At 49.5% G+C, this 273,956-nt stretch overlaps 2 protein-coding genes and 2 non-coding genes across 20 annotated transcripts; 2 read left to right on the top strand and 2 right to left on the bottom strand.

Annotated features, from left to right (window-relative positions):
• Window positions 1–105,353: 105,353 nt before the first annotated feature.
• AAR2 (AAR2 splicing factor) lies at window positions 105,354–124,896 on the bottom strand. 2 transcript variants are annotated; one of them, XM_043478689.1, is made up of 4 exons: window positions 124,740–124,896; window positions 121,021–121,820; window positions 116,961–117,190; window positions 105,354–106,681 (listed from the first exon to the last, which is right to left on the bottom strand). In XM_043478689.1, exons 2-4 carry the CDS (start codon window positions 121,775–121,777, stop codon window positions 106,514–106,516), a joined length of 1,155 nt encoding a protein of 384 aa, XP_043334624.1. In that variant the 5' UTR covers window positions 121,778–121,820; window positions 124,740–124,896; the 3' UTR covers window positions 105,354–106,513. The 2 variants fall into 2 exon arrangements, with proteins under 2 accessions (XP_043334624.1, XP_043334623.1); XM_043478688.1 differs by lacking the exon at window positions 124,740–124,896 and adding an exon at window positions 124,572–124,733.
• A 3,019-nt stretch (window positions 124,897–127,915) lies between these two features.
• EPB41L1 (erythrocyte membrane protein band 4.1 like 1) lies at window positions 127,916–263,325 on the bottom strand. Of its 16 annotated transcripts, XM_043478650.1 has the most exons (26): window positions 263,131–263,325; window positions 244,931–244,981; window positions 185,497–185,687; window positions 183,693–183,857; window positions 181,679–181,783; window positions 180,854–180,896; window positions 177,172–177,247; window positions 171,714–171,932; window positions 169,165–169,252; window positions 168,505–168,657; window positions 166,511–166,608; window positions 165,893–166,068; window positions 164,467–164,615; window positions 163,554–163,589; window positions 160,938–161,120; window positions 157,537–157,641; window positions 151,230–153,230; window positions 150,614–150,721; window positions 149,108–149,518; window positions 147,202–147,306; window positions 144,980–145,060; window positions 140,255–140,341; window positions 139,352–139,435; window positions 137,256–137,336; window positions 136,834–136,950; window positions 127,916–131,281 (listed from the first exon to the last, which is right to left on the bottom strand). In XM_043478650.1, the coding sequence occupies exons 3-26, from the start codon at window positions 185,671–185,673 to the stop codon at window positions 131,273–131,275; spliced, it is 4,857 nt and encodes a 1,618-aa protein (XP_043334585.1). In that variant the 5' UTR covers window positions 185,674–185,687; window positions 244,931–244,981; window positions 263,131–263,325; the 3' UTR covers window positions 127,916–131,272. The 16 variants fall into 16 exon arrangements, with proteins under 16 accessions (XP_043334585.1, XP_043334587.1, XP_043334589.1 ...); XM_043478652.1 differs by lacking the exon at window positions 244,931–244,981; XM_043478654.1 differs by lacking the exons at window positions 244,931–244,981; window positions 263,131–263,325 and adding an exon at window positions 202,643–202,855.
• TRNAE-CUC lies at window positions 134,752–134,824 on the top strand. The gene has a single exon. It is a non-coding gene; the product is annotated as a tRNA-Glu (tRNA).
• TRNAG-UCC lies at window positions 167,051–167,123 on the top strand. The gene has a single exon. It is a non-coding gene; the product is annotated as a tRNA-Gly (tRNA).
• Window positions 263,326–273,956: the final 10,631 nt, after the last annotated feature.

The raw sequence follows: 273,956 nt of genomic DNA, 5'->3' as shown, positions 1-273,956 counted from the left end.
GACAGTTAACAGGTTCATGGTTTCTTTTCAGGATGATGAAAATGTTCCAAAGTGGAATGTGGTGATGGATGCGCAGCTCTGTGAATACGCTAAAAGCCATTGAATTGAACACTTTCAATGAGTGAATTGTATAGTATTCTATATAATTCTATATAGTCTATAGAATTCTTTATTGAATTCTCTCAATAAAGCTGCTAGAACAAACCAAACTAAAAAAAAGGTTCTGTGATTTCCCAATGGACAGCTGTCCTCTGGGAGGCAGGGTTTCCCTTGGGGGTTCTTCCATTATGGCTTGGGAAATCAGGGAGCATTTTTCTAAGAATTCCTCAACACCCCCACAGACCCGCCATCCCAAAGGCCTTTGCATTTGACATTCACCTCCTCCAGGAAGCCCTCTCTGACCTCCCAGCCAGGCCAAGTCCCCCGTTCCTAGGACTCCCTCAGTTTCTCGCCACTTATCATGCTGATGTGAGGAAGTCATAACTATGATCATTGGTTAACACTGCTTCCTCCATCAGACTGGGAGCTGCTTGAGGGCAGGACCGTCATCATTGGCCATCATTATCAACGCTTAGCACAGTGCCTGGCACACAGAAGGTGCTCCAGAAATGTTTCCTGATTGGAAAATGGATCAAAACTTCAATGCACACTTGGTTTCTGGTCCTGGCTTCACCTCATTCCGGTTGAGTGATCCTGAGCAAACCTCCAAGTAACCTCTGAGAGTTTCAACATCCACCACAGAGAGCAGCCAGGTCTTTAACAGGGCTAATGGACATGAAAAGTACTTCATAAAGCAGCTTCCACACAGCCGCCCCATCAAAGTCAGTGGAACCCCCTCCTTCCAGCCATTCAGGCTCAGGCCCTGGAGTCATCCTCGATGCCTCTCCTTCCCTCACCCTCCACATCCAAGCCCTCAGCCGCTCCTGCTGAAGCCACCTGCATGACGTATCAAGAAGCCGGGGCGCCACCTGCGCTGTTGCCAGTTCTGTGGACTGAGCCATCATCACTTCCTACCTGGGTCACTCACGTCCTCTCTTGTCTCCTGCTTCTGCTCTGGCTCCTGACACACAAGCCAGAGGAATCAGGCTAGAACCCAAGTCAGAGCCGGCCCCTCCTCTGCCCTAGACCCTCCATGGCCTCACTTCATCTCAAGTAAAAGCTGACAGCACCCCCCCACGTCTGAATCTCCCCTTTACTCTTCACCCACTCCCTTTGCCCCAGCTACCCTGCCCTCTGCACTGTTCCCCAAATAAACCAGACATGCTGCTGCCTCAGGCCCTTTGCACTTGCTCTTCTCTGGCTGGAATGTCCATTACTTAGATGTCTGCGAGCCTGATCCCCTCGCTTCCTTTAGATCTTTGCTGGGACCTGACCTTGTCAATGAGAGGCAGTTCAGCACAATAGTGAAGACTCTTTTTGTTTGTTTGTTTTTGGCTGTGCTGTGTGGATTGTGGGATCTTAGTTCCCTGATTAGGGATCAAACCCATGCCCCCTGCAACGGAAGCATGGAGTCCTAACCACTGGACTGTCAGGGAATTCCCTCAATAGTTAAGACTCTTAACAGAAGAGCATGGACTTAAAGTAAAAATCCAGGTTCAGCCAGTTATACAGTTGAGTGACTGTGGGCAAGTTTCTTAACATCTCTGTGACTCAGTTGCTTATTCCTAAAATGGGAATAATTACAGCACCTTCCTCGTAAAGTTGTGAGGTTTAAATGAATTCAGTGAGCACAGCCTTGATGGCTGCCCAGCCACTCCACCTGACATTCCCAGTCCCTCCATGCCTTATTGTTCTCCTAGGCACGTATCACTTTATAACAGGATATGCAAATGAGTAATTTATCCCAATTACACCCTGCTCCTCCCACTAAAATGTCAGCCCCACGAGGCTGAGAGTTAGGTCTACGCAGCTTATTGCCAGGTCCCCAGTGCCCACCACAGCACCTGCGCTCGGGGGTTCTCAGGGAAGACATCACTCAACAAATGTTTTTGGTGCCGAATAAATATTTATTAGCTAATTGTCTTGAGCTCTGGATTCCCCCTCCTTCCCTATCGCAGACATTTACCTCTCTCTCCAGCCCAGCCTCTCTCATGGAGGGCCAGGTCTACAGAACCAAATTTCCACTGGCAGCTTTGCCCACTGCCCTGTGGACACCTCACACGTCACATGTCAGGGTCTCTTCCACAGAGACCCTGCCCTCTGACAGCATCATCTAACCAGGTGCCTGGAATCAGCTCACCCTCTTTGATAACCAAGACGCCAGGGGTTCCTGTATACCTTCCTCCTCTCCCACTATCTGTCACATTCCCTTCTCTTTATGCCCAGTGAAAGTGAAAGTCGCTCAGTCGTGTCCGACTCCTTGCGACCCCCTGGACTATAGAGTCCATGGAATTCTCCAGGCCAGAACACTGGAGTGGATAACCTTTCCCTTCTCCAGGGGATCTTCCCAACCCAGGGATCGAACCCAGGTCTCCCATAGTGCAGGCAGAATCTTCACTAGCTGAGCCACCAGGGAAGTCCCTTTATGCCCAGAGTCACCCCGTCTGGGTCACTGTGATTCCTCCTTCAGACCATGGAACCAGCCCCCTCCCTGGGTATCCTGTTTGCTGTCTCCCTCTGTCCGTCACGTTACATCAGTTGGGAGGATCTTTTCAAAACACAGAGGAACAAATGAAAGCCTTCCTCTGTGAGCCTAGGAAGTCAAAATCCTTGTTGACTCAAAAAAAAAGCCAAAAAAAAAAAAAAATAAAACAAAAACAAGCCAAGCAGGGGTTCCGAGTTCCCTGGTGGCTCAGCTGGTAAAGAATCCGCCTGCAGTGCGGGAAACCTGGGCTCGATCCCTGGGTTGGGAAGATCCCCTGGAGAAGGGAAAGGCTACCCACTCCAGCATTTTGGTGTGGAGAATTCCAAGGACTGTATAATCCATGGGGTCGCAAAGAGTCGGACACGACTGAGTGACTTTCACTTCAAGAGCAAGGGCTTTTCAAAAGAATCCAACTCAGGGCTCTTCAAATAATGAATGACCTCACCAATCTTGCCACCCCAGGCCTAGGTAAGATAGTATTTGTCGTACGAAAATTTAATTTACACAGAACCTTTTAGCTCCATAAATATTTGTGGAGTTGAAATGAAAAGACAGTTTTTAAAAATAGCATTTATAGAGTTTCCTCATGCAACTGGGGGCTTCTGACACTCCCACATCTCATTTACTCCTCTCAGCAAACCAGGCTGGTGGTGTTGATTCCGGTTTCCAGATGAGGTGACTGAGGCCCAGAGAGGGGAGCTGACTTGTCCCAAGTAGCACAGTGGCCAGATCACCCCAGAGTCCTCCCAGACTCTGGAGCCTGTGGTCCCAGGGTGCTATCTGGGCAGAGAAAGGGTGTTGAGCCTCCTGTTCTCCAGCTGACTGGCTGCCACAGGCTCTGAGACCTGCAAAGCATGTGGACATAACTTATTTTAGCTCCCTGCCTTGGCCTATGCAGTTTCCCTGCTCAGGGTAACCCTCATTACACTGGTCAAAACGTCACCACCCTTCATGGCCCATTTCCAGCGTGGAGTCTCCTGCCTGCACCCACTTGGCGCTGGGTCCCGACAGCACGCCGCCTACAGTGGTTGATGGAGGTTTGCAATGTGGCAGGGCCCTCATGTCTCATGCAGTGTCCCTTCTCGCTGCTCCTCTACCTCAGGGGCCACGCCTGAGGCCTCCACCTCCCCTGACGGCTTGTCCTCCAGCCCTCAGTCCAGAATCCATATGATCTCTCAAGTCTCTGTGAGGCCCGCCCTTGCCCCTGAACTTGACCAAGGCTCATCTCCCCAGCTGCCTCCCAGGCCTTCCTTTCATGGGCCCTTCAGGCTCCCACAAGTGAAACAGACCTTGGCAGCTTACACCCTAAACCTGCTCCTCCCTGAAAACACCATGATCCTCCCAAGTCCCCCAAATCTAGAAACCTGACCATTGTTCTGGACGCTTCCCTGCCCCTCAGCTCTCTGTGCAAGCCCTGCTGATTCTGTCCTGAAATAGCTCCAAACCACTGCTGCTCTCTACGCCACTCCCCTGCGCTCAGTTCAGCAGCCACGGGCCGGTGAGCACAAGCCCCCTGTCCACCCACACTCTATCCGTCCATCCAGTTTCCCAACCTCCACCAACTGCTACCCTCCCGTTGACTCACCATCCATTGACGCCACCCATCCTTCCATCCACTCACTCATCCACCCTCCAATCCACCACCCGTAATTTACCAAGACCTCCAACGCTCCAAGCCATTGCCAGACACTGTGATACACAAAGGACTTAGGCTTGGTCCTTGGCCTCAATGTGCTCACACTAGCACTGGGTCCCAAACGATGAACAGGACTCTGTGGAGCGTTAAGGAGAGAAGGGGATGAACAAGGGCACAGGCATAGGACGGAGACATCTGGGGTGTCTGAGGAACCGGACCAAATAGGTGGGGAGTGACTCAAAGTGAAGGCAGAAAGACTGACTGAGGCCAGCTCTGCAGGGACTTTCCAGACCAGGTTGGGAGTCTGTTGGAGTGGGTAGCCATTCCCTTCCCCAGGAGATCTTCCCGACCCAGAAATTGAACCCCAGTTTCCTGCACTGCAGGCAGATTCTTTACATTCACCAGGCATACCCAAAGGAGTCTGTACTTTATTCAAAGCATATATTCTGGAGCCTGGGGTCAGCCTCCTGCTCTACCACCTCATAACTGTGTGACTTAGAACAAATGTCCTCAGTCTTCCCCACCTGTAAAATGGTAAGAACAACATACCTATTATAAAGAGATGTTGTGAGTTAATGCATCTGCATAGTATGTCCCTCCATATTATGTGCTCTGTCTATATACTTAGCATAGTGTCTGATATATAGAAAATTCCCTGTAATATAGCTGTTAGTGTGTTCAGTTCAGTTACTCAGTTGTGTCTGACTCTCTGTGACCCCAGGGACTGCAGCATGCCAGACTTCCCTGTCCATCACCAACTCCTAGAGCTTGCTCAAACTCATGTCCATTGAGTTGGTGATGCCATCCAACCATCTTATCCCTTGTTGTCCTCGTCTTCTCCCACCTTCAATCTTTCCCAGCATCAGGGTCTTTTCCAATGAGTCAGTTTTTCGCATCAGGTGGCAAAAGTATTGGAGCTTCAGCTTCAGCATCAGTCCTTCCAATGAATGCCCAGGACTGATTTCCTTTAGGATTGACTGATTTGATCTCCTTGCAGTCCAAGGAATAGTATGTTCATATTATTATTACTATCCTCCAGTCAGCTAGTGAACAGTGGAGAGTTTTACATAGAGGAACTGCAAAGCCCCCTCCTCAGCGGGTAGAGGCTTGGAAGTGAGCTTCACTGTCCCAGCTCAGCCTCAGCCTGACCAGCTCCAGACTCATCCTCTCCTACTGACTGTCCCCAGCTGGGCGCACCCACAAACCACTGCCCCTGATCGGCCCCCAGTGTCTGGAGAAACTCCAGCATGCCTTGCCCCGGGGCAGTAAGCTCCAAGCTACAAGGGTCCAGGAGACTCCTGCTCTGGACACATGCATCCTATTCTCTGGCTCTTGCACAGGGCACTGAGAAGCCCTTTACAAGTTTCCTCCTCCAATCCTCATGGCTCTGTGCAGGCATTTGGTCACCCATTCTACAGATGAGGACACTGAGCCTCAGAGAGAAGGCAGAAATTCCTTTGCTTTAGGCTGAGCAGGGATCCAAACCCAAGTTGGTCAGGCTCCAGAGCCCCCTCCCAGAAATCTCAGTTGTTGTTCAGTCACTCAGTTGTGTCTGGCTCTTTGTGACCCCATGGACTGCAGCATGCCAGGCTTCCCTGTCCTTCACTATCTCCCAGAGCTTGCTCAAACTCAGGTCCATTGAATTGGTGATGCCATCCAACCATCTCATCCTCTGTCTCCCCCTTCTCCTCCTGCCCTCAATCTTTCCCAGCATCAGGGTCTTTTCCAATGAGTTGTCTCTTTGCATCAGGTGGCCACAGTATTGTAGCTTCAGCTTTAGCATCAGTCCTTCCAATGAATATTCAGGGTTGATTTGCTTTAGAATTGACTGGGTTGATCTTGCAATTCAAGGGAAATCTTGGAAGCCCCTTGAAATGATCAGGGCCCAAGATAACACATGGATGTGCAACTTCTAGGCATTGATGAATGCTGTCCAAGAGAATTCTCTGCAGTGATGGGAATGCTCTCCCCTGCCCTGTCCAATAGAGACCATGGGCCACATGCAGCTACCAAAAGCCCAAAATGTGACAAGTGCAACTAAAGAACTGAATTTTAAATGAAATTTAAATTGAAATAGCCCCAGATGCTTCGGGGCTACCCTATTGGACAGCACAAGACCAGACGGTGTTTAGCATCCTCAACCCCAACATTGCATTTCTGGACACTCACACTGCTGGAGCCACAACTGATGAAGCATTTTGACATTTCATTGGAAAGACTTCTACCATGTATCAGCCGGTCCCTGTTTTTACAAGCAGAGGCTACCCAGCACCCTCACGTTACCTGCTTCTCTATGAGTCAAGGTCATTCAAGAACTCCTTGCCAAATTCCTGCTCTGGGTCAGGCACTGAGCCAGACGTGGAAGAATGATGTGCTTGTCCCCGCCCCCAAGGAGCTCAGTCTGGCGGGAAGGGACATGTCCTTCCTTAGGGTCTGTGATGGAGGGGAATGGGTCCAAGAGTGTGATATACACACAGTCTGGGGAGGACAGGGTGACTCACTCAGCTGGGAGAGTCTCTGAGAAGGCTGCATGGAGGAGAGACACTGACGGGGCGTGAGAGCACCTTCCAGTTTGCAAGGCACATCCGCATCCACAGGCTCATCTGCTCCTGATGCTGGTCCCATGAGGGAGTTCATGCCTGGCCTGGTTTCTGGTTTTCTGCGCCCTAGATTCACATCAGCACCTGTTTCTGGAAGGAGTCCTGAGCTGGGCCCCAGTCCTATGCCCTGGCATGTGGAGGCCAAGACTCCACAGTGTGTGAGAGCAGGGCTCCCCTGAAACCTCCACAGCAGCTTCTCAGGGAAGGTTCACCCAGGACCCAGCCAGCTGGTGCCCAACAGGTTTTCCATCCAGGATGGGGAGATCAAATGTTCCCTAAACCCTCCAAAGGGCCAGTCTCATAAGTCCCTAAACTTTCTGGCAACTCTGACGGGACCCAGGGGCCCCCTCACTGGCCATCTGGTCTCCTCTTGGCCCCCTCACTTTTGGAGGCCAGGGAAGATCTTCATTTTAATCTCATTTCCTCATAATCCTTTCATTTCTTTTCTGTGGTCTCTAGGGCCCGCCGCCATGGCCCCTTTTGCCTGCCCTACTTTTCCCTTTTCTGAATACTGGGAGGCGTTTCTCTGTACTTCCTGAAGGTGCTCTGGCCTGGAGGACCCGGGCAGTTCCAATCCTTCCGTCTCCCCCTGCTAACACTAGACCCAGGTGACCTCTCCTTCAAAGCCTCGTCCGGTCTGGAGCCCCTCTGATTCCTCACGGTAGCTTCGGGGCAGAAGGCAGGGGACGCTGCGCCCCCCAAACAGGCATTTCTTGAGCCCCTCTGCTGTGTGCACACAGATTGGCTTAGCCTGGGTCACGTGCTCTATCCCTGGGTTGGGGAGGTAGAGAGTTTCCAAGCAACCACATGCTTCCCAGTGAAAATCAGGGCCTCGCAGGATGGTGGAAAAAAGAGCAATGCAAGAAAAGCAAAAGTATAGGTCCCTATAAAGACTTGTACATGAATATTCATAGCAGCATTATTCATAAAAGCCCCAAATCCAAACTCCCATCAAGCAGTGAACAGATAAACAAAATGTCATATATCCATAAGATGGACTATTACTCAGAACTAAAAAGGAATGAAGTACTGATATGTGCCACCACGTAGATGAGCATAAAGAATAATATGCTTTCTGACTTATTTCACTCTGTATGACAGATTCTAGGTCCAAAAACAAATATTGTATATTAATGCCTGTATGTGGGATCTAGAAAAATGGTACAGATGAACCTGTTTGCAGGGCAGGAATAGAGACGCAGATGTAGAGAGAATGGACGTATGGGCCCGGAACGGGGTGGGTGAGATAAAGTGAGAGATGGGGATGACATGTGTGTACTGCCATGTGTAAAATGGATAGCTACTGGGAACCTGGTGTATAGCGCAGGGAGTCCAGCTTGCTGCTCTGCGGTGACCTAGAGGGGTGGGGTGGAGGGGCGGGAGGGAGGTTCAAGACGGGGGTGGGTATATGTAAACACACAGCTAATTCACTTTGTTGGATAATACTGTAGAACAACTCTACCCCAGTTTAAAAAAACAACAACAGACAACATGCTAATTGGAGGAAGCTAAAAGCTAGATGCAAAGACTACATATTGTATATTTCCATTTATAGGAACGTTTCAGAAAAGGTAAAAACTAGAAAGCAGATCAGTGGTTGCCTAGGGTATGGGATGGGAGTGGGAATGACTGCAAGTGTATACAAGGAAACTTTGGAATTGTGGTAATGATTGCACCCTATAAACTTACTAAATCTCACCAAAATTCATAAGATAACTAAACTCTAGGGTATGTAAATTATACCTCAATAAAGCTATTTTTGGAAAAGGCTGATGGGGGCAAAGGGGATACTATGGCTGCCAGTGTCCAGGCAGAGGATGGTGGTACCACTCACTAATCAGGGGATGGGGAGGCAAGGGCAGGCTAGAGGGCAAATGCCAAGGTGCCCCTGGACGCGCTGAGCAGGAGGTGCTTCTGGGACTCCGGCAGTCCATCTAGGAGAGCGCCAGGGAAAGGTCAGGATGGGGATGGTGGGTGTTCAGGAGGACACTGAAGTGGGGGAAGCTGATGAGTCCCCGTGAGGGAGTGTGGCTGAGGACAGAAGGTGGACAGCACAGAGCCCTGAGAAGCAGAAATATTTAATGGACCAGCAGAGGAAAGGAAATGGGCAAAAGCTCGAGAGGCAGCAGCCAGAGCGGCTATCAGAGGTCCTGCTGGCGTGTGCTGATGGCCAGAGCCTCAGGGGCTAAGGACGGAGACGTGGCCACCTGGTGAACCACCGGAGGTCCCAGTGGCCTTGGTGAGAAGGATGACCATGGAAAGACGAGATGTGATCCAGGCTGCAGTGGGTGAGGGATACAAGGGGTCTGTGAGCGTAGTGAACACTTGAGAAACTCAGCTGGGGATAGAAGGGGGACAGCTAGGGGCAGGGCAGAAATCAGAGACAAGCAGTGGGCATGGTGTGCACTCACGTTAGGTGCAGAAGAGGAGGGGAGAGGAGGAGACTGCGGGGTGGGGGCAGCCGCAGCCACTCTGAGCTCCATCACACTGCTGGAACGGAGCCGCCTGCCTGTCTCTGGTACCACCGCGCCCCAGTAAGCCACCCAGCTACTCACTGGAGAGGGACGGCTCCTCCCTGGGTTGGCTCCCAACCTGCCCCAGGCCACTGTCCACCGACCAGGACAGTGTGGTTGCATCTCAAGTGTGGCCAGCCTGGGCACAGAGGAGGCGGCATTGAATGGGGCAGAGGACAGCTCTTAGTCCCCGAGGCATTGTTGTTCTGGCTTTTTCTCCTGACTCCCCCACAGGGTCCTGGCCCTTGGAGACAAATTCTGGGGGTGCTTTGTGTGAAATGCCAAGTGGGCAGGAGTTCCCTGGCAGTTCAGGGGTTAGGACTCGGGGTTTTCATTGCCATGTCTGGGGTTCAATCCCGGGTCGGGGAAACTAAGAGCCCAAAAGCCAAGCTGTGCCTTGGGCAAATAAATGAATACATCAGGTTGGGGGAAAAAAAGTCAAGTGCAAGAACTTGCTCAGCACTACCTTCAGTTTAGGTCTAGGCATGGCCTCCCACCAGATAACCCAGATGCCCATCAGCCCAGGCTGCAGGAGACTGGCACTTGTCAGCCTCCTATTTTTCTAGTTCTACAGTGTTCATCTGGTGGTTCAGACAGTAAAGAGTTTGTCGGGAAGAGCCCATGAAGAAGGGAATGGCAACTCACTCCAGTATTCTTGCCTGGAAAATTTCATGGACAGAGAAGCCTGGTGGGCTACAGTCCATGGGGTTGCAGAGTTGGACACGACTGAGCGACTGTCAATCACTCGCTCACAGTGTTCCACTGGCTCCTCCCCACTGCCCTGATAGATTGTCATCATTATCTCCCCTCTGGCTGACAAGGAGAAAGAGACTCAGAGAGGTTGGGTGGCTCAACTAAGGTCACACGGCGAGTAGCAGAAGTGAGTTTGGTACCTAGGTCAACCTGCCTCAAGAGCCTGCTCCCTGTTCCCCACTGACCCTTGACAAAGGGTGTGGAAGACAAAAGAGAAGGGCAGGAGGGGTGGAGAGGGGAGGACAGAGTTCTAAACGGCAAGTGGTGAAACCTCAGCTCTGCCCCAGCTCCTGGGGTCAGGGTGATCCCCGGCTGTACAATGAGCTAGCTCTCAGGCCCCTTGTGGCTGTCACCTGCTGGTTCTGTGACCAGGTGCTTACTGGAGATACCTCTGTCCTTTATGGTGAAAACAAAAAATGCCCCTGGGAAGGTCAGTAGCAGGAAAGACCATGGGGGTGGGGGGAGGGGGCTGGGGGGGAGCAGAAATGGCCTCCTCTCAGGCCTGGCCTGGGAGGCTCTGCACCTGCGGAATCCAGCCAAGCCTGGCCTACACGCTGCCTCAGCACTTCGCTGGGACAAAGGCCCAGCCTGAGGTCTTCTTGCCTCTCGCAGGAGCTGCCCCTCCTCAGTCATCCCAGCAGGACTTGTCACGGCTCTGCATGAGTCTCTCCTTGTTCTCAGCTGTGGCCTCCCTGTCTGCATGTCCCCTCCAGGGAAGCAGCTCTCCAGGCCAGGTTCCTCCCCACCCTTAGCTCCCCTGCCCACCCCTCCTCCCTGCTTCCACACCTGCAGCCCCCCTGGAGTCTCACGGCCGCCCCAGAGCCTCCACGGGATATCCCTGAAGGATGACTCCCTAGTCAGGGAGTCCAGACCTTCCGAAAGGAATCAGAGGCCCAGAGAGGGTAGGTGCCTAAGCAAGGTCACACAGCAGACAAGGTGGGGGGGAGGGCAGCATATTCCTGGGCTTCCTGATCACCCAGCTCATTTCTGTGACCCTTTCTAATAGTTTTCATGACACAAAAGATTTTATTCTTCTTTATGTCTTTGTGTTATGTTTATAACTCAGACTCACAACCTAATTTTCAGTTCACCAGACACATTTCCAGTCAAGCGTTGCTCCCCAAAGTGACCATGGCTCAGTCCACTTTCTGTCCACACAGGTAATCTCATCCAGCTTTGTGGCTTTTTAACACCGTCTCTCCCTTTCTCTGCCTCTCCCCCCTCCTCTTCTCTCCCTCCTAAGTTCTCTCTCCCCACATTCAATCCATCAGGAAATCCTGTTGTCCCCACCTCCAAAACATCTCCAGGATCCAACCACCCCTCACCACCTCCACCTCTGCCGCCTGGTCCCAGCCACCATCATCTCTCTCTTGGATCAGATCTCTCTTTGCACCAGGAGTGCAAAGACAAAGACCTTGCCTTGGCTTACAAGGCCAAACACCTCTGCCCTCCAGGCACCCTCACCTCCTACCACTCTCCCATCAAGAACCCTCTGTTTCCCCCTGTCCTGACCTCCCAGCTGTTCTGTCACAATCTGTACCCACCCCCGGCCCTTTGCACTGTCTGTTTCCACCACCAGGAGCACTACTCCTTGGATATCCACAAATGGCTCCCACCCTCCCTCATTCCTTGAAGTCTGTGCTAAATGTCACCTCCTCAGAGACCATTCGAGACCTGGACCCCCCCAGTCTAACACTACTCTTACATGCATCGCCACCCAGACTGCAGTACATCATATCTACTGCTTGGTTCAATGAGTCCCATCCCTAAAGTAAGTCCAGGAAGAAAGACAATCTCTCTTTTCCCTACGGATGTATGCGCATAGCCCCCAGTCTAGTGCCTGGAACATAGAAGGTGCTTAATAAATATTTACAGAGCGAATGACAGAGTGAGACCTAGCACCTGCCCTCCTGTCTCATAGGGTTTCTGCCATTTATGGCATCATTACAACAACATGCCAGATCCTGCCAACTGGCAGAGCTGGCATGAGGCTAAGGGTGATGCCAGCAGCAGGTGCTACTCACTCCTCTGTGCCACGTAATCGGGTCCCCCTAACTCTGAGAACTCTCTTCTATTATCCCCATTTTACCAAGGGAACTGCAGGCTCCAAGAGGTGAAAGTACCTGTCTGAGGTCAGATGGCCAGCACGCATTAGAGTTGAGATTAAAATTTACATCTGTTGGGCCCACAGATCCCCACCCACAATGCTAGCTGCCCTGGCCTGGCATCCGAACTCCCAGGTCCTCAGGGTTCCTGAGTTAGGGGCTCATGGTGCTGCCAGGTAATAGCAGGATGAGGTCTTCCTGGTGGGAGGAACAGTGCCCCTCCCAACCTCATGACCAGCCTCCCTCACACCCAAAGTAGGAGGAGTCAGGCGTCAGTGACTGCATCTCTTTCTGGCCTCGGCAAAGGGCAGATGGAACTCTCAACACACATCACCTCCCTGCCGTCTGCTGCTGGGGCACAGAGTCATCACCTACTGTATGCAGAGGTCTGGGCTGACACTTGTGGGAATGAACGGGTATCACCAGCCACTCCCTCCCCACCTGCTGGTGCTGTGGGCAGGCAAGTTCCTTGTCAGTCATCAGAAATAACAGGTGAGTAATATCAGGTCCATTTTACAGGCTAGGAAAGTGAGGTACACATTTCTGTCAAGCACCTGCCAATCCAGCTATTTAATACTTTAAAAAAATGTACTGTATTTTCTCAAATATTTCTCCCTTATTTATTTCGGTTGGGCCATGTAGCTCTTAGTTCCCTGACCAGGAATCAAACCTGCACGCCCTGAACTGGAAGCATGGAGGCTTAACCACTAGACCACCAAAGAAGTCCCCAATCCAGGAACCTAAAGAGGTTGAATGCTGAGTCTCAGAAGCATCAGGATGGGGCAGGTATTGGCACAAGGAGAGACTGTCCCCAGCGCCAGGATGATGGATGAGAACACAGGAGGCCACCCCAATGCCTTGCCCAGGAGGGACTGTCCTCAACACACCCAGATACTTGCTCAGGGCCCCAGATCCTGAGAAACTCATCCACTACTTCATTTGTGCCTCATCCAAAGGGGGACTGTCGCTCCAGCACCGAAGAAACTAGTGCCAAGAGTGGGAAGGAATCAGCCAGGCCCAAGGTCAAGCTGAGCAAGGGGGACAGATGCTGGGCACATGCCAACCTCCTGCCTCCCTGCGTGGATCACTTCCCTGTTCCCAGGTACCTCCTTCAGAGACACATCTGGGGAAATCACGAAGCCACCTAGGACTCTCATGCTGAAAGTGTGCCAACTGTGAGATGCTGGCACTCTATTCGCTTGGGGTTGAGGGGTTGGCACAAGCATCTCTGCCCAGTGGGGCAGGGAAGTGGGCGCTGAGATGGGGGAGAATGTCGATATGAGGAAGGTGGCCCATCTCCTGGGGACACAGAACATGCTGGGGCAGCTGCTCTCCCAGAAACACCTTAGGGAATCAAGCTTCCCAAAAAATAGCTATTGCTTACAGATGCAATGACCGTATATTCTATTATCCAAACCAGGAACTTATGGAAAGGGAAACTGTTAATAATTACTCCAGAAATGACCTGGGAAAATCATGACATGGGCACATCAATCATTGAACACCTACTATGTGCCAGGATGAATGCTGGATACTTTATGTGCATCATCACTTTTTATCTGCATAATGACGCATGAAAAGGTACTTCAGTCATGCTGGCCTCCTCTCTGTCCCTCTATCATGTCTGAGTTCTTACCACTGGAGTCCCTGCTTTGTGCTAAGGTACTGTAACAAGGTACTGTGAGTGTTGGACCATAAAGAAGGCTGAGTGCCAAAGAGTTGATGCTTCTGAATTGTGGTGTTGGAGAAGACTCTTGGGAGTCCCTTGGACTGCAAGAAGATCAAACCAGTCAATCCTAATGAAAATAAATACTGAATACTCATTGGAAGGACTGATGCTAAAGCTGAAGCTCCAATACTTTGGCCATATGATGAGAAGAGCCGACTGATTAGAAAAGACCCTGATGCTGGAAAAGGTTGAAGGCAAGAGGAGAAGGGGATGACAGGACGAGATGGTTGGATGGCATCACTGACTCAATGGACCTGAGTTTGAGCAAGCTCCGGGAGATGGGGAAGGACAGGGAAGACTGGCGTGCTGCAGTCCATGGGGTCGAAGAGTCAGACACGACTAAGTGACTGAACAACAACTGTAATAAGACACACCTCCTCACCACCAGGACCCCCATCCCCAACGTCATCAACCATTTCCAGCTGTTGTGACTTCAGCATGGATACATTTCATAGGGAATAGATTTCATTTCATAGGGAACTGATTTCAAGGTCAGGATATGGATGAGAAAGAGGAGAGAGGGGACGGGGAAGAACTGGGGCTCGGGAGGTGACTAACTGGGATCAGAGGGGGAAGAAATAGGTCCCAAGATTTTGTAGTGATGGAAGGAAGGAAAACAGAGAAAGCTAAGGGACTTGTATAAGATGTAGCGTTCGAGGACCTTGACGATTCACATAAACCCCACCCACTTCTCTGAATATATCATCTACTAGCTCATCCCACGCCACACACCAGGCACAACCTGTTTTTCCTGCCCCCACCGCTTTTGTGTGTGCTACTCCCCCATCCTCGATGCCATCTGCCAATCTCAGCTAGGGAACATCCTCCCCACTCTCCAAGGCCTGATTGAAGCACCACTGCCTCCAGGAGGCCTTCCCTGATGGCTTCTCTCTAGGGTTTACCCTTCCCTCCCCTGAGATCAGCACCTTGTCCAGACTTCTGTGGAACGAGGCCTCAGGTCCTGCTGGGGTTGAACAGGACTGTCTTAGCAGACCACCAGCCCCATGCTTGCCAGGCAGTTCATCACTGAGCCCCTCAAGGCAGCCACAACAGCCTCCCACCACTGATGACAAGCATAGGGTGCTCACGATACTGGACCCTGGACACTGCCCCTAGGGAGCTGGATCCCAGGGGTCTTGATGGGGCCAGCAATCTGCAGTGTCAACTCTCTCCAAGAGATTTCAGTATGTGGTAAATTTCAAGGTCTTCTGACAAGGCAGATGAGGAGTGAATGTCCACCGGAATGAAAAATACCATAGAATCAGGAGGTGGCTGCCCCTGATGCCCTCAAGGAAAGTCCTTATGATGGGATTGGCAGGTGGATTCCACTCATTCATTCAACGTACATCAAGTGCCCACAAACCAGTAGCAAAGGCAACAGCTGACACTGGCTGGCACCTGCCACCTGCATGGCTCAGGGTTCCTACCAACTGAGCAAGTGTGCAAAGCAACCATCATTCTCCCCATTTCACAGGTGAGGAAACCGAGGCTCACAGAGAAATAACTTGCCTGAGGTCTCACAGCTGGTATGATGCAGAGCTGGGATCTCAACCCAGGCCAGCTGGCCCCAGAGCCCATGCCATGGTGAACACTACAGTGTGCAACAGCCACAGGATATGGCCATAAACAAACGGTGCTGGCCCGTTTGTCTGCCAGCAGGGAAGAGACACCAATCACACAGAACACACACTTCTAAATGACGGCACATGTAGGGAAGGAAAAGCAGCGATGCTTTCAGAAGACAATTGCAGGTCTCCCTGACGATGGTCCCTTCGCCTCAGTTTTCTCATCTATATAATGAAGCAGTGGGGCCAGACGATCCCTGGGAACGTTCTAGCTAGCACATCCCAGGAATCCAGCTTTCCTTCCTTTGGGCCTTGGTTTTCCCATCTGTACAGTGGGTTGGAGTGACAGCAGAGTCAGTGGTGACCCCTCAACCTCAGGGCCCCTGGGCTCCCCAAGGCCAAGTCAGCCTGAGGTTCCTGGAGCCATGTCTTCAGGCGTGCAGCTGCCACCTGTTGCCATGGTGACCCTACAGCCTAGGATGGGGATGTGGTGATTCTGGGACCTGGAAGTGCCGCCCTGGCGCCTTCCCTCCCAGGATGATGGGCCTCGTGTACAGCAGACTCATCGTGCCAGGGGATGCGGTGGCCCCTTGGCTTTGCTGGCTCATCCAGAGCCCTGCTATCTCTAGACGGTGAGGATGAGGTGGAGGGTCCCATCCCCCTAAAAAAGCACCTGCCATTCAAGGTCCCAGGCACAGCTGAGAGCCAGTTCCCTACCCCCAGGCCCTCAGCCTCCGCCTGATGGCCGCTGAGCTCTAACCATGGTGCTGAAACCCCAACAGTGTTCCTAAGACGGGGTTCCCCTTGGCAAACACTTCCAGGAGCCGGCTCTGCTGGGGTCTGGGAATTCAAGAGGAAAGATTAGCACTTAAGGACAAGCAGGGAGCCATGGCCAGTCAGGCTCCACACTTTCCAGCAGTGTGATCTCAGGATGGCCCTTTACCTCTCTGTGCCTCAGTTTTCCCAACGTAAAATGGGGGCAATAAGCATATTGACCTCAAGAGTCTGCAGTGAAGAGTGAATGGAGATGAATTATGTGGTGCATGGAGGGGCCCAATGAATGCTAGCTATTATTGTTGGATTGCATATGTGTTATTACTTTGTGAGGCTGATTTTGATTGTGTGCCTGCTCTGGGCCTGGTCTTGCAAGAATTTTACCTGCTTCTACTCATAGAAGTCCTGCAAAGTAAGTATAAAATGAGAATAAGAATACAGACATTTTGAAGTTCAGATAAGTGAAGTTAGTTGCAGAAGAGACACAGAAAGTGAAGTGTTGAGCAGAAATTCAGACCCGTGGGCCTTCAAAGTCACTGAATCCATCCCACTCCACTTCCACTGTCCAGATGGGAAAACGGTGGATCAGAACCAGAGAGGGACCTGACTTACCTGGGACTCAGGAAACCCAGGGTCCTATCACCCAGGTTCAAGCCAGAATCCCCTTGGCAAGGGGAACGGGACACCCCCAGGCCCACAGCAGCCAGAACAACAGGCAGGCAGCTCCCTTCATGGTGATACCTCTGTTCTGCTGGAGGGTCCTCTGTCAAAAGCAGAGACTTGAAGTGGACAGAGACAATGTGTGTCAGCTGCAGCCATGGGCCAGCGGCCACTCACTGCCTGCCAGTGCCCTTGCCAGCAGGCATCTAAGTGCCAGGGAGAGGGCGGGGCCAGGGCAACACCGCTGGGCCTCCCTCCGCGCCCCCCCGCCCCAGCTCTGGCCTGGTTTCCCAGCAAAGAAGAGACCCAGACATATACCCAAACTGCTCCTGTCCCAAATTTCCTGCTGGGTGGAGCGTGTGCACACACACACATGCAGATGTAGTTCAAATCCACCCAACAGGAGGCTCCCAGTAGCCTCAAAACCCCAATTTTCACCCTGGAGGAGGTGCAGCCTTGATCTGTGGTGGGGGGTAAGGCGTAAGGGGAGGTATGAAAGAGTGGTGGGGACCGGAAACCTGGCTTCCTATCCCAGCTCTGCTCCTTCCAAGCTGGGTGACCTTGAGCAAGTCATCAAGTTGTCTGATGCAATACCACCTCTACTAAACGGGGTTCTTGGGATTTCCCTGGTGGTCCAGTGACTGAGACTCCATGCTCCCAATGCAAGGGGTCCAGGTTCGATCCCTGGTCAGGTGACTAGATTCCAAATACTGCATCTAAGAGTTCACATGCTGCAACTAAAGGTCCCACCCGCTGCAACTGACAATCCCCTGAGCCACAACTGAGACTTGCCCCAGCTAAATAAATAAATAGATAATTTTGAAAAACAGGGTTCCTGGGCCCTAGAGAGGAGCATCATGGGGATCATGGATTGGAATGGGTCCTGAGACATTAGAATTGGTCGCTGCCCCCAGAGAGCGTGGAGAGAGGTTTAAAGCAGAATCATAGAGACAAATCTCAGCTCTGGGGTTGGGTCATCCTTGGTCACCTTTGCCCCAGAGTCAACAGCAGCCACCCTCCCAGGCTCCCCCCTTTCCCCTGTGCCTCTCCAGGTCACTTTTCATGAATGGGCAGGCAGGCTCTTTGGAAAATGGAAAGCAGAGCTGTTCACATACCTCCAGAGCCTGCCCAGGGGGCTTAGGATGAGGCCTGAACCCCTGGCTGGGGCTTGGAAGACCCCTCAGGGTCTAATCAAGCCCCACTCTTTGCAGGAGCATCACTAACCCTGCCCCTCCCCCTCAGCCCCTGGAGCCACCCTGCCCTCCTCGCTCTTCCCTGAAAAATGCACCAGCCTCTGTCCCACCTCCAAGCTCCAGCCTCTGCGGGTGGCTCCACCCAGTTCACTCTCTTCCTACCTTCACATGACTGGCTCCCTCTCATCCCGCAGGACTTAGCCCAAATGCCACCCCCTCTGAGTGGATTTTCTTGGCCAGACTGAAGTCTACAGGACCTCCCAGCACCAAACACCAGCTCTGGCTCTTGATTTCTGCTGCTAGTTAGAGGAAGAAGACTCTCTGCTGGCAAACGGCAGGGGTACAAACCATGTGCACCAGGCAGCTTGGGGCGTGCGAGCGGCAGAGTAACAAGTCCTGACGTTGAGGAATCCCTCTGCTGAGTGGCCCTGGGCATGTCACCTGCCCTCCATGGGCCTCAGTTTCCCAGCCAGGACCATGGGTCAGGGGACTCAGCCTTGGCATCCCTTCTAGGTGGCCGTGGTAGCCTCCATCCAGGCCCTACCCTGCTTGGCCCAGTTTTCTGAGGCTTCTCTGAACTCAGACAGCTGCTCCCCGAGGGCTCCAATCCCATAAATCACAGCTAATTCCACCGACAGGGGCGGCTACTGGCGCCCAGGCACCTTGTGGCCATTAATCAACATCGGTCAGACCGAGGCTGTTGCTGGCTTTGGTGGGAGCTGGGCCTGGCCTTCAGGGCTTCCTGAGTGGCGCTAGTAGTAAAGAACCCACCAGCCAATACAGGAGACATAAGAGACGTGGGTTTGATCCCTGGGTCGGGAAGTTCCCCTGGAGGAGGGCATGACAACCCACTCTAGTATTCTTGCTGGAGGAGCCCCATGGACAGAGGAGCCTGACGTACTACAGTCCATGGGGTCACAAAGAGTTGGACACAGTTGAAGCAACTTAGAGCGCACAGGCCTGGCCTTCAAGGTTAGGGAACTTGCCAGGCCAAAACCCCAGACCCTAACAGGCTCCTCTTGTCCTGACAGGTTCCCACCCAGCAGCAGCCCTCTGCCTAACCTGCCTCTCCCTTCCCCATCCAGTCAACACATGCTCCCATTACTCCTTCTGGAGGCACCCCTTAGCTGGCCAGATCCTCACGGTGTCCTGCACTTTCCATTATCAAAAAGGAGTCTGAGGCACAGAGAGGAGGAGTGACCTGCCCAAGGTCACACAGCAAGTGTGTGGAGGTCCCTGGCCATAAAACTTCTGTTTTTGCCCCTTTCACCAGGGAGACGCCAGTCCAGCGAGAAGGCATGGGGGGTCCACTTGCCCAGCTCCATTTGACTCTGTTAGGACCCCAGCTTACTGTCGTGCCTGTGTTCGCAGCCCCCTCTCTCCGACCTCAGGGGCCTGTTCCAGCTGCCAGGGCCTCCTGGGAAATTAAACCTCTCGTCCTGACATACCAGCCTAACAGGCTGTCTCTGTTCCCACTCTTCAATCTGCTCAAAGAATGAGGAGTAAACCGAATGAGGCATCCCCGGGGAGCTGAGCCTGGACTGCCAGCAGGCAGGAAGCAGGAAGCTGTCAGGGTGCCCCCTCCCAGGGCTGAGGTTGATATCCCAGCAGCAGCTGAAAACACTGGGGAGGCAGAACCTGGAGTGATGGGTGGGCTCTTCCCTCAAAGTCTGGGTGGCCCCAGGAAAAGCATGATTTCCTATCCATTCACCAAGCCAATGTCTACCAAGCAAGCTCCTACTGTGTGCACTGGAGCAGAGGGAGTGAGGGAGAGGGGGAGCCCAGTGGCTTGTTTGGAAGTGCGGGCTCTGGGTGGACTGACTGCCCAAGACCAGGTCCAGCCTCCTTTCTGCATGAGCATCCTCATCCCTAAAATGGGAGTGATGGAAACTGTGCCTCTCTCAAAGGGTTACGAGGGATCAAGGCCTCTGGAGGGGTCTGCGTGCCTGGCAGGGAGTGCATGCTTAGTCGCTCAGTCGTGTCTAACTCTTTGTGGCTCCATAGACGGTAAGCTGCCAGGATCCTCTGTCCATGGGATTTTCCAGGCAAGAATACTGGAGTGGATTGCCATTTCTTTCTCCAGGGGATCTTCCTGACCCAGGGATCAAACCTGGGCCTCTTGCATTGCCGGCAGATTTTTTACTGTCTAAGCCACTAAGGAAGCCTGCTTGGCATGGAATAAATGCTAGGTATTTCTACTGTCATTGTTCTATGCCAGGTTAGAGCTCTGAATGAGATGGATGTGGACTTGGAGCTCACAGAGCTTACCTCTTGGCAAAGAGGAGAGATAAAACTGGTAAAAGCTATTATAAATCACGGTAAGTGTCCCAAAGGCAGGGGACAGAGAAAACCAGAGGGCCAAGACAGGGTTACAGAAGGCCCCTTTGAAAGGACAGTAAGCTGAGAATCTTGATGTATGTATAACAAGGAGGGGGGAAGGGTTCCAGGCACAGAAAAGTACTAAGCAAGAGCCCAGGGTCAGGAAGTATCTGGGTGTAGTGTTCTGGACCTGAAAAGACAGCTGTGTAGGCAGAGAAGACTGAGTAAGCAGGCATGTGTGTGCCCTCTTTGAGCCTCAGTTTCCCTCTCTATGCAAAGAGGGTGATGGAAATGCCCCAGGCTCTCCTTGCAGCCATGAAATTAAAAGATGCTTGCTCCTTGGAAGAAAAGTTATGATAAACCTAAGCAGTGTATTAAAAAGCAGAGACATCACTTTGCCGACAAAGGTCCATCTAGTCAAAGCTATGGTTTTTCTAGTAGTCATGTGTGGATGTGAGAGTTGGACCATCAAGAAAGCTGAGCAGCAAAGAATTGGTGTATTTGAATCATGGTATTGGATAAGACTGTTGAGAGTCACTTGGACAGCAAGGAGATCAAACCAGTCAATCCTAAAGGAAATCAACCCTGAATATTCATTGGAAGGACTGATGCTGAAGCTGAAGTTCCAATACTTCAGCCACCTGATGCAAAGAGCCGACTCATTGGAAAAGACCCTGATGCTGGGAAAGATTGAGGGCAAAAGGAAAAGAGGGCAGCAGAGGATGAGATGGTTGGATGGCATCACCAACTCGAAGGACATGAGTTTGAGCAAACTCCAGGAGATGGTGAAGGACAGGGAAGCCTGGTGTGCTGCAGTCCAGGGGGTCGCAAAGAGTCGGACACAACTGAGCGACTGAACAGCTCCTGGGAGCTACCTTGGAACAGGCTGATCGCTCCAGGAGCAGCCTGGGAGAGCAGTGGGAGGCTCTGGGGGAGGCCTGGCCCAAACTGCTCGCCTGCGACCTTGACCGTGTCCTCTTCCCCTTCACCCTCTGAGGCTGACTCAAAGCTACAAGGGGTGCCTGACTCACTACTGCGGTGACAGTTAATTACACCACCCCCTCCACCCACTGGATCGCAGCACCTGCATCGAAGCATTTTGGCTCCTGACCCCCCCCTCACCCAACCAGCCTCCTGACAGCCCCCTGGGGGACCAGGCATAGCCGGGAAGACCACTCTGGGTCTCCTGGGAGGCCCCATCTGGAAGCAACTTCTCCCTCATTTTTCTCTTGCCCCCTGGTAACTCAGAGCCAGGGGGTGGGATGGGTGTGGGCACAGCCAACACCTCTCATCTGGTATGGCCACCAGGGACCCAAGTGCTTCAAGACTAGTGGAGACTCCTGGCCTAAACTGGGGACACTGAGCATGGGGCTGGTAACATGGGAGCCCTGGCTTCCTTCCTAAACTTCCCCACCCTCCACCATGTGCCCCTGGGAAGGGTGAGTCACCGAAGTGAAGCCAGCCATGTGCAGGTGAATGACAAGACAAGGCCCGGCCCTCGGGGGGTGTGTGGGTGTCCCAGGGACACCCCTCTTCTGTACCATCCCCACTTTTGGAACAGTTGGAATTTCCCGAGAGAGAGAGAGAGAGGGTATGCAGGGACTGGTGGGCAGCCAGGGGATGTCGGGGACCCCCACCCCTACTTGGGACTCCATCTCCAGAAGAAGAGGGTGCTGGGATCTTAGGCCACCCCCCCCAACTCTCTGGGAGGTTATTAGCATATTCATGAGGGTTGGTGTGGTCATGAATATGCTAATCAGACACTGCTGGCAACTCCAGGTTCCTCAGTCTTCCCTGCTCCAGCCACAGGCTCCCTCTCTCAGCCTCATCCTTCTCACTCGCACTCCCCTGGCTGATTGTGGGCCAGCCTCGCAGCCTTTTCCCACGTTCTAACTTGGCCCGCTTCTTCCTGCCTCAGCACCTTTGCCGTATGGATCCCCCTGCCCTGCCCTCCATCTCTACCTGGGTGGCTGTCACTTATCAGAGCCCAGTTCAAGTGACACCTCCCCAGAGATGACTTCCCAACCTCTGACTAGGTTGGGATTCTCCACTTGATTGCTCCGTTGCATTTACTTGTTTTTGTGATAATTTGACGACTGTCTCCCCAACTGGACCAGCTCCCTGAGGGCAGAAGTCAGTCTGCACAGGGCCCTGCATACGGGTGGTACCTGATAAATGTTGATTACACTGGCAATTTTTACTATTGTTGCAGCAGACTCCGGGTGGGCCTCCCTGCCTCCCCCTCGCACTTGTGGCTGACTCTCCGCCAGCACCCAGCTCTGAGCAGACAATGCTTCCCATGTCACATGCAGCCGAAGAAGCCTCCGCCTCCCTCCTCTGACCCTGTCACTTCCTGAACAGCTGAGGTCCGACAGGCTCAGAGCCTGGCTGGTCTGCACGATGCGGACTGTGGAGGCCAGGGCAGGAACTCAGGCCTGCCAACCCCTCAGCCCTCCCTCTCGGGGCCTCAGCTTCCCCACCCGGAACAGGCCAATCCCCATCTCCTCGTGGCCTAGTGATGAAGATGAAGGGAGACTGGGTGCGGTGAGGGCCTCTGGATGCTGGCCAGGGTCCCCAGCTCCCCTCACACCCTAGACCAGGTAGAAGGCAACACCAGCCTGGACCTTCTTCCCCTGGGAGAGGTCGAAAGAGGCGCAGAAGGTAGAGGAGTGGGCCTACCTGTGGGCCCTCACTGGACACAGCAGGGAAGGGACTCTGCAGTCAACATTCTAAAATGTCAGTCACTCAGTTGTGTTTGACTCAGGATTGTAGCCCGCCAGGCTCCTCTGTCCATAGGATTTCCCAAGCAAGAATACAGGAGTGGGTTGCCATTTCCTTCTCCGGGGGATCTTTCCAACCCAGGGATGGAACCTGCATCTCTTACATTGCAGGAAGTTCTCTACCACTGAGCCACCAGCAGATACATCGGGGAAGGGAAGGCTGGGCTTAAAACATGCCGCATGGAACCTCGTCCTTCACTGGGGAGGGGTGATCACTACAACTCCTACCTCAGCTGCAGCCACCAACCCTCAGGACCCCAGAGCCAGGAAACACCACAGGAGCCCCAATCCCACCCTCCAGCTCCCTGAAGCCCTGAAACAGAAGGGGCTGCTGACCACCTTCCCCTCGGGCGTCTCCATTCAATGCTGAAAGTCTCAAGCCTGCCCCTTACCTGGGCTTTCCCTCCTTCCTTCCTCATTGGCCAGGGGATGCCTGCTCATACTTCAAGCCCCAAACAATCTTTCTTGGAGGCCACCCCCAGCAGACCTAGCTGCCTCCACCACTTCTACAATATCCCTCCCATCCCCCTGCCCCCCAGCATGGTGCTGGACATTAGTATGTTGTTTGAGTGAATTCTCAGGTAACTGGGCAGTAACCCCTAAAACACTACGTAGGTTCTAGCTTCACCTTCAAGCCTGGAGCGTGTCTGACCCTCCATGGGCATGTGAATAACGTAGGGGGTTGAGTCTGAGCCCTTCCACTGGGCAAGTAACTTAACCTTTCTGGGCCTCAGCTTCTAATTTGCAAAATGGGTCAACCCAATCCAGAATGGGGGAAATGCTAAGCTAGTGAGCCCCACCTATCTTCTCTCCCTCATTTTTCCAGCTCCCCAGGCTATATCTTCCTTCTTTTTTATCCGCAAGTCCAAAAGCTTCCAATGGATAGCTGTTAGGGGGAGGCAGAGGTGTGGCCACAGCAGGGAGATGGCAGAGACAGAGACTATAGTTGCTTGTAGAAGTCCAGGTGGGGTCTGCCAGGTTCCCCATGTGGAAGGAGGGCCCAGCCACTAAGAACAAAGCTGGACTGATGCCCACTCTGATTGGACTCAGGGCCACAGTCCAGCTTGGAAGGAGCAAAGGAAACCAGGGCAGAAGGGAAGAGGCTGATGGTGGGGCCTCCCCTGGGGCAGAATGCGGCCTTCAGGTCACCTGCCCCTGGGATTGCTGAACCCCACTACCCGCCACCCCCTCAGTCCCACCCACACGGAGAGTCTGCAAACCAAAGGAATCACTCAGCCACAAACCTATGGGTACTGTATGTCAGCCACATTCTGGGGACTGGAGATAAGAGGTGAGCAAAATGAATGTGACTACTGACCTTGAAGTCCAGCAGGAAAGATGGAAATTAAACAGACAACTGTGTGATATTTCAGGGTGTGACCTCTGTCAAGAGGCAAAATTAGGCAGGATTAAGGGTGGAACAGAGGGCTCTTTGAGGAGGTGACATCTGAACTCAGGCCTGAACGAAGTGAGGGGGAAGCTCTGTAGGTATGCAGGGGCAGAAAGTTCCAGGCAGAAGGAACAGCAAGTACAAAGGCCCTGGGGCAGAAATGTGATATGGATGCAGCTGCCAACATTGCTGAAGAGAGTGAGCACCAGATGGAGCATCAATGGTTGTCATCTGGGTGACCTTGGTGGTGAAAAACTTCAGCTCTGTAGCTTTTGTCTCCTTATCAGTCAGATGGGCACAGAAAGATGTCAGAGGTGGTTACCAGGATGAAAATGGAGGAAGTCAATGTAAGTAGTATCTTATAGCTCAGAGAAACACACAGTAGATGTTCAATAAAAGAGGACTGAAGTGGCAAAGGTAACTGGGGAGGCAGGAAATGGCCACAGGACGGAAGCAGGTCTTAGAAACAGGAATCTCACCAAAGGGCTGTGGTCCTTCCCTCCACAACATTCCTCTTGACCTGATCTGCTGGGTCCAGCAGGCATCAATTAGTTTGTAACTCTTGGGAGTAAGTCCGTGATCAAAGGCAGAAGACCAGGTTCCCAAGAGGAGATGCTTAAGCAGTTCTGAGACCCCAGGTCCCAGGGAGGAGGAAGGGAAGGCTTCCCAGGAAGAATGTCCACATGCAAAGGTAAAGGGCAGGTTCAGTCTCCTGCATGATCCAGGACAAGAGGAGGAAGCAGAAGGGAAGGAGAAAAGAGTGACAGCATCAGTGGTAAGGGCAGCTCACATTCAGAGAGCACCCGCTGTGTAATCCTCACAGTCTTGACAATCACAGTCACACAACTCTCATTCTAGAATGCTCGGTACGGGCCAAATGCTTGGACATCCTCTGTGTTCTTCTGAACAACCCTACATATGAGGCAAGAACTCAGCATTCCCATTTTACAGAGGAGCAAACTGAAGCTGTGAGCCATTAAGCAACTGGCCCAAGGTCCTGTGGCAAGTTAAGTCGCAAAGACCAGACTCAAACCCATATGTGTTCCACAAGCTCTCCACCACAGGTCCCCAGCCTCCTGCAGGAGAGGGCATGAGGGAGCCACAGAAGGTTCTGAACGGGAAACAGAAGTCATGGGAGCCATTCTGGGGCAATTTTCTGGTTGCATCACAGGAGGCCTGATTCCCACCCCGCCGCCCCCCCAATGGCTGCTCTCAAGGTATTAATGGCAGGACCCCCTGCCTTAGCCTTCCTGCGGAAGGGACCCCAGCACAGAACCCCCAGCTCCGTAAGGCAGGGAACAGCACTCAGCAAGGCCTCCTCCCACCCGCCCCAGGGGCTCGGGCATCAGCTCCAACCTGCAGCTTTAATTAAAAGGCTTTTTCAAACCATTAGCAGCAATAATAATAAAACCCCAAATAGGAACAATAAAACAGTACAACTGTCGGAGAATTAAAATGGGCACCTGGCGTTCTGCCGCCCCCAGGGGGCAGTTTGGGGACCAGGCAGGAGACACAATTTTCACCTCCAATAGACCCATCAGTTCCAGACGTAGGCTGGGAGGGGATGGCTTCAGAGAAAGGGACCACTCAGCTCTCCCCAGGCCACTTTGGGGAGCCTCACAAGGAGGACTTTGGCTGCGTGTCCCAGCCCCCATCTGGGGAGCCAGTGTCCCCCACGCCTCCCTCCACCCAGCCTAGCACAAAGCCAACAGGCCTGGCCACTAAAATCTAATTGGCCCCTCCCCTCCACATCCCCAGCCCGTCCTGATGCAGTCCACTTTCATCTCTCCTGAAACTGCACCAGCCTCCCACCCGGGGTCTCCATGTTCATCTGGACCCCAGCAACTGAGCCCAAACCAAATACAGAGAACACTACCTCCTCTGGCATCTCCTCCTTCCTGGAGAACACCCCCAACTTGTCCTGGGTGAGCCCAGACTTTGTCCACCGCAGGGCCCTTGCACAGTCTGCCTGGAAGACCCTGCAGCCCATAGCTCCCTGATCGGCTGCCTTACCTGGTAGAGCTCAGCCTCAACATCACCTCTGGAAAGCCTATGACACTTGCCATGCTCGCCCCCCACCCCACCCCACCCATCATTCTTTTCAAAACTGTAGCATCCCTGTCAATTTCTTGTCTGGCCATCCTCTGCCTCTCACAGGAGAGCCCTGTGAGGGCACAGATTGGGTCTGTTTGTTGCTGTGCCCTAGTGTCTACCACTCTGCCTGGCACTTAAAAAATGTTTGCTGGATGATCCAGCAACCATGAACCCCCTGCTGTTCACTGAGCCCTGTCCTCCCCCTGCAGTCCAAGGAACCACTGCTCCCAAAATATCTGGTCCTCCCTGTGGGTAGGTGGGGGCAGTGACTTTCTAGCTTCCCCAGGTTTCTAGATCCTGAGGCCTCTACAGGTGGTTCATGAGACCTGCAAGCCTTTGCCGTCACTCCTTACTAGCAGTGAAAAAGTGAAAGTGAAAGTGTCAGTCACTTAGTTGTGTCGGACTCTTTGTGACTCTATAAACCGTAGCCTGCCAGGCTCCTCTGTCCATGAGATTCTCCAGGGAAGAATACTAGAGTAGGTTGCCATTCCCTTCTCCAGGGGATCTTTCCAACCCAGGAATCAAACCTGGGTCTCCTGCATTGCAGGTGGATTCTTTACCATATGAGCCACGAGGGAAGCCTCCATAATGTCAGGGAGCAGGGTAAATGGTCTCCAAGATTCTGGATCTAGGTTTTCACCCATTTGAAGGACATCTTCCCGGAACCAGCCCTGGGCTGAGTACACAGAATCCAGAGCCCAGGACCCATCCTTGGGGGGCTTCCAGGCCAGTAGGGGAGACCAAGCCAGAAAGACTCGTGCTACAAAGTGCCATGGTGTGATACGCAGAGCAGAGAGGGGAGGGGTGTCGGGGCTGGGCCACATAGCCACACACTCATTTGGATCCTAACCCCACCACTCCCTACTGTGTGACTTTGGGCAAGTGACCTCACCTCTCTGAGCCTCAAGTTTCCTCATGAAGGCCTAAGAACCACTGCCTGAGGCATCAGAGCCATAGTCTGGAAAAAGAACAGAGCCAAAAGCACTGTTCATGTACTGGTGAGGCTGCTGGTGAGGGAAAATGAACCAGGGGCTTTGAGAGAGGCAGATGTGGCTGCCTGAAGGAATCCAGGATGGCTTCAGAGAGGAGGTGACGTGGGAAATAAGCTTTGAAAAAATGAATAGGAGTTTGTGAGGCCAGAGGGGAAAGCACATGCAAAGAGTGAAGAGCGTGTATAAAGGAGCAGACCCTCACTGCAGCCCCAGCTCTAGAGAAGACTGACTACAAAGGCCTGGGCTGCCAGAAGGGGTGGTCCTCCTCCCGAAGGACACCAGTCTGTGGAGTAGGGTTATATATATTTTTTTTGCTTTTAGTATTTTTTTTTAAAAAGAACTCCTTTATTAACTTCTTATCATGAAAACTTTCAAACATACACAATGGCAGGGAGAAGAGCTGCATTTATGGGGTGCATTTTAAGCAGGGTAAGGAGGTAACCCTGGCATGCCGAGGCCCCCTCTGCACTCTGCCCTTAGCTCTCTGTGACTCCAAAGTGAGACCAGATGGCCTGGAAGGGAGGACGGAGGACACTACTTGGCCAGCAGCTCTGGGGCCCTCCCACCTTCTAGAACCAACTGGGCAGAGTCTGAACCAACCCTGTTCAGAAGTCAGAGCTGGAGGCAGCCGTTTTCTTTTACCAACGGGTGAAAAAGGAAAAAGAAATCAAGTCTTTTCCCAGGCAGACTACATTTCCTGCATCTGAGAGGGTAAGAATCTGCTCTTGGAAGGAAAGAAAGAGTCTCCTGTCTGGAGCTTCCTCTTTGAAGCTCCATGAATATACATGGCGGCAGGCAGAGGGTTCTTTGAGATGCTAACAAGCTGCCTTACCTTGGAAAATTGAGGTCACCGCTTTGAGGGGATCTTGACTCCAAGTGGAGAGGGGGGTTGAGAGAGCAGGTGCTGGAGAGACTGGAGACCCGGTGGCCAGCTCTGACCTTGGGCAACTAACTCCTTTCCTTTCTGAGCCTCCATGTCCTCACCTGTGAAATGGGAATACTTACTCCATCCTGGGGCTGGCAGGGACAGAAGATGATGCTAAGTGACACACCCAATATGGCACTTGGTACACACAAGGTGCCCAATACTTGTGCTGCTTATATCACAGAACCCAAAGCTTGGAGGGGCCGCTGGAACAGTTAACAATGAAGAAGGGTGGGTTTGGCAAGTCATCCAACCTGAATTCAAATCCTTGCTCTGCTTGCCACTAGCTCTGTGCCCTGGGGTAAGACACACCACCTCTTTGCACCTCAGTTTCCTCATCTGTAAAATGAGAAGATATCTCTTTACCTACCATGGGGATGAAAGGAGCTAAGATATACGTAAGCCTCTGGTCAACACTAACACAGAAAGCCAGTTTTAGTCCTTAAGGTTCATGGTTATGTAGGCTTTGGTTCCTTGCTGTAGCTGAGGCTGGGGGTGGGAGGTTGGGGCGGGATGAGACATGGACCAGGCAGGGGGAAGGCTCACAGGAGAGATGCCTTGGAGATCAGCCCACTTCTTGGTGAAGAGGATAAGGAAGTCTCAAAGCCTAGGAAGGACTCACTGGAAGGACATGAACCCTTTGCCCTGCCCAGCTCCATGACCTGTCCTTCATCCTCAAGACAACCGCACTCCTTAGCCCTCAATGCCTCCCAGATCAATAGCCACACCGCTGGGACAACTGGCCCAGCTGGGCTCCTCCCAGCGCCCCTCCTCCAGAACTGTCTCATGAAATGCAAATCTGATCACCTCACCTCCTGGCCCCAAGCTCTCCAACGACTCTGGCTTGACTCAGGGAAAAGGCCAAGTCCCTCCTACAGCCCTTGTTGTTTGATCACTAAGTTGTGTCCAACTCTTTGCGACCCTATGAACTGCTGAACGCTAGGTTTCCTTGTACTTCACTGTCTCCCGGGGTTTGCTCAGACTCATGTCTATTGAGTCGGTGATGCCATCCAACAGCCATATGCCCCTTTATTTCCATGACTGCATCTCCTGCTACTGATCCCCTCACTCTTCCCAGCCACACTTGAACATGGCAAGCATGGTCATGTGGTGTTAGTGGTAAAGAACCCATCTGCCAATTCAGGAGACTTAAGAGTCGTGGGTTCAATCCCTGGGTTGGGAAGTTCCCCTAGAGGAGGGTATGGCAATTCTCTCCTGGAGAATCCCATGGACAGAGCCTGGAGGGCTCCAGTCCATAGGGTCACAAAGAGTCGGACACAACTGAAGCAACTTAGCACTCACAGTCTCCTTGGCACGTAGTAGGTGCTCTAGAAACATCCTCAGAATGACTGAGTCAGTAAGTGAACATCTGCTTCTGTCTTCAGGGACATAAGGAACTCTACTGCCCAAGAAACTCCCTTCCCTGACCCCTCTCCCCGGGGACACAGCGAGTACCCAGCAGAGGTTGGGCAGGCAGGCGGCCAGCAGTCTGGGTGACCCCTGCCCGGCTCTGGCTGCTGCTCAGACTGCATGCAGGGCTAATTGCTACAACTCCAGAGCAAAGTGAGTTAATGAGGCAGATTAATGTTCCCATGTTGCTCCTGTTCCCACCACGGCCATCAAGGAGCTAGAGGAGGGACATCTGGGGCTTCAGGGCACTGGCCACTGGGTGCTTGGGGAGCCTGACTCCACCCAGCCTGGCCACGTGGCTGCTCCTACTCTTCTCCCTGACACAGGCGTCACCCACAAAGGGCAGGGAACGCATCTTAGGTGTCTTTGGTGTGTGGACACTGGACATGGGTGCCTGTTTACCCATCACACATGGAAATGAGCATCCCCACTGGAGAGAGCAGGAACCAGAGGCCAGAGAGATGGGGTGGCCTGCCCTAGGACCTCCAGCTGGGTTGAGCTGTCACCTCTCACATCCTGCTTCATCTTGTGAGGGAGATGGAGCTCCTCTTTGGGTTACCAGTCCCCTCCCCTCACCACCTGCCCTGGAGGCAATGGTGAATGACTCTAATAAGAAGAGTAGCGATAACAGTGACAACAGTTGACACACTGGGCACTGAGCTAAAACTAAACAGTCAGGACTTCCCTGGTGGTCCAGTAACTAAGCCTCCACGCTCCCTATGCAGGGGGCCCAGGTTCAATCCCTGGTCAGGGAACTAGATTCCACCTGGTGCAACTAAGAGTTTGCATGCCACAACTAAAGATCTCACGTGCTGTAACTAAGACCCAGCGCAGCCAGACAAATAAAAAAATGTAAAACAGATAGACTTTTAAAAAACAAAACAAGAAACTAAACAGTTACTGATGCCTCAACAACTCTGAGATAGAATCTCTTACATGCCCATTTTACAGATGAGGAAATCACGGCACAGAGCGGCAAAAGTGCTTGACTGAGGCACCCTGTGAGTAAGCGGACCTGCAATACTGTATGTTCCACCACCTCCCTCCATGGCCTCCTTTTGGGTTCTAACCTAGGCTCTGGCCTTGGAGGTGGAGATCTGGTCACCTGGCCCTTCTCCAGCTCTATCACCCCCACCTCTGGCCTGGCTCATCAGGTTTCTCACTCCTTTCAAAAGAAGTTTTAGAAGAATGATGCATATTGTTTTTAAACTGCCATCACTTTTTCCTCATTACAGAGGCCATATATGTTCACTATAGAAAACTGGAGGAAAACATAAAAGCATTTAGAAAATAAAATGATTCATCTCCCAGAGATGACCATTTTTGATATTTTGGGCATGTCTTTTATGTTCCATATATAATCATCATCAAGACATCGCCCAGCAGCATAAGATTTGCTCTCTGCTTGGCCCTGTATTGAGTATCTTGTATACATTATCTCATTTAACCCTCACATAATCTCATTTTATCCTCACTACAACCATGATACCATGATTAAAACCCCTGTTTTACAGATAAGCAAATGGAGGTTCAGAGAGGTGAAGTAATATGTCCAGGGTCACAAAGTTGGTCACTGTCCAGTCTTCAAACTCATCTTTTGGCTCTGAACTGTTTTCTTATAACTTCCAGGAGCTGGAATTGCCAGGTCAAGCATATATAAAATTGTAAGCTTTTTAAATCTTAATTTTTAAAAATTCTATACCAACTTGTCCTAAAAAAGGGGGGGGGGTCTCAATTTCTCAGCTTGCACCTTTGCCAATAGGGTCTAGAAAGGCCTATTTCCCCATACTTTTGTCCATGACAAACTAATGTTTTAAAAATCTGCCAGGTTAATCTGCACACAAGATGTACCATCTCGGTTTCTGATATTTCTTTACTTTCACTGTGTGTTGTTAGCCTCGGTGTGGATCTGGGGCCTGACTGGCCAGGGCCTAACGTCCTCCCAGCTAGAAGCTCCATGTCTCAACACAGAAGGAACCAAAAGAGAAGCTGAGTCATCAAGCTAAGGGTCGTACCCGTTACCTGACACCTTAGTCACCCTGTCATGGTGTACTGTGACCTTCGAAGCAAGTCTTGCATGAAAAACAGAATGCCCTGAATGTGCAGTATCCCTCAGCCTACTTGACAGGCAAACTGAGTCAGAAGTAGCTTTCCTCCAGCTTTTGGGTCTGATGCTTCTTCTCTATTCCTGAGTCTCACTCTATCATGTGAAAAATTAAAAACCTTCAGATTCAATAAATTCAAAGAATCCAAGATCAAGAAGTATGAAGAGAACTACACCAAGGTAAATCATCATCAAATTGTTTAAAACCCAAGATAAAGAGGAAATCTTAAAAGAAATCAGGGTAAAAAGAAGAGAACAAAGATGAGGATGACAGCAGATTTCTTGCCAAAAACAATGCAAGCGAGAACACAGGAACAACATCTTTAAAGTGTCGAAAGAACAAAATCTGTCAACTTAGAATTCTATGTCCAGCAAACATAACTTTCGAAAATGAAGGATAAAAACACAGACTTTTTCAGGCAGAGAAGCTGAAAAAATTCATCACCAGCAGACCCACACTAAAGAAAAGTCAAAGTCCTTCAAGCTGAAGGACAATGATATGAGAGAGAAACCTGGATATACAAAAAGGGATTAAGAGCACTGGAAAACGTAACTACATGAATAAACATAAGATTATTTTTCTCATTATTTAAATCTCTTTAAAAAGATAACTTACTGTTTAGACGATAATGATTTTGTATTTAAAATGTGTAGAAGTAAAATGCATAACAATAGAATAAGAATGCAATAGTCTTATACATGAAGTGATATAATATCACTTGAAAGTAGACAGTGGCTAAGTTAAAGGTGTGTGCTATAAACCATACAGGAATCACTGAAGTAACAAAATAAAGTGCTAAGTCACTTCAGTCATGTCTGACTTTTTGCGACCCCATGGACTATAGTCCGCCAGGCTCCTCTGTCCAAGGAATTCTCCAGGTAAGAATACTGGAGTGGGTTGCCATGCCCTCCTCCAGAGGACCTTCCCAACCGAGAGATCAAACCTGCTTCTCTTCCTTTAGCAGGCAGGTTCTTTACCAGTAGCACCACCTGGCAAGCCCAACAAAACAAAGACTAACAGCTAAAACAAACGGCAAGAGAAAAGAGTTAAACCAAACCATATTAACAATCACATCAAATGTAAGTGGTCTAAACACTCCAATTAAAAGTCAGAGATTTTCAGATTGGATAAAGAAATAGATTCAACTATATGCCGCTTATAAGAAATACACTTCAAATTATAAAAAAATAAAAAAGTGGGTTAAAAGTGAAGATATAGAAAACTGTAGACCTTTTTAACACCAATCAAAAGAAAACTGGAGGGCTGTTAGAAAAAATATTAGAAAAAAATATGTTTTAGAGGATAAAGTCATTTTATAAGGATTAAGAGGTCAATCCATCAAGAGGAACAATAATCTTAAATATTTACACGTTTAATAATAAAACTTCAAAATACATAAAGCAAAAAGTGATAGAAATGCAAGCAAAAACAGACAATTCCCAATTATAGTCAGGGATTTCAACATCACTCTCTCAATAATAAACAGAAAATAAATAAGGATATAGAAGATTTGAATAACACTATCAACCAACTTGACGTGACATTTATGGAACACTTCACCAATTAACAATGGAACATATATTCTTTTCATGGAGCATCTACCAAAATAGACCATATTCTGGGCCATTAAACCAGTTTCAGTACATTTCAAAAGATTCAAGTCATACAAAATACATTCTATGATCACAGTGGAATTAACGTAAAAACCAATAACAGAAAAAAATCCCTGGAAAATCCCAAATATTCGGAAACAAAATAATATACTTCTAAAGAAGCAGTGGGTCAAAGGGAAATCAATAGGGATATTGGAAAATTTTGAACCGAATGAAAGCAAAAGCATCACATATCAAAATTTCTGGGATGCTGCAGCAGTACTTAGGGGAAACCTTATAGCACTAAATGCCTATATTAGTGAAGAAGAAAGGTTTCAAACCAATGAACTCTGCCTTTACCTTAAGAAACTAGAAGAACAAATTAAACCAAACTAAGTAGGAACAAGGAAATAATACAGATTCAAAGGGAAATCAATAAAAAAGAAAACAGAAAAGCAATAGAGAAACATCAGACACACCAAAAGCTGGCTCTTTGGAAAGATCAGTAGAATTGAAAAATCTCTAGTCAGAAGGATCAAAGAAAGAAAATATAAAAAGAAGGGAGAGAAGACACAAATTACCAATATCAGGATGAAACAGGTGATATCACTACAGATTACACAGATATTAAAAGGATAGTAAGTTTCAAAATTTATTACAAAGCTACAGTAATCAAGTCAGGGGGGTATTATCATAAGGATAGATCAGTGGAACATAGTTGGGAATCCAGAAAAAAAAATAGCCCTCATATTTATGGTTAGCTGATTTCCAACAAGGGTGCCAAGACCATTTAATGGGGGAAAGAACAGCCTTTTCAACATATGGTGATGGCACAACTGAATATCCACATACACACACACACAAAAATGAAGTTGGACTACCTCATACCATGTACAAAAAATTAACTCAAAATGGATTGAAGACCTAAACATAAGAGCTAAAACTATAAGGCGCTTAAAAGAAAACACAGGTGCAAATCTTTACAACCTGGAACTAGGCAAAGATTTTTCACATATGATACCAAAAGCTCATGCATCTAAAGAAAAAATGGGTAAGTTGGACTTCATCAAAATTAAAAAGGACACTCCCAAGAATTTGAAAAGATAACTTGCAGAATGGGATAAATATGTGAAAATGATATATCTGATATCAGACTTATATTCCAAAATATATAAAGAATACTCCCAGCTAAATAACATAGAGGCAAACAGCCCAATTGTAACATGGGCAAAGGATTTGAGTGGACATTTCTCAAAAGAAGACACAAATGGTCAATAAACACATGCTCAACATCAGAAGCCATGAAAATAATGCAAATTGAAACACATCCACTAGGTTGGCTATAATTAAAAAGATAGACCATTAGGGACTTTTCTGGGGATCCAGTGGTTGAGATGCCACGCTTCCAATGCAGGGGGCACAGGTTCAATCCCTGGTTGGGGACCTAAGATCTTACATGCTGTGTGGCATGCCCTCCCCTGCCTCCGCAAAAAAAAAAAAAGAGAGACAGTTAAAAATATTGGTGAGGATCTGGAAAAATTGGAACTTTCATACACTGCTGTGGAAATACAAAATGGTACAGCCACTTTGAAAAACAGCCTGGAAGTTGCTCAAAAGCTTAAATACAGAACATAAGAACCAGTGATTCCATTTCTAGATACATGGTGATGGTTTAGTCAATGGTTTAGCAGCTAAATCATGTCTGACTCTTGTGACCCCATGGACTATAACCCACCAGGCTCCTCTTCCTCTGTCCATGGGATTTCCCAGGCAAGAATACTGGAGTGGGTTACCATTTCCTTTTCCAGCAAATCCTTCTAACCCAGGGATTGAACCTGGCTTCTGCACTGCAGGCGGATTTTTTACTGACTGAGCCACCAAAATGAAAACATATGTCCACGTGAAAACCTATATACAATGTTCAAAGCAGCATCATGAAAAGTAGATACAACATAAACACCTACAAATTGAAGAATGGATAGATAAAATGTAGTATATCCATACAGTGGAATGTGTGTGTGTGTGTGTGTTAGTCACTCAGTTGTGTTCAAATCTTTGTGACCCCATGGACTGTAGACTGCCAGGCTCCTCTATCCACGGGATTCTCCAGGCAAGAATATTGGAGTAGCCTGCCAATTCCTTCTCCAGGATACAATGGAACACTATTCATCAATAAAAATGAATGAAGTACTGTTACACGCTACAACTTATATGAACCTTGAAAACTTCATGATAAGTGAAAAAAGACAGTCACAAGGACCATATTATATGATTCCATTTATATGAAGTGTCTCAAACAAGCAACTCTATAAATATAGAAAGTAGTTTAGTGGTTGCCCAGGACTGAGGATAAGGGAGTAGGTATACTAATAAGTATAGAGTTTCTTTTGGGGGTGATGAAATGTTCTAAACTTGATGTGATGATTGGTATACAACTGTGTACAATGGCATTAAAACCATTGATTTTTATATTTTATGCAAATTGTATGGTATACAAATTATAACTCAATAAAGCTGTTATTTTTTAAAGAGATAACAAAGCAATATGATGAACAACTTTATGCAAATAAATCTGACAACTTAGATGAAATGAACAAATTTCCATGAACATACAAATTACCAAAGCCCACGTAAGAAGCTGTAGGTAACCTGAGTAATTAAAGAAATTGAATTTTTAGATAAAACTTTCCCACAAAGAAAACTCACGGCTCAGATGGCTTCACTGGTGACTTTAAACAAACATTTGTATGTTAATTCTTTAGAAACTCTTGTAAAAGACTGAAGAGAGGGAAATATTTTATTTTCTATTGCACTTTATAGGGCCCTAATATCAAAACCAGACAAATTCAATACAATAAACAAAAACTATAGACCAATAGCCCTTATGAATATGGATGCCAAAATCATACACAATATTTTAGCAAATCTAATTCAATAATATATTAAAAGGCCAAGTGGGGCTCATCTTGAGTGTGGAGTTGGCTCAACATTTGAAAACTAATCAATGTACTTCATAACAGACTGAAAGAGAAAAGCCATGTGATCATCTCAAAACAAAGAAAAAGCATTTCACAAAATCCAACATCCATTCCTAATTTTTAAAATTCTCAGCAAACTGAAAATAGAAGAAAAATTCCTCCAATTGATAAAAGCATCTACAAAAACCCCACAGCTAATACCACATCTAATGGTGAGAGACTGAAGTCTTCCTTCTAAGACCAGGAATAAGACAAGGATGTCCATTCTCAACACTCCTATTCAACATTGCACAGGCATTTCAAGCCGGGGCAATTAACCAAGAAAATGAAACAAAAGGCATCCAGCCTAGAAAGAAAGAAAGAAAGAAAGAAAGAAAACCATCTTTATTTGCAGGTAACATGCTCATCTATATAGAAAATTCAATAGAAGCCACGCACAACAAAGCTATTATAGCTAATAAGTAAGCTTACTAAGGTGTAGGATAAAAGATCAATCTACAAAAATCAATTTTTTTCTATACACTAGTTACAAACTATCAGAAATGAAAAATCTTAAATACCATGTATAATAGCATCAAAAATATGAAATAATTTGGAATAAATATAACAAAAATGTGAAAGACTAGATATGGGAAACTAAATTATTGCTAAAGTAAGTTTTTAGAAAAACACCTAGATAAATTGAGATATCTTGCTCACGGATTAGGAGATTCAATATTGTTAAGATGCTCATTCTACTCAAACTGACCTACATATTCAAATCAATCTCAACCAAAATAGCAACAGGCATTTTTATAGAAATTGATAAGCTAATTACAAAATTAATGTGGAAATGCAAAGGATCTACAATAGCCAAAACAACTTTGATGAAAAAGGGTAAAGCTGGAGGGCCTGCTTTCAAAACAGTATCATACTGCTTTGAAGTATCAGAAGACAGACAAATAGATTAATGGAACAGAAGAGAAGAGTCCAGAAATAGACCCACCCACATATATGGACATATATGACTTTTGATAAAGGAGCAGAGATAATCAGCAGAGCTAAAGTTTTTTTTCAACAAATGGTGCTGGAATGATCAAATATTTATGAGCAAAAAGTGAAATTTAATCTATATCTCACACTGTAACAAAAATTAACATAAAATACATCATAGTTATAAACATAAAACCTAAAACTATAAAACTTCAAGAAGAAAACACAGACTAAACCTGTATGATCTTGGACATGGTAAAGATGTCTTAGATATGACAACAAGAGACACAATCCATAAGAGAACAAACTGATAAATTGGATTTCATTCAAATTTTAAAATGCCAGTGCTTTGAAAAGACAAGTCATAGGCTGGAGGAAAATATTTGCAAAACATATATCCTTTATAGGACTTGTATCCAGAATGCAAAAAGAACCCACAAAACTCATGAAAATGAAAACAAACAACCCAATTTAAAAATGGGCAAAAGAGACAAAGCGATATTCACCAAGGAAAATATATAGATGGCAACTAAAGACATAAGGTGTTCAAAATCAGTGGTCATCAAGGAATTGCAAATGAACAACACAATGAAATACTCCAGCTATCAGAGCGCTTAAAATTGGAAAGACTGACTCTGCAAAGCGTTGGTGAGGACGTGGAAGAACTTCCACACACTGCTAGTGGGAATTTTAAATGGTGTACCCACTTTGGAAAACACCTCGACAGGTTTCCTGAAAAAATTAAGCACACACCTATCAAATCATCCCATCATTCCTCTCGATGTGTTTACACAAGACAATGCAAACATATGTTCATACAAAGACTTGTACACAAAAATTCATAGAAGCTTTATTTGTAATAGCCCCAAACTGGAAATAAGCCCAAATGTCCATCAACGAGTAAATGAATAAATAAACTGTAGCATATTCACACAATGGAATACTACTCAACACAATAAAAAAGAACTATCCATACATGCTACAACACAGATGAATATCCAAATAATTATGCTGAGTGAAAGAAACCAAACATAAAGAGGATGTATGATTCCATTTATATAGAATTCTAGGGAACACAAAAAAATGCTTGCCTGTGGACAGGGAGGGAAAATAGCAGAGTGTGGGGGAGGGAAGAGGGAACAGGAGAAACAGGGAGGCTTACCTAAGGCCATAAGGACACTTTCGGGAGTGATGAATATGTTCATTATCTTGATTATGGTGATGGTTTCACGGGTGTACACATTTGTTAAAACTTATCAATTTGAACACTTTAACTATGTGTGATTTATTGTATGTCAGTTATACGTCATTAAAAGCTGTTTTTTAAAAAAGGAAAATAAATCAAAGTCACACAAAAAAGAGGCGAAAAAAAGATCAAACTAGAGTAATTTGGATTTTTCAACTTAGAGGTTATAGCGTTTTTAAAGTCTTGAAATGTTCAGTCTCATCTGTTCAAAGATTTATTTCCATTTATTTCCAGAATATAAACATATCTCATTCTGTCACTTGAAGATAACTGTACTGAGATCCTGAGATGCATTGGTACCAGGTACGAGGCTGTCATTCGAAATCATTTATCCTAAAATGTGATATCCATCAGCTGAGATCCCCGGATTCCATTACTTTGTATGTGCTGTGCTTAGTCGCTTCAGTTGTGTTTGACTCTTTGTGACCCCATGGATTGCAGCCCGCCAGGCTCCTCTGTCCATGGGGAATCTCCAGGCAAGAATTCTGGAGTGGGTTGCCATGCCCTCCTAGGGGAATCTTCCCAACCCAGGGATCGAACCCAGGTCTCCCACATTGCAGGCAGATGTTTTACCATCTAAGCCACCGGGGAAGCCCAAGAATACTGGACTGGATAGCCTGTCCCTTCTCCAGGAGATCTTCCCGACCCAGGAACTAAACTAGGGTCTCCTGCCCTGCAGGTGGATTCTTTACCAGCTGAGCTACTAGGGAAGCCCCCCAATATCCCCTCTCCATTCTCTTCTCCAAACATGGAAGGACGAATAGAATGGCTCTTACTCTGTCATTGGAATTCTAAATCATCTCCTCTGTTAGGGAGCCACAAAACATGGTATTTAGAAAGAGTTTTAAGTAATAGGGGGATGTTCTTCCACCATAAGAATGAGCGGGAAGAAAGGGAACAGAAGTGAAACACAGAGGTGTTCTGAAGTCATCTCCCATGGAGGAGAAAAACCTCCCCAGACGGAACAAATGATGGGACGGATCTCCAACACTACTGCAGAAACCTTTAGTGCTTTTTGTTTTCATCTTTATCCTTTTTTTAAAAAATTTACATTTTGATTTACTTTTTAATTTTTAAATGAATAGGCTTTGTGTTTTTTAGAGTAGTTTTAGGTTTACAGAAAAACTGAGCAGAAATTACAGAGTTCCCATAGATCCTTCATCCTTCCCCCCTTGCAGTCCCCCTAACACCTTGCATCAGTGTGGTACATTTGTTACAGTGGATGAGCCAATATTGAGACATTATTATTAACTAAAGTCCAAGGTTAGAGTTCACTCTTTGAATTGAAAAGTTCTATGGGTTTTGACAAATATATAATGTCATGTATCCATCGGCTTAGTATCATACAGTAGAGTTTTACGGCCCTAAAATATTCTGTGCTCCACCTCCTACTTACCCCTCCCTTCCTCCCCTCCCTTCCTCCCCTCAAATCCTTGGCAACCACTGATCTTTTTACTGTCTCCACAGTTTTACCTTCTCCAGAATGTCATACAGTTAGAATCAGACAGTACGTAACCTTTTCAGACTAGCTTCTTTCACTTAGTAATTATGTTTAAAGCTCCTCCATGTCTTTTTGTGGCTTGGCAGCTCATTTCTTTTTACTGTTGAATAATATTCCACTAAATGGATGTACCACAGTTTGTTTTTCCATTCATCCATCGAAGGACAGCTTGGTTGCTTCCACTATTTTCCATTATATATACATATACACATGAATCAAGTCATATTATATATATACATTAAGGTTCATGTACTCCACAACACATAAGTTACACCTCAATACACAACTTTTAAATATAATAATATTCTGTAGTCATTGACTCAGAAACATGGCCAATATCAAGGGGAAAGGTAGCTATAGACAAAGAGGACTTATATGATGCTATTTATGCAAAATCATCTACATATATGCACTTCATCTACAGATGACTTCAAAACTATGAGTGACAATTTATGAGAGTACTTTGTGTACACCGAGCATTGTCCTAAGCACTTTTCAATATCATTTCATCCTCACAACTTATGAGGTAGGGAACTTTACTGGCTCCACTTTACAAATGAGAAGGCTGAGGCACAGAGAGATTAGGTAACTTGCTCAAATCAACCAGCTAAGTGGTAGAGTGGGATCTGAACTTAGACCTTATGGTACCAGCAACCATGCTCTTATGTCCAGGGGGTCGCAAAGAGTCGGACACGACTGAGCAACTGACCAACAAAACCCTGACCACAGCCCCTGAAGCTGCACACAGTCTGGTCCCTGTCGCCCCCTCATGCCTCACCTCTTCCTTCCTCCTCACCCCAACACTCATGGCTTCCCCTCTTCCTCTCTTCCCTGAAAATGCTCACACCACAGGGTCTGCCCATCAGCCGTTCTCTTCACCTGGAATGATTCCTCCCCGCTTCTCTTTGTAAGGGCAATATCCTCTCATTCCTCAGGTCTCAGCCCAAATGTCACCTCCTCCATGCAGCCTGCCAGACCCCCAGCCTGGGCTGGGACCTCTCATTTAGGTCCATAGCTTCCATGACCCAACCCTGTGGACTTCATCTCTGTCCTATCTGCTTTTTCAGTCCCCTAAAAGCTCAACATTCAGAAAACTAAGATCATGGCATCCGTTCCCATCACTTCATGGAAAATAGATAGGGAAACAGTGGCTGACTTTATTTTTTGGGCTCCAAAATCACTGCAGATGGTGATTGTAGCCATGAAATTAAAAGACGCTTACTCCTTGGAAGGAAAGTTATGACCAACCTAGACAGCATATTAAAAAGCAGAGACATTACTTTGTCAACAAAGGTCCATTTAGTCAAGGCTATGGTTTTTCCAGTAGTCATGTATGGATGTGAGAGTTGGACTATAAAGAAAGCTGAGCGCCGAAGAATTGATGCTTTTGAACTGTGGTGTTGGAGAACACTCTTGAGAGTCCCTTGGACTGCAAAGAGATCCAACCAGTCATCCTAAAGGAGATTAGTCCTGGGTGTTCACTGGAAGGACTGATGCTGAAGCTGAAACTCCAATACTTTGGCCACCTGATGCGAAGAGCCAACTCATTTGAAAAGCCCTTGATGTTGGGAAAGATTGAAGGCAGGAGGAGAAGGGGACGACAGAGGATGAGATGGTTAGATGGCATCACCGACTCAATGGACATGACTTTGGGTAAACTCAGGGAGTTGGTAATGGACAGGGAGGCCTGGCATGCTGGGGTTCATGGGCTCACAAATAGTTGGACACAACTGAGCGACTGAACTGAAACAGTGAAAAAGGCTGAGTGCTTAGCCACTGATGCTTCTGAACTGTGCTGCTGGAGAAGACTCTTGAGAGTCCCTTGACAGCAAGGAGATCAAACCAGTCAATCCTAAAGGAAATCAACCCTGAATATTCACTGGAAAGACTGATGCTTAAGCTGGAACTCCAATACTTTGGCCACCTGATGTGAAGAGTCACCTCATTGGAAAAGACCCTGATGCTGGGAAAGATGGAGGGCAGGAGGAGATGAGGGCAGCAGAGGGTGAGATGGCTGGATGGCATCATCAATTCAGTGGACACCATTCTAAGCAAATTCTGGGAGATAGTAAAAGACAGAGAAGCTTGGTGTGCTGCAGTCTATGGAGTTGCAAAGAGTCAGACAGAACTGAGCGACTGGACAACGACAACAAGAGTGAAGAAGTGTGTTTCACTCAGAGCCAAGTCCCCTCTGCCCACCACAGTGCCCACAGGATTGGGCACTCAACAAACACTTGATGAAAGAATGAACAAATGAATGGATGAATCCGCCTGCCAGATCTACTTGGAGGGGCCTCCAGAAGATTGACATCAAAAGGTTAACGATGCTCACCACAGGGAGGTGGATTTCAGGTCATTTTTTACTCTCACTTTTACACTTTGCATTTATCTAACTGGAGAGTATTCCAGAGGACAGATACCATCATCCACCCCCTCAGCATTTCTTGTCTGGGGGACCCTCATCTGCCACCCTCCCTGCCCCCTACAACACTCTCCGAGCTCTGCCTGCAGCTCCAGAGGGAGATGTATTAATAAACTGAGGGAGAAGGTCACCCAGCTTGCATATACTGAGCAGAGCTGTCCTTGACTCCAGTACAGATGAAATGTGGGGGGCGGGGGGCGCTTCACCAAGTGAGCGCTGAGCACGTGTGAGCTATTTCTGATTCCCACCTGGCGGGGCCCAGCGCATCTGCCAGGGAACCAGAGCCAGTTCGGTGGGTAGAACCACTGGCCAGCCACCCCGTAACATTCACACCAGACCTGGCCACTGACCTGCTCAAAACCCTCCCTCAGGTCCCCACCACTCAGGGTGCAGGGGAAAGGGAGGCCAGAACCTCCCCCTGGCATTCAAGGTTCAGCGAGGTCTTGTCCCAGCACACCATCCTGCTCTCCACTCTCCCAAGTGCAGCCAGGGCGTGCCCTCTGTCAGGAATGCCTGCTCGGCCCCCAGTAGTTGTTCGCTCCCACTTAACCTGCAGGTCTCAGCTTGGACAACTCCTCCAAGAAATCTTCCCTGATCATCCCCCCAGACCTTGTCCTGGGACTGCGTGCTATGGCGACACAGATCTTGATGACTTAGTGGCCTGTGATCCCCCTCCCAGCCTGTGACAATGTGGCCAGCTGGCGGGCCCTCAGGGTCATCTCCATGTCCCAGAGTCCCACAAGGGCGTGGCTCAGGGCAGAAATGAATCCATGTTTGCTGGTTGACTACATGATGCAGAAAGTCTTCCTGGTGCCGAGAGGGACAGAGGAAGTGGGGGGCAAGAAAGTGGGAGGGGAGCAAGTGATTGCATTTGGCTGAGGCTTGGAGGCCAAGGGTAGAGAGATATGGTCCTAGCGGGCAGGGAGGCGTCCACAGTCAGCTGCACCTCCTCCAACCAGCGGGGCCCAGAGCTCCAGGGACCAGGTGTGGCTGCCTGCAGGCCCTGCCTCCCCAGCCCCGACGGGCACAGTGGATGTAGAATCTGTACAGAACAGCGCATTCTGTCTAAATATATCTGCTCCCAACACAGGACACACAGGGAGGGAGTGGGGGGCACGGTGGGCCTGAGTGCTGGGGGAGGCTTTCTGGAGCACTCGCCCAGCCCACGGCCCCCTGCCCTGGCGGCGGGGGTGGGGAGTCCAATCTGGGGCCCAGACTCAGGGTTGGGCCTGGGTGGGTCTTTCCAAGCAGGGTTCCCAAAACCTGACCTCCTACCCAAAAGCAGCTGCCTTGAATGTGGGCCACGTACAAACCAGGCCAGCAGAGGAGGGAGGGGACACAGAAGAGGAGCCTGGGGGAGGAGGCCTCGGTCCCTGGCAGTCCAGAGTCCAGGCTCTCCCCACCACCCTGTAACTAAGGCACAGAGATGGAGGCAGCTTCAACAGGGTCACACAGGGGGCTGGGGGCAGCAAGGGGTGGAGAACCCAAGGGTCCTGGCTCCCAGAGACCCTGAAGGCTTCTAGAATTCTCTGAGCTTCTTGAGGTTCTCTCAAGGATCTCTCAGAGTGGGACAGCAGAAAGAGCACTAGCTTCAGAGTCAAGACTCTGTGGTTAGGGACTTCCCTGTTGGTCCAGTGGTTAGGACTCTGCGTTTCCACTACAGGGAGCATGGGTTTGATCCCTGGTCAGGGAACTAAGATCCCATGTGCCGCGTGGCATAGTCAAAAATAAAAGGTTTTAAAAGGACACTGTGCTTCAGTCCCACCTCCACCACTGAGGCCCTCAGGCAAGCCCTTCCGGGCCTCTGTCTCCCCACCTGTAAAATGGGGATGAGCACATGTTCCTGTGTGTGCAGGCACTCTGCACCCTGAAGTGTCCACTTCTTGGCCCTCCCTTCCAGGCTGGTCTCAGTGGGAGCCCAGGCGAACTTTCTGTAAGCGGATCTGGACTGGGGTGTGGGAAGGGGATGGCAGAAGCCTCCAGAGTGTGTGCGTGTAGTTGGGGGGAAGGGTCATAAGGGAACACAACGATATCTGCTGCTTTTTCTTGAGCACCTACTGTGTGCCAGGCCCCGTCCTAGGTACTTTAACACAGAGACGTCACCTCACCCTCACACCAAGCCTCCAAGGCAGGCAGTGATGCTGTTAGCCTATGGGGAATAGAAGGGGAAACTGAGGCTCAAAGAGGTTCCTGTGATCTGCTAAAAGTCACACAGCTGGTGAACAGGGCCAGACTCAAACTGGGGCCAACCCACAGAGTCTGCTCATTTCCTCCTGTGGGTGGACTAGCTCCCTAGGGGCCACCCAGGGAGGTCTGTCTGTGACTCCAGAAAGCCTCCCCGGGTCCTCGGGGCTGAGGCAGTCACTACTTTCCCACTCAGTCTTGTTCTTTCAATTCAAAACAAAACCAGATTAAAAATACCTGTATATTAAAACAGCTGGACAAAAATACTTGCTGGTATAAACGCTTCAGTTTTAAGCAGGCATTAAGGCCCCACACGATCCCCTGGAGATGGGAATGGCCGCCCACTCCAGTATTCTTGCCTGGAGAATCCCATGGACAGAGGAGCCTGGCAGGCTACAATCTATGGGGTCGAAAAGAGTTGGACACGACTGAGCAATGACTGAGCGACTAAGCGCACACCAGGCCCCGAAAAGCTGGACCTCCCTCCTGCCCCTCGTCCACTCTCACCCTGGGCAGAACAGTGCAGATCCGGGGCTCGTCTGGGTTCAAATCCCAGCCCTACCAGCTGCCGGCTGTGTGGCCTTTGTAGTGTCACTCTCCCTCCCTGTGCTACGTTTTCCCACCCTCCATCCAGAGCCACTGGGTATTGGAGAGACAGTGAGGTCAAGTTCTGGCCCAGGTTCCACAGGAAACAGCTAGCATCACTCTGGTTTAACTTATCACAGATGATAAGTTGTTGTTCAGTCAGTCATGTCTGACTCCTTGTGACCCCATGGACTGCAGTATGCCGGGCTTCCCTGTCCTTCACTGCCTCCTGAGTTTGCTCAGACTCATGTCCATTGAGTCACTGATGCCATCCAACCATCTCATCCTCTGTTGCCCCCTTCTTCTCTTGCCCTCAATCTTTCCCAGCATCACGGTCTTTTCCAAGGAGTCAGCTCTTTGCATCAGGTACCCAAAGTATTAGAGCTTTGGCTTCAATATCAGTCCTTCCAATGTATATTCATAGTTGATTTCCTTTAGGATTGACTGGTTTGATCTCCTTGCAGTCCAAGAGACTCTCGAGATTCCATAAAAAGTTCCCTAGATTTCCTGAGTGGCTCCTGGAGATCGTGTGTGTGTGTGTGTGTGTGTGTGTGAAAGAGAGAGATCATAAATGTTTATTATCTTTTTAAGCTACTAAGTTTTGGGGTAATTTGTTATACACCACCAGATAACTATTAGTAACACAGAGGGTCAGCCTTGCAACGGGGTAGAGGAGAGGGCAGAGAGCAACTGGGGGCTGGTTTCACAGGGTGTGATTTATTTACATGCTCCCAGGCTGGGCGTGCAGGGGCACCGTCTTCTCAGGTCTCCCCTGCCTCTGTCCTGGCCTTCCCTGTATGATTGCTTCTTACAACTGTTTACAGACTCAAGAACAGACCTGAAAGAAAGCTAAAGGCTTTCACATACCAGTTTTCATTGAATTCTCCCAAAAGCCCCTTGGGGGAGAATAGCATCCTGCCCACTGCCAAGAATAAGGCCTGGCACATAGTAGGTGTTGGTATTACTCTGTATGGATTGGCAGCCCCAAATTTCAGAGGCTTAAAGAACAAGAACTGTATCCCTTTCAAACAGTTGGGCTTCTCCTTGGGTTGGTCAAAAAACAGCCCTGGTGGGTCCACAGCTAAAACACGGAGACCAACCAGCCAACTTCCTACTGGCTCAGTCCCTGGGCACCCCATGGTGTCCCAGAGGGGCTCATGCAACCATCACCCCCTCTCCTAGTTTGGGAGGAAGGAGCAAGGGCCCATAGTGGGGGTGTGGGCTGGACTCTGGTCTGAGGCACCTGCCACCTGGCCCAGGGAATGATCCAGACATCCCTGGGGGAAGGAGTCTGAGGGGACACCGGCCATTCCCTCGTCACTGGGCCTTACACCCTGTCATGGGTTCAACAGTGCTCAGCTGACACCCATGAGCTGTGCGCCCACTGTGTGCCAGGCCTTAGGCTGGGCGTGACTGGGGGAACCAAGAGGTGCCAGCCTGGCCACCTGGCGGCGCCTCCATCTGGAGGGGGAGGAGGGACCCACGTGGGACAAGAGGCCTGGTCCCTGAAAGGACAAGGCCCGAGCCAAGTGGAGCAAAACAAACAGGAGTTCCTGAGCAAAGACTCTGGGGAAGGGATTTCAGGGCAGAGGGAACAGTAAATGCCGGGGGTGGGGGCCGGGGGACATGGCGTGCTCAGAGTCCCACGTCATTCAGCTGAGTCGGAGGCGAGGGCATGGTGGGGGCAAGGGGAATGCATGGAGGCAGGTGACAGAGATGTGGACTGCTCAGGGCTCTGGGCCATGACAGGGTGTCAGGGGCTGGCTGTGGTTCTAGATAAATCTCTTTGCCTCTGTGTGGAGGGTATATGGGCAGGAGACCCGGGAGGGGCCAGGACAGTCATCATGGCCATTGGCCATGAAGTGCTGGAGTCAAAAGATGCTTGAGAAGGGGACATGGGGCAGAGGAGGAGCCCAACTCTGCTTTGTGGCCAAACCCACAGTCCCACCCCAAGGGCTCCAAGTCTAAGGCTGCCTCCCTTCCTCCAGCCTCCAGGGACGGACTTGTCATTTATTAAACCCAGCCTGGCCAATGGTTCCTAGAAGCCCCGGGGCTGCTGGCTGTGGGGGGCCCCTGCCCACTGTCACCCCTCAACAGGCGGGCGGCCGCCTTTGCCCCTGCCCATCCAGTGTCAGCAGAGGGCGGTGACACCAGGTCAGCAGAGCCAGCCGGCTTTGGCCTCAGCCTCGGCAGGCAGGCTGGTGGCCAACACTCCGTGCCAGTGCCGGGAAGGCCTGGGGCGTGGCCGGCCAGGGGAGCACTGTGGGTCTGCCCTTCTCTGGAACCTTCTGTGATTCTCCAGTTTCTCTTGGCAGGAAGCACCCTTGCAGGGGGAGGCTGAGAGGCTGGGAAGAGGGGCCCAGCTCTACTCTGACTTGCAGCAGGACCTCTGGCACGTCACTCCAACACCTTGAGCTTCCCCCAGGAAACCCTCAGCGATTCAACCCCCATCTGGCCAGGTGGCCAGCCCCCCTGGACAGGCTGCTTCACCTCTCCAAGCCTCAGTTTCCCCATATTTCAGCCGTGCCTGATTCTACTTCACCCTAAGCTCCTCCAAGTTCCTCTGGGCTTGAGACCCACACACTTCCCAAGCGGCCCGCACCTCAGGGCCTTTTCACCAGTTAACTCCTCACTCGCAGGTCTCAGCTCCAGCATCACCTCCCGGGGGCAGCCCTCCCTGAGGCCCCCCCGGCCTCGCCCCGTCTGGGTCGGTTCTCCTTGTGCTTCTCTGGAGCAGCCGTGCCTGTCTCTGACGTGAATTTACATTCGTCTCGGAGGCGAGGCCATGACTGCTGCCCTCCACGAGGATCGAGGGCCCCTCAGGGCAGCCAGGGGCTCGGCTCACTGACGTACGCGCAGCACCCACCCTGGGCACATAAGCTTCTTTGTGGTTTAGACAGGAAAGAACCTGCCCGCAATGTGGGAGACCCAGGTTCGATCCTTGGGTTGGGGGGAAGGGAATGGCAACCCACTCCAGTATTCTTGCCTGGAGAATCCCAATGGACAGAGGAGCCTGGCGGGCTACAGTCCTTGGGGTTGCAGAGTCGGAAACGACTGAGTGACTGACACTTTCACTTTCACTCTGGGCACAGAGCAGGCATTTACCACGTGTCTGTTGAATGCACACTTAGAAGAAGAAAGGGAGGAAGGGAAGAGAGGTCCCGAGGGGTGACAATATCTACCTCACAGTGCTAGGAGGATCTAACAATATACAAAAGGCCTGACCTTAGCAGAGGCAAACATCACAACCCCACATACACCAAACACACACACACACACACACACACACGTGTCCCACACAGGGATGGGAGGGGACTGAGCACAGTCCGACCGCCCTGTCCACGCCCACACTCTCCCCAAGTCCCCTGATGAACCAGAGAGATGAGGGTCAGACGCACGGACCGGCAGAGATGCACCTGGCCTCATGACTCGCAGTGACCATCAGGCTCCTCAGAGCCAGCCAGCCCACACTGTCCCTGGAAGGCTTTGCACTCTCCCCGTCCTCCAGGAATTTCTCACACTCCCAAAGTGGCAGGTCGCCCACCCCCCCACTGGAGAAGCAGTGTGAGCTGCTGACACCTCTTCCCCGTTATCACACCTCGGCTTCGAGGACCGAGGACCAGAGATCGGTGAGCAGCCTCGGAAAATCCCTACCACGGCCTGCGGGGGAGCCCAGTGTGGACCAGGGCAGTCCCCACCCCTCTGAGCCCATCCCGCTCCTACTGCACAGATGGAGAAGCTGAGACCCAAGCCAGTCTCCTGCCTGGATGCCCGAGTCACACAGACCTGGCTTCAAATCCTCGCTCTAATGCCCACCACCAGCTCTACAGCCTCAGCTTCCTCAGAGGTAAAATGCAGATGAGCACGGTACCTTGCCCGCTCCATGGCGGGGTGCACACATGAACACAGGTGGCAGAGGGCCCTGTCAGCCCCAATAGCAGACAGTGTCCAGCCAGGACAACTCCCCTCAGAACCATCCCTGCAAAGCTGCCTGCTTAGCCTCACTCAGAACCCCAAAGCCTGGCCCAGAAAAGGCAGGCAACCAAGCTAGGGTCACACAGCAAGACCCTAGCCTGCAGAGATGTGAACCTGGGCTCTGTTTGGCTGAAACCCCAGCCCTGAGTCTCCCACCGTGAAGTGGATCTGGCAGAGCCAAGCAGGTGCCAGGGCTTGGCGGCAGCCGGGGGAGGGAGGCAGGCAGGCAGGCAGGCAGCTGGGGGTGGTGGGAAGAACCTTTTTTCCCCGTGTCTTTAGCAAACCCGGATCCCCGTTTCCAAGCTGCGCTCCAGAGCCCTTGGCGGCTGCTGCGTCACTGCGCGCAGTCAGCCCACAGTGGGCGGAAGGGAAGGTTCCCTCCCTCTGGCAGGGGCTGGGGGCAGGGGGAAGGCAGGTGTGGGGGGGCAGGAGTGAGCAGTGAAGGCTCCCTGACACCTCCCGGCTGGGTTTAGCCCTGGAGTCACAGAGGGCTGAGTTGGGAGAACCTCAGAGACTTAACCCCCAGCACCCCACAAACAGATGGAGACCCTGAGGCTCAGAGAGGTGCTGAAACTCAGTCGGCAACACAGCAGCAAGGCAGCTCCCCATTCTTATCCCCAGCCCCCGTGCCCTAGCAGCTGCAAAGCAAAAGGCTCCTGGAGTCACCTCTATCACCACAGGCTCAGCTGTCACTGTAGGAAGAGACACGTCAGAACCAGAGGCCCAGTTCTCACTCCCCAGCCCCAGCACCTGGAACTGCAGAGACCCTGCCTGCGCGATCACAAATACCTCACTGGGGTGGGATCCTGAGTCCATGTCACGGATCACAGCACAGTGCTAGGTACACAGCAGGTGCTCAATAAGGGGTCTTGTGTTCCGTGTATAAGCCGGGATGCTGGCCTCATCTCTACACTGTCAAAGACGGAACCCGCCCACATCATGTGTTTTCTAAAGATGACCCTCTCGTGTACCAAATGTCGCTTGAGCCATTTTTGAAGCAAACTCCGGGAGATGGATTGCCTGCACGGGCCTTACGCTAAAGAGAGGAATACAAACGCTGGGTTTGCTTTGCTACCTTCTCAGGAGCGTCTGCACCCTGTGATGGGGCCCTGGGGGCCGTGGGGGTGTGTGAGAGCCCCCGTCACACATCCCCATCCCCCCGCCCAGAAGCCATAACTGTATGCTAGTGGCGACCACAGGAGCTGGGAGAAGCCAGCTCTCACTAACAGCAGGCTTCCTCCGGGGCCGCCGGCAGGGCCTGGGAGGCGAGGCGCTGCTGAGTGACCAGTGACATCCACCGGCACTCTGACGTCGCTCTCAGGCCAGGCTGAGCTCCGCCTCCAGTGTGTGTCCAGGTGCCCTCACACCAGGATCTGGGTCTGCCACATGCGATTCCTCTGCCTAACCCCCACCTTCCGTGCCCCCCGCCCATCACTTCTATTGATCAAACGGTAACTTTAGAATCTCCAGAACACGGGGCTAAGACTAGACTCTGAATGCTCACCGACCTGGATTCAGACCCTGGTGCCACCATTTCTCCACCTGCGGGACCTTGGAGCACCTATTACAGCTCTCAGTGCCTCAGTTTCTTCCTCTGTAAAATGGGGAGAGTAATCAGAGGGTGGGATGGGATGAGAGGAGAAGCAGGATTTACGGTGCTCAGAGCCGCTGTTCACTCAGCAGAGGGCCCAGCCCTATGCTTGGCTCCTGGAATGCCGTCACAGGGGCTCTGCAGAATGAATGGGTGTTCACCATGATCCCTTGTTATTATTATTATCATCATCAACATCAGTAGGGATCCCCAAGCCTGGTTTTGCAGCCAGCCCTGGTGAAGGGTGTAGCAAAATTCTCCAAACAAAATTTGCTTCCATTCATTTTGGGTTTTTGAAAAGGCCACGTCAAACAGCTCGGCGGGGAGGAGGCGGCGTTGCGAAAGCAGCACAGAGGAATCTGGGCCCCACTCCTCGGCTTGGGAAACGAGGTGCCATCGGTGAGAAAGGGGGGCCCTGGGAGCTCAGTGGCAGGGGACTCCCACCTTGTGGGTTTATCTCCACCCTCTGAGTGACCTTCAGCAGCCAACCAACAGCTCTGAGCCTCAGTTTCCTCATCTGTCAAATGGAGACAATATCCCTTTATATTCATATTCCTCCCTGCCTGGAGGGTGATTGGAAGATGGGGGGGGGGATTAAAAGTGTCCTGCAAACTGTGGAGTACTGCACACACCCTAGAGGCCTCAGTCCTGGCCTGGGGCGACCACCAGGAAACTCTGGAGGGGGCGTGAGAGCGGAACAGGCACCCCTCTCCCACCAAAGGCCACAACTAAAGGAAGTCCAGTCACTGGAGTCTTAAAGGGCACCCCCCACAAGAGTCTGATGAAGTGGGGAGTGGGCTTGTCTTTGTGCCACACAGGAAGCCCCTCCTAGTGCTAGTCTTTCTCAAAGAGGCTGCAGGGAGAGTTAGAATGGCAAGGCTCCCCCACCGCCCCCACCCCCCGCTCTCCCACTCCCCTCTCCCCCGGCAAGCTAAGCCAGCCCCCACACTCCAGTAACCATCAGGGTCCTCCTTCAGAAGGAACTGCAGAGCCTCACGCGTGGCCCCTCAAAGCCACCAACCCCACGGCGGGAGAGCCCTCCTCACACCCAGAGAAGAGGCAGGGCCCAGGAGGACTCCCTTCCCAGGCTGTCGGGATCAGAGACTCTAGACTGTGGGCAGACGCGAGGCCCCTCTGAGTTCACCAGACCTCACCTTTCACTTTACCAACAGAGCGCAGAGAGGGGACATGCCTCGTCCAAAAGCACACAGCAAGGCAGCACTGGGGCTCCTGGCACTGGCTGGACACCCACCCAGACCGCACAGTGCCCACCTCCAGGGCCACCTCCATGGCCAGCCCACTCAGGAGGTTACCTCTTTCAGGAGGCCACCCAGCACTGGCTGCCTTGCTGCCTCTAACCATGCAGCTCTCTCAGCCAATAGTGCCCTTCCTTGCCATCCTCCATCGACCCAAATCCCTCTAATCCTCCAAAATCCACCCCAGATCCAGTGGACATCCTCCAGGAAGCACTCCCACAGGTCCACGCTAGGGGCCCCTTCCCAGCGCTGGGGCCGCCCCAGCCTCCATCACGGAAGGGCATCTGGCGGGATGACCAGAGTTTACAGAGTAGGGCCCTGTGGGCTGGACTCCGAGCCCCCACGAGTGACACAGGCCTGGGTACTCAGCAGGCCTCGGGAAGCCCTGGGGGCCCAAAGACAGAATGGAGGATTAGAAACTGGAGAGGTGAAGGAGCTGGTGGCCTAGTGAAAGAAAGACGGGATGAACCAGTAAATGAGTGACGATATGAGCAGATGAACTGATTCAGGAAGAAATGAACTGATTCAGGAATAAATGCCTGGCAAGACAGGCACACAGACATACCCCCGAAGATGTAGGGTCTTGCCCAAGTGTGACCCTTCACCATCTTGTAAAGCCTCCAGGGGCCCCTAGATGTATTGGGATTTTATTTTGTTGGCATTCTATTTTTTTGGCCATGCTGAGTGGCATCCAGGATCTTCACCAACTAGGGATAGAACCCATGCCCCCTACAGTGGAAGCAGACTCTTAACCACTGGACTACCAGGGAAATCCCTGTCCTGGGATTTTAGAGCCTACAGGCCTGTCACTCCCACAGAGCCCAGCCAAATGACTCTAAGCTTGCAGACCCACTTGGAGGCCAGGAACCCAAAGGGATGGTCCGAGTGGTGACTGGGAGTGGCCAAGGGTCCCAATACGCTCAACCAACCAGCCCTTGACTGAGAATAGCCTAGATCTGTCTTCAGCCCCAGGGGAATGGCATGAAGAGGCAGGCATAATCCTGGCCCTTCCCACACCAACTACACGGAGTGACATCCAATGATAAGGAATGGCAACTGGCACAGTGAAGGCAGAGACCCACGGGGTGTAAAGGTGGTGACAGAGATACAACCTGGCCTGGGGACCAAGGAAGATGAGTAGTACTTCAGTAGGCAAACAGGGGGAAGGGGGTTCCGGAAGTTCAGAGGAACCAGCATGTGTTAAGGCCCTGAGGCTGGAGGAAACCTGGCCTATTCCAGGAACTGAAAGCAGGCCAAGGGGACTGGAGCCAAAGAGGGAGGTGGGGAGGTGGTGCAAGACGTGGCTAGAGGAGTAGCAAGTTGGGGAAGGAGTCTGGGCTTCATCCTGGGAGCTGTGGGCAATTATTGAGTACCTACTGTGTGCTTTAAAAATATCTGCATTCAAGATTTTATGAAGTCACATTCCAGAATATTTGAGTGAACATGTTTGTGTGCACATGTGCTCAATAGAATCCCACTCTTTTTGACCCCATGGGCTATAGCCCGCCTGGCTCCTCTGTCCATGGAACTCTCCAGGCAAGAATACTGGAGTGGGTTGCCAGTCCCTTCTCCAGGGGATCTTCCCAACCCAAGGATCAAACCTGTGTCTTTGTGTCTCCTGCATTGGCAGGCAGATTCTTTACCACTGAGCTATCTTGGAAGCCCAGGTGGAAGTGTTTAAATGCACTGTAATCAGATAATGCTATTTTTTAAATGCTTCTTTGAATGAATGAATGAATCGATCAATCAATCATGGACGGGGGGTGGGGTGGGGTGGGGTAGAGACCACCTGCCCTGTGTCACAGAGTGCCCGATACAATTCCTCAGAGCCTCCCCATCATGGAGAAACACTGGCATTTAAGAAGCCAGAACCTAACGATATGCCTGTGGGTGCCCGGGGTACGTCCAATACGTCACTGAGTCTTCCGAAAGCTCCAAAGTACACAGTCTATCGTTTCCAAGGGCTGCACAGCCTTCTCTTCAAAAATACCAACTAAGCTGCCAAGCAGCCTCGCACTCAGGGCACAGCCCTCAAACCTGCAGCTCCATCGCAAGGCTGGCACAAGCTGGGTGCTGCCCTGGGTCCCACAGAACAGCCATCCCTCGGCCCACCCCACCCCGCGCTTCCTCTCCAGTCTGGACCTCGTCCTTCGTTCCCAGGGCTCAGCACAGACCATCTCCCCCTGACAAACCAGGGGCTCCTGGAGGGTGGGGACCACATCAGGCCATCCCAAGTGTCCAGCACCTCTCACAGGCCCAGCCTGGCCTCCAGTGGATGAACGAGGGGCGGGGGCCCTGGACACCACACACAAGCACTCTCACCAAAGTGCAGCTGCCGTCTCCCAGCTCCAGGAGGACCCAGGAGCCCTGGGGCACCCCTGCCACAGTGCAGGCACGGGCACACACGCCCGCCCCACGTGCGCAGCCACTGTCTCCAGGAGCTGCTCGGAATACAACCAGCATCTGCCGCTGACTGGCCGCCAACAGCGGGCTCCGGGGCCTGGCAGTGGCTCCCGGCACGCCAGCGACCAGCGGGCCACCAGCTCTGCGGCCCCACCCAGTCCTGCTGCCCTCAGGAGTCTGGCTCAGGCCCCGCAGGCCACCCGGCAGCCCACAGTCCCCTCGGTGGGACAGAAACTGGGCTCCTCCAACAGCTACTCTCTGAGACAGTCCTGTACAATCTCGCTTCACCACCTCCCGCCTGGCAGAAAACACAGCCCCCCTCTCACCCGCGGAGGCGCAGCGGTGGAGAGGGCCAGGACCTCAGGGAACTGGGCTGGCAGGGGAGGTGCAACCCACTAAAGGCAGGCCGGCTGGCCTCCTTAGAAGGTGGGGACTGCAGCCCCCTCCCCCTCTGGCATTTCCACTTCCAGGCAGGTGGGGGTGCAGGAACCTTCCCCCCATTAGCCCGGGCCTCCAAGCTTGAGACTTCCCATCCTGGGGGCACCTCCTCTACCCCCCCTCACCCCTCAACCCCCACCACTGGCCTTCCCCAGCCCATACCCCTTCCCCTGTTTCATTTTTCCCCATCACATCAACAGTCAGTCACTGGCAGCACCTCTGCAACACAGGCAGCGCAGAGGAAGAAGGGAGAAGAGAGAGGGATGAAGGGACAGAGGAACGGAAGGATGGAGGGGGATCGGAGGCAAGAGGCTCTGTCCAAAGAGGCCAGGGGCCATCACATGTCCAGGAGCGCAGGTCCCCTTCCCAGCAGCCCTGGCACATCTGGACCCAGCTGGCCTCACTGGCCACCTGGTCCACCTGCCACCCTCTCTGAACGCGAACCCCTTTCACCGCGGGGCGCCGCACGTGGGGGCCTCCCGTAGCCATGTGAGCGCCCCCCCAGCCCAGGTACCCGGGTCAGCTTGGGCCCTTCCCGGGTTCGCAAATAGAGAGGGGGCGCTATGCAGCGCTGGGGTCGGAGGTGTGTGTGTGTTGCCCTTGCCCCCTCCCCAGATGCCAGGTCCCGGAAAAGAGCTAGGGAAGGAGGGGTGCCGGGTCAGGCAGGCCCCCGGGGCTACCCAGGCGGGATCGGAGAGAGCCGGGCTGAATGGAGGAATGCCCGGGCCGGCCGACTGGGCAGAGCCCTCCTTCTCCTCGGCTCCAAGGTTGGTGGGCAGGGAAGGGGTCTACCTGACCCCCTGGCCGCCCTGCGGATAGAGGGTCGGGACGGACGAGGGACTTCTCAGCTTTGGTAACCCGTTGACAAGGGGGAGTCCGCGGGAAACAGAGCTGGAATGGGGGCCCGGCCCTGGATAGGGGGTTCCGGGCCCCAGCGCCCCCGCCTCCCCCGCTCCCGCGGCTCGAGGGGCCGGCGGGGGGGGGAGCCTAGATTGGGGATCCCACCCAGAGAAGGGGGGCTTCCCAGCCGCAGAACCGCCCCCTCGGATCCGGGGCTCAGAAGACGGAACTGGCAGGGGGAGGGGGCTTTTCTGCGCCAGCGCCGCCCCTCGGTTCGCGGAGGTCTGTCCGAGAGGAGATCCGGATTTGGGGGTCTTGCCGAGGGACGGGGCGCGTCGCCCCGGGAAGGGGGTCCTCCGCACTACCGCGCACCACCCCCGCGCCCTCACCTGCGCCCGGCGCCCCGGCCGCCTCTGGCCCGCTCGGCCGCTGCGATGCGCCGCGCCGCGCCGCCGCCGCCGCTCCGGTCCGCTCGCAGGTCCGTCCGCCTAGGCCCCGGCCCCGGCCCCGGCCCGCGGGCACCCCATGCCTCTCCTCCGGCCGGCGCGGCGCCCCAGATGCGGCTGCGGGAGGAGGAGCCGCGCGGCCCCGGCTCCCCGAGAGCGGCGGGGAGGGGGCGGGGGGCGGGGAGATGCGCGCGGGGGAGGGGGCCGCGCGGCTGCGCCCAAAACCAGGCGCGGATCCGGCCGCCGGCGCGGGGCTGGGGGTGGGGGGCGCCGTTTCCAACGCCCACTCCCACCCACGCCCCGCAACCCCACGGGGAGGGGGAGGGTCTCCGCGGCCGGCGACGCTCGGTCGCGAGCCGGAAGGGCGCTTAGAGATCCCCGGTTGGCCGCCCAGAGAGTGCAGGCTACCGGCACAAGGTCACACAGCGCGGGCTGTGGTAGCGCGGGAACCTGAAATCCAGGCTCCAGAGTGGGTCAGCGAGATCCTAGATTGCCGAGCGCCGACTCCGTGGAGAAGAGAAACGGAGGCCCACACGGGACGAGATTGGCCCGGTTCGTACCGTGCTAGTCTGGAGGCCCTTGGGATTCGAACTTAAGGCTCCTGCCGCTGAGAACATTGCCCCCTCCTGGTGACCCGTTTCCTGCAGAAACCTCCCCCTGGTGTCTTCTTGCCTATGGCAGCATGGGGGTTAAAAACCATCCCTGAAGTCTCCTGTACCGGGCAGAGTATCCCTCCTACCTCTCCTGAGGCTCTGCTCTGCGATCAGAGAGGAGTGACTGCCTTGTCTGAGCCCCAGTTTCTCCACCTGTGAAATGGGGACAATACCAGTATAGTATCCCCAGCCGGGATCGAGGAAGCAAAGAGATAATGGATGTAAGCTCCTTGCTAGTGCCTGGCATTCAGTAAGTGTCAAATGAATGCATTTGCTCTCTCTGGCTCCAACATCTCCCCAGAATCCCAGTTGAATGCAAACAGAGTCAAAATAGTGTTAAAGGATGGCATTCAAGGCTCCTCACAGCGTTTTTCAACTTCATTCACCACCCACCCACACTGCCCACATCCTCATCTCAGAAATGTCTGCTCCAGTGCTTCTCTGCCTTTCCCTGAGCCTGCAAGGCCTTCCCACCGTCTCTCCCTGACAAACTCCTATTCATCCATCAAAGCCCTAAGCCATTAGTTGCATACCCCAGTTTCACACACTCCCTCTCAGCCCATCTGTGTGCCTCCCTTTATCATTCCCACTGTCTGCTCTAGGTTAGTCTCTGTCTTTATGGGCTCTGACAAGTGTGATGAGAGGATGTCACTCAGAGGAGATGACACCATGAGATCATGTTCCCCAGAGGAGGCAACTTCAGCAGGGCCTGGAAGGAGACGTGAGTTTGGAGTTCAGGTGAGGGGTGAGGAGGAGGATATGTAGCAGGCAAAGAGGTGGTTATGTTTTAGTAGAGTGTCAATAGGACCACAGAGAATGGACTGCCTGGAGCAGTTGGGAAGACCTTCTTATCTGAGCTGGGAGCTAGCAAGAGCCAAGAGCTGGACAGTGACCTGGCAACATATGGTCAAGTCAAAGATGAGCAGGATTTGCCCTGGAGAACACCTCACACAGGGGTCCCCAGAAGATTTGTACAAGGATGTTCATAGCAGCATCAGTGTGTAACAGTGGAAAGCTGGACACAGCCTAGCTATCCATCAAGCAGAGACAGGATAAACAGTGATGAATTCAGGCAATGGAAAATTCTCCATGCCATGATCTTCAAAATAGGGGAATCCAAACCACATGCCTCTGTGAAGATGAATCTCAAAAAAACAAACAAGCAAACAAACACTGTTTTATTTCTGTTTGTTATCTAGTTGGTCTTTTTATATGAGGGAGATGGACCTTTTGCCTCTGAAATGAGTTTCAAATGTTTTTCCCATGTCAGTTATTTGTCTTTTGACCCTGCTTATATTTTTTAATGTAGTAGAATATAGCAGGACTTTCTTAAAAAAAACTACACTGTTGATTCAGTTCATGAAGATTCAGAGTTGTACAATTATGATTCGTGTACCCTTTGTATGAGTTTTATACTTCAGTACAAGGAAAGAAATAAAAAGTATATATCATTAGATGAAAAAAGCAAATTGCAGATGGGAGACAGTTTGATGCTGGATATATAAAGTTTGAAAACCTGCAACACAATACTATATATTGTTTAGGGACACATGCATATGTAATATAAGTGTGTTAACATAAAAACATGCCTTGCAGTGATAAATAGAAAATTCAAGAAAGCAATGACCCAGAGGGAGAAAGGGAAGGGAATGTAATAAGGGCTTCAAATATACTTGAAATAGTTTATTTCTTAAGCTGGATGGCAGGTACATGGGTGTTTATTATGCTGTTCTCAAGACTTTTTTATGAATGTGAAGTATTCATAATGTAATAATGCTTCCCCCCCCCCCCCCCGCCCCGCGAGACAGTCAGGAGATGCGTGGAAAGGCAATGGGGAGCCATGGCTGGTTCTTAAGTGGGGTTGTAACTTGGTCAGTGGACTGGAGAGGGCCAGACTAGTAAAGAAGGTGGGGGAGGCTGATGTCACAGTCCAGGGGACAGGGACAGAGTTACTGGGAGGAGGGAAAGGATGGGAGAGATTTAGAGGAATAAACAACAGGTGTGCTTTCAGCAACATCACAAACAAATGGCCACGGAGCCCACACAGGTCATTAAGCAGGCTGTGAGTGTGGAGGCGTGGGGGCCGTGACACACAGTCTGGTAGGGGCAGCCCCTGCTCAGTGCCAACTGATTATTGCTCTGGAGGAGGAGGCGACCCAGTGGGGTGACATCTCATTTTTTGAGGAGAAATCAGCAATTCAGATTTTGGAAAATACAAAATTTTCTGAATTTTAAATTATGGAACTAAATTGAAAAAATAAATCAAAACCCTGTAGGGACCAAGACATAAGGTTTGCAATCTCTTTGGTGAGGAAGAGCCTTTAGGAGATGAAACGAAGGGACAGTGACACCAAGTTTTCCTGCCGGTGGGGCTGAAGAGGTTCTCACCCCAAGCAGCAGTCAGGGAGGGCTTCCTGGGAAGAACTGACGCTGGGCAGTGAAGCAGGGAGGGGTTTCATGCTGAGAGAACAGCAAGTGCAAAGGTAAGGGTAGAGCTGAGCGAGCCCAGTTCAGTTCAGTGGCTCAGTCGTGTCCGATTCTTTGCGACCCATGGACTGCAGCATGCCAGGCTTCCCTGTCCAGGAAGTGAGCCAGAAGAGCAAAAATCACCAACAGGGCATTTCACAGAAGGAAATCGTGGCTGGTAAATATAAGGAAGGTGCCTGATCTCATTAGTCACGAGGGACAGATAAGTCTAGACCATGTTGAGTTGCCACTTCACATCTATTAGACTGGGAAAAATGAGAAAGTCTGACAACACCAAGTGTGGGTGAGAATGCAGATCAGCGCGGCCCTCTGTACTGCAACACCAATGTGACCCAGCAAATCTGCTCCTAATACATGCACCCAGGAGAACCCTGCACACGAAGCCTGGGCCAGTGCTTCTCAAACCTTAGTGTGTATAGGCATCCCCCAGCGATCTTGCTCAAAGGCAGATTCTGATTTGACTGAGCACCGAAGAATTAATGCTTTTGAACTGTGGTGTTAGAGAAGACTCTTGAGAGTCCCCTGGACTGCAAGAAGATTAAACCAGTCAATCCTAAAGGAAACCAGTCCTAAATATTCATTAGAAGGACTGATGCTGAAGCTGAAGCTCCAGTACTTTGGCCACCTGTTGCAAAGAACTGGCTCATTGGAAAAGACCCTGATGCTGGGAAAGATTGAAGGCCAGAGGAGAAGGGGGTGACAGAGGATGAGATGGTTGGATGGCATCACCGACTCAATGGACATGAGTTTGAGCAAGCTCCAGGAGTTGGTGATGGACGGGGAGGCCTGGCGTGCTGCAGGCCCTGGCGTCCATGGGGTTGCAAAGAGTCGGACATGACTGAGTGACTAAACTGACTGAGGGCAAAGCTAGAGTCCACATTTCTGACAAGTTTCCAGGTAATGCCAACACATTTTGAGGAGCATTAAGAGAAATGCACACGAATATCCATAGCAGCAGGCTTCCCAGGTGGTTCAGTGGTAAAGAATCTGCCTGCCAATGAAGAAGATGAGGGTTCAATTCCTGGGTCAGGGAGATCCTCTGGAGGAGGAAATGGCAACCCACTCCAGTATTCTTGCCTGGGAAATCCCATGGACAGAGGAACCTGGCAGGCTACAGTTCATGGCGTTGCAAAGAGTCAGACTCGACTTAGCGACTAAACAACAACTCATTCATAGCAGCACTGTTCAAAAGAGTGGAAAACCTGAAAACAATCCAATTATCAATTGATGAGAGAAGGAACAAATAAATAAGCTGTGGGATAGTCACATACAGCCCTCAAAATGAATGAATCACAGCTACACACAACACAGATGAATTCTCATTCAATGTGGCATTGAGTTTTTTTTAAAGACAGCATTATGTACAGTATGCCTTTCAAAATAGTAAACAAGAAAAAACAAATAAATTGTTTAGGCATTCATACATGTAATAAAACCAAAGAAATTAGAGAAGGATAAACTCAAAATTCAGAATATTAATGATCTTGGATGGGGTGGGGCACAGAAGTAGATGCAGGTTTTGCTTCTGTTCTAGTTCTTGGGGCATGGACAGTGGTTCATAAACACATATATTATATTATGTTGTGTTTTATAGTGTATTGTTTTATATACATAGAGCTGTGCATGGACCATTATTGAGATTGTGTCATGAGCCAAGGATGCTGTTAAGGATGTTCAATCATGTGTATCTGAGGCCCATACTTAAAGAGAGAGAACTATTTGTAGACTCAAAGAGAGATGAAAAGACTGAGAGAGGTGGGGAAAGTTGAAGATAGGTATGATCCCTTTGGGAAAGGGTGTTATAACCCAAACATAGCACAGAACAGTCAGGCTCTGAAGGAAGTTGTGGGACTGGGGGATGTTTGACTTTCTGGCCCACCCCAGGGGCCAGAAAGGATACGGTGGGGAAAAGGCTGCAATAGCCTGGGTGTCAGGTTCTCTTCCAACCTCTGCCATCAGCCCACCAGCTCAGACCATGCAGAGACATAGGCTTCAGGAAAGACCCTGGGAGAGGACAGAATGGCTCAAAGCAAGTGAAGAGAGTCCACATGGCAGCAGGTAATTTCCAGCCTTGGGTAATGATCAGCTCTGGTAATGACTAGATCCATGCAGTAACCACATCTAGCTATAAGACTTGGCTTGTGACCAAGCCAGATAAAGTCCAAATCCTTCAAGATCGGATCTTCGGGTAAGCGACCTCAGTACTGTTCCCAGGTCAACCAGGCATCTGATCAGGCTGGATCAGCCCCTGGGAGGAGTGGAGAGGGGGGAGACTCCCAGGACCCCTGCAGGGAGGGAGGGTTGGCCTCTGTCTCCTCACCCTCTGGCACACATCAACTTTCTCTCCCCTACAAAGACTGTGGGTCTAGCCCCTCCTCCCCATCGCTCTGGCCCTACCCTGGCTCTGCCTCTGCATCCCCGACTGGACCATCCCAGCCTCCTCCCAGGACTCCTGTCCAGTCTCTTCCTTTCCAATCCATCCTCCACACCAGCTACAGAGAGAGATCCTTCTATAGAACATATCTGTGTCGCTCTCTTGCTCAAAATCCTGCACTGGCTGGCTCCCTAGCACCTAGAACCTGCGAACGTTTTTTTTTTTTTTTTTACTTTTAATTGGAGGATAGTTGCTTTACAATGTTGTGTAACCCACGGACTGCAGGACACCAGGCTTCCCTGTCCTTCACCAACTCCAGGAGCTTACTCAAACTCATGGCCATTGAGTCGGTGATGCCATCCAACCATCTCATCCTCTGTCGTCCCCTTCTCCTCCTGCCATCAATCTTTCCCAGCATCAGGGTCTTTTCAAATGAGTCAGCTCTTCACATCAGGTGGCCAAAGTATTAGGGTTTCAGCTTCAGCATCAGTCCTTCCAGTGAATATTCAGGGTTGATGTCCTTTAGGATTGACTGGTTTGATCTCCTTGCAGTCCAAGGGACTCTCAAGAGTCTTCTCCAACACCACAGTTCAAAAGCATCAATTCTTCGGAGCTCAGCTTTCTTTATAGTCCAACTCTCACATCCATACATGACTACTGGAAAAACCAAAGCTTTGACTAGACAGACCTTCGTTGGCAAAGTAATGTCTCTGCTTTTTTAACATGCTGTCTAGGTTGGTCATGGCTTTTCTTCCAAGGAGCAAGCGTCTTTTAATTTCATGGTTGCAGTCACCATCTGCAGTGATTTTGGAGCTCAAAAAAATAAAGTCTTTCACTGTTGCCATTGTTTCCCCATTTACTTGCCATGAAGTGATGGGAACGGATGCCATGATCTTAGTTTTCTAAATGTTGAGTTTTAAGATAACTTTTTCACTCTCCTCTTTCACTTCCATCAAGAGGTTCTTTAGTTCTTCACTTTCTGCTATAAGGGTGGTGTCATCTGTGTATCTGAGGTTATTGATATTTCTCCCAGCAATCTTGATTACAGCTTGTGTTTCCTCCAGTCTGACATTTCGCATGATGTATTCTGCATATAAGTCAAATAAGCAGGGTGACAATATACAGCCTTGACGTACTCCTTTCCCAATTTGGAACCAGTCTGTCGTTCCATGTCCAGTTCTAACAGTTGCTTCTTGACCTGCATACAGATTTCTCAGGAGGCAGGTCAGGTGGTTTGATATTCCCATCTCTTGAAGAATTTTCTACAGTTTGTTGTGATCCACACAGTCAAAGGCTTTGGCATAGTCAATAAAGCAGAAGTAGATGTTTGTCTGGAACTCTCTTGCTTTTTCTATGATCCATTGGATGTTGGCAATTTGATCTCTGGTTCCCCTGCCTTTTCTAAATCCAGCTTGAATATCTGGAAGTTCATGGTTCATGTACTGTTGAAGTCTGGTTTAGAGAATTTTGAGCATTACTTTGCTAGTGTGTGAGATGAGTGCAATTGTGTGATAGTTTGAACATTCTTTGGCATTGCCTTTCTTTGGTATTGGAATGAAAACTGACATTTTTCAGTCCTGTGGCCACTGCTGAGTTTTCCAAATTTGCTGGCATATTGAGTGCAGCACTTTCACAGCATCATCTTTTAGGATTTGAAATAGCTCAACTGGAATTCCATCACCGCCACTAGTTTTGTTTGTAGTGATGCTTCCTAAGGCCCACTTGACTTCACATTCCAGGATGTCTGGCTCTAGGTGAGTGATCACACCATCGTGATTATCTGGGTCATGAAGATCTTTTTTTGTATAATTCTTCTGTGTATTTTTGCCACCTCTTTTTAATATCTTCTGCTTCTGTTTATAAAGTGTACAATTTGATGTTTTGATATATATGATATATATATACACATTGCAGAATGATCACAATTGAGTTTATTAACATATCCATCACCTCACATATTAATACTAACCTTTTTTTTCTTGTGGTGAGAACAGTTAGGGACTTCCCCTAATCCCTTCTTGGGACTTCCCTAGCCATCCAGTGGCTAAGACCCCATGTTTCCACTGCAGGAGTGTGGGTTCGATCTCTGGTCAGGGAACTTAAGATCTGGCATGCTGCTCGGTGCGGCCAAAACAAAAAGAGGAGGATTTAACCTCTTACCAAATTTCAAGTTGTACAATACAGTATTGTTATCTGTTGACTTCTCAAATGCTTTATGATGGCAAAGACACACCATAACTCAAAGACCTTACAGCAGCTGTTTTTGGCGCCTACCTTGGAGCCCAGCAGCAGCCAAGGTCAACAGCTCCCAGACACCGGTCCACTGGAGGCACCCAGGTGTCTCCACTCTTCTGCCTGATGACTTTTTAAAAAAATAATTGAAGTATAGTTGATTTACAATATTGTGTGTTTTAGATGTATGGCGAAGTGAGTTAGTGATATCTATATGAAAGTGAAAGTGTTAGTTGCTCAGCTGTGTTTGACTCTTTGTGACCCCGTGGACTGTAGCTTGTCAGGCTTCTCTGCCCATGGAATTCTCCAGAGAAGAATACTGCAGTAGGTAGACTTCCTTCTCTGGGGGATCTTCCAGACCCAGGGATCAATCCCAGGTCTCCTGCATCACAGGCAGTCTTTATCGTCTGAGCCACCAGGGGAGCCCTATGTATATTCTTTTTCAGATTCTTTTCCATTATAGATTGTTGCCATATTGATTATAGTTCCCTGTGCTATACAGTAAATTTTGTTGTTTATCTATTTAATATACAGTAGTGTGTATTTGCTGGGCTTCCCAGGTGGCGTGAGTGGTAAAGGACCTGCCTGCCAATGCAGGAGACTTAAGAGATGCGGGTTCCATCGCTAGGTTGGGGCGATCCCCTGGAGGAGAAAATGGCTGGGTCAGATCTTGACTCTGTCCCGCACTGACTGTGACTAGGCAAGTTACTCAACCTCACTGGGCCTCAGTTTCCACATCTGGAAAATGGACACAAACATGAACACCTACTTTGCAGGATGGTTGTGATTTTGATGATGGAAGCTCATTGTAAACCACAAAGTAAATTGCAAGCCTGAGTTGTTGTCCCTGGGGCTGGCTTCAGGCCTGGCATGGAGGAGGTGCTTGGGAAATGTCTGGAGGAAACAAGGAGTGAAACAAGCAATGGAATCCTAGAGTGTTCCTTTTCTCACTCATTCATTCATTTCCTGCTCACAGGTGCCACTGGACACCAGGGATACCCAACGCAGGAGGGATGTCTCTGGCCTCAGGAGTCTTGCCAGCTCCACGGGAGACCCAGGAAAACCCACCATTCCAGAGGGGCCCTGACCAACTGTTAGCAGAGTGTAGGAAGGCATCCGAGAAGAAGTGCCTCCCGAGCTGTGCTCATCACCTAGTCTGATGAGCAAAGTGAAGACAGAGTGGACAGTCCAGCAAGAGGGGACAGTGTGCACCAAAGCCTGGAGCCCAGGTCAGGCCCTTGCAAGTGTCAACCACAGATTGGCACTTGCCATGGGCACTTGCTATCTACCTGTACAAGGATTAAATCATGTGCCACAGCGGCTGCTGACCTCCAACACCCCCTGAAGGAGTTCAGGGTGGAGAGCAGAAATGAGGCACTCTGTGTTCCCAGAAAACTGGCAGGACAGGTCTTCAGATAGTTAGATAATCTCAGAAGCTGATTTTATGAGCCCAGTTCTTATATCTCCTCACATCTAGAAAAGCACTAAAATCGTTCATGGTGATGACTGGTTCTCGTGACTAGCAGAAGCCTCACAAGACCAGCAGAAACTTTCTACCAAAAATATGTGCTTGATTGCATGCACTCCCCCTTTACCAAAACCACACGTATACCATCTTTTGCCGCTCTCTCTTTGGACACAGCTTCTCAGAGCTATCTGAGGTGCTGTCTCCCAGGCTGCCATCCTCCTATGGGCCCCAAAGAAAACTTAATGTGCAACTCTCATATTGTGCTTTTTTTTTTTTTCCAAAGTCAACGCACGCCACTATGGGCAGCTCATTGGGGTTGAAGTCTCAGAGTTCAAAGATGAAGCCAGAATCTAGCCAATTCCGCATCACAACCCCGAGGAATCAGGATTTTCAACTGAAGGTGGAGGTTGCTGATGTTCAGTCGCTCAGTCATGTCTGACTCTTTGCGACCCCATGGACTGTAGTACGCCAGGCTTCCCTGTCCTTCACCATCTCCCGGAGTCTGCTCAAACTCATGTCCATTGAGTAGATGCCACCCAATCATCTCGTCCTCTGTCATCCCCTTCTATTCCTGCCCTCAATCTTTCCCAGCATCAGGGTCTTTTCCAATGACTGTGAACATGGAGGACATCTGTGGAAAATGAGGACAAAACTGGGGGAGAAGCTTTGACTTTCTTTTGAACCAGGGCAACTCCTTTTTGCTTCTCAGAGCCTCAGTTTCCTCATAGGTACAGTGGGAGCAAAAATATTATATCAAGGATATTCTGAAGAAGTCTTGAAATAAAGTGTGCTCCTGGCCTAGCTGAGGAAGGCGCTCAGGATACGAATGGAATGAATGGACGAGTGAGATAATGAATGAGATTCTGCTGAGTGCAGGAGCACCTTGGTACCTTCTCTCACATGATTCTCAGCCCAGAACTCAGCCCCCTTTCCCCAGGCCTACCTTTTTCCTGATTCATCCCTCACAGTAGGGCCTCCTATTTGCTCATAGGCCAATAGACCGGAGGGTTGGAAATTTTCTAGGGTCATCAAGTGAGTCAAAAACTCAGCCAGGTCCAGTGCTCCATCCTGCTCTGTGATGCCGGAAATGCCTTTTCTCTGCCATTGGACAGATTCACCTGCAGGCCCAGCCCTAGTACTTTCTGGGATGGGGAGGTGCTTGGATTCCATTGTCTCCTTGAAGGGCCAGAGCCTCCTGCCTCTGCCTCCCAGATGCCCAAGCCACCATCTGCTCCCACCAGGGCCCTTGGCTCTTTTCTTAAAATAATTCCTCCCGTTTCCTTGGAGACATCTCTCACACAGAAGAAGGGAAGGGAAGGAGTGGGGAGGAGGTGGACAGGTTGGGTCCCATCCCCTGAGTACCTACTGTGTGTTGGGTCTGACTCTTGTCACACGGCTTTCACCTGGGGGTCCCCTCACCCCTTTTCAGATGAGGAACTGAGGTTTGGAGACCAGTGACTACATGGCCCAGATCTCAGAGCAAGTAAGAGCACCGTCAGTATTTGGACCTGGGTCCACAGGGTTCAAAACCTAAAACTGTTATGACATAAGGGGAAGGTGCATTGCGGCTGCCCTGACCCCATGTCCGAATGCCCTGGGCAGGGCACTGCCCCCAAGTTGCCCTCCCTTACGTGACCAGTTCAGGAACACTCATGGACACCTGTTGTATGTTACACCCTGAGCCATGCATGAAATAGCAGGAGTGCCTCAGATATGAATGGAACAACGTCTCTGCCCTTGAAATAGGATGTAAGGGGAGTGGGAGGGGCAGAAGGACATTGTATTTCCTGTGCATACACCAAAAGTTTCAGAGAGATTGTTTTGGCTCATCCTCTGAATGCCACAGTTGGTAGGATTTAAGAGTCACGTTTTTTCAGACAGGAAACTGAGGCCCTAAGAAGTTAATTCACTTATCCAAGGATAAATGGGGGAAAAGTGGTGGGACAAGCATAAAGTGTTAAAACTTTATGCTAAAACCTGCTGGAATTGCTGCCCACTCCCACCCCAGAGAGCTGCACAAAGTACCTCTGTGAGGTTGCGGGGGAGTGGTGGCAGACAGCTCAAGGACCCTGGAGTAGGGGATGGGGAGAGATGAAAGGATGCGGGCAGATGGGTCTCAGCCCCTTTCTCTCAGCCTCAGTAGTCCTCTTGATCTGGCTCCAAGGCTGACATCACCACAGTACCTGATACCACCAGTTCTAGTAAAGAGGTAACCAGATCCCACCTGTCTTAGTATCTAGTGAATCACACTCAGAGCATTGCACAGACATGCCTCACCCAATGGATATCTGGTCAACCCTAAACCTTTGTGTCCTCTGGTTGACCTTTCCCAAGCAGCGCAGCTGGTTGATCGCATTAGCCCAGATCTTGGGTTTAAGAGGCAACTCTCACATCTGATGACTAAACCTAGGGGAGGAGAGGCCATTTTCAAAGATTTCTTGCAAAAATGGGATCGTTATCATATCAAAATGCCTGCATGCTGCATGTGTGCCTTGCAGTTTCCCGCTCTGCAGTGCGGGTCTTATTACAAGGGGTGTGACGCCCTGCAGCAGGCAAGGGAAGAAGGGAGGAAATTTTGGGGGGAGGGACTGGCACAAACAAAAGGCAGGAGGCACAGAGGGTTCAAGGAAAAGCAAACAGATGAGTGAGGGTGCATGTGGAGGCCAGAGCAGGGGCTTGATCAGGAAAGACTGGAGAACCAGGGGAACAGCCCACCTTCATCCGCGAGGCAAAACAGGTGCTAGTACAGGGTTTAGAGAATGGGGATGATGTGATCTGACGTTTAATGGAGGCCAGTGTAGGGGACGGCTCTCAAGAGAGTATGAGATAGGGGGCAGGGAGGCCAGGGAGGAGGTCACTGCAACCATATGGAGGAGAGATGATGGGCTCAGACTAGGCTGGAACTGTGGAAAGGGAAAAGAAGGGGCTGGTTGGGAGAAACATCAAAGAGGCAGAATCAACAGTTGTTGCTAGACTTTGCTGTGGTCCAGAGGTTGGAAGTCTGCCTGCCAATGCAGGGGACAGGGCTTGATCCCTTGTCCAAGAAGATTGAGGGCAAGAGGAGATGGGGGTGACAGAGGATGAGATGGTTGGATGGCATCACTGACTCAATGGACAAGAGTTTGAGCAACTCTGGGAGATAGTGAAGGACAGGGAAGCCTGACGTAGTTGCAGTGCATGGTGTGGCAAAGAGTCGGATATGACCAGCAACAACCACCACAACTACTGAGCCCACATGTCCTAGAGCCTGTGCTCCACAAGAGAAGTCATTGCAGTGAGAAGCCCTTGCACCGTACCCCTGCCTCGCCCCCAACAACCTGTGAGGCCAACACCATTTTTCTCAGAGAGAAAATTCAAGGCTCAGAGAGCGGCAATGATTGATCCAAGTGGATGATGGAACTAGGTATTCTGCCTTCAATATCAAGGCTTTTCTTTGGCACCCAAGGGGCCTCCCAGTCACCCTGAGGTTTGTAAGAAGATGTCCAGGAAAGTGGGAGACCAGGGGAGAGTTTGGAGCTGGAGACAGAGAGATTGAAGGTGTGGAGCAGACAAAGTCATTCATGGAGAAGGCTTCTCGAGAGATGAGAAAATTTCCTGGGCAGGACCTTAAGAATCAACAGCCTTCAAGAGTTGAGCCAAGGGAAGACTGCCACCATGTCCTGCCTTGCCATTCACTCATTGCACATGGTGGGGTGCTGCTCCAGGACCTTGCTTCACGCGTGAGCTCCCTCATTCATTAAACCATTGATCTCTCTGTCACTGACTCTGGGCTCTTTTGTCAGTCTTGAAGCCAGGCAAGTGCAGGCCTTCTAGGTCTGCACGATACAGTCCAACAGGTGGAGATGAAGAGCCCATCTTCCAGAGCCTCTCATCTAGGAGGGATGAGAACCCTAAAGCCCATGCTCCCCGACAAAAGAAGCCACTGCAGTGAGAAGCCTGTGCGCTGCAACTAGAGAGCAGATCCCACTCACTGCAGCTAGAGAAAATCCTGTGTAGCAACAAAGACCCAGCAGAGCCAATAAAAAAAAAAAAAAAAGTCAGTTGCTTTCCTATATACCAGCAAAATGGAATTTGAAATTAAGAAACACAATGTATTTTACGTTCAGTTCAGTTCAGTCACTAAGTCGTGTCTGACTCTTTGCTACCCCATGAACCCCAGCATGCCAGGCCTCCCTGTCCATCATCAACTCCTGGAGTCCACCCAAACCCATGTCCATTGAGTCGGTGATGCCATTCAATCATCTTATCCTCTGTCGTCCCCTTCTCCTCCTGCCCTCAATCTTTCCCAGCATCAGGGTCTTTTCCAATGAGTCAACTCTTTGCATGAGGTGGCCAAAGTACTGGAGTTTCAGCTTCAGCATCAGTCCTTCCAATGAACACCCAGGACTGATCTCCTTTAGGATGGATGGACTGGTTGGATCTCCTTGCAGTCCAAGGGACTCTCAAGAGTCTTCTCCAACATCACAGTTCAAAAGCATCAATTCTTCAGCGCTCAGCTTTCTTTATAGTCCAACTTTCACATCCATGCATGACTATTGGAAAAACCATAGCCTTGACTAGACGGACCTTTGTTGACAAAGTAATGTCTCTGTTTTTTAATATGCTGTCTAGGTTGGTCATAACTTTCCTTCCAAGGAGTAAGCGTCTTTTAACTTCATGGCTACAATCACCATCTGCAGTGATTTTGGAGCCCAGAAAAATAAAGTCAGCCACTTTTTCCACTGTTTCCCCATCTATTTGCCATGAAGTGATAGAAATGGATGCCATGATCTTCGTTTTCTGAATGTTGAGCTTTAAGCCAACTTTTTCACTCTCCTCTTTCACTTTCATCAAGAGGCTCTTTAGTTCTTCTTCACTTTCTGCCATAAGGGTGGTGTCATCTGCATATCTGAGATTATTGATATTTCTCCCGGCAATCTTGATTCCAGCTTGTGTTTCTTCCAGCCCAGCATTTCTCATGATGTACTCTGCATATAAGTTAAATAAGCAGGGTGACAATATTCAGCCTTTGTATCTCCCAAAATGAGTTACTTAGGTATAGATCTAAAATATATACATATAAGATTTTTACAAGAAAAAGTATAAAACTAATGAAAAGAAATTGAAGAGCTAAATAAATGGAGTGACTTCCATATTTATGGATAGGGAGACTCAATCTTGTCATGATATCAGTTGTTCCCAACCTGATCTACAGGTTTAACATAATACCAATCAAAATCCCAGCAAGTTATTTTGTGAATATTGACATACTAACTCTAAAATGTATATGGAGAGGCAAAAGACCCAGAGTAGACAACTCTGTACTGATGGAGAAGAACAAAGAGAACTTATACTACCCAATTACAAGACTTACTATAAAGCTGCAATAATCAAGCACTAGTGAAAGTATAGATAAATAGACCCACAGGATGGAATTGAGAGCCCAGAAATAGAACCACATAAATATAATCAAGTGATCTTGGAGCAAAGGCAATACAATTAAGCAAAGATAATCTTCAAAAAGTGGTGCTGGAAAAACTGGACATCCACAAGCAAAAAAAGAAAAGAGAATGTAGACCCAGACCTTGCACCTTTCACAAAAATGAACTCAAAGCGGATTGTAGATAGACCTAAATGTAATATGTAAAAATATAAAATTCCTACATGACAACAGAAGAGAAAACTTAGATGATATTGGATATGGTGATGACTTTTTAAATACAACATCAAAGGCGTGACCTGTGAAAGACATAAGCTGGACTTCATTAAAATTAAAGACCTTTGCTCTGTGAAAGACAGTGTCAAGAGGGTGAGAAGACAAGCCACAAATTGGGAGAACATATATGAAAAAGACAAATCTGATAAGGAACAGTTATCCAAAATATACAAAAAACTCTTAAAAGTCAACAATAAGAAAACGAAAAACCCAATTTAAAAATAGGCAAGAGACCTGAACAGACACCTTACCAAAGAAGATATATAGATGGCAAGTAAGCATATGAAAAGATGTTCAACATCATATGTTATTAGCGAAAGTGAAAGTTGCTCAGTCATGTCCAACTCTTTGTGACCCCATGGACTGTAGCCTGCCAGGCTCCTTTGTCCGTGGAATTATCCAGGCAAGAATACTGGAGTGGGTAGCCTTTCTCCTCTCCAGGGGATAGTTGCTCGGTCAGTGTCTGACTCTTTGCAATCCCATGGGCTGTATCGCACTAGGTTCCTCTGTCCGTGGGATTTTCCAAGCAAGAATACTAGAATGGGTTGCCATTCCCTTCTCCAGGGAATCTTCCCGACCTAGGCATTGAACCCAGTTCTCCTGCATTGTAGGCAGATTCTTTTACTGTCTGCGCCACCAGGGAAGTCCATATATGTCATTGGGGAATTGCTAATCAAAACAACAAGGTACTACTACACACCTGTTATTAATAGAATGGCCAAATTCCAAAACGTTGAAAACACCAAATACTGATACAGATGTGGAGCAACAAAAACATTTACTTCTTTGCTAATGGGAATGCAAAATGGTAGAGCCATTTTGGAAGACAGTTTCTTACTAAACTAAACATACTCTTACCACATGATCCACCAGTTGTAGTCTCTGGCATTTACCCAAATAACTTGAAAACTTAGGTACACACACAAAGAAACTACACACAAATATTTATAGCACCTTTGTGTATAATTGCCAAAACTTGGGAAGCAATCAAGATGTCCTTCAATAGGTGAATGAATAAATAAACTGTGATACATCCATACAATGAAAAAAAGAGATGAACTATCAAGCCTTGAAAAGACATAGAAGACATTTAAATGAAAGTTGCTAAGTGAAATAAGCCAATATGCAAAGGCTTCATACGGTGTAATTCGAACTATGTGACTTTTGGAAGAAGTGCAACTATCGAGACAAGGAAAGGATCACTGGTTGCCAGAGGTTGGAGGCGGGAGGGATGAATAGGCAGAGCACAGAGGGTTTTTTTTAAAATTTTTAATTTTATATCAGAGAGTAGTTGATTAACAATGTTGTGATAGCTTCAGTGGACAGCAAAGGGACTCAGCCATACGGATACATGTATCCATTCTCCACCACACTACGCTCCCATCCAAGCTGCCACATAACATTGAGCAGAGTTCCCTGTGTTATCCAGTAAGACATTTTGGTTATCCATTTTAAGTATGGCAGTGAGCACAGAAGATTTCTTTCATTTCTTTTTAATTGGGGCATAATTGTTTTACAATGTTGTGCTGGTTTCTGCCATATAGTAACATGAATCAGCCACTGTAGGTAGACATGTGTCACCCATCTAGGTTGTCACAGAGCACCGGGATGAGCTCCGTGGGGATACAGCAAATCCCCACTGGCTATCTATTTTATATTTGGTAACGTATATGTCTCAATGCTACTCTCTCAGTTTGTCCTACCCTTTCCTTCCCCCACTGTGTCCATAAGTCTCTTCTCTATGTCTGTGTTTCTATTGCTCTCCTGCAATAGGTTCATCAGTACCATTTTTTTCTAGATTCCATATATGTGCATTAATATACAATATTTGCTTTTCTCTTTCTGACTTACTTCACTTGAGCACAGAATATTTTTTTTTCATTTATTTTTATTAGTTGGAGGTTAATTACTTTACAATATTGTAGTGGTTTTTGTCATACATTGACATGAATCAGCCATGGATTTACATGTATTCCCCATCCCGATCCCCCCTCCCACCTCCCTCTGTACCCGATCCCTCTGGGTCTTCCCAGTGCACCAGGCCCGAGCACTTGTCTCATGCATCCAACCTGGGCTGGTGATCGAGCACAGAATATTTTGATGTCAGTGAAACTACTCTATATGATACTGTATTGGTCATACATTTGTCCAAACCCATAACACTCAGAGTAAATCCTGGTGTAAATTATGGACTTTAGCTGGTAACGATGTGTCAATGTAGTCCATAGATTACAACAAACATACCCCTCTGGTGGGAGATTTTGATAGTGGGAGAGGCTGTGCCGATGTGGGAGCCGGAGTTACATGAGAATTCTCTGTAATTTCCACTAAATTTTGCTGTGAATATAAAATTGCTCTAAAAAATACAGTCAATATATTTTAAAAAACTAAACATGCTATCACTGTGCAACCCAGAAATTGCACTCTTGTGGGCATTTATCCAAGAGAAACAGAAACAGGTTCACATAAAAATCTGTATCAGAATGTTCATAGCAATTTTATTAATAATTGTTTCCCCAAACTGGAAACAATTCATATCCTTAACTGGATGAATGATTAAACAAATGGCTGCATCCACACCCTGCAACACTATTCAGTAATAAAAAGCTACTGGTCCTGTAACAACTTGGGTGAATTTATACAGAGAAAAAGAAACCAGTCCTAAAAGTTACATACCACGTGATTCCATTTATACATCATTCTTGAAATGACAAAATGATAGAAATGGAAAATAGATTAGTGATTGCCAGGGTTAAGGAGGGTTGGTGTGATGGGGAGAGGGTGTAAGAGGGAGGTGGGTGTGGCTAAAAATGGGAAACAAGGGATTCTTCTGAAGATGACACTTGTTTATCTTGACTATGGTGGTAGATACATGAACCTACATGTATGGTTCTGTTTAGAACTGAACATCCACACACAGTGGGGAATTCTGAATAAGACTGATAGATTGTATCAATATCAACATCCTGGTTGTGACACTGTATTACACTTTTGTAAGATGTTACCACTGGGAAAAACGGGGTAAAGAGCACATAGGATCTCTCTATTATTTCTTACAACTGTATGTGAACCTTCAATGATCTCGAAATTAAAAGTTTAATTATTTTGCAATATATATTAATATTGAATTGTTATTTTGTACACCTGAAACTGAGGTAATGCTATATGTCAATTATATCTCAATGAAAAGTAAATTAAAAGTTTTAATTAAAAAAGGAAAGTCTCCAGTGGCCCAGTAGTTAAGACTGTGCTCTCACTGCCAAGGGACTGGGTTCAACCCCTGGCTGGGGAACCAAGATCCCACAAGCTGTATGGTGCAACAACAAAAAATAAGTAAATTAAAAAATCAATAAAAGAGAAGCTACAGCAATTAAGGCTGTGCGCCATTAGTGCACGGATAGATAAGTAGATCAGGAATACAGAACAGAGAGTCTAAAAAACAGAGGTGCACAGATATGATCATCTGGCTAGTGAGTTGTCCCTGCAATGCAGTGGGGGAAGGATATGCATTTTTCAATTAAAAAATATTTACCAAAAAGTATATTTATTTTGTATTTTCAATAAATAGTGCTGTCAAAACTGGATATCCACATGGGAAACAGAAGAAACGATTTTTGAGCCTTACCTCATGCAAAGAAATCAAGATGGAGGATCATACATCTGTACGTGAACACGGAAACAATAAAAGTTCTAGAAGAAAATGTGGATAGATATCATGTCCCAAAGATTTATTAAAAGGTATAAGAGAAAAAAAGGATAAATTAGGCTTTAATAAATTTGAACTCCTCATTTAGGAGAGGTCAAAGACAAGCCTCAGACTGGGAGAAAGTAGGTTTTTCAGTATAGGTATCCAAGGAAGGGCTCATATCCTGAACATACAAAGAGCACCTATGAATCTGAAGAAAAAGACAGACAACTCAATTATATATATATAATATAGCTAATTAATTTGGCTGCATCAGGTCTTAGTTATAGCATGCAAATTCTTAGTCTGTGGCATGTGAGCTCTAGTTCCCTGACCAGGGATTGTACCTGGGCTCCTTTCATTGGGAGCATGGAGTCTTAGCCACTGGACCACCAGGGAGGTCCCAACAACCCAATTTAAAAAATACCCATCAGAACAGTTCACCAATGTAGGCCTGACAAGAGGGGCCACTGGCCTGCTCACACCTCAAAGGCTCAGCCACCATCCCCTGGTCCCTGGGCAGCAGGGCTCCCCTTGGACTGGACAGCACGGGACATGGGTCTATTACAGCATCTACTGCCCCTCAGAGAGAGGAGATGAATCTAAATCATGGCCTTCAGACAGGCTCTAGAGGAAGAGAAAGACTTAAGAAATCAGGTCTGAGACAGCTCAGGATGGGGGAGGCCTGGGATGGGATGTTTCTCAGGTAAGCACAGGATTTTCTGAGGGAGGGAAGTGGCCTTGGGTCTGAGAATCACTGACCATGTGGCTTCCCTAACCAGCCACGGTGGGCACAGATCAGCAAGGTGGAAAGATGGAGAATCCCCCCAAACACCAAGCGTGGGCAACAGAGGTCCTCGGGTTGCCGTTACAAAGAATCTGCCCTGCACTCACCAAGGCTGACTAGTCCAAGATACTCAAACAAACTGGCATCTCAGGTATGAGGAAGCCCCCAACGGGCAGCCCCAAGATCGTCCCTAGGAATTCTGGTTTTTTTTTGTAACCTCAGTTTTCATGATCAGATGAGGAAACTGAGGCACAGAGGGGTTTAATGTGAGAGTAAATAGTAGACAACTTCCCTGGTGGTCCAGTGATTAAGAATTCACCTGCCAATTCAAGAGACACATTGCAGGATTTGATCCCTCATATGGGAAGATCCTACATGCTGCAGAGCAATTAAGCCCATGTGCCCAAGGTACTGAGCTTGCATGTGCAACCACTGAAGCCTGTGTGACTTCAGTCTGTGCTCTGCAACAAGAGAAGCCACTGCAACAAGAAGCCAGAGCACTGCAATGAAGAGTAGCCCCCGTTCTCTGCAACTAGAGAAAGCCCCGACCCAGCAATGAAGACCCAGCATAGCCAAAAATGAATCAATTAATTAATTTTTTAGAAAGGTAAATGGTAGAGCCGAGATTCTAAGCTAGGCAGCCTGACTCCACAACCTTCTGTGGGGAAAGCTATGTGATCTTTGGGCTCACTTGTTCCAGAAGTCGCATTTTGGAAGACTCTATTCTACAGCTCCAATACTTTAGCCACCTGATGCAAAGAGCTGACTCATTAGAAAAGACCCTGATGCTGGGAAAGAATGAAAGCAGAAGGAGAAGGGGACAACAGAGGACAAGATGGTTGGATGGCATCACTGACTCAATGGACATGAGTTTGAGCAAGCTCTGGGAGGCGGTGAAAGACAGGGAAGCCTGGTGTGCTGCAGTCCATGGGGTCACAAAGAGTTGGACACGACGGTACAACTGAACAATAAACAACAACAATTCTACAGCAATGCCAAAACAGAAACAAAACAAAGGGGACAATTCATGGGATATTTCTTGAATGTTCAGCTGTAGACTTCCCAGACTAGAGGAGACCTCAGAGGTGAGCTAGCTCAAAATCGCTGTTTGTTGCTGGGCACACAAGTCCAAGAGGATTTCCCGACATGGCCCAACAGCACCAGCAAACCTTCAAACAGTGGATTAGAAGCAGTTGCAGATCCACCACCTTTCATGTGCCGCGTGAAAACCCAAGGAGCTCTGTAAACTGAAATTTCTCTTACAGTTAATTAGTGGTTGACTCATTTGCAGGCAAAAAAATGACCTCAACTGATGTGAGTCTGTTTTATACTAATTAGTGTGAATATTTGCATATTTTGCTGCAGAAATATCAATGAGTTTCATAAGAGGTGTTACCCCAGACGTAGCAGTGTCCCAGAGCCGATCCAGACTGGCTCACGGGAGCTGCTTGTTAAATATTCAGGAATGTCGTGAGCCATTCAGTCAGTAGCTTGAAGTCGACTGTGGCTGGAGTATTTACACCACAGAAATCAGAAAATGATACGAATCAGGCTATTTTTATGTCCAAGAGCCAATATCAATGCACTATTGCCATGCACTCTGCTGGAGGTGTTATATAATGTGGAATACGCACCATTTTTACATTTCTAGTGAATTCCAATTAAGTCTAAGTTCAAAAAAAGGAGGGCAACAGATTTGGACATGCACCAAATAGGGTATCAAAATAGCCAGTAAACATAAAGTGTGTTCTACAGCATTAATCATCAGGAAAGTACAAATTAAAGCCACAGTGAAATACCACTACATCCCCATCAGAATGGCAAAAATTAAAAACACACAAGGCCAAGTGCTGGTAAGGATGGAGAACACCTGGAACTCTCATATGTTGCTCGTGGGAGAGTAAACTGGCACAACTGTTTTGGAAAAATGTTTGGCAGTATCTACTAAAACCAAACCTCCATATACTCCATCACTCAATAATTTTACTCCTGGGTGTTTATCCAATAAGTGCTTGTGTTCAAAAGTGATACACAAGGATGTTCACAGCAGTTTCATTTATAATAGCACCAAACTTCCATTATCAGGACAATGGATAAATGAACTACGGTATCTTCATACACTGGAATACTACATGTCACTACATATAACAGCAGGAATGAATCAGTCGGTATTGCATCAATATTAGGAATCCTGCATGATTCCATTTGTATTAAGTTTCACAACTTATCAGTGACGGTAGAACTTAAAATAATGGTTCCCTCTAAAGTCTTGTGGACTTCACTTTTTGTAGGAAACGGTTCCATGTTTGAAAGTATAAAAAATACAAAAGTAAATTCTGTGGTGATCCCAGGAGCTCAACAGAAGCAAAACTAAATCCTCCCTGGAAGAAAATACCCTTGATCTAGTCTTCAGCAAATCCCCACAGATATATTAATAGGTCCAAGTGACAATTTTTTTTCCAATTGACAATTTAAAAGGTTCAAAGCATTCAAGAAACATGCCGCCCTGAGCAAGACAGAAGAAATCTCACTATGAAATCATATCCCCAAAGACTTCAAGTATATGTATGACAGGGTAGAAAATATAAATACACTCCATGTGTTTAGAGAAGCCATAGAGCCTGTTGAAACATGAATAAGGAGTTAGAGACTCTCCTCAAAGAACAAGCACATTTGAAAGAGAATGAAGTCAAACTTCCAGACGTGAAAAATACAATCAATGGACTTTTAAAACTCTTGGAGAGGTTAAACTACAAGTTAGCCTCAGATGAAGAGGAAAGAAATGCAACCTAGAATCTGAAGAAATTATCTGGAACATAGCAGAGAGGAGACTGAAAAGTAAAATATGAGACTTGGAGGCTAGATCAAGAAAGTATAACAGGGACTTCTCTGGTGGTCCAGTGATTAAGAATCTTCCCTGCAATGCAGGAGTTGTGGGTTTGATCCCTGGTTTGGGAACTAAGAACCCACATGTCGAGGAGCAACTAAACTCTTGTGCCCCAACTAGAAATAAGCCCAAATGCTGCAATGAAGATCTGATGCAGCCAAATAAATAAATGATTTTTTCAAAAAGAAGGTATAACAAATGTTTACTTAGAGTTCCAAGAAGAGAAGACAGAGAGAAGGAGGGAGAGGGAGGATTCAGAGAATTCCAGACCTGATGAAAGACATGAGTCCTCAGATTCAGGAATCACAATAAACCCCAGATAAATGTAAACAAACAAACAACAAACAGCCTGTATGTGCCATGATCCAGTGGTGGACCACCAAAGACAACATAGGATCTTAGCAACTACATCCCATGAGGGGCCCGTCCCAGCACTGGGCATATATGTCACAGGACCCAGAACCCAAGCCCTCAGGCTGATCCCTGAAGGGGGCTATTCATCATTTTCACGTAAAGAATTGTGAGGAAACCTACTGTGGCTCTTAACCTCAGAGTGGGAAATAGAAGCAATACCTGGGCCCTCAACTGTTAGGGGAAGAGACGCTCACTACAGAGACTTTCCCGTGGCAGCTGCACCTTCTGGAACTCATGGGAACCTGGGTGGGGCTCCACTGGTCTCCCTGCTTCCAGACTCTTCCTCACCTGTCCATTCTTCACGCGGGAGCAGAGAGATCTATTCAAAACACAACTCTGACTCTAACACTCCTCTGTCTAACCTTTCACGTTTCCCGAACCCTCACCTGCAGAGCCACCTTCACGCTCCTTTCTTTAGTAGTCAGGGCCCTTGGGATCCAGCCCCAGTGACTTCTGCAGACTCATTCCTTCCACTCCCAGTCAACCCATTACTCTTTCCTGTGTTCCTTCTTTCTTTCTTTTTTTTTTTTTAAAGTATTTTCTTATTTGACTGTGTTGGGTCTTAGCTGCGGCATGCTGGATCTTTGTTGTGTCATGTAGGATCTTTCACTGCAGTGCAGACTCTCTAGTTGTGGTGCTGAGGCTCAGTAGTTGCACAGGGCGGGCTCCAGAGTGCTACTCCGCACCTGGGGTCTTAGTTCCCCAATCAGCGATTGAACCCGAGTTCCCTGCATTGCAAGGCAGATTCTTAACCACGGGACCACCCGGGAAGTCCCAGCACCCTGCGTTCCTGAGTATCTCTGAATACCGTGCTGTTTCCACTGCTTGGCAGGCCCTTCTTTCTCTTGAGTATCTTAAAAATTTAAGCTTGTCATTTAAGATTTTGCTTAAACATCCTATATCCTGCACTCACAAAGGACCCGTCTCATGTTCTTCCTATCCCACCACCAGAGGTCTTTTGCCCCCTGATGCTTCTCCAGTTTTATACAGACTTGTATTTTAATAAAGTCAAAGTGTTTCTCATATTATGCTGTAACAATCTGTTTGTGTGCTGTCCCATTGCACTTGCCATATACTGAGAACATATTGAAGTCAGGGACCAGATGTTACCATGTCCATTCCACCAGGGACCAGCCCATCACAAAGTGGGTCCCATCCCACAGAGAAGGTAGGAAAGTCAGCATGAAAGGTGAAATATAAACAGTTAAAATTGCCCTGTGAAATCCAATTGATCCCCTTCTCCCCCTGTTGAATTATGGCATTTGTAGGGGCTTTTTAAAGCTTCAATTAGCTTTTATTGACATGTATCTGAGAAGCATTTTTAAGTTTTCCAACATACTCCTCAAGAAGATTGATCAAATAAACAAACCCATCTATACAATGTCTGAGCACTTAAAAATATCTTTTATTCCTACTGTCATTTGCTTAGCTGCTTGTAAGCTCACTAGCTTCAGGAGCCATAATGAGGTGCTTTTTGAACCAAATTTACCAGTTTATTCATTCTAATAGTAAGCAGGATATTCAACATAATTAAAAATGCACAGAAACTTCAGTTAGTTTTTCTTAGACTTGTTTAAATTACTAAAGATTAATCCAAAATACTTACAGTACTAAGTGGCTAAATGCTGATAAAGTATTTTAGTTCTGCAATACTTGATTATTAAATGACCAAACTGCTGTGTATATAAGGGAAGGTACCTGGTGGCTCAGACGGTTAAGAATCTGCCTGCAATGCAGATCTGGATTCAATCCCTTTGTCACGAAGATGCCCTGGAGAAGGAAATGGCAACCCACTCCAGTATTCTTACCTGAGAAATCCCATGGATAGGAGAGCCTGGTGGGCTATAGTCTACGGGTTGCAAAGAGTCAGACACAGTTCAGTTCAGTCTCTCAATCATGTCCAACTCTTTGCAACCCCATGGACTGCAACACTCCAGATTTCCCTGTCCATCACCAACTCCTGGAGCTTGTTCAAACTCATGCCCATTGAATCTGTGATGCCATCCAATCATCTCATCCTCTGAAGTCCCCTTCTCCTGCCTTCAATTTTTCCCAGAACCAGGGTCTTTTCAAACAAGTCAGTTCTTCGCTTCAGGTAGCCAAAGTATTGGAGCTTCAGTTTCAGCATCAGTCCTTCCAATGAATGTTGAGGACTGATTTCCTTTAGGATTGACTGGTTTGATCTCCTTGCAGTCCAAGGGACTCTCAAGAGTCTTCTCCAACACCACAGTTCAAAAGCATCAATTCTTCAGTGCTCAGCTCTCTTTGTGTTCCAGCTGTCACATCCATACATGACTACCAGAAAAACCATAGCTTTGACTAGATGGACCTTTGTCAGCAAAGTAATGTCTCTGCTTTTTAATATGCTGTCTAGGTTGGTCATAGCTTTTCTTCCAAGGAGCAAGCATCTTTTAATTTCATGGCTGCAGTCACCATCTACAATGATTTTGGAGCCCAAGAAAATAAAGTCAGACACCACTGAGTGACTAACACTTTCATTTTCACTGTATATATAAGGACTTCCCCGGTGGTGCTAGTGGTAAAGAACCTACCTGCCTAATACAGGAGACATAAGATGTGGGTTCATTCCCTGGGTTGGGAAGATCACCTGGAGGAGGGCATGATGACCCATTCCAGTATTCTTGCCTGGGAAATTCCATGGATAGGGGAGCCTGGTGGGCTACAGTCCACGGGGTTGCAAAGAGAATCCCATGGACAGAGGGGCCTGGCGGCCTACAGTCCATACAGTCGCAAAGAATCAGACACAACTGAAGCAACTTAGCATGCATGCACAGTACCTAAATTCAAATTTTCTTATTTGCTCAGTGTGGGAAATACCTAAATCACAGAACTGAGGGAAATCAACTTTGTTTTATGTAAACTATAAAAGGCCAACCAAAGTCAAATCATGTTCAATAAAGTGAACAATTTAAAATTAGAAACATATAGTATTTGTCTCCCATAGAATATATATATATATATAATATATTTTAGTTACTTTTAGTTACTTTGTCTCTTATTAACAACATCTGGGCATACTAATTTTATCTTTTTAATGCTATTTTTAAAGCAACAATGGGGGTAAGAAAATATCTTTTACTTTTGAAAATATTTTTAGCATAGTCTTGTTTAGTTGTTAAATCGCATCGCACTCTTTGTAGCCCCATGAACTGTAACCCACCAGGCTCCTCTTTCTATAGGATTTCCCAGGCAAGAATACTGGAGTGGGTTGCCATTTCCTTCTCCACATTTGTGGTTTTGCTTTCACCACCCTATTTGGTTACAGGCTCTTGGTTACATGATCTGCAAAGTCTCATGGCTCAGCTCAAACTCCCTGGAGGGTAAACACCCACTGAGTGGAATGACAGGTAGAGTCAATTGTGCTTTTAAAATTAGTTTCCCCTCCTCTCTGTTTTCCTAAGGACATAGTTGAATTTATATAAGTTCAATGTGCATATGATCCAAATGTACTGTTGAAGAAATGAAAGTACAGGTAGATAGAAGAGGAGATAGGTAAATGGATCAAAAACTAATAGATGGGTTATAATTCCCTGGTGGTCCAGTGGTTAGGACTCACGCTTCCAGGGCAGGGGCCATGGGTTTGATCCCTGGTACGGAAACTAAACTAAGACTCCACAAGCCATGCAGCCCAGCCAAAAATGAAAAAAAAAAAAAAAAGGTTGGATGGGTGGGAGAGTGGCTGTACTGATGGAAGGATGCTGCTGCTGCTAAGTCGCTTTAGTCATGTCCAACTCTGTGCGACCCCATAGAAGGCAGCCCACCAGGCTCCTCTGTCCCTGGGATTCTCCAGGCAAGAATACGGGAGTGGGTTGCCATTTCCTTCTCCAGATGGAAGGATGACAGATAAGCAAATAAAATAATCTCTGTTCCTCTGCACCAGATCAAAGCCCTGCTTTGTTGCCACTGGCCTTGTTCCCTAGACCTCAGAAATCGAACCTCAGTCAAGCTACTTATTCTTGGACCCACTCAGACTACTCCTCCCCCGCCCAGCCCATTCGAGCTTTCACAAAGCTGCTTCCATCTCCACTCAGAGCAGCCACTCACTCAAACTGGTCTCATAGTTTTGACAGCCAACACCCACCTCCTGCCTACAGCAGTAAAGTATGTTTATAGCCGATTAGGTGACAGTGATGGCCACAACAACGTCTCCAGTTCCACATGCTGTCCCAATGGGGTAAGGTCTATGTTCCTTTCTCTTGAAACTGGGTGGGCTTGTGATCCATTGCAGAAGTGATACAAGACTGTGTGATTGCCAAGATTAGGTCATCAAAGGTGCTACAACCTCCACTTGGCCCTTTCGGAACTCTCGCTCTTAGAACCCAGCTGCCATGCTGTGAGGAAGCCCAGTTTAGTCTGGGAAGGGGTGGTATGGAAGGGCCCCCCGTAGCTGTTCTGACGGACAGCACCACTGAGGTCCCAGCCAACAGCCAGCATCAACTTCACCATGTGAGTGAAGGTATTCCAGATGATTCCAGCCTTCAGCTGTTGCATCACCCCCAGCAACTGAACCTTCCTGGAGGAAGACCCAGACATTGAGAAGCATACCCCTCTCCCCACCGTGCCCTTTTCATATTCTTTTCTTAAAAAAATTTGGCCATGCCGCGTGGCATTTGGGATCTCAGTTCCCTGACTGGAAATCCAACCTGCATCCTCTGCATTGAAAGTGTGGAGTCTTAACCACTTGACCACCAGGGAAATCTTCTTGTTCATGTTCTTGACCTACAGAGTCTGTGAACATAATTAAATGGATAGATTGTGCCTCTAAGTTTTAGGGTGATTTGTTTTGCAGTAATAGTAGCTGGAACATCCAGGCTCTGCCTTGACTCCTCTTGGGGAGGTGAGGGGGCTGGGTCTGAGCCCTGAGCTGCTCTGAAACCCACAACAGTTGTATCCGAGGTCCAGTGGGTTTGAGGAGCTGGCCTATACTAAGCTCTCCCTCTCTGACTTTTGGGGGTAGAATGAGGTCAGCTTCTGGGTGTCCTGGATTCCCCACAGACAGGGGTCAAGACCAGGCTGGGGCCCCTGTTGATGAGACGGGGCTTCTGAGCGGGAGCTCGACTCCAGCAAAAGCGTGTTCTGGCTCCATCTGAGACTGGCCTGGTTTGCTTCCAGGTTTTGTTCTTTTTAAAACTGGTTCACTCAGTAGGTATTTAAGACAAAAACCACAGTCTGATTCGAGGGGAAAAAATAGTATTGGGGTCTAAGAATCCGACAGATCTAGGCTGAATCCCAGCTCGGCCACTTGCTCGCTGCGTGGTCTTACAAGTGACATCACTTCTCTGGGCCTCTTCTGTGTAGTGGGGAGAATAGCTACCTTGTCCCAGGTTTGTTGTGAGAAGAAATAAGCACTTTGGATGGCACCCTGCTCTATGCCTGGCACACAGTAGGAGCTCAATAAATGTCAGTTACCTTCCTTACTCCTGAGTAGAGTATGGCTATAAGCCATCTCTCTTCCAGTCACAAAGCCTAGTACAGCGCCTTGTATATCCTAAGCGCTCAATAAGTGTATCTCAAATATATGGATGAATTTCTCAGTCTTCTCAGCTCCTCTCTAATCTCATTCTACATGTTGACATGTCTCTTCTCCAATTAACACTGACATCCCTAATGGCAAGGATGCTCACTCTCTTATTTGATTTGTTTTCATCCTTTGGTACCCTCAGCATACAGTGGGTGCTTAACCGGTGATTACTAAAGCAAAGCTAGAGACTTCCAGATTCAGCAGAGAGTCCTTTGGTCAGGATCTGCATCAGGCTCCCGACGAGGATTTACAGCAAACTGCCCCAATACAGCTTGTGATTCATGCAGCCCGGCATTTCACAGGATGTCCTCTGCAAATAACTTAAATAAGCAGGGTGACAATATACAGCCTTGATGTACTCCTTTCCCAATACAGAGCTCTCTGCTACCCAGCTTTCCACTGATCATCCACTTTTCTTTACTAGAATCATCTGCCGACCAACACGTCCCCCTCTAGCACCACAGGCCCCCACAGTTTTGTCATCATAGCTCACATGATGGATGCAGTCCCAAGGGTATCTGCAAGCCCTGGATACCTCTTAAAATTTTTTCTAGGTCAGGAAAGCACACACGATTTTGCAGAGTGTCTTCAGTTCAGTTCAGTTCAGTCACTCAGTCATGTCTGACTCTTTGCGACCCCGTGGACTGCAGCATGCCAGGCTTCTCTGAAAGCCAACTCCCAGAGTTTACTCACACACATGTCCATTGGAAAGTGTCTCAGGTCAGGTTTTCTCCCAGTGCAGATCCTGGATGAGGACTGGGCTGCAACAGTTGAGTTGCAATGAGGGGAATGAGCCAGGAAAGGGAGAGATGCCAAGAACAGGGCTAGTCCTTGAGTTACTGCTGTGGCTACCTATCCCACTGAGGGGTGAGGAAGTCTTTCTCTACCACCCACCCCCGTCCCCGTGGTTAAGGCTGGTTCCTGGGGGCATGAAGGCCCTAGGACTTCTGGTTGAGTGTCACCCCATGGCAGAGAACACCTTTAGGCAGAGAGGCCAGCAACCGGCACCTCCAGGGAAAGGGGGCAGGGCACACCAGCCCCTGCCACAGCGCCATATTCTCATGAGCCCTCTTGTCATGGGGAATGACCGTCAACAGACTTCAGTTGCTCACAGCTTGGGGTAGAGGTGACAGGCTCCTTTATCTTTCACTCAAGAATGCAAGTGAGTGGGGGCTCATGGTTCTATGACTCTGAATCCCCTCAAATTGATCATTAAAGTGATTCATTTGGAGAATCTAGGACTTTAATAGTTGTCCGTATAACAAACCTCAGATCCCAATGGAGAGGTGGAAACCACCGCCCCACAGGACAGAGATAATAATTTCCCAGTGTCCTCTGAATCCCCAAAGTCTGGTTCCCTTGGATCCAGCCTGCTTCACGTGGGCTGCAGGCTCCAGCCCCTCAGATCTCTCTGCATATCCAGGTGACAGGAGGAAGGGGCTCTTCCAGGGTTCCCCCCACCTCCCAGGCTGTGGGAAGCTCAGAGGTTTTATAAGCAGATCTTTGCAGGAAACCACTCTCCACAGGCAGCCCCTTTTCTTGTCGTTTTAGCAAAGTTACATTGCAACTAACTTTTAAACCAGGCGCCCCCATGCTCTACTCATCTCCTGGCCAAGTACACCTTTCAGATCTTTTGATCACACGATACCTTGCCTAATCTGTTGGTTCTTTCCATAGATCAAAGAAGTAGAAATGAAGACAGATCTCTCCCCCAGCTTCCCCTTCAGTCATCTCGTGAACAAGCTGTGTGACCACATTGTGTGAACAAGATAATCTAGGGGAAGATCACAAGAAGCCTATGAGCCTGCACGCAGTGGGGGATGGCAATGACTTTAACCCTCTGTCTCAGTGATTAACAGAGATTACTTCCCTACTCTCTTTAAAACTTCCATGGCTGAGAAGAATCTTCTAGGGTGGTTTTTGGACCACGTTGCTGGCATTCTGATTAGAGGCATCTTTCCTTTCTATCAACATCTGTGAGTATTGATTTGGTAAGCAGTGAGCAGTGGGACCCCCAATTCGATAACAGATCCTGCAGCTGTCCCCAGGTGACTCCTCCAGAAGCCAGGTCGCTTTCAAGCTGTTGCTTTCTTTACCTCTTAGCAGCCATTTGTGGACTCAGGCTTCTTGTATTTTCTAGACTTTTCCTGAACCGGTTTCAGGAAGGGCCAGCTCTGAATAGCAGAATCGGGGCATAACAGTGATAATAATAAAGATAACAAGAATAACAATACTTGTCTCCCTGAATCATTTTTAGAGTGAGGCAGAATATAGAGGAAAGGCTATCTCACAATTATTTGGCATTTTGCAGCCTACCAAATGATGGCTCACATATGAATAATTTCCAAAACACGTTGTTATTGTATAAAGTCCCTAAGTCGTGTCCAACTCTTTGCAACCCCTTGGACTGTGGCACGCCAGTCTCCTCTGTCCTTCTATTATCTCCCGGGGTTTCCTCAAACTCACGTCCATTGAATCGGTGATGCTACATAGCCATCTCATCCTCTGCTGTGCCCTTCACTACCAAGTGAAAATTGCTGGGGTTACAGGGGTGAACGAGGTGGACATAGTCCCTATCCTCACGAAGCCCACAGTCTAGTGAGAAAGATGGACAAGAAATAAGAAATTAGGGACTTCCCTGGTGGTCCAGTGGCTAAGATTCTGTGCTCCCAATGCAGGGGGCCCAGGGTTTGATCCCCGGTCAGGGAACTAGATCCCACATGCTTCAATTAAGGCCTGGCATAGCCAAATAAATAAATAAAACATTTTCTTAAAAGAAATAAGCCATTAGACAAATTTTGATGATCAGTAGCATTTGATAAACACTTGCTGAGTGCCAAACACTGTACTAAATTCTTTGCATGGATCGCACCATTCAGTCCTTATGATACTATTTTGAAGTCATAATGTTTTGTCTCCAATATACAGATGAAGACATTGAGGAACAGAGAGGGTAAACAATCTGCTTGAGACCACACAGCCAGCCAGAAGAACAAGCTGGGAACTCTGAAGTTGAGATTTTCTGATTCCAAAATCCATGTTCTCAGCCAGGCTTTCTCAGCCCTTTGCTCTCTGCCCCTCAATTTCACTACTTGTAAAATGGGAGAAAATAATAACACCCACCCCCCCACCCTCATCACAATTAACCAAGACAGCGGTGGGAACACTCTGTAAATGGCCAAGTGTGAGCTTCTGGTTTTCTTATTGCTGACTGAAACTCTGGCCTCTTGTGTCCGCTCCCCACCCCTGAGGGCTGCCTTGCGTGGCTTGATCCACAGTCACCTGGAAGGGCTCTTGGTTCACAGAAAAAGCCTATTTCCCTCATCAGCCCTCCAATGACAACATGGTTCTGTGCTGATTTAATTATAGATTAATCAGGAGAGTGGGGTTGGGGTGGGGACTCTCCTCTTTTCTTCAGCAAGCTGGAACATGACCCTGAGTGCACACACACATGTAAGAGACAGAGGTAAGCCCCCTCGGGCTCCCTGCCTCAGGGGAGAACTGAAGCCAGTCCAGACCCCTCTGAGTGGGGCTCAGGATTCTCCCAGCTCCATCTGACACCTCCCAAACTGAGTTTCCAGCCCCTTTGCTGTCCCTTAGACACTAACTGTCCTTCTTATTCCATCCTATATCTTTACCGCCACTTTTTTTTTTCCTTTCCTTTTTTTTCAAGTTTTTTTTTTTTTTTTAATGTGGACCATTTAAAAAATCTTTATTGAATTTGTTACAACACTGTTTCTATTTTATGGTTTGGTTTTTTGGCCACAAGGCATGTGGGATCTTAGCTCTCTGACCAGAGATCAGACTCCCATCTCCTATATTGGAAGGTTAAGTCTTAACCACTCGACTGCCAGAGAGGTCCCTATAGCCACATTTTCAAGGTTCAGCCCAAATGCCACCTCCTGCAGGAAGCCTTTCCAGATGCTCCAGCTGGGATGGCTTCTTCCATTCCTCTTCTGAATTTCCACGGAAGTTGATCTGGCTTCACCGGAAGGTCCTATTTCTTACCCTGAGCTTACCTCCTTCATGGGAAGAGATCTCCTGGAAGACAAGTGTGTCCCCAGCATCCAGCAGGGGCTGGCATCAGTAAACTGACAGAATGAACAGTGAACAGACTAACTCTACAGAGAAATTCCCATGGGCTTGAAGAGCCTGGAGCCAAGAGCCTCCTGCTAGAGCCCCAGCCTCAGGAGGACCTGCTGGCCCCAGGAAGGGCTCATGCATCCACACTTGCGACCTTTCCTCGGAGGCTGGATGGCTTCCTGGGCTTCTCCTGCCTTCCTGGGGTCTGGCCTCCTGACAGTCAGTCAAGGGGAGCTGGTATCAGCAGGCAGGCACAGGCTGGGGAGAAACACCACCCACCCCACTCCTTCCATGGCCAGAACAGACCCGGGCATCAGCCAGCGGCTGCCTTATTTCTCCCTGGGGAACCAGACCAGATGAACCACCACTCAGCCGTGACCATAATGATGACGGTGGAACGTGTTGATTCCTTACACCCACTCCTACCCCCTCCCACCCCACCCTGTGATCACTGACATGTATTATCTCTTGCAACCCTTCCAGTGCCCCAGGGCAGTGCCAAAGTGTGCATGCTAAGTCACTTCAAGAGTATCCGATTTTTTGTGACCCCATGGACTGTAGACTGCCACACTCCTCTGTCCATGGGATTCTCTAGGCAAGAATACTGGAGTGGATTGCCATGCCCTCCTCCAGGGTATCTTCCCAACCCAGGGGTGGAACCTGTGTCTCTTTTGTCTCCTGCATTGGCAGGCGGGTTCTCTATCACTAGGGCCACCTGGGAAGCCCTGGCAGTGCCCAAACTGGTCCCTTTTGCAGATGAGTAAACTGAGAGGTGAGGCCACTTCATTAGCAACCAACAGAGGAGGATTTAAAAGCCACTTCGGCCCCAGAGCCTGCGCCAAGTGACTCCACATGCAGGCTGTACTCTAGGCCACCTGCCTGGCTTCAGCCCAGGCCCTTGACCCCCTGACCCTGGGGAGCCCTTGCCGCGGGTGGGATCCGCAGGCCCCGGCCCGCTGCCCCTGGCGCCGGCGCCTGGCAGCCTCTCGGGTGGCATGAATGAACTGGCTCATGAATATGCAGGCCGGCCCGCGCGCAGAGCGCTCGCGGCTAAATCTGATCACAATGCGGGATAAATTAAGCGCCAGGATAAATGCATTAAAAATCACGGTCGGAGGAACACGCTGTTCAGGGAGGGGTCTGGGAAGTGGGGAGAGGAGCAAGTGGGAGAAGCTCCGCCAGGCGCTGCCAGCCGCTCCCCAACAGCCCCAAATGAAGTTCCCTTCCGTGGGGGAGGACTCTCCCTCCATCTCCACCCTCCCCGCGGTTCCTATGGAAACGCAGAGCGAGTTTAGGAGGGAAAATGCCTGGCGATGAGCGGTAAGGGAAGGGACCAAGAATAGCTGCTGGAACTGGGGCTGCGAACAGGTGTCAACGAACGGGGCCTCTTTCCTGACATGGGGTGAAGGGGAGAGCCTGCCTAGTGCAGCCACACAGCAGCGCCCCCATCACCCCACAAGCTCCTGGCAGCATCCCAAGAGGGGATGTAGGAAGAGGACCACGTTTGATCAGACCCAGGGTCCAATGCTGATGGCAGATGTCCTTGGGTAAAAGCATAGTAATATGTGCTTTCCAGGTGGCTCAGATGGTAAAGAATCTGCCTGCAATGCAGAGGACCTGGGTTCCATCCCTGGATGGGAAAGATCCCCTGGAGAAGGAAAGGCAACCCACTCCAGTATTCTTGCCTGGAGAATTCCATGGACAAAGGAGCCTGAAGGGCTACATACAGTCCATGGGGTCACAAAGAGTTGGACATGACAGAAGCAACTTAGCACACACATGTATGTGTGCACATACACATACACACGGATGTGTACGCATGCATATGAAAAAGCCTAGTGTTTTACAGCAAAACCCTTTTTAAAAAAAATATTAATTAATTTACTTGGCTGTGTTAGGCCTTAGTTGTTGCGTGCAGAGTCTTTGTCATAGGGATCTTTCTGTTGCAGTGAATGGGCTTCAGTAGTTGCAACGCCCAGGCCTAGTCTCTCAGAAGCATGTGGGATCTTAGTTCCCCAACCAGGGATTGAACCCACGTCCCCTGCATTGCAAGGTGGATTCTTTTTTTTTTTTTTAATTGGAGGCTAATACTTTACAGTATTGTGGTGGTTTGCCATACATTGATATGAATCAGCCATGGGTGTACATGTGTCCCTCTGTCCCGAATCCCCCTCCTACCTCTCTCCCCATCCCATCCCTCTGAGTTGTCCCAGTGCACTGGCTTTGCGTGTCCTGTTTCATGCAACGGACTTGGACTGGTGGTCTATTTCACATATGGTAATGTACATGTTTCAATGCTATTCTCTCAAATCATCCCACCCTCGCCTTCTCCCACAGAGTCCAAAAGTCTGTTCTTTATATCTGTGTCTCTTTTGCTGTCTCGTGTATAGGGTTGTTGTTACCATCTTTCTAAATTCCATATATATGCATTAATATCCTGTATTGGTGTTTTTCTTTCTTACTTACTTCACTCTGTACAATAGGCTCCAGTTTCATCCAAGGTGGATTCCTAACCACTGGACCACTAGGGAAGTCCCTACTGCAAAATTCTTAACTGCAGCTTGGTGGTAAGAATCAGGGAACTTAAGGAGTTTTTTCCTTATCTGCATTTTCTAATTTTTCTTTATCACATATTCACTGTGGAAAGAAAGACTAGAGTTATAATTTTGCATTTATCTTTTTTTTTTTAAAGTAAACTCTTTGACCAGTCATTCAAATTCCAGAACATTGTCCTAAAGGAATAATTAGGATAAACACAAGGGTTTAACAATAAGAATCAATGATTCGTTTCTTCTCATGGGTAAAAATTAGATATAAGCTAAAATTTTCAGCGCTGGGAATTGGCTGAGCAAAGTGTGGTGTAGTCATATGCAGGACACTATACAGCCACTAAAAATCATGCTGGAGAAGATCAACTGTTGACTAGGACAGATGTTTGTGAATATATCATTGGAAGGAAAAAAAGAACAGGTTTTAGAACATTATGTACTGAGTTAGCCCTTCTTTCTATAATATGTGTTTGAGCCAAGGTCTGGAAGGATATGTGTTTAGATGCTAATAGTTTTACTGGGAGAAGTTGATGATTCAGTTCAGTTCAGTTCAGTTGTTCAGTCATGTCTGACCCTTGATGATAGGCGATCTTGATTTTCTTCTTTACACTTTCTTCACTATTATACAATAAATAGATATTGCATGTTTACTATTACCTATATATTATTACATCTGGAGAAGGAAACGGCAACCCACTCCAGTACTCTTGCCTGAAAAATTCCATGGACAGAGGAGCCTGGGGGGCTACAGTTCATGGGGTCACAAAGAGTCGGACACAACTGAGTGACTTCATATATTATTACATGCATGGTTTTTAAAAATAATTTTTTAAAGAGTTTTTGATGTGGGCCATTTTTTATAATCTTTATTGAATTTGTTACAATATTGCTTCTGTTTTATGTTTTGGTGTTTTTGTCTCAAGGCATGTGGAGTTTTAAGTCCCTGACCAGGGATTGAACTCGAATCCCCTGCCTTGGAAGAAGTCTTAACCACTGGACCACCAGGGAAGTCCCTAAAAAATAATTGTTTAAGAAAGAAAATATCAATAGCTTATTCTGAGAGTTCAGGCAATGAATGGTGGGTTTTGCAGGGTGGGCAGGGGCTGAAGCTCCTGGGGAGAGGGCTGGGTTTGGGGGCAGCCTGCTCTGCGCCTGCCCAAGGAGCCTCCCTGCGCATGCGCTAGTTAAGGAAGGGCCCTCACCCCCACCCCCCAGGCCTGCTCTCTGCCATTCACCCTCTGGAATTAGCTTGCAGAGACCATTTTAGGAAGCCTGTGGGCGGTTGGAAGCAGCTTGTGAGCAGAGCTGGGGGCCGGCTGAGAGCTGTGGAGAATGAGTGCCCAAAGGAAGGCAAAGCAGAAAATAAAAGGAAGCCAGCACCCTTTCCCATTTTTCTTTTTGGTTTGAGTTTTCAAAAACAATCTCTGGAAAATCCTTGCTTGGGTCCAAATGTTTCCTCCACCTTCCCCCATCTCCTCTAGGTCTCCATAGCTGGGCCGTGTCTAAGCCTGTGTGGCCAGGACCAGGGTTCTGGTCTCAATGCTTCCAGTAACTTGCTGTGCAACCTCACCTCAGTCACTTCCCCTCTCTGAGCCTCAGTTGTCTCTTGTATCAAACTGGACTAGAATGGCCTCAATATTCTCTTCCATCTCCATGTTTGGAATTCCATCTCAAGAGTGAGGTCGCTGGACCGGGTATCTCCAAGGCCTCCTTATAGCTCCAAGATTCTGGATTCTGAGATTTGTGCTTTGAGGTTCTTGAGAGTCTAAAATATGCTGGCAAAGCCTCTGGATTTTGCACTCCATAGTTCTAGAATGCAATGATACTAAACTGCCAAGATTCTAGTTCAGGTTCTAGCAGTGGGGCTGCTCACTGTTCAACATCAAAGACTGTTTCTGGGGACATTCTGCTCCTTGCCCCTGAGGCTGACCAGGCGCTTGGAAGCTGTCTTCATTAAGTGGGAAATAGACATTCTCAGTCTTGGGCCCCTGCAAGGGGGACACGTGAGTTCAGACCTCAGGGAGCCTCCTGAAGGGCCGTGGAAATGATAGCTCATGAATAAAAGCCCTCACCCCATGTGGGGCTGCAAGGAATGAGAGGCTGTGTGGTAGCTGAGCCTGTCGCCTAAACTAACAGCAACATTTCCATTTACTCCACAACCACTAGGTGCCAGGCCTGCAGGCTACAGAGATTACTGGATCTAAGAGATATCTATGTTGATACCCATTTTCCAGCTGAGAAAGGAGAGGCCCAGAGGTCCAGTGACTTGCTAAAGTCACACAGTGAGAAGGGCAGTAGAGCTAAACCTGAGCCCAGGCTGGCTGACCTGAGAGTCTGCTGAATTGCTCCCCTGCCTCCCTGCAGACCCCAGCCCTGCTGGCTGCCAATGGGCCGAGTCAGGTGTGGGGAGAGATAGGAAGTGGCTTGCATACAATCTGGCTTCAGAACAAGGGCCCAGCGCACCCCCACCCCCGGGGCCTGCCCACCTTCCCCAGCCAGGGGACCAGCGTTCACGCCTGTGTGGCTCCAGGAGGGCGTGTCTCTGTCTCCGTGTGGGTGTCCCTGTGCACGACGGGTGCCCGTCTGACGTGTGTGAGTGGTTCGGATGTGGGTGCTGCAGTGCCTGTCCTGGAGTGGAGTGTGTGAGAGAGGCAGATGGGTGTGAGCTCTGCAGAGCCCATGAGAGGAAGGCAGGTGCCGGGCGTGCTCCCTCCGTCCCCCTCGTAGAGGTGGGTGTACAGACCTTCAGAGACCATGGCCTTGGGCCCCTGAAAAGTTGCCTGTCCCCCAGGTATCCCCACGTTTTTGCCGATTTGAACCCAGAAACCCTGGTCCCACCCCCATTGCTTTCCCTGGCCCCCACACCCCTCTCGTGGCTGGACCCACCACACAGCAACATCAGGGGAACCTCTTGGAGGTTAGGGCCTCGCCTTGGCCTTGGCCATGATCCAGGGAGGACCAGTGAAGCCCTTGCAAAAAAGGCAGCTAGGTTCCAGGATCCTGGGTCCTGAGCCCACAACATGTTCACAAACAACTCTCCTTCAGCCTCTGGATCCCCCTTTCCTTGGCCCTGAATTGGGTTTGCTATTATTGCTCATGTTCGACTTTAGGGGGTGGGAGAGAAGGAGAAAGTCCTAGAGAAAAAGGAGATTTGAGGTCTAAGAACCCAGAGGGAACTTCATGGCTACGTAGTGAAGCTGCTCTCCGGGTGCAGATCTCTGTTAGCCCCACAAAGCTGCCTGGGTTTCCCACCTGCATCCTTTCAAGAATGGAGATGGGCTTCCCTGCTGGCTCAGCGATAAAGAATCGGCCTGCCAATGCGGGAGACGCAGGTTCAATCCCTTGTCTGGGAAGATTCCCTGGAGAAGGAAATAGCAATCCTCTTCAGTATTCTTGCCTGGAGAATCCCATGGACAGAGGAGCTTGGTAGGCTACAGTCCATGGGGCCACAAGGAATCAGTCGCGACTTAGCAACAGACCAACAAAAAAAAATAAATGGAGAACTCACTTCTTCCAAAGAGCTCATTGAGTTCTGGGCAGGTTTAACCCTAAGTTCTTCTTATACTGAGGTTTTAGACTTGCCTTTCTTAGCTTCGCCCCACTGGTCTCAGCTCTGCCCTCTGAGGTCTCTGCTCTCAGGGGAGGCTCAACTTTAATGTCTCTTGGTGAGGTCGGAGGAAGTCAGTACAAAGTCTTGTGGAGACAGACCCTCAGGCCAAGAGGCTGTTTCTGAGGCCAGGTGAAGGGTTGAGAACCCTCAAAGACAGACACGCCAAGCTGAGCAGACACGGGGAGGCCAAGGGCTCACCATTCACCGGGGGCTGATCTCATGACTGAGGACATGAGCATCTCTGGTCCTGCCAGGCCAGGATTGAAGGAACCTTGGGGGTGCTGCCCTGGCTGGGCCTGGGTCAGGGGCCTCAGGGACAGTTCTAGGCTCTGGGCACCACAGCGTGGAGAGAGAAGGGTGCATACATAGTGAACAGAAGACGGGGAGGGGGTGTGGCTCCTTCCACAGAACACGGTCGCCGCCAGGATGAGCCATGATGTGTGTGTGCAGGGAGCCTGGCACACAGAGGGGGCTGGAGGAGTGCCGCTGTGAGGATGTTACTCATCCATCCACCCGTTCACTCACTCACCCTGCTCCTCTCCTTCACGCCCAGGACTGAGGGCTGGTGACCCGGGGATGGAGCCCCGCCCCCGAGGCCTGAGCAGGAGGGGACAGACTCTGCCCCAGTGTGTCTTTGTGCCATGGGTATGTGCTGGGCACACAGATGCCGGCTCCAGATGTAGTGCACAGAGGGGGCTGTGAGCATCGTCGGCTCAGTGTCCTGCCCGGGGAGGTGGGGAGCACACAGCCCTCTATGCTCCAGGACTGGGCACTGGGGTTTCCCAGGAGCCTGGGACACAGCCAATCCCCTATGTGATAGAGAAGACCGGGCCCCAGAGATGCTGACTGACTTGTCCAAGGATTACGGTAGGGTTAAGACTCTCTGCCCCCTTGCAAGGCGGCGGCCTCTTTGTGGGGAACGCAGGTGAGAATGCAGATCTCGAGCTTGGGGCAGGTGAGGCCGCAGGACACTTGTCCTACAGAGCAGCCTCAGCCCCGCCGAGCCCACGCTTCCGGCTGCACAGGGCAGCTCGGACGCCCGCCCTGACTTGAGCATGCTGGTGACCTCAGCCCAGGGCTCTGCCCTCTCTGGGCCTGTCTCGTCCCTGCTTTAAGACAAGGGCACTTTAACTGCATCAGGAAAGACAAGCAGGCTTCCCCTCCTGTGTCAGTTTCCTGCACTGGCTGAGGCTGCCTGGGGCACCACATTGAGAAGGAAAGGGCGTCACGATCAATTTGTCACATCTCCCTGGGGTGAGAGCTGGGGCACACCCAGTCTGGATCTATCACCAGGAGCCCCCACCCTTGGGGCTCGGCATCCAGTGAGTCCACGAGCCTGAAGCCTCCATGAATGCACCCCGCCCCAGGAACCCTCTCTTTGCTGCATGGGAAGCAGGAAACGCGTTGAGCCTCTTTCTGAGGAGCACCCAGAGCATCGTGCGCCGTGGCCCAGCCCTGCCCCCAGAGGGCCCTGAGTCCAGCTGGCTTGTGATCTTGGGCCCGTCTCCACAGTGACACAGGCCTGCTGCCCCGCCAGCTCCCCGTCGCCTTCCCCTCTAATTGATTCCGACAGATGGCCAGGCCTACCTGGCTTCAGTGCAGACTGAATACAAGCGCAGCGTCTGAGTGAAGGCAGGAAGGGCCGTATCGAGAGGGAAGGGCAGGAGCGGGCCTTCCCCTTGCCTTCCTGGTTCTTGGCTGTGTCCTGGACAGAGCGAGAAGAAAAGGACTCACTGTGTGCCAGCCACTTCCACAGTCTGTCCTTCGTGCGCTCTTCACTCGTATCCTGAGAAGTGGTTACGACCCCCACTTGCCACACGAGAAAACCGAGTCCCGGAAAGCTTCCGTGACTCCCCCTAGTACTATCTTTATGAGCAAGGCTGGGAGGCTTGCTCTGATGCAGAGTCCAGGTGTTTCCTCTTTCTAGCCCAATGGCCATAAGCGCACCACACCTGTGGCTCGGAGGACATCAGATCTAGTACTGATGTCTGTCTTGCCGAGTTACCGTGGGATGGCGACCATTCACACTGCCTCACTTGGTGTTCCACTCTCACCCACAAAACTGAGGAGTCAGTCTCTCTCCTCTCTTGGCTCCCACACAACCCCTACCCTGCCCCCACTTCTGGTGCTTCGCCTCTGAGGCACATTCAAGGATAAATGAGTGCGGGCCTGGGCAGGGGCAAAGTCTAACAACGTCAGTTCTCCCACCAGGGGATGGACAGAGACCCCCAGGGGGTAGAATATCATCATCCAGCCACACAAGTGTAGAGTAAAGCAGAAAAGCTACAATCCACGGGCTTTTGGTTGGCTTGCACAGTGTTTTTTTTTTTTTTTTTTATACTGAGTTTGTTGCCAATGCTTTAAAATAGAGAAGTTTCATGTAAAAATTCAGGTTTCTGGCTTCTCTTGAAAAACTGGAAGCTCTAGCAAGCCTGCCTTGAATTGGCCGCCCCGGGCCGGAGCACGGGAGCAGAGTGGGCTCCTGTCCACTCAGTCACGGGCCTACCTGAACCCTGTCAGCGTCCGAGTTTGCCTCCCTCAGATCTTGGGTCTGGGGTCAGGTTGACCTGGGTTAATCCAAGTGTGAGTGCATGCTCAATTGCTCAGTCATGTCTGACTCTTTGTGACCTCATGGACTGCAGCCCTCCAGGCTCTTCTGTCCATGGGATTTCCCAGGCAAGGTCATGGAGTGGGTTACCATTTCCTCCTCCAAGAGATCTTCCCAACCCAGGGACCAAACCCGAATCTCCTGCATCTCCTTGCATTAGCAGGAGGATTCTTTACCACTGAGCCACCTGGGAAGCTAGTCCAAGCATGTGGCTCAATTACAGTGTGACTATCGCAAAGTTCCCTAACTTCTCTGGGCCTGTTTCCCGCTGGTGGAATGGGGATTCCCACAGTACTTCCTTCATGTGGACACTGCTAGGCTTCATATGAAGGTGAGTGTATGCAAAGGTACTGTTTTGTCAAAGATGCAGCCTGGCATGTAGTGAGCACTCAGTAAATGGCAGCCATAGCCTCGATCACAGCCACCCTCTCCCGACAGGGGCTACGGGGTCTGGAGCAGCAGAAGTAGCAGCCCTTGACGCCCTCCTCAGCCTGCTTCGGGCCCATCCTGGAGCACTCCCTTGGCTGCTTGTTGGGCAGCGGCAATCCTGTCTGGGTGATGCATCCAAAGACAACAGATCAATAGCCACTCAGCACTCCGATGCCATGGCTGAGGCCCACGGCACGTTCCAGGCTGCTGGCCAACTAGTTCAAGCTCCTTTTTCCTATTGGGCAGAAAACAACTCACCATGTAAGCTTGGACGAGTTCTTTCTTCCTTCTGAGTCTTGGTTTCACTGACTGCAGGGTCAGCCTATGGTCTCTAGTGCTCCTTTGAGCTCCGACACCTTGGGAATTTTGCAGACAGAAAGGCAATGAAGTCCAAAACCTTACCATGCAGGAATGAATTAGTCTGGAATCTTTTGGCTCCAAGGGCAGGGACCTGTCACGAAGGGGCCTGAAGAAAAAAGGTATTTGTCTTCCTGGGACTGGCTTATTTCACTCAGTATAATGTCCTCAAGGCTCATCCAGATTGTCACATATTGCAGAATTTCTTCTTTTTTAAGGCTGAATAATATTCCATTGTATGCATAATCCACAGTTTCATTATCCATTCATCCGTTGATGGACATTTAGGTTATTTCTACATCTTGCCTATTGTGAATAGTATGAAGTATCAAAAATAGTCAAACTCATAGAATCAAAGAATAGAATGGTGGTTGCCAGGGACTGGGGGAGGTGGAAATGAGGAGTTATAAGTCAATGGACATAAAGTTCCCGTTAAGCAAGATGAGTAATTTGTACAACACTGAACCTATAGTCAACAATACTGTATTGTCCACTTAAAATTTCTTAAGAAGGTAGATCTCATGTTAAATGTTCTTACCACAACAAAATTAAATTTGTGGGGGGGAGGCATACTGGCTCATTTGGAGGAATACTAGGGATGATGGGCAACAAGTGGGGCTGGATCCAGATGTTCCAGTGATGTTGTTGGCTCTTTCTCACTCTCATCTCTCAGTTCAGCTTCTTTCTGTGTTATTCCCACCCTCATTTCTGGTGCAAGGGCTTTTTTTTTTTTTTTTTAATGGATATGATGATCCCTATTAGGTCCAACCAAGAGTCCTCTCCACCATAATTCCAAAAGTATGCAGTATCTTTCTGAACCTTCTAGAAGAAGCATCCCATGGAAGACATCAAGTGGTCTAGCTGAAGCTGTTGTGTCTGTCTCTGAGGGTGGAAGGATGGAATGAGGTACTGTGATTGGCACTCCTACCAAAGATGGTGTGGAGTAGAAAAAGTCTTCCTCAAAGCAAAGGAGGCTTGACATGAGTAGAGGGGTGAAGAGAAATGGGTTGTTTAGTCTACAAAGCAGCAGTTACTGGCCATTCTGGGGTATAGCGATGGGACCTTCTCAGACAGGGAGAGGTGATCTTTCAATCAACAAAGCATTGATGCCCTTAGCCCCATGCTTGGAAAAAAAGCAGTGCAGAATCTCGAGCAAACAATTCTAGCCTTGGGAAGCAACAAGAAAAGCATTCCACGTCACCAGCCTACAATATTGAGGACTGGATATGGGTGTGGTTCTGGCTGTAAATGCTCTGAGGGGATCAGGAAGGCTTTTGAGAAGCCCTCGGTGGCCAAGGAAAGGACAAGGTTGGAGGCGTGAAATGGTTGTTAGGACTTAAAATCTGGAGAGAAAAATCAGAGCAGATGTGAGGTGTGATAGGTAGGAGTGGGGATGGATTAAGTGAGGCCAAGGAAACACGGTTTTTGACTCTGGCAAAATACAAAATGAAAAACGGTAACACTGAGAAACACTAGAACAAAATACAGGTTAGTATATATTTCATCTTAATACAGGAATGAACTTTTAAGCATTTAAAGCAGTGGGAAAAATTGTTAAAGCAGTAAAAAACCAAATAAAAAAGAACAAGCTCAACATACTTGACATAAAAAAGTATACATTTTAAAACATCATAAAATTAAAAGGCAAATTGCAGGAAATATTTCTAATGTTAAGATCTATTATGATAAGATAAATGCATATTTTATTGGGTCAGCCAAAAAGTTCATTCGAGTTTTTCTGTAACGTCTTAACAGAAATTAAAAAAATTTTTAGAAAGATTCAACAGGAAAATGGGCAGAGGACTACAGTTTCTAAAAGGGAAAATGAACAATGGTCTAGCTTTCTTTAATCAAAATATTCCACGGAGACACCCCCTCAATCCCCTACATCCTGTTCTCTATCTTCGGGCTCCTCTGTGTATGTGTGTACATGTGTGTGTTTCTGTTAGTCACTCAGACGTGTCCGACTCTTTGCGACTCTATGGACTGTAGTCCACCCAGCTCCTCTGTCCATGGAATTTTCCAGGCCAGAATACTGGAGTGGGTTGCCATTCTCTTCTCCAGCGGCTCTTCCTTACTCAGGGACCGAACCCGGGTCTCCTTCATTGCAGGCATATTCTTTAGCATCTGAGCCAATAGGGAAGTCCTCAGACTCCTAGACTTGGAATAGAACAGCTTATTGATCCACAGATGCTGTCCAGGTTTTTTATCAGTTCCTCATAGGCCCCACATCTCAAAGCATCTTTCTCTCAAGCAAATATCTTTTGTGAATTCAATATCAACTCTGGCAGGACAGGGTGGAGAGGCCCCCGCTCAGGCGTACCCCAGACTTGAGCAGCCCCTCGGGGGCCCCACTGGTCCTCAGAGGCTAGAAGCAGCCTCCTTCTTGACCAAATGCTGCCCCCTCTCCTTCCACACCCAGGTGCCACCTCGCCTGAGCCAATTGGTCCATCAGCCAAGGCCAGATCCGGACACCAAGAGCCTGGGTGGAAACATTAGCAGCTGTCATGAACCAAGAGGCCAGCGGGACCTGCCCACCACTCTTGTAAGTGGCTGACACTGCCAGTTACCAGGCTGGCAGCCTTGGATCCACTGGTAATTATCACAGATTATGTAACCGTCCTTATTAAGGAGAGCTGCGTGATGGCAGGGCCGTGCTGGACTCGGGCTGGGATTCGGGCTTGGAGGCTTGGTCGCCTGTGCCTCACCTCTCTCAACTTGTCTCCTGTCTACACAGTTAGGAATGATAAGACCTTCCTCAAAGACCTGGAGCTCCACCGGAATGAGGTGAAGCTCATTCCCAACACATTCCCAGCCGTGAGGAGGGAGGCCCCCAACTCCACGCCAGTTCATGTTAGTCCCCTGGAAGTCCATGGACATCCCCTGGGGGAGGTGGGTGCGTAATGACTCTTGACCAAGACAAATTAGTACCAACAACCCTCAGCTCTGTCAGTCGTGAGAACCCAGCGGGACCCTCCTCGTCAAGCACTAGCAGAAAGAACAGCTGCACGGGTGCCGCAGTGCAACCACAGCCTACGGCGGCCCTGACTCACTCAGAGTCCCTTAACAGAGCCGTCAAGTCCCTCCCTCTGCCCACCGCCCAGGATCCCTGTGAGTTCCTCTCCAGCCCTTGGTCATCGCCCCACCTGCCCTAAGGTACCACATGGACACCTGGGAACAGGCAGGGCCGGCAGATCCCTGATGGGAGAGTTGGCAGGGGACTCGTAGTGTGGGGGTGAGGGGACCCAATGAGTCAGTATTCTGCTCAGGTTCTGAGACTTAAGAGAAGGAGGGGTTATCAGGGTAGAAGAGCCCTGGAAAGACATCCAGTGCATCCCTGATGAGTCAGGAGTCCAGCCCTAGCGTGCACACGTGATCCCACCCTGGTCAAGTCAGCATCGCCCGTCCCCTCCATTGCACCACCCTCCTTACTGGTCTCCCTGCTTCCAGCCATCCCCCTTGCAGTCTATTTCCAACAGGGCAGCTGGTGATCTTGTTAAAACAAAAATCAGACCACGTCACTCTTCTGCTTAAAACCCTCTAATGGATCCCATTTCACTGAGTAAAGTGCAACACTCTTACCACAGACTCTAAGCCCTGGACAACCTGATCCCTCTGTACGGTTGGAGATGGTCTCTCCTTCCATTCTTTGCTTTGATCACTGCACTCACACCATGCTGACCCCTTGGTGCTCCTCTAACATGCCAGACATGCTCCTGCCCCAGGGCCTTTGCACTCACTGTTCATTCTGCCTGGAACACTCTTGCCCCAGATACCTGCATGGCTCACTTGTTCACCTCCTTCCAGTCTTGGCTCAAGTGTCACCCTGTTTAAATTGCAGCATGTCCTCTCGCCCTGCCAGGACTCTCCATTTCCTTCATCCTGCTCTTTTCCCAGAGCATTTCTCACAACTCACATAATCTATAGTCTACTTATTATGCTTATTGCCTGCAGTCCCCAACCTCCATCTCACTGGAATGTAAGCGCCCGGGGCAGGTGCTCAGAAAGTGTGAGTTGGGTAAAGAAGGGAAGCCAAGCTCTGCCTCCTGCAGTTTGGGGTCTTCGCTCTGCCTTCTGAAGGATGCACAGAGCTTCTCTTTCAAGACAGCTCTCCCAGTCTCTCTGCTCTTGGGTGAAGGTCCCACATTTTTCTTCCAACTGCTTCTCATTCCACAGCTCCGTCTCCTCAAGACGAAACTCCATCTGTCGGCATCCCCCTTGGCTATGCAGAGCCCAGACTTGAGCCAGGTAAAGACGTCTGGAGGCGGACAGAGGGAAAACAGAGCAATCTGGGGAGGGAAGAAGCAAGACAGAGGTGCACGGAAGGTACCCCTGTGCAGCTGCTTTCGAACTGGCCGTCTGACATTGCACTGAAGCCTCTGACTTTTCCTACCTTCTTCCCAGCAAGAGTTTTTAACTGACAGCCTGAGAACCCTGAGGATCCCTGTTTTCCAGAGACATCTATTGAGTCTATGCAGGTGAGCCCCAGATTGAGGACACAGCGCAGAAGGCCGAGCAGGTGGGGGAGGGGCTGGACACACTCCTGCCCCGCCCCCCAGCAGGGAGCAGCTGACATTACATTTGCTCCTCAACCCCCATCTCAGCAGGGAGGCCACCTGCCAGTCCACAGCAGGTGCCCAGGGTTTGTGAGGAGAACAAGCCAGCCCCAGAGACAGACATGGGATGCTGCAGAGGAAGCAGGGACTGCAAGGGCCTAATGACTGCAAAGGCTGCCTGGACCAGCTGTGGTGAGCTCTGGGGTAAAGTAGTGCCGTGGCCCATGTGGACGGCTCTGCGGAGTCGCAGGACCACACCGCCTCCAACATTAGCAGGTAGCTCAGGTGAGCCGCCCAGCTCCGTCCTGCTTTCAGTCTTGGCCACCGTGACTCAGCGATGGCTTTGTCACAGCATCCTCTGCTTTTCCAGCCCCCGTTTCAGCAGGGGACGGCATCTCGGTCAAGCCAGAGTCTGATTAGTTGGAGAAACCAACATGTCACAGCGCCCTGAGAATATTAAATAATATTTACAAGGGGATGATGTTGGGAAAGTAATTACCAGTGGGAAGAGGCAATCAGTGGTGGGGAACTCCTCCCCTCCTCAAGTGGTGAGAAATGAGCCGGAGCAGGGCCCCGGAGCAGCAGGGTTTGTCACAGGGACAGCGGAAGGCGGTGGGGAGTCGCTACCTCTGCTGATTCTGTTAATAGGATAAAGCAGCCTGGCAAATAAGAGCCAGACCCCAGGAGGCCTGCATTTGAGGGGATTTGAAAATCAGGCCAGGTCCTGCCAATAGCTTCACTTTTAAATGTGTTAGGACTGGAAGGGAGCTTAGAGATCAGCGATGCCACTGGTTTGTGGTTTTCAAGGTTTCTGCCTTCCAAAAATACTGCAAGTGTTAAGTAATAATTAATTTGTTTTCACATTTTTTATTCATCAAAGACACACAGAGGACTGCCAGCTGGGACAAGCAGGAGAAGACACAGTGTCGATGTCACTCCAGCCCCAAACAAGAGATCTATTGTTTTTTTGTCAGCTCTGCCATATTATCTCGTGTGAATGTAGTTTTCCTTTGAAAACATTTAAAATGACACAGGGGTCCATTTTTTAAGTGGAGGGAGTCTGAAGGAGCCTGGACTGTCTAAACCAGAAATCTCCACTCCAAGCAAACTCTCTCACTTTATACATAAGTACACTGAGGCCCAGAGAACGTACGTGGCTTGTCCAAGGTCACACAGCTGGCTGTCAACAGGGCCAAGGCGAGACGTGGGGATGCAGGGAGAAGGGAAGGTTGTCCTGGACAGGGAAGGGTAGGGAAGGAGTAAATCAGTGAATGCAGTGCAGAGCGTAGGCTCTGGGCACCAACAGGCTTGGCTTGACTCCTGCCCCAATCTTATGAGCTATGGGGCCCTGGTAAAATGAAGCTCTCTGAGCCTATTTCCCTATCTGTAAAATGGGGATAATAAGAGCACTGACCACATACTGTTGTGAGGATTAAGTGACAGACAGAGTACTTCTAAACTGTAGCTACTTTTCCTTAACCCACTGTGTCGGTGGGCAGAGAGGGGTGTCTGTGTAGACATAAGACCAGCAAGCTTAGAGAACAAGGTCACGTGGCCCAGCTTCCTTCACGTTGCCCGGACAAGGTCATTGGGAGCAACTTGTCTCAGTGGAGCTCCAGGTACTAAATTGCAATACTGTTACTTCTAGGTAGAAAGTCAAAACCGAGCGCGCTTCAGAACCCAGGCTGCATCCAATTGACTGCCTTAGTTTCTGTAGGGTGGGACTTGGAAGTCTGAACTTCGAAAAATTGAAATAACAATTTACATACCATAAAATTTACCATTTTTAAGTGTACACTTTCAGTGGTTTTTACTATATGGTTGAACCACCACCACCACTATCTACTTTCAGAACCTGTTCATCATCCTGAAAAGAAACCTAGTACCTATTAGCAGTCATTCCCCATTTCTCACTCTTTCATCCCTGGTCTCCTCGGATTTGTCCACTCTGCACGATTCATACGAATAGAATCATAGGCCACGCTGTCTTGGTGGCTGGCTTTTTTCACTCAGCACAGTGTTTTCAAGGTTCATGTATGCTGCTGAATGGATCAGGGCTTCGTTCCTTTGGAATCTGCACTTTTAACAAGCTCCCCAGGTAGTTCTGATGAGTGGGCTTTGGGGAGAAAAAGAAGAGCAAACCCAAACAGGGTGAATCTGCTGGTTACTAGATAGATACAGGGCCTCGATCCTTCCTTCCGGTGTGCCCATCTCGGAGGCCCCATGGCAACAGGAGACGTTGCTGGCCGCCTGCCTCCTCAGAGCCTGCAGAGGTGGGCAGGGTCTTCTGGCACCTGGGAGGGAGGACATGTTTATCTCAGGACAGTGTCTGACGGCGCGGGGCCCTGTGCATCGCAAGAGAGACTCACACAAGGGAATTGAGTCTCAACTCCAAGACTTTAATGTACATTATGCTCTTGGAAAAACAATTCCAAGGAAACAAGTAGAGTTTAAAGTCTTAACCAGCAGGGATTCTCATTCAGAAACCTGGAGTGAGCCACAGCCTTGGGAGGCAATGGGACAGGGACCCTCATCAAGGTACAACAGTGTGAGGTCAGGGTGACAGGGCCTGTGTGCATGATGGGCGAGCCCCTCAGGACACCCAGGAAACAGGAACCATCATCCACTCCTGTGGTCTCCACAGCAGGACAGGGGGACCCAGGCTGACAAGGTCGTCTCTGGAGCTCTGGATAAAGATGCAGAACTTCCATGAGGCCAAAGAAGCCTGTCCAGAGGAAGAACCGTTCTCTTTGTTGCTGAATCTCCAGCTCATCAGAAATAGTCGTGGTGACTCTGGTGAGGAACAGGGCCATCTGGGGGGGTTGCCAAGGGCCACTTCTGGGACTGGGGCCTCAGAATGGAACAGGTGGGAGGACAGTGGCACGAGCAAGGCCTATGAGGTCAGGGGCCACAACCATCTTGAAAGGTTTTCCACTGGGACCTCTGGACAGGAGCAAGGGAACTTAAGAGACTGCAAGAGCTGACACTCGCCAGATTTAACCCATTGTCTTATTTCGCCCTCCTCAACCTGGGGCTCCAGAGAGGTCACAGGCCCATGTTTTCTGTGATGTATTCCCATCCACAAGGGGCAGGCAGAAATTCTGGCTCATTTCCCTATTACCCTGTGTTTAACTTTTAAAAAGTCAACAACTGACCTCTCAGACTCCTGGGCAGTCCAGGGTTTCCTGAAACCACTCTATGGAATAAGCAATCCTTTCTCTTGGGCTTGGGGCACAACAGCTTTTCTTCTGGAAGGAAGTAGACTGCTGCTGAGGCAGGTCTCTCCCGAGCGCCCATTTGGAATTCAGTTGGGTTAGCACCATGGCCAGGCTGACGGCACCCACAAGGTGCCTGCTAGATGGCGAACAGCCTCTCTGGCACTGAAGGGACTTGGTTACGGGTGAAGGAGGGGATTCTGGCTTCATCTTTGCAGAACCTAGCGGGGCTCCTGCCCCAGCAGGTCCCAGTAGCCTGGGTGAATGGAGAAGCCAGGACTGCGGCCGTGGGGAAGGGGGTCTCCCCTGGCCAAGAGCTCTCCCAGTTAGCTAGTCCCCATGCCGTCGGGGAGCTCCACCACCACCGGGGCGCAGTCCTCAGGCTCCGCCTCAAAGTCCCACCGGAACTTCTTGGTCAGGTGAGCTTGGAACCTCTCGGCTTTCTGCCTCAGGGTGGCATCCACAGCAACGCTGCGGGCGGAGGAGAAGAAAACCTACAGAGAACAGAGGAGAAGTCACTCCTGAGAACATGCAGGGGCCGAGAAAGCGGTGGAAATTTCCTCTGAGTGTTCAGTTCTCCGGGGCGGGAGGATCAGCTGCTGCTGGCACAGACTCAGGACACCTGCTGTGCTCCCCCCCAAACCAAGAAAGAAGGTCCAAGCCCAGATGAGAAGCTGGGGCAGGACGAGAATGGAAAATTACTGTCTTGGGCAGAGATGCCCCACTGAAAATAAGGCCAGCAGGGCCATCACCCAGCCTTGCCCTCTGGTGAGATCTACTGGGCACCTGGGCAGGAACTTAGAAAAACAGGCAGTAGCCACACCAGCTGGTGCTAAGAAAGGTGTGGGGGGCTTATGAGCCCCTAGATCCCGTAAAAAATCCCAGGCCCTAACCCAATGAGGGTAAACTGCTGCTCTAGTCTTCATGGATTCCAGGTGTGTGTACACATTGTATACAATGTGAGGTTTGTATTCCCCTTAAAAGCTGTCTTTGATTTTTTAAAAATTGTGGCAATATATGCATAACACAAAATATACCATTTTAACCATTAAAAATTATCATTTGAAACACTGTACTAAATATATGCACTAAATATATATATAACATTTACCATTTTAATAGTACAGTTCAGTGGCATTAAGTATATTTACATTATTATGCAACCATCTCTAGAACTTTTTCATCTTCCCCAACTGAAGCTTTACACCCATTAACTCCTCATCCCCCCTCCTCCAGCCCCTGGTAACTACCATTCTACTTTCAGTCTCTATGAATCTGACTACTCCAGGTACCTCACGGGGTTTCACTGGTGGTTCAGTGGTAAAGAACCGAACTGCCAATGCAGAAGATGTGGGTTCTATCTCTGGGTCGGGAAAATTCCCTGGAGAAGGAAATGGCAGCCCACTCCAGTATTCTTGCCTGGGAAATCCCATGGACAGAGAAGCCTGGTGGGCTACAGCTCAAAGGGTTACAAAAGGGTAGGACATGACTTAGCAACTAAAAAACAACAAAAAAAAACCCCAACAGGTACCTTATATAAGTGGAATCATACAATATCTGTCTTTCTGTGCCTGGCTTCTTTCTCTTAGCATAATTTCCTCAAGGCTCACTCATATAGCATGTGCTAGAAATTTCCTTTTTTTTCTTTTAAGGCTGAATGATATTCCATTTTATGTATATACCACACTTTGTTTTCCATTCATCTATCAATGGCCATTTGGGTTGTTTCTATGTTTTGGCTATTATAAATAATGCTGCTATGAACATGAATCTAAAAATATCTCTTATAGAAGCCTTGCTTTTGATTCTTTGGGGTATATACCCAGAATGGAATTTTGGATTATAAGGTAATTCTGTTCAATGCTTCGAGGAACCACCATACTGTTTTCCACAGTGGCTGTGCCATTTTTACATTTCTATCAGCAATCCAACATCTCTCTCTCACATCTTATATTTTCTGTTTTTGTTTGTTTGTTTATAATAGCAACCCAAATGGGTGTGGCAAGAATACTGGAGTGGGTTGCCGTGCGTGCCTCCAGGGGATCTTCCCAACCAGGGATCGAACCTGCATCTCTTATGTCTCCGGCATTGGCAGGTGGATTCTTGATGACTAGCAGAAACATGGGCAGGGGCAAACAAAAGTAATTTTCTCTACATCTGAAACTCCATTTCAGACTGTCCTGGATCTCAATCCCTTCTAAGAATGACAGCAAACTCATTTCTCCTCCTTACAAGGCCCTGGAAAGACACACTAGGATGCCTATTATGGAAATAGAAGCTAAGGGGAGTTGAATGCCTGGGTCAAAATCACCAGAAAGGAGTAGTTTTCTTTTCCCAGATTACTCACTGGCTCCCTGCAAGACCATGCTAGACAGGCGGCAGGAGGGTGAAAGCGCAATTTGATCCACGTCACCCTCATGCCAGAGGGGCCGCAGACCAGCACGGAAGGAATCTGGGCTCCAGGGGTCGTGACCTGACACAGTTAGCAGGTGTAGTCTGCAGCTGCTTCTAGAGACAAGCCCTTCCGCCTGCCTGTCCACTCTTTCTGTCAGCAGGTGGAGTGAGGCTCACGTCTGCAGTCTTTTTTTGCAGTCACTCTGTTGGGGTGGGAGCAGGGACAGAAGTGACAGGGGAGGGGGTACAGAAGCAGAAGACGGGGGGCAGCTTACAGAATCTGGTTTTATTGCTTGAGAATCGACTAAATACAGGAGCAGGAAGCACAGCCACAACAAAACACGGGATCAATAACTAATTAGAGGGGCTGTGCGGGCTCGGTGGCCAGCGGGCAGTGGGGAAGCCAGCGGCCTGTCTGCGGGCGGCTAATGGAGCTCGCTCTGGAGCGCTGAACTCGGGGGAGGGGCTGGTACGGGAAGCAGGGAAGCCTTGTTTCGAACGGCCTTAGCGCTGGAGGCCCTGAACCCTCGTGGGTCTGTCTCCAGGGGTCCTGGGGGGCCTGATGGCTCAATTAGCAAAAGCCTCCACTCCTTACACGGTAAACTCTACTACTCGCTACACAGTCCTTCCTCTCCAGCTGCCTTGAGCAGCGACCCAAAGATGGTCCATTGTCTCTCCTGCATTTCTGCGCACACAGGCTATCCCCTCTGCTTACTGCACCCTTCCACCCTGCTTTCTCCTCCTGCACCTACTACTTCCCACTAGTGACCCAAGCTCAGCTCAGATGCCGCCCCCTTGGGACGTCTTCCCAGACCATGATGGACCAGGTGCTCTTCTGCACTCCCCTGGCGCCCAGGGTTACCCGGGACATAGCCTCACTCTCAGTCACTGCTCATCCATTTACTGCTGAGCTCTCCCAAGAGCTGAGCAGCAACTCCAAAGCGCTGACTCCTTCACATACCTGCATCCCGCTCCCCTGGTACGAAGTCTGACGTACAAAAAGGACCCATGAGATGTTTACTGAACAAAAGACAACCATAGGTTCTATGAAAATCCACTTCTGGGTTCCTTTGGCACAGTGCCGGCACCAAATGATTGCTCAATAATTATGTGATGGTGCCGGACAGAGTAAGGGACTCGTCCTGGGGAGGTGGCTGGTTTACGAGGCCCCTGAATGCCATCGGCTCACAGGCCATCTCCGTGTGACAGGACTCTTATAAAAGCCCAAGCTGAAAGGAACCGCTCCAACCTCTGCTCCCCCAGTACCATGCCTGAGCTCCCCTTATGGCGTTTCTCACTCTCCGCTTGCATTACAGTGATCTGTGATCTGTGCCCCTTCAGAGTAGGGGTCACTCCCTAATTATCCATGTGACCCACATGGCAGATTGCCCAGGGCCTAGCACAGAGTTAGAGCCCACAGAACGCTCCCTGAAAGGATGTGAATGAGACGGAGGGATCGCCCTGCGTTCAGCGATGGCCAACAGGGAGGGACTGGAACCGGGTGGGCTCAGACTCATCGTTCGCCCTCCCACCCACTTCCCCAACACCACCAGCGGGGTTACATCAACTCCAGGCAGGTACAACAGAAGCCTTCAGTCTGAAAAATAAGGCTTCAGGTTTGAAAAGTGCTGTGTCCTTTTTAAAGAATCTGTCAGTCTGATCTTTGCTACAAACCTGGAGGTAGGAGAACAGGAAATTACTATTCCCATTGTACAGATGAGGATGGTGATAAATGCTGAGCAAGTGATACATGTCAAGCAAGATGCAGTCCAAGTAGGGAAACTGAAATCCTTCTTCCCTACCAAGACCTTCTTTTTGTCTTGAAACAGACTTAATCCATCCTTGATATTTTCAGCAGTGCCTGTGGGGAGCCAAGGGGCCTGGAGACCAGGTGCTTCTGGAACTGCCTTCTGTGGGCCTCCAAGACCCAGGGCACAGTCCAGGTTGACTGTTTCAACAAACCAACTTTATTGAGGCATAATTTACTTACAATTAAATTCATCCATTTAAAATGTTCGATTCATTTTGATGAATGTATACATCCATACACTGACTTCCCCAGTGGCTCAGTGGTAAAAGAATCCGCCTGCAATGCAGGAGACGCTCAAAAGACCGGGGTTCGATCCCTGGGTCGTGAAGACCCCCTGGAGAAGGAAATGGCAACCCACTCCAGTGTTCTTGCCTGGAGAATCCCATGGACAGAGGAGCCAGGCAAGCTACAGTCTACGAGGTCGCAAAGAGTCAGACAAGACTGAGCGACTAAACAACAAACAATATACCCATGCAACCAGTATATGACATAATCAAGATAGATATCTGTTTATAGCTTTTTCTTTTGGAACCTAGTTCTATGAGTTTAAAGGCCCACATCCCATCACAATCAGGATATTGAACAGTTCCATCACTCCAAAAATATTCCCTCATGCTGCCCGTTAGGGATCAAATCCTCGCCTGTCCCTATCCCCTGGGACCCACTGATCTATTTTTGTCCCAAGAGTTTACAAAATTCACCATTCAGAAGAGGAGATATTTAGACAGTTTCACATTGAGACAGATGTTTAGACAATTTACTTTGATTCTCTTGTTTTTAGATTAATTGTATGCCTTCTTATGTAAATTTAGTAATGATCTGCTTACTGTGAAACAGTAAACTTTTTAAAATCACTGAGAAATGAATCACCTTAATATGGGAATATTAACCCTGAATATTTTAAAAATACTTTTGAAATAGAAAAATAACATTTTACAAACATCTCTATTTATCTAAAACTAAAAGCACACCCATTGGAGATTTTTCTTCAAATGTAAAAAAAGGTATTAATACATCTACCATTAAGTCTATATATTGAAAAACTGTAAATTATTTTAGTCAGAAAAGTGAAAGCTTTCTTTTAAACCCAAGTTAAATAAATTGAGTTCAGTCAGGTCACCTTGAGAAAGTCAAAATGCCACAGTAGATAGCTGAGTCACTTCTTATCCTATTTTTCGGCTAGACCAAAAAGATGCAATTTTCTAATTTTTTAAACTCCCAAAAGATTATTCAACTTAGAATGAAACTAGCCAGAGGTAGAACATTTCCACTTGCAGAAGAAGAAAGTGGTGTTAAAAGCAAGACTATCACTTCATAGTGATTACCAAGAAGGCGAAAAGCAGCAGCAATCATGCTTTCTGAGGTCAATTTAAAGAATTTAGGATGTTTTATCTGGGGCTCTAATCACATATGGGAGATTCAGAATTAAAGTTCAGCCTTGTCACCCACCAGCTCTGGCAATCTTGGGCAAAATTATGTGACCTCCCTGTTTCTGTTTCCTCATCAGTAAACTGGGATTATATACTTAACTTCTTAAATTGTTGTGAGAGCTAAACAAAATAATGTACAGAAAGTGTGCAGAAGGGATAGCTTACAGCAGGAGGTGCAGGAGCAGGCAGGCGAAGTCTATCATGGCCGGTGTTATGATAAACACACAGGTATATGTTGTTTTATTGCACTTCACGGGTACTGCATTTTTTTACAAATTGAAGGTCTGTGGTAACTCTGCACGAAGCAAGTCTACTAGTGCCATTTTTCTAACAGCATTTTCTCACTTTGTGTCTACCTCACATTCTTGCAATTCTCAAAATATTTCAAACCTTTCACCACTAAAAAGATTACAACTCACTGAAGGCTCAGATGATGGTTATCATTTTTTGGCAATAAAGTATTTCTTCATTAAGGTTGTTTTTGGACATAACGCTATTAAACACTTAATAGACTATCATATATGACTACAGTATGACTTTTTAAGAAAAATGTTTCTTTACTTGGCTGCACTGGGACTTGGTTGTGGCACACAGGCTCTTCAGTTGCAACATGTGAACCCTCAGCTGCAGCACGTGGGATCTAGTTCCCCAACCAGGGATCGAACCTGACCCCCCTGGGTTGGGAGCATGGAGTCTTAGCAACTGGACCACCAGGGAAGTCCCAGTGTATGACTTTTACATACACTGGGAAACCAAAAAATTCATGTGACTCACTTTGGGCGATATCTGCTTTATTGTGGTAGCCTGGAACCGAACCCATGTCTCCAAGGTATGCCTATGCTATAGACACTGTCAGAGCTAGTGTTCTCCCTTGAGAGTTAAAGATGGACCGTATTTAGAATACCGGCAAGAAATGAAGCTGGAAAGCCTATTTGGCCTACTGTGACTAAAAGTATTTAAAAAAAAAAAAAAAAGGTTACATGACTATATGCCTAAATGCTATGCAATCACAATAAAAATTCTTATTTTGTACATAATTCACTTTATAACATACTATTAAATTCAGATTATCCTTTCATTGGCTTTAAACAAATCATGATGACTCAAGTTGCTTTAAGTAAAAGAAAAAACTATCTATTTTTGTAAAACAAATAATTTTTATTCACACTAAATCCATGGGATTTGTAAAAATCCCAGTGGCATCTATTCAAAGGGGCCTCTAATGGCAGAGGGCATTACATGGTTGATTTTACACAAGCTAATGTGGCTGTCTAAGTGCTCACACACACAGACACCAGTCCCTCTCTGTGGGTAGTAGCCATTTAAACTCCGAAGTAAGAAAGCTGGTTCCATTTACTTGACGACCTGTGGGGAGAGCAGGCGACTGGCTGAGGAAGGCTTTTATGGGCTGATTCATTCCCTCACAAACACCCGGAGTTGAGTGCCTGCGTGGGGTGGGCTGGGGGGAACTGGATCTCAGTGCCAAGATGGCATCAATGTAACTCACCATGGAAAAAGCGAAAAAAACTTTTGTAATATCTTTTCCACATTTTGCCTGTTGAAATCTGTGTCATCCTTCAAGCTCATGGCCAAATGCCCCCCTTTACAAAAAAGCCATTCTTGACCCTCTGTCTCTTAAATCTCAACCCGTGTGAATGAACCAACCAACCAACCCTCTCTGGTGCTCCTAATACTCTTTGATCAGACCTCACTGTTTACAATATTGTAGCACGGTCATCTATTTACATTGTCACAGGAATTATGCACTGTGTCCATCTAAAAACACCCAGTAACACAAAGCAAGATAAGTTCTAAACCTCAACTAGGTGTTGAAGATAACCAGATGAACAAAAAGTAGGCTTCTGGAAAAAGCCCATGGCTCAGTGGGGAAGTCAGACAGACAATACATACATGTCAGCAAACACAGCCTGTGCCATATAATAGTGACAAGTACAAGGTAGGCTAATAGTACGGAAAGGAGGGAGAAATCAGAGATGGCACCTTGTAGAATGAGGAGTACACAGCAGGCAGGGAGAAAAGCAAGGTTCAGTTAAGAAGACATGAAATATGGGTATAAAGTTTTAGTTGTACCAGATGAAAAAGTTCTAGAGATCCGCTCTGTTCATAGTTAACAATACTGTACTGTATCCTTGGACTGCAAGGAGATCAAACCAGTCAATCCTAAAGGAAATCAACCCTGAATAATCATTGGAAGGACTGATACTAAAGCTGAAGCTCCAATACTTTGGCCACCTGGTGTGAAGAGCTGAATTACTAGAAAAGACCCTGATGCTGGGAAAGACTGAAGGCAAAAGGAGAAGGGGGCAGTAGGGGATGAGATGGTTAGATAGCATCACCAACTCAATGGATATGAATTTGAGTAAACTCCAGGAGACACAGAGGACAGAGCAGTCATGGGGTTGCAAAGAGTTGGACATGACTTAGGGACTGAACAACAATTGCACACTTAAAAAGTTGTTAAGAGGGTAAATCTCACGTCGTGTATTTTTCACAGTTAAGAAAATAAAAGGAAGGCATGAAACAACATGGCAGATCTGGCAACTTGCAGGGAGCCCACTGCTGCTGTTGTTGATGGGGGGAAAATAGGGAAAGAAAGGAGAAGCTGGAGAACAGGTGAGCACCTAGATCAGAATGGACCTCATGACCTAGGATTGTAGGCAATGAGGATGACAGAGAAACAGGATCACAGGTGCCTTTTGGTGGCAGCGTGGGAGACAGATGGATTAACAGGGATAAACATGGAAGTTGGTAAAGTCTGATGCAATCCAGATGAGACCAAAAGGCCTGGGCTAGGGAAATGGTACTGCCTTCTAAAACACTGAGCGCTATCTGGAGTCATTCGGTTAATTCATTTGTTTACTTTCCCACCAAAATATAAACTCCAAGGGACTGCGTCTGCTCACAGCTGTACTTCCCGTCCTAGATCAGAGCCATGTATGCAGCAGGTGCTCAGCAAACACCTGCTAAATCAATGAAGTGAAGCCACTGCACAAGGCCTTCAACTTTCAGAGTTATATGTCAGCTACCCGATAACAGGGACTCTTCCAACGGTATGCTGGCTTCAGAAAAGTGTTCTGTACCTCCGAGAAACAGGCTAACTCACGTATGTGTCCCTCAGCACTTTCAGAAGAATGTTGTACATAAAGAAAGGATGCGCAAAAACAGATGCTGATTTATTTTTTAAAAGGCACATGTCCTGGATTTTTCCAAATAATAACATTGAATTTTCTTGGTGAAAACTCCAAAGACAGAATGCCTCTAACCATCAGCTTTGCACACCCCACCTGGATATCGAGCAATCCAGCTGGGCCCTTTCTGCTTCATAAATCATTGCTGGCAACAAAGCCTCAGCAATTAGAGCTCAGCTGTTGGCTGCGCTGACAATGGCTGGGACAGCCAGTGACACAGTGTGGCGCTCCTATGTTTGCCCGACAGCGTTAATGCACTTCGCAAGGGCAGTGTGTATTCCCGTGGGCCACAGCCACTGCGAGGCAGGTTAGCAGGCTGCGGCCTCCTACTGCTCTGCAACCCATAACCCAGTAACTGTGGGGCGGATCTCCCCCGCAGAGGAAGAATAAAGGGATTTAATTTCTCTGTTACATCAAAAACCAATAAAAGGGCAATTTTATAACGTGTATGAAGTGGAATACGCCAGGCTCAAACCATCAGCTTGCCTGCCTCATCCCTCGTCTGCACATGTCCTTCAACTTCCAGAGTTTTATCACAGCTGCTTGATCACAGGGACTCTTCCGACAGCATTTTGATTTTAGAAAAGTGTTCTTTACCTCTGAGCAACAGGCCCCTGATGGTGTCGCCACCAATGTCGATCAAGACTCTTTCCAGAGGGAGCGACACTCCCTCTGGGGCATAAGCACAGGCCTGAAATCAGGACTCGGGCCTGGGTACAAATCCTGACTCTGCCACTTACCAGCTGTGTGACCTTCTGTGAATGATTTAACCTTTTTGAGTCTCAGTGTTCTCATCTGTAAAATGGGAATAATCCTCCCTGCCTTACGGTGCTCCAGAGAGATTAAATGCGGGAACCCACATAAACAGATAAGCATGGTGCCCATTAAATGTCAATAGGCATTTCATGACTGTTCATTCCTTCTCTTACCATGCGTGGGAGTGGGAGACGAGGGACTGGCCCCTTTTTAAGGGGTAAGCCTATGGGGGTCTCCCACACAGGGAGAAGAAAGCAATCCTGGAACTGACAGCCTGCAGCTCTGCCTCTTCTACACTCGAGAAAGTTACAAAACGTGAGTGACAGAGGCTGTCCCAAGAACATAATGGGAGCTAATCTGTTTGCAAAGGGAGGAAATAGCGCAGGATGAAGATTGTAAGTTGTTTGAAGCTTCTTCCCTAATTACCACTCATAATGAAAATTTAATTGCTGAGTTAAAAGCAAATTTCACTTTTTTCTATCAGAGGATCTCTGCAGAAACTGGCACATTTTGTTTGAACAGGAAATCAAAGTTACTTTCGTGCTTAAATGAGATCTAAGCAGTTGCAGATGTTTCCTTGGGAATAACTAGCTTCCAAACTCTGTCCTTCTGGGTTGTGGCAACTCACAGCTCTAGGCCAAGAGAAAGAAAAACTGTTTTGAGTGCAGTTGCTCGAGGGGTGGGACTGATTCAAATTCCAAGTGCCCCACTGCTAGGCATGTTGGGGTGAGGCAGGGAGAAGAGGGTACAGAAAGAGGGCCTATGGCATTAAGGAGCTTATAACTGAGTAGGAGAAAGAGAACCAGGGAATGGTCTATGATTAGGAAATTGAAATGAAGAAAGCTTGGCTCAGGAAAGCATTGTTGTTCAGTCGCCAAGTCGTGTCCAACTCTTTTGTGACCCCTTGGACCATAGCCCGCCAGGCTCCTCTGTCTATGGATTTCCCAGGCAAGAATATTGGAGTGGGTTGCCATTTCCTTCTCTGGGGGATCTTCCCAAACCAGGGATCAAACCTGCGTCTCCTGCATTGGCAGGCAGATTCTTTACCACTAAGGCCCTGGGGAAGCCCCAAGGAAAGAACAGCAAGAGACAAAAATGTAAGCCTCTATGAGTGCTTTCACACTCCTTGGCCTTCATTCTGACCCACTTGGGTGTCGGCCAGAAGCCAGCTCACCTGTAAGGTGCTGGTGAGGAAGTTGTCCTGGGAGACAATGTCCACAAAGAAGTCGGCGGGGATCTCGCCCAGCTGGTGGTACAGGACGGAGATGAGGCTGATGTAGAGGGTGCGGTGCTTCGCCATGGCCTCTTCTGACCGGCACAGGAGGTTCAGGAGCCGCTTCCAGTGCTCGAAGGCCTCGTACACATTCCCCAGCAGGAAGCACACGAAAGCAAACTGAAGCTCACCTGAAAGGTGCAGAAAGGAGAGATGAACCTGAGGGAGAGCAGTGCTGGCTGACTTGACTAAGCCATCAGAGCCACTGGACCTCAGCCAGAAGCGGCTGTCTAGCCTTGTCACTCCTCCAGAGCCTGGCACGGGGTTTTGCACCTAGCAGCTGCTCAATAAACGTTTGCTGAACTGCTATATAAACTCAAGCCATGAGAAACCCAACTGGTTTTGGATTTCTCTAAGATCAGACTGCAAGAGAAGAGGCACACCGAGTATTTACCTAGCATTTAACAAGTTGACAAGATGGGTCTGTGGACATTGCGCCAAGTGGATCCTCAAACTGGCTGCCCATCTGAATTACTAGGAGAACTTGGGAAAAATAAAGCTGTCCGAGCCTCACTGTGAGAGATCCTGGTTGAGGACAGATGATGGAGCCTTGGCATCTGTAGCTCTGACAAGTTTCCCAGGTGAGTCTGATGCAGACGGTCTGCTTCAGGGGCAGGGAAAGGCTGTATAACACCACATAACCCTCAGCCCAACTCCATAAGGTGGTCAGGGAAGGTGGTATTTGCCTTAGTGTATAGATGAGGTCAAGAGACTTGCCGAAGGTCACACATCTAATGCTTAGCAACTGAACAACAGAAAGATAAAACAGATTTCTATTGGGTGGGAATAGTTCTAGGGCCTTCTAGAACAGGAAAATTCATGAGTACTTGTTCCAGGGTGAGCTTGCCAGCCAAATTATTTTTGTTTGTTTAATCATAGGGCTCTATGATTTACTTGCTATGAGCAGCTTGTGGCTAAGAGCATGCGCTCTGGAGCCAAACTGCCTGGGTTCAAATCTCAGCTCCACCACTTCCCAGGTATGTGACCTTGGGCAAGCTACTTAATCTATTGTTTATGCTTCAGTTTCCTTATTTGAGGGATGCAGCAGAGATTAAGTGAATCGATACAGTATTGCGTTGGCCCCAAAATTCATTCCAGGGTTTCCATAACATCGTACGGAAAAACCTGAACGAACTTTTGGGCCAGCCCAATACATATAAAGCATTTAGCATAACGCTTGGCACAAAATAGCACTCCAGAAACCTCAGTTATTATTCCCACATTCCCAGCAGATCCCTGTCTCAAAGAGACCTGACAGTCCAGAAGCCGCTGTCCCTGGGTGAGCAGCTGGGTCCCTGGGTGCCAAGATATACTGCTGCTGATCAGACATGTTCTCTCTGGCTTCAAATTTAAGGGGGGCTTCTGTGGCATATCTACACATGGGCCATAAAAAGAACAGATGTGGGACATGCCTGGTGGTCCAGTGGTTAAGACTCTGCCTTCCACAGCAGGAGGGGCAGGTTTGATCCCTGGTTAGGGAACTGTAAGGTCCCACATGCTGTGGGGTGTGGCCAAAATTAACAACAACAAAAGAGATGTACTCAACACTAAACACGTCTTTAAACACACAGTGTCCAATTTCTGTCACTACTGGAGATCTGGAAAAACTGGTTCTCTGTTCCTAGGTTTGTGGAACTAAGTTTGATTTGAGCAGATAGCTATGGGGTCTAGACATTTTGGACGTCTGATCAATATTTTCAAAATATAGTCAAGTTTCCTTTGTATGACAGAGGTTAATGATTTGCTTCTTCAGTTGGCTTTACCTGGTTAGTTTGTGGAAATATGAGCTTATTCTCTGAATTTAGGGCATTCATTTAAATTTATACATTTCTGGCTTAGTCTAAAATTAAATTGAGATGAGAAATAATTTCAAAGAACTGTCATAAAGATACAGTGATCCTTGCAACAGACCTTTTCACAAGATTACTTTGAAGAACTGAGATGTTTAGTAGAAAACAGGATTTCTGTTCATTTTGAAGCCAGGATTTCAAGTGTTACTTGTGAAATGAAAATAGATACAACCCCTTAAAAAGTCTCTTTTTATCAGCTGAGCCTATTATATAAAAGGCCCTATAGTCAAAATTCTCACTGATCTTCCAATAGAAAAATATGCAAATATTAGACAACTTGTAAAAGAAAAAATATTAATAGCTAATAAAGATGTGACAAATGTTTGCTGTCACAAGTAATCAAAGAAATATAAACTGAAACAGGAAGTCATTCTTCAACTATCCAGTCAGAAGAGGACTTTGCTAAATCACCAAGTCAAATGCCATGTCAAAGGTGATGGGCCACAACCTCATCAGCTAGCAAAGATGCCTGACCTTCTCCTGGCAGGATGCACACTCTGATCGAACAATTCCAACCCAAAATTATGCAGAAGGGCACGCCAGGAGACTCATTAGACAGCATTTACAATAAGGAAACCAGGAACATCTTAAAAGATTCATTAACAGGGGCTGGTCCAATAATTATGAAAGTTCAGTAGCCACTAAAAAGAAGTAACCATTTCAGTGACATGGAATAATATTTATATTAAAGCAAATTACAAGATAATATACTGTAATCCTGTTTTTGTAAAAATATCATATATACACAAACATATAATTGAATAAAAAGACTAAAAGGAAACAGAAACATATTAAACAGAAATACATCCAAATATGTACCTTAAAAATGTGTATATTAAAAATATTGTGTATGATTTAACTCCTTTTAAATTGTCACGCTTTAAGACCCAGAATATGGTCATACTTGTTTATGTTCTGTAAGGATTTGAAATGAATGTATATACTGAGGTTGTTGGGTGGAATGTTCTATAAATATCAATTAGATCCTATTTGCTGATGCTGTTGTTGAGTTTCTATAATATTTGCTGATTTTCAATCTAATTGTCCAATCAATTTTTGAGTTTAGTGTTGAAGATTAAAACTATTGTGGGTCCACCTATTTCACCTTTCAATTCTATCAAGTTTTCATTCACGTATTTTGCAATTCTGTTGTCTGTTGCACACAAACTTAGAATAGCTATGTCTTCTTTGTGGACTGGTGCTTATGTCCTTCTGTGTTTCTAGTTAAAAAAAAAGAAAGAAAGAAAAGTACAACCAAGTGAACAAAGATGGCTATTTCCAGGTGATGGGATTTGGACTTTCGTTTTTGTTTTCCTTTAAGGATAAATATATGTCATTTTTTGTCATAAGTGGGGGAAAACAACAATAAAGACTATAACAGTTAAAAGAAAATCACTGTTCTGGTTGAAGCCTCGAGAGAGTCAACAGTAAACTGACGGGGCAGGTGGATGGCTCCCAGGAACACAGATGGGCCTGGGAACCGGGAGCCCTGGGCTCTGATCTCACTTCGACTAAACCACTTAGCAGTCAAATCCCTTCTCTCTATGAACCTCAATCTGTAAAATGGAGTGGTGGGCAGGCGAGGCCATACCATGGGTTCCCCAATATGGGACTGTTTGCATCAGGTTCACCTACAGCACTTGTCTGTCAGGCAGACAGACAGCTATAATGCTGGGAACCCACTCCAGATGTCATGAATCAGTCTACAGGGGTAAGGCCTGGGAATCCGTACCTTTAAAAACTACGTATATATATATAGTTTATTTATTTGGCCGCATCAGGTCTCAGTTGTGTCACGCAGGATTTTTTGTTGTGGTGCATGGGGTCAGTAGTTGCAGTATGTGGGCTTAGCTGCTCTGCAGCCTGTTGGATCTAACCCTGAGCAGGGAGAGAACCCAAGTCCCCTGCACGGCAAAGTGGATTCTGAACCACTGGACCACTAGGGAAATCCCTGGGAATCTGTTCCTTTAATAAGCATTCTGGGTAAGACCCCCTCCTAGCCAGGTTTAGGAACCACTAGACTAAATAATCGAAGAGGGGCTCCCTCTTCTCAAGCCCCTCGGCTATATACCCCTCCCCTGGCCCATTCTCAAAGCCTTGTTCCTCCTCACCGAGCACATCCTGGGGGCTGCAGGGGAACTGCTTGCTGAGCACCGTCTCCAGGGCGTAACTCAGGTCCATGCTGTGCCTGGTTATCTCGGCCGGCGTGGCGCCCGCTGGGAACATCTGTGTGGGCAGCTCGGAGAAGCGGATCTCTGTGCCCGCCCTGGGCCTCATCTCGGGCAGCCGGGCCAGGCCCTCCTGGTAGCTCCTGCACTCGATGCCGCAGCGGGGGAGGTTCTGCCCCACCCGGTCCTTGGTGTGCTTCATGGAGAGCACAGGCAGCACCTCTGAGAAGGCACAGATCTGTCGACTCTCGGGCTGCAGCTTCTCCACGGTGGCCTCACTGATGAAGCTGGTGAGGGAGATCCACTTCTTGAGCGTGGCATAGGGGTAAGGTCCCAGGAACTGGTCCAGCTCCTGGAGGTTGGCCCTCATGGCCTCCACCTCAGCCTCTGGGGCTGGGGACAGGTCGACCTCTTCCCGGGCCGCATCCCAGCGTAGGACCTTCAGCCCCCGCTGCTGCAGGTTAAGGAAGAAGCCCATGCGAGGGCCCACCTCCCTGGGATTGGCCTTGTCCACAGAGCTGTAGTGGAGGAAGTGGATGCCCGGCGGGATCATCTTCACGCCCCGGAACTTGGGCCCCACTTCCCAGGAGTTGTAGTCAATGCCAAACTCTGTCCCCTTGGGCATATTCAGGATGACCACGGTGGCCCCTTCAAAGAAGAGGCGCCTGGCAAGCTCAGGATCCATCTGCATGGCAGCCATGGGGCCAGGGGTGAGTGGTCAAAAAGAAAACTCTTCTATTCCGCTGAAAAAGAAAGAAGTCAGAGTTAATCAGAACCTTGGGAAGCATTCTTCATTTGCTGAGCATTCTCTATGTGCCAGATACTGAATTAGACCCCTGAAATAATTCAGTTCAGTCGCTCAGTTGTGTCCGACTCTGCGACCCCATGGACTGCAGCACGCTAGGCTTCCCTGTCCATCACCAACTCTGGAGCTTACTCAAACTCATGTCTATCGAGTCGGTGTTGCCATCCAACCATCTCATCCTCTGTCATCCCTTTCTCCTCCTGCCTTCAATCTTTCCCAGCATCAGGGTCTTTTCTAATGACATAATTTTCTACCTTAATTTTCACCACAGGTGAAGAAAACATTACTCAAAGAGAAGAGGGGTTTTGTTTCTGAGTTTAATGAGCAAGAACACTCACTTCACAGCTGGAAAGACATCAGTTAAAGAAAAGAGACATGTTCAAGATCCCACAAGGACCCAGTTAGAACCTGGGTACCCTGCCCTCCAGGCCAGTGATCTTTCCACTCTGCACTTCGAAGCTTCTTCATATCTGTGCACTCTTCAGATCTCCTTCTCATAACAGAGGATGAAAGTGGAGAATGCCTGGCTGGTCCACTCTAAAGGATTACTGTGCCTAAACTGTCTTAAACTATAATTCTGTCTAAAACCTAGAAGATTCGAGAAGCATCCACCCAGTTTCCCATAAGCCTCAGCAAGGCCCAGAAATGGACAGAAGGTGGAAATGGGGTGCTTAGCATCTAAAATTCACAAAAGGTTTGGGCAGTGGAGAGCTTTTCAACCACAACCCTCTTCTCCTATATATATAAATAAATATGTGTTTTATATATATATATATATATATATAGTATGTATTATATATATATAAAGAAATCTAAAGTCCAGGGAGTGAAACAACTTTCCAAAGGGTCCACAGTCAGTAGCAGCTCTGGACTGCTCACCCAAATGGATCCAGGTAGCATGGTTGGCCTCTGATCAGTATTTAGAAGAGAAAGACCTTAGAACATTTATTTTTATCTATCTCTGAACTACCCAGGAGGACGCACTGATAAGACTTCTGTAAACAGACACAGCCTCTGTATTTATAAGGATGGTTCCAACATGAACTAATTTAAAAAGAACACGTCTAACTCTCTAGTCCCAAGACACCTACCTATTTAATTCAACAAATAACCCTGGAGTGCCTGCAGGATTTTTGCCAGACACTAACAAAAATAATCATGGAGAAGACAGTTACTGCCCTCCAGGCACTTCCAATCTAGCCAGACATATCAACAAGACCACAAAACTTCACAAACAGAAGAACCAGCTGCCTGTTTAATTTCTTTTACTCATTTTATTTAAACAAACAAAACAATACCATGAGGAAAGGAAGACCAACCTTTTCCCAATATGGAAAGGACATATTTTATTGTCTTTACCTGAAACCCACACAAATGATTATGACTCTAAACCAGCATTTTTTTTTCAAACTGCAAGTCACAGCCTGATAACGGGTTAAAAGATCAACTTAGGGGATCTCAACCAACATTGTTTGGTTTTTTTAAATAAAAGGGAAAAATTTTAAAAACTCAGAGCACATCCTAAGTAGTAAAGCTAGGTACTGTTTTCTGAAGCTTTGTGTGTTTGTATGGACTCTTGGTTACCACGTAAAATGTATTCGCTACTGTAGGTCACAGTGCAAAATGTCTGAAAGCCACTGCTCTGAATAATTTATATCATCTTACTATCCCCAATCATGAGTTCAAAAGGTACTTAATGTATTTGCTAAATGAACAGCTATTGCATTTAGAATAATTGCTCATCAATTAGCAATTTTCCCAGTGGCATCGGTATGCTCCTCTTTGATAATGCCACTGTTTTCTTTCTATTTCTAGCAGATTGTAATTCTCTTCACTGTATCTTCCACAGCTGGCAAATGACTTGGCACAACCCTGAGATGCAGAGAATCACATCTATCCACTTCTCCCCACCACATCCTTAATCTAAGCTACCATGTCCCTCAGCCAGATTGTCCCTCCAATCCATTCTCCACCCAAAAGCTGGAGTGACCTTCTCAAACCGCCAATCTTAAGCATGTCACCACCCACACTTAATACCCTCTGAGAGGCTTCTCACATGGCTCTTGGCAAACCAAAATTCCCACTGTGACCTACAAGGCCTGTATGGCCTGGTCCGTGGAAACTCCTCCAGCTTGTCTCATACCACGCTTCCTCCACAAGCTCTGCTGCAGTCACACTGACCTCTTTCAGACCCTCAAACAGAGGCTCCCCTAATAGAAAACTCTTCCCTCCTCTCTGTCTCAAACCATTTTTCTGATCTCTGCTCAATATTTACCTCTTCAGCAACGCTTCCTTGACCTGGGGCTAAGTCAGATCTCCTGCGATGTGCTCTCAAAGTGCCTTTTATCTTTCCATTTCACTGATCACAGCCGCAAGTTTGCAAATATTAATAGAGGGCAGTCACCTCCAGGAGATGCGGGTCTTTCGTACCTCTAGCACATATTAGACGCTTGCTAAACATCTGTTTAACAAAAGCACGATATCCATTTTGTAGATAAGAAACAAAGGCTCGGTTCGCGGAAAAGATCTTGCCGAAGTTAGAGTAAATCAGAACCACGTCAGGCGGAGCCAAGGCCTCCGAGCCCGTAAGTTCTAAAATTAGGAAAAAAGTTGTTTTCCAGGTGCCCCCAGGAAGTTCTGGCGACGCCGTATCTGACCCTTACTCGGGGAGCAAGTAAGAGTAACCCACCTGAAAGAGGGAGGTGGGTCCCACCACCGGCTCAAGACCGGGACGCCACAGTCCCCGCTCGGTGCCCGAGTTCAGGCCCTCCGGGATCCCCAGCCGGGAAGAGGAGTGACCGGACCACACAGACAACGAAAGCAGAACAGTTAAAACAGGACAGGAAGCTGCACTCACCGTCTGGTATCTCGCCCAGGTCCAGGGACCGCAGAAGCGCACCGGAAGTTCTCCCTCTTTGGCGCCGGACGGGAGCAACAGGGGAAAGGGGCCGGGCGGGTCCCTGGGTCGCGGAAGAAACGGCCCGTGCCAGCAGGTTCCGCCCCATCGAACTTTGCCTTTTGCTACTTTTGAGTTACTGGATGTAGTTATTGAACCCGTGGATAATAACTTTCACCAAACGATGCATTTTATATCCCGATACAGAAGCACATCCGCCAGCCACGGCTTTTCGGTCTCAGTCATGGTCTCTGAGGTTCGGGTCAAGGTCCTAGTTGTTTAGTAGCCACAGTCAGAGGCTCAGTCATAGTCCTGGTCAGCCGATCTCAATCCGAGTGAGTGTCACAGTTGGCCCTTTATCAACCTTCCAACCATACTCAGCTGTAGGGGAGAGCTTCAGAAACCCAGGCCAGAGAGACCCAGTCTAACAGCAGCAGTCACCACATTGGTCCTTCCGGCCATAAACACCCGGTATCTTCTGGCAGTGAAGGCGTAGTATGAAATCTCAGTCAGGCTGTATGTGCACCTTGAGGCAAGGAACCTGTCTTGTTCTCCACTGTTTTTCTGGAATCCAGCACAAAGACCCAGTTCAACACATATATTATGCATATAATTAATGACTGATTATTTATTTATTAACGACTTCTGTTTTGGAGCCTAGCCCTGTGCTGGGCGGTTGTATCAGTCGGGGTTCAATCAAAGAAGCAGAGCCAGTAGGAGGTATTTAAGAGCTTTATTACAAGGAATTGGCTTATGTGATTCTGAGGGCTGCCTAAGGAAATACAAAATCCAGAGGGCAGGCCCCTTGGGTATATGATTTCTAATCCTTGCACTAACCCTAGTAAGCAGACTCAGTATTCCCAACATGCAGAAGAGAAAACTGAGGCTCAGAGCAGTTGCACGGCCAGAGAGAGGCCAGGCTAGGATGCAAACCAAGGTCTGACTGGTGACTGGCTGTTCTTGTCTCTGTGCTGCTGCTCCTTAGCTTGCCTGTCACACTTCCTCAGTGACAGCTGGACATGCCCATCTGTCTCAGTCAAAATTCATCTCGTAGTGGGTTGCAGACTAGACCGGGCCCTGCAGTCATGGTTGATCACAACGAGCTGCCGCAGGATTAGCCAGACAGAGATGGCCTCCATCAGTCACAGTCATGCGCGTCAATCTCAGCCTGTCAGTTCCATTTCCTGCATGAAGAAGCTCAGCTCCCTCCCCACCCTCCCCATTCCTGGTCTTGGGCACTGAGCACCATGGTCTGTTTTCGTGATGAGCTCCCTGTTCCAACTGAACTCACCATCTTCTGAGACTCCAGGGCACTGAACTCCGGGCAGAGGCACCGTAGATGGTAGCCCAGGAATCCCACGTGGTGGGTTGCATGTCCGTTAAAATCAGGTTTCTCAACCTTGATACTATTGAGATTTGGAGCCAAATAATTCTTTGTTGCAGGGCAGTTGTCCTCTTGTGTTGTAGGATGTTTAGCAGCATCACTGTTTTCTACCCACTATATATTAGTAGCATCCCTCAGTTGTGACAACCAGAAGTATTTCCAGACATTGCTAAATGTTCCCCGGGTGACAAAATCACACATACCCCCGAGTTAGGAATCACTGATCTAAATGAATCAGTCATGCTATTCCTTAACAGCTCAGAGACTGACCCTGTATTTATGGGAGACGGAGACACAGATCCAGGGTGTGTGGGCACCCAGTGTTTGCAAACGATGTCCTATTCCAGGATCCCAGGAATGACAGATAACTAAAGGAAACCTACAGGGAAAATACAGGGAAGGATTCACAATTGCTTCTGACAATGGACAGGAGTTTGGAGAGAGCAGAAGAATTGCCTTTCATAGCACAGTATTTTATATCATTTAATGAATCACCTTCAAAAAGAAAAGACATAGGACTTCCCTGGTGGACGAGTGGTTAAGGCTCCGAGCTCCTAATGCAGGGGGCATGAGTTCAATCCCTGGTTGGGGAACTAAGATCCCACATACTGCCTAGTGTGGCCAAAAAACAAAGAAGAAAAGATGTGGTATTTAGTGTTTGAAATTATAGGGAAATGATCAGGATTTAAATTTTTATAAGTATTTAGAATGGCATGTACAAGGTGACTTCAATTCTGATAAGATACTTATACATGAGAAAAGACTGGAAGAAACTGCACCAAATAGTTTAGCCAGGGTTGTTGCTTGTGAGATTTGGGATAATAAAGAAAGGTGGTTTGGGGTGAGCTATTTGGTAGACTTAAAGTGCTGGTATTCGTATCTCAGGTACCCCACAGGACAGGTTTAAATTTTACATGGATGATGGTTTTCAAATTTTAGTATTTTTGCATTTATTTTTATAAAGACCTCTTTTCTTTGGCAAGTGACCGTAGTTTTTAATTTGTGGACGTAATAGTTTCCTTTACAAATAATTCTGTTTTTGTTGTTGTTGAGGCACTCAGTCATGTCCGACTCTTTGTGACTCCATGGACTGCAGCACGCCAGCCTCCCCTGTCCTTCGCTATCTTCCAGAGTTTGCTCAGAGAGTCAATTTAAAGAAATGATGCCAGCATTGGGACAGGTGGCATGTACGGGGACATGGCAACATATGCGAAGGGGATGAGCAAAGGCTGAAGTCGGGGCTTGCTGTGTATATTATCCACTCGACTCCCACACACCAAGCCCCTCTTGTGTCCTGGGCCCACCTGCTTACTGTTCCTGCTGCCTAGAATGCACTCACTCAAGTTCTTCACCTTACTGGATCTTTCTCTTCATTCAGCTCAAAAAGATGTCCTCAGGGAGGCCATCACGGGCCACCTTATTTAAAGTGGTCTCCTTCAGTGACCATCCCCTCCCCCGGTGCATTTCCTTCCTGGTGCTGATCACCCTGGAATTGTCTCTGAGAGCTCTGGCCTGTTTTGTTGCCAGTTTCTCCACTAGCCTCTGAGCTCCTGGAGGGCAAGGGCTTTGCCTTATTCATTGTTGTTCCCGTAAAGTCAAGAACTGGTCCACGTTGGGATCTGCAAATATTTGAATGAAGGTGTTGTAGGTTGAATGAAAATGTTCCAGTTGGGATCTCTCCACCCCAGTTTTAGCCTTTCTCACAATGCCAACTTGTACTGGTAGCCAAGGTCAGAGAGAGATGCCAAGGCAGTTTGTGGTTCAGCATCAAACACATTTATTTCACTTTTATTGAGTATACAAGAACAGAGAGCACACGCATACAGCACGGAGCACTGAGGTGGGGGAGCGCGGGGACAGAGAGGAGAGAGGGGTGTGAGTAAAAAGGACCAGGACAGCATCGCAGTTGGTTAGGAAGGTGCTTTTTGGGAAAAAAAAAATTTAGAGTGATGTTGCTCATGCAATTTCAGGCCAGTCTTGGAATGTGCTTACAGGATTCAAAAACTGAAACAGGTCTTGGCACTTCCTGTACCCTCAGATGGAAAAGATCCCAAGAAAGCAAAATAGGGGAAAACAAAGACTTACAGGCTGGCAGAGTGGACAAAGGCCATGGAGGGCATCTGCTTTTCCTGTTCCTTTTGCAAGTGGCGAAACTGAGGCCCCGAAGCGAGGATAAGACGAGCTCAATGGCATGTGGTGAGTTAGAGGCTGAGTCAGGATGGCTACCCAGAACTCCTGACTGCCCTCCAGGACTTTTTCCACTATGCTACATGGTCTCCTGGGTGGAGAGGCGGCACAGAAAGGATGTGAAATGTAAAATGGAAAAGTAGGTTGAAGACAGATAAGACAAACATCTATATTCCCTATGAAGAGGAGGATGGGAAGGAAACAGCGCCCTAGATTTCAGCTTTGCAGCTCCCCTCCTCCCTGCTGGCAGATGCCTGCCTCTCTGTGGAAGGTCAGAGCATCTGTGGACTGGAGAGCTCCATAAACCCTGGCTGGCCCACAAACCAAGCCTGGTCGCTTCTTTCCGGTCCTGAAGCCACACGCATAGGGTCTGTAGGCAGGTGCAGAACCCACAACAAATATTCTCCCTCTGAGGTATGTCCAGTGCGCTCAGGACACCTGGTTCCTGCAAAGATGAGGATGCCTGAGCCAGATTCCAGATGGCCCAGAGAGGGCAGAGCCACTCCAGCTCTTGGCCCAGAAAGAGTGGGGGCTCTCAAGCTGAGGAGGACAGGGAGGAGGTTCTGTGGCTTCTGTGTAAGAAGAGCCTGGTGCATTTCCACTCTCAGGGGGAGCTGGAGGGGATGTGGCTGACTGTGCCATCTGAGCCCCAGATGCAGGGCTCTCTGCCTCTCCTCACCCCATGTTTACCTACAGAGGCAAACACTGTTCTGCCTCAGGTCAGCCCCAGTTAAGCAGCGAAGCATATGTGTCACCAGGGGAACGGATAAGCAAGCCTGGGCTCTTGGCGGGGCATCCACAGATGTCTGATAATTGGAGAGAAGGTGGAAGTGCTCTCAGAGGGGCTGGAGATGTAAGGCTGACTCAGGGAGCTTCCCAGGTCCCTCTGCTCCCCCCACGCTTTCTCCTTGAGCCTAACAATAGTGCCTGGCACAAGTAAGTACTCAGTAAATATTTGTTGAATGCATTTATCGAATGCTTTAGAAGCAAGATGGGGGAAGTGAAATGGGACTGAGAACTTAAAGGGCAGGGGGAGACAAATGCCTTCAGAAGGGGCCTCATTGAGCTCAGGAAAGCAGCTTGTGTCTGGAAAGCCCACGTGTGCCACAGGGCAATGCCAAGCTTTTTATGGGACCTTCTCCAAGGGCTCCTGTGGTTTCCAGGCCATTTCTGGGACTCTTAGGGCCCAGGATCAGAGAACAAATGTTGACTGAAGGGGAGGTCTCCAAAGCCAGGGTCTTATTCGCAGGTGGAGCCCCAGCAGCACCTTCTGTCCTCCTCAGCTTGTTTCAGGAGGCTCTGGGAGTCCAGTTTTGACCTGTCAGGGCCTGCCCTGCATTCAGTCTCTACTGTGGCTGCTTTGACCCAGGAAGAAGAGAACGATTCAGACAGAATACAGGAGTGGCCAAAAGAAAGAACTGAGCTGGGGACATTCAGACAGCCAGGTGGAAGCCACCATCTTCCGTGGCAGCTGGGGGCGTCACCTCCCTTGGGATAAGAGTTAGCTGTCACACCGCGGTCAGGGAAAGGCAAGACATGTGGCACAACAAAGAGACGACTGAGAACTGAGGCGAGCCTTCCAGGGAGGTAGGGGGACTGAGCTGGGGGACCTGTGCTGCAGAATCCTGAGCACGGGCCAGGTCCCGGCTGCTACTGCCTGGGGGAGAAGGCATCTGAACCACACCCGTGTCACTTCCTTCTTGCCAAACCCCTGCCTCTCCATATGGGGACCCCACCCCTCCCCACCAATCAACCAAGTACAAACACCACACACTGTATTTCTACACTGAACTGTCAGCTCCTACTGTGAGCGACCCACAGCCCGAGTCCGGGTCTCCTTGGCTGGGTTGGTTCGGTGAGATCTAGGAACCTTGGGAATACATCAATCACAGTCAGATAATTATAATTTTAAAATGTCAGCTTCATACTTACCAGCACTGTTTATTTTAATATTTGTTTCCTGTTATATGTAATATACATAACTTAAAAGCACATCCATACAAATCTCCTACAAGCGGCACCTTCATAATGAGAACCCATAAACATACAATGTCTACTTCACCTCCTGTGGCTTGGTTTCACGTTCTTGCTTTTCTTTTCTTTTTCTCATTTCCAGTGAGAGTCATCTGCAGTGGCCCTCGGCAGGACCAGGACACAGAGGGTGAGGGGAGTGGGATGGGGGAGAGGGAGGAGGGAACCCAGACAGAAAATGACAACAAGACGTGTGAAAGTCGAGGGGGAAAGGAGGCGGAAGAAAGGCAGGTGGATTTTGCAGCCCAGTGTCAAGACCCCAAAAATAAGAATCCAGTGTTCCTCCTCCTCCTTTCCGAATGGGGGATTTTTCTTTCTTGGAAAACGGTTGACGGGGGCATGTCTTGCTGCTGCAGCTTCTCTAACTGGCTGCAAAAGTGTTTTCCTTTGCATTGGAGTGGGCAACAGACGCAGGAAAAGAAGAAATGGGATGCTTGTCCACTGAAGGGAACGTGTAGACCCAGGCGGCACTGTACTTCTACAATCAGCGTGGTCTGGCTTGCCGTGGTTGTTCTGCAGGGCTTCAAAGTGAGGTGGGGAGGGGAGCAAGGGATTACTGTTGTTATAATTTTTGTTTGTTTGTTTCCTGGAAAATCCCACCAATTCTTCAATTTGTCTGCAAAGGAAATGTAGGCATACAGATGTTGGTTGTTGCTGTCGGCCGAATGCTCGGCCAGCCCCGGCAGCAGTGCAAGGACGTGGTGTTTCCTGTATATATATCTATATCTATATATATCTATATATATATGCTTTTCCTTTCCCAGTCTCTTTCAGGGACAGTACGTCACAGCTGGGACTTCGGTGTTGAGTCGGAGAATCCAGGATGAAGGCCCCTTCTTTATGGTTCTCTGGCTTGGGTTGGACCAGAAACGCCAGCATCTTTTCACAGAGGTCAGGATTCCTGAAGCCAGAGGTGGGGGCGGGGTGGGGAGGAGGGAGACGCAAAGGAAGGCAGAGGACAAGAAGAGCTAGTTAACTTTTGTCATTCATCTTTAAACGCATGGTTGTTTTCATTCTTTTTACCATATGCCCTTGATTATGACTTAGGAAGACAGAGTGACTTATCCAAGCCCACACAGCTGGTAATAAAGTGGCCACTGACAACTGAAGCCTCCTTGGTGTTCAGTCATACGCTTTGCAACCCCATGGACTGTAGGACACCAGGCTTCCCTGTCCTTCACTCTCTCTCAAAGCCACCTGTCTGACCCCAGAGTCCATGCACGTTTGCTGTGTTGCTTCCACGCAGGTAGGATCTTTCACTTTGGCTGAAAATTTTTCAAGTTACCTTGAAACTCTGTCCTTAGCTTTCCCTGAGAGCTAAGATCACACTTATTTCATTTTGTCTTCCTATCTGCTCTCGGATCTACAAAATATTTAGATGTGATGGCAGAGGCGGGTTTTTTTTTTTTTTTTTGTCTTTCCTTTCTGTTTGCCATGGCCTGCTGTGTCCTGGAGGTGAGTTAAACCCCAGGGAGTAGTGTTTAAGTAAAGAAACTGGAATCTGGATCCCAACTCAAGTTTGACTCCAAAACTTGAGCGTTAAGGGGTCTGGGCTCTGAAATCAGACAATCTGAAGTCAAATCCCACTGCGTGGTCTACTAACTCTGTCACCTTGGGTGAGTTTCCTAACCTCTTTAGACCTTAGTTGCTTCCTCCGTAAAATACACAGAAGTTGTAGCGAAGATTCAAGACAAGGATCAGCGTTAAGTGCTGAGTAAATACTGGCTGTTCTTATCATGACTACTGCTGTTGTTAACTTAACCACACATTGTTCTGACCTCATTGAGGGCAAGGGCTGTCTCTTACTTATTGCTATCTTTCCAGGGCCCAATACCATGCCTGACATATAGCAACTACCCAGAACTATTTAACAGGTGGCATATCATCCCTGTCCTTTACTGCTTACATGGTCAAGTGCTAATGGAGTGGTAGATAGCTGATCCTTCTTGGCTCATTTGATAGATGGGAAAACTGAGCCCAGAGGGTGCAAAGACTTAGCAAGTTGGTGGCACAAACAAGACTAGAACCCAAGGCTCCTGCTTTGAAATAGGTCAATCCTGCCTTCCCCCCCTTCACCATTTAATTAGAACTTTGAAAGCAAGAAAGCTCTGGGAAGCTGGGTGGGTGCCACCCTCTTGCTGGCAGTGTTTGGATTACAGATTCTGCCTGAAGGAGGCGGGCCAGTGGAGCAAAGATAGAGCCGAAGCCACACAGAAGACTGTAAGACAGGTGGGATTTCCACCCTCACAGCAAGAACTTCAAGAAGGAAGAACTTCATAAGGAAGTCTACTGGAGCAGGGACAGGAGGAAGATTCGGGGAGGGGAGAGACAATGAAGACTGGCAAGATGGATGCCCACATAGAAACAGAAACTCATGCAACAGGCTGGAGAAGTTTAAAGTCTGACTTGCTCAGGGCTCTCATCAACCGCTCAACATGGCGAAACTATAGGGACATGGAAGCAAGTTCACATCGCCAAGCACCTTTGGTATGTGAGACACCACTCTTGTAAGTCACTGCTATGGACTCAATGTTTGTGTTCCCCCAAAATTCACAGGTTGAGGCCCTAACTCTCAAGAGGATGCTATTTGGAAGCAGGGCCTATAGGAGGTGCTCATAAATGGGATGAGTGCTTTTATAAGAAGAGACATGAGAGAGATGACTTCTCTGCTCTCCACTGCATGAGGACGCAGAGAAGATGGCTGTCTACAAACCAGAAGAGGGCCTTCACCAGGAACCAGATTGGCTGGCACCCTGACCTTGGACTTCCCGGCCCCCAGAACTGTGAGAAATTAAGTGTGCCTTGTTTAAGCCATCCAGTCTTCTGTTCTGTTACAGCAGCCTGTGCAGTCTCTAACACTCATAAATGTGGTTTATTACAGCAGCTCCAATGTATAGATTCACTCCATTTTGTAGATGAGGAAACCGAGGCCCAGGGTGCTTCCTCTGGACACACTTTCTGGGTCCAAAGCTGGGTGTGTTCTTTCTACTCCATTCTGCTACTTTCTGAGAAGTTTTTCTTCCAGTGCTGGCTTCACTTTAAGTTTGCTCATCAATTAATAGAGTACCTGCCTTAGAGGACTTCCCTGATGGTCCAGTGGTTAAAAATCTGCCTTCCAATGCAGGGGATGCAGGTTCGATCCCTGGTCAGGGAACTAAGATCCCCCACGATGTGGGGCAACTAAGTTGGTGTGCCTCAACTAGAGAGAAGCTGAATGTTGCAACTCAGACCCATCACAGCCAAAAATAAATAATTTTTTTTTTAAAAAAGAGTTTTCTAATTGAGAGAAGACTTCCCCCTCCAGAATTAGTGAATCTGACTATATTAAGAGTCAGAGGTGGTTCCTACTTGGTGACAATTAATGGGAAGGAAGGTGAGCAGAAAAGGCAAGGAAGAAACTTTTGTCTCTCTAGGGCCACATAACAAGGTGACCTTTACAGAAGAATCCAAAAGAGAGGGAGAGAGGGTGTGTGGTGATGTGTGGGACAATGGCAGCCAAGAAGGAAGTAAAGGGTGGGGCGAGGAGGAGGGAATGAGATGGCAAAGGGAACACTGAGGTGGGCAGACGTGAAAGACCGCACAGGGTAGGCAGGATGTGACCACTGGGACGAGAGCTGAGAGCACTGGATAGCCAGGGAACATGGGAAGGCAGGAGCCTGGGGGGACTGACTGGGATGCTTCTGGGAAAGACGAGGAGGAGTGAGACAGGGAATGGAGGAGATACAAGAACCTAGGGAAGCAACTAAATAGCCAGAGGATTGTATATAACTATAAGAGGGCTTGCCCTGTCTCTTCATTTTGCAAATCAGCACACTGAGACCCCGATGGTCACGACGCTAAGCCAGTAGGATGGATGGAATGGAGTCAGGTCTGGATTCCCAGCACAGAATTCTTTGCATCAGTGGCTCCTACACTTGGCTGCACACAGATTTCCTAAGGATCAACATATAAATAAAGATTTCCAGGGGGTTTCCCTGTTGGTCCAGTGGTTAAGACTCTGAACTTGCAATGTAAACAAGCAGCATGGGTTCAATCCCTGGTCAGGGAAGTTATGCATACTGTGCAGCCAAATAAATAAAATAAAACTGAAAAAAAAAAAAAAAAAAAGATCCCCAGGTCCTAACCCAGCACTTCTCAGTCAGACTCTACGACAACAGTTCTCTAGTATCTGTGTTCCCAGGGTAATACAGCCAGCTCAGCACCAGCTTGGCAAGTGACCTACACTCTACCCCTCTGAGACCTGGGTAACAAAAAGCAACAATAACTGAGCAACTGAGGGGACAAGAGTGACAATTTACATGAAAGTCTGAGGAAAGCAGGCTCTGCCTGTGATTAGCTTACATGACTTCTAGACCAGCCCTGTCTGGGTCTTCCCTGGTGGCCCAGTGGCTAAGACGCTGCACTCTCAATGCAGAGGGCCTGGGTTCATTCCCTGGTCAGGGAACTAGATCCCACATGCTGCAACAAGAGCTCCCATGGCACAATGAAGCTGGCATGAATAAATAAATTAAGCACACAAATAGACCAGCACTGTCCAACAGAAATATGAGCCACAGATGGAATTGAACATTTTTTGGATAACAGATTTTCTAGGCAGTATTTTCTAAATGTTCTAGAAATTTATGACTTTCTAAAATTTTCTGATTATATTAATAAAACTCTAATGTTTGAATTTCCATTAAAAAGAGTAAAAAGAATCAGGTGAAATTAATTTTAATAATGTATTTTACTTAGCCCAATATATCCAAACATTATCACTTTACATGTAATCAATATAAAAATTATTGAACTATTTTATACATTTTTTCTCCATACATAATCTTCAAAATCCAGCACACATTTTACACTTAAGGTACAGCTCATTTCAGATTAGCCAGTTTCAAGTGTTCAACAGCCACATGTGGCTAGTGGCTCCTACATTGCACAGCACAGAAAATTATTTCCGTCACTGTAGAAAGTTCTATCAGATAGTACTAGATCGGGGTTGGCAATGTTTCAGAGTGGCAGGAAAATATTTCCATGCCTTTTCTTCTGACAGGAAGGGGGTGGTAATCAAAGGGTGAAAAAGAAACATTCTTGTGTCTTTCTAGAAAACATTGGTTTTCTTCATTAGGGAAGAGGACAAAAGGAGACCTGCTGCTTGTGGGGGCCTTTGAAATGGATTTATTTTTCAGTGAGGTATAATGTGCAAAGTAAGTCAAGTACACAAATCTAAGTGTGGAGCTTAACACATTTTTATATGTGTACACATCCATGCAACCCTCCCAGTTCAAGACACTGACACTTCCAGCACCCTCGAGGTTCCCTTATGGTTCTTCCCCGCCACTTCTCAGCAGGAACTGATATTCAGACTTCTGAGCATGTTTAGTACAGCCTGTTTTGAACTTCCTATGAATGGACCCACTTGTAAGTACTTTTTGTGTCTAACTTATTTCACTCAACTCAATTATTATAGATTGATAAAATTCAACAAATTTCTAGAGTGGCCTCGCCAGCTTCCCCCAAGTTCAGTGGCTAAAAGACCTGTCTGCTCCAGCACCATCTCCCTCCCCTTATTCACCAAGGCACTGATGGCCCAAGAGGAAAGAGTAAGGATTGAGGTCCCCTGAGATTCTGGCCCCAGGTGGCCTCAGAAGGGTTTCCAATCTAGCAACACAGATGGGACGAAGGACTCTGGTCCTCATATTCTTCCTTGGCATCAACTATACTTCAATTAAGAAAAAAAAATTAGGACTTCCCTGGTGGCATAGTGGATAAGAATCTGCCAGCCAGTGCAGGGGACGCAGGTTCAATCCCTGGTCTGGGAAGATCCCACATGCCATGGAGTAACTAAGCCTGCGCACCACAACTACTGAAGCCTGTGTGCCTATAGCTCGTGCTCTGCAGCAAGAGAAGCCACCACAATGAGAAGACCAAGCACTGCAATGAAGAGCAGCCCCCACTCTCCACAACCAGAGAAAGCCCATGCAAGGCAATGAAGACCCAGAGCAGACTAAATAAATACAATTTTTAAAAAAAAATTTTTAAATGGGCACAACATTCAACTATACTTCAACTTATAAAACTTTCCTCCTCAGCAACATCTAGTGACTGGTGATGGAGACAGAGACTTGGGGACAGGAATATGACCGTGGGCTGGGTAGGACTTTTTCTGACTTCCAGCTTATAGGCAATGGGCCAGTGAGGTTTTGCTTATCTCTGTCTATCCCACCTTGGTATCCACCCATCTAATCCTCTCTTCCCTTTTCTCACCACTTCCGGATTTACTTTTCTGGGTCTGGAGCCTGAAACCCAAAAAAACCAGTCCTCCTTCCCTTCTGTCCTTATATCAAACCTAGGGGAGCTATTTCTCCCCTTTGAACCCCAAATCAGGAAGTCTGGAGGGGGTGGTGATCGAAGCTGTGCTGGGGACCCAGCCTCTGTCTCACAGCTACTGAGACCCACAAGCCTCACCTGTGGCTTCTTGTCCCTCTCCTCCGGGGATGGGTCTGTTTCTCTGTAGACGACGGCTTTGGTTACCAGCATGTCGGGATGCTGCAGTTTGGCCTCCTTGATGGCCAAAGCCAGGGCCTGGAGGAAAGAAGAGCCTGGTAAGGAGCCAGCAGACTGAATACGGGTAAGGCCGCAGAGACCAGCAAGCCCCCCCAGGGCACAGCGAGGCCCCCGCAAGGTCAAGGGACAGGCTGGAGCTCAGGTCTTCTGGCTCCTTCTGCCTCCCATCCAGTGCCCCTTCCTTGGGGACTTCTCCTCTGGACAGGGTCAGCAGGAAGTGGACACCTTCTCTGCTCACACACATAGCCGTCCACGGGTAACCCAACGCGGGAGGGCCGGTGGCCTGGGCAGTGCCACTGGGACCCTCGCTCCCATCCGCATACCTGGTCTTGATCGACATCCTCGTCCCCGGTGATGATGATCCGCTTCTCGATCCTTGTCTCAGAAAACCCTCCTTTCACAGTCTGCAGGGGGAGAGGGAGGCGGATTTAGCCTTGGGTCCGGCTGGGGCAGCAGCCTCGACAGGGGACAGAGCCAAAGCACCCCTCAAGGGCAAGGCTGGAATCAGCAGTCGCCTTCTCTCCTGGCTCCCTCGGTTTTTCCCTTTACTAGTTTTGGGACTTCAGGCTGAACACCCTGCCTGGCTGCCACATTTCCCCCAGCTACCAAGCTGCCCTCTCTAGCTCTTCCAAGCCGGGCTCGAATGCTGTGGCCCTCACCCTGGTGAGTGGTCCTTCCACCTTCCTGCCTCGATACTTCCTGAGCGGCAAGTTCGTATCTCTCATGGTTCTGGGCCTCTCCATCTTCTGTGGACCTTGTGTGTGTGTGACCTGGCCTTACTCACTAGGCTGGGGCTCTTGAGGGCAGGGGCTGTTATTTTTGTTCACCTCTGCATCCCCTCCTCCTCCACTTCCCTGCCCCACCTGGCCAGGATAGGTGCTAAAATGCGGATTTGTTGAATGAAACACATGAATGAAATGTGAATGGTGACAAGGTTCTACTTTAAATGACTTCCAACGACACTAGAAGAGAAAATTGCATGGATGATGCTTATACATAAGCTTATAGCTGCCACTGTTTTCTGAAGGGGTGGGGTCTGGGGGCAAGCCTAGAAGATGGGACAGGACCTAATTGCTTGGTATATTAAAGGCAGGTGGTGGCAGAGGGAAGGCCAAGCTGGAGTCAAGAGTGAACAGAGAGAAGAGACGGCTCCCAGGTGACAGGGCCAGGAGAAACATTTGAGCTGTATGCTGCCGGCTGTGTGATGGAACCTCTTCCCATAAAGCTTTCAGTCAAGTCATCCTTGCTCACTGATGCTTTTGGTAGGAATGGGTGCTTTCTGGGGACCATGCTGTGTGGGAGGGGGCAGGGCTGGGACGGTCTTGCTCATTAAGGGCTAAGGCTGTCTACCAGATTCCTCCTTCGATGTTTGAACGGAACCTCCCACTCAGCCTGGCTCCCTGGCCTCTCTCCTCCAGGACTACATCTCTGCCCTGGGCTCCCTCCTGTTCTTCCTCCTGCCACTCAGGCATGGACACAGTGGCCAGCCTGTCCTCAGCCCGCGGGACCCATCCACGAAGTCACGGCTGACCCACGGGGAATTCTCCATCCTCCGGCCCCGCCCCTTTCTCAGCCTCTGGCCTCGCCCCTTCCTCCTGGAGCCCTGCTCCGCCCCCTCCACTCCTAGTCTCTTACACAACTCTCTTCTTTCTCCCATCTACCTGCACATCCTGGTGGACCTCATCTCCTCTCCTTAAACCCCCTTTCACTGGGTTCCTTCCCACTTTAAAAACCTTGATGTCTCTCCATGGCTCTCAGACTCAGACCCTCTGTTGTCACCCTTGTCCCAGGATGTCTCTTTCTTATCTCTGTTCTGCTTCCCCCTTCCTCAGTTCAACCTAATTTCTCACAGTTCTGCCCCTACATGCTGCTTCTTCCTGGCAGAGACGGCTTATCTTGTTTCTCCGTGTGCACTGGTTGCAGCCCCTCCAGCAGTCCCTAGCACAAAAGCGTCAGGGTGACACTAACATTTGCTCAGAGAATGAATAAGCGAACACACGGTTTCTGCTCCCATCTTCCACGTGGCTTAGAATGTCTGCCTCTTCCCTCAAGAGTACTCCCTGGCTTTCCAAGACCCTAGGCAAACCCCGCCTTTTCCAGAAGCCCCTTCCTCATTCTTGGAGCCTTCCTTAAATTGCTCCCCGCTAAATCCCTCCAGCACTTAAGCTCTATAAGGCACAAACACTACGGTTCACAATGTCTTCCAAGGAGACGGTCCCATCCCCCCAGCCTGGCCGTCAACAATGAAGGGCAGGTCGGTGCCTATGATGCTTAGCACAGAACAAAGTGCACAGCACTCCAGAAACTGGGAACACCGCAGGTCTTCTCTATCCACGTCACAAGGCAGAGCCGTGGCCATGACCTTCCCGAGCCCCACGGCCAGGCTGGGGGCACATGGGGTCCTGCTGCTGCTACTCACTTTGGTAACATGGGTGGTGGTGGAGGTGGAGAGGGTTTCCGCGGTGGCGCCGTAGGTGCTGGTGAGGACATCTTTCCCGATGATCTGCAGAATATAACCACCACCACCCCACCCCAGGGGTCAGGTGAGGAAGCTGGGATCTGCAGGATGGGGTGGGGGCGGGGCCAACCAAGGGAGAAGTGGGGAAGGGGGTGGTTCCATGAAGGTGAAGTCTGGAAGCCAAGATGCTTTGAGTCACAGAGTCTAAGAACTCAGGAATACTGGAGTCTTCAGAATGCTAGACCCATGAAATTCTCAAACCCTGGAATCTTAAGATTCCTAGAACCTGAGATTCCTAAGGTCTCAAATCCTAACAAGACCCTAGAATTTAAGAATCCTGGCCTTTGAGAAGGATGAACAGAGGGGTCCAAGGGCAGAAACAGAGCCCTCCTGATCCCCCATCCTGTCAGGGTGGGGAAGACGTTCTCTCTGGGACTAGATGATGAAGACGACAGATCTGGAGAATGGAGGCACTGTCAGAGACCTCTTGGTGACAGACTCAGGCTGCTGAGGATGGAGCAGGTCCAGAGTCCAAGCTTCTGGACTCCTAGTCCATTACTCCTCCTGGTCAGTAAGGAGAGCAGATGCCAAAGAGCTGTGACATTACAGGCATCACCAAGGGGAGGGACCAGTTCATCCCACTCTGCCACTGCCCTACGTGTACGTGGAGGGTGGTGGGGAGGGCAACGGACGAGACCCTGACCAGGGAGCCCTGTGGGCATCCAAATGATACAGTTTCCTACTGCTGTCCTTAAAGGGGCGGCCTCCCAGGCTCCATGCCACACTTGCCTTGGGCCACCTGTGGACCCGTGTCCACATGCTCTTCGTGGAGTCCCCTAGCCTGAGCTGGCCCTGCCCACTTACCGGAGAAAGAGAACGGATTTCCGTGGCCACCGTCTGTGGGCCTGGGATCATGGCAGCTGCCCCCTTCCCGGACTTGAGACTGTTCTCCTGGGGAAACAATAGTGCTCAGATGGCCAGGTCTCAGGTGGGCAGGCCCTCAGGATGGCCGGAGCACGTGACCACAGAGCTCTCCCGGCCACAAGGTTGAATAGTGACGTTAGAGGCAGAGAGCTGAAGGCATCATTCAGTTCAGTCTGCTCCTGTTCATCCCTTGCTCGCTCACTCAACACACACGCTTACACACTTACTCACACACCCACTCATTTAACAAATATTTACTGAATGCCTGGCGTTAGGGACACTGTGGTGAACAAGACTCAAGACTCAATGTTCTCCCTGGAAGTACTAACAAAGGAGTCAAGACATCCAGGCCCTGTGACCTGGGGCAGACCCACTTCCACTCTCCAAGCCTCCTCGATTCACCTACATAAAAGGACCCTGCAGTATACAGGTTCACCAGTGGCAACAAACGTCCCATTCCAGTGGGAGATGTTGATAATGAGGTGCAAGTGGGGGGTTGTGTATGTGCTGGGGGGCAAGGGGTCTAGAAGAAATCTCTGGACCTTCCTCTCAAGTTTGCTGTGAACTTAAAATTGCTCTAAAAGAATAAAGTCTTAAAAAAATTTTTTTAAAGGGAGACCCCTGTCCCACTCACACAGAGACATTATGAAACTGACAGAGGATGAAAGGGCTTTGCAAACAGCAATCTGTCAGGTAAATACAGGAGTACAGGCTGGTACTAACAACATGATGATTATTGCTTTCTGAGTACTCGCGAGGTGCTAGGTATTGTGCTAAGGATGCATGGTCTCATTTAAGCCTCTGAACCACCTAGGAAATTGTTTAAATATTTAAATGTTTTACAGGTGAGAAACTGGAAGGTCAGGGACTGTTAAGTGACTTGTTCAAGCCTCCGTGCAAGTGAGTGACAGATCCTGGATTTAGATCCAAGTTGGTCAGACTCCAGATTCAACATACTCCTTCTGCCATGCCCCTGTGCCCTTGAACCAGCTCTCCTGGTCCTGCCTTGGGGTGGGGTCTAACTCCTAGATATTCCTGGAATTGGACCCAGGCTTACTGACCCACACTTACTCCAGTATTCTTGCCTGGGAAATGCCATGGACAGAGGAGCCTGGTGGGCTACAGTCCATGGGGTCACAGAGCAGTCAGACACAACTTAATGACCAAACAACAATTACTGGTGGGAGCCTCCATCTCCCACTTCCTGCACCACTTCGGGGTTCAGCCTTGTCCATCCAGGGGCCCAGAGCTGTATCCACTCTGCAGCTCCCCAGTGGGCTGAGCCTCAGGTCTGGGCGGTGTATGATTGATTCTAGATCTGGACCTCTGTCTGCCAGGGGACAGGTGAGGACAGAAGCCCTCTGCCTTTGCCCCACCCTCTCCTGATCTAGCTGTGGCTGTGGGTGACCTGGTTACCTGGCATTCTATCCACAAGCCTCTTTCTCAGAGGGAGTCCCAGAATGTGGTTCAGCAGCAGGCCTGAAAAGGGCAGCCTTCTGGGCTTCAGGCTTCCTTTCTCCCAGATGAGGAGACAGCCACTAGCCCCTCTGAACACTCCCATCCCTCCAGGCCTTCAAACTTCTTCTTCCTCCATGGATCCCTGTTTCCTAGCCAAGCCTCACCTCCACCTTCACACTGCTGGGCACATAGGTCATTCCAAGCAAGGTGCCAGCTACTTCACCTTCCTTTCCCAGATCTCCCGCTCACCAGTCACCTCTCCTGCCTCAAGGAGGAGCACCCCTTCTCCCTGGCTGGGGCTAAACCTCCATTTCTGCCCCAGGTGCTTCCTCCCCAGACTCGGGCCTCCTCTCCACCTCCCCCCACCCACTACCCTCTCTCTGAGACCCCTCGGCCACTCAAGCCTTCTACGGCCTCGTCAAAGCCACAGTCCCCTCTCCCTTTATCTGCAGCTCAGATCCTTCTTGAACCTGAGACCTTTAAAACCAACCATCTCCATGACATTTGCCCCTGGAAATGTCCCACAGGCACCACAGGCTCAATCAGACCCCAAATGGAATTCACTGCCTCCCTCACCCCCAACACATACCTTCCACTAAGGAGCACCCTCTGCTGTGCTCCTGGTTGGTATAAATGCCTCTCAGACTTGAGGGGTGTCACCTGAAAGACTTGTGAAAACATAGACAACCTCCACCCCGGGCCCCAACCTGTAGTTTTCCAGTTGTCTGGGGTGTGGCCTGAGAATTTCCTTTCTAGGAGAACAACGGCGCTACTGAGCAGCCTCACTGGTCCATCTTTCCTCCCATCACCTGAATCCAATCAGTGACGAAATCCTGAACTTTTCATTCCTGCCTCCAGACAGTGTTAACCCCACCCCCCGGTCAGCCTCCACCACCTCTCACTCTGGCCCTGCCCTAGCCCCTAAACTAGTTCCCTGCCTGCTCTTTCCATCTCTCCCAGCGGAATGTGGGCTCAGCGCTCCTGTCTGTCTCCCTCCTCACTGGATTCGCAGTGCCTGGCTTCATACTACTTCACACACTGTGGGTGTTCAATAAATATTTGCTGCAGGAAGGAAGGAGGGAGGGAAGGGAGGAGGGAGAGAGGATTAGAGGGAAGGAGGGGGAAAAAGGGATGTGAGCTCCCAAGGGAAGGAAATTTGTTTCAATCATGTTCCACATAGGTTGCTAGAGTAATCTTTCTAAAACACAGAAACACATATTTGATGACATCATGCCCCTACTTAAAAAACTGAGGGGCTTCCCTGGTGGTCCCAGTGGCTGGGAAACTGCACTCCCAATGCAGGGAGCCTGGGTTCGATCCCCAGTCAGGGAACTGGATCCCACATGCTGCAACTAAGACCCGGCACAGTCAAATAAATAAATAAATATTTTAAAAATGGAAGTGAATCTCCATGGTCTCCAGGATGAAGTCTGAACTTCATACATGATATTTGAGGCCCTTCCAGCCCAGCCTTCCTTTCCAGCCCTTTCTCCCCCTGATCCCCATCCACACACTTGACATCTCACTTCCCTGACCACTTCCTTTCCCTAAATGCTCCACTTCTTCACATCTTTGCCTTTACACCTGTTGTTACCATGACCTAGGAGACCTCCTCCCATGACTGCCCCCTAATGTATCCTCCAGGGTAGCTCAGATGTCACTGCCTAGGGAAAGCCTTCCCCAGCTCCTGTGGTCTCAACCCATGCCCTGGGCTCCCTAAGAAAGCATTATTACACTGTTCCCTGAAGGCAGGAAAAAAATAATGGCCACTCTCATTATAGACCACTTACAGTGTGCATAGATACCTTAGTTTAGCCTCACCTCAACACTTGGGGGGATATGCTATTGTTCACCCCACCACCCCATTTTCCAAGTGGAAACAGGTCTGAAAAGGTTTCGGGTAACTTGTCCAAGGTCACCCAGCCAGGAAAGTGGGAGAGCTGGGCCTTGTTCACCACTGTGTGCCAGGACCTAAACATTAGATGTGCCCGTGATTATCACTTGGACAAATGAGTTCTAACAGGCAGTGTCTTTTCTTCAACTCTCTATCCCCATTCCAGGCAGAGTAGAGACTAATACATGTTTTTTAGAACAAATGAATGGATGGATGGATGGATGAGTAAATGAATGATGTAACTGCCTGCTCACCATGGTACAGATTTACATTTAGCCCGAGAAGCGTCCTGATGCCACATGGCAAAGGGTTGAGGGGAGAGGAGGAATGGAGTGACCTGGGGAAAGTGTGCAAGCTGGCCACTTTTTATGTATCTTTAAAGTCTTTGTTTACTCAAAACCTTCCTGCGGAGTAGCCTACATTAATGTAATTTTCTTCCCATGTGTGTATCAGGAGTTTGGCAAGAGAAAGCATTTGAAAAAACCTCCCCTGGCTCAAGACAGATCCAGCCCAGGCACTGACACCCGCTCAGCCCCAGCCCCAGCCCCATGCAGCCACTGTTCACAACGGTCAGGATGGGGGAGCAGAGCAGAGCGGTTGAGGTGGATGGTGGGGCTTCCAGACCCAGAACGCCTGGCTTTGACCTGGCTCTAGCATGTGTTTGGTGGTGTGCCCTTGGGTAAGTCACTCTACCTCTCTGAACTTCATTTTCCTCCTCTGTAAAGGGTGGAGGAAAAAGAGCATCCACCTCACAGCTCTTTTTCTGCCCCCGAGCGTGCTGCATGGCGCCACAAGCTGCGGCTGAACGCTAGCCGCGCTGTGTCATCATTTGAAGACTCTGTTGTGACAGTTCTCTTAAGAGCAGAACCACAGGGTCCTTCAGGACTTGAGCTTCCAGCTTAAAGTCACCACACGCCATCTACTGACCAACGCGAGGAAGTGGCCTGGGCCACCCGCAGGTGCCAGGAAGGATTCATCCAGGAAGGATTTTATAGGCACAATCCTTCCATGTTGCTATAATCAGTTAATCAGACAGTACCATCCTCTCTTTGTCCCTGCCATAGCTCAGATGGTCCAGATGACTGAAACTCAGGGATGCCACCTTCCACATTATTCACTTTGTGAAACTGAGATCTGACAGGCTGTCCTGTGGCAGCTATGGGCCAGACTATCAAACTTCGACTCTGTGTCCCATGCCTGATGCAGTGAGGTGGATGAGGGCTTCCTGCCACACCTGGCGAGGTCAGCTTGTTATCTGGCTGTTTTAGGGGCAAGGGGGCTGGTCAGAGAGGCAAGTCTCAGGTCCTACTTACCATGGTGGTTGATATGGTCTCTGTGGTGATGGAGGGAGTAGTTGTGAGGAACTCCTTCCCTCCTAGGGCAGTCCCATCAACCTGGGGGCCACAGGAGGAGTTGTCAGAGGGGTGGGGGGAGAGAGAAAGAGTACCGAAAACGACTGTAGCATCTGCCACCTGGGCAGGAGGCATCCCCAGGTACCAAGTGGCAGGCAGTGTGAGCGAACGTGCGTGCACTTGGGGAGCGGGATGTGCACACACCATATGTATATGTGTGCATGCATTCAGTCGTGTCTGACTCTTTGCGACCCCATAGACTATAGCCCGCCAGGCTCCTCTGTCCATGGGGTTCTCCAGGCAAGAATACTGGAGTGGGTTGTCATTTCCTCCTCTGGGGGATCTTTCCAACCCAGGGATCGAAGCCGCGCCTCTTCTGTCTCCTGCACTGACAGGCGGGTTCTTTACCACTAGCACCACCTGGGAAGCCCTATCCACACACAGACCAAACTACACACGGGCCTCAGGTCATTCCAGGTCCCAGGTCCTCCAGCTCATTCCAATCCTTTTATTTCACAAAGGGAAAACAATCCCAGATAATCTGAAACATTCTATCCAAATTTCAGAGCCTGTGTTCTTTGACTGAGGAGCCCATTGCTAGGGATTCACCCTTCGGATGCAAACTGAAAGTTTTACCAGGGAGTCTGTACAGAAAAGCTCACTGAAGCATTCAGTGCTAACTGCGAAAGACAAAAACAATCACAGGCCCACTGATGGGAGAGAAATACATGCTAAATCAGGACCCACTCCTGAGTGGGAATAAGGAGAATGAGGTGGGTCCACATGGGCCAACATGGAGGGATTGCCAGGGAAAACATTAAGAAAAAAGGTAAAATGTAAAAGAGAACAATCTCTTTTGTGAAAAGATTTAAATATCTAGAGATGTAAGCACATATGTTGGTATATGCATAATTTTTTTTTTCTGGGAAGAATCACAAGAAAAACTTCGTTTTGTTCTGTTTGAATTTCATAACTGTGACTATTTTGTTGTTATTTTGTTATAGGAGCTGTGGGGCCAATTTTAGTTTTCTACTTCTCTGTATAAAAACAAAGCCAGCACACATTACTAAAACCAAACAGACCAGTGGAGGAGCTTGCCCAGGGTCACACAGTTTCCCACACAGGTCACACCGTGTCAGAACTCGAAGGTTTTTACAGCTGCACTAGCCACCTCAGAAACCTCTATGCATGTTATCAAAGATGGAGAAAAAGTTCTGGAAAAGACAGAGTTGCCCACGTCATGTAGATTTACATCTTACTTTAAGTTCTTGAGACAAAGATTGATCTCCAGGGCAAAAGAGCCCCCAGCACTGCAATTCCTCTGGCCAGCAAGAACCTAGAGGACATCTATCAGACCCTCAGCCTTCCTTTTCAGAGCTTAAAAACGAAAGGAGCTGAGGAAATGCACTGTAAGTAATGGATCTGTGTTTGTTTACAACAGCCTCTCCAGGTTGGACTTCCCTGGTGGCTCAAATGGTAGAGAATCTACCTACAATGCATGAGACCCGGGGTTCAATCTCTGGATCGGGAACATCACATGGAGAAAGGAATGGCAACCCACTCCAGTATTCTTGCCTGGAGAATCCCATGGACAGAAGAGCCTGGTGGGCTACAGTCCATGGGGTCACAAAGAGCAGGACATGACTGAATGACTTAACACTTTCTCCAGGGTACTAGGTATGTTTCATCTTGCTGAGACAAATAGCTTATCTTTTTTTTTTTTTTTCAGTTTGTTCATTCTATCAGTCTGATGTGGAACCCCTGTGCATAAAAAAGAAAAAAAAAATGATCCCGTGTGAGCAGCTCTGATTAAAACTGAATTGGGATCTCTCTTTTCCCAAAGCAGACCCTGGGATAGCTCAAGAAACCTCTCCAACTCCCATCATCACTTGATAAGACCCATTTTCTTATCCATGTAACACTCCCAGGAGAATAAAGGCCATATGATCATCCCCATTTTACAGATGGGAAAATTGAGGCTTTAAGAGGAATAGTCTGCCTGTCCCATCACCCACCCCTAGGGCTCAAGGAAGATAATGAAGCTCAGAAGAGCGTCGGGGTTAAAATTGTGGTGCTGGGGGAAGCCAAGGTGGCAAGGGATGGCCAAGGGAGTTTGCCACGGTGGGGACGCCACACTCCAATGCCAGTTTCTATGCTCAGACACATAGGAAGGCACAGGTTACCTGGGTGGTGTCCACAGTGGCAACCCTGGTCTGCAGTACAGCCTCCGGCTCGATCTTCTTCCTGATGGCCAGGCTGCTGACAGTCATGGTTTCTGTTTTCACGGGCTGTAGGGAGATGCGGGAGGAACACTGTGTCTCAAACCCCAGCATGATTCCTGCTCACAGGCAACTGCGACATAGGGTCAGCAGGTGAATTCCAACCCCTGCTGCTGGCTGACTTTCCAGAGGGTGATGCAGGCCAGGGCAAAAGAGGCCTGGTGTGATGTCACAGACAAACAGCCCGGGAAGGGAGCCAGACCCATCAGCAGCACCCAGACAGGCTGCCTGTGACCCTGTGACAATACAACCTCATGGTGGTACGTGCTGGTTTTCAGGCTACCATTAAGAGAACATTTACTACTCAGTAAACATGCTCCTTGCTGGGTCTCACATCCAGCATCTTCCTGATATACACCATCCTGAATGACTTCAGGGGTGATGCCACCACCTCCCAGTTGTTTTGTCTGTTCTTTAGAGCAAGAGTCACACACCTGGAGGCCTGGGGGTGGGGGGAAGGGGCAGGCAGCAGATGTAAACGAGTGAAGAGGGCTTGTTGAGGACGGGGATGAACTGGAGAGCACGTGGAGTCCACTCAGGTTTGGCCTGAGTGACTGGATTATCTGATTTTTTAAATGATACTTTAAAAAAATCCTTGGACCTTATTTTCATCATCCTGATTTTTAAACCATGGTCAAAGAAAACACATGGGCTAGGCAGATCTGGCCTATGGTAAAACAGATTACAGCGTCTACTCTAGAAGTCTTATGTTAAATGATTAGTTTCTTCTGAGTCCGCCATTGAACCTAGTTCATAGTTATACACACAGCAGGTGCTAACATATGTGAGTGAAAGAATGAATGAATAAATGAATGAATGAATGCCAGTTTTCATCAGGTTGGGAGGATGGTAAGAGGGGACTTTTCTATTAATAGATGGTTATAACTTAGAGATCCAGCTATTCATTCAATTAATCATTATTAGTGCTTGGTATGTGCAAGCTTAGTGGAGTTGCCACCTGGTAGGAACGCAGACCTGTCAGCCACGAACCTGACAACTTGTAGTTATGATGGGAGCGGAAGCAGGGAGAGCAAGGGGGCAGAGCAGGGAGCAATGCTTCTGCCCTGGGTGGTCAGGAAAGCATTCACTCGTTAAGCGATACGTGAACTCGGTCCTGGAACATGACAAGTTTGCAAGGCAGAGAAAGGGAGCAAAAACCTTCTCCAGAGGGTACAGCACGGAGTGAAAACCCAGAGTGGATGAGCTCCTATTTCAATGCCTGGAATGTGGGGGAAGGGAGAGTATGGTGGGAGGTGGCTCCGGCTGGAAGAGACGGAAAAGCAAAGGAATCAGGACCAAAGGTCCCCAGAAAGAAGCACTGAGAGCAGAGAGGCCCAGACCCAGTCTGTCCCCATGTCCCCTTCTGCAATGACGTTTCCTTTTCTCTAGGAGTTTCCACTGTTCCCCCAAGACCCCAGGCCCCAGGGAGAGGAGCCAGCGCAGGGATCAGAAACAAACATCTGGTTTTCAGAGCAGGCCACAGGCGCCCCCATGAGTCCACAAGCACACGGTCTCTGCAGGTGCCATGCAACGCAGGCAGGGGGAGGAGTCGAGTCGGACCGGACTGCCTGTCATCACTTGACCTCAGGCAAAAGATGGGGTCACAGGGTTAAAGCGCCCCGGAGTGCACGTTAGGGGTAAACCGAGCTGCCGAACATGCGAGCACAGAACCATGCTGCTCTGCGGAGGGGCGGTCATGCAACACAGATCAGAGCTTCCGGCTGGCGGCTCAGTCTTCTCACGCGTGGCCCAGGGCCCTCTGAACATGCAGTGCCCGGAGGGCCTGGGTCCCGGTGACGCTCCACTGTACCTCGAACTGGGCCATATCCGGGGTGGAGCAGGCCCCATGGTCCGGGCTGTCCTCCAGGCCCCCGGACTCGTCATCCTGGCTGGGGCCTCGTTTGTTGAGATCCCGCGAGAACACCAGGCCCTCGGTGTCGGAGTCGCTCTTGTCTCGGTCAAGCTCGGGCAGGCTGCGGGAGAAGTCTTCGAAGGCGCTGCCGTGGTAGTCGCCAATGACCGTGAAGTCGACCTCGGCCTCCAGGCTGGACGTGGAGCTGACGGTGATGCTGGAGCACTTCCGCTCAATGGCCAGGTGGTTGTCCTTCAGGAACACGGCGTCCCTCTCCTGGTCTTGGTCCTCATCTCCCGTGTCACTCTCTGGGGCCCTGGGCCGTGGCGGTTTGACCTTCTCCTCGGAGCCCTCCCTCAGCCCTGCTCTCTATGGCCAGATAAAATCAGAGGAGTGGCGGGGTGTGGGATAGGGGGAGAGAGAGAGAAAGAGAGAAATCAAGATGGTGAATGACAGAAGAAATCTTGGGGCCAGTTGATGCCCCCAAATGGAAGAGCAGGTCAGGAAAAGAAAAACACCCCCAGAAAGGGTCTTTGACACCATAATAAGCTAAAAAAAAAAAAAAAAAGAAAAGAAAACACACACACACACACACAAAGAAAATTTCTCAAGAGTGAGGACGCTCCTTTCTGAGGGTCTCTCGCTGATGGCAAAAGCAAGTACAAAGCAGACATCCTGCCAGCTGGGCCTGGACAGGAGGCTCCATCCAAGGTTTGGATCTGGGAGTTTATCAGAAGCGGCACTGCGCACGCGGCAGGGATGGGAGCCTGGACCCCAGGCCCATCCTTGCAGGCGGACATTGAGGAGAGAGAAACCAAGGAGGGAGGCCCAGGGACTCGGGGACACCCAGGATTGGGAGGCAGAGAGGCTGGGGCCAGAGCTTTGAGGAACAAAGAGGAAGCCAGCACAGTTTTGTCAATTCCACTGAGTCTCGGTGGGCGGAGTCAGCATCGTCTAGAGGGAGGAGCCACACGGGGTAATTCCTGGGAGCTGGGTGCTACAGCCCTTCACCCTGAGCTCCATGAGTGGAGGTTCTGGTCAAATCAGTGCAATTGACAACAGCAGGCCAAGGAAATGCTGGAGGGGGACCAGCCACTCTTGTCTGACATACATACCTCTCAACTTGGCCTGTCAGGGATTAAACACCACACACACATTTTTGGCTGTTTTACAACATTCTTTTTTTAAAGATCAATCTAACATCCACCAAATATTTTTTTTTTTTTTTTTAAGTACTTGGCTCCAGGTTCTAGAGACTCAGTAGGCTTAGAGATTCACTCGCGAGACAAGCCTCCGTTCAGCCAGTTTCTGGAAGGTTGAGAGGTGTGAGGACACATTCCAGACAAGCCAGAGGTGAGCTGCCACAAGAGGCGCTGCCAGAGCAGGTGGGGGTGTGAAGGCCGCGAGGCACCCTGGCCAGGCGAAGGTGACCGGGTCATCAGGGCACCGAGGGGCTGCAGAGACCTGAGGGCCCAGGGGGCTGGCGAATCTCAGGTGCCCCCCCTTTCCTGGGGGGTTCGCCGCTAAGCTGGTGACCTGCGTCTCTTGCCTGACCGCGTCTCCGGCTTTGTTCTGGATTAGAGAAGACAGTTAGTCTTAAGGAGGCAGAAAAGAACTTGGCACTGGGACCGAGAGGGAACCAGAAGCGAAGGATGGAAACCTCTGGACTGTCAGCTTCCCGCGGACAGGAGCACCAGGGAAGGGAAGAGGATGAAGGAAGATTGTTGGCCAAGCCAAGCAAAACGGTAGGAACCCAGCAGGTGGGGGCAGCAAGGCAAAGCGAGTGTGTAGTTTGCCGGAGGTGGTGCCACCTTCTCCACCCAGGCTGTGGGACCCTCTGGGCGCCGGGTCACACCAAAAGCCGAGGGTCTCTGTGGCTAAGCTAACATGGGCCAAGCAGATGAACCCGTCACTCCGCCTGGGCCACACTCAGGCCCGTTTAGGGAAGAGAACTCATAGGGTTGGACAAGCAGCCTCTGGTTGCAGTAATGACGAGGGGCCACTGAACCATGCTTCTACTGAGCTACGCAGCATGCGGTCAGCTCCCCGGCCGGGGACAGCGGTGGGGGCGGGGGCTCACGTGGCCAGTTCCCCCAGGGGCTTCCTCCAGTGTGGTTTCACAGCCTGGATTGCTGGACACGAGCTCGACATCCTCGCGTCCTTCCCGAGGGAAGGATGTAGAGACACCCTCCCGGAAGCGGCTGGGAGCTGGCGGCATCGTTGAAGGCTGTGTGACTGTGGGGATAGCCAAATCCCCCAGGGGCTGGAACTGGACACATCCCAGGTCGAAACGCTTACTCCGCTGTGGCTCTGCCTGCCCCATGGAGGCCTCTGAAGACAACTCGTGGGCAAAGGCCCTGGTCTCTCCCAGACCTGTCCGGCGAGTCTCAGTTCCATGGGTCTCAAAGATGCGGATTTTGTTGGCCACGGAGGTCTTGCTGATATCCTCCAAGGAGCCCTCATGACCCCCAGCCTGGAGAGAGGGGGTCTCCCTGTGCTTCCCTGCAGGGAACACCAACCCCTCGGCCTCTTCAGAGATGATTCTAGGCTTCCTGCTGGCGACGGGAGGGGCCCTGCGCTCCCCTCCATCCATCGGGGTCACAGCCAGCTCGACTTGGTCCTTGGGCTCCGGGCTCTCTTTAGAAGGATGGGCATATCTGAGAAACACAGGGGGCTGTTCTCCAAAGGGGTCCCTGAGCTGCACAGGCTCCCCTGACCCACGGGGGGATGAGCTTGGAGAAGCTGCCTCTGGAGAAATCTGAGCCGCAGATGGAAGGGGGGAGATAGGAAGCGGGGTGATCACTTCCATCTGAAGGAACGCTGCGACCTTGCTGTCCTCCGCTGCAGGTTCTCCTATCTGGGTGTGAACCGGTCCCCTCTCTTCGGGCAGGAAGTTGCCTCTGTCCGGCCTGGCTGGCTTCCCGACATCGCCAGGAGGGATGGCCCACGGAAGGGCAAAGACCCGAGGGTCTGGACGCACGGCCCCTCCTCTGTGAGGTGAGTGGTTCCATTCTCCGGTGGGGCTTTTCTCAGCCTTTCCTATCAAATCTCCACTCTTGGGGGCCTCTTCCTCAGCAGCTTCTGAGGATAAGGCATGAGCATCCTCTCCTTCCACCCCACACTGAGCTGCGTCCCCATCCTCAGCGAACGTCAGCCCTGGAGAAGGTCCCTTTCCGAGCTGCTCGACAAAGACCTCCAGGTCCTCTGGTCGGTGGTTCCTGGGGGGCCCTGCCTCTTCCTCTGGGGAAGCCGAGGGGGCGACACCCCCATGGTGCTTGTTCCCAGCAGCAGCAGAGCCCCACGGGCCTGAGGAGTCCAGCTCCAATCTCTCCGTGAGCCCCTCCACCAGCTTCCGCCTGGTCTCCCATTCGGATGGGACATCTACGTGCTCTTCTCTCTCCTCCAGGGGTGGAGGGAGGACTTGATCTTCAGCATCTCTCTCTCCGTAGCTGAAGTAGAAGCTTCTCTCTGCGAAGGAAGTGTCAGTTTCGTCACTTGAGTCGGCTCTGGCTTCTGTGTGGGTGGGGTCCAGAAGAAACGACTGGAGTCCTGCCACTTCGGAGGCTGGAGAGGGCACATCCACCTCTGCGGGTTGGATGCCCGAGGCAGTGGGTCTTCTGCGAGCCTGGAACTCCTCCAGCTCCTGCCTCAGGTCTGCCGGGCCCTCCAGCTGATCATGGGAGACCAGGGGCTTCCTGACCGCTACCTCTGCAGCATCCACCCTGAACTGGGAGCCCTCCAGGAGCCTTCCTGCTGGGGTGCAGCCTGCAGCCAGAGAAGCCCTTTCTGGGCATCCCCTGACCCAGAGGGCTTCCTCCCACACGGACTCGAAGTCTTCAGGGCTCGCGATCATTCTGCCTGTTCTCTGGGTGTTTGCTCTTCTGGCTCCCACCTTTTCTTCTGTGGCCAATTCCACCTTGAACTTGTCCACCAGGATGTCTACCTTGGAGAGTCTGCCATCAGCAAGGATGCCGGCGAGGCTTGAGTCACTTCCTTCCTGCTGTGTGCTGGTCACTTTTAGGAGACTGAGCTCTTCTGGCCTAATGTACTCTCTCTCTATAAATACCCAATGCTCTGAACCCTGTGTTTCAATTGGAGCAAGAAAAGTTAACATGAAATATCAGGCACCTGAAGAATGCATCACTTTTCCCCTCTGCAAGAAGGGGCCAAGGTCAACTTGTCCCCAGAACTGGCAGGGCAGAGGCAGGCATGACAATGCTGGTCAGCTTCATCAAGGATCAAGGCTACACTTCCCATCAAGGCACCCAACCAATTATCTACTGATGTTATCTACCCCTCAACCACCACCCTAACTTGGTAAAATGGGGTGGGGGGTCTCATATCTTCCCCATATTAACCACGGGGAAATGGAGATCTATCGATGGTCTAGGACTCTTTCTCTTTTAATAATAAAACTGTCACTGACAGAGGAGAAAGGAGCTTACATTATGTGGAATTGTTGAAGCCTAGAGCCAAAAGAACTCCTGAGCCTTCCTCCAGTCCAGTTTTCTCCGTGTACTGAGAAACTGGGTAAGTGGCCAGTGACTTACTCAAGGTCACGGTCAACTGACGGTAGAGTCAGGAAAAGAATGCTTGATTTTTGATGCCTGAGAGCCTGGCCAACTTGCAGCCAACAGAATATGGGTCCCAATTGTGATCTAATGTCCAATTGAGGGGGAAGCATTGAGTTGAGTTTCACAGGCCACAGCTTGAAACCTTTCTGCAAGAGCTAATTGGAAGGAAGAAGATTAGAGTGAAAACTGCCAGATGGCCAGATCTAGAGGTCAGTGCCTGTCACCATAATGGCTTAAACATTTTGAATTCTTTGGGGTTCATTCCCAAAGAAACAAATACCCACGCCTATTCTTAGAAAGGACTTCCCTGGTAGCTCAGATGGTAATCCACATGCTATGCAGGAAACCCCAGTTCAGTTTCTGGGTTGGGAAGATCCCGAGAAGGGATAGGTTTCTCATTCCACTCTTGGGCTTCCTTCATGGCTCAGTTGGTAAAGAATCCGCCTGCAGTGCAGGAGACCTGGATTCAGTCCCTGGGTTGGGAAGATCCCCTGGAGGAGGGCATGGCAATCCACTCCAGTATTCTTGCCTGGAGACTGCCCAAGGACAGAGAAGCCTGGCGGGCTGCAGTGCATGGGGCCACAAAGAGTTGGACATGACTGCATGACTAAGCACACACATTCTTAGAGAATTCTAACTAAATTCACAGAGTGGAAAAGGACTGACCAGAACACATCAGAGAAGAAAAACATCTAAAGATCCAAGCATCGTCATCAGTCAGAAGCACTGAATGTGTCACAATCAACCATCAATGAGACAGCCCTCTGTCTTTCCTAGAGTTTCTCAAACAACACTTAAGGAGGGACGGATGGACTTTTAAAATTGTTATTTTAAAAAAAGCAAGAAGACTGGGAATTCCCTGATGGTCCAGTGGCTCCTGATGGTCCAGTGGTTAGGACTTAGTGCTTTCACTGCCAGGGGCCTGAGTTTGATCCCTGGTTGGGGAACTAAGATCCTACAAGCCAAGCAATGGCTTTGACCGAAAAAAGAAAAGCAAGAAGGCCATTGGGATTTTAATCCTGCAACCACAGAATACTTCCTTTACATGAAATCTTGATGGCAGTTCAGTATGTAACATGGATACTGGACTGCCCTGTTGACATTGGAGGTCTCAGTTGCCCTAGTGCCCCAGAATGCCTCCCTCTTTTGAAATCACTGCTCTGACTCAAGCCCACAGGTGTGGAAACTGAGGCTTGGGGGAAGTAAGCACCATGCCCAAGGTCAAAGAGTGAGCCAGTGATAAAGGCAGGCCTAGGACCCAGCCTCTGACTCCACATCCTATGAAGAGCTCAATGGTAAGATGTGATGAAAATCGCTCCCAACAACAGAAGGAGGCAAGTTCCCATGAGCCTGGGCTCCAGTGCAGGTGAGCATTTGGTGAGGAATCTGTCAGATCCCAGAAGATCTGAAGCATTCTGAAGGATCAAGGGAGCATGGTCAACCCTCTGACCTCCACTCCCCAGATCCACGTTAGCAAAATCTCCATGACTGTCAGGGAAGCAAACCTCAGAAAAGAATCTTGTCAACTGGAAAGAGAGACAAGGAAGGGGGAGGGTCCAGAAAAAGTCTGCATTGGTTTCTGAGATTTTCCTTCAGGTTGTTAAGCTTTCAGGACAACAGCACTTGAACCATCCCAGAGGGAAGAACTTTGACAACCTTCTTTCTCTTCCATTTGGGAAGCAGGCTGCTTTAGCTGCTCCCATTTCAGCTTGTACTGACATCATCAGCCTGGCAATCAATGATAGCCAAAGATAGTCCATGAGACCCCTTCTGGAGCATCCCTGCCCCAGGTCTAACTGAAAATTAGTTTCTAGAAACCAGAAGCTTGGGAACTAGGTTGAATGGGGTGGGAGCTAGCACAGAACAGAAAGGTTCTGCAGGAAGAAAAAGGGAAACACGCCCTTATATTTAGTTACTATGTGCCAGGCAATGTCAGCCCTTTGGAGACATTATTAAATTTAATCCAAATGGAGATCTGCAAGGCAGGTCCTGTTACCCTTTTATCAGAAGGGGAAACTGAGGCTCCAAGCGGGAAGAGAAAGCTCTGTTTCTAACAAGTAAAAATTCTGAAGAGAAAAAAAGGCTGAACAAAAAGAGGAAAGCTTTGGCCCTCTGACGGGATTCATGGGATGGACGATGTCTGAGAAGCCTCCCTAGCCATTCTTTTTCATTGAGCCAGGAGATTTTCAGTGCCTGCTCAGAGCGCCCCTGCTGTCAGATGGGGCCACTGCAGCAAGACTGGCCCCGAGAGGGAAGCTGGGAGCTGGGAGCTGGGAGCCAGGGCAGTTATGTTCCCACACAAGCCCACAGGAAGAAAATCTCCAGCCAGGATTCTGCTGACTCCAGGCTCTTCCGGGTCCACCTGGAGCTCTGGATCACATTTTGGGCCCTGCTCTTTACAGGAGATGCCTCCTCCCCAAGCGGGGGTCCAGGACAAGGAACCCTCTAGAAACCAAAGTAGAAGCTGCTGAAGAAACTGGGAGTTGGGGCTGTAAAAGGGATGCTCCACTCTGAAGGGTCTTCCTGGAGGAGGATGCAGACCAGATCTACAGGCGCCAGGGGGCAGAGCAGCTTGCAGGCAGGTGACTCAGAAGGGCAGGTTATAATTCAATATGTAAACTTCCCAAAGGATGACTGAAGACAAAATGGGATGCTGTTAAGAATGGCGAGAGCCCCCCTCTTGTAGAGGGGCTGGACAGACAATTTTGGGGATGCCGGTGAAGGATGCATGCTGTGCCTCAAACAAGCGCACTAGTGCTTGGCTCCACTCACATCTCTGTTCCAAGACATCACTGCTTCCCTAACCTTGGGATGCTATTGATTCCTGTCCAACTTCTCTCGAGTGCTCCTGGTTTTGTTTTTATTTTTACATTGAGGAAAATTTCAGAGTGGAAATGTGATTTATGTTTTACCATTTATGTAGCTGACTCACGTCTCTCTTACAGCTCCAGGACATTTCTAGAAGCTACAAAATTTTCCTCTGGGAGTATAGAATACTACATGCGCTCACACACACTCTGCCAACAGAGAAGGGTTGGCTATCAGGGAGAAGGAAGTTTCGCCCAGATGATCAGTTGGTCATCCTTTCCAACCCTGTCAGTCTACGAAGTCCCAGTAGAGAGGGACGATGCAACCCCCTGGGCCTGGATTCCACCTGGCTTCCAGGCAGGGGCACAGGAAGTTCTGAGAGCCCTTGGCCTGCTGTCGTTCCGAGCACAGAAGCAATGCCCTCCTAGTTTAGAATGCTTGCCTGAACAACATCCGTACAACCCCAAGGATGCTCTCTGGAGAAAGACACTCACTTCTACCTGCCTGAAGACCCTGAATAGACCCAAGCTCCAAGTGGAGTTTAGAGAAGGTGGAGGCAGGGGATGGATAGACTAACGAGCCACTGCTAGACTTCACTCAGGCCTCTGAGCAGAGACAAGACCTCAGGGCAAAAGCAGTTAGGTGCCACGACCCCTGATCCCAAGCCTAGCAGTCAGAGTCTGCCTCCAGGTCACCTGCCTCAGTGGGGCTGGAGAGGTCATTTCTGCCTGCCCTTTTTAAACCAAAGGTGACTCAGACTATTCTATCTCCCTTGAATGGTTTCAGTCCTGTCCTTCCTGAGAAACCACGGATGAGGGACGGGCTGGCCCTTTCTGGATCCCTGGGAGGGGGGACACTCACTTGTCACAGCATGTGGACAACATGGGGTACCCACTGCTCCTCCCCTGCAGGACAGAGCCTGGTCCAACCCCCTCAACCCAGAGAAAGGGCTTTCTTAAGACCGTGAAGGTGGTTCTGGGCGGGCAGGGAGGTGATGACAGTAACCTCAGGTGACGCTGCGAGGCTTTTCTGAGTGAACACTTCCAAGCCTACGGCCGTCCCAGGCTCAGGTGCCAAGTCCTGCTGAGAGGTGTCCTGGGTCCTCTGGGACTGCAGGGGAGGCCCAGGGCCGGAGGAGAGGGAAAGAAGGAGGAAGGGGAGGAGAGACAGAGAGGGAGAGAGAAAAAGCAGGAGAGACACACACAGAGTCCGTGAATAGCCCAGCTTTGTAAGCCCCGCATCCTTAGGTCATGAAGGAGCCATGTGGGGCTTTGGGGAGAGATGGAAAGGAACTTGGAGCCATTCAAGGGAGGGAGGCCCATGGTCCGCTGCCAGCCAGCACCAGACCTCGGGCCTTTCCTCATCGCCTGCCACTCTCATTCAAGAAGTTTGGAGTCCTGTCACTCGGCCTCTGAGTCCAAGTCTTCCCTGGGTGTCTTTGGTTGAGGCAATGGTTCAGTCCTGCAGTTTGGGTTTCAGCCCCTTTTAAAAACTTATCTTTGGAACTTACTCTATAGCACATGGAACTCTGCTCCATGTTTTGTGGCAGCCTGATTGGGAGGGGAGTTTTGGGGCGAATGGATACATGTGTATGTATGGCTGAGTCCCTTCACTGTTCACCTTAAGCTATCACAACACTGTTAATTGGCTATACTGTAATACAAAACAGAAAGCTTTTTTAAAAAAGTTATCTTTGGAACAAAAACCTGGCTTTGGCAGATGGGAACTCTATAGTATAGGGTCCCCATTTTGGTTTAAGTTCCTACCACTTTACCACTGGCCCAGATGGGGCCCCAAAGTATATGAGGAGCTACTAGGAGCTCTGAGTGACACCCGCAGGATAGACCCAGAAAGCCTACGTCTGGACCAGGGAATCCTAGTTACCGTCAGCCAACGTCCCCATGACTGTCCAGCACTTTCCAGTTTATAAAGTACTTTATAACCATTAGGGCTTCCCTTGTGGCTCAGCTGGCAAAGAATCTGCCTGCAATGGGGTAGACCTGGGCTCAATCCCTGGGTTGGGAAGACCCCCTGAAGAAAGAAAAGGCTACCTACTCCAGTATTCTGGCCTGGAGAATTCCATGGACAGTCCATGGGGTCTTAAAGAGTCGGATACAACTGAGCAACTTTCACTTTATATCCATTATTTCATTCAAACTTCCCAGCAATGCTGTGGAGTGGCAATTTTGGTGCCCTTTTAGATGGTCGGACTAGGCAGTGAGGCTCAGAGAGGTGATGTCACTGGCCCAAGGACCCAGTCCAGTCCTGGGCTACAGCGCCTCCCATTTCCCAAATTTCCAAGGGCCTCTAAATGCCAGTGAGAGCTGAAGGCCAGTTAAATTGTCCACCGCTCCAAGGTTAGCTCCTGGACCAGACAAGGCACTACGCTTCTTACGGGGCGGCGGGGTGGTGAGAGGTAGAACAGACTCCACCTTCTAGTAAGATGCGCCTTCTAGCAGTTCCAGCTGTCACCAGCAGGTGGGGCACCCACCCCCTCACAGGCACCTCAACTCCAGAGCCCTGTTCTCCTGGGCTCAGCCGTCCCTTGTCCGCTGGAGTCCGACCCTTTCAGAAGCCTGTGCATCCACTTCACCCACTTCAGGACTGAACAGAGGCCACTCGGGACAAGAGTCTCAGGGAAGTTAGGAGAGGGGCGTGTAACCGGATCACTAGATCAGCCCCACAGCCCCATGCAGGGTCTTCAGGGTCCTTGATGGTGTCGGTGGGGACCACAGAAGCCCTCAGGGGGTGAAGACAGGCGCCCCCCTCCATGGCACTGGACTTAAAGGCCTCCAGAGCATCCGTGACTTTGATCACCAACCAGGGGGCTCCTACAGCAGCCTCAATGGATGAGGCCCTCCGTCACCCCGCATGTCAAGGCCACGGGAGTGCTGATTCAATCAAAGTGCTGATCTCGCTTATTAGATCACAGCTGCGTCACCGATTTTCAAAGCATTAAAGGGCAGTACACGCACAACTGACTCTGTCCTGGTCTTCACATGATTTGGTCTTGCTCCCAGGCAGCTGTGATTTAATAATGAATACAATGGCCTGAGTCACAAGAAAATCAGACTCCGGCTCCTCTCCTAGCAGCTATGACACTGATTAAGTCCAAGGCCTTCCCCTTTCTGATTTTCAGTGCCCCCTGTGTAAAATGATGACCTTGGACCAAGTAGGTTTCCAGGGTCCTTCCCAAGTTTCAAAAGGATTCTGATTTGAAATTAACTTTCTGTCCCAAGGCTCTCCAGATGAAAGAAGTAACTCACATTGAGTATCTAGGTCCTCTGCCGGTCCCTCCCTGCTTTGTCTCATTGGTTGCTCACAACTGTCCGAGGAACTAGGGACTTTTATTATCTCTACCTAATGGAGGTTCAGAGAGGTTAAGTAGCAAGCCCACAGTCAGCCAGCTAGCAGGCAGCAGAGCCACTATAAAAACCCAGGCACTCAGATGGGTTTTAGATCGGTTAGCAGCAGCACTAGAGAGAAAACACCTAAGTGTCAATAGGGGGAAAGAGTGCCAAAATGTAGCAGTGCTAAAAATAATGGTTTGGGATTATAAATACAAGAATTCTCAAGAGCCTATCTTTCTCTTTTCCCATTGAAAAAACACCCTGTGCTCTCCACTCTGACAGGCGGGTCAAGTGGGACCTTTTCCTGGAGCCTCAGGAACAGTTCTGACTTTCCTAGAGGACCTGGTCCCCTCTGGTAGGCTCTGAGGATGCTCCCAGGAAGGAACACCGCCCCCACCACCTAGCCATGTTTTCACAACAGGCATAAATAGAAGTGGGAGCTTCCCTGGTGGCTCAGGGTAAAGCGTCTGCCTACAATGAGGGAGACCCGGGTTCAATCCCTGGGTCGGGAAGATCTCCTGGAGAAGGAAATTGCAACCCACTCTAGTATTCTTGCCTGGAAAATCCCATGGATAGAGGAACCTGGTAGGCTACAGTCCATGGGGTCGCAAAGAGTCGGACACGACTGAGCTACTTCACTTTACTTCACTTCACTGGACAGAGAAACCAGGATTAAAACTTAGTGTATGTGTGAGGATCTCCTTGTTTAAAATACTGATTCCAGGGTTCTAGCGCCAAATATTCTGATTCATGAGGTCTGATGTGGGGCCCCAGAACCTGCATTTCTAACCAGCGCCCCTTCTCCATTATATTCTGGCTGAAGGAAGGGAAATAGTCCCAGCTATGGTGAGTCTTTAGAGCATTTCAAGGTGGTCCCTGAGCCCCAAGAGTCCAAGACAGAGTGAATTTGTCTTCCTCGGGTTAACCCACTGTCCCATTCCCATCACCACCTTATGCAGCAGCGGGGTGTGGAGGGGAGTGGTAAGTCAGGACATGGCAACCTTCCCCACCATCTTTATCCAAGGCCCCAGTTGAGGGGCTCAGGGTGAGACCTACCTCATTGACCTTCTCAGGGGTGCCCTTGGGGGAGGGGGAGGCGGGCGAGGAGGGCAGCCTGCGTTCCCGCTCCCAGTCTCGATCCCGATGGATCAGTTTGCTGTTGGGTTCCTTCAGGGTCCTCTTGAGCTCATTGATGCTGGCCTGGTGCTTCAGCAAGACGTCCTCTGGCTTGTCTAAGAACTAGGGGTACACAGAGAGGACAGTCCGCTGTCAGAGGCACAGCTCCGAGAGGAGGGTGCAAGGCGTGGGTGAAGATGGTGAGGGTGGTAATGGTCCCCATCACCGCCCTCCACCAGCAAAGTGGGTCCCATCCATGGCCCCGTCTTACCCTCACAGCACACCATAGCCAAGCAGAGCAAGGATGATAAGCCCCAACAGGTGCACAAACCAACCAAGATTAAACAGAAGAGCAAAGAGCACTCAAGATTAGACAGAAAGACAAAAAGCACTCGAGATCAAGAAGAGGAGACTTCTGGCCAAGTACCACCTTTTCTTCTCCCCAGACTGGCTCCTGGCCTCAGAACACCTAAGTCAACTCAAATCCCACGGGTCTGGGTAAGTTCCCTTTAGTTTCACAGGTGCGCCTTTCCTCTGGCTGCTAAACCAAGCCACAGTGAGAATTCACCACCTCTCTTCACTGGGCCGCTCTGGCCATTCCCTGGGTGCTGGTCCCCACTTCTGGCCAAGCCTTGGACCACTGTGTTTAAGTAGGATTCTCAGTCTAGGCCCCCCTTAGCCCAATGTGCGTCACCGCTCAGGCCCTGTACGGCTCTTCTAAAGCCAGGGACATCCAGGAAAAAGCATCCTGCTTCCACGCCAGGGACTGGGGAGAGATGACATTCAGCATTCTCTGCTGTGAGCCACTACCTTCCCCGACCACCCAGGATCTTCCAGACACCTTGTGGGCACCCACTCCTCAAGAGCAGACAGGGTGAGACACAGCCAGATGGAGAAACTGCAGTTCCGTGAGGTGTTCAGGAAGACTACCATCAGAGACCAGGAAGAAGGTAAGTCCCAAGGCTGGGCACAGGAACGGAGCCTGGTATAGCTGGAGTCACAGATGTGTCCTTATTAAACTGTCAGGTCTGAGCTCTGGCCAGTACAGCATAAGGCAGTAATCTGCCCTGAGTTCAAGTGAGGACCAACCAGCCTTTGCAGAGAAGACGGAAGTGGTGTGCCCACTTCTGGAGGCAGGGCAGGTGGGCTGGCAGCCCAGGGACCCTTATCTGCAAAGCTATTTGAGGATTCAGGACAAGAAACAGACAATCTCAGCTCATGATAAAGCTGGATCAGCGGTTCTGGAACAACTGCCTGGGAGGCAAGCTTGCCCTTGGACAAGGCTAGACGCTTCCCCTGGGCTTATGTCTGACATCCAAAGATCCACTAGGACTGACTCTGAAGTCACTTCAGGAAGGAAACTGATGCCACGGAGGCTCTGCTTCCCCTCCAGACATCTGTCTGTACCTTCTGCACCCCTTCCTGAGCAAAGCCGCCCCAGGATGACATCTGTCTGAGAAATCAAATCTGAGAGAGCATGCGCAGGATGGTGGGCCTGGGCTGCTGTGAACCCAAGACATGGCTGGTAACCTTCCATCCGGAAGCTGCTGCCCTGGCCCTGTGGGCACGTGGTGTTCCCCCAGGCTGGAGGGAGCGGTAGGTCCCTGAAGGCTAAGGGCCTGGGGGAAACCTAGTCTGAATGCCCTGCTGTGCAGCCTGGGGGCTGGGGCCTGAGGGGACTTTCCTGAGACCCTCAAAGAGTCAGTGGCAGAACTGGGGCTGAAACCCAGATCTCAGGACCCTAAAAGCCAGACCCTTCTTATGCCCCAGCCTCTGACCTTTCCCTCAGCGGCCCAAGAATAGACCCACTTCTCTGGCAGTTAAGTTTCAAAGGAGGAGTTGGAGACTATACGAAAGAAAGGAGACGTGGTTAACACAGGAGGAGTAAGTTGAGAGACTCAAAAAATGGGAGGAGGAAGAGGAGGGGGAGGGGGAGGAGGAAGGGGGAGCTTTCCTGGTAGAACTGGAGCAGCAGGGGTCCCACCGGGGTGGTGGGAGGCACACCAGGGTTCTGAGAAGACAGATGTGCTCTGAGGCTCCACCCCGCCATACTCCACCCCCCCACATCTGCTTGCCAATAGATACAAAAAGCAGCTTGGGGTGGGATGCAGCTGACACAGATGAGGTGGAGGCATGACAAGACAGTGGTGTAGGAAGAGGAGTCTAAGGAAGTCCAAGACAGGGGGTGAGGGAAATGGGGGTGGAGATGAGCTCAATAAAATCATGGAATCATGAATTGAAAGAATGGCAGGGGGACACAGTGGGGATGGTCAGCAGGTGGGAAGCAAGCAGGGGGTGGTCTGGAGAGGTGGAGAATGAAGCTGGGGGAAGGAGGGGTAGGGAGAGAGGGGAGCATGGCTGGTTGTGGGGAGTGAAGTCTATCCATGAGCTTAAGACAGGGAGGGAGTGATGGCGGGTGGCCTTGGGTGATGGAGAGAGATGGCCGGGAGCGGAGAAGAAGCTGAGATATGAGCCGGGATATGAGCCTGGGATGGACGGTGGTGACAAATGATGAATGGCTGGGTGGGTGGGGACAGGAACCCCCCTGCGCAGTACCTCCTGCTTGTGTCTCGGCGTGGTTTCCTGCTCCGGCTAGCGGGACATGGGAGGAGGAAAAGGAACCAGCAGGATCAGTAGAGCAAATGGATTAGAGATAACCGCAACCACCCTGGTCTAGCAGGTAGCCCGGAGCACTGTTGGATGCTGGCTGGGCCACCAGCAGGGCAGTGAGGTCGTCAGAAGGTGCGGGAAGCAGGGAGCCCAAGAAGGCGAAGAAGGGGGTGGTAGGACCGGAGGCAAAGCGGGCAGTCACACTCAGCAGATGGGACGCAGAGGTTCTGGAAAGTCATGCTTCTTGCATGGCAGTGTGTGTTCAGGGGCCTATGTTCCCGAGGTGCGTGATGGAAACACACGACACCCGTGTGTGCACATGCCTGTGTGTGCACGCAGGCTGTCTGCATGTTTGGGTCTATAACCCTATGGGTGAGAGGGGTACACAACTGTGAGTGAACGTGTGTGAGTCTGAGGCCATGTGGGCCTGCATGAGCTTGTGCACAGGTTGGTGGGACATGGGGTTGGCAGCAGGAGGTGTCACACTTGAACCTCACCCCTGTGGCCTGCAGGGACACCCCATCATGAGTGGAAGAAGGCTGTGCAGACCCAGATAAGAGGCAAAGGGGCAAATCAGGAGTGAGCAAGAGGAGGCCAGAGTCCACCAGGGGGCAGAGTGCCCCTCCGGGAGAGCAGGGCCAAAGGAGGGGCAGGGTACAGGGTGGGCAGCATGCCCCACCCCCACCTGGCAATTCCAGGTACGGAGCATGGCCCAAGGGCAAGGCCCTGTCCATGGTGCACCGCGCAGCAAGGATGCTTGGCCGTAGCTGGGGGTACCTGAAGGCCAAGGCTGAGCCTAGACCCAAGATCAGCCTCTTGACCCCCCAGGTCAGAGGAAACAAGAAAGCCAGCCTCGTACCTTTAGCTCCTTGATCTTGGTGGGGGTCTTGACCTCTCCCTCCTCAGCCTCGGACCGCCGCCCTCCAGACTCGCCATCCTCCTCCCGCTTGTCGCCGTCCGGTCCTGCATCATGGTTCTCACTGACGGAGGCTGGGCGAGAGAACTCTGCTGAAGTGGGCAGAGATGGCCGGGCAGCTGTGTGAGTCATCTCCCAGGTGCAGGGACCGGGAGCCAGCCCACCACCTGCCCAGCCACACCTGGAATAGAGCAGACACTCAAACAGCCCCAGCACACTGGGGATAAGGAGCCAGTGCCCCGAGGAGTGAGTGGGCTTTCCCAGGTCACGTGGATGGTGACTGAGCTGCCTCCAGCCCCAGCTCCTTTCCTGACTCTATAGCACTAGAGTCTGGGTCCAAATCTCAATTCCATCTCTTCTTGGCTATGTGACCTTGGGTAAATGACACAACCTCTCTGGGCCTCAGTTGCCTCATCCACAAACAGTAGCTAACTCTGACAACTGAGAGGAGGAACAAATAAGCTGATGTGTCTAAGAGAAGTGGCTGGCACAGAGTGAGCCAATTCGATCAATGTTGGCTCACGAATGTTACTGTTCTGGGGGACTTCCCTGGTTTAGGCTCTGTGCTTCCAATGCAGGGAACTCAGATCTGCCTAACTCCCAATGCCCCATGGGGCTCCTGAATCTCTCCTAAAAACTTCTGTGCATATCCTGGGACAGTCCTGGGCCCTAAGGGTGTTGATTTAGTAGGATCAGGTCAAGGTCTGAGACTCCTCAAGTTCACAAGCTCATGGCTGGTTCTGGTGCTACATTTTGAGAAACTCTGGTCTGCTTCATACAAGAGCAACTGAGCTGCCTCCAGTCCCAGGTCCTTTCCTGATCCACAGCTTTAGAACCTGGGTTCAAATCACAAATCCATCTCTTGTTGGCTGTGTGACCTTGGGTAAATTACACAACCTCTCTGGGCCTCAGTATGGGCAATTCTCATTGATAGTAAGGGCCCTTATCAACTCAACAGAAATGGGGGCAGTGGAGAGTGCCCTGTGGTTAGATGTCCAGAGCCCAGTAGAACCAAAAAAATGATTGGGAATAACTCTGCCTCCGGTAGGACATCACCAGCCCCTCACTGAAGTTACAATAAACCATCCCAGTATGGTGACAAGCTGTGAACGGCTCAGCTTCTCAGGAAGGGGGCCCAGAAAACCATACGGTGAACCTGGGACCCCAAAAGGCCACAGCTCAGGGAAGCTGTGAGAAGCCCAGAGAGTTGGCAGGGTCACATTCCAGCGGGAGGGGAACCCGGAGGCTGAACTAACCCGCTGAGAGGCACTGGATGCAGGAGTGTTCCTGGGCCTCCAGGCCTGGTGCAAATCAACTGTGGTGTACCCTTCACACACCCCTCTCCCCCAACCTCCAGTGCGGGGCATACCTCCATCAAGGCTGCGGGACATGGTGTACCGTTTGCTAGAAGAACGTTCAAAGAAGGGCGCAGGCCGGTCGATGAGGGCGCTGGCCTGGCGCGTCTGTGCCTGGGTCCTCCCGCTATACCGGAACTTGGAGCCCATCACCAGAAAGCCCTTGGGTGGGGGCTCAGGGGACACCAGCCTGCAGGGGAGGGGTGGAGGTAAGGAGGAAGGACCAGACCTGCAATGCCAGACCCAAGGCTGGACCACAGCTGGCCTTCCATCCCGCTGTCTCACCAGCTATGACAACTCCTGCTCAATTGCTCAGTCCTGTCTGACTCTGTGACCCCCTGGACAGCAGCACGCCAGGCTTCCCTGTCCTTCCCCATCTCCGGAGTGTGTTCAAACTCATGTCCGCTGAGTTGATGATACCATCCAACCATCTCATCCTCTGTCGCCCCCTTCTCCTCCTACAACTCTAAGTGGTCCAGAAGGGGAGAGGCTTGGGGAAAGAGGAGGAGGAGGAGGGTTTTCCCAGAGTCCCTACTGGCTCCTTCTACTGACAGAACAAAGACATTAGCCACACCCACTCACACGGCCTCTAACTCAGCCCCAGCTACCACCCTGCCCGGGGGCAGGCTCACCGGAAGAACGTGTGGTGCTCGATGCAGACCTTCCACAGTCTCTTGGCTGACCGGTGATTCGGGAGCTTAAAGCCAATCGTGCTCTCAAACTGCTCATACTGCAAAACCAAGGAGGGCGGGTCAGAAGGAAGGCCTGGGCCCACTCCCGCCACCAGTCCAGCCTTTCTGCACCTCTTCTCAGGCCTGTATGACTCTGGCCTGCTTACTTATTCATATAAATATATGAATTCATATAAATATTCATATAAATATATGAATAAATATGTATATATAATTTATTCATTCATTTAATCAATCAGGTGGGTTAAGCCCTTATTCTGTGACAGGTCCAAAGCTAAGCAGCAGAGACACCATGGTGACCAAACAGAAGATTCTCAGGGGTTGGAGGAGGGGAAGGGGCTCGATAATAAATGAGTACACAAGCTCATCTTAGATACTGATAAGGGCACAAAGGGAATAGACAGAGATGTGTGATGTGACAAAGAATGTCTGAGCAGGCCCGGGGGTCAGGTGCTACTTTAGAAAGGGTGATCAGGGACCTCCCTGATGGTCCAGTGGCTAAGACTCTGTGTTTCCTATGCAGGGGGCCCGGGTTCGATCCCTGGTCAGGGAACTAGATCCCACATGTGGCAATTAAAAGATTCCAAATGTTGCAATGCAGAATGAAGATCCCACGTCCCACAGCTAAGACCCAGTGCAGACAAATCAATAAATAAATAGAAAGAAAGGGTTATCAGGGAACACTTTCTACACAGGGGATCTTGGAGCAGAGCTGGAGGATGGGAAAGGAACCCAAGCTCTGTGAGAAGGAAGGGCAAAGGATTTCAGGAAGATGGAACATCAGAAGCAAAGGGCTCAGACAGGTGAGAGTTTGCTTACTCAAGGATCTCAGAGAAGCCCTAAGGGGCTGGAGTGCCATTGGCGTGGGGCAGCAGGGCAGAGACATGTGTGAGAGGCAGGTGGGCAGAAAAGTTAGGACTTGAGTTCAAGAGCCAAAGAGAGCCCTTGAAAGGTTCAAGTGAGGAGTGGGAGTGGGGTGAGTACAGCCTGATCTGCTGGAAGGGACTCTTAAGCAGCTGTGAGGAAAAAGGCCTACAGTGACCATGGAGGCCAAGGGACCAGTGGGAAGGAGAGGGGAGGGGTGGAGGGGAGAGATGGTGGCCAGGGCAGTGGACAGAGGCAGAAGGGCTCGCCCTAATTCTAGAGGTAGAACAAAGTGGAGTTTGTGATGCATGGGATGTGGAGGGTGGAAGTATTCAAGTTTGCATGTGTGTATAATCATGTGTATGTGTGTGTACCTTCATATGTGTACACACTCGAGTAGCACATGTAAGCAAAACACAGGAACGTGAACATGGTGCTATTGTATCTTAGTTGCTAAGTTGTTTCTGACTCTTTGAGACCCTATGGACTATAGCCCCCCGCAGGCTCCTCTGTCCATGGGATTTCCCAGGTAAGAATACTGGAGTGGGTTGCCATTTCCTTCTCCAGGGGATCTTCCTGACCCAGGGATTGAACCCGCATCTCCTGCATTGGCAGGTGAGTTTTTAACCATTGAGCCACCAGGGAAGCCCAGACATGGGGATACATTCACTGATCTGTATAACCTAAATATATGTGGTTATCTTTTTATTATCAATTTTTTCCCACACATGGCATATGGCATCTTATTTCCCTAACTAGGGATTGAACACACGGCCCTTGCATTAGAAGTGCATTGTTTTAACCACTGGACCGCCAGAGAAGTCCCTATGTGGCTGTCTTTATAGGTACACTATTGTGTGTATACGTGTGTGTGTGTGTGTGCACGCGCAGGCACACACTGAAAGTGCAATGTCTATTTAGAGAGCCCCAGCAAAAGAGGGCCCTCTCCTCACCCAGCACGCAGCACCTCCATCTATGCATCCCAGGTAGGAAAAATCCCAGGTCTTGCTGCCAGGGTCCCACCATTTTAGTTGATCCCAGGGAAGAAGGGGTTCCCTAGGCAGGCTCACCTCCCCAGGCCGGATCTTGATGTAGAAGTTACTCCTCTTGTAGGAGATCTTGAGAATTTTGGGCCAGGCGAAGCGGTTGATCCTCAGCCGGTCCCGGTAGATAAGCAGGCCATTGGCACAGACTCCTAACATGATGTCAATGCCCTCAGAGTCCTGCGTGAGAAGGGATCGTGCAAGGTCAGGCCTGGGGTCCATGCCTGAGGAGAGCCTGCCACCCATCCCAAAACCCCTCTCTGGAGCAGGGTTTGAGCATCCACGTGGCGTCCCCCTGATGCATCCCTCACAGAGCCATCGGTCCATTCATTTTGTCATTGATTCACCCACTCACTTGTTCGATCATTTTCACCAATCACTCAATCATTCATTCACCCAGCAAACATTTAGTGGTAACTAGGCATACTAGGTCATATGCTATGTGCTCAGGATACAGAAATAAGTTCAGACCCACGTCTTTCCCTCATGAAGCTCTCAATCTAGTGGCAGCACAGACAGGTTCATAAATAATAAGAAAAATCATAAGGGTCACGGGGAAGTAAAGGGTTATGGAGCGTCAAGGAATGAGAAATGAGAAAAGACTGGCACACCAAGCCCTCCAGAAGGCCCTGGTAGTTCCTCGGGGGGCACTCCCAGGCCCTAGGGAATCCCAGCCCCCAGCAGTACCTTGGCATGGTGCAGGTCTACTCCATACATAGAAAGCTTCTTGGCATTCTCTAGGAAGTGGATTTCTGCTTCTCCTGGGGTCATGCCCCTAAGGGAAAGAAAGTGATCAATGATGGCCACGGGAAAGGCGTGGGCCCGAGTCCTGCCAGCTGAAGGTGGCTATGATCAGAACCTGGGATTCCAGGAAGCAAATTTTCTGGAGCACAGTGCAGCTGGGCCTTCCCAGTCCCTCCCCTCCGCTCTCAGTGTCGGATGGCATGCCCCTAGCCCCCCACTTCAGCCCATTGAACTCTCATCTCCTGCCAAAGCTCAGGGCCAGTCCTGTTTCCTCCAGGAAGCGTTCAGAGGCTCAGCCAGGAGTCTGGAGTTTTGCCTCATTCTGCCATTGGGTTAAGCGTGAACCATAAATTCTGTTTCTTCATGACAGTGAAACCACTGTGACTGACACTGCTCATTATAATCACCCAGGGGCTCCTGAATTATTACCCACATCAGCTATTTTTCTCAGAATTTTGTATCAGAAACCATTTAATCTCGCCTGAAGAACAGATGCACATTCTCCTTTCTGAAAAAAAGAGTTATGTAATTCACCACATTCCTTCTTTGCTTTGGCTGCCAGGAAACTGTATGCTCTGCACTTCAGTTCAGTTCAGTTCAGTTCAGTTCAGTTCAGTCGCTCAGTCGTGTCCGACTCTCTGCAACCCCATGAATCGCAGCACGCCAGGCCTCCCTGTCCATCACCAACTCCCGGAGTTTACTCAAACTCATGTCCATCGAGTCGGTGATGCCATCCAGCCATCTCATCCTCTGTCGTCCCCTTCTCCTCCTGCCCCCAATCCCTCCCAGCATCAGGGTCTTTTCCAATGAGTCAACTCTCTGCATGAGGTGGCCAAAGTATGCCACGGCTAATATTTGTTGAGTACTATGTGCTGGTTACCGTTCCTAGCACTTAACATGTATTAACTCATGTGAATCCTCATAAAAAAGTCTACAAGGTAGATATCACTATTCTCATTTTATAGATGATGAAACTGTGGCACGGATAGCTTGAATAACTTGCCTAAGGGCACACAGTTATTAAGTAGCAAAGTCAGGATTTGAATCCAGATAACGTGGCTCCATGGTTGTGTTCCCAACCACTTTGCTTCCATCTGTCTTGTATCCTCAGTTTCCTGTGTTCTGTCTACCTTGGGTAACTGCTGCGTGGATGCCTGGATACTAGAGGTCACTCTAGTGACCTCTGCTTTAAGTCAAAAGAGCTGATAAAGCTGAAGGTCTGGGGACTTCCCTCTGGTCCAGTGGCTAAGGCTCCATGCTCCCAAGGCAGGGGCCCCAAGTTCAATCCCTGTCCGAAAGTAGATCTCATATGTCTCAACTAAGGGGCTTGCTGGGTGGTACTAGTGGTAAAGAACTTGCTTGCCAACACAGGAGACATAAGAGACACTGGTTGGATCCCTGGGTGGGAAAGATCCCCTGGAGGAGGGCATGGCAATCCACTCCCTATCCTTGCCTGGAAAATCTCATGGACAGAGGAGCCTGGCGGGCTAAGTCCACAGGGTTGCAAAGAGTCGGACATGACTGAGTGACTAACACTTTCGTGTCATTTATCACACTGGGTTCCCCTAACAAGCCTGGACTTGGAGTCCAAAGTGCTTCTAGCTTAAAAGGACCATTTAATTCCACGGGACCCTCAGGGAAGGGGTATCACCCTCATGGCAGGGATTTGGAAATGGTGGGTACATTTTGGTTGTCACAAAGACTGAGTGGGTGTTATGGGCATTTAGGGCCTAGGGTCCAGGGATGCCAAACATCCCCCACAGTGAATTCTCCTGCCCCAATACCAGCAGTTGAGAAACACTGATAACCTATGTCCTTACAAATACAGGTGGGAAAAAAATTTTTTTTAAATACAGGTGGAAAATGGGGTAGATAGCCAGCCCATCATCACCCAACTAGTTAGCTATCTTCTAACTCCTGGAACAAGGTGTCTTCCACTACACAATCAATGACTCAACCCCTCAAATCACAGAGCAACAATTATACACGGTGAGTCTCTAATACATGACATTTAGTGCCCCCTAGGACCCTATAACATAGATTTTATTAGTGCCCACTGAATAGATGAGGAAACTAAAGAATGGGGAAGTGAAACAACCAGCTTGAGATGCCCCAGTTAGAAAGTGGCAGAGCCAAAAGGTGAACCTGATTGTCTGGCTTCAGAATGCAAACTTGACCTTTATGCCAAGATGGAGACATCAGGACACTTAACCAGGGACAAATAATAGTTATTACTATGTTATCTCCAATTGGCTGATCAAGAGACCGATTCTCAGAGGCCAAGGACATGGAATTATCTCACCCATACAGAAGTCATTTAAGGTCACATAGTGAGTTATCATCATTCCCCTCTGATGAGATAATCTGCTCTCAGACACACTTCACGTTAGCAGCAGGTGGGGTTCTTACAGGACAGCCTCTGGGGTCTAGCCAGGAAGGTTCTGGCCAACGGGCCGAGGAGCCAGGGGAGGCCTGGGTGGAGGTCCTCTCACCTGTATGTCTTGTGCAGCTCCATGATCCTTTCTTCCAGCTCCCGAGTCTGATTAGGGGCGAAGCGGAGCTCGCTGACATAGTTGCCTACATGCTCCTCGGCGTCGTAGTCGCCCAGCTCAGCCTGCACGGCGTAGGAGCCCAGCAGGGCGTGCGTGACGAAGGAGCAGGGCAGGCGGCCCGTGATGATGTCCGCCCGCAGCTGCAGGCACAGGTAGTATCTGGAGATAGGGGAGAGTGCGCATGGGCACAGGGGGGCCCACTCCCTCCCTGGACGCCCCCAACCACAGCTTCCTATGGATCCATCAGCTCCAAACTAATCGATGCTCAGCACAGAGAGGAATATTCTCAGACATGCCATGTGTTAATACCGGCAGGTCGTGTGTTAATACTCTGGGTGTATCTTAGAAGATGGTTATGTAACATTTCATGAAATGTTAAGCATTTTTGTTCATTTCTAAGTTTGATGGATTTTTCCTGCTATGGGAACATTTTCAATTTTGAATCCATTTTCAAGCTAAATTAGGACTGCTTTGCTGGTTATCCATTTCTTAAAAATATGATATATTTTGAATTATACAATTATTATACACTTATTGTGGGGAAAAATGTAAACTTTAGAGGTAATTATAAATTTCTTCTTTATATTCATCCTCAGTCCTAATCCCCTCCCCCAGAGGTTACTCCTGTTACCCCTGTGGTACCCCTTTTTCCTCCATGGACATCTAGAAATTTATGTAATTTTCACATGATCATCTTCATAGATTCAGAAAAAGCATTTGATAAAGTTCAACATCCATTCATGATAAAAAAAAATCTTAAGAAAGTGGGTATAGAGGGAACATATCTCAACATAATAAAGGTTATTTATGACAAAGCCACAGCCAATACGATAGTCAATGCTGAAAAGCTGAAAGCCTTCCCACTAAAATCTGGAACAAGCAAGGATGCCCACCTCACCACTTCTATTCAACATAATATTGAATAGAAGTCCTAACCACAGCAATCAGACAAGAAAAAGAAATAAAATGTACCCAAATTGGTAGGGAAGAGATAAAACTGTCATTATATGCAGATGACATGATACTACATATAGAAAATCCTAAAGACTCCTCATAAAAACTACTAAAACTGATAAATGAATTCAGCAAGGTGGCAAAATACAAGATTAACATACAGAAATTGGTTGCATTTCTTTACACTTTAACAATGAAATATCAGAAAAGGAATGTAAAAAAACAAATCCCCTTTAGAATCTGCATCAAAAAAAAAAAAAAACCAAACAAGAATAAACTTGATCAAGGAGGTAAAAGACTTATATGCTGAGAACTATAAAACATTAATAAAAGAAATCAGAGATGATTCAAAGAAATGGAAAGACATCTCATACGCATAGTCAGAAGAATGAACATTGTTAAAATGGCCACACTAGCCAAATCAACTAAAGGTTTAATTCAATTCCTATCAATACCTGTGGCATTTTTCACAGAACTAGAATAAATAATCCTATAATTTGCATGGAACCATAAAGGACCCAGAATTGCTAAATCCTGAGGAAAAAGAACAAAGCAGGAGGTATAACCCTCCCCAGACTTCAGACAATACACAAAGCTACAGTAATCAAAACAGCATGATATTGGCACAAAAAAAGACATATGGATCAACAGAACAGAATAGAGAGCCCAGAAATAAACCCACACACCTATATGGTCAATTAATCTTTGAAAAAGGAAGCAAGAAAATACAACGGGGAAAAGATAGTCTCTTCAGCAAGTGGTGTTGGGAAAGCTGGACAGTCACATGTAAATCAATGAAATTGGAACATGCCCTCACATCATACACAAAAATAAACTCAAAATGGCTTAAAGACTTAAATATAAGAAATGACACTGTAAAATTCCTAGAAAAGAACATAGGCAAGACATTCTCAGGCATAAATCATACTAGTGTTTTCCTAGGTCAATCTCCCATGGCAATAGAAAAACAAAACTAAATAAATGGGACCTAATCAAGTTTATAAGCTTTCGCACAGCAAAGGCAACCATCAACAAAACAAAAAGACAATCTATGGACTGGGAGAAAATATTTGCAAGTGATGCCACCAACAGGGGCTTAATCTCCAAAATATACAAACAGCTCATGTAACCTAGTAAAAAAAAAAAAAAAAAAATACCCAATCAAAAAATGGGCAGAAGACCTAAATAGACATTTCTCCAAAGAAGACATACAGATGGCCAATAGGCACACGAAAAGATGCTCATTGTTACTAAATATTAGAGAAATGCAAATCAAAACGACAATGAGGTACCACCTCACAGTAGTCAGAATGACCATCATTAAAAAGTCTACAAATAACAAATACTAGAGAGGGTGTGAAGAAAAGGGAACCCTCCTAGACTGTTGTTGGGAATGTAAATTGGTGCAGCCACTATGGAAAACAGTATGGAGCTTCCTCTAAAAATTAAAAATAGAGTTGCCATATAATCTAGCAATCCCACTTCAGGGCATATATTCAGAAAAAATATAATTCAAAAAGATGCATGCACTCCCACGTCCACAGCAGCACGACTCACAGTAGCCAAGACACAGAAACAACCTAAATATCCACCAACAGATGAGTGGGTACAAAAGATGTGGCATATTGGGTTGGCCAAAAAGCTCATTTGGGTTTTTCCACAGGACATTACAGAAAAGCCCAAATGAACTTTTTAGCCAACCGAATACAATGGAATACTACTCAGCCATAAAAAAGAACGAAATAATGCTATTTGCAGCAACATGGATGGATCTAGAGAGTATCATATACTAAGTAAAGTAAGTCAGAAAGAGAAAGACATACCACATGATAACACTTATATGTGGAATCTAAAATATGACACAAATGAACTTATCTACAAAACAGAAACAGACTCACAGACACAGAGAACAGACTTGTGGTTGCCAGAGGGGAGGGGTGGTACAGGACGGGCAGAATGGGAATTGCGGATTCGCAGGTGCAAACTATTATTAATATATACAGAATAGATAGACAACACGGTCTTACTGAATAGCATGGGGAACTATTACCTGTAATAAACCGTAATGGAAAAGAACATGTAAAAGAAAATACATGTGTGTGTGTGCATATAACTGAATTACTTTGCCGTACAGCAAAAATTAACACAACATTGTAAAGAAACTATACTTCAATAAAATAAAGTTTTAAAAATGCACGTGGTTTCGATTAATGGGGAGTTTTTAGCAGGTAAATGCTAGCAAATGCAACATCTGACTGTGCAGCTCACTTGCTTTCTCACACTCAACTGGGTGCCTTAGAGCCCTTCCCATGTCAGCACGTGTGACTTGACTTTGTTCATTTTAACTTCTGTGCCATAATCCACCAGCCGGAAAAACCTGTTTGCCGACGTATTCTCAGAACTTTTTAATTTGGCTACAGCTCTAAGTGAATTGTCAGAAACCAAATTGGCTCAGAAGAAACATTTCCAACCACTTTTATAACTTTCAAGACTTTTTATAATTTTCATGCACACTTGGATGATTTTACCACTTTTAGAACAATTTCAAACAATTTTTTTTATTGCTTTTTAAGTTACTGTGTACATTTTTTTAACATTCCAGTTCATTCTCAGCCTGCAGTACCTCCCTGACCACTTTGCCATGTCTCACCATTTTTTTTCAATTACTTGTATCTTTTAAGTGGCTTTTATTTTTAAGTAGTTTGTACTGCTCCATGACATTATCTTGCAGTCAGAACTGAAGCTCTGGCAAAAAGTACATGCAGCCTCAGTGTATGCTCAGCGGCAAGGCTGCGGTTCAGAATCAGCAGCAGCTCAAACATCACAGGCACCGACAGTGGGCTTATGTGCATTTCATTCAAAAGTCTCCAAATTCAGAAATCATTGCCAAGTACACAGACTGGTCTTTCATTCCAGTCACTTTGTCATTTTGACCAGTTTATTTGGGGTTTAAATATTTTTTTGCTAAACAGCTGCTACACGGACTTCCTTGGTGGTTCACTGGTTTCCACTGTAGGGGGCACAGGTTTGATCCCTGGTTGGGGAACTAAAATCCCACACGCCATGCAGTGCACCCCCCCAAAAAAAATAAACACCTAAGTAGTTGCTACTACCACCCCACTCCCTGAGGCCATCCATGCTGAGCAGGGCTAACTTCTTTCTTGGTGTCCCAATGTCCAGAAACAAAGAGGGGAGGCACCAGTGGGCAAGACCCGGAAGGGTGGGGGTTGTCTTGGTCTGAAGCTCTCAGCCCCTTTAGGAATGAAGTTTAGACCCTGCTGCTGCCACCCTGGCCCCAAGCTGACCTCAGGAATTAGAGCAGGGCTAATGAGGCCAAGGCCTCAGATTTGATCTATTCCAGGAACATCTGTTTTATCTCCCAAGACCAGAGTCAGTATCTTGACCTTGGCTAATTGCTTGCCAAGTGGCAGAAATTAGAGAGGGACCCAGTGGGAGACAGGGACTGGCTTAGTAGACCCAAATCACATCCTATTGGTGGTAGGCGTGACACAGCCCCAGGATATCAAGAAGTAAGACTATCTCTTTGGAAGAAGCTTAGATAAAGAGATGGAGGAGGAAATGGCAACTCACTCCAGTATTCTTGCTGGAGAATTCCACAGACAGAGGAGCTTGGCAGGCTACAGTCCATGGGGTCGCAAAGAGTCGGACATGACTGAAGCAACTAACACACTTAGATAAAGACAAACTCCTCTCTCTGTTTTGGGTTCCAGAGGCAGGCTGAGCCCATGAGGGATGCTTTGCACCCTCTTCTAATCATCAAGCCTTGTTATCTACTGGCCTTGTTTATGCACAAGGCCTGCATCCACAATCCAAATTCACTCCAGCAGCCTGGGCTTGCCTCCCTGGGGATGTCACACGCCCCATTTTACTCCCACACTACCAACTAACATGCAGGACCAAACTCCCACTTTCAAAGGCACCTGTGTTCTAATCCCTCCTTATCCCCAAAGCCAAAACTCGGTGGTCCACCCTGCCCAACAGCCTTCAGATGTGTCTGGCTTACCCTACCCAGAGATGGCCCATACCTTGTGTTTTGAAAGTTTAAATGAGTTGCCAGCATTTTTAAATTGTGGCTTTTACTCTCAAATCTCTAACTTTCTTCCAACAATAGGGCCTGATGCCCACATACGTGATTGCCGAGGGGAACAGGGACCGTTTTAGGTGGGCTCTTTCCTCTTGAATTCCCACTGAGCCCCTCTGCTCCCCGTGACACCTCCCCCTCTGAAGTCAAGGATTCATTGCCATTGACACTGTGTTGGCATCACTCTCTCTTGTGCTGAGTCAAATTCCCTTTTTGATGCTATCTGCATGGCCTCAGTGGGCATCTGGGTTTGCACCCCGCACCTTGTACCCATATTCCATCTTGCATCTCCCAGGGCCCTGTGCCCATCCCCGTACAACACCATCCCTCCCCAGCCCTCACCTTGTGATGTCTTCTGTCAGCTGGGCAGGGTCAGGAGGGTAGAACTTGACTGTGAAGGCAAAATTCCAGGGGCTACCTGAGAGGAGCAGGTGGGAGAAAAGATCAGAGAGGCCCCATCTTCCCAGTGGGTGGCCCAGATGTACCATCTCATGGACAGTTTTTCAAAGTTTTTCCATAACTGTAATCTTAGGACAAACCCGTAAGAAAGCCTGGAACATTATTCCCATTTGACAGATGAGGAGACTGAGGCCCAGATTAAAAGAGTTGTGAACTAGCAGTGGGAAGGAAGGTAGAAAGAAAGAAAACCAATGGTACATATGCTAGGCATGCTGTTAAATACTTCACAAACATCACTTCATAAAACCTCACAACAGCCCAGTAAACAAGTCCTACGATCACCCCCATTTTGTAAATGAGGATGGTGAGGCCCAGGTAGTAAAATGGCCAGTCCAAGGTCACCTGCTAGGAAGTGGCAATGCTAAGGTTCAGACCCACCCTGGCCACCTGGCTCCAGAGCCCACTCTCTTTCCTCTACACCAAAGTCTGTGCCCAGGACATTAATGGGAAGATTATTAATCTAGAAAGTACCACATTAAACAGGTTTCCTGACATTGGGTTTCTCAGAGCCCTCACTCTGCTACCGTGCATTGCACCTCTTAAAGGGGGGACATACATTCAAGAGTTTCCAGAGCCCATTTGACCTGCTGCATCCATTTGTCACAGGGCCTCCTTCCATATTAATGGTTCTCAGAACAGACTTTGCAAAACTCTGTCCTATCTGATGTTGACTCCATCTCAAATGGATTATAAACGAGACTGAAAGGCAAATATAATGGGCTAAAAGTAACAAAAAACATTTCACTGGGATAAATGTTAACGTCCACATTTAGCTACGAAAAATCAATGGTACACATTTAAAAAGTAAAGAAAAATAAAGGTTGAGGTTTTAGCTAGAGAAGCTCTGCGAGCCAAGAAAAGCGATGACCACTTAAGAAGGGCGAGGGGGAGGGGTGAGCGGGGGGAAGAGAGGAGGCCTTGACGAAAGGCCATAGTCCAGAACAATGGTCAGATGGCCCTTGGGATATTTTGGGCTCCAAGTTCTAAAAGAACTCCCAACAGGGACTTCCCCGTTGGTCCATTGGCTAAGACTCCCTGCTCCCAATGCAGGGGGCCCAGGTTCAATCCCTGGTTAGGGAACTAGATCCCACATGCTGCAACTAAGAGTTCTCATGCTGCAATGAAAATCAAAGATTCTGTGTGCCACAATTAATACCTGGCATGGAAAAATAAATAAATATTTTTAAAATTAATTAATTCAATTAATTCAATTTTTAAAAAAAGGACCCCTGACAAAGTGAGAAAGCAAGGCTCATCCGGGGCATGGCCACAGTCAGGAAGGGCTGGTGACCATCCTGTCCCTGTGGTCATCACCATCTTCATAGCTGTCATGTCTCCCACACTTACTAAGTGTTGGTTGCTTTGCTTGCTAAGAACTTTCTATGTGTTTTTTGGAATTTAATCTTTATAATGATCCTGAGGTACACTTTTGTTTTAATAGATAAAGATTTTGAGAGGTTAAGTCATCCTCCCAGGATCACTTAGCCAGTCAGTGGTAGAAAACAGGTCTAGCCTCTGATCCCAAGACCCTACAGCTTAGGTTCCTAACCACAGCTGACTCTTCAAGGGGAAACAATTCCTATCTCAAGAATAATAATGGAGGAGTTCCCTGGTGGCCTAGTGGTTAGGATTCCGGGCTTTCACTGGGTTCAATTCCTGCCCAGGAAGCTGAGCTCCTGCAATCCATGCAGTGCAGTCAAAAAAAAAAAAGAGAAAAAGAGAGAAAATAATGGCAATAATTAACAATAATAATAATAATGGCTAAAACAAACTGGGTTCTACTATGTTCTAGATATTAAACACCTAATAACTCATTTAATCCTCACAAGAACCCTAATTATAAGGGTGACCTGCACTTTATAGATGATGAGGTACAGAACAATTAACTAACACAAGAAGTAGTGATGGAGTCAGGATTCAAATCCAGGCAGTCTGACTCGTGTATGCCCTTTTAACCATCACTCCAGATTGCCTCCTACTGTGTGAAGCACCTACTATGTGCTGGTTGTTGTCCACACCCACATCATAGAAACTTCATCCCCACCTAGCGAGGCAGGAATCATTAATCCACTTGCTAGGGAAATGCAGGAATCCAGAGAGGTGGAGGAATTGCCCCCAGTGCCCTGAGTGATGGGCACTGAGATTCGGGAGGAAATATACCAAACTCTGAAGGCCAGGACATCAGAACTCAGGTGCCAGCTTCAGAAGTCTGGGGCTGTCACAAATCAAGAAAGAGGACAGGGAATTCCCAGGTGGTCCAGTGGTTAAGATTCTGCACCCTACTGCTGAGGGCCTGGGTTCAATTCCTGGTTGGGGGAGATTCCACAAGCTGCATGATATGGGGGGTAGGGTAGGGGATAAAAAAATTTTTCCATGGAGCCCCCAAAGACAGAACTGGGATGAATGAGTAGAAACTATGGGGAAAGGAACAGAGACTGAAGGAGGCAGCTCTGCTCCGCAATAACTTGAGGAGACCCGACTCCCTGCCCTGGGAGGGAGCTGAGACCCAAAGATTCTATCAGCAGCTTCTCTTTTCCAAAGTCCTGGTCCATCTCAAACACTCTCAGCCACCTGCATGTATTCTGACTCTCTCAGGCATGAGAGGCAGGCTTCCCGGCTGGGCTGACATTCCTGGGGACAGCCTAAAGGCCAGGCCCAGGACCCTGTTGGCCCCAGAGGAGAGGGCTATATCTGTAAGCCTATCTCTTTGTCTCCAACTGACAGGAGCCTACAGGAAGAACCTCAAGCCCCCTCCTGCATATTCAGCTGGCATCCCTAGACCCAGCTGCCTGCTGTCATGGCAACAGGCTTGGCTATAGCCTTCTAGCCAGGAGACCAGGGAGCCCAGGCACAGTCAAGGGGCGGAGCCCCTGGTGGAGGCATCTCTGCCTCCAGGCTCCAAGTCCCCACCTACTGCATGTCCCCCTGGTGAGGCCATATACCTCTCCCTTCTGCCATTTGAAGGCTGCCCTGTCCCTCCCAATATGCCTTGCTTTCCCCTCTGGGCCAGAAAAGACAGGTTGTTGGCCTGCTCATCTGTCTTGGCCCCAGGCCTTGAAAAGAGAGCAGGATAGTACTGGGAGACCAGGGCTGGAGACCTGGCGTGGCCAATACCTCACTCTGTGATCCTGGGTAAATAACTGCCTTTTTCAGGGCCTCACTTACCTGTTATTAAATACAGGACATGTTCACTACCGATCAGTTGGCAGCAGCCTAGAGTGCAGTGCGGACAAGGATTCTGAGCTGGATCAAAGGTCACTAATCTCCCAAGCCTGCACTGGCCCTGCACAGGAGGGCGGCTGTTTTGGGGGCCATCAGTTTGTCCCCTTGTCTGAGATGACTCTGCAAGTCCCTTCTAGGGCTGACATCCTGAACACTCCTCTGCTAACATGCTGAGTGATTCCAGACAGTCATTCCTCTTGTCCAGGCTACAGGCTCCTCATCTCTACAATAATACCCTGCCTTCTCTCAGATCTGCCACACAGAGCAAATGAACTCGGTCTGAATGCACCTCCCCAAGGAGGATGGAGTCCCCACCACGTTCCCATCACGGCAGGTCACTCACTCCGGATCTGCTTCTTGATTTCCTTGGAGGGGTCCAGCCAGTTCTGCAGAAGAAAAGAGATCCTTAGAAGGAGCTGGGGGAGGGGGCGTGGGTAGGGCAAGGAGACAGAAATATCCTGAAATGCCCTGCAGACAGCACCCTAGCAGGGAACACCCTTCCCTGGCCGAGCAGTCTGGGTCATTTCCCTCGGGACTGGGAGTTGAGGGAATGAGGCCTGGCTTCATGCAGGATTGGGGACCTGGGGCCCTGGGCCTGGCACTGCCCTGAGGCAGCACGGTGAACAGGTAATGCAGCTGGCATGGGTGAGAAGGAGGACACTCAGACAGGAGTTTCCCAAGGGTGGGGAGGAGGCACCGGGATTATTTCCCCAGGAAGCCAGGTCACGGCTCTCCAGATACTCATCTGGGGCTGACTTGCAGGTCCCAAGGAAGGACCGGCACACAAGGGAGACAGAACTGAAGATTGACAGGGCTGGATGAACCCTGGGGTTGTGCAAACAGAAGGTGCCTAGTGGGGACTTCCTTGGCAGTCCAGTGATTAAGAGGTCACCTTCCAATGCAGGGGTGCAGGTTAGATCCCCAGTAAGGGATTTAAAATCCCACAAGCCCCGCAGCCAAAAAACCAAAACATAAAACAGAAGCAGTATTGAAACAAATTCAGTAAAGACTTTAAAGATGGTCTACATCCCCCCAAAAAAGAAAAGGGGCCTAATGAAGGTCTGAGGATTGATGGAAGCCATAGGATGCGGCCAGGCCAATAGGGGCTTAAGAGGAGATGTCTCCCCGCAGCAGACCTTCAGCCAACTCTGCTCCCCAGCCCAGGTACCTTCTGACTGTCGGCATCACAGAAGGTCAGGCCAAAGTAGTCCTTCTCCAGGAGATTGAGGTGCTCACAGACCAGGTCAAATAGCACCTGGCCCCGGCCGTGTTTCTAGAGAGAGAAGCAGAGACGCCATGAGGCTGGAATGCACATCACGATGGGGCGGGGAGGTACCCCGGGCTCCACCAGGATGACCTGAAAACACCCAAGAGGCTTCCAGCATCTGGGGAGGATCTCAGTGCTCCTGTCTCCCACCGGGCTCTGCTCACCAAGTTCGAAGGGATACTGGGGGGACGCTAATCCCACCCTATCCACTGCCTTCATCCAAGCCCTCCTTGGGTCCTCCTAGCACTTAAATCTGCTTTGGGGGAAGCTGGAGTGGGGTCAGGGAGTGACTGACTTCTCCCTCCTGTACAGTAAGAGAAACAGTCTAAGTTGGACCCAAGGAGGAGAAAACCAAAAATCTGAGCTTTGGATGTGAGAGGAAGAGACGAGCTGCCTGATATGTGACAGATGTGGGCAGGGGAGGAGGGGAGGGCCTGGGACTCAGAGTTACAGCATAACTCTCCTCCCGGGTCCCTCCCCTTACACTAAGGGAGTGCCCCCTATCCAAGCAGCAAGTGACATTCTTCAGGGGCTCATAAGAGCCTAAATCAGTTTCAGATGGAAGCAGCACTGTGGGAGTCACCTTCTCCCCCAGTTCCCACCATCCACGCATGGTAGCTCTCTGGGCACCATCCGGGTTTGAGGATTAGGAAGGACAAAGCCCAGAACTTGTGGGTACCCAACCCACAGGTGTGAAGACGAGCGCCAACAGAGGCATGTGAAACAGTCACTACCCAAAGAGGCAGGGGGCTCTAGGGAGGTGGTGAGGTCCCTGCAAGGTCTGGCTGAGTCACTGGGAACTGGGATCAGGCCTGACTGTGGGAACGGCTGAAAAACCAAGGGATTTTTGGTTTTTTGGCCTCCTCTTGAAGGAGGCCTTCAGAGAAAGCAGCCTCGGCCAAACCCTCACACTCTCCTAGGGCAGATGAAATAGTACCCTGGGGCTAGCATGGGCAGGAGAGAAGAGGGAGAAGATATCCCTCTCTTTTGCCCAGGGTGTCCACCCTGCAACCCTTCTGTGGAAGAAATAAACATCAAAAAAAAAAAAAAAGACAGAAACCCCAACACTGAAAAGAAGACAGAATCAGCCTCCCAGGGCTTAGAAGTAAGTCAGTCCCTTAAGACCAGGGCTCAGAGCTTGGGGTTGGGTTGGGGGGAACTGGTGGCTCTTGTAACTCTCAGCAGTAAGGCCACCCTCTGGACTCTTCCATACATGTGGACAGGCCAGGAATGGCACCTGGACAGGGGCAAAACCTCTAAGGGGGCGGTCAGAGTTCAGAATTTGAGTGGGAGTTCCAGCCAACACAGAGAAAGGGAGACGCTCAATGCGGAGCCAGGAGGGCCGACCCCAGAGAAGAGGCGTCCTCTCTGCCACCCACTGGGGGACAGAACCACGCGACAGGGTTTCTACAAAGCCTGTGGGGAGCAGTCCTTCCCATGAGCCACCTCCCTATGCCTGGGGGACACCTTACCATGGAAGCCTCGAGTGACCCGTTTGTCCTGGTGCCCTGAACAGGGTGGTTCACAGGGAGAACCCCTCTCCCCATCCAATAAATACATGAAAATGATTCTAGTCAAAACCTCAGTGACTGTGGGGTGAGATAGAAAAGCCCAGGTCCTACCAGGCTACAGATCAGCCCCCAGACGGTGAGTCCTACCCAAGGTACAGTGACCCTAAGAAGGCTTTTCCTGGTGCCAGGCCTGGGCCTTGTCTAATTCTATGTGCAATCATAAGAGCTCTCTCTGGGCCTTGGTGCCAGGGTCTGGGCAAAGGAGGGCTGGCCGGTCATCTACACGGCAATCGGTCCAGGCCTCCATTAAGAATGGATGCCCTCTGGCTTGGCCCGGGCTGAGTGCCCAGAGGCCTGTCCTGGCTCCAAGGCCAAAGGGCTGGGGCTGGGCTGGGGCTCCCTACCTCCACCTCGCACTCATACTCCGAAGCATCGAGCAGAGTGACTCGGCAGACGGCGCTCTTGTACTTCTTGGCAATCTTCTGGGGTGACTTCTGGGCCTTGCTGGGCGTGGTCCTCTCTGACAGGCCATCGGCCTCCCCATAGTCCTTCTCCTCCATGTCTAGGCTCTGCAGGTCCAACCAAGGGAAGGATTTGGTCAGTGAGCTTGAAACCATAGCCTTTCATCCAAATGAGATGCAATGAGGAAGCAGCTGGGGCTAAGACAGACCCCAAAATGAGACCCCAAAATGAGACCCCTCTAAGACACCCCTTGCCCAGGTGACCCCCATCTATGGTGGAAGAGAAGAGTCAGAGCTACGTACAATAGGTGGGCTCATAGGAGGGAACCACTGCTCCCCTGCAGGCAGAAGCATCCCACAGAACCAAACCCAGAGGCCAGAGCTATCCTTTCTCCTTAGAACTAACAGTGCATCAGTTATCAGGGCTTGGTCTCCTTCTTCCCAGTCTGTCATTGGGTCAAGCATGAGGTTTTGTTGTTGTTTAGTCACTAAGTTGTGTCTGACTTCTTTGCAACCCCATGGACTGCAGCCCCTGCCAGGCTCCTCTGTCAATGGGATCTCCCAGGCAAGAATACTGGAATGCGTTGCCATTTCCTTCTCCAGAGGATCTTCCTGACCCAGGGATCGAACCCGAGTCTCCTACATTGGCAGGTGGGTTCTTTACCACTGAGTCACCAGTGGCTAGGGCTGATCTAATGGAAGGAAGGGAGGTCAGAGCCCTGCACATCAGTCCTAACTCTGCAATGGATACCCTCAACGATCTTGGCTGAGCCCCTTCCCTCTCTAGTCCTGTCGTGAATTAAGAGAGACGCGAATTCAATGGCTGGATGAACCCCCCGCCCCCGCAAGTCCTTTGATCTTTATTCTTTTATTTGTTTTAAGTTTTTCTTTTCTGACTGTGCTAGGTCTTCATTGCAGCAAGCAGGCTCTTTAATTGTAGTGTGGGCTTAGCTGCTCTGTGCATGTGGGATTTTAGTTTCTTTACTAGGGATCAAACCTGCATCCCTTGCATTGGTAAGCATATTCTTAACCACGGGACCACCAGGGGAGCCTCATCTTGTCTCTTTAGATGATAAATTTTGCTCTGGAGTCACACTAGGCCTGCCCAGCTAGAATGGACAGTTTGAGGGATTAGGAAAATAAGGTTGAAGGAACACAGATTTTCAACATCAGATCTAGATTTGACTTGGAACTTCCCTGGCAGTCCGTGGTTAAGACTCCACGTTTCAACTGCAGGAGGCATGGGTTCAATTCCTGGTGAGAGAACTAAGATCCTGCATGCCGTGCAGTGCAGTCAATGTATATATAGATACAGATTTGATTTGCACTTCTGTCACTTTATGCTTCCCTGGTGGCTCAGATGGCAAAGAATCCGCCTGCAACGTGGGAGACCTACTTTCAATCTCTGGGTTGAGAAGGTGCCCTGGAGGAGGGCATGGCAACCCACTCCCATATTCTTGCCTAGAGAATCCCCAAGGACAGAGAAGCCTGGTGGACTACAGTCCATGGGGTCACAAAGAGTCGGACATGACTGAGCGACTAAGCACACAGCACTTTATAGCAATGTGACTCTATCCTGCTGAGGCTCTGTTTCCCCCACTGTAACATGGGGAGATGAATAGTTATCTCCTGAGGTCCTGGAGAATAAAATGTAAAAATGAACACGATGGCCCCTGCACAGTGCTCGGCATGTCGTGGGTCAACAGTACACCTCAGTTTCCTTCCTTTCCCGCTCCCAGGCACACACCTGTTCTGCAGGCCGAGCGTCCTGCTGGGGCGGCTGCTTCTCATTGGAGTTGGCCTCGAGATGGCCGTGGCCCGCGGGGGTCACAGGGGTGGTTGCTGCGGCGGCTGCTTCAGGCTGCTGCGGGGCCTCCTCCTGAGCCTTCTTCACCTCAGAATCAGGGCCTGTCTCTGTTGTCATGGTGACCAGCACGCCTGCATTGGCATGAAGGAGAGAGAATGTGATGAGGGAGAGGGGCAGCGAGGGCGTGACAGAGCAGAGCGAGGGGGACAGGAACCACACGCCGAGAGAGACAGATGGAGACACATGGACAAAGAGCCACAGAGAGAGGGGGAGGAGGGAGAGACAGAGGAAGGGAGCACGGGGAGAGAGTCCGGAGAAGCGAGGGCTCAGCGGCAGCAGCTGAGGTCACAGACCCCCACCCACCCTTTGCCCATATAGCTCCTCAGGGACTCCAGTCTCTAGGCCCAGGTCTGGAATCAGAGCCCTTCCTAGGGACGAGAAGAGTCTCTCCAGGGGGCCCCACTCTGCCAAGAGCACCAGGGACAGTCAGGGACCACCTCCAGGCAGGCCCTGGGCCCGGCTGTCTCTCCCACCACAGCACCTGGCACACGGCAGCCCCTCAGCCAATGCTGGATAAACTGAACTCGACCCAAAGAGCCCTGGGCTCCCAGTCCTTCCAGCCCCGACATTAGGCAAGGCTCTTCATGCCCCAAGCCTCAATAACTCCTGCCCCCTGACTCCGCGGGGATGCGGTCAGGATGGATCTAAAGGGGTAAGACAGGTCCTCTTAACAAACGCATAACCCTGATGATGTCAAAGACAGAGATCTGGGCTCAGGCCCCAAGTCTGCTACAAATGGGCAGTCAGTTCGTCTCACTAGGACTCATCCCCAAAGCGAGGGACTCAGAAATTATCTCTGCGACAGACTATTCTTATCATTTCCCCCTTGAAGCAGGAAATGAGATTTCAGAGAATCAAGGACCTACTGCCCAGCTGCTCTTTGGAATAAGCAAATTGCAAACAGAGAAAAGGAGAGAGAGAGAGAATGTCATGGTCCTGTTTATATTTATATATATATAATTTATATATATAATTATATAATTTTACATTATATTTAAATTATATTTTAAATTTATATTATATTAATATTATATATTTTATAATATATTTATATATAATTATATTATAAAATTTATACATAATATAAATATAAATCGGACCATGCCATTCTCTCTCTCTCTCCTTTTCTCTCTTTGCAATTTGCTTATTCCAAAGGGCAGCTGGGCAGTAGGTCCTTACATACCCCAACAATATCAACATCTTAGTGCTTGTACACATGTAGTAAAAGATCTGAAAGGATACTCACTAAACTGTTAAGAGAGGTCAATAACTCAGAAGTAGGTAGAGGAGAAAAAGAGAGTTCCATAGGGCATGACAAGAGAGGGAACTTCATTTTTAACTTCATACACTTTGGAGTTACTTGTATAACTTTAAAAAATACACACACACACACACACATATATATACATATATTTAATCCACAAATTGTTTCTTTTTGGGAAAGCAAAAGAATCCATTTCTGACCCCCATCAGTGAAAACACACCTCTCAAAAAAAAAAAGTTTGGAGCTAAAACCTGGAAACAGAAATGAGCAGGAACCCTCACCTGCTGAGTCTAGAGCCTTCCTCTGAATCCATCACTTTAAAAGAGAAAGATCCAGATGAGATTTGGCAGGTCCCTCCCCCACCCCACCCACCATGGGGGCCTTTGACGGGCAGAAGCAGACAGACATTGGATCTACCCTGGGCTGTGCACATGCTCTAAGCCCCAATCTTATTTCCCCCACTGCCTTCTAGGAGCCACCAGCAAAGGGCACTGAACAGAAAGTCAGGGGCCCTGAGCACCCCCACTCAGCCACCCAACATCTCCAGTGCCCAAGATAGGTCATGAGCATCCTCAATCCCCACCTTATAGATAATGAGCGGAGCGCTTTGTAAGCTGGAGCTTGTAGCACAAATGAGAGGGCCTGGTGTTATGGATGCTGTTGTTAAGAAGATGAGGAGGAAGAGAAGGCCTTGGTCCACATGGCCTCATCCCTACCCAGAAATGCTTTCCACTCACATCATTACCCTGGGCTTTATGGGTATAACTTAAAGCCATCATTAAATAAAAGCTCTGTTGCTTACATGACGCTAAGTGCTGACTCAGTGCCAGAACACAAAGCCACAGAGCTGCTCCGGTGGGGGCGGGGGGGGGGGGGGGGGGGTACACAGCCTCATGAGGTCAAACTGAGATGAATCTTCCCGGATCTGGATTTCTTCTAAGCCAGCACTGGAGCTATCAGCCATTATGCTAGATAAGGCCTATAGGGAAGAACTCTTCAAATAAATGCCTGCTTAATTTTGCTTCAAAAAAAAAAATCCACAGACTAATCTGTATATTTTGTGCTGGGAGAAGCAGAATCCACACACCCCTTATGGGCTCAGGCAGCCCAGAGGATCCAGGACATCTCCTCCTGCCTCTGCTTCAGTCTGATTTCAGCCTAGACTCGCTGAACCTTCACTAGGGCCTGCATCATCTTGGAAATAGCCAGCCAAGTAATCTTAAATAAATATCCCAGGCTTTCACCGCCCAGGTCTCAGCAGAGGCTGCTGGATGACTGCTTGGTGCTGGCAGAACCACAGACGAGAGGAGCTGGAAGCTTCTGAGATAATTCAGTCTCCTCCTCTTCTTTTACAGGTGAGACCCAGAGAGCAAAAGGGGCTTGAGCAACAGTCATCTCCTCAGACAGGTTTTCCCTGGTCCCTCCCGCCCACTCTCCTCCTCACCCAGCCTCCGGACTCCCCAGATCCCAGTTCCGGGTCCATTATTCTTCCCGCTGCACTCTGCTGCCTCAGGCAAACCTCAACAGAATTTCAGAGGAGGAAAAAGCACTCAGGCCCGGGCTGGGAACCAAGGTGGGGGTATGAGCCCTGGACAAATCCTGTGGCCAGGGGCTGGTGAGATAAAAGATGGCGTGTCTGCTCTAGAGAGTGAAAAGTGGTGATGTACAAAATCATGGAGGACACCTGAGTGAAAAAGCATGACACACAACAATTTGTACAGTCAACCCTATTTTAGCTAATGTACACATACAGATACAGAAAATTCAGCAAAGGGGACTTCCCTGGTGGTTCAGTGACCAAGACTCTGCACTCCCAATGCAGGGGGACCAGGTTCAACCTCTGGTTAGGGAAAAGTAGATTTCCCCATGCCACAACTAAGAGTTTTCATGCTGTAACTAGAGATCCCGAGTGCTATAAATAAGACCAGGTGCAGCCAAAGAAATAAATATTTTAAGAAAAAAGAAAATTCAGCAAGGTATTAACTATGGTTGTTTCTAGAAGGCGGGTAGACAAATTATTTTTTTTTCTTCTTTCTGTTTAACTGTAGTTCTCATTTTTTCTCTACTACACTTGGCGATTTCTTGAATGATTTTAAAAAAAATAACTAGAAGTCAAAAAATAAATGTTTCCGATGCACATGGTCTGGTATGACAGGATGAGACAGAGATAAATAAAATCTGTTTAAACCTAAAAGAAAAATCTGTGAATTAAAAAGAAAAATCACATTATTATTTTTTAAATCTGTGATGAGGAGAATCTTCTTCATCTCACAAGTCTGGGGATAACGGCATGGGGCATGGAAAGTGAGCCAAGAACCTGACCTTGGCTTCTGCCACAGCCAGTCACACGGGCACAGTTCTGCTCAGGGCCAGGTCAGCACAGACTGATGGAACCCGCTGGGTGGCCAAGCTGGCCAGGCACTGTAGGGGACCCAGAGGACTGTGTGCTGGTTCCCGTGGAGCTCTCTGCCACATGGGAGGATGATGCTCACCCAGGATGTGACATAGATTTGCCCGTGTACATTTCAGCCTCCAGAAGATTCTGGGACCTGGTGATCAGGAGCATGGCCTGGGGTTTCCAAGGAAGACTTATAGGGTAGGGAGTGCACGGTGAGCTGGAGTTAGGTTTTGAAAAAAGGGAGACTCTAGACAGGTGATGGCAGGCAGGACATTTGGACTAGGTCACCATGTGGGCAAATGCTTGGATGTGGGAACAAGCAGGGATGTGTGGAGGACAGGGAGTCTTGACCGCTTGGTTTTTTTTTCATATTTAGTTATTTGGCTTCACTGAGTCTTAGTTGTGGCATGCAGACTCTTAGTTGCCATATGTGGGATCTAGTTTCCTGACCAGGAATCGAACTCTGACCCCCTGTGTTGGGAGCGTGGAGTCTTAGCCACCGGACCACCAGTGAAATCCCTGCATTGACAACTTGACTTCTTGGAACAAGAAGCCTATAAATGTGAGCTCCACACAGGCTGGCAGGAGGATCAGGTTTGAGTCAGGGAGAAATGAAGAAGCTGGAGGTGGGGGGGGGTGGTGGGGGCAGTGCAGGGGGTGGCACCCCTGCAAGACTCAGAAATGTTACTCTGCTGCAAAGGGCAAGACTCCCATCACCAGCCATTGCAGGCCAGGCCTAGCGTCAAAAACCCTATGCATAGTTATCTCACGGACCCCTCCATGCAGGGCAGCAGGGCCAGAGGCAGACCCAGGTCAGTGAGACCTAGACCCGGAACCCTCCCCCACTAGCTTCCTCTGGGACACTGGGCAAGTGACTTCACTCCTCTGAGCTTAGGTCATCTCAACCCTAACAGAGAAATATTCCTCCCTCCTTCTCAGGGGAGTGATGGAGATTTGGGAAAATAGCATAAAGAGGGCACCCAATAAAACCACCCTGAGAAGATCCAGAATGACAAGCAGTAATGGGAAGCCAGAGTAGGGAGTGGTCTGTGAAGCTGGGGTTTAGAAGTGCCCACCCAGGGACATCCCTGGTGGTCCAGTGGTTAAGACTTGGCACTTCCACTGCAGGGGGCACAGGTTCAATCCCTGGTCCATGGGAGGGGAACTAAGATTCCACCGGCTACATGTTGAGGCCAAAACACACACTCACACACAAACCCAACAACAACTAAAAAACAAAAACAGAAAAAGAAGTGCCCACCCAGAACAGACGGAGAGAGAGACAGAGGCCAGCAAAACCTGGCTGATGACACTGACATATGAAAACCCGAATGCACAGGATTAGAAAAGGGAAAGGTCAGCCAGAGAAGGAAATGCTGACGGTGCCTGCACCAGCCCTGTCTGGAGGTGAGGGGCCCAGTAAGCCCCAGCGTGCTCGCCCGGCCCCCTGTGGGGCCAGCTCAGCAGCCTGTCAGCCTCCGACACTCGTCAACATTGCAACCACAGGCTGGATCCCCAGGCTCGCTTTCCCGGGGCACTAAGCAGCCTTCAGACATTGTGGCTTTCCATCTAGGCCGCCTAGAGGGAGAGGGTGTCCCTGCCCGGAAGAGGCAATATCCACTTGGCCTGCGGTTGTACCCCCACATTAAAAGTGAATCGACTGGTTTATACATCAAGCTCGCCCACCAGGGTCAGCGTGACTCAGCATCTCTGAGTCCAGAAAACTGAATTTGTTCTTTTTCTCCAGCTCTACTTCCACTGTGGCTACTTCCAGGTCCAAGCCACTCTCAGCTCCTGTCTGCATGGCGGCTCTATCGCTTCCATGGTCCTTTTAGCCACTTGGGCTCTCCTAGGGTTTATTCTCCACAGAGGAGCCACAGTTAAAAGTCCAACTGGATGTCCTCTTTAAAACCCCCAATGACCTACCATCAAAATAAGGTGCAAACTCCTTACCAAAGTTCCAGGTCCCTGCATAAGGCCTCTGCTTAGCTCCCCCACTGCCACCATCTTTGTGACAGTGGGGTCACACAGGTTTTCTGTCTGCACCGCAGTCACGCCAGGCTTGGCCCTGTCTTGGGGCTTTGCTCTTATTACTCCCTCCGTGTGGACAGTGGGCTTGTCCCCTGTCTTGGCAGCTCTCACCCTTCAGATCTCAATCTATGTGCCTCTTGACCACTCTGTCTAAAGTGGGTCCCTCCTTCCATTTTTTTTTGTTGCTGTTACAGCTGGTTTTTTAGTTTTGTTTTATTCTGTTTTTGCCATCTTAACCACTTTTAAGTGTAACAATTCAGGGACAATAATTACATTCACAGTGTTGTATAACAACCACTACTATCTACTTCCAAAAATTTTCACCACCCATCAAAAAGAAACTTTATTCCCATGAAGCAAGCATGTGTTTCTTCACAAGTTCACAAATTGTTTCTACTTCTCCTCTAGAATATAAACTCCACAAAGACAAAACTTTATGTCTTGGAAATTCCTTGGTGGTCCAGTGGTTAGGACTCCCGTGCATCCACTGCAGTGTGTCTACTGCAGGGGGCCTGGGTTCAATCCCTGGTCAGGGAACTAAGATCTTGTAAGCCTGGTCTTTCAGCATGGTCAAAAGACAACAACAAAAAACCTTTATCTGTCTCATTTGCCATTTTCCCCAGGGCTTAGAGCAGTTCTTGATAAATAACAATGACAAAGCTAACATTTACAGAGTTTACTATTTACCAGGCCCTGATCTAAGCATTTTATATCATTTAATCATCATAATAACCCGTAATAGGTAGTCTCAGTATCTCCATTTTACAAAAGAAGGAACTAAAGCACTGAGAAGTGAACTAACTGGCCCAAGATCATGCAGTTAGTAAACAGCAGTGTCAGAATTCAAACCCATGGAGCCTGGGGTCAGAGGGGTAAGTGGAAAAACACATGGGTGATGGGTGGATGGAACAGCAATGAGACAAGTCAAAAGACCTGGGCTGTACTCAGCTCAGGAGCCTTCCTGGCTACCAGCCAGACAGCCTGTCCTGACAACTTATCAGATTTTAAGCAGCTGACTTTTCCATCCAAACTCCTGATATTATCATCCATATTTGACTGAAGAGGACACACGGGTCCAAAGATGCCTACCGATTTGCCCAAGGTCATAAGGCTGTGCCAAGACTCTCTGACTCCGAAGTCCGTCCCACTACATGACATTTCAGCAGCCTCAGGGGGTTCGTCTGTGCTAATTTCTCCCAGGGGTAAAACTGGCTAAGGAAAAACTTCCCAAGATTAAAGGGCAAACACACTGAGAAGAGCTGAAGTTAGAATCAGGACCACCCTTCCCTGTTTCAGTTCTGCCACTTCCTGTTTGATGGGTCTTGGGCGAGTCACTTCCCCTTTGTGAGCATCAGTTTCTCCATCTGTTAAACAGGGAGGAGAGGCCCTAATCACCCCCTTCAGAGCAGGGCCATGTAGAGAAAAAGGATGTTTCAGAGAACAAAAGGACTTTGAAATGCAAAAGTTACAGTCACGCTAAAGACAAGGGAGCGTGTATCACAGATGTTTATGACATGTGTCTTGGAAGCGTGTCTTTGCATACATATGCACTGCAGTGGAACAGCGTGAGGGCACACACAGCCACGAGTATCCGCGGTCATGAACAATCACTCCCCAGCCACGAAGGCTCTCTTCTAAATCTGAGACTGACAACTTCTGTCCAGACGTTTGTGGGAATTCTGAAGCAGGCAGGAACAGTAGGAAGGAGTGGAGAGAAGAAGAAGGAACAGGGAGTGGAAAACGCCGAAACAAAGAGAACGCTACGCAGAAACTGAAGTCTTCTGTTCTGAAAGACGTTTTCAATAATCGCGGTTACCAAGATCATCCTTTGTGGGAAGCCACGGAGCACATCTCTCCCATCCCCCTATGACCAGTTCTTGGGCTGTTGATCCCCATTTGCATCCCCAGAACCATGTCCCACTCAAAGAGCCAGGAGGCTGAGCTCCTGGACTGTCCTTTGAACTCCTTTGCCTGCTGACCTCTGGTTGCCTTTGGTCAATGGGAGGCACTGGCAGGAGGTCAGAGTGGAAGCAGAGAGGGGGGTATATCTCCCCAGTCGCCCTCCCTGTGGTTCTAGTGGTGGCTGAGCGGCTATGTGACAGCTCCATGCACAAGCCCAGTAAGATTATTCCCTCCCTCTGTTCATTCAGGCCGAAGGGAGGTAATAGTTTCTGTCACTGTGAGTTTGTGGGTCCCCCTCGTGGGTTCCCTTAAGCCCGCCCACAGCTTTCTTAACATCTCCAAATTGAAGCATCTGAGTGGAATTCTGTTTTCTGCCAGAATCTGACTGATACACCGTGCTGTATGCTAAGCCACCTCAGTCACGTCTGACTCTTTTGCGACCCTATGGACTGTAGCCTGCAGGCTCCTCTGTCCATGGGATTCTCCAGACAAGAATACTGGAGTGGGTTGCCATTTCTTCTTCCTCCAGGGGATCTTCCTGACCCAGGGATTGAACCTGAGTCTCTTATGTCTCCTGCAGGCAGGCAGGTTCTTTACCACTAGCACCACCTGTGACTGATAAACCACCTGACACTAAATAGACACATGAATTAGAGAGGGAGGGGAGGAGAAATTGGAAAGAGGCAGTATAGTCTAGCGGTTAAGACTAGGCAGCTAGGAGACCTTGCAGTCTCCCTTAATCTCACTGGGCCTCAGTGTCTTCATCTGTAAAACCACAATGATAATCTTACCCACTTACTAGGTTTACTAAGAAAACTGAATTAGACCAAACTGAATTTGGCTCGTAAAGCACTTACACGCCAAAGCCCACAGTGAGTACTCAAAAAATATTAGAAATTCTCATCATCTAAAGACTCAAAGGTTAACAAGAGCAGAAATTACAGACTTTTGTTTTTTTAGCTTTTTAGGGGGTTCTCTGTGTTACACCATTTTCCTACTATGAGCCTGTACTACTTTTGGAGTCAGAAAAGAAAAAGAAAAGAATTAAAAGAAAAAATACAGGGAGAGAAAGAGAGGCTATTCTTCTCCCTCTGGGGATGATGTTAACTCCCATTGGGATCTCCCCAGTACAGAACATTCACTTCCTTGAGTGACAATCTCCAGGTGGACATGAATGAAGTGACTGCCCGTGAGGAGGGAGGAGGGGGACTGTGCCGGCCTCCCAGCCAGGCCTCTGATGGAGTCCAAGGGGTAGAAACAGGAGCTGGACCCGCAGTCATTCCTACGCAGCAGGGCGGAGACAGCAATTTGTCAGAGGCCGGCGGTACCCATGGGCACTGCATTAAATAAAATCAAGCCGTGTGAAGAGGCTGCCACCCGTCAGCACTGGCTTCTTGCCCAAAGGTCTCACGTGCCACCGCGGAGCCACAAACTGATGTGCCATTGTAGGCCGGGGACCACGTGACATGCCCAAACTGCAGAGTAAATGGCATCAAAAAGGAGAAAAGCCTCCTGCTTGGTCCACACGGACAACTGCAGAGGCAGAGGAGACCTCCCTGGAGCGGGACACCCTCTGAGAGCCAGACCATGAGCTGGCTGTCTTCCGGGCTTTGTCACCTTTGAGTTCCACCAGGGCCACATGAGATGGGTGGGTTTATTCCCCCCGGCAGGCGGGACTGGCCAAGGTTACACGGCTTGTCAGTTCGCGTCGAGCCGGGACTCGGACCCAGGTCTGCTGGCTCACGGCTCCATGCTCTTCCCCCTCAAACCTGCTATCACCCACTTGCTGTCAACCATGTAACCAAAGCTACTGTTGCTCTGGATGTAGAAATAATAACAGCAGTATCAACCCCTCCCACGGGCCAGGTGCTTTACAGTCTAAAGGATCCTTTTATCATCATCCCTTCGCTTGAACCTCACGGATCAGCAGTTGGTGAGAGGCAGCAGGGAACTGCAGTTACAAACATGGGCTTTGGATCAGTGTCCTTGCCCCTTGGGGCTCCGCTGAGATGGGAGGTGAGGAGGGGAAAGGAGCCCAGAGAAGCAGGGAACCCTCCCCAGCAACCCTGCTCAATCTCACAGTTTCTGAATCTCTCTCACTTGATTTTCTTGTTTAAACACTACAAGAGTTCATGGTCAGCGTTATTTAGAATAGAGTGAAATTGGAAACAACTTTAAATGTCCATCAACCCCCTGCTGATGGCCAAATGAACTAGGACTTATCCTGTGAAAAATGAATTACAAAAGTATTACATATCTACTGTGAACATTTTGGGGATGGGGTTTAGGTGCACTGACACAGAAAGATGTTGGCATATAGAATGAAAAAAACTTGTAAAACAATAATGCAATTTATGGTCTCATTCCGGTGTGTATGCTTATTGTTTATGTAGGCACAGAAAAAATTCTAGGCACCACCCTGTTGTCATTGGCTACCTCTGGAGAGAAGGATTTTGGTTGGGAAAACAAGGAGAGAGTATGCTTCTGAATGATTAGGATTTTTCAAATAATTCTTTTGTAATTAAAACAAGAAAAAGTAAGTATTTTTAAAAAGGTTTGTCTGGGTCAGTCATTCATTTCCCATAGTACCTGCTGTAATGCTATTTCCGCCTGTTCTCTTCCAATCTGTACCTATGGTCAGACCTAATTTTATATCATTTTAATCTGAGTGCTCATTGTTTGGGTTTTTTTTCCATTTAACATTAAATTGTATCAGAGGGACTTTCCTGGCAGTCCAGTGGTTAAGACTCCAAGCTTCCACTGCAGGAAGGGTGGGTTCGATCCCTGATTGGGGAACTAAGATCCCACAAGCCGCACGGCACGGCCCCCCTAAAAAAAAAAAATTGTATCAGAAATATTTCCACATTATTATATCATAATTATCATCACAACTAACATTCTTGGGTACTTCTCTGTGTGCTAGTTCCTATGCTAAGGATCTTACATACCTGAAATCATTTAATCTTGATGACAAGCTTAAAAACAGGTACTTGCATTATCCATATTACAGATGGGGAAACTGAGGCTTAAGAAGATGAACTGACTTACTAAGTCCTCATAGTCAGTAAGGACAGAATTGAGACTTATGCCTTGGTCTGTCTCCAGTCCTCGCTGCGCGCCTTTCCAAGCTACTCCCCTCCCAGATACTGAGCAATGAGTGAGAAGAACCTGCCAAGTAGGGATGAGAAGACCCTGGTCCTGGTCTTCCAACCTGCATGACCTTGGACAAGTCACTTGCCGTCCGCTTTGTCCACTCCACCAATTCTTTCACCGAACAAGCATTTGCAAACCACTCAGCCACGCGCTGAGAACAGAACAATGAATAAAACATGAACACTGCCCTCCAAGAGATGACAGCCTAGCCTGAATCTCTCCACGCACGGGAAGGCTCTAACCCCTGTCCCGCCTCTGTCACAGCAACATGAAATGAAATAAAGAAAAGATGCCGAGGAACCTGACGAGTGCACAGCTCCATACGCTTTGAGGGTAAGTATTTCTGCGGCTGTTCATGACTGCATATTATTTTATCCACTGGATGTTCCAAAACGCTCTCAATCATTCCCCTATTGTTGGGTACTTAGTCCCAATTTGCTGCTATTATGGAAGAAGCTCTGATGCGGATTCATCCAAAGGAAATTATGCAAAAGGGGGAAAAAAAAAAGCCAGATGCACAAAGACGACACTGCGCAACCTTCAGAATGACTGAAGGGAGATGAGTCCTTCATCTTAAACTTCTGAAGCTGCAAACCAAATTCATGCGCTTCCCCCACCCCATGGCCTTCCCCACCCTAAGCTGTTCCTCCCGCAACCATCCGAGGGGACAGCTTAGTGTGGTTTCAACCTCCCTCCCTCCCCAGCCCTCCAGGTCCACAGGGCTAATGTCTTTCCTGCAAAGCTGAGCCCATCCCTTCCTCGTGATTCTTACCAAAGGGACCTTCCCAGATCCGGTTCTATCCTGCCCCAATGCAGGTCCCATGCTGATCAAATACCCGCAAAGGTTCCTGGAGCCTCCAGGCTCCTGGGGAGGAAAGTGATGTTAGCCGAGTTCCTGTGGCATGCCAGCACTGCGCTAGGTTCTTTACGTAACAACACTAACGTGGTCTCCTTGAGACAGGCTTGCTTGGCCACACTTTACAGATGAGGAAACTGAGGCTCAGATCAGCTAAATGAGAGCCCAAGGGCACATGGCTAGGACACAGTGGAGCTGTGACTAGAGCTCAGGCCTGGCAGATTCCAGAGTTTTGCCAAAGACCCAAAGACAAGCTGACTTTCTGAGTCACCTCCCAGCACCCCCAGTCCCCTGCATCATCTGCTGCAGGCACACCAGACCACCCGTTCTTCAGACACGTCCTGATTTCCCTTCCCTCTGATCCAGGTGAAGGGGTGCCCTTCCCCCTACGGCTATCAAAATTCCACTTGGCTTTTGGTGCCCAGTGCCAAGGCTGCAATCTCCTTGAAGCCTTCTCTGATCACCAGAAGAGGAATCCACGCCCACAGAGGCAATAGCTCATCCTTCACCTTCCCTGTGCCACGTCTATGTCTCTCCAGGCCAGACTGGGAGCCCAGGGAGGACAAGGATGCTTCATCAGAGGCCGTATAGGATCAGCAGCAGGTACTCAGGGAATATTTTTCAAATTGAACAAAACTGAGTGTGACCTCTGAAAAGAAACTTCAGGCTGCTGGCACGGCCATGGGGAAAGTGGCTCCACCTCACACTGCCTGGATTTGAATCCTGGCTCCCCCACGACAGAGCTGTGTGACTTTGAGCCACTGTCTTTCCCTTGCTAAGCCTCAGTTCCCTTCATCTGTAAAGTGGGAGGAAGAAGGATTTTTGCCTCAAAGGGCTTGCGAAGATTGTATGAGTGGTACAGTTAAGCTCTTAAAACGGGTGCCTGGCATGTAGTAAGTGCTCGATAAATGTTGGCTGCTACTATTCTTACCCACAAGCCTCCCGCCCACAGAGGAAGCGGTGCCAGCCTGCTCCCACCCCCATCCACCTACCCATGCGCAAGTCCCCTCCCCGCCGGGCCTCCTCCTCACAGTCCCAGCTGGTGTGCCTGCATTCCCTCCTTTGTATGTTCTGGTCACTGGGTTCCTGCCTAGTGTGGTGGGGGTGAGTGTGTCAGGGCCGGCCAGCCTTCGAGCCAACCAGTCTTCCCCTGCGGCCAATGGGAGCACGGAGTCCAGAGCATCCTCACTTCTGGGGGATCCTGGCCAGGAAGCAGAAAGCCACAGCCAGTCTCTCTCTCAGGTCTCCGGCCAGTTTCTTTCTGCCCCCTACCCCTCAGGACCCCAGGAGCACTCGGGCCCCAGAGCCACCCTTGCCTCACAAAACCCAACCCACCCTTGAACTCTCCACCAGAACAAGCCCTGGCACATCAGTTGTCTGACTCTGCTGGACACCAACCCGGTACTCCCAGACCTTGCCCCAGGTACAATGCCATGGTAAAGAGAGACACTCTGGACTCAGCCACACTCTTTCCAGCTGTGCAACCTTAGGTAGGTGACACAACCTCTCTGAGCCTGAGTTATGTGTAAAAAGGACAATAATAGCACCTATCTGTCAGAGTTATTGGGAGATAATGCAAAGCATACAGTAAGTGCTCAATAAATGTCCTCATTCTGATTGTATAATCACTGGTATTACTCCACATGGAGATTATTATCCGCTTTTAATAAATGGGGGCACAGAAGCCCAGACAGGCTCACCCGGACGACCGTGCTAGAGCCACAAAGAGGCCCCTCTCACCTCAGCAGCCTAAGCGGGAGACCCTCTCCACTGCTCCTGGGGGCTCAGGCCCAGAACACGCCTGGGCACCCAGCATCCTCTTGCCTCTGGATACTTCCAAGAGGGACCAGGGCTCCAGGCCGACTATGCCTCAGCCTTTGCCCCTTAACTGAGACAAGGCAGCCTGGCAGCTGGGGCAGCCTGGTCTTGCCTTCTCACTTTCTGGGGTCAAGGGCCCGGAGACCAATGTAAGTCCCCCTCTAGAAGGCAGACTCAGGCTCCAGGCTATAACGCCAGCCCATCAGAGTCCTGTGTATGGAACAGCCACGGCAATAGGGAGGCAGGCATTTGGGCTACAAGAACCCCAAACCCATTAGAGGATGTGGGTACCTTAGTGCTGGCTCTCACACCCATTTGTCTGTGACCTTGGACAAATCATTCTTCCTCTCAAGGCCTCGGTCAATGTTTCAGTATTTCCTGAGTGAGCCCTCCGGGACCAGGCATGGCTGTCGTGCCGGTTCTGGGAAGCAGATCTCCATGAAGCTCACCGAACCCGGGCTCAGGGAACTGCACATGGCCCAGGAAGGGTTTTAATGGGAATAAAACCCCTTGCACTGATCTCCTCCAGGACTGCCTCAAGGGGCCCCTTAGGAGCCATGCTCTGCGCACACACAAATACGGCACACGGGGTCACTGGTAGGCATGACCTCAGACTGGCCAGCGGAAGCCAGCTTCAGCCCTGCACGGAACTGGCAGAGCCTCCCTGGGCCACGGCGGCTCAGAGAGGAGGCTGGCACAGGCTGCCTCTGCCGCAGGCTCCATAGGAAGGAACGGGTGGGCAGGCGGGTACACAGTCGCCTCTGTTCTCCACACCCTTGCCCAGAACAGACAGCCCCACTTCCTCCAGGGGTATCATTCGTGGTCCCAAGCCTTCAGCCTGGCCTGGTGGCTACTGAATCTGGAAGACTCCTAATGCTGGGAGGTGGGGGAGAGACGGAGCAGCTGTAACCCCACCCGGCCCTGGAGAGGTTATAAACCTAGCCCTCTTGCACTCCCACCTCTGGGTACAGAGGAGGAGATATGAAGTGATGGCAGGAACAAAGGGTAGTGTCTCTTTCCCATCAAGGTATTCTCAGAGCTTGCGGGGGTGGGGGCGGGGGTGACTGCGAGGAAGGAGGTGGGCAAGGACCACAACCGGCAACCGCAAAGGAGACCAGTATCCTCAAAACTCCTTCCTAGTCCTTGTCCAGTCTCCTAAGCCATACCTCTGCCAGACAGTGGCCTTAGATCTGATAAGCACCCTGGTGGTTGCAGCCACTTTCACCCCCAGCCCCCCGCAGCCACATACCATGCCTGCCTCCAAGATCTCAGCCTCATGGGCCCTTGGACGTCCCCCAAGTGAGAAGGTGCCAAGCACAACTGGAACCCACAAGTCCTCTCCCTCTAACGTGTCAATGCCAGGCCAGAAACCCCGTGGTCCTAGAGCCAAGTTCTATCCCCCTAGCTTTGGGAGACATGGAAGGGAGGTAGGATGGGGAATGAACCAGAGTGGAAGAAGGTCTGCAACCAGAGGATAAGTGAGGACCAGAGCTCCCCAGCAACCCAGGCTCCAGTCAAGAGACTGTCTTGCAGCGTCTGAAGCCCGGAGGAAATATCCAGAGGGCTCTGGGCCTCCTCTGAGGCGGCAGGAGTGGTCTCCGAGAACGGAGAACGGGAGTGGGCCAGCCTGGCACCCACCCAGCAAACGTTCATCCTTACAGCAAGCCTCACTCCCCCCCTGCCCACCTCTCTCTCCCGGCCTGGCGGGAGGCTGCAAACCCGGGAGGTCGGGAGGACCAGTGAGGACCAGCGAGGACTGGCCGGAGGGCCGACAGCCTGCAAACTCAGTTCCTGCCAGTCTGCCCCCCACTCCCCGTCCTCCCCCAGGGCTAGAGGCTGGGCCTCCGGGTAACGAGCCCCTAGCCCACCCCCACCAAAACCCACCCACGCTCCCCCTCCCCGTGCCACCTGATCACCGGCATGTGCCTACCTGGGCCAGGGGGTCCCCATCTCGGGGGCGCGGGGCGGGGGGCGCCCCCTCGGCTCCTGCGAGCCGGCAGGCCGCGGGGCGGGGCGGGCTCTGCGGAGCAGCCTGTTCCGCGACACCCCCGCCCGCTGATGGATGCCGACTGCAGCAGCGGCGGCGGCGGCGGCGGCGGCTCGGCGTGCGCCGGGGGCTGGGCACCGTGCCCACAGCCCCGGGCCTGGCGCCCGCCGCGCGGCCCGCCCCCGCCCCCGCCCGGCCTCCGCGCCCAGCCCGGGGGCCGCTGCCGCGCGCCCGCCTGCTCCCTCGCGGCGGCCCGGCCCCTGCCTCCGCCTCCTCCCCGCCGGTCTCCCTCTCCCTCTCGCCGCTCTCCCGCTCCCGCAGGCTCCCAGGCCACCTCCTCCGGGGCGCCGTCACACCGGGCAGTCCCCGGGACCCCAGCGGGACTGTGCCTCGGGCACCCGGTCCTGGGGCTCCGCGGCTCCCACCCTGGCCTGGGCCAGCCTCCGGTCCCCTCGCGCGGGGGCTAGGCAGAGAGAGAAGGAGAGGGGAGTGGGGGAGGAAGAGGAGAGGCTCCCTGACTCAGAGGGGGTGACTCAGCCTCGGCCCACCGAGCGCGGCCGGATACCCTCACCTCCCCTCCCCGGCAGCTCAGCGCGGGGCAGAACTTCCCCGGAGCCAGCGCTCCTCCTCCACCAGGGGGGCGGTATCGCAAACGTCCCCCGGGGGTCCCATGTGTCTCTGAGTGTGTGTACGTGTGCATTTGTTCCTATGTGCTTCGGTGACAAATGGCCGTGTAACGGTGGGGCCTGGCCGCTGTACCGCTGTTTCTGGAGGTGCCGCGTAGGCATCCAGGCTCTAGGAAGGTGGGCTTGCGGGGTGGCCAGAGGGCCTGGCACCGAGGTCCTGGCTCAAAACCAAGTGAAGCCTGGCTCCTCCCCTCCAGCAGCGCTGTTACAACTCAGAAAGCCGTCCAGACCACCTTACCAGACCCACAGAGGAGAACCCCCAACGGCCTGCATTCCAGTCCAGCCCTGTCACGTGTCAACCAGCGCCTTTGGGCACATGGCTCTCCTGCTCTGGGCCTCACTTTGCCAATGAAAGAGCTGGATGTACCTGTCTCCGCAACATGATCCCCTGAGATTTCTGCCCACGGGTCTACATTTGCAGCCCACACAACCCCTGCTCCCTGACCCGCCAGCATCCCAGGCATACACATACACATTCTTTCATTCTTCAAATCATTCCTGAGTACCTACTGCATGCCAGCCACTGTTCTAGGTGCTGCAGAATCCACCACACTGGCAACCGGAGGTTCAAAGCTGGGACGCCACCCTCGTGAGAACCAAGCCTCCACACCCTCCCCGCCCACCCTCCCAGGCTGCATTTCCTTCAGTGTCCACCTCACCAATGGGCTGCATCCCTCAGTGTCCACCTCACCAGGATCCATCTGCACTCCCACACTCCAGAGACAGGCAGCTCCTTCTGTCCACTCCTCTCTCCCAAGGCAGATGCTCCATCAGGGTGACGTTCTACCCCAGGTTCTAATATCAACGCTAGATCCTCCACGGAACGAAGCTATGCCCCTCTCCCCAGCCCCTCTCAGAGAACCAAGACAGCAAGCATGTCCCTTCTCCCCACCCCCAAACCAAGCCTTCTCTTCTCCAAGTTAAACATCACCAGCTCTTTCACCAGATGTTCCCAAGACACAGCTTCCGGTGTCTCCACTCTCTCCGCTGCCCCTAAGCTCAGGAGCAGTCAGAGAGCAGACAGCAGAAGGAAACCAGCTCCTAGAGTCCTAGAGAACACGCCCTCCCTCCAGATAGGAGACGTGAAGATGCAGAAACCAGCACGGGGCCAACTCCCAGAAGGACTGGAGTCCTGCTGGGCGGACTTCCCTACAGCTGTCCTCTTTTGTCTGTGGACTTTCCAATCCCCAGCCTCCCAGAGTCAGCTCTTCCCAGGACCTCCCCAGGGCCTCAGGGGTGTGGTCTTGGGCAAGTCATTTTTCCACACTAGGGTGCTCTGCTTGAGTTCAGTTCACCACATTTATTCAAATGAATGTGCAAAAGGGCCAGTAAAACTTAGGAGTTACACCAGATGAATTTGTTGTTTGATAGACACATCTGCTAAGAGATTTTTTTTCCGATTGCTTACTGCAAATATTTTTCTTCCAAATTGACACTCAGCCTCCTCTGCTTGCTGCCCTCCCCAACCCTGGGCTCCCGTGGGCCAGACCCAGATGCCCAGATGGCACTGCGTGGCCAGGCCAGAGCCCTCTGTTCCTCCCAGTTCAACTCTCCTTCCCTCGACCCTCCTCCCCTTGCTTTCTTTCCCCAGGAAGGAGCCTTGCCCTCCCCTCCTCTCTCCTCCTCTCCCCTCCCCTCCCCTCCCCTCCCCTGGGGCAGGGCCACTTTCCCACCCTCCTCAGCTAGATGGAGCCTCTCACTTTCCCAGAAGAATCCAGGCTACATTCCAAAGACCAAGGCAGAACATTCCCAGATAGGACTGTGGATTTAAACCCAAAGAGCTCGATTCCCTTCAAGTCAGTGGGCCCACACAGAAAACTGGACTTCTACTGCTATCATTATTATTCTTTATATTATTATTATTGACTAACATTTTTTTTTAACTTTTAAAACAATATTTATTTATTTGACTGCATCAGGTCTTACTTGCTGCATGTAGGATCTAGTTCCCTGACCAGGGGTTGAACCTGGGCCCCTTGCATAGGAGTGTGGAGTCTTAGTCATTGAACCATCAGGGAAATCTCTGACATGTCTATTTGTTGTTGTTCAGTCGCTAAATCGTGTCTGACTCTTGCGATCCCATAGACTGCAGCACACCAGGCTTCCCTGTCCTTCACCAGAGTTTGCTCAAACTCATGTCCAATCAGTCGATGATGCCATCCAACCATCTCATCCTCTGTCATCCCCTTCTCTCCCTGCCTTCAACTCTTCCCAGCATCAGGGTCTTTTCCAGTGAGTCGGCTCTTCACATCAAGTGACCAAAGTATTGGAGCTTCAGCTTCAGCAACAGCCCTTCCAATGAATATTCAGGGTTGATTTCCATTAGGATTGACTGGTTTGATCTCCTTACTGTCCAGGAGACTCTCATTTCTATTAGCACTTTCCAGTTTGCAAAGTACTTTCAGGCCTCATCCTCACGTCCTGTGACACACCGTCACCCTCTCATTTTATAAACGGGCAATTTGAGGCCCAGAGCGGTGAGTGGCTTGTCCAAGTTCACACTTGCCAAATAACACTGATTTTCTGGACCAGACACTTTCCACTTCACCCCACAATAACTTTTTCCAGAGACATCTGATTGGGGTAAGGGCACTCTCTGAAGAACAAGCAGCCCCCTATAGGAATCAGTTGAAATCACTACCCCAGTTACTTGCCTTCATTACCAGGACAAGGAAACTGAAACACAAGATCAAGACCCACCCAGACCCAAACCTTGGAGAAATGCGAGGAGCCCAGGTAGAGGAAAAGAAGCCCCACCTTACCCCCTTCCCTCAATAAAGAGGGACTCTTCTGAATTCTGCTTCCAGCCCTGGCTTTGCCACTTCTTTCTATGTTACTTGGGTAGATGATTTGATCTTTCTGAGCCTCAGTTAATTCCCTATAAAGTGGCAGAAATTCTTCCTGCTTTACTCCCTGAGTTGCTGTGATGGAAGAACAGCAGATGTCAGCAGAAGAGAAGGTCACCCCCTCTCTGGGCTGCTGGGGAGGTAGGACAAAGTCTTTCTCCTTATTTTTGTCTTTTTTTTTTAGGCCATGCTGTGTGGCTTATGGGATCTTAGTTTCCCAAACAGGGCTTGAACATGGGCCCTTGGTAGTGAAAGCCTGGCATCCAAATTATTGGACCACCAGGGAATTCCCAGAAAGTCTTTCTTCTGAAATTTTAACCGGAGGGAACTTGATAGTGCAAAAGTGCTAGGATACAGGAAAACCAGGAATAGAATGAAAGTGATTCGCACCCCTGGCTGGGAAAGCAAAAACACAAGGTGTCAGCTACAGTCCCCTCAAGCCCACTGGTGGGGCAGAAATCAAACCAAATACTCAGGTAGGGTCCCTCCCACCCCACCCCTTTTATCTTTTGAATGAGGAATCCAAGGCTCAGAGAAAAGTGGCAACTTGCCAAGGTCACCCCATTGGAGGCAATGGTCACGTGACTCCCAGTCACCAGGGGCCCCTGGATTCCTGGGCAGGCAGGGTGCTTTGGAGGGCGCTGCTAGTGTGAGGATTTCATCTTTCATTTAGCAGACAGTAATGTACACGCTGAGCCTCGGGAAGGCAAAAGGAACTGGGTAGCCTCTGTCCTGGAATTCACTGTCAGTCCAGTGGCAGAGAATGGTACCTAAACCAGCACATCAGAGGGTGTTGTAAGATGAATCACCACCACTTTCTGAGTACTCGATCTGTGCCTGGCACTGGCCACACATTCATTTGTTTAATCCTTACAACAATTCTCTGGCATTGAAATTATTAACTCTTTTCATAGCAGGAGTCTCTGAGGCTTGAGGTTAACGACATCCCAAAGTTCACTCAGCTAATAAATGGCAGGGCCAGGATGTGTCTTCCAGGTCTGTCTGAGGCCAAGCGCTGAGCTTCAACCCTTAAGCTTTGCTCCTTGCCTCTAGGGCTCTGCTGACCTACGAGTTAGCCACTACTCACATGTGGCTTCTGAGCACTTAAAATGTGGCTCGTGCACATTAAGATGGGTTCTAAGTGTAAAATCCACACTAGATTTTGAAGATTTAATCAAAGAAATGTCCTATACATCCTTAATAACTTTTGTATTGCAATGATATTTTAGATGTATTCAATTAAGTAAAATATATCATTAGAATAATTTTATCTGTCTCTTTTGGCTTTTTTTTTTTTCACGTGGCTATTAGAAAATTTAAAATCACATATGGGACATCCCTGGTGGTCAAGTGGTTAAGAATCCATCTGCCAATGCAAGGAACACTGGTTCGATCCCTGGTCCAAGATTCTACAACTACTGAGCCCGTGCTCTAGAGCTGGAGTTCCACAACTAGAGGAGCCACCTCAATGAGAAGCTCGCATACCACAACTAGGGAGTAGTCTCCACTCACCTCAACAGCAATGAAGACCCAGCACAGCCAAGTAAATAAATACATTTTAAAATAAGAAAGAAATAAAATCACATATGTGGCTAACACATGTGGCTCACAGATTTCTTTTGGTCAGCACCAGTTTAGATTCTCTGAAGTCCTAACCCAGCCCATGGACCTCAGAAAAGGGTTCCTGTGGGAGGGGATGCCTAAACGAAAGTGAATAAAAGGCACAGTCCTAGGGAGAAAGGTATGCACCAGGGCAGGAGGGCAGCAGGGCCTGGATGCGTGCTAAGACACGTCTGACTCTTTGCGACCCCATGGACTGTAGCCCGCCAGGCTCCTCTGTCCATGGGATTCTCCAGGCAAGAATACTGGAGTGGGTTGCCATGCCCTCCTCCAGGGGATCTTCCCAACCCACGGATCGAACCTGTCTCTTATGTCTCCTACATGGGCAGGCAGGTTCTTTGCTGCTAGTGCCACTGGGAAGCCTCAAGGGACTCGGTGGGCCGAGCTGAATGAAGCCCCAGGCAGCTGACAGTGGGGCCAGTTTATAGAGGAAATTACCAGAGCCAGACTTTCCAGAGCAGCGTGATAGATAGGCCTGGGAAGTTCTGCCTGACGACGCTGTTCTCGCTGATTCCGGGCGCGCTCTGGAAGGCACTGCAGGGCAGCTGTGTCCGGGGGTTGGGAGCAGTCCTGATGGGTGGGCAGCAATGCCCACCTGGCAGGGACTGCCTGGCTCCAGCTGCCCCTACTGTCGCTCCTCAGTCTCCCACAAGAAACCTCTCGAAGATTTGCCGTCTCCAGAGACCTCGCCATCCTCTCAAACCTTCCAGCCCAGACTGTGGGAACCACACATTCCTGCATTAGGTCATGTTCTGACATGCAATGATGAAGCTACACAGAGGGTCACACAGTGCAAAGCACTTTTCCATCCTTAGTGTGACAATGTTGAAGAGCCTGGGGGCAATGGTTACCTCTGGGGAGAGGTCAGGGGGAAGGACAGAGGAGGTTCATTAATAGCACAGCAGCTGTGGGACCTTGGGCAGGGCCCAAACCCCTCTGAGCCTCAGTTTCCTCCTCTGTACAATGGGGTTTCCCCAATGGCTTGGTGGTAAAGAATCTGCCTGCAATGCAGGAAACCCAGGTTTGATCCCTGGGTAGGGGAAATCCCCTGGAGGAGGAAATGGCAACCCACTTTAGTATTCTTGCTTAGAGAATCCTATGAACAGAGGAACCTGGCGGGCTACCGTCCACATGCACAAAGATTCAGATATGACTGAAGTGACTGACCACACACAATGGGGATATTGTCAGCACCACCTCTTCAAGCTCCTGTGACATGAGAGAACACCTGTGAGACACCCGGTCTCTTCAAAGCCTCCAGAGGTCACCTCCCCTCCAGGAAGTCCACCCGCCCCCGCTTGCTTCTACCATCCAGCCTGTCCCTCCTCTAGCCTTCTGGATGTCTTGTCCCTACTTCTGAATTTGGGGTTCAGCTGTCACGAGGCTCTCTGACTGCTCCAACAAGACTGCAGTTTGCCTGGCCCCTCATTTCCCTCACTCTTCCCCCTCCCCCTCGCTCCTCCACAGCCGCGTTCCTACACAGATCTGCACAGCCCAGAGGCTGCGATAGCCTAGCAACTTGGCCACTTGGCCACTGTCTTTGGCCCAAAGCGATACGAGTCAGGATGACTGTGCACACCCTGAGAAGCTGTATCCACCCTGCTCCCTCATGGAAAGAACCTTCAGTAGCCAGGTGTTCTCTGATAAAGCGACTCGAACCCACAGCTTAACTCTGCAGACCTTTCACAGCCTGGTCTCACCTGCCTCTTCATCCTCAGGTCCCTGTGAAACTCACTTGTTCTGGGCCCCCAGGGCGCAGCCACGTGGGGCCCTGCCTCTCCGCTTTTGCACGTGTTCCTCCGCCTGGGAGACCCTTTTCCCCTTTCCCATGATCATGCTTTCAGCCATCCTCCAGGAAGTCCTTCCTGATCCCCTCCTCTTTACAACCCCAGCTCCCAGCTACAAGGGACCTCAAGGCTCCTCCCCTTTCTCCTGAGCTTTGCCCTCCAGTCCTGGGATGTGTGAATTGCCCCACTCAGCACCTGCCTGGCTCAAAGTAGGTGCATGGGGTGTGTCTCTTGGGAGCCAGAGGCAGAGGCCAGGGAGCCAGGAGTTCACCCAGGATGCCAGGACCCTGCTGAGGCTGAGCTCTGCTGACCCACACTCCACCTCGGCTACATTTTTAATGGATCTCCACACTCCTCCTCCCCTTGGGAAGTCAGCCCTCCCCTAGGACGTCTGGGAGCCATACTCCTGGGGCCTGAGCATAAAAGATCTGGCCATGTTCCCACTGGATTCAGACATCTACCCAGCCTCCCGTCGGGTGCTTGAAGTGTCAGCTGAGGTTTGCCTCATCACAGCATCACAGATTCCTTGCAGTCAGAAGAGACCTTGGAGAGAATCACACTGAGGCTGAGAGCAGGGAGAGGCAGCAGAACAAAGTCTGTGTGTGTGTCTGTGGTCCCCTGTGCCAGAAGATGCTGCAGAGACACCATCAATCAACATCATCATCACAGAGAGCCTTTGGGACCCACTACGTGCTGACACTGTGGCTAGCAATATGCATCCATTTTTATTTCTTCACTTCTTCCTTCTCTGTAAGGCAGAGGTGATATATTCCACCTTGATTTTATAGGGGAAGAAACTGAAGCTCAGAGCAGGTAAGCCAGTAGTGCAAGGTCACATTGCTAGTAGGTAGGGGGCCAGGCTTCAATCTGAGATGTGCCTGACTCCACAACCCGTCTGTCCACTATTAACCCTGCACACACACTGTTTAACACAAATTCACTGCAGAGAGATCGGCTATATTTTATCTCCTGTCTGGGGGTGGGGGTGGGGGTAGTTACATAAATGTGTGTAAACTTATGATCTGTGTACTTTTCTGCATTTATAACCTCAATAAAGTTTTTTTTTTTAATGTTTTTGTGCCAGAGATGAATTTATGCTAGAGATTTGGGGGATGTGCATCTCTTAGTATTAGAGTCTGAAACTAGAAAACTATTTTTTTCCTTTTTCAACCATCTTGCCATTTCAACAGGGACTGTTCTAAAGAACTCATAAACCCCCAAGTCAGACACAGCAAAAATTCACTGGCTGTCCATGGCTCAGACCACAAACATTTTCTTGAACTTACATTCCCAGACCAAGTGCCACCTAACCAAAAATCGATTTCCAAAAACTAGCACTGCTCTGCAGTGTTTGGAACCCTCTCTTTATCCACCCATCCGCCCCAGACGGCTGGACCAGCTGCTGCATCACTGTTAATCCCCAACTTCATGAGATGGCCAGGCAGCCACGTCTAGATGTTCCCATCTCCTTGCACCAGGCCAGGCTGGGCAGAGAAGCCGTCTGTGTGAGTAAACACAGCCTTCTGCTTGGGCTGCTCTTGCTGGACTCTCCTGGCCAATTGGGCCCTCTGTGGCTTTTATCTTTCTGCCCAAAATAACCATTGGCTTCAGTGGTTCTCTGGGCACAAATCAGACTCTCCTGAGAGCATGTGGCAGCTTGAAGACAGGAAGGGCACGTTATCCATCTCTGCTTCCCCTAGGCACTAGGACAAAGGTCTGCAGGATTTACTGAGCGCCTCTGTGTGCCTGGAAAAACCTGTGTTGGGGGCGAAGGCTCACTAGAAAAGTCTCAGGAAGCCGAAAATTTAGAGAAAGAGAGGAAACACCAATATCAGCCAACAGCAACAGAAGGCTAAAATACTAAAGGCTGTCATAAAGGGGGAAAGTGTCTTGGGAGTTCAGAGGAGAAAGAGATGAGAGGGGAGGGGGTGTCAAAGAAAGTTTCAAGGCAGAGGTGGCATTTAGGTGTCTTAAAGGCAGGGCACAAGGACAGTCTGGATGGAGGAGAGAGTCTGAAGCAGGCAAAGGGTTGGGAAGTCCTAGGTAGACTCAGGAAACTGGCCTTTACTTTTTGGCCAAGCCATGCGGCTTGCAGGATCTTAGTTCTCTGCCCAGGGATTGAACCTGGGCCCCGGCAGTGAAAGTACCAAGTCCTAACCACTGGACTTGCCAGGAATACCCAGGAAACTGACTTGAATGACCCAGAACAAAAGATGCCAAGGGCTGAGGCTGGGGCTGGAAGGGCACACAGTGCCAGTGGAAGCCTCAAATGGCATATACCAATGGGTTTCCTGTACTGTCTGACAATGAGCCACATGTGACTATTTACATATAAATTAATTAAAAAGGGGAAAAAATGTAAAAGTCACAGCCACATGTGATGGTGGTTAACATACTGGACAGTGTAGAACATCTCCATCACCAAAGATAGTTCTACCGGGTGGCACCGGAACACACAGCAGAGAATCCAAAAGGCATTGAGCAGAGGGGAGACTGATTGCAGCTGGGCTTTATGAAGACTAACTTGTCCCTGGAGTAGGTACCTGGAGGTAAGAGAGAGACCTGGACCCAGGGCAGGCATTGTAATAATCCAGGTGAGATCAATAACCACGTTTAGGGACTTCCTTGATGGACCAGTGGTTAAGAATCCACCTTTCAATGCAGGGGATGAGGGTTTGATCCCTGGTTGAGGAACTAAGATCCCACATGCCACAGAGCAACTAAGCCCGTACAAAGCAACTACTAAAGTCCGTGAGCTCTGGAGCCCACACACCCCAACTAGAGAGTCTGTGTGCTGCAACAAAAGATCCCACATGTCACAGGTAAGATCTGATTCAGCCAAACAAAAATAAATAAATAAATCTTTTTAAAAATAACCACATCTATTCCCTGTGTCTTTCCTATCAGTACGCAGGAAAGCAGAGAGCCATGGTTCTCAAAGTGTAGTCCCCAGAACAGCAGCATCACCTGGGAACTTCTTGGTGTAAGAAATCTCAGATCCTGCCCCAGATCTACTGAATCAGAAACTGGGGTTCAGAGCAGCAGCCTGTGCTTTCATCAGCCCTCTCCCAATTCTGATGCACGATCCCCATATAGAGGCTAGGAGCCTACTCTGGTTCCAGACTCTATACCTTTAAGTGCTGCAATCAGAAGACCTGGCTCCATGTCTTACATCTCTTGGCTCAGCTGTTTACTGCTGCTGCTGCTAAGTCGCTTCAGTCGTGTCTGACTCTGTGTGACCCCATAGACGGCAGCCCACCAGGCTCCCCCGTCCCTGGGATTCTCCAGGCAAGAACACTGGAGTGGGTTGCCATTTCCTTTTCCAATGCATGAAAGTGAAAAGTGAAAGTGAAGTCGCTCCGTCATGTCCGACTCTTAGCGACCCCATGGACTGCAGCCCACCAGGCTCCCCCATCCCTGGGATTCTCCAGGCAAGAGTACTGGAGTGGGGTGCCATTGCCTTCTCTGCAGCTATTTACTAGCTGTGCTTAATCCCTTTGTGCCTCAGTTTTATAAGGATTAAAGGAGTTAGTACATGTACTTTTCTTAGAAGAGAGCCTGGCCTATAGTAAGTGCTCAATGAATGTTAATTTTTTTTTTAATTGTGCATTTAAAAAGATCTTTTTGGCATATTAAAAGGAAGTGAAAGGACTACAAAATAAAGGACTGAGAAACTAAAACATTACAGATACAGAAGAGAGAAAGTCCTCAAATGAGACACAAGTAAATGGTAACATAAAATAGAGACAAAATACAAATTATTTTTAATCCTCACGGGCCACCTCATCTAAACTGCTATGGTATAGGGACTTCCCTGGTGGTCCAGTGGCTAAGACGCTGAGCATCCAACTCAGAGGGCCTGAGTTCGATCCCTGATTAGGGAGCTAGATCCCACATGCCACAACTTAGCGTCCACATGCCACACTAGAAGATACGATGTGCTGCAACTAAGACCAAGTGCAGCCAAATAAATAAAAATAAATATTAAAAAATAAATAAACTACTATGAGAAACACTGGGCTGGATGAAGCACAAGCTGGAATCAAGATTGCTGGGAGAAATATCAATAACCTCAGATATGCAGATATGCACCACCCTTATGGCAGAAAGAGAAGAACTAAAGAGCCTCTTGATGAAAGTGAAAGAGCAGAGTGAAAAAGTTGGCTTAAAGCTCAACATTCAGAAAACTAAGATCATGGCATCTGGTCCCATCGCTTCATGGCAAATAGACGGGGAAACAGTGGAAACAGTGGCTGACTTTATTTTTGGGGGCTCCAAAATCACTGCAGATGGTGACAGCAGCCATGAAATTAAAAGATGCTTGTTCCTTGGAAGAAAAGTTATGACCAACCTAGACATCATATTAAAAAGCAGAGACATTACTTTGCCAACAAAGGTCCATCTAGTCAAAACTATGGTTTTTCCAGTAGTCATGTATGGATGTGAGAGTTGGACTATAAAGAAAGCTGAGCGCCAAAGAATTGATGCCTTTGAATTGTGGTATTGGAGAAGACTCTTGAGAGTCCCTTGGACTGCAAGGAGATCCAACCAGTCCATCCTAAAGGAAATCACTCCTGAATATTCATTGGAAGGACTGATGCTGAAGTTGAAACTCTAATACTTTGGCTACCTGCTGCAAAGAACTAACTCATTAGAAAAGACTCTGATGCTGGGAAAGACTGAAGGCAGGAGAAGGGGACAACAGAGGACAAAATGGTTAGATGGCATCACCGACTAGATGGACATGAGTTTGAGTAAACTACAGGCGTTAGTGATGGACAAGGAGGCCTGGCGTGCTGCAGTCCATGGGGTTGCAAAGAGTCGGACACAATTGAGCGACTGAATTGAACTGATGGTACAAAGTTGAATTCCTCCCACAGACAGTGGACCAGCATCTGTCTGTCTCTTATCTGCCTGTCCATCAAATATTCCTAGGCCCGCTCCCCACCCTACCACTTACTTCCGCCCAGGCCTAGAATGTCAGTTCTTCTCCCAGAAGGCAGGGGCATTTCCTGTGTCAGGGGGGCATTTCCATCAGGGGAGAATGTCAGAGCACAAGAGACAGATTTAATGTCCTGCGCTAAGATGTCCTGTAAGGAAACAAGCCAGGAGATGCCCCAGGAGACTTTCTCCCAAGACCACGTGGGGATAGGAACGTCCAGAGGAAAGTGCCCAGTTGCCCACTGCTATTGAAAGCCTCAATTCATTTGGATCCATGCCAGCCAAACGGCCATTTGAAATGGTACCTAGAATTCTGTCTACAGCAGGTAGCTCAATCCTGACTCAGGGAACCAGCCAGGGGAGGATGGTGTCAAGAAACCTGGGTTCTGATCTTGGCTGTGAGAACTCAGGCACTCATTTTCTTCTTTGGATTCTATTTCCTCACCTCTAATGTGAGGTGCTTGGACTCGTGCGGTTCTTAACCTCTTATGGGTCATGATTTCCTTAGGAAATGTGATAAAAACTGCAGAACTTCTCCCAGAAAAATGTACACGGGCACATGTCCAGACATACACAACCTTATTATGATTTTAGCATCAGGAAACCTTATGAAACCCATGCATAGCTCACCCCTTGCGTCCATGGACACTTGGTTAAGAAACCTTGGCTAAATGGTCTCTAGTCACCAGGGTAAGAAGTCAGCTGTATTTGTATCTAATCTAAAGGAGCCCTATCTTAAAAAATTTCACCAAAAAGAAGAGATGTGAAATGGGCTTTCATAAGATTCAAACAGTTGATGGGATAAATGGTATATATATCCATCTGAGAGCCTACCCCCAACCCTGTCATATTGCCTTGGCAGTCTCCCCCCACTTCCTGTTCCCCGCCCCAACTCAGTAGAGAGTGAGCATGTAGTCCTGAAAGACACTCCTGTCCCCACCAGCTGTCTCTGGCACTTCCCGAAGAGTAGACAGATTGTCTCTGGGCCACGACAAGGTAGAAGAGGAGAAGCCTGGCCTGCCTCTTGTCCCCCCGCCCCAAATCCCTGGCTCAGATGCCAACCACTAAAGAGGCTCCCAGATGCCACCCTCCACCCCCAACACACACACACACACACAGAGCCACACTCACGCCCTCCCTCGCACAGCCACAGCCAAGGAAGGGACTGCACCTCCAGACACTCCGTGGTGTGGCCACCTGGAACAGGCAGGAGTTATTTTTAGAGGCCGAATGACAGGACGGGTGAGACCAGTTCCACCCGTCAGAGCTCCCGCTGCTGCCACTGGCTCCGATGAATCACCACCCACTATGCGAATGTCCACAACTGTCAGCATGGCCAGAGAGGCTGCACTGGCTTCAGGAGCAACTGTCTTGGATTGGTGACCATGCTGATCACACCAGCATGAGGCCAGGATCACACCAGGGGCAAGATGCCCAGCTTGAGTCACTGCATACTGACAGCCTCCCCCAGCCCAGTCCAGTCCAGTCCAGCCCCGCCCTGGGCCACCAGGCCAACAGGGGCCGCTCTCTGCACAAGTCCCTTCAGAGTGGCTGTTGATACCTCTTTCTCTCCTTAGTCTATCTGTAAGCCACCCACTCTGCCCCTAAACCATGGCATTCTGGCTATTATGGTAATGACCCCTCTCTCCCCCTAGTTAAAAAGGCAGACTTGGATGGTACCAATGCAGCTATCAACTGGTTTCATCTTTCTGGAGGGCATTTTGTGGTTTAACTGCAAGAGTTTTTGTTATGTTTGTTTGTTTTTGGCCACACCATGTGGATTATGGGATTTTAGTTCCCTGACCAGAGATAGAACCCTTGGCAATGAAAGCACGAAGTCCTAAGCACTGGACAGCCAGGGAATTCCTCTCTGGAGGGCATTTTGGAAAAGTGCGTGATAACTCTTAAAAGTGTGCACAACACCTTGGGGACCTCCCTGGGGGTCCAGGGGTTAAGAATCTGCCTTTCAGAGCAGGGGATGGAAGTTCCCACATGCTACAGGGCAACTAAGCCTTCCCACTGCAACTATTGAGCACATGTGCTCTGGAGCCCAAGCACCACAGCTAATAATTAATTCTTTTTAAAAGTGTGCACACCTTTGAACCCAGAGACTCCTCTTCTGTGAACTTATCTGTGGGATCAATGGCGATGCTCAAAGATGTAGTTATAAGAACACTTGTCTGTCATATACAGGAGTCTTGTATACCAGAGTAAAGTGGAAAATTGGAATTACTATAAATGTCCAAAAATAGTTGGTATTTTATATAGTGATAATACATATCCTGAAATACTAAACAGCTATTAAACTATAATGTCATGAATCTATACGACTATATGTAATAATGTTCATAACATAATACAGATTTTTTTCAAAGCATATGGAACATGTAACCGAATGTCTATAAAATATGTCTGCACACGCATAGAAAAAAGAAAACCGGAAGGAAATATTTAAAAAGTTATGTTCCCAGAGATTGTTTTATGATAGTGGAATTTCTTTTGTGTTTGTTTGGGTTGGGTTTTATTTCATTGTTTATCTTCTGCTGTGCATATATGTGTGAATATATATTATTTATATGAGAGAAGCAACAAGAAAGGCCCATAACCCTCACCTCACTCACAGTTTCTGGGCTGAACCATCAAAGTCCTTCCTGGAATCTCAGCAGAACCCCCACCCCTTCAGCCACCACTCTTATCAAGTCTCCCTCTGGCTTTGAACTTTGCTGCCTTCCTCCGTAGACCACTGGGATTTCGCTAATTGGGGGCACCATCCAGCCCTTCCCCAGAGCCCCCTGACACATGCCTCCACAGTGGAAGTCCCCTCCTCCAAGGCCCCCTGTTCATGAATCTCATCCAGAGAGAGTGTGTCTCATTTTACAGTAAGAGAAATAATAATTAACAAAGGTAAGAGTGGTAGTGAACCTTCACATTTATGTTTTGTGTTACTTTTTATAGAGCACTTTATCATACACATTTCACTGAACCTGCCCAATGGTTTGTGAGGCAAGCAGTATCATACCCATTGCACAGATGAGGAAACTGAGGCCCAGCAAGTATAGCAGCACAACATCTGCCAAAGGTCTCATAGTGACGCAGATTCAAGTACAGGTCTGAGTTCGACATTGAAGCAGTTAAATGGAAGAACTGAACAGCTTACCCTAAGCCCACTTCTAAGGAGCCAAATTCTACAGAATCCCTCCTTCCAGCTGAGCTCATAGTCACTACACCACCACCCCCTGCCCAGAACCCCACAAAAGCCCATCTGAGGCCACGTGCCCTGTGTCTCCACACCAGTCCATCACTCTCTCCCAGCTCTGGCAACTGGTCCTTGCTAGCTCCTCGAGTCTCCTAGCAACAAGACATCCCGTGGCGCCTCTCTTGCCACCTCTGGGCTCTTCAGCTCGGGCCTGTCTGACCGAGAGAAGAGGCAGTCAGCAGCTCCTCTCACAGGGGCCATGGCACCCATGTGTGGGGTGAGTGGGGGAGGAGATGGCACCAGCCAGCATAACCCCCACTCTGGGCCTGCTCCCAGCTCCACATTTGGGGCACTGGCTCTGGCTGCACTGTTCTTTTCTTGAGCTCCTGACTGTCTGCTGACTGGGACAAAAAAAAAAAAAAAGCTGAATCCTAGGGTTTAAATTCTGGTCAATTCCAATTTACTGTTGCATTTTTGCAATAGATGGAATCTTCCCATTAGAATAATGTTAAAAATAGCAGTAATAAGTACTAGCCACAAAACAGCTGTTTTATTCAGGGCTCAAAACCACCCCTGAGAAGCAGGAGCTAGCATTCTCATTTCACAGATGAGGAACCTGAGATGTAATTTGCCTGAAGACACTCAGCTAATGAATGAACAAGATTTGAACAAGTGTATCTGACACCAAAGTGTATGTTCTGACCACTGCACCACATCACATCTCTTAGAAATCGCCTGGTCCCACCCTCTTACCACAGAGGTGGGGAAACTGAGACCCCAGAGGGGGTAAAGGATTTGTAGTCATCTAGCATTTACTGAGCAGCTACTATGTGTGAAGCCCTGAGTTAGGAATGTGAATAATAAACTATTTCAGTTCCACACTATTGGATAAACGGGCTGTGACTATTTATTGAAAACTGTCAAAGCTGAGCAGTGGGTTCATGGAGGCTCATTATGTAGTCCCTCTAGTACTCTTCTGACTGAAATTTTCCATAATAAATATGTATTTGGCTGCATCAGGTCTTAGATGTGGCACAGGGGAGGCATGCCGACTCTCCAGTTGTGGTGTGCAGACTTAGTTGCCCCGAGGCATGTGGGATCTCAGTTCCCCAACCAGGGATTGAACCTGGATCCCCTGCATTGGAAGGCAGATTCTTAACCACTGAACAACCAGGAAAGTCCCTGAAATTTTCCATAATAAGAAAGTTTAAAAGGACTACAGAAAGATGACTGATGAATATGTAAATTTTAAGTCTGGCTCAGCTCGTTGTTGTTCAGTCACTCAGTTGTGTCTGAAACTTTTGCGACTCCATGGACTATAGCTCACCAGGCTCCTCTGTCCATGGGATTTCCCAGGCAAGAACACTGGAGTGGGTTGCCATTTCCTTCTCCAGCGGATTTTCCCGACCCAGGGATCAAACCACTGTCTCCTGTATTGGCAGGTGGAGTTTTTACCAATGAGCAACCTGGGAAGCACCTTTGACTGGACTAGATAATCAGTAAAATCACCCAAACTTGGGGTTACTTTGCTCTGATCGTTCTGAAGTTCAGGGAAAGGCAAGTGTACTGGAACCCACATTGTAGTCTCCTCTCTTTCTCCATCCTTCTGTAAAATTCCTGCCTCTGTGTTGTTGCTGGGATACCCATGAGCCTGGAGAATCCCAGTCTGACTGACTGGGCCTTCTGCCTTCTCACACTGCCCCTTGTGGGAAACAGTGCCCCTGACCCCAGGGAGCCGACCCTCCTGGGCAGGCTCTCTGTGGATCCGCAAGCCACACAACACAGGAGATACCGTCAGCCCCTGGGAGAGAGGCTGCTAGAAATCCAGAGGACTATGATTAGAAAGCAAATTACAGGCCTCTGTAGGTTTCCAAGTCACAAAAACTTCCTAGGAATCAGAGGTCCATTATTCAAGTTGCTCAAAGTTTCCAGAGAGGGTGAACACACACAAAGCAGGAGAATGAAGATGTGAGATGAACGAGAGAGAAACTACACAGCCAGACACAGAATAATGCGATTAGACAGGTGGAGAAGGAGAGGCCGCTGGGAGGCAGAACAGCACGATGATCAGGGACCGGCAGCAGGTCAGAGTTCCAAGCCCTGCTCCAGTGCTTCCCAGCTGGGAGCCTGAGCAAATAGCTTCACTTCTCTGAGCCTTCGTTTTCTCGGCTGCAAATTGCAGATAATTCTAGCTACAATAGAGAGTGAATGGAGCCATTGAATGAGACCAGACATGTCAAGTGCTTAACCCGGTTCCTGGCACATAGTAAGCACACACTAAACAGTGGCTTTATTTTTTTTTTAAGATATTTTATTTTATTTGGCTGCTCTGCGTGGCATGCAGGATTTAGTTCCTCAACCAAGGATCAAACCCATGCCCCCTGCAGTGGAAGCTCGGAGTCGTAACCAGCGGAACTCCAGGGAAGTCACAACAATGGCTTTAAAAAGAAGTGCTAACCGTATGATCCAGCAATTCCACTTCTGGGTATTTATCCAAAAGAACTGAAAGCAGGCTCTTAAAGAGATGTTTGTACATCCATGTTCACAGTATCATTCACAATAGGCAAGAGGCGGGAGCAGCACAACTGTTCAACAACAGATGAATGGATAAACAAAACGTGGTATATACATACAGTGGAATATTCGACCTTAAAAAAGAAGGACATTCTAACACAGGCTACAGATGAATTGTAGCATGGATGAACTGCAAGGACATGATGCTAAGTGAAATGAGCCAATCACAAAGGACAAATACTGTTATGATTCTACTTATATGGTGTTATCTAGAGTAATTAAATCATAGAGACAGAAAGCAGAATGGTGGTTACCAAGAGCTGGGAGGGGAGAAGAATGAAGCATTATTGTTTAATGGGTATAGAGTTTCAGTTTTGCAGAATAAAAGTTCTGGAGAGAGATGTGATGATGATTGCAAAACAGCATGAATGCACCCAACACTGCTGAACTCCACTCTTAAAAATGGTTATGATGGTGAATTTTATGTTATGACTATTTTAACGCAACAACAACAACAAAAAATGTTTAACAAAAAGTGCCAGGCTAAAAACCAAGAAAGAAAATAAAAGACTAAGAGGCCAAGCTAGAGAAAGAGAAAGAACTGAAAACATGAGAGCACTGTAATACAGCGATGGGGTGATTCAAAGAGGAGACACACACTTCATGTGCACACCCTTGCAAAGCCATCAAGCATAAATAGAGGGCTTTCCAGTGGGATTTGCATTTCCAGAACGTTCAGGGCCTGCTTTCTACCCTCAATTCTGTGCGCAACGAGGCACTGTTCTGCTCATCACTGAAACACAAGCCTGTGGGAGAATCCTCTACCGCTACCCAGAATCCTCAGAAAAACAGAAAAGGATCAAAGCCCAGAGGAAGTGAAGGAAGGAAGAAGAGGTAGAGATGGCAACTTTCATGCAGCAGCACAGCATGTGTAGAGGCCCTGAGCCGTGTGCTACATGTGGAGAGCACCCCAGAGTGGCAGGAGCCTCTGGTATGGAGAGGGAAGTGGGAGGGAGAGAGGGGGCAAAGAGTAAAGGGTCTTCAAGGACCACCTACCACACCCTGGACCTTGTCCTACATCATCATCTCAGTAACCTTTCATCATAACAGGCAGGCATTAATGCCCCCATTTGATGGAGAAAGAAATGAAAATTCAGATACATAAAGTAACTGACCCCAGAAAACATACATGGTAAACACAGAGTAGGGATTTAAAAACCAGCTGCCTCCTAACCTCATGCTTATTCCTTCAGCCCATGGGATACCACTACATTAAGGTCAAGACCATGAGTTCTGATGACCCAGCAATCCCACTCCTGGGCATATACCTGGAGAAAACCATAATTCAAGAAGATATATGCATCCTAATGTTCAATGCAGCACTATTTACAATAGACAGGGCATGGAAACAACCTATAGTCCATCAACAGAGGAATGAATAAAGAAGATGTGGTACATACATACAATGGGGTATAACTCTGCCATAAAAAGCAACAAAATTGTGCCATTTGCGGAGAAGAGGATGGATCTAGAGACTGTCATAGGCAGTGAAGTCAGAAAAAAGAAAAATAATTATCGTATGATTAACGCATATACGTGGAATCTAGAAAAATGGTATCGATGAAGTCATTGGCAAAGCAGAAATAAGAGACACAGACATAAGAACAAATGTACGGATACCAAGGGGAGAAGGGGGTGGGTGGGATGGACTGGGAAATTGGGGCTGGCATATATAATACACTACTACGTATAAAATAGATAAGTAATGAGAACTGACTGTGTAACACAGGGAACTCTACTCAATTCTCTATGGTGACCTAAATGGGAAGGAAATCCAAAAAAGAAGGGATATATGTATACATGTAGCTGATTCACTTTGCTATACAGCAGAAGCTAACACAACATTGTAAAGGAACTGTACTCCAATTAAAAAAAAAAAATGACCGTCGGTTCTGGAGTAAGGATCCCAAATGCCACTTGATTCCTCACTAGCTGTGTGATGAGGAGAAAATTACTTAACCTTCTGAGTGGGTTTCCTCAACTGTCAAGTAGGAATGACCATAGCACACACATCATATGGTTTTAAGAGAATCGAATGTAATACTGCCAGAAAAGTGCTTTGCACACAGTCAGGATAGGAAACCCAAAGCAACTTTTATTATTCATTATGTTTAGGCCTCTAGTCACCCCTTGCAGAAACCACACACAGACTTGCAGCCACTGCCTGTCCCTGGTTGAGTCTAGTGCAGTCTTTGGAGCAAAACAGAGGCCAGACCCAGAGCCCAGAAAGAGAGCTAAGAGCTCAGGCTGGGCAGGAACCTTGCAGGAGCAGCAGGAACATCCTGGAAACGACCTCCTCCACTCTGTTCTCAATGTCATGGCCTGCCTAAGTGGCTCTGCAGACGCTCAGTGGGACGCAGTCTGAGCAGATTCCATTCTCATGGGGCTGGACATCATAGAAACACCAGGGCTGCCAATTCACCTACACACTGGCCTCCACCATGGACTGACCCCTGCCCCACCGCACCTTCCAGGCCCAGGTGATCTATAATCGCAGGGCCTCAACACCAGGAAGGCCTTCGGAGACCATCTAATTTCACCCCCTGTCATACAGATGGGAACACTGGGGCCTGGAGCTAAGTGGGGACCAGCTTAAGGTCAGAGAATAAGCCAGTGACAAAGCTGGAACACAGCCCTGAGCCACCCGTCTCCCTGGTCTACTGGAGTTTCCTATTTTGCCTTCTCTATTTCTTTGCTGTGTCAACTTCAAGTTTAAATATTCAAATTTGAAGAGGTTTAGTCACCTCCATAAGTCTAACTTTGGGATGCGTGCCTTATAGCAAAGGCAAAAACTCTGGGGACAGACAGACCTCGGTTCAAACCCCCACTCCACCACTGCCCAGTTGAACGGCTCTCTATTCATTTATATATTAGAAGACTACGGAAGATGGCAGCTAAGAAGAGTGTAGAGACTTCTCTGGTGGTCCAGTGGCTAAGCTTCCACACTCCCAACACAGGGGGCAGGAGTTTGATCCCTGGTCAGGGAACTAGATCCCACATGCCACCACTAAAGATCCTTCACGCTGTAACAAAGATCTAAGATTCTGCATGCCCCAAGTAAGACCTGAAACAGCCAAATAAAATAATTAATTAATTAAAAAATAAATAAATAAAAGGGCTGAGTTTACAGTCATAGTTCTGCCACTTCCTGGTGGGCAAGTCCCTTTATTAATCATTGCTTCAGTTTCATTGCTTCTGTTTCCTCTTCTATAAAGGCTGCCTCACACAGTCAGGCATAGAATGAGAAAAATATTAAGAAAAGACTTAGCATAATGCTTATTCAATAAATGATGTCTATTTTTAGTACTATGATCTTTAATGCTGCGATTGGAGCGTGTTGCCAGCAGGTAGCAAGAAGGTGTTTGTCACTCAGTCATATTGGACTCTTTGCAACCCCATGGACTGTAACCCACCAGGTTCCTCTGTCCATGAAATTCTCCAGGCAAGATTACTAGAGTGGGTAGTCATTCCCTTCTCCAGGGGATCTTCCCGATCCAGCGATCAAACCCGGGTCTCCTGCAATGGCAGGCAGATTCTTTACTGTCTGAGCCGCCCTCCTTCTAAAAGCTCTTGCTCTCTCAGTTCCCCTCGTGGAATCGTGGACTGTTAAAGCTTTTTACAAAAAAAATCAAGACCCGGAGGGAAGTGACTTGCTCAAGGTCACGGAGTAAGTGCATGAGAGAGCTGAACCAAAACTCAGATCTCCTGACTCCTACAGACTTTATTCCACAAGCATGAGGTCTTACTCTCCAGGCAGCTGTATCTGTTCATGGATTTGGGAGAAAGGGTGAATGGTCTTTCAGACCCCAAATACAAAAGTATAGCTGGCTTCAGCCAGAATGGAACTTGGAGCAGCCAACCGTGGGCCCAGGGCAGGAGCAGGGCGGGGTTCCGTGCTGGCAGACCAGGCCAGCTGGGCCAGCAGCCAAAGCGGCACTATAGGCACAGCTCAGAGCCCTCTCACCAGCTACATAATAAAGTAATTACGGGATTAGGGATAAAATTAGTCACTTGTGTAATTATTTTGCTTAGAACAAGAGCAGAAAGGGCCTTTTAAAAGAGTTGTTCCTTGGCCCCTCCCAAGAGTACTGCTGCAGAGACGCAGATGAGTGAACACACACACAAACACATATACACACGGCAGTGATGGCAGTGGATGGACAGGGCTGCTTGGCTTCCTACGGCAATGCTTCCCAGCGGGCCCGCACCTATCAGTGAAGGCCAGGGGCTGCATTCTCTGACGTCTGCCTTGTGGGACACCGCTGTCCCACTGCAGTAGGGTAAACTGCCTTCCCTAAGGGCCTTCCACCATGGAGAATCTAGTGATACAGTCTCTTATGCCCCTCCCCAAGTGTCAATCATTCAGTGGTGTCCAACTCTTTGCGACCCAATGGACTGTAGCCCACCAGGCATCTCTGTCCATGGAATTCTCCAGGCAAGAATACTGGAGAGGGTTGCCATTTCCTTCTTCAGGGAATCTTCCTGACCTAGGGCTCAAACCCGGGTCTCCTGCATTGCAGGTGGACTCCTTACCATCTGAGTCACCAGGGAAGTTCCATGCTCCTCCCCAGCTACATCATAACTAGATCTGGGTTCCCCCTGGCCCTTCTTCCACCATAGAGGTTAGTGGTACAATTTCAGGAGTAGCTGGGGTCCGCTAATTCAGAGAGACCCCTGATATTGGTCACTGTGGTAAGTAGAATAAAGTGCCCCACCCCCCGACAATGACCATGTCCTAGTCCCTAGAGTCTATGAGGACATTACCTCATATAGCAGAAGGGACTTTGTACATGTGATTAGGTTAATAATTTAGGGACTGATAGATTATCCTGGATTATCCAAGTGGGTTCAATGTAACCACAGAGTCCTTATAAGTAAAAGAGAGAAGCCATGGAGCGAGTATCAGAGAAGGCGGTGTGACAGTGGAAGCAGAAGCTGGAGTGACGCCACTGCCAGGAGAGGGCCACAAGCCAAGGAATGTGGGCAGCCTCTAGAGGCTGGCAAGGACAAGGTACAGATTCTCCCCCGGAGCCTCAAGAAGGAACACAACCCTGTCAACACCTTGATTCCAGCCCCATAAGGCTCACTTTCAGACTTCTGACCTCTAGAACTCTATGGTAATAAATTTAGGTTGTTTTAAGCCTCTAAGAGTGTGGCAATTTGTTACAACAGCAACAGAAAATTAATATAGCCTTGGAGCCCATCTTTCCCTCCAGGATTGAAGCCCTCCATGAAATTCCCTCCTCAAGGGCCAGTCAGGGAGATTCCTAGGGCCAGAACAAATCTCAAATCATCCCTAGGGAACAGGCCAGAGAGACACCTGGGGGAAACAGCACCCCAGAAAGTGGGATGGTTCTGGGAGAAAAGGAGAGGCTATCCAGGGACTCAGCCCCTCCACCACATTCTCAGGTAGGGACAGTGGTCCCCATCAAGCAGACCATCCCCAGGGGTAGGCTGGCTCCTCTGGTAGGCAGGAAGAGACTTCCTGAAGGCGGAGCCTGGGTGCTGGCCTCAGCTCAGTCTGAATCACTCGGTAGCTTCCTCTCTCTGAACCACTGTCAACATGTCTCAGCATCTCTCAAGTGCCAGGCTGAGTGCATCCACGCTTTACATACATGCTAAAGCTCCATGATGACCTTATGAGGTAGTCACTCCCATCATGCCCATTTAAAATATTTGTTTATTTATTTGGCTGTGGTTGCGGCACGTGGGATCTTTCATTGCGGTGGGCTGGCTCTTCCTTGTGGGTTTCTCTCTAGTTGCGGTACGCAGGCTTAGTTGCCAGCGGCTTAGCTCCCCAAGCAGAGATCAAACCCTCATCCCCTGAATTGAAACACAGATTCTTAACCAGTGGACCACCTGGGAAGCCCCAGTCATGCCCATTTTACAGCCAAGGAAATGGACTCAAGCAGTAGGGAAGGAAGCATGGTTTGAACCCAGAAAAGACCCTGATGCTGGGAAAGATTGAGGGCAGGAGGAGAAGGGGAAGACAGAGGATGAGGTTGGATGGCATCACCGACTCATGGACATAGGTTTGGGTGGACTCCAGGAGTTGGTGATGGACAGGGAGGCCTAGCTTGCTATAGTTCATGGGGTCGCAAAGAGTCGGACACGACTGAGCGACTGAACCGAACTGAACCTCACTCCACAGCCCTACTCTGCCCCCATCTTAGAGTGACTGAGGGCCTGGACACCAGGAACAGGCTTTTCAGACCTGTAAGGAACCCACAGCAGTTCCTGTCCCATCACCCTGGATGCTGGGGTTGTAAAGTGGCACAGCAGTTGGTCAAGAGTTACCATCTGAAAGTCACCCACAGCCTTTGACCCAATGTCTCCCTTTTGGGGCCCTATCCTAAGAGACATCATCTGAAATACAGAAAAAAACACTTTAGGATATGTTCATTGCTGTGTTACTTAAAAGAGCAAAAAGTAGAAACAACCTGGCTGTCCATCAACAAGAAAAGAGGTAAATGGATCAAAGTCTTTAATGGAATCCTCTGGAATGACCATAAAGGGGGCTTTGCATACACCATTAAGTGAAAAATGCAGGGTGGCCCTGAAGATGTACTGGGGGGAATGATGGCTGGAAGGAAACACACCAAACTCTCAACAGTACTCAGGAGTCATTTTTTTCCCCTCTTCCTGTTTTCTGAAATCTCTGTACTGTTATTACTTTGATAATTTTTTAAAAAGATTATTTTTAAAAAATTCAGTAATTGCAATGGAGCCCTGAGGACCCCACACTGAGCAGTCAAGGAGACAAGGGGGAAGAGGCAAATACAAGCTGGCCAGGGAGGCAGTGGGGAAGCTGAAAAGAAGGGTGGGGTGTCATGGAGATGAGGGAAGAGATAGAAGTGGGGATCCCCAGGGTCAGTGTGGCCTGGGAGGCGCTGGTGACTAACACTTGTCCCCATGTCCCCAATAGCATTCACAACGCAATCCAGGTGCCAAGAGGAATTAGCCATCGACCCCCACATACTCCTCAATGAGGAGTCTAAGAGCAGCCAGTGTCCCCATGAGCAGCAGGCACTTCCAATGCAAACCAGGCACCCAGGAGAAGCAGTGATGCGCTGCCCCACGGCCATCAGCTCCCAGCCCAGCTCAAGCAAAGCAGAGAAGGCCACAGGCAGAAGAGCCTGGCCAGGATTCTCTCCTTTCTCCAGGACAAGGCTCTGCTGGTCCATAGAGGAGACAGTTGTTGTTTAGTCCCTAAGATGTGTCTGACTCTTCTGCAACCCCATGGACTGTAGCCTGCCAGGCTCCTCTGTCCATGGGACTTCCCAGGCAAGAATACTAGAGTGGATTGCCATTTCCTTCTCCAGGGGATCTTCCTGACTCAGGGATCAAACTCATGTCTCCTGCATTGGCAGGCAGATTCTTTTCCACGAGGCACTAGGGAAGCCCTCCTGGTCTGCAGTGAAATGAAGTGAAAGTCACTCAGTCGTGTCCAACTCTTTGCGACCCCATGGACTATACAGTCCATGGAATTCTCCAGGCCAGAATACTGGAGTGGGCAGCCTTTCCCTTCTCCAGGGGATCTGCCCAACCCAGGGATCGAACCCAGGTCTCCCACATTGCAGGCGGATTCTTTACCAGCTGAGCCTCAAGGCAAGCCCTCCTGGTCCATAATCACTCACCAGTTCTGTCACTTGTTCCCACGGGGACCACATTCTACACAAGCACACATGCGGGTGGAGGTGCATATACACACACACACTCGCTTCTCGGCCCCTCCCTCAGCCTCTCTGAGGCCCATCCCTTAGATGCTGGGCCTCCTTGGTATAAGCGGACACCCCCAACACCCAGAGTCATACCACCAGCCTGCTTTCTTCACCTGAAAACCTCCTTCCTCTGTCCCCCCATCTCATCACAGGCCCTGGGCAAATCTGAGCCGAGGAGGGGAGGACCCCCAGCAACTTACATCCCACTTCACTGTCCCAGCCCCAGCATTAATCCCTGCCTCATGCCACACCCAGGGCAGGCAGCAGCCAAGCTGGGGCTGCTGCTTCCACAGCCCCGAGGTGGAGGGAGGTTGGGTCACAGAGCTAAAATGCCAAACCAGGCACTGAAGGCCAGTGACCTAAGATGCCACCTCTGACCCTCAATCTAGTGAGTCAACAAGAAGCAGGGTCAAGTCACTACCAGCGATCACCCATGACACCCTCGTTCTGAGAAAACAGACCTTCCTTACGGCAGCCCACAGCATACACGCGGGGACCACCCTGCCGGTCAGCCTGTGCTCGTGAGCATGGCTGGGAGAGACAAGGCCAGGACCAATGAGCCGCCCCCCTTCCTGCCAGTGAGCTCAGCCTTATTACTTTGCTTCATTTTCAGCTCATCTGAAAGAGCCTCATTTGAGGTCCCTGGAGGATCTTAAAAGTGTTATTCAAACATTAGCTCTGACACGCGGCCTCCCCTCCTCAGACATCACCCGCCCAAGGCAACGCTTTGCTGCCTGCTTTTTGGCACCGCTGGGGAAGAGCAGCGGCTTCAATCTGCCACGTGGCCCCGCAAGCCCTGCCACCTCTGGCCCTCCTCAATCTGGACTTTCCCCAGCTCCCTGCCTATTTTAGAGGAGAGACCAGGGAAGGGACTGGGTATTTCCCGTATGGCAGGCATGTCATCTCGTTCAACCTCTGCCACAACCCCAAGGGTGGCATTATTATTCCTGCGTCATCAATGCAGAAACTGAAGCTCAGCACCCCAGCCAAGGTCACCTAGCTGGCACATAGCCAGATGAGGCCAGGAACCCAGGACTGCTGAGTCCCATGACTTTTCCAACCACTCACACCCACCCCAGCACGCTCTGCTCTGCCTGCAGGTCCGCCCCACCCTGAGCAGAGATGGGCAGCCACCCTTAGCTACCCCATGGCATACAACCCTGAGCCTGAGCCCAAGTGGAAGGGACAAGACAAGAGGGGGCTGCAAAACTTTGGGCTTCTAGAAGGAAAAGATGAGACAATGCTAAGAGCTGGTTGCAACGCCCCATTCTGCCCTGCATCTTACAGGGGCACCTACAAAAAAGAACATGATCAGAGCTCAACAAGAGGCCAGGTGGGAGAATGGGAGGTCAAAAAGGGGGAGATATGGGCTGTGTGGTTAGGGAAGTCAGAGCTAGAAGGCCTTGGTCTTTACAGGTAAAGAAACTGAGGCACATGGAGGGGAAGGGACCCACCCAAGGCCACCAGTGAGTCTGTGGCCATGCCAGGTCCTCTGATGCATAGGTTAGTTTTCCTAGATCTGGAAGAATGAAGGGCCTGGAGCAGATGCTGCTTGGGATAAATTAATAGAACAAACGAGGGGACCCATCACCTCCAGAGCTGAAGAAGAGGAGCACAGAAGCCTACGCAGTGCTTCCATGGGGACCCCAGTCTCGCTCCAGTCTCTCACTTCCACGGAAAAGACGGAGAAGACGTAGGCAGGAGGGAGGCCCCTCCATTCACCAAAGCTCAGGCTCTACCAGGAGCCAATCACAGCCCTGGAAGGAGGCAGAAACTTTGGTTCCCCTGGCAACGCAGACAAAGGCCTCTGCTCAGCACAGCAATCAGCTGGAAGAGGATGCACTCCATATTCCACCCCATTCACTCAGGGCTCTCCGTTCCTTTTCTCATAAGGAGGGAAACAACCCTATCCTTCTGGTTTTAGCTCCAGACCTCCAGCCACACCTCTGGGCCCATCTCGGATCAGGAGGAGGGGTAGGGATGGGCCTCTGAATTGGGGGCTTAGGGCAGTAGTTGAGCCCTATCCTATCTGGGGGCAGGGGGTGCTTCCCAGGTGGCTCAGTGGTAAAGAATTCATCTGTCTCTGCCAAAGCAGGAGACGCAGGTTCGATCCCTGGGTCAGGAAGATTCCCTGGAGGAGGGCATGGCAACCCACTCCAGTATTTTGCCTGGAGAATCCCCATGGACAGGGGAGCCTGATGGGCTAAAGTCCATGGAGTCACAAAAGATTCGGACAGGACTGAGCAACTAAACAGTATCAACAACCACCACACTGTCTGTGGGGGTCCTCTCTTGCCAGGTGTGCGCGCCTGAGTTGAGCCGTGGGCCAATGTGGACGTTCCTCAGCACATCAAGCCCCCCCACCCCCGACCACTCCCCAAGAGGCCATGCCGCCTGCCTGGCATGGAGCCACAGGAGGGCCTGGAAGGGCGGCACGTGACCTAGCCCAGCCCCAGCAGTAATTCACAACTGGATCTGAGCACATCTCATCACCTTCCTCCTGGAGTCTCATTTTCTCCATCTGTAAAGTGTAAAATCTAAGACCTATGGTTCTTTGGAAAAACAACTCCCTGTCCACACTCACCAAAAAAATGTCTGAGGAGAGGACACAGGAAGGAGCTTACCTTACACCACTTTCAAAAGGTTGCCTGGGGGACTTCCCTGGTGGTCCAGTGGCAAAGACTCCAAGCTCCCAATGCTGGGGGCCCAGGTTCGGTTTCTAGTCAGGGAACTAGATCCCACATGCCGCAACTAAGACTCGGCACAACCAAACAAATAGATTAATATAAATGTTAAAAGAAAGCAAAGAAAGCAAGGTTGCCTGGCCCTTGGTCCAGAGTCTGGAAATACATAAAACATACCCATCCACTGGAATTGTCTCTTTGTACACACTTTGAGAAGATGAAAGAAAAATCACAAGAAAACTGATGGACTCTGCAAATAGCTTCCAAATACAACCTCTAGCTCAGTCACCTCCAGGCCAAGCCAGAACATCCCCGCTCCCTCATCCAGACTCCAGCCCAGCAGGGACAAGCATGTGCAGTGTCCCCACAGAAGGATCCCTTGTCACTCAGGGAGGAGTCAATTATTCAGAGATTTCAGGAAGACTTTCCACATCGAGAGTCAGAACAAAAAGAGAGGTTTTTCAGGAAGCTTCTTAATTCTCATAAAAGTCGAACTATTGACGTCCAAACCTATGTGCATTCACTATGCTTTCATCTCTATGATCCCTCAAGCACCTAACAAAAAAAACTAAAAAAAAAAAAAAAAAAGATAGAAAAGGTCATTCCCTGGAGGTTCAGTGGTTAGGATTCCAAGCTCTTACTGTAGAGGGCTCAGGTTCAATCCCTGGTCGGGGAACTAAGATCCCACCGAAAAGAAAGAAACCCTGCAGCCCTCCAGGATACGGCTGCTTCCCTCCCCTCACTGCCCCACACCCATCAGCCCCTGCACTTTGTCCACCCCTCCTCATCACCCATTCTCTAATCTGTTCCCTTTTGTCCTTCCAGGCACCCATCCTTTCTCACCGGGGCCACCCAACAGCCTGCCCACTGGCGTCTGGGCTGCAGCTTTGCCCTTCCAACCCATCCTCCCGCCTCCAGTAATCAGATCACATCATTCCCAACCCATCACCCTGCAGTGGCCCTCATCGCCATCCGGAAAGGATGCAACTCCTGGCCCCTGTGCTGCAGGATCTGAGCCTGTCTGTGGTCTCCTTTGATTTTCTTGTTGTCCCCAGCGTGCACAGCAAACTTCCGCCACTCCAAAGCACCCTCCTGTTTCACATCTCTGTGTTTTTTTTTCTTTGCATTCGTGGTTCCCTCTGTTTGGAATGCCCTTTCTGAAGCCCCCAACGTTGGATGGAGACAACAGCTGACTTTCCTAAGAGCTCAGTGCACACCAGGCTCTCTGCTAAGCCCTTTGCGGGCACTACTTCATTTATCCTCACCAAGACTCTATGAGGCAGGTGCTTAATGCAGCCTCTTTACGGGTAAAGAGAAGTGGGATCTGAGATGTGAATGAAGCTGGAAGAAGTCAAATGGTTGACAAGGGGAGGAGCTAGAATAGAAATCCATATATCTGACTCTGCTTTTGTTCAGTTGTTCAGTCATATCCAACTCTTTGCCACCCCATGAACTGCAGCACACCAGGCTTCCCTGTCCTTCACCATCTCCCGGAGTTTATTCAAATTCATGTCCATTGAACCAGTGATGTCATCCAATCATCTCATCCTCTGTCACCCCCTTCTCCTCTTGCCCTCAGTCTTTCCCAGCATCAGAGTCTTTTCCAGTGAGTCAGCTCTTCACATCAGGTGGCCAGAGTATTGGAGCTTCAGCTTCAGCATCAGTCCTTCCAGTGAATATTCAGGGTTGATTTCCTTTAGGATGGACTGGTTTGATCTCCTTGCTGTCCAAGGGACTCTCAAGAGTCTTCTCCAGCACCACAGTTCAAAAGCATCAATTCTTCGGCACTCAGCCTTCTTTATGGTCCAGCTCTCATATGTATACGACTATTGGAAAAACCATAGCTTTGACTATACGAACATTTGTCGACAAATCTGACTCTTAGGTGGCCCCAATCCTCTGCACCCCACTCCCAACCAGGAACAGTGCCACTATGATGGGGAACAGAAAACACAGTTCATCCCCAGTAGCTCCTCTTCTTTCTGGGCCTTTGGGAGTAATCTGCCTCAGAACACCTCTGGGGAGGGCCAGCCTGTCCCTCCCTGAGTTTGCCTCCAACCCTGCATTCCCACAACCACACAGCACAACCTCTTCAAGTATACAAAGAGTCTGAGCCCCTAGCTCCGGAGCAGAGCTCCGGAATTAAAATTACTGGCCCATCAGTGACTCTCAGCAATGTCTTTCAGGAAGTCAAAACTCTTTGGCTTAGGATCAAGGGACCACCACAATCTAGTACCAGCTCATCTTTTCAACCTTAATTTCTCACTGCATCCCTGCCCCCATGCATGTGTGTTTTAACCACAATACACTGGTATTTACCACCCCTACCATGTTGGTTCTCACTAAAAGTTGCCATTTACTAAGCACCTCCTAAGAGTCATGCCCTGAACCAAACACTTAACTAGCATCATGCTTCCCTAAAATTCATTCATTCATTTATCCAATACATACTTAACATCTTTTAGGTGCCCTGCAATGTAGAACGAACATGAGGTTAAAAATAGAAGACAGATTTCCCTGGTGGCCCAGTGGTTAAGAATTTGCCTTCCAAAGCAGGGGACACAGGTTGCAGAACTAAGATCCTACATGCCACAGGGCAACTAAGTCTGAGCGCCGCAACTACTGAGCCAGAATCTTAACTAGAGAGACGCCCAGGCACCACAACCAAGATCCCACAGGCCACAATTAAGACTGGATGCAGTCAAATAAATAAATAAATGTTTTTTAAATATAATAAAAGATGAATGATTACAAACTGTGATAAGCATTATGAAGAATCATGAGGTAGAGAGTAGTGCAGTGGGGCTAGGGAGGGAGGTATCTAACCAAACCAAGTTGTAAAGAATGAGAAGGATCTCAGATAGCAAAAAGCCAGGGAAAGAGAATTCAAAGCAGAAAGAATCAGTTCAGTTCAGTTCAGTTGCTCAGTTGAGTCCAACTCTTTGCAATCCCATGGACTACAGCACGCCAGGCTTCCCTATCCATCCCAATTCCCAGAGCTTGCTCAAACTCATGACCATCGAGTTGGTGATGCCATCCAACCATCTCATCCTCTATCATTCCCTTCTCCTGCCTTCAATCTTTCCCGGCATCAGGGTCTTTTCCAATGAGTCCGTTCTTTGCATTAGTTGGCCAAAGTATTGGAGTTTCAGCTTCGGCATTAGTCCTTCCAATGACTATTAAGGACTAATTTCCTTTAGGATGGACTCGTTGGATCTCCTTGCAGTCCAAGGTACTCTCAAGAGTCTTCTCCAACACCACAGTTCAAAAGCATTTGCTTTCTTTATAGTCCAACTCAGTTTTCTTTATAGTCCAACTCTCACATCCATACATGACTACTGGAAAAACCATAGCTTTGACTAGATGGACCTTTGTCAGCAAAGTAATGTCTCTGCTTTTTAATGTGCTGTCTAGGTGGGTCATAACTTTTCTTCCAAGGAGCAAGCTTTTTTTAATTTCATGGCTGCAGTCACCATCTGCAGGTCCTGGGGTAGGGAAGGATTTGCTAAATCAACAGAGAGAAGAAGTAAACGACCCGGGCTCAGGATGGCAGCAGCTGGAATAAGCCCCCCTCTAGGTACACTCTCTCCTTCTGCTTGAGCCTGATAAGAGCAGGCCAGATTATAGAGAGAAAAACCCTTCGGATGGAGACAGGCTACTTGCTAGCATGTTAGCTGATCCTATCACCATCCCCAGGAAGCAAGCAAGGCGTGCAGCCCTCATTCTGTCCCTCAGAACAGGAGGCACTTGGTATGCTGTGACTCGCCTAAGGGCAGAGAGAACATGGTGGAGCTAGGACTAGAATCATAGTACGCGGCTGTTTGAGGATTACAGAGCTGAAAGCCCTGCTGTACCGATGAAGACACTGAGGTCCAAGAAGAGAAAAGGATGTGCCCACGTTCACATGCCGAGTAAGCAATGGAGCTAGAACCAGGAGTCCCAGCAGCTTCCGCTTACGAGCTCCCCACGCAGCCTCCCTTGAGAAAGACGGCCATGGGGACAAAGGTGAGGCTGGCCTTGGGGTGTCGGGGGAGGGAGGCAAGGACAGGGCAGCCCTGCCTCCTTCCGCCTGCCCCTCTCCAGCTCCCAGCCCTCCCACTGCTTGTGGGTGAAGCAAAACCTGCCAAACCAGTGCCTGTGCCCGGGCAAGCAGCAGGGCCAGAGTTAGAGAGGCAAAGTAGGCTGCGGACACCAAGAGCTAAGGGCCACGGTGGCTTCCCTGGAGGTCCACAGTTAGGACTCTGTGCTTCCAATGCAGGGGGCCGGGGTTCCATCCCTGGTTGAGGAGCTAAGATCCCACATGGTGTGCAGCACAGTCAATAAAAGAGAGAGAGCTAAGAGACAGGGAGGACACAGAAAAGCTCTTCTGAGACCTGCCAGCCAGGCCACATGGGCACCGCCCCGGGGCCAGCAGTGAACCGGTCTGTCACCCAGAATCAGCCACAGCTGGCCATCTGGCACAAAGCCCTGCCCTCTGCTTCCCCTCCCGCTCCAGACACTCAAATGTCAGCTGTCAGAGCCACCAGGACAAGAGACCCAGGAACTTACCTGGGAGGACAGGAAGCAGGGAAACGTGACAACTATGACGCACAAACACACCTCCCCTCCCAGCCACAGCCACCAGGATTAAGCCCCGCCACTCTTGGCCTTGTCGGGGACACACATGCTCTCAAGGGACACCCTGCCCTCCCCCCAGCGGCAGTGACCAAGTGCCAGGAGATAGCTGAGCCCAAGTCATGACTCTAGGGGGTGGAGGTCAGGAGACGGGCATGCCTAGGTAGCTCTGGGACTCTTGACACTTGACTCTGCTCTGTACCCCTGAGACTCTTGACACTCTGGAGCCCTGAGACTCTTGTGGACCTGGGAAAACCTGCCCTCTGGGGTTTCAGTCTCGCTGCCTTTCCCGTGGGGTCACTAGGTCAACTCCATCGTTTCAGGGAGCCTGAAACTTTGCTCTCACCCCCCCACCACTGTACCCCTCACCACCTCCGGCCCAAAGGAAAACGTAAGAGGTTACCCCCGCCAGTGTGCAGGGCCCCCCTTGAAAAGGCTGGCCTCTATGTCCGGGGCCACCTGGCTGGAACCTCTCTGTCAGCACTAGTGCCAGCCAGGGTCATGGGGCCCACCAAGCAAAGTATGGGGGAATTGATGATTCTATCAACTTCTCCCAAGTGCTCAGAACCCAGTTCAGAAACCACTCTCAAGGCCTGTAAGACCCAGAAGCCACCCTCTCAGCAAGAAGGACCCCTGACATCAGTCTGGGCCTTTGATCTTGGGACACATGGGTCAGGCAGGCGCCCCACAAATGTCAGGGACTATCCTCATATCTCAGCTGAAGTCAAAAGGAGACGATGAGATGGTTAGATAGCATCACTGACTCAAGGGACATGAATTTGAGCAAACTTGGGGAGGACAGGGAAGCCTGGTGTGCTGCAGCCCATGGGGTTGCAAAGAGTTGGACACAACTTAGGGACTGAACAACAACAACAAATTCTCATATCTCAACCAATCCCCTCCCTTGGTAGATGGGGAGGAAGAGGCCCAGGGAGAGGCAGGGACCAGGCCAAGGTCACACAGCAAGGCCGTGGCAGAGGTGGAACCTCCGCCCAGACCTGACCCCCAGCCCAGGGCTTCCAGCACCTGCCATCTCCTACGGCACAGACAATTTCCCAAATTCAAAATCATGCATCCCACGGAGGAACCTAGAGACACCTTCCTTGCCACTGCTTGGAAACCACCAGAGACTGATACAAAGTTCTGCCGTTCAATACGGATCACGTGTGTACCTGCTGTATTCACTTCTGTGTCCCAGCATGTGGGTCCATGCATGGAGTACAGCACGAATTCAGTGCAAACTGGCTGACCAACTCAAGGCTCAGTGGAAGAGAGTTCCCAGGCAGTCTAGTGGTTAAGACTCCATGCTGACACAGCCAAGAGCCTGGGTGCAATCCCCGGTCAGGAAACTAAGATCCCACAAGTCATGCGGTACCGCTTAAAAAAAAAAATCAACAAAAAAAAGACTCAATGGAGCAATGACTGGAGGCAGAATCCACTCCGAGGCCCAAGCACTGAGGGTGGGAGTAGAGCTGGGGGTGGCAGAGCAGGAAATAGCAGAAAGAGGCAGAAAAAGCTCAGGATCCAAACAGGTTTTGTAGAACAAGCAGGGACACTGTGGGTCCACAGCTTCAGAAACCATGGGCCCCAAAGCAAGACAAGTCTCCCCCAGTCACCTTGAATGTATGGACCTGAAGTCTTGTGTGCGTGTTCCTGTGACTTGGTAAGGCCACCAAGCCAGCCACTCTGTCGTTTATTCGGTCACTTGCTCCCTCGCTCTCCAAAACTTAGAGGCTGAAAATCAGTGTCAGTAACAGTCATCTCCCACTTGCCAGTTGGTGCTGCCAGACCCAGAGGTTGATCCTCACAGCACCTCTGGCCAGGAGTTGAGCTCCTAAAGAGTGAGGACCTGAGCTGAAATCAGGGGCAAGTCACTTCTCCTAAGACTCACAACTGCATTTGTAAAATGGAGATGGTGATGCCTCCCTGCCCTCCCTTAGGGAATGCTCTGAAAGTCATATACAGTTATGGATGTGAATATGCTTTGTGTAAAGTGCCAAAGAGATATAAGAGATTATTCATAACAATAATATTGCCATCATTAGCCTCACTGGCCACCAGAGAACTTTGTTGTTCAGTTGCCAAGTCGTGTCCGATTCTTTGCGACGCCACGGATGGCAGCACGCCAGGCTTCCCTGTCCTTCACTATCTCCCAGAGTTTGCCAATGTTCATGTCCATTGAATCAGTGGTGCCATCCAACCATCTCATACTCTGTCACCCTCTTCTTCTGCCTTCACTCTTTCCCAGCATCAGGGTCTTTTCCAATGAGTTGGCTGTTCGTATCAGGTGGCCAAAGTATTGGAGCTTCAGCTTTAGCATCAGTACTTCCAATGAGTATTCAGCGTTGATTTCCTTTAAGATTGACTGGTCTGATCCCCTTACTGTCCAAGGGACACTCAAGAATCTTATCAAGTACTACAGTTCGAAAGCATCAATTCTTCGGCACTCAACCTTCTTTATGGTCCAGTTCTTACATCAGTACCTGACTACTAGATAGACCATAGCCTTGACTATATGGAACTTTGTTGGCAAAATGATGTCTTTGCTTTTTAACACACTGTCTAGGTTTGTCATAGAGAATTCCAACCTCTAAATGTCAGTGATCATCATCATTATGGCCACCAACAATAATTAACACCTATCAGTTGAAAATGGCAACCCACTCCAGTATTCTTGTCTGGAGAATCCCATGGACAGAGGAGCCAGGTGGGCTACAGTCCATGGGGTCACAAAAGAGTCAGACACGACTGAGCAACTAACACATAACACATCAGTTATGAGACACTTGACTGTATTGCAGGCACAGTCCTCTGCTTGTTGCCTGCTTTCTCCCATTTCAGCTCCATAACCTCTGAAGTGACAACTATTATGGGGTCCATTTTACAGATGGCAAAGCTTAGGCACACAGCAATGAAGTATCTCATTGAAATTCACACAGTAGGTGGTGGAGCAGGGGTCTACACTCAAGTCTATCTTAGTCTGGAGTTCCAGCTCATTCTACCGCCTGGTAGGAGCCTGTTGCCTTGTTAAAGCTACTCCCCATTTACCAAACCCTGTTGTGGACCAAAGTGATATGATCACTTCCCTGACCCTTGCAGCAGGAACCCCTGACATGGGTAGGACTGGCTGATTCTGTCCTCCCTGTTTGACAAATGAGGCAACTGACCTCCAGGAAAACTTGTCAACCATGTATTTTAGGTCACCGATCATAGAATAGTAGGAATATAAAGGACTCAGGAGAGTGGATCCAGTGGGGGAAACTGCAGCCTGGAGAGGGAAAGAGACCTGCCCAGGTCATTCATTCAAACCTTTCCCAAGACCTCTGCATATGTGAGACACACATATGAAAAAAGCAGTGTGGGGACTTCCTTGGTGATCCAGTGGTTAAGAATCCACCTTCCAATGCAAGGGACTTAGGTTCAATCTCTGGTCAGAGAACTAAGATCCCACAGGCCACAGGGCCACTAATCTGTGTGCCACAACTAGAGAAGCCCTCACATGCCTCAACTAGAGAAAGCCTATGCTCCTCAATGAAGAACCAGCACAGCCAAAAAACAAAGAAAAAGAAAAGAGGGCAGTGTCTGCTCTTCTAGTTTTCTAACGCTGTCCCCCCCACCCCCTGCCCAATCCCACCTTTGCATCCAGGGCCAGCCACTGCCACCACTTTCTAGTCTTAGTTCCCAGTTTAGCAAACGAGGAAACTACCTTGGTCAGTAAAGAGTTCTAGAGGCCAACACAGCTGCCCCAGGACCACATAAAGCCCAGGAGGTCAGTCTAAGCGCTCTGCTGCCCCCAATCCAGGGAGGTCAGGAGGTAAAGACGGTGCCCATGCTGTATTAACAGGGTTGTACCACCATCACCACTAATTCCAGAATCTTGGTTATTCTTAGCAAGCCCCAAGCTGTAGACCCCAACGCTCCTAGGAACACCGGGCTCCTCCCTGGTTTGGCCCAGATGCCCCTTTTCTGGGAAAGGCCAGGGTGCCCCTAGGAAGAATTTCTCTGTGGCAGAAGTGGAGCAAAATGTAAACACTCAGCGGACACTGTGTCCCACTTAGTAAACAAAGTTGTGGATTGTCTGGGAAAGGGGCCCACTGCATGAAGCCAGCCCAAGCCCAAGTCTTTTCCTAGCCTGGCCTCTCTAGCTGCTTTGAATGCAGTGATTGTGCAATTGTTTAGGCCCCTGGCCTCAGTTTCCCCATCTGCAGGCTGAAACATGAGCCTCCAATACCTCACAGAGGGATCCCTTTTAACAAATGGCTAATATCTTCCACCTTGTCAGAAGAAAAAGGCCAACCTCTTATGTCAGTGGAGACTGGCAAGAACAGCAGTCTGGGGCTGGGCTAGGGAATGCTGAGATTTAGAACTGGTCAGGAAGGTTTTTTCCCTGGGGCCTTAGGAAGCTTGGAAATGTGTGAACTGGGGACATGACTCCCACATTCTGGGCCAAAAAGCGAGTCCCAGAAGCAGTCCTTAGAGCCATCAGCACTGGGCAACAGGAAGAAAGATCAGGATTCTAGACACTGGTTTCTGTCTTCTATCTCTGCTCTGCCACTCATTAGCTGTGTGACCTTGGAGAAGTCACTTATCTTCTCTGAGCCTCAATGAACCCACCCACAGAATGGGGATAAATATGTCCTCTGTGCTTTCCCTTTCAGGATTATGGGGAAAATCCTGAATAGAGATGATGAACAGAAAAGTTCTAGTCCCGCCCCATGAAAGAATTCCCCCGCCCTTCTCCACCTCTGTTGCCCCTAGAGAAATGCTGGAATCCCTCCAAGAAGGGTCGGAGAAATCCAGGGATCCCAGAGACAAGACGGGCCACAGAAGGAGTGCTGAACATCTGTGTCCTGTCTGGATGACATTTGTGAAGCCCGGCCCCCCTCCCCAAGACAGCCCCTCTAGCTCTCAGGCAAACAGCAAGCCAGGGAAAACAGTCTGTATTCACATCGAGAAGAGGCTGGGGGGCAGACAGGGGAGCCAGAACCAGCATTTCTGAGCCATCGAGATAACAGGAGTCGCTGGACAAGAGCAGGGAGGAGGCTGTTCGTGGTCGGGCAGGGGAGGGGTGTCCTCCTGTTGAGTCTCCTGCAACTCCAACCCTCCTGCAAAAACCAATGATGTCACCTTTCATGTGACAACTCTAGCTGTGTCATTTTCTTCCTCTGTAAATGGGGGTGATAAAGCCTCTGACACACCATGAGTCCAGTTCAATAAACGTGCCTGTCATTCTCCCATCCTTTGAAACCTGGGAGGCTCCCGGTACCAACATCATCTTCCTCCAATTTTCCACCTGAGTTATTTGAAGAAAAAATCTGAAGGCACTTTCAGGACAGAGCCCAGGCTCTGAGGGCGTAGTCCATCTGCTGACAAGGTGGATGAGATCTGCGGTGTGTGGAAGGGGCAGGGGGAAGGAGAGGGGCCTCTCCATGGGATAGAGGTCCGTGCTTCAGCCTGCTGCCTGGGGAGGGGACGGAGAGTCCTACTGCTCACAAGGCTCTTTGCAGAAACAGTCCTGGTTCCTTGAGCTCGTTCTGCCTGGAAGGAAGCCTCTCCTCTGAGCAAAGGACTGCAGGGGAGCACTCTTCCCATCATTTGCCCCCAGGAATGAAGGACTGACATCTATCGGTGCCCACATGGCCTTTTCCACCCTCTACATGGCGCCTGGGAGAAAAGGTAAGGGACCTGGGCACCCAGGTGCAACTGGAGATGATCAAACCTCTTCACGTGTCTGAAGAGAATAACACGGAATGTGGGGTGGGGAGGGTCCTTCTGTGAAGCCCGAAAGATGGCTAACTTCCCTGCCCCACCCCAGCTCTTTAGTTCTGGCCAGACTGAACCACTCCAGCTTCTCTCTTCCAACGCCTTTTCCCAAGCAGCTCCCTCCCCCGGAGAGCCCTCCCTGAACCCACTGCCCCAATCCAGCCCCTTCCAAGGCCTAGAGCCAATGCCTTCTCCAGGAAGCACATCCCGGCTGCTGGGCCCCAGGCCGCCCCTTTCCCCTGGCTGTCAGTTCCCCATCCCTCTCAGACGGTGATCTGCACTCTTGGCTGTGTCTCGGCCACACCTGCACACATTGATTTCCTCTCTGGGGGGCATGGAGCTCAAGACGTGAACTCAAATGCCACCTTTGGCACTTGTTAGCCACCTGATCGTGGGACAGTCACTTCTCCTCTCTGAGCCTCAGTTTCCTCTGGAAAATGGTGAGAATAATCACACCTATTCCATAGAGTTGTTGGTGCAATTACATGAGACAATGACCATTCAGTGCTTAGGACAGGGCCTGGCACAGCATGAGAGCTTGGGAACGTGACTTATTTGCTATGGTGACCTTTCAGGTAGGTTCATGAATGATTTTGCTTTATATCTCCTGAAAGACCTACCACAAAATCGTATGTGTGCTTAGTCACTCAGTCGTGTCTGGCTCTTTGTAACCCCATGGACTGTAGCCTGCCAGGATCCTCTGCCCATGGAATTTTCCAGGCAAGAATACTAGGGTGGGTTGCCATTTCCTCCTCCAGGGGATATTCCCAACCCAGGGGTTGAATCTGGGTCTCCCGAATTGCGGGCAGATTCTTTACTGACTAAGCCACCGGGGAAGCCCACAGTACCGTATACCAAACGGATTTCTGAGCAGGTGGATCTGCATGCACCCTGAGGAAGCCTTTCTCAGTGGCAGAGTAGAGAGTAACCTGGGCTTGGCTGCCTCTGCAGGACACAGGCTGTGTCACGGGGCAGCACGCAAGTAGACATAGAATCCACTTGAACTTCTGATCAGAAGCAGTGGACACAGTGATCAAAGGGTGGACTCTGAAGCCAGACTCCTTGAACTTGAACCTGAGCTCCTCCTCTTACTCAGTATATGACCTTCACTAGCTGTGCCTTGGTTTTCCCATCTATTAAATGGGGAGAGTAATTGTACTTACCCAAAGGATCACCTGGAGGATTAAATGAAATTACACAAGAAAAGCAATAGAGGGACTTCCCTGGTAGTCCAGTGGCTAAGACTCCCCACTCCCAATGCAGGGGGCCCAGATTTAATCCTTGGTCAGGGAACTAGATCCCACACATCACAACTACAAGTTCACATGCCACAACTAAAGATCCTTCATGCCACAGTGAAAATTGAAGATCTCATGTGCTATAACTAAGACTCAGTGAAGCCAAATAAATAAATACTAAAAAGAAAAGAAAGGGAAGAGAACGTGCTCATCATAAAGAGAGTAACTCAATAAACATTAACTATTGTTTTCATTGTTGATATTTGTATTCCTGTCACTGAAGAGGAGGGGTTATGGTTCCTTGCAGGCCTATAAGCTGCTCATTCTCCTATAACCCAAGATTGCATGAACATGCTTGTATGTTCTCATGGCTCTGTCTGCCTAGTGGCCTTCCACTCCTTCTTCTTCTGTTAAGAGCTCTGCTCCTCCATTTGCTACACAAGTAGGCACTTGACCCAGGCCTGGCCACTACAGGGAATGGCCCTATCCCCTAGCAACAATGACTGAACCAATCAGAATCCTTCCCTTGAGTTGATATATAGATCCTAGTAGAAAAACTATGATCATTCAAAAACTAAGATCATGGCATCTGGTCCCATAACTCCATGGCAAATAGATGGGGAAAAACTGGCAACAGTGACAGACTTTATTTTCTTGGGCTCCAAAATCATTGCAGATGGTGACTGCAGCCTTGAAATTAAACGATGCTTGCTCTTTGGAAGAAAAGCTATGACAAACCTAAACAGTGTATCAAAAAGCAGAGACATCACTTTGATGACAAAGGTCCACATAGTCAAAGTTATAGTTTTCCCAGTAATCATGTACAGATGTTAGAGTTGGACCATAAAGAAGGCTGAGCGCTAAAGAATTGATGCTTTCGAATTGTGGTGCTAGAGAAGACTCTTGAGAGTCTCTTGGACTGCAAAGAGATCCAACCAATCCTAAAGGAAATCAACCCTGAATATTCATTGGAAGGACTAATGCTGAAGCTTCAGCTTCAATACTTTGGCCACCTGATGTGAAGAACCTACTCATTGGAAAAGACCCTGAGGCTGGGAGGGCTTCCCTTGTAGCTCAGCTGGTAAAGAATCTGCCTGCAATGAGGGAGACCTGGGTTCGATCCCTGGGTTGGGAAGATCCCTGGAAAAGGGAAAGGCTACCCACTCCAGTATTCTGGCCTGGAGAATTTCAAGCACTGTATAGTCCATGGGGTCGCAAAGAGTCAGACACGACTGAGCAGCTTTCACTTTCACTGAGGCTGGGAAACATTCAGGGCAGGAGAAGCGACAACAGAGGATGAGATGGTAGGATGGCATCACTGACTCAATAGACATGAGTTTTAGCAAACTCCAGCAGATAGTGCAGAACAGGGAGGCCTGGTGTGCTGCAATCCCTGGGGTACCAAAGAGTTGGACATGACTTAGTGACTGAACAACAACTTTCTGTTTGGCTGGCTAAGCTAGGGCAGTGGACAGCCAGTTCCTCAGAAGGACAGAGAGGAGAGACAAGCTGTGATGGAGACAGATGGAGCATCTCCCTGGTTTCTCATCCTACAATTCCATGAACTGCCCAGGATCCATTCAAGTCCTTTTCTGGTTTAAGTCACTTTGAATAGACCTTTTGTCACTTGTTTCCGAAAAAGCCAGGTCCAATTATACAGGCCCTAACCAAGATACAGTCTGAGCTGGCCATGGGCAAGGCAGGGCAGCAGCAGTATTGAGGCTGCTCCTGTGTGTTCCAGCACAATCTTTGTCATCTGGGCTACAAAGGACAGTCTGCAAAGCATGTTCTCAAGAATCATCCTGATCCCGTGGTCTTCAGACACTGCCTCCCGGAGCCCTGGGAGCCTGCAGAGACACCTCCAAGAACACCCATGGAGAGACTTTCCTGGTGGTCCAGTGGTTAAGAGTCTACCTTCCAATGAAGAGGACATGGGTTCAATGCCTGGTCAGGGAACTAAGATCCCACAGGCTGCAGGGCAACTAAGCCTGAGTACCACAACTGGAGAAAGCTGGCACACCACAGCGAAGACCCAGTGCAGCCAAAAGAAAAACAAAAACACCCGTGGAACAAAGGGCAGTAAGGAGGGCAACAAGATTCTAGGTAACTGCTGCAAATTCAACCACAGTGGTTCTGTTTCAAATGCTTATGTATCGGGATTCTGCTGCCTCCAAAGATGTGAAATACCTCATTCTAAGCTGATGTGTCTATCTCCATTCTCCAAAACAGAAAAGCGAGGCCCAGAATGGGGAAGTGAGGAGACCAAGGTCACAGAGCTGACTTGCTCTGTCAGAGCAAAGACTTGAATGCAGGCAGGGCTCTGGACTCACAGGTGGAATGAATTCCACTGCACCAGGCTGCCTGCGAAAATCTATCATCTCCCACACTTCCTGTGTCCTCTGGTAAACTGATGGCGGTTAATATCTTCTAGTACGTGCGTGCTAAGTCACTTCAGTCATGTCCAACTCTGTGACCCCATGGAACAGAGCCTGCCAGGCTCCTCTGTCCATGGGATTCTTCAGGCAAGAATACTGGAGTGGGTTGCCATTTCCTCCTCCAGGGGATCTTCCTCACCCAGGGATTGAACCGGAGACTCTTGCGTCTCCTGCATTGGCAGGCACGTTCTTTACCGCTAGCGCCATCTGGTTCTAGAATATCACCTTTCTCAGCTCTGACCCCTCCAAGGATCACTCTGAACCTGGCTCCTTAGAGGGCTTCCAGAAGCTCAAGGAACCTGTGTAGTAAATGTTATGAACCAAACTCGACCTTCCTCTCCACCATACACACATACACCCAGTTCCCCTTCTCCCCACCCATTTGCCCAAACGTCAGGCAAAGCCCAGCAGGCCGCCTCCCAGGAACTCGTAATCCACCTCCTCTGTCCAAGCTGTGCTGTGACTGCAGACAGAGGATTCCTTGTTCCCAGTGCTTCCTGCCCAGAGACCTCCGTGGGGCCCGTGCGCTGGCCGGAAAGAGCCAAATCGTTCCTTTCAACTGGAGCAAAAGCCACCTGAATCCCTGCCACCCCTGGGAGCAACATTCTCCCAGCTCTGCTTGGCATTTATTCTATCTGCCCTGGTCTGCCCAGCCCCACCTCAACACGCACAGCCGCTGCTGCCTACACACATACTCACACACACACACACAGGAGTTCCCCTAGGGTACAAAGGTGCCTCACGTCTAATCAAAAATCAAAACCAGAGTGTGACGTCCCTGGTGGTCCAGTGGTTAGGACTCCGTGCTTCCACTGCAGGAGGCGTGGGTCTGATCCCCAGTTGGGGAACTATGATCCTGCATGCCGCATGTGTGAGGCCAGAAAACACAAAAAGAAAACAGAGGATTCTAGAATGACAACATCATAACCCTGACAGTTGCGCCTTACTAATAGCCCCACAATGACATCTGCCTATTACTTTGCAATCTCCCCGACCAGTATAACTTCTTGGCTCAGTTCCCTCTCCACGGCCTCACCCTGCCAGAGTCACCAGGAGATGGAAAGGGGCTCTGACACGCCCCAGGCCAGTAGTTTGTGAAGTACTTGAACAGAGTTCAGGACAGTTCCATGGCATTGTCGGAGGGCTGCTAGAGGCTGAGGAATTAGCCAGTTAAGAGTGCCCCAGGCTCACCCCAACTTTGACCATGGCTGCAACTCCTATACTGTTTTGTACAGTGAGATTCTTAGGGGTTCACTTGAAAAGGAGATTTCACTGCTGGAAGATTTGAAAGCAACTCTTTCATCCTGACTCCTCCTCTGCCCTACCCTGACAATGTATATATGACCCCAAGGCCAACAGAGAGGGAGGTAGCTGCCCAAGGTCACGTAGGAATCAGTGGCAGAACCAGAATGAAAACACTCCCTTCTGAATCTAGTCTACAAACTCCGAGCAGTTAAGCAAAAGAAAACCAGGGCCTCAGGTCAGCGGATCTGGCTTCTAGGTCCAAGGTCACTCGCCCCCAGGCATGGTGGACAGATAAGTGGTTTGGGCAAAGCATGGGGCATAACACAGAGGCACTTAACGAATACCCATTTCAGTCCCTTCCTCAAAACAAGCTCAAACCAGAGAGAACTCTCAACACTGCCCGCCCCCGCCCCCGTTTTTCAAGCCCACGGGGAATCTGTGGCCTAGACAAACTCTCCCACCTCCCCAGCAGTAAAATACATTAAAATAGCCTGAGGGCTGAAAGGTCAATTTGTCCAACCTGAGCAGAGGAGGCTGGGCCTCTGGAACACTCACCCAGGCTCGGACCACACCAGCTCCCTGGGCGGAAGGACGGCAGTCAGGCACCTAGAAGGAGCAGACAGTGTTAGCGCCTCCGAGCTGAGTGCATGGACCCAGCATGGAGTTGGAAACTGAGAGGCTGGCATTTGACTCTCTGAGGAACCTTTAGGAAGTTGCTGAACCTGTTACACAGAAAGGCCCGTGTGACTCTGCGGAGCCAAAGGGAAAGTAATAAATATGAAACTGGAGCGGCCTGCAGGGGCCAGGCCAAGAAGGGCCTCGAAGGGTAAGGTAAAGAATTCAGTCTCGAGAGTCTAAGAGCAAGCGGGAAACCATTGACCTGCAGGGTTGAAAATGGACTGAAAACAGGCCAAGAGTAGCTTTAAGCGTGTGAGTTGGAGGCTGCTGTGGTTGTCTGGGGGCACATGATAAGGACCCAGGCTGGGGTGGGGACAGCAGACCTGGAACCCAGTGGCTGGATTCCAGAGCTCTTTGAACAGTGGTAGCACTAGTGGTAAAGAACCTGCCTGCCAATGCAGGAGACCTAAGAAACTCGGGCTCAATCTCCGGGTTGGGAAGATCCCCTGGAGGAGGAAATGGCATCCCACTCCAATATTCTTGCCTGGAGAATCCCATGGACAGAGGAGCCTGGCAGGCTACAGTCCATAGGGTCACAAAGAGTCGGATAAGACTGAAGCGACTGAGCACACATGCACACATGCATTCCCAGAAATCACTGGTGGACCAGATCTGGGGGGATAAGGAAGACAGAGGGCTGCCTACTCCTCAGGTACCCCTTTCACAGCAGTCCCCTGGTCTCCACCCGGGACGAAACATAGCCATTGTTCTTTCAACTTGGCCTATCCTTACCTCAGTTTCCCCATCTGTAAAATAAACATGGTTGGACTCAGGGGTCCCTAAGGTCTTTATAGCATTAATATCCTGTTCTGGGCTAATTCATTCAGTTTTGTCTTTTTTTTTTTAATATTTACTTATTTGGCTGCATTGGGTCTTAGTTGTGGCAATGTGGAATCTTCATCGCATTACGTGGGATCTTTTGTTGTGATGCATGGGCTCAGAGCATTGCAAGGTGGATTCTTAACCACTGGACCACCAGAGAAGTCCCCACTCACAGGGTATTGAAGCCCCCTTTTAATCATCTTTCAGCCCCAACTGCAGGTCTGGCCTAGTACACGATGGGCAGAATTACTGGAGGAGAAACGTCGGGTCCCCTGCCTTCACACACTCAGAACAGTAACCTCCAGGTTGGATGAGATGTTTCTGCTTCACATAGAAAATAAGAATCAAGCAAATGGGAGGATCAGACTGGCTGAGGTTGAGATAGCAGGAGCAGGTGCCTTGTTCCTGCTCCCCCACCCAAGAGGCCTCAGGTCAGGGGTACTGCGGTTATAACATCTGTCACCCAGTAGCTCACAACCTGTTTCCCCATCTACTGTTTCCCGAAGTCCAGTTGGGAGATCAGCTACCAAGGGGCCTGGGAGGCAGTGCAGTGCAGTGGTTTAAACTGGGACTCTGCAGCTGGGCTGATCCCTGGGTCAGGAAGATCCCCTGGAGAAGGGTACGGTAACCCATTCCCTATTCTTGCCTGGAGAATCCCATGGACAGAGGAGCCTGGTGGGCTACAGTTCATGGGGTCACAAAGAGTTGGACACGACTGAGCGACTAACACTTTTACCTCCTGCAGCCATGCAGACCTGGTTTGAATTCTGGCTTTACCACTCTCCAGCAAAGTGGCCGGGGGCAAGTCACTTCTCTGAGCCTCAGTTTCCTCATATGGAAAACAGGAGTAAGAGCGTCCGCTTCCAGGGCTAAAGGGAGGATTCAGTGAGGAACTCATCTCAGTTCCTTATCACAACAACCCAGGAGATAGCAGCCACCATTTCCAGATATGGACCCTGGGACCCCAGAAGGTGAAAGGACTCACTGAAGACCATTAGAGAATCCATGCAGGAATGAGACCCAGAGTTCAGGTTCTTACCCTCCAGGTTATACACTACTCACCATTTGGGTTCCTCCCTGTGGCTCAGATGGTAAAGAATCTGCCTGCAATGCAGGAGACCGAGGTTCAATCCCTGGGTGGGGAAGATCCCCTAGAGAAGGAAATGGCTACCCACTCCAATATTCTTGCCTGGAGAATTCCATGGACAGAGGAGCCTGGGGGGCTACAGTCCATGGGATCCCAGAGAGTTGGACACAACTGAGCGACTAACACTTACTTTTTAGATGAAGATGTTGAGACTAAACATTACAATGACTTGACCAAAGCCATAGAGGGAACTCATGGTAGAAGAGGGATTTGAACCCAGGCCTTCTTGATGATAAAGTCCCTGATCTCCCCTACGGTTATCCAGAAAGTAGATATGATGGTAGAAGAAAGCAGAAGCTTCAGATTTCAGAGCCCTTTAAACCTGGAACAGGGACAAATGCAAACCAGGCAGATGGAGTGAGGGTGGTGATGAAGCTACCTTGAGAGGAAACCAGAAGGAGCTGGTGAAACAAAAGCCTCTTTCTCAGCAGCCCTCACCAGGGACCAGGCAGGAGAGGAGGGGCTGACAAGCAGGGCCATCCGTCCCGCCAGGGCTGAGCCGAGGGCCGGATCTAAACAAACAGACACAGTTCCAGCTTGGCCACCAGCTTGTTGGCCAATCCTGGAGAGGTCTCAGACACACACACACACACTAAGGTCTCCATTTCTTTAACTCAAGAAGGAGACAGTATACTGAATGGTGTCGAGATCCCTTCCAGCTACGGAAGACTAGTCATAACCACTCCTCATGAATGCCACTCCAGCTCAGGTTGTGCCCTCACAAACCCCCAAAGGGGGCCTCTTAACAGTGGCTCCAATATTTCCACAACAGGCATGGGAAGCTTTGCATTCAGCCTCTGACGATATAGCCTGATCACTTTCCCTCACCTTTCTCATCTGTAAAATGGGCTCATATCTTCGGCCTGATCACCAACAGAACCCGAAGAACCAAGGAGCTTCCCCAAAGTCTAGCAATCCCCGAAGGTACTGAACAAAGCATCCCCGCAGTGCCCATCCCAAGTCCCACCCTCAAGCTCTTTTAACTTCTTCCCCTCTGGCCCCTGTCCCATCTGGACCAGAGGAAAAACCGAATCCAAGCTCATGGATGCAACAGCAGTAGCAACAGCCCCGACAACTAGCAGCAGAAGGAACCACTGTCCCAGCTAAGACTCGACTGTGCATATGTGCCAGGCACTGTGCTGGCACAAGAGCTGTACCTGGATTCTATCTCAGGTAATCCCCTCCATCAATGAGGTAAATCTCACCCTCAGTCTAGATTTACAGATGATAGACTAAGGTTCAACCAAGTGAAGTGACCTGCCCAAGGTCACACTCAGAGCAAGTGAGTAGCATGGCCACGAAGATATAGGCTCCTCATTTGACACTAGAAGTCCTGATCTTATCCTTGAGGCTATGGAGTTATTCAGGGTAACATTCCACCATGGGGTGTAGACCCAGATACAGGGGGGCAGTGAATAAGGGGATATCTGGCTTTTACTCTCACCCCAAACCTCCCCAAGTAACTAATTTTTGCAGTTTTGTATTATTATTCCGACATGCCCAACTCGACACTAAGGCTAGAACAGTTTTTATCCAATCAAAATATAATGCAAGCCAAATATGTAATTTAAAATTTACCAGTAGCCACATTCAAAAGAGTACAAAGGAATGGGTAAAATTAATTTTAATGGTATATTTATTTAACAATATCAAAAGTATTTTTGAGGGAATCCCCTGGCAGTCCAGTAGTTAGGACTCTGAGTTACCACTGCTTAGGGCCCTGGTTCAATCCCTAATTAAAGAACTAAGATCCCACAAGTCGTGTGATGCAGCCCTTCTCCCCCAAAAAAACCCCTAAGTATTACTGAAATATTTTACAATCTTTTTTTTCATACTAAATCTTCTAAATCCAGTGTATACCCGATGCTAAATTTTCATGAGATATTTAGAGTCTCTTAACCTTTACAATTGAAAAAGTGTTTTCACAAACCTAAGTTCACAAACAGACACAGATGTTTTCCAATAACTGGAGTATTCTGGTTAAATTTTAAGTTATTTAAAATTAAATAAGATTGGGAATTCCTTGATGGTCCAGTGGCTAAGACTCCACGCTCCCAGTACAGGGTGGTCCAGGTTCCATCCCTGGTCAGGATACTAGATCCTCCATGGTGCAACCAAGAGTTCGGAAGCCTCAACTAAAGATACCTACACGCCACAACTAAGACCCGGCACAGTCAAATAAATAAATATTTTTGAATTAAATACGATTACAAATTCAGTTCCTCAGTGGCACTAGCCACATTTCAAGTGTTATGTAGCCACATGGGGCCAGTGGCTACTGTATGGGACAGCAAAGTTCTAACAGTCAAGTCCTAGAGGGTGGGGCTGGTGGCCTCCATGCCCCTAAGCCAGAGCTGGGCCTCCTAAAGTAAAGTTGAATGTCAATAGAATGGGATTTACTCATTCCAACCCCCTACAGAACCTGATATTAGTATCAACCTTGGGTGCCTTTATACTCACAGGTGACAAAGGGATCTGTGTGCTCCGAGGATGGCATGGGGGCTCAGAGAGATGGTCGACCAGCCCAAAGTCACTCAGCTTTGACCCACAGACCGTCTGACTTGGAAGTCTAAGCTCTGTCCCAAAAGCCTGGCAGGGGCCTGGTCTCGGGCACAGGCTTCTAGAGGAATAAATAAGCCTTTACCACTAAATCCCCCCACTCCGCAAGTCTAGTGGCAAAATATGTGCTCAGTCGCTCAGTCATGTCTGAACTCTTTACAGCCCCATGGACTGCAGACCAGCAGGGTCCTCTGTCCATAGGATTTTCCAGGCAACAACACTGGAGTGGGTTGCCCTTTTCTTCTCCAGGGGATCTCCCCAACTCAGGGATCGAACCCAAGTCTCCTGCATTGGCAGGTGAGTTCTTTACCACTGAGCCACTAAGGAAGCCCAGAGAGTGTCCCCTAACAGGAGTTAAGGGTTAAAGGAGAGGAAGCAGTGTGGGCTGCATTAGGTGGTGGTCCGGTATGTGGGGCTTAGGCCACTAGGGTACTGTTCCCTCCCGCCCTCCCACCCTTACCCGGCAGGAGGCAAAGTCAGCAAGGTCCACTGGCTGCTTGTCCTCTGGGTTGGGTCCCCCGAGGCTAGCTGCCATGCCCTCCCTGACATCTTGCCCAAGAACACTCACCCAGAGGCCCCTGGACTAGGGCCCAGAGTCTGTACTCACCTCCCAGGGTCACCTCAGCTGGAGTCCAGGGAAAGGGTCCAAGAGGCAGTCCACCCCCACCCCCAGGAGGAGGGAGGAGCAGGCCCAGGAGGCAGATTCCAGAGGAGGGAAAGGGTGGCAGGGATAGGGCAGAAGAACCTGGGTGGTTCCACCCGTCTCTTGGGGAGCACAGCTAACATTCAGCCCTCTCCCTTCAGCCTAACTGGGCGAAACTCTCACCAGTTATTAGGTTTAACAATTAACTCTGGTTTCTACTTCAGCAGGAGGCAGTTCCAACAGAAAGTCCCATCTGGGGTAGGGGGACTTGTAAGGGGATAGAGAGGAAGGGGCTGGAGTAAAAGGGAGAAAGGGGTGGTTAGTAAGGCCACCCACCTCCTCCTTCCCATTCTACCAGTGTGGGGCAACTAGAGGGGGATGGCGTAAGTTCCATAAGGTCAGGGGCAGTGCCTGGCACATAGTAGGTCCTCAATAAATTTTTAAAAAAATATTTCTTTATTTGGCTGTGTCAGGTCTTAGCTGCGACACGTGGGATCTTTGTGGCAGGTGGGCTGTCTATTTGTGGTAGGCCAGCTCAGTTACCCACCTCCACTACCCCTCTCGCATGTGGGATCTTTGTTCCCCAACTAGGGATTGAACCCACGCCCCTTGCCTTGGGAGGCAGATTCTTAACCACTGGACTACCAGGGAAGTCCCTCAATAAATATTTTTAATGAACAAATAAAGGAGTGGGGTGATAAAGGAGAAGTGTGTGTGTGTGCACTCAGTCGTGTCTGACTCTCTGCGACCCTACGGACTGTAGCCTGCCAGGCTCCTCTGTCCATGGGATTTTCCAGGCAAGAATACTGGAATAGGTTGCCCTTTCCTCTTCCAAGGGATCTTCCCCACCCAGGATGGAACCCTCATCTCTTCGTCTTCTGCTTTGGCAGACAGGTTCTTTACCAGTTGAGCCACCCAGGAAGCCCCAGGTGGAGGAAGGCAAAAGTTGACTTGTCCTGGATCCTTGCTGAGACCAAGCTGGGCTGAGGACCGGGAGGGCAGTCACCCAGAACATGCCAGGAAATGGCTCTGAAGTCCCCCAGCCCTGGCGCTGCCCTTCCGAGCTGTGACCTTTGTAGTGCTCACTCTTCTCCATAAACAAGGGGTGACGGATAACACTACGGTGTCATATACAGGGCTATGTGGGGCCAGGCCCAAGCTGCTGCTGTGCCCTGTGCCGCTGTGACACAGTCATGTCTCCGGCTGCCTGGCAACAGCCTCTTCTTCTCAGGCCACCCCCTGAACTCCCCCACATCCCAATATTCCCCTGGATCCCACCTATGTGGCCTTTTTTCCTTTCCGGGAAGAAGGAAAACCTGGGATGATGACAGTTCTAGCCCACTCACATCCCACCCACCTGGGATCACACACACACCCTAGCAACAGACTGCTCTCATCTGGAGTTCGCTTGTCATTTATACACCCCTCCTTGGGCCCCCTCCTCACCCTCTTCCCCGCATCCCCTAACCCAGGCCTACAAAGGACCACAGCCCACCCCAGCCTGGTATGGAACTCACTGTGGCCAGTTCCCTGGGCGTTCTTGGGTAGGGGCTCCCCCTTCTGGACCGCTGCTTCCGGTCTGTGTACCGAGGAAGTGAGAGGGGTGGACCAAGAGATCGCTTCCCCTGATATTCAGAGTTCCTGACATTTCTGGGATCAATTTGAGTTTTAACTTCAGACAGATCAGCGTTCAGACCTTGGCTAGGTAAACAGGCAGCCTTGATGTTACGAGACAGACTCTGAGACAGGACTGCAGAGCCCCGGAGCACCAGTTCACCCCTGACTATTCTCAGCTCAAGCCTGGGCAGTGGGACAAAGGGCCTCCATGCTCACTGGGCCCTCCTACCTCCTCCATAAGGTCCCCACTTCCCTTTCCTGCCCCACCTTTCCAGTCTTCTCTCTGTCGTTCTCAGTAGCAGCATCAGGAGTGATCACTCCCCCAGTTTCTTCTTGGTAAGACAGAGCTTGAAGCTCATGCTCTGGGGCATTGACCCTAAGGCCCTTTTTTTAAAAAAACAATTTTTATTAAAAAAAAAACAAAAAAACATTTATTTACTTGGCTGTGTCAGGTCCTAGCTTCAGCACATGGGATCTTGCTTGCATCATTGAGGTGCACAGACTCTCTAGTTGTGGCATGTGGAGGCTTAGTTGCTCTATGGCATGTGGGATTTTAGTCCCCCAGTCGGGGATCAAACCTGCGTCCCTTGCATTGCAAAGCAGATTCTTAACCACTGGGTCACCAGATAACGTGGAGACTCTAGAGTCGCTTCTGCTTCCACTCCACCCTTTTCTGCTTCCTTCTCACAACTCTCTGAACACGCGGCCCACTCTCCCATCTTTGGCCTGATGCTCGTCTCCTTGATCTCCCCAGGGAATAGCTGTCTCCCTGACCCCCTCCTGTCCCCTCCTGCTTCATCCCCTTTCAGCTCTGATGTTGCCTACAGCACGGAGCCTACACTGAACACTCACTCCTCAGCTCTCTCAGCCGTGTCTCTCTCAGACACTGCTTCCCAGAAGACAGTCTTACCGGCCCTGCTACATGACCTTTAGACCCTGCACACCAAGGACCCCTTGCAATGACTTTTCTCTGTCCCTCACCCTTGCCCCCTAGCACGGTGAGAACACAGTGGGTGCCTGCTGAAACAGCAAGGGTGATAACCATTAGCTAAAAAATAATGAATTATAATCTCTAATTGAGGGACTTCCCAGGTGCTCCAGTGGCTAAGACGCTGTGCTCCCAAAGCAGGGGGCCCTGGTTCGATCCTTGATCAGGAACTAGATCCCATGTCGAAACAAAGAGTTCGCACGCCAAAACTAAAGATCCCATATGCCACAACTGAGACCCAGCACAGCCAAATAAATAAATATATTTTTTAAATTGTTTACTGACCATTTATTCTTTACAATGCTCAGATCTCAGCATTTAACACACGTCATTTCAGCCCCCATTGTCTCAAGCCCACATTGTCATTCCTACTCCTTTGTTTTAAACTGAGGAAACTGAGGTTCAGAGAGGTGAAATGATTTGTCCGAGACCACGTGGTCAGGAAATGACAGAGTCAAGACTGGAATTTCAGTTCTTATCCACTACCCTACTTGGCCTCCCTCCAATCCACACGTAAAAGAGGGGATAAGTGAGAAGTTGTGACCGGAGAGTGCCAAGGTCATGGGGGCTCCAGAGAAACCAGTCCTTCCCCAGCGCCAGAGACAGATTCGGTAAATAAAACTACATAAACTTCTCTTAAGCACCTGCTCTGTGCAAAGCTCTGTGCTAGGTGCTTGCTGCACAGAAGGTTACATGAGCGATCTGGTGCCCACAATCTAACACGAGAGACAAGCCACGTGCCAGGATAAATCACAGAGCAAGCAGAACTTGTCCCCAGAGGGGAACAGATAAGGTACTAAGGGGAGGAGAGAAGGACAGACGTCACTGTGGGGGTGGGGATGAGAGGGCTCACGAGGCTTTGGGGGACAGAGGTTGGCATCTGAGTTGAGCCTGGACAAGGCAGGCAGGATTTCAACAGTGACTGGGGAAGGAGGTGGGCGGCATTCCTGGCAGAGATGAACCCAGGATGTTGGGGCAAAGACACAGGTAAGCACTGGGTGTGTCCCAGGAGCCACAGCGAATCCCCTCTACCAGCTCCTCCTCTTGGCACTGGGCCCAGGCATCCAGCCCTGAAGAGAGGTCACCATGAGTGTCCCCAGACTCACAGGCACCTGGTTGAATTTGATGAGTGGGCAGGGACAGGAAGAAAGGGCTGGGTGCCTGGACACATGGTCTGACAAGATGGGCTCAAGGGGCTAGAATCCAGGCTCTGCACAGAAGCCCTGGAGATGGGAGATGCTGAAGGAGGAGGTGGTCCCACCAGAAGTGGTTGAAGCTGGGAACGCAGCAAGGAAAGGAGCAAAGAATGTGAACTGGACCGCAGAAGACCTGGTTTCTAGAACCACAGATCAAAGCTGCGTGGGACCTGGGGCTTATCCGGTCCAGACCTCACTTTACAGCTGGGAAAACTGAGGCCTGGATAGGGGAAGAGCCGGGTTCGCAGTCCCCCAGCATCTTCACAGCAAAACCAGCCATGTGCTGAGAGGAGGGAGAAATCTGACTTCAACACCTCCCTCTGCCATGACCTCCTAGTGACCTTTCTCCAGTCCTTAGGCTCCCACTCAGTACAACAATCCTTGTCTCGGCGGTTCTAAACTTTTATGGGTCGTGACTCAAAGACTCATGTGGTGCCTAGGGGTCCTTTCTGGAGGACAAGGAACACTCTGAGAATTGTGCATACCATTTCAGCAGTTCACAAACATCTGAGAGCAGTGCTCTCCGGGGACAATCTGAGAACCCTCCGCGTCCCAGTCACCTCAACTGGAACCGATTAAAACGGGCTGATTCCAGGGCCGGAGCACAGGCTGCTGAGTCACAATGCTTTTTAGCTGTCTCACCTATTGAATGTAGAGAGGGCTCCATGGCTAGAAGTTTTAAAGCCACTGCTCATTAATCAAAGTCCCCTCTGGTTGAGCCACCTGCTCAAGCTGACCATGGTCAAAGTCAAGGTCATGGTGGGGGTGGGTGGAGGCCCAGCAAGTGGATTGCAGCTGGCCAGATTCTGAAGTGACCTTCTGAGATCCTCACTCTTGCCTGGGAGGCAGTCTGAACTCCTGGGCTGAACTTGGGCTGAGAGGAAGGTTTCTACCAATCTCAGCCGAAGGGCTCTTTTCCTCTCTCCAGATTCTTACTCTGGCCCTTGGCCAGGTCTGGCTCCCTTTCTTTTCCTTCTGAGAACAAGTGTGCTTTCCTGGCTTCAGCCTCTGCCCCCCTCCCCTCCATCACTGAGGCTGATAGAGGACCTCCAAGCCCCCAAGCACCCGTCCAAGCTTTGAAAGATGATAAGCTTATTTAACTGGGACACTCAGGAAAATCCGTGAAAAACTAAGAAAACCAGTGACAAAACAACATCTAAAGAAAAAGCCGGGACTTTTCTGGTGATCCAGTGGTTAAGACTCCCCATTCCAGTGCAGTGGGTGTGGGGTGTGGGTTCGATCCCTGACTGGGGAATGTAGGTCCCACATGCCTCAGGGTGCGGTCTAAAATTTTTTTAAATAAATAAAACGAAGTCTGGATTTTTTTTTCAATAGTTAATAAATACATAATTAAAAAGCCAATGCCCTCAGTCCTACCCTGTCACCTGCCCCTGATGCAGCATTTCTCCCGCAGGTGGGCAGCTGCCTAGAACCAGGGGCCGAGCACCTATAGGAAGGCTGGTCTCTCATGGGGTAACAGTACAAGCTTGAGAGGAAGCCTGGGGTGGAATCCATAGTCTCTGTTCTCCAGATTCGAGCAAGTGTGCATCCCTCTGCAGACACCTAAGTATCCTCCAAGGCTCCATCAGGACAGTATAGGAAAGGTTCAAGAGCACCCGTGGGCTTTGGATAGATCTGGGTTGAAACCCCAGGTGTGCCACTTGCTGGCTAAGGACTAGGTAGGACTTGGGCAAGTTATTAGCCTCCTTTAATAAAATGGGATCGTAATCCCTGCCTCACTGGGTAGCTGCAAGGATTAAAAGACATAAGGCGCATAAAGCGCTTAGCACGGGGCCTGGCACCTGGTGAGCCAATAAACAGAAGCACTTGTTTATCAGTCACCAGCCCGAGCCTCTAATGAGGAAGACTCTAAGCTTTCTAATTCTTAGGTCGCCTCAAGCAACCCCCAAGCCACCCACCAGAACTGGGTCTTTATCTTCAGACCTTTAATCTGGAGAGATGATGGGGGGAGAGAGGGAGGGAAAAAGGCAGGAGAAGGGAGTAAGAACAACTGCGAAAAGGGAGGAGGAAGGGAAAGGAAGTTCGAGGCTGAGGAGGGCCCTGGCTTCCCAGCTTGGGGGAAGGAAGATGACTTTGGGGAAACTGCCAAAACAGGATAAGCCTTCTCTCCTTTCCAGAGCCTTCCTCAGGCCGGCCAAGGCAAGGCTGAGAGGTACAAAGCCTGCTGAGAAACACCGCCCCGGCTATCAGTAGGGACATTGAAGCCTTGGGTTACCCCCAGGCTCTGGTTCCCCACGAGGCTGCTCCCTGCCCATGGCGGGCGGCCTCCACCCCCGGAGCAGGCAGAGATGGCCAGAGTCAGGCTGAGAGCAAAACGAATTGCCCATTGAGCCTGTGGAGGCAGCTCTTGTCCACTCAGGACTCAGGGACCCCCTTGCTGGGGATTCTGGTCCTAACTGAGCAAGACTCTCCCTGCTGGGTCCCCAAATCTGGGCCTTGTGTCACCCTCTCTCCAGGCTGCCACCTGCCCCAAGGTCCTGCTTCTGGGGCTAAAGTTGCAGCCAGGGAAAAAGGACCATTCACACTCTAAACAGAAACCACAAACAGGGTGTTCCAATCGCCCCTGACCAGCTGTGTGACCTTCAGGGGTGTCACTTCCCTCAGAGCCTGCTTCCCTTCTCTGGCTAATGAGGGCAATGGAGGACCAGCATCTCTAAGGTTCTCCTGACTCTGACAGCAGCTCTCCTGTTGGTAGGACACCTCGGAGCACAAACAGGCAATGAGGACTTGCCTCAGAAGAAGAGTGGGCCAGGCTGGGCTCTGATGAGAGTGCCATGGATGTGGCAATGGCCAAGGGTTATCATGGAGATGATGATTATAATTAAAAATCACAGCCACGAATTCAAAAGCAATTTACAAAGAGCTTTCTCATTATCCCCTGGGATTCACAATCTGGTGAGGTAGGTAGACCTGGATGATGACTATTCATGCTTGGCAGATAAGGAAAGTGACGCAAGATTTAGGTGACTTGTCCGGGCTACTAAGTGCAGAGAAGGGTGAGCCAGAGAGGAAGTAATAATTCCTGGGTGCCTGCTGTGTGCCACCTCACCAGGCTCACTCACCTCTGTTGTCTTTGGTTTTATTTTTTCAGTATATTTTAATTAATTTATTTGACAGTGCCGTGCCCTTGTTGCAGCACACGGGATCTTTAGTTTCGTCGGCATGTGGACTCTTAGTTGCAGCCTGTGGGATCTTAGTGCCCTGACCAAGGATCAAACCCAGGCCCCCTGCATTGGGAACTCAGTGTCTTAGCCACTGGACCACCAGGGAAGTCCCCATATCTGCTACCTTGACCATGTCTCACCACCACAACCCAGCACTCCAGGTGCTACCTTTCCCATTTCAGAGAAGATGACACTGAGGCTGAGAAAAAGCGTCATGGCTGTTCCATGGCAAAGCCTGGTTTGGGACCTGGGCTTGGGGGACCCCAAGGCCTGCATTCTTTTCCATCTTCCTATATGTACTGGGTTGAAGAGTGTTCCCCCCCCGCCCCACCACCAAATTCATGTCTTCAGAGAAGCTCAGAATGTGGCCTTGTTTGGAAACAGAGTCTTTGCAGATGCAATTAGTTAAAATAAAATGAGGTCATGCTGGCACTAAGCCCAAAAGACTGATGTCCTTAGAAAAGGAGATGACACAGAGGCACACCGGGAGGAAGGGGAGAAAGCCACATGACGAAGAGGCAGGTGCGGCTGCAAGCCAAGGAGCTCCACGGGTCACTGGCCACCACCCAGAAGTTAGGAGGGGGCACTGAACAGACCCCCTGCTAAGAGCTTTCAGATGAAACCAACACTGCCAATACCTTGCTTTCTAACTTGTAGTTCCACACTGCAAGAGAAAACATTTCTGCTTTTTTAAGCCACCCAGATTGTGGTATTTCATGAAGCAGCCCTAGGAAATTAATCCATGGTGAGTCCATTGAGCAGCAGACCTGGAATTCTTAAATTCCAGTTTTCAGATTCCCACTCACTAGGCAGCCTTGGAGGTGAATGGAGGCCTGGGGTCCTGAGAGGAGTCATTCTCATCTCTCCTTCCCCGCTCTGGTTCAGGCTGACCTGAAGTCCCCAGCCACCAGGCTTATTCCGTGTTCCAGGTCTTTATCCACCCCACCGGGCCCTTCCATCATGCAAATAAGCACCCTGTGAGCCCCAGGTGGACAATCCTCCCCCTCCACCCAAGCCAACCTCTCCCACCACCTGGAGAGCTGTGGTTTTGAAATGCAAATCTGATCCTTCCTGGCTAGCTTAGTCTTCTTCCCTGATTCCACCACCACCAGTAGGACTCAAGCTCTTCAGCCTCGGCCAGATCTGGCCTCAAACTTCCTCTTTATCTCCAGCCACTCACCGCACCTGTCCCCACCACTCACCACCTTCTGCTCCAACTGCATGGAACTCTTTGTATTTCCCTTAACAACCCACGATGCCTTTGCATGAACTGCTCCAGCTATCTGGAAAATAAAATCTAGCCCAAACACTGCCTTTTCCTCCATGAACAGCCATACCCTGACACCCTGTACATTGTACCATGGCATTGCACATTGCCCCACATACCCAGCCTGGGAACATGCTGCATTCATTTCTGTCTCTGTAGGCCTAGGGCCCAGTACAAAGGCATTCAAGAATGTTGAACTGTTGGGACTTCCCCGGTGGTCCAGTGGTTAAGAATCCGCCTTCCAAAAGTAAGGGATGCAACGAAGCCCAAACTCTGCCACTACTGAAGCCCACTCACTCTGAAGCCCTCAGGCCATAACTACAGAATTTGTGCACCATAATGAAAGATCCCATAGAACGCAACAATGATCCTGCATACTGCAAATAAGTCCCAATGCAAATTAATAAGTTAATTGATTTTTTATAATAAAAGAATGTATATTACTTCATTCTCAGAACAACCCAAAACTATTATTGATCCTATTTTATAGGTGAGGAAATGAAGAGATGAAGTCACTTGCCCAGGTCTACTCGACTAGTAGTATGTGGCAAAGACAGTGCTACATACTCTAGTGCCAGTGCTAGTAACCAATGCTAGGTATACATCCATCCTAATACCCTCATTTCACAGAAGAGGAAACAAGAAAGGAGAGTGACTTGCTCACAGTCATGTAATAAGACGTGGACCTAGATCTTTAGATCACTTATTCAGCATTCTTCTTGTCATTCTTGAAGGAACTTAACCCAGGAGGACACGGAAAACTGTGTCTTCTGAAGAGCTTTTTCCCACCTGCCCTAGAGCAGAGCCCAGCATGGATCTGGGCACACAGTAGGGTCTCAAATCTATGGTGACATAGCAGTGAAAAATAAGACAGATATATAAATCTACTTCAATAAAAAAATCTGAGGCCTGCTTAGATATTAAAAGATAAGGGCTTGAGAGGACACTTTCAGTTCAGTTCAGTCGCTCAGTCGTGTCCGACTCTTTGCAACCCCATGAATCGCAGCACGCCAGGCCTCCTTGTCCATCACCAACTCCTGGAGTTTACTCAAACCCATGACCATCGAGTCGGTGATGCACCATTTAATATGAGCACTGCATGTTCAGTTGCTCAGTTGTGTCCTACTCTTTTCGACCCCATGGACTGTTGCCCACCAGGCTCCTCTGTCCATGGGATTCTCTGGGCAAGAATACCAGAGTGGGTTTGCATGCCCTCCTCCAGGGGATCTTCTTGACCCAGGGATCAAGCCCACGTCTCCTGTGTCTCCTGCACTGGCAGGCAGATTCTTTACCACTGAGCCACCTGGGAAGCCCTAAGTATCATTTAATACCATCTTCCATTTTACAAAGTCATCCATTCAACAAATTTATCATACACGACTCATAAGCCAAACACTGTGTGGGACACTAGGAGGACTGAGAAGCAGGTTCCTGCCCAGATGGCATTCACAATCCAGCGAGGGGAGAGAGACAACCAACTAACAAGTTCAAGTATAATTACAAACTCTCACAAGCGCTAGGAAATACAGGAAGCTATAAGAATGTAAAACAGGAAAAACTGACTTGTCTTAGGGAGTTGCTGGGTGAAGGCTCCCCTGAGAAAGTGATTTTTGAACTGAAATCTCAAAAGCGGGAGTTAACCAAGACAAGAAGCAGAGGAAGAGTGTGGTAGATGGAGGGAACAGAAAGTGCAAAATCTCAAAGGCAAATGAGCTTCTGGTGCCTGGATGAACTAAAGGAAGGCCAGAGTGATGGTTTCTAGAGAGGTGGGCAGGGACTCAATCTTGCGGGTCCTGTAGATCAGCATAAGAAGTGGAGAAATGAAGCAGAGCAGGGAAAACCCCTTACCCAGAACCTGGCCCAGAGCAGACACTGTCAACGAGTCATCGCATTATTTGGTGAAGGGGCGATTTGTCCAGGATCACAAGAAGACCTGAGACTCGAAGCCAGAACCTCTACTAGCCAGGCTGTGGCTGTCAGCTATCTCAGGAAGGGGGCAGGAGATGCTTTCCAGGGTTTCCTCCCCCAGGAGGTTCCAGCTCCCTGTCTGCACCTCTCCTGAGCTCTGGTGTGCATCAGAATTACCTGTGTTTGTTAAAATATGGACTGCTGGGCACCACCCCGAGAGTTTTTGACTCTGTATATCTGGTGGGAGCCCCAAGAATGTCTAACAGGATCCTAGGTCACCCTGCTGCTGCTTCTGGTGGGGTGACCATACTCTGAGAATCACTGCTCTAGACTGGAATATATGAGGGCAAGGAGGAGTGGTGAGTGAGACCCATGGCCAGGATATTTGGAGGATGTGTTGTGCTCAGTCGTGTCCGACTGTCTGTGACCCCATGGACAGTAGCCCACCAGGCTCCTCTCTCCATGGGATTCTCCAGGCAAGAATACTGCAGTGGGTTGCCATTTCCTCCTCCAGAGGATCTTCCCTACCCAGGGATCGAACCTGTGTCCTGCATTGGCAGGCAGATTCTTTACCCCTAGCACCACCTGGGAGGCCCCCATTTAGGGGCTGGAATGTGAGTAACAGTGAGACAAACTCCAGCACTCTGAGAAAGGGAAGGGGCCTCAAAGTCCCAGAATCCAGCCTAGTAGCTCCTTAGCTAGGGAAGCTGAGGCTTAGGGGGTTTAGACTCTTACATAAGAGAAGCTCAAAAAAATGTGTCAAGCGAATAGGTAAGTACATGAAAGGTTTGACCAAAGTCAAAAGGAGACCCCTGCACCAAATTCCAGGGCTCCTGAGCTGCAGACCAGCCTCTCCTGCCCTGGGAAAGAGGTTCAGGAAAGACGACAGCAGGCTCAGCTTACCCCCAACTTCTGCTGCCTTGGTGGGGAAACATTTTTTAAATTGCAGAAATCTGCTGTTGGGCCAATCCTATCACCCAGAGCCACCCTCCTTCTTTTCGCACTGCCAGCTCACTCCCTTTATACTTCAAATCCTGTGCACTTTATCCTGGCAAGCTGAGCAGCAGAGAGGGAGGTCAGGTTCTAGGGAAGAAGAACTGGAAGTGAAAGGTGAATTCTTACACTTGGATAGCCCTCTTTCAGAACACTTCCTTCCTCTTGGAAGGGTCTCCATTTCTATCCTCCTAGCTAGTCTAATCTCATGCTACCTACATTTCAGTACCAGCATCTGAAACCTGCAAACCCAGGGGTTAAATTTCCAAACCACCTTTTCACCCAGTTTTTCTAAAACAGGGTGGACCTGGATAGAATTTTTCTATCCTCTTCCAGTTGGCAGCAAAATGCCACTTCTCTTGCAAACCCACATGCACAGGCTCACTAACACAAAACAGCTATGTGTACATACATGGAAACAAATATACCAAAACTCATGGAAAAACACATACACATAGACATCAAGAGATGCCTTATCATTACTGTTCACTGGTAATGGACACCTGTGCCTTCAAACGCACAAGAAGCACACAGAGAGAACAGGCACACATGCACACATTTCCAAATGCCTGCGCTGCAGCAATTGATGGAGAAAGGAGTAAGACACACCCAGACACCTCTCTCTGAGTAGGTATCTCCTGAGGGGGGATTCCTTGGAGTAGGGGCACTGGCTCTTTAAGAGAGTGGATCTCCCTCCTCGCCTCAGGGCACCTAAGGTGCGGCTCTACCCCAGGGAGCAGGGAGGGGTGAGGGTGGGAGTGCTGCAGACCTGGTCCGGCCCGGTCTGCCTCTGGGCAACGGTCCCAACCCCACTACAGGAAATGGATCCCTGAACCGCCCGGTCACCAACCTGGGGACCGCTGTCGCCACCGCCACCCGCACACACACACCCCCGGGCTCCAGGCAGGACACGCCCTCCGCTCCAGCACGGCCGGGCGCGCCAGCTCCGCTGTCACCCGGGCTCAATCCGGCCCCCCGGGCGTGGCCGCCCACCTGCCGGGGGAGTCTCGGCCCCGAGGGCACGCTCCCACCGCCGCCGCCGCCCTCTGCCCGGCCAGGTGCCCGGTTCCCGGCGACGGCGGCGCCTCGGCCGCCGCCCCCACCCTTTCCTCCCGGCTGTGTGCAGACAAAGCCGCGCACACGCACACCGGGGCTACGCGGGGCTACGCGGGTGCACACCCGCCCTCACACGCGCACACACGGGGACTCACACTGGCGCGCGCGCACACACACGCACACGGCCACAGGTTCCAATCACCAGCGAAGCCATCGGCACACACCCTCATCCAAATGTACACACACTCAGTTACACATTCAGACACACCCTCTCATAGACACATTCACGCCCAGACACACGCGCACACACACACCACCCGGACGCGCGGAGACACAGGGCACACACCCTCTCACACACGCACGCGCACACACCGACCATCCACTTGCACGGACCCACGGGCACACGCGCTCACACCCAACACACATCCGGCGACGAAGACCCCGACACACACACAGACGGGCTCCAGTACTGAGACGCACAAACCGAGGCCCGGGTCCCCCCAGCCCCGCCGGCTCTGGGCGCCCGCCGCCCGCCTCGGCGGTGTCCACCCGGCCCCCGGAGCCTACCCACCGGCCTGTCAGTTCTCCAGGATCCGGAATTGCGCTCAGAGCCCTCGGCGATTCCCCTCCCCACGCCCACCAGCCCAGACGCGGCGGGGTCCCCGGGGCCCCGAGTGGGCGACTAGAGCGGCTAACCTGGCTGCGGCGGCGCGGCTTCCGGGCGCTGTCTGTCCTCGGTCTGTGTGTCCGGCGGCCGCCCAGCGGGCTCCGAGGCGCACTGGAGCTGCGCACAAACGCCCCGCTCGCTCGCTAGCTCGCCCGCTCCCTCCCTCCCTCCCGCGGCGCAGCCCCCTCCCCGCCCGCCCCCCTCGCCCGGGCTCCCCCCTCCGCCCCGCCCCGGCCGGCTCCCCGCGAGGAAGCGCCGGCGATCCCGGCCGCCACGGGCGAGCGAGCGAGCGAGCAGCGGGAGGAGCGCCGCCGCGCGAGCAGCCCAAGCCGCCCGAGCCGGGGCCGCGCGTCGGGAGGAGCCGCGCCGGCCCCCGGGGAGGGGAGCAGGGGAGGGGGAGCTGAGCCCCGCGATCCCGCCTGGCGCTGATGGCCCGCCGCCCGCTTCCCCACGTGGGCCGGGCGCCTACCTGTGTCGCCGCGGAGCTCAGAGGCCGGGGCGAGCGGCAGGGCGACCCCGAGGAGACCCCACCCAGGGCCCCCGCGCCCTCCCCGTCCCAGCCTGGTGGGCTCGGGCCCCGCCCCCCGCCTCCTCCCGGTCCCCGCCAGCGCCGACCTTGGTTTTCCCTGGCTAAGACGCCTCGGCTCTCGGCCCGGTGCCCCGGACTAACCCCACAGCCCCGGCGCCCAGCTCGCCGGTCCAGTCCACCTCCCGCCCCGACCTGGCCGACGCCCACCCGCCTCCCAGCCGCCCTCCCATTGTTCCCGCGACCCGGGCTCGAGGAAGACCGCGCCGCTCATTCGGGGGAGGACTCAGGTGGCAATACCTCTGAACCCTGGCAGGGGTAGGGGTGCTTTCCAAGGGCTGGCCCCTGTCTCGGGGCGCCAACGCCCACCCTCCACAATCTCAGGCACACCCAAAGTAAAGAGCTTTTCTAAATTAGAGTTTAAATCACCACCGCCCTTAGAGGTGCCCCGTCAGGTCCTACTTTGAGTATAGACTGAGGCTTGGGGGGAGGAACTAACCTAAGTTCAGCAAGCTCGAGACAGCAGCGAGGAGAAGGCAGGGAACCCATTAGGGAGCCACATTCCACAGAAGAAGAAACAGGGGATTCCTGCCCAGAGCTCCTGGGATAGGGGCAGGCCCTCCAGAAGGACAGGGAATAATGAGCCTGACCTCCTTGGTTAGACACGACTTAAAACACAGAAATGTGGAAGAAGCCGCACTTTCAGAGGCTTTACTGCATGAAAAGGCCTACTAAGGGCAGAAAGTCGCATCTACTTTGTCTCACTTAGCCCTGACTGTGGTGCCCTGAGGCAGCTGTGATTATCATTTCATCATTTTATAGATGAAAGCTTGTCCTAGGTCTCTCCAGCAGGACAAACAGAACCAAGATGAAGCCTAACAATTATTGGAGTTCTTCACTGCAGTAACCCCTCCAGCAGAGGATACGAAGTGCCAGGTGAGCAGCCAAGAACATAAGTAATCAAGGAGGGAAGGCCTCGTTTGGGCCTGAAAAGTCATCCACAAACTGAAAGAGGACAGAAGTGAGGACCTGAGACCCCAAAGCAGGACTGAGCATGGCCTGTCCAGGGGAAAATTATAATTAATCATGAGAATAAATAATAGCTAATATTACATTAATTACTACAGGCCAGGCACTGTTCTAAGAGCTTTACTTGCACTAACTCATTTAATCCCATAACATCATGGTGGGATGGAGGTTCTTAGGAAACTGAAACACGAAGACATTACATAATATATAAAGTGGCATAGAGGACGTCCCTGGTGGTCCAATGATTAAGAATCTGCCTCCAAATGCAGGGGACACTGGTTCAATCCCTGGTCCTGGAAGATTCCACATGCTGCAGGGCAACTGAGTCCATGTGCGGCCACTAGAGAGCCCCTGACAAAGACCCAGTGCAGCCAAAAAGTACTAATTAAAATAAATGAATAAATATTTTTTTAAATAAAGTGGCAGAATCAGGATCCAAACCCAGGAAGCTGATTCTCAAGCCTGCACTTAGCTACTATAGGCCAAAAAGAAGCAACCCTGAATGCAAGGTGAAGGCATTTGAATTCCTAGCAGGACTCTTTACTTGTCATTGTCTGTCTCGTGTGTAACAGGTGCCCGGTACACAGGGCCTGGTATATAGGCCTCATTGGTTAAACTACTGCCTGAATGACCCTGGAGTGCAGAGGGCCATGTGCAGCACTCCATTGCAGCTCTGGTCCACTGGATATTTTTATCAGTGGTTTTAGATGAAGCAGAGGAAGGCATGAAATGCTAATCAAATCTACAGCTGTCATGAAGTTGGGAGGGCCCACAAATACTCCGGAAACCAAAATGAGTTTCCAAAAACTTCTCAGCAGCCTTGGAGCTGAGCTGGAACTAACAAGATGAAGTAAGTGCCACAAGGGATAAATGTAAATACCTGCCCTTCAGTCCAAACCAGAGCAGTCCCATAGAACTTTCAGTGATGATGGAAATGTCCTAGATAGGCATTGTCTGACTTAGTCGCCACTAGACTACTGTGGTGGTTGAGCCCTTGAAATGTGACTCCTACAAATGAGAAACTAAAACCTTAATTTCAGTTAGTGTTAAGTATTTGTTTTTCCTTTTAAGTACTTTAAATGTAAATTGTCACATGGGGCCAGTGGCTGCCATATTGGACCAGTGCCCAAAATACAGGGTAGAAAGAACCTAGATTAAGAGCAGTTTCAGTGACAATGACTTATAGGTTTGAGATGCCCTCAAGCTCAACAATATGTGGCCGCAAAAAAAAGAAAGAAGGAAGGGAGGGTAGGAGGAAAGAAAAAAGGAAGGAAGGGGAGGAGAGTGAATATGATATACTGTATCGACAGAAACAGAAGGTTAGACCTCCGTGGTTCTAATTCTGTTAGAGACTCTGGGCTGCCTTGGGCTGATCACAACTGGGCCACAGATCTCAGCTCCAGGCCCACATTCCAAAGGGTACACTGTCACACTAGAGCATGTCTAGAAGAGACCAGAATGCTGAAAACTGGATGCCATGTTCTGTGGCAAATTATTTAAATACCCTGGAGAAGGGAAAGCACAGGAGGATATAGTGGCTGTCTCCAAACATCTGAAGGGCTGTCATACAGAAAGGGGATTTGATCGGTTTATTTTTTAGGCCTAATAAACAAAACAAAAAACTCTGTGAAGCCCTGAGCCCCACTCTCTGATGGAAGGATCCATGTCCAATTCCTCTTTCTTGTTCCCCTCAGCACCTAATCCACCAGAACCTGGCTCATATCAAACATTGACTACAATTTGCTGGCAAATGGATGTGAAAGAGTTCCACTCAGCTTCAGTGGGTGGACATCCAGGAGGAGAATTTCAGCTTATTATAAAGAACTCTAACAGTCAACGGGGCTTCCCTGGTGCCTCAGGGGTAAAGAATCTGCCTGCCAATGCAGGAGTGCATGCCTGCTTACTCAGTCGCTTCAGTCATGTGTGACTCTTTGAGACCCTATGTAGCCCACCACACTCCTCTGTCCATGGGATTTTGCAGGCAAGAATACTGGAGTGGGTTGCCATGCCCTCCTCCAAGGGATCTTCCTGGCCCAGGGATTGAACTCCTGTCTCCTTCGTCTCCTGCCTTGCAGGCAGATTCTTTACCACTGAGCCACCAGAGAAGCTCCAATGCAGGAGACACGGGTACAATTTCTGGATCTGGAAGATCCCCTGGAGGAAGAAATGGCAACCCACTCCAGTATTCTTGCCTGGGAAATCCCATGGATGGAGGAGCCTGGTCCGTGGGGTTTCAAAGAAGTCAGACACAATTTAGCGACTAAACAACAATAATCAACAGGGTCCAAGAATGCAGTGGACCACCGTGGGAGTGATGAACTCCCTGTCAATAAATGTATTCAAACAAAGATTGGATCTTCAATTAGAGGTTGAACCAGGAATCAGATAACTCTTCAAGCTGAAAAATAAGGAAGTTCTATTACGAGGGAAGAAACAAGATCAAGGCTGTGCTTCCAGACAGTCACCAGACTGAATATATAGAACAAATTGACAGGAAGGCACTAGAGGCAGGGAGGACCAGTTACAGACCACTGGAGTGGTCCAGAAGATTAGAGAATAGGTTGGGTGGCAGCAGGAAAAGAAAGCCTAGGACAGGTGTGTGGTGACAGGAGTGTTGGCCCTGGGCTGGAATTCAGGAGCTACAGGTTTTAGTCCTACCTCTGCCATGAACTTTTTGTGGGGTCTTGGGTAAATCCCTTCCCTTCTCTGGACTTCAGTTTCCCCATCTGTGAAATGCAGAATAATCTCTAAGTCCCTGTAACTCTGGATTCTTTATATATATACTAATTTATTTAACCGGTCTCAGTTGCAGCATGTAACTTCTTGATAGCTCAAGGCCTTCTCGAGTTGCAGCACACGGGTTCTCTAGTTGTGGTGCCCAGGCTTAGTTGCCCCACAGCATGTGGGATCTTAGTTCCCCAATCCAGGATCGAACTCTTGTCCCCTGCATTGGAAGGCAGATTCTTCCCCGCCGCCCCCCGCGCCCCGCCCCAGGGAAGTCCTAGGATAGCTTTATTTATTCATTTTTGTTTGCTTGTTTATTTTTGGTTGTTCTGGGTTTTTGTTGCTGAGCACAGACTTTCTCTAGTTGTGGCCAACGGGGTCTGCTCTTCATTGTGGTTTACAGACTTCTCATTGCAGTGGCTTCTCTTATTGCGGAGCACAGGCTCTAGGCACACGGGCTCGATGGCATAGAGAATCTTCCCAGACCAGGGATCAAAGCCATGTCCCCTACAATGGCAGGCAGATTCTTATCCACTGTACCACCAGGGAAGTCCCTAACTCTAGATTCTGTTTCTGGGAAAGAGATTATGAAGGATGCTTCAGAGTAACAGTACCACCAGTCTCATACAATCATTATTATTACAAAGATGCCCCTGTAAGATCTGATGACTAGATTGGCAGGAAGGGACCATAAGGAGTCAATGGACTGTATGTGTGTGGCGGGGGGTGGGGTGGGCAGGGGACAAGGACATTTGATCTTTGGGGTGGGTCAGCTAATCTCTCTACTCCTCCCCCTTGGGAGGAGACAGAGTGAAGACTGTGTGCTGTGTGCTGTCACCTCCTGAACAACTTCCTCATTCCTCTGAGCCACACCTCATACTTGGCTAAAGGAAGCAGTCAGTTCCAGGGTAAGTTAGACTCTGTGTCCTTCCTTTTAACGTTTCCAGGTGTGGTCCTTTCCTTAAATAATAAGTGTCATCAACTCATATGAAAACAGACAGTATTATTGAGCACTATGTGCCAAGCACTTTATTTACATAGTTTTCTCACCCTGGGAGGCAGCTCTAATTATTACCTCCATTTTATAGATGAGGGCACCATGGCTCATGGAGCTTTGCATTTTTCCCACAGTCGCATCGTTTATGAGGGGGAGTCCAGCACAGGTCTGTGAAATATCAAGGCTGCATTCCTAAGGGCTTCTAACGTTTAACTATATATTTTTACAACTGCTTAGGGAAGAAGGCAAGATCAGTATGGTCTCCAGATGACAGCTGGGGAAACGGAAGCTCAGAGAGGTTAAATTCAATCACTTGGACAAGTTAGTAAAAGCTTTCACAGTGCAGTTCACACTCTTTCCTATTCTCTGTTCCTCTCCTCTGACCCAGCAGCGCTTTCACCCTTCCCTGTACCTTCCAGGGCCTCCCCAGTTCTCCTACACCTGATGGGTGGGGACTTGCCCAGACCATTTAAGAGAAGGACTTTTACTTGTCCTTTTCCTGGGGTGGGGGAAGGGGAGGACTTCTGAAAGGCAAAAGTTAATTCCCACCTCCTCCCTCACCACCACCAACACACACACCTCGAGTCCTTGGGCTGGGTGCTAAAGGCTTACAGAGTGAGTCACTGGGGTGCTGACCTGCCAGTCACCTAAGCACCAGGTGCTAAGCTTAGGTTAGAGAGATGAAAAAGTAGGCCAAGTGTTCTCATCCCCAGGAGCATGGCCCCATTGCAGCTTAGCACCCCCCCCCCCAACCATTCATCTCATCCCCAAATACTGCAAACATTTAGGGGACACTGTGCAAGGCCCAGGGGCAGAAGAGACACAGGAGAAAGAAGAATGCATTCCCACCCTTCAGAGAGGATAGGGCAGTGAGTACAAAATAGTATATACTTATAAAGGGTGATGGGAGAGACTTACCTGGTGGTTCAGTGGTTAAGAATCCACCTTCCAATGCAGGGGACTCAGGTTTGATCCCTGGTCCGGGAACTAACATCCCAGATGCCTCGGGGCAACTAAGCCCATTCAGTTCAGTTCAGTTCAGTCACTCAGTCATTTCCGACTCTTTGCAGCTCCATGGACTGCAGCTTTCCAGGCTTCCCTGTCCATCACCAACTCCCAACTCCCGAAACTTGCTCAAACTCCTATCCATTGAGTCGGTGATGCCATTCAACCATCTCATCCTCTGTTGTCCCCTTCTCCTCCTGCCTTCAAGCTTTCCCAGCATCCGGGTCTTTTCCAGTGAGTCAGTTCTTCACATCAGGTGGCCAAAGTATTGGAGTTTCGGCTTCAGCATCAGTTCTTCCAATGAATATTCAGGACTGATTTCCTTTAGGATGAACTGGTTGGATCTCCTTGCAGTCCAAGGGACTCTCGAGTCTTATCCAACACCACAGCTCAAAAGCATCAATTCTTTGGCACTCAGCTTTTTTTATAGTCCAACTTTCACATCCATACATGACTACTGGAAAAACCATAGCTTTGACTAGGTGGACCTTTGTTGGCAAAGTAATATCTCTGCTTTTTAATATGCTGTCTAGGTTGGTCATAGCTTTTCTTCCAAGGAGCAAGCGTCTTTTAATTTCATGGCTGCAGTCACCATCTGACCATTAACCACAACTAGAAAAACCCCTAAAGGTCACACTAGAGAAAGCTAATGTGCTAGAACAAAAACCCAGCACAGCCAAAATTTTTTTTAAAAAGTGATGGGGGCACATGGTGATTAATTCCAAGGAAAGAAATTCACAAAGGAGTTATCAGAGTGGATCTTAAAGGGTGAATTGAACATTCAGAGGAAGAGGGACACTCCAGGCTACAGGAATGCACATGCAGAAGGCCTAGAGCTTAGATGGACTTGCACACCATCGAGCAGGCATGGAGGTATGGAGTGCACTATGGCTGTGGAGAAAGACTGTCCGAGTTTGAATCCTGACTCTGTCCCTTCTCAGCTTTTTGACCTTGGGCAAGTTACTTAACCCCTGTGGGAGAGATATCATTGTCTCAGATTATTTGCTCTCCCCCTTCCCAGTAAGATTACACATTCTAGCCAGTTGCCAAAGGAAGGAGTACACTTCCCCAGGCCAATGTCAGACTTGATCACATGACTCCCTTTGGCCAATGGAATTTGAGCTGGAGAGACTATAGGCCAGTCCTAAGCAGAAACCTGAAGAACCATAGCATGTTTTAGTCTAAAATCAAACTCTTTTATCTCTGCCACTGGAATGGCATCACCTGTGCCTACAGCCTTTGACACAGCCAACCCACAGCTGCCCCACAGCTGCTGATGTATAATCTGAGGGAGAAAAATTTTTTGTTATAAGACAATGAGATTTGGTGTTGTTTGTTATCACAACAATAATGTAGTATAACCTAGTGATTTTCATAGTACTTACCTCATAGAACTGTTGTGAGGATTAATAAGATGATCTTGTGACATGTATAACCATTTCATCAGAAGTTTGCATAAGATGGCTATTCTACCCACACTTATATGGACATTTGCTGTATAATAGAGATGACATTTGCAAAAGAATGGCAAAGGATGGTGTCACAGGTGGAGTAGTATCTCCTCCAAATTAATTTCTACCCGGAACCTCAGAATATGACCTTAGGCAACAGGATCTTTCCAGATATAATCAGTCAAGGATCTCAAGGTGCCCTAAATCCAGTGACTGGTGTCTGTGTGAGAAAAGAAGACACACAGAAACAAAGAGAAGGAGGAGATGTGAAGGTAGAGGCAGAGACTAGTGTGATGTGTCTACAAGCAAATCCTTAGGGTAAGGATCGCTACTACCACCTGAAACTAGGAGAAAGGCATGGGATGTTTTCTCCCTCAGAGCTTCCAGGAGAAACCAATTCTGCCCATACCTTGATTTTGGACTCCTGGCCTCTTGAACTGTGAGAGAATAAATTTTCTGTTGTTTTAAGCCACCCACTTTGTGGTAATTTGTTCTGACAGCCCTAGGAAATTAACACAGATGGATTACTTTTAAAATGATACTGAACAATTGGTTATTCATTTGGAAAAAAATAAAATTGTACTTCTACCTCGGAGCACACACAATAACAACCTTCTGTTGGATTAAGGACCTAAATTTGAAATGCAAAACCTTAAAATCTTTAGAATTAACTAAAGGAGATTATATTTAGGACTTCAGGATAGAGGAGAATTTCTTAAACAAGACATAAAAATCACAAATTGTATTACTCTGAGTTCTCCACAGAAACAGAACCAATAGGATATATAGACTATATTGGGCTTCCCAGGTGGAGCTAGTGGTAGGGAACCTACCTGCCAATGCAGGAGATGTAAGAGACTCGGGTTCCATCCCTGGGTCAGGAAGATCCCCTGGAAAAGGAAATGGCAACCCACTCCAGTATTCTTGCCTGGAGAATCCCATGAACAGAGGTGCCTGGAAGGCTACAGTCCAGAGGATTGCAAAGTCAGACGTGACTGATGTGACTTAGCCTGTATATCGATAGAGAGATAGATTTATTATAAGGAATTAACTCATGTGGTTACGAAACTATGCAACTCAGTCAGGATTTGAAACCATGGGCGAGGACTCTGCCAGAACCCATTATCTTTTCATTGAGATCACATACCTGGTCTCAGGACTTTAACGAAGCTCAAGTTCTTTATGTCTCATGGTAGAAAGTATTCAGTGAGAGACAAAGGTAAGAAGTGGATTTACTTGAAGAGAAACACACCCCCACAGAGTGTAGGCCATCTTAAAAGGTGAGAGGCCCCAAAATATGGGGTGGTTAGTTTTTACTGGATGGGTAATTTCATGGACTAATGAGTGATAGGATTATTCCAACTGTTTCAAGTAAGGGGCTGTCATGGCACTGGTGGGTATGTCATTTAGATTCTAATATATTACAGTGAGCATATAATGAGGCTCAAGGTCTACTGGAAGTTGAATCTTCTGCCGTCTTGGACCTAGTTGGTTCTAACCAGTTTTTGTCATGTCCTATGACTGTATCCATGGGGTCGCTGAGTCAGACCCGACTGAGTGACTTCACTTTCACTTGTCACTTTCATGCCTTGGAGAAGGAAATGGCAACCCACTCCAGTGTTCTTGCCTAGAGAATCCCAGGGATGGGGGAGCCTAGTATGCTGCCGTCTATGGGGTCACACAGAGTCGGACACGGCTGAAGTGACTTAGCAGCAGCAGCAGCATGACTATATCATTCTTAGAAAGGCTGTGCTCTGCCCCCTTCCCTTGTTTCAGTTATGGAGACCAAGAAGTCCCAAGATCTGCAGTTAGGAAGCTGGAGACCCAGGAGAGCCAGCAGTGTAATCTCAGTCCAAAGGCAGGAAAGGCTAGTGTCCCAAATTGAAGTCTATTAGGCAGAGAGAGTGAAATCTTCTCATTGTTGTTCAGTTGCTAAGTTATGTTCGACTCTTTGCGACTCCATGGACTGCAGCACGCCAGGCTCCCTGTCCTACACTGTCTCCCAGAGTTTGCTCAAATTTATGTCCATTGAGTCAGTCATGCTACCTAGCCATTTCATCTTCTGTCATCCCCTTCTCCTCCTGCCTTCAATCTTTCCCACCATCAGGGTCTTTTCCAATGAGTGGACTCTTTGCATCAGGTTGCCAAAATATTGGAGCTTCAGCTTCAGCATCAGTCCTTCCCATGAATATTCAGAGTTGATTTCCTTTAGAATTGACTGGTTTGATCTCCTTGCTGTCCAAGGGACTCTCAAGAGTCTTCTCCAACACCACAGTTCAAAAGCATCAATTCTTTGGCACTCAGTCTTCTTTATGATCCAACTCTCACATACATATATGACTACCAAAGCTATGGAAAAACCATAACTTTGACTATATGGACCATTGTTGGCAAAGTAATGTCTCTACTTTGTGTATGTGTGTGTCTGTCTGTCTGTCTGTCTGTCTGCTTTTTAATACTCTGTCTAGGTTTGTCATAGCTTTTCTTCCAAGGAGCAAAAGTCTTTTAATTTCATGGCTACAGTCACTGTCCACAGTGATTTTGGAACCCAAGAAAATAAAATCTGTCACTGTTTCCATTGTTTCCCCATCTATTTGACATGAAGTGATGGGACTGGATACCATGATCTCAGTGTTTTGAATGTTGAATTTTAAGCCAGCTTTTTCACTTTCCTCTTTCATCTTCATCAAGAGGCTCTTTAGTTCCTCTTCTCTTTCTGCCATAAGGGTGGTGTCATCTGCATATCTGAGGTTATTGATATTTCTCCTGGCAATCTTGATTCCAGCTTGTGCTTCATCCAGCCCAGCATTTTGCATGATGTACTCTGCATAGAAATTAAATAAGCAGGGTGACAATATACAATTTGGAACCAGTCCATTGTTTCATGTCCAGTGCTAATTGTTGCTTCTTGACCTGCATACAGGTTTCTCAGGAGGCAGCTAACGTGGTCCGGTAGTCCCATCTCTTTAAGAGTTTTCCACAGTGTGTTGTGATCTACACAGTTGAAGGCTTTAGCTTAATTAATGAAGCTTAAGTAGATATTTTTCTGGGATTCCCTTGCTTTCTCCATGATCCAACGAAGAATGTTGGCAATTTGATCTCTGGTTCCTCTGCCTTTTTTAA

Source organism: Cervus canadensis, chromosome 10 (assembly GCF_019320065.1).
Source record: "Cervus canadensis isolate Bull #8, Minnesota chromosome 10, ASM1932006v1, whole genome shotgun sequence".
Classification (NCBI taxonomy): Eukaryota; Metazoa; Chordata; class Mammalia; order Artiodactyla; family Cervidae; genus Cervus; species Cervus canadensis.
This window is presented reverse-complemented; position numbering and strand designations above follow the sequence as displayed.

Excerpts from the sequence above, each read along its gene's own strand:
- AAR2 (XM_043478689.1), bottom strand. The coding sequence starts at position 121,777 with ATGGCTGCCATGCAGATGGATCCTGAGCTTGCCAGGCGCCTCTTCTTT. Across the intron at positions 117,191-121,020 it reads CAGCCCCCAGGATGTGCTCG|GTGAGCTTCAGTTTGCTTTC; the intron begins GTGAGGAGGAAC and ends TGCACCTTTCAG. Across the intron at positions 106,682-116,960 it reads TCCTCACCAGCACCTTACAG|GTTTTCTTCTCCTCCGCCCG; the intron begins GTGAGCTGGCTT and ends TGTTCTCTGTAG.
- EPB41L1 (XM_043478649.1), bottom strand. Across the intron at positions 157,642-160,937 it reads CCCCTGAGAAGGTCAATGAG|TCCCAGAGGACCCAGGACAC; the intron begins GTAGGTCTCACC and ends CCTCCCCTGCAG. Across the intron at positions 137,337-139,351 it reads CCACCACCCATGTTACCAAA|ACTGTGAAAGGAGGGTTTTC; the intron begins GTGAGTAGCAGC and ends CTCCCCCTGCAG.